Source organism: Grampus griseus, assembly GCF_964374135.1.
Source record: "Grampus griseus genome assembly, chromosome: 11".
NCBI lineage: Eukaryota > Metazoa > Chordata > Mammalia > Artiodactyla > Delphinidae > Grampus > Grampus griseus.
In genome coordinates, this window is record NC_139005.1 from 5543638 (window position 1) to 5831995 (window position 288358).

The following is a 288358-nucleotide window of genomic DNA, read 5'->3' on the forward strand; positions in this document are numbered from 1 at the left end:
AAATTGAGCTGCTGGAAAGATGAGCAGAGAGGGATTTCTGGCCAATCATCTCTTCTGTGCTTTGTGGTATGGAATTCTGGAGTCTTGGGTGGGTAAGAAAGTTGAGAGGATTTGTCACCAGTATTATACAGTTTAATGATTTGTCATTAAACTGTATAATACATACAGTATAATACAACATTATACTCAATTATATTCCAATATAAAATAAAATTTGGAGTAAATCAATTATACTCCAATATAAAATAAAATTTAAAAAAATGCTAAAGCATGTTCTTCACAATGAAGGGAAATGACAACAGATAGAAACTTGGATAAGAATTACTCCTGGGACTTCCTGGTGGTCCAGTGGGTAAGACTCCAAGCTCCCAATGCAGGGGGCCCGGGTTCGACCCCTGGCCGGCGAACTAGACCCTGCGTTCCACAACTAAGAAGTCCACGTGCCACAACTAAGATCCAGTGCAGCCAAAATAAATATAAAGAAATCAATTAAAAGTATTGCACCTGATGGAAGAGTACATCACTTTCTTACACAGGCGAGGAAAAGAGATTGTGAGCCATTGGTCAGAATGGACCATTAGCCTCTAAGTTTTCTATCTGCTGAAGCCACAACTTTTCAAATTAGAAGCTTAACCCAATAGTTGGTTATATAATGGTTTGAAAACAGCATTTTTTTTCAATATAATGGAATAGAAGGGACGAGAAAAGAGTAAAACAGAAACGCCTCTTTTAAAAAAAAATCAGAAACAATACAATAAATGCCCACATGAAAAATAATACTCTTTCTGAAAAGCTATTAATGAAACTACAGCCCATTATGCTAGGCAATGTCTTATATGTCACACAAATACCACTGTGCCATTCTTCTTAAACTTTAATGTTGATGAACGAATCTCCTTTTCTTAGGCAATGAGACCCACGGGACTTACTATCTCTTTTCTGTTCTGCCTGTCAGGAGGCTCATAGGTAAGTTTTCACTCAACTACAGGACCTATTCTTCTCTAGGTTTTGGTGCTATAATAATATGTTCCTAATCTTTCATTATTTGGCATTTGCTCATTTATCTTTGATTTAAGTTTTATTGCATCTAGGTTTTCCTTTTTTGTAATTTGTTTGAAGATTAATAAATAAATAGAAATAATTACTGATATAGGCAAGAATAAAAATGGATTAAAAAGGAGTTAGGGTGAAGAATAATTACCAAAATATTAAAAACAGGTATTTTATTTATTTGCATTTAATTTTTTTTCACAATGGGCTTGTATCATTACTTTTTAGTTTTTAAGCTATTTTAATTAGTTAATGATGAACAATAGGCTAGAAAGTGGGAATTATCCCTTGGTCAGTGGGCCAGTCAGAAGATGCAAGGGTGCTTTATACCTGTGTTTGCTACACAGAGACAGGATCTGACCCTGGATCCTTGTGAGAATTGCCATCCTTTCGTAGTTTCAGCACAAGTTAACCTAGATGGAGAGCTGTCAGCCAGACAGACTTATAAATTATTTCCTTAAGAGTTTCCGGAGGAAGGGCAGGGTTGTCAGAAGGAGCCTAAGAGAGACCTCTAGTACATCTTGAAATGCCTGAAGTATGGACGGGGCTAATTTCTTCGGTTTGGACTAAACAAGCCCAGGTTTGATCCTGGTTCCTCATTCTCATGTCCAACAACAGTGGACGTGGTTGCTACACTACTAGGATCAACTTAGGGCCCCCAGAATCCTGACAGGCCACTGTGTGCCCTTGTTGATCCTTGTAGCTCCAGCACTGAGTGTAGTACCTGGCTCGGCAGGTGTGCTCTGAACTGCTGTGAGCTGCAAGCACAGGTGCATGGTGTGCGGATCCATTGAAATGATCGTGAGCCAGGTCTGCTAGAGCACATCAGACACTGGGCAAGTCCTCTGCCCCCAGTGGGTCAGTCTCTCCCACGTGCCTGTGAGCCACAGATGTGGAACTCAGATAACCCGTGCTCATTAAGTCATGTCCCCGGTGGAGACCACAGTGGCACATTGCCTTAGGAGTTTGGTGATGACAACCTGCCTTCCTGGGCTTGACCCCACTAAGTAAGTTAACCATGATGATCCCAGATTGGAAGTCGTGTCAAGGCAAGCCTTGCCTGGATTATGACCACAGCATCATCTACCAGCCTTGCAAAATTAGTGTCTCCCTAAAAGCCCCAGTTCCACCCACATTTCTCAACCACCCCTCTTTGTTGGTATCTACACTCCCTTCTAATGGCTTCTTGAGAATAGAACAAAAGCAACAAGGTGAGGTGGTGGGAAATGAAACTGAATTCCAACTTTATCCTTCTCTGATGACTCGGTAGTTAACACAATGTAACAGACATATTTCTTAACCTCTCTGAACCTCAGGTTCCTCGTCAATGAAATGGACTTAACACTGACCCCCATATTTTGGGGGAAGCAAAGCACGATGTCTGGTATACAGATGATGCTTGATAAATGTTACTCTTCCCTTTCTCTTTGAAAAGTCAAAAACATATGGCCTGAGTCCCAAGACTCCGCGTGATCTGGTTCACTCTCACCCTCTCCCTCTCCCTCCAGGCACTGGGCTTCCCCCCTATTTTTTGGACAGCCCAAGCACATTGCTGCCATGGGGTCTTTCGCCACTACTGCCTTTGCTAGGTCATTCTCCAGGTGTCCACATGGCTGGTTCTTTCCTTGAATGCAATCTCTGTTTAAACTCCTTCTCCCCAACCATCTGCATACAAATAGAGACCGATTACACTTTGTAGCTAGAGGCAAGATTCTCATCTCTAGTGGTCAAGTTTCTGTTCTCCGTGTGCTCTAGGAATCAGGTCCTCATTAAAGAAAATGAAAGGCAAGCTCCACTTTAGAACCCGGTGCCTCTGGCCCCCTAGCTGTGCCCTGTAGTGGAAGAGGGCAGGGAAGGGGCGGAAAGAAACTGGACAGAACCTGAGGCTGGTGTTTGGAACCCATCCCCACTCCTCACACAGCTTTCTCCATCAGCCAGCAAAGAGGCCCAGGACCCACGTAGAGGCAACCCAGAGAGCGATGCAGGTGCCCCGAAAGGACCGTCTCAGGTCCTTGGCTCCCAAAATGATGGTGCATGACAGGACACAGTGAGGGGGAGATTGGGCCCTGGACACCCAGCAGCTGAGGCGGGGCTCTAATGTCCGGTCCCAAGCACAAAGCCCAGGCACGTGCAGGGACCCGGAGTCTCGTCATCCTCCACAAGCGCCCTACCTTGTCTAAGATCTTCCCTCACCTGTCACCTGCCTTGGGGCAGAGACCTAACCTTGCTCAGTGGGAACTTCTATCCCGGACCTGCATCCACACGGTCCCCGGACCAGCATCCACACGGTCCCCGGACCAGCATCCACATGGTCCGGGGTGTCCTCTCCACACCTGCTCACAAAGTCTCGGGACTGTGCCTGATGCCTACCTTCCAGTCCCTTCTGCCCACCGTTCATGCCAATGAGGTGGGCACCCTGCCCCCGCCACTCCACGCCTCTCCCACGAGCCACCAGAAACAAGACACCCAACAAAATCCCTTTCCAAGCAAGGTCAACCCTGCCAAACATGTCTTTCTACTCAGTATCATTTGGAGGTGCAGCAGTATCACATCCTGCCCCCCTAAACGCTGCCTCAATTTGCTTTTCCTCTAAAAAAAAAAAAGTCCCCAGGAAAGTCACGCCTGTGTTTCCCTGCACCCCGAGGTGTAAATGTCCTTCCTGGGGGTGGGTTTGGATAAGGGCTGGAGGAGACTTCCTGAAACTGTGAAGCTGCTCCAGGAATGCCAAAGTCAAATTGCAGGGGGTGAATCTGAACCTCTCTCCTCAGCAGATTAAACTCTGGGTGTTTGCTTACCATTCAGATGCACTGAACTGAACACCCCCGACTTAACAAGAAGATAAAGAGATAGGAATTGGTAATTCATCACCAAAAAGCCACTGCACCAATCTCCTGCCTCTTGTCCTACCTCTTCTCCCCTTGATCGGAAATGAGTGTCCAGGAAAGTGCTCGGGCATCCCTCGCCTTCCCCATCCTGGGAGAAAAGGATCAGCTCTGGAACCACCATTCCAGGTTCACTTGGGGTCACGAATCCCAAGGGGTAAGAGGCCATGTCCTTCACTCCCAGCCCCTCTGCCTTCTACAACTTGTCAGGACCAGGGTCCCCGGCAGGGGGGACTCACCGCTCAGCCCGGGGGTGGCCATGGTGCGGGCGCGCAGGGCAGGAAACCGGGACTGCCCCGCTGCTGGGGCTGCTCTGGCGTCTGCTCTGGCTTATTCAGTCGCGGGACTAATTCCATCGCAGCTCAGCTCCGTCTGGACGTGCCCGCCCCAGCCTGCTGCCGCTGCCTCCTCCCCCATCCCTCGCCAGCGGCTACCAGGCCTCCCCGGAGCTGCACCCTAGGCGCACCGGCGCTGGTCGCGCCACGTGGAGAAAGGAGGGCGTTCCCGTGGACCGGCTGAGTCCGGGACACGCTCCGGTTAATGAAGCTGAGGGGCGAGACAGTAAGACCGCTGCTCTCCCCACCCGGGGAGCTGCCTGCTAACCTGGTTCGGGTGTGAGCATTCAGCCGGATTATCTCGTGAACAGCCTGGCTGATTAGCTTCCAATTCCGCCCGGGAAGCCTGCTTCCCGCCGCCCTGGCCCTTATCGCCTGGGTAGGGGTGGGAGGCTCCCCCGCAGGCCTGCCTGCACTATACCCGCCACCAGATGTCCCCAACTTTCTCTAGATTAAAAGGCGCAGGAGTGGAGGAATCGTGCCCCAGGGACAGGAAGAGGGACTGCAAGAGGCAAGGGGAGGGGCTTGGGGAGGCAAGGGGTTTTAGCAAAGCTTCCCAGGGAGACGCTGGGACCAGCTGAGGAGGTAGATGGTGGAAGCTCCATTCCAGGAAAAAGAGGAGTTCCATCTCTCCGGAATGGCTTTGACATCTAGCCATGGGCAGGGGGATGGAAGAGAAGACCTCCAAAGGGCCATTCTGGATGATGGAATCTACAATTCCAAGACGCCCCCAAGCGAAACAAGTGCATTAATACCAGGGACCCTGAAAATGAAAAGGTATTATAACATTATATGTCAAGTAGGCTCTGAATGACTTTCCTATCTCCTATGCTGATAAGGTGGGCTGGTGGGGACTGCTCCCCACTTTATAGATAAGGAAACTGAGGCAGTAAAGGGGAGTCAGGGGCTGAGCAGAAGGAAAACCAAAAGCAGTGTGTGCCAACCTGGGCTGTATCCTGGGCACCAGGAGTAACCATGGCTGACGTGGATGTGGACTTCCTCGCCCTCAGCATCCTTCTCAGAGCCTCCCCCAGAGGAATTATCTAATTCTAGTAACAAATCTATGAGGGAATTACTGCCTGTGTGCCCATTTCACAGATCAGGAGACTGCAGTGTAAACGGTCAGGCACCGTGCCTCTGAGGACTTGCCTGCTCCAGAGCCTGTGCTCTAACACTTGGTTCCTGGCTGCTTGAGACAACACCCTTCTCCATTCACTTCTGGGAACCTTCTCTACGTGTTTTCAATGCCAGGAGGATTGGAAACCTTTCCACCATGGTGGTTCCTTATCCATTCCCTCTCTTCTCTCCCTCCCGCACTGTTTTAGTCCCTTGGTCCCTGCATACTCCTCCCTTGAGACTCCCCCTAAGACTCTCACTTTGGGGACTGTCCCATCTGGTCTAAGGGTGACAAAAAGAGAGTGCCTGAGACCAGAGGCAGACCCACCCTGGAACACATGCAGAATGGGGACAGCTCCTGGCTCATACCCCCACTACCAGTTTCTCCTTTTTACCCTACTTCCTGCATTTTTTTTTAAATCAAAATATGCAATTTTTCTGACTCAGCTTTTTTCTTGGCAGTGAACTGTACTATCAGTAAATATGAGGGGAACTCAGTCTATGGAGGCAGTTGGAAAACTGACACCTTCTGCTGGAGAGGCAGACTCCCTGCTGAGTTCCTCTGTGGCGATGCCTCCAATGGCGTCTCGTCCCCAGGTGGAGCATTAGGCCATCAGTCAGAAGGGAGACAGGTAATTCTCTGGCCCTGGATCTGGTTTCCTACAGAGACCATAGAGGCACTCAAAGTTGGAGGTGGGGTGATGGATGGAGGATGACAGCCTTGGAATTATTGAGCAGTTACATAAAACTTCTATCCATTCTTCCTTCCCTCTACCCGGCTAAACTCCCCACCAAAACGACTCAACACAACCCATGCCATTTGCCTTTAATGTATCTTCCCTGGAGGTTCTTCCCCAGCAGTGACAGAAGCAGAAAGACCTAGAAATGCAGCCGTCACTGGTTCCTGTGAGAACAGGGCCGAATCTGTCAGCACCAGGGATGTGCGGCTCTGATGCACCGGCTCCGGAGTTCCTGCCCAGGTGTCCAGGTACTTGGGTTCTGAACCTGACCCTGCCACCCAGCAGCTGTGTGACCTTTGGCAAGTTACTCAAGTTCTCTGAGCTGCTTTCATCCGCTGCAAAGGGGCAGGAGAGGGCAGTGGATGAGATGTCTAAATCCTTTCCAGCTCCATGGTCAAGTATGTTCAATGAGTTGAGTCTCTCCTGGGCTAGGAGGATCCGGCATGAAAGTCAATCTTCCATCAAATTCCTGTCTCATAGCCAGGACAGTTGCTTTATTCTCATGGGTGTGCTCTCCCCACCTAGAGTTTCTGCCATCTTGCCAGCATATACATGTAAGCTTTTTTCATAAAAGTCTAAGAAAGGTGATCTCTCCTTGAGAGTGACAGCAGTGGTTAGTGATTTGGGGACCCGGTGAGGTCTGGAGTTACCTACACCTCTTCTATCCACTAAAGGATCCTGGAGTGGGCAAGGCCTTGGCCTCCAGCATCCAGCCCAAAAGGAACTCAGCTCCCTCACCCCTCAGAACAAAGGAAATCCTCAATGCTCTGCCACTGACGGTAGGGACACTTAGGGTTTCCCTTTGAAGTTTGATTTCCCCGTTTTTCTTCTGGTCACTTTTTCCGTTATTAGAGAGCAATTCATAGTTACTCCTGGACTTTCTGGCTTATTTGACCCTCCCAGCCGAGTGAGTGAGACTGACGTTCCTGGTTCCAGTTGAGGAAACTAAGTCTGAAAACTGCTAAGGGGCTTGCTGAGGCCACACAGTCCGGCGAAGGCCATGGGTGGAACCTGGGCCGCCCCCGAGTCTGGGGGTCCCCGGCCACGGCCACGCCTGTGCCGCGAGGGACCACGTTCCCGCACATGCCCAGCACCGCGTTTCCAGCCCCCCAGCCCCCAGCCTCTCACCCTCCCACGGGGGCGACTGAGGAACACAGGCACTGGCTCAGCTGAGGGCTCAGAGAACCGCTTGCACACCCACTGGGGCCCCTTCCCCATCAAGTCAGCCACACTGGCCAGAGCCTGGCAGGAGCCTGGCTCTAGGGACTCCTCTGCTCTGCCCAGAAGCCCCTGGATTCAGAGACTGGAGACCCCAGTGTTCCAGAGCAAATCCCTTCTCCTTCAGCCACTGGGCTGTTTCCAAGGAGGCCTGGCGCTCACTTTCCCCTTTCCTCCCCGTGGACGCTGAGCTGCCACTTTCTCCCCGACGTGGGCGGTGCCTCCCGCAGACCCCGGGGCTCAAGTGTTTCCAGATGGAGCCTGTGCTCCCCTACCCCCCACCCCCTTCGGCACCAGCCTCAGAGCTCCAGCCCAGCCTACAACAGCCATCTCAGCCTAGATGAACCATGAGCCTTTGGCAAGATGACAGGTTGGCCTTTATTGTGGGCCCGGGGAAGCCCGGGAGCGGAGCACGCATGCGCCAAGCAGGGGTTGCCAAGCGGGTGGTGACGGGTGTCCGCGGCAGGACCGCGCCTCACTGGCGGCACTTCCTGGGGGAGCACTTGCACTGCATGGCGTTGAGGACCACGTGGTGGATGACGGAGCCGTTGGCGCAGCGCAGGGGCACCTGCATGGGCTCTGTGCGTGTGGGCGCGCAGCAGGCGCACTGGTCCTGCACGTCCTCTGTGTCGATGGAGTACAGGGCTTTGCTGGTGCATCTTCCCTACGGCAGGGCAGAGAGAGGCGGCCGTTGCGGGCGGTGGAGAGTCCCAGGGTGGGGAGGGCTCTGGGGCAGCCCACTTCCTCCACCTGCCCTCCTCCAATCAAGAAGGTCTGGCCTTGCCCGGAGAAACACGGGACAGCCAAACAACGTGTAAAAGAGCTCTCGGGCGGTCTGAAAGGCCTGTCCTAATGGAACTGTCACACCCAACTCCCATCTTCCATTAAGCAACTCTCCATTCTCTTCAGAGGACGTGTTGAATCATTGCTCGGTTTTTTTCTTCTAGGGTCAAAAGTTCCCATTTACTTCAATAAAACATAGGCTTTTTAAAAAAATTTTAAAAGCTCTCAGTTCCTTTCACTTCTCCCCCCTGTGAATTTCCCAGATCCTTCGACTCTGTAACTAAAGAGACGTGACCAAACAAAGAACTTGCCCCTCCTAACCGAGGACCCCTTACCTCGCAGTAGTGAATGTCCACTTGCTCTTCAGACAGACAGTCTCCCACTTTGACGTACTGCAGCTTGGCAGTGATGTCCTTGCACTCGGGCTCCTCACCTACAGGACAGGTGAGAGATGGGACCTGTTCTTCCACACAACACTCTCCAGCCCAGTTCCCTCATTTACTGGAAATAGGTCAATTTCACAGTAACCGGATCACCAAAGCCAGCCATGGGGAAGGCAAGTCAGTGGTCCTGGTTCCCCTCAGCTTCTCCTGGCCCTTCATATTCAGAGATATAGTTATCGCTGGGTTTAACTCACTTAATGGCACAATTTTAATTGCAGGAGGAGCGTAGATTCACTGTGCTTTGGTGATGTCAATGGATAGGACTTACTTTTATGTAATTGTAGACTCTAAAAACCATGATGAATAAATAAGGAAACACAAGCTTTAAATGACACATTAAACAAGCTGGACATAATTGATATTTATAGGACATTCCATCCGAAAACAACAGAATACACTTTCTTCTCAAGCGCTCATGGAACATTCTCCAGGATAGATCATATCTTGAGTCACAAATCAAGCGTTGGTAAATTTAAGAAAATTGAAATCGGATCAAGTATCTTTTCCAACCACAACGCTATGAGACTAGATACCAATTACAGGAAAAAAAAACTGTAGAAAATACAAACACATGGAGGCTAAATAATACGTTATACTAAATAACCAAGAACTCACTGAAGAAACCAAAGAGGAAATCAAAAAATACCTAGAAACAAATGACGTTGAAAACACGATGAACCAAAACCTATGGGATGCAGCAAAAGCAGTTCTAAGAGGGAAGTTTATAGCAATACAATCCTACCTCAAGAAACAAGAAACAACTCAAATAAACAAGCTAACCTTACACCTAAAGCAATTAGAGAAAGAGGAACAAAACCACCCCCCCCCCAAAGTTAGCTGAAGGAAAGATCGCAAAAATCTGATCAGAGGGCTTCCCTGGTGGCACAGTGGTTAAGAATCCGCCTGCCAATGCAGGGGACATGGGTTCAAGCCCTGGTCTGGGAAGATCCCACATGCCGTGGAGCAACTAAACCCATGCCACAACTACTGAAGCCCGTGCACCTAGAGCCTGTGCTCCATAAAAAGAGAAGCCACTGCAATGAGAAGCCTGCGCACCACAATGAAGAGTAGCCCCCGCTCGCCACAACTAGAGAAAGCCCGTGTACAGCAACAAAGACCGCACACAGCCAAAAATTAAAAAAAAAAAAAATCAGATCAGAAATAAATGAAAAGGAAATGAAGGAAACATTAGCAAAGATCAATAAAACTAAAAGCTGGTTCTTTGAGAAGATAAACAAAATTGATAAATTATTAGCCAGACTCATCAAGAAAAAAAGGGAGAAGATTCAAATCAACAGAATTAGAAATGAAAAAGGAGAAGTAACAACTGACAGTGCAGAAATACAAAGGATCATAAGAGATTACTGCAAGCAACTATACGCCAATAAAATGGACAACCTGGAAGAAATGGACAAATTCTTAGAAAAGCACAACCTTCCAAGACTGAACCAGGAAGAAACAGAAAATATGAACAGCCCAGTCACAAGCACTAAAATTGAAACTGTGATTAAAAATCTTCCAACAAACAAAAGCCCAGGACCAGATGGCTTCACAGGCGAATACTATCATACATTTAGAGAAGAGCTAACACCTGTCCTTCTTAAAATCTTCTGAAATATAGCAGAGGGAGGAACACTCCCAAACTCATTCTACGAGGCCACCATCACCCTGATACCAAAACCAGACAAAGATATCACAAAAAAAGGAAACTACAGGCCAATATCACTGATGAACATAGATGCAAAAATCCTCAACAAAATACTAGCAAACAGAATCCAACAGCATATTAAAAGGATCATACACCATGACCAAGTGGGGTTTATCCCAGGAATGCAAGGATTCTTTAATATACTCAAAGCAATCAATGTGATGCACCATATTAACAAATCGAAGGATAAAAACCATATGATCATCTCAATAGATGCAGAAAAAGCTTTCGACAAAATTCAACACCCAATTATGATAAAAACTCTCCAGAAAGTAGGCATAGAGGGAACCTACCTCAACATAATAAAGGCCATGTATGACAAACCCTACACACTAGGGTTTGCATTCCTATACACTAACGATGAAAAATCTGAAACAGAAATTAAGGCAACACTCCCATTTACCATTGCAACAAAAAGAATAAAATACCTAGGAATAAACCTACCTAAGGAGACAAAAGACCTATATGCAGAAATCTATGAGACACTGATGAAAGAAATTAAAGACAATACAAACAGATGGAGAGATATATCATGTTCTTCGACTGGAAGAATCAACATTGTGAAAATGACTATACTACCCAAAGCAATCTACAGATTCAATGCAATCCCTATCAAACTACCAATAGCCTTTTGCACAGAACTAGAACAAAAAATTTCACAATTTGTATGGAAACACAAAAGACCCCGAGTAGCCAAAGCAACCTTGAGAACGAAAAACGGAGCTGGAGGAATCAGGCTCCTGGACTTCAGACTATACTACAAAGCTACAGTAATCAAGACAGTATGGTACTGGCATAAGAACAGAAATATAGATCGATGGAACAAAATGGAAATCCCAGAGATAAACCCATACACACATGGTCACCTTATCTTTGATAAAGGAGGAAAGAATATGCAATGGAGAAAAGACAGCCTCTCTTCAGTAAGTGGTGCTGGGAGAACTGGACAGCTACATGTAAAAGAATGAAATTAGAACACTTCCTAACACCATACACAAAAATAAACTCAAAATGGATTAAACACCTAAATGTAAGGCCAGACACTATAAAACTCTTAGAGGAAAGCATAGGCAGAACACTCTATGATATAAATCACAGCAAGATCCTTTTTGACCCACCTCCTAGAGAAATGGAAATAAAAGCAAAAATAAACAACTGGAACCTAATGAAACGTAAAAGCTTTTGCACAACAAAGGAAACCATAAACAAGACAAAAAGACAACTCTCAGAATGGGAGAAAATATTTGCAAAGGAAGCAACTGACAAAGGATTAATCTCCAAAATTTACAAGCAGCTCATGCAGCTCAATATCAAAAAAACAAACAACCCAATCCAAAAATGGGCAGAAGACCTAAATAGACATTTCTCCAAAGAAGATATACAGATGGCCAAGAAGCACATGAAAAGCTGCTCAACATCACTAATTATTAGAGAAATGAAAATCAAAACTACAATGAGGTATCACCTCACACTTGTTAGAATGGGCATCATCAGAAAATCTACAACAACAAATGCTGGAGAGGGTGTGGAGAAAAGGGAACCCTCTTGCACTGTTGGTGGGAATGTAAATTGATACAGCCACTATGGAGAACAGTATGGAGGTTCCTTAAAAAAGTAAAAATAGAACTACCATATGACCCAGCAATCCCACTACTGGGCATATACCCTGAGAAAACCATAATTCAAAAAGAGTCATGTACCACAATGTTCACTGCAGCACTATTTACAATAGCCAGGACATGGAAGCAACCTAAGTGTCCATCGACAGATGAATGGATAGAGAAGATGTGGCACATATATATACAATGGAATATTACTCAGCCATAAAAAGAAACGAAATTGAGTTATTTGTAATGAGGTGGATGGACCTAGAGTCTGTCATACAGAGTGAAGTAAGTCAGAAATAGAAAAACAAATACTGTATGCTAACACATATATAGAGAGAGAGAATCTAAAAAAAAGAAAAAAGGTTCTGATGAACATAGGGGCAGGACAGGAATAAAGATGCAGACGTAGAGAATGGACTTGAGGACACGGGGAGGGGGAAGGCTAATCTGGGACGAAGTGAGAGAGTAGTGTTGACATATATACACTACCAAATGTAAAATAGATAGCTAGTGGGAAGCAGCCGCATAGCACAGGGAGATCAGCTCGGTGCTCTGTGACCACCTAGAGGGGTGGGAAAGGGAGGGTGGGAGGGAGACGCAAGAGGGAGGGGATATGGGGATATATGTATGCATATAGCTGATTCACTTTGTTATACAGCAGAAACTAACACAACATTGTAAAGCAACTGTATTCCAATAAAGACGTCAAAAATAATAAGATAAAAACCATAATGATCAGAGCAATCCTCCTGCGCTTATAACAATATCCAGAAGCTGACGGGCAATGAGGTAGCTAAGAAATACAATTAATCTCTATCCATCCCTGCAAATGGCATCGTCTCTGTGGGAGCTGATCGTAGGAGCCCTTATGGAATCTTCCCTTTGGGTATAGCTACCTCTGGGTCGCTAGCATGGGTCTCCTTATGTACAGGGGTTAAAAGCATTCAGATCTGAACCTCTCCTTGGCCCACTGATAATCTAAGATTTAATGCCACCTCATTATTGCCCGTCCAAACACTGGGAGTTTTCCATTCCTGGATGGCTCCAAATCTAAATCAACTTTAACTACCTAATAGTTGGGTTCCCAGCTCCCAAATAATGTCATTTTAAAGTGAAAGCCTGCCAACCACATTAAGAGGGTGAAAAAGGAAAACACATTGAGCCCAACACACTATATTCTTTTGCTGTAGATTTAAATCCCTGAGCCTGGCTTCTTTTCCTTATGGAAGGTCCCCACCTCTTGAAAGCACAGACCAACACAGGCCCCTTTTGGCCTCGCTGCTAGTTTTGAAGATAACAGCCTCGGCGCAATTCCATGTGCAGCACGCCTAGAGAGAATGCATCTCCTCTGATGGTTTCCTGACCACATTCTTCAACCATGCAGACAAGAACCATAGAAAAAGATGCTTTCAGAGTGTGTTTTCCGCAGTCTGCAACTTGGTTACAGCAACTACAGGGACTGTCAGAGTGAACCGTCAAGAAAAGAATGAATGACTGAACGCTGAAGATATTCGTGTTTTTACTCTTCCTTTCTCTACCCAAAAATAAACATGGGAACATGGGCCCGTGAACCCCAAAACTAACTAAACTAAAAGACACAGAATATTAGTCCAGGCAAGTAATTCTACATTCAGAGAATACAGCACTAACACTGGGATTCTGAAAGGTACTTGTGTTCATGGAAACAAGAACGCAAGAACATGTGGTGAGATGCTGTCTGGTGGGCAGGCTTGAGCTCCGTCTCCAAAGCTGCAGCCGTAACTATTGGGACCAACCAGTACAACACAACTGCAAGGTCAAGAGGAGCTGAGAGTGAAGCAGACGAGGTTAATAAAACTGAGACCAGCCTCATAAATCCTCGAGAAGGCTGTGTTCACTGCAGCCCCACAGCCAGCTGCTGGTTTCCCTTTCTCTCTGGGAGAGCTGCACGACACCCAAAGATTAGAGGCATACTGAATGTCCGCTCTGTCGAGATCATGAATCAAGGTGCCTGTCTTCAGGAGTTCTGGTGGCAGAGGGAAGACATTCTCTCATGATAGGACTACTATGACCAACCCAAGGCTCTGCAAGGGGAAAGGCAGGTAAGAGGCTAGTGACTGCCAGGAGTTTGGAAGGAAGGAGGAAGAGTGTGCCTCACAGGCATCTTGAAAGGGGGCTTGAGCAGGGGGCAGTCCAAGGACACGCAGGGTGGGGTGGAAGTGCCCTGCAGAATTGAACACAGTGACTGCAATATCTTTCTAGAAGAAAGTTCATCGCAAAGAACAGTCCCTGGACTTCTCCTGATGGATTTCAAGGGACAAGCTATTGGTAAGGTACTTACATGTGTCACAGCATGTGCCTGGAATTTTCATGATTTTCCCCTAAGAAAACAGCAAAGTCCCAGATTAGGCACAAATAGTACATAGTGGACACTTTCAGTCACTCCAGGCCAAGTCCTCCTCTGGACTCACAGTCCTGAGCTTCAGTCCCCAGAAATGAACGGGTTTTCCCATCACAGATGTGAATAGACTGACCACCCCACCTGGCCAGGCCGAAATGATTCTGATTATTCTGAATTCCCTTCCAGCTGAGTCACCAGGATCATCATTCCCAGGGGAGGCTGGAAATCAGTTTGCTCTCTCACCATCCCAATCAAGGATCACAGATCCAGTCTCCCTCAAAGGAAGGTGTTTTCTTAAAGCATATGGTACAGTTGAGAGAGTTTTGTCCCTGCATCAGGCTTTGATTTTGTAATTTCGTTGATTTTTAAACTAGGTCAGGGTTCTCCTTGGACACTGGGAATCACGTGTCCAACAGCAGAGCTGGACCACTGTCCAGAAGAACCCTCTTCTGAGAGTCGAAGATGGAGACAGTCCAGAGGAAAGCAGGGCCTGAGCCCCAGCTACTCACCCCCTCGGCCAGACACTTGTGTCCATCGAAGGGCGGGCAGCTCGTGACCCTCTTCTCCCAGATGAGCTCGCCTCTCTTGTTGACCCTGCAGAAGTGACTGTCACAGCCATCCTGGAGAGTCTCGTCGCGCTGGAAGGAAAGAGGGGAGGTGGGCAGAGCAAATCTGAAGACGGTGTTTGGGGTCCAAAGCCACTTCAAGCCATGACCTTGACTCCTTGGAGTTGTTGAGACAAGGTAGGGGACCTTAGAACAAGACCGAGGCAGTGTGTGCAAAGTCTCCACACCCAGAACCCAGAACGGAGGTGGAGTCCAGTTTTACGGCTTGTTAACTGGGAATGGGGCTGCATAAATGTAGGGCATCCCTAACTCTACTGACCACTTAACAGCTTAAAGAATTAAGACACAGCAAAGGGAAACTGGCCCTGGCCCATCAGTAGCTGAACTAGAGGTGAGCCAGGCGCCCCCTGCCAGCCCCACCAGCCCACTCTGGCTTTCATAGAGCCCAGTCTGTGTCACCCTGATTGCCTGGCCAGTCTCATAGACCATCAAGGCTGGAGAAAATCTTAAAGATCAACTCACTCCCAGTCACGGGGCCCTACACCAACTTCTGTCACAGAGAGTGACAAATTAGCCAAATCTAAGAGAGAATTCTGTACTTCCTAAAGGTTACCCATCTTTCCCTCATGAAATCAGAACTAGGTACAAAAGGAAGTCAATATTGACCCAAACTCAGTCCCTCTTCCTTGAAGAAAATATCCCCAAATAGGAAACCAGACGGTGGTCGTAGGGAGACCCCTGAGTTTAAGTTGCCCACACACACCTTCAGCATCATGATCTGTCCCCCTCGTAGCTGAATGGTGCAAGCCATAGGCAGGCATCTCCCGCAGCACTGGCCCTGCATCTTCTCTTCCTCGTAACCCTGTGTAACCAGGAGAAAAAGCAGCCTTAGTTTAAACCTCCCCCTAAGATCCCGATCGAAAGTAGGCCAAATGGTAAATGGTTTCATTAAGCAGCTGTTCAAACTAGAAATCTGGGGGTCATCCTTGTGTTCTCTCTTTTTCTTATCCCCCCTGCCCCCTCATCACCAGATCTTGCCAAAAACTGCATCTTGAGCTCATCCACAGCTTGTCGTGCCAGGGTCCTCTGTCATCACCTGATCCAAGAAATCATCACCCACCGCTGGACTCTGTCACGGTAGTAACTGTCTTCCTACCTCTGTTCCTGCCAATCCAGCAGCTTCCCAGAAGACGGATTTCACTGTTTCACAAAAACGCCCCCCCAATCTGGGAGACAACATAGGGTGGCCAACTTTATATTCTGCGAAGTATTTTAAACCATATTAACAAAGCCAAAAAGTGATCATCAGCTGTCTCGTCACTGCGTTAAAATTAAAGCTCTTTTAACTCTCCCCACCATGCCACAAAAAAAAAAAAAAAAAAAGAACTAAATCTAGAAAAGTTTTTTTTTTGGTTTTGTTTGTTTGGTTGGTTGGTTTTTTCAGGCAATGCTTTATTAGGGTCCCTGCTGCAGCAAGGGGCAGTGAGAACAAGTAACAGGTGCCCATGCTGGCTCGGTCCCAGAACACGGACAAGCTGGCTCCTCATATGGGGTGAAGGTAGGGGTGTTTAAAAGAATAAATTTAGTTCTGTGAAGACCAGCTATGGTGTCATTCTTTTTTTCATTTTGCTACATTTAGTAATGACTTAGAGATTCATTCCTTGGGGTCCTGAGGTTTTTCTACTATGAATCTCTAGCAGGTAGGTTTGGAGCCCCGGACAGAACACCTGGTCCTCTCACACTGCTCCCTTGCTCACTGCACTCCGACTGACAGCTCATAACCAGCTGGGGAGGTTAGGAGTCTATGCGCATCCACTGAACTCATCAGGGAAGCCGCAGAGAGAGAGAGCCCAGGCCACACACACACTCAAAGGACACTGCTGACATTTGAGGCCATCAGGTCACGTTTCACCGGTGAGCTTCAACTGTGTTTTCAAAAACGCACAATTCCTGGCAGGTGTGGACCGAGGTGGATGGGAGAGGAAGAAAGAGACGGGAAAAACATCATGAATGTATGTGAGTGGTTGCAGTCAGAAAGAGGAAATAAAATGAGGCATAAATCAGGCACGATTTCACGGGAGCGTGGATTGGGGCATTTTTTAGTGAGTGTTAGAAGAAGACACTAGGAAATGCCCTCCACTCAGCAGGCCCAAGGAGAAGAACGTGCCCAAAATCTTTACAAGAGAAGTGAGGGGTGGGGGACAAATGGAGGAGGGGTCTGCAAAGTGAAGGGATGGGGCGGTGGACGCACACTCCACACCCCAGAGAGGCAGAGGGCACGGTGAAGCCAAGAACAGGGAAAGGTGGTAGGCTCTGTGGGAGAAGAAGGGACAGGAGAAAGTGGAGGAGGGCGGAAGGTGAGAGGAAGGGCGATGATTTCAGAGGTGCTGTGGGACCGGGGGAAGAGGGACGGGAGGGCAGGGAACACGGCAGAAACCACTGGAAGGACGCAACAGAGAGAACGGACCCCGCAAGGCAAGAACACAGCTGCACTGGTGACAGGCCTGTCTGAGCCCTGCTGGCGGGGTACGCACCGCACAGCTGCCAGACGGACACGGAGGGCCGTGCTGACCAGACTTCTGCCGGAGCACCCAATCAGGAGCCGCCAGGTGCCCAGCCAGCCACAGGCTCATTCACTCAGGTCTGAGCAGCCAACTAGCCCTGCTCCCCCTGTCCAGCGATGCCCCCCAAACTCTCCTCACAGGTGTCTCCCGGCCCTTTTCATAAACTACATCGGCTGCTCAAGGACCCCAGTCTTATCTCCCCGCTGCCCTTTTCTAACTCTTGCTTAAATGCCAGTCTGTCCCTGTGCCCCCTCCTGGGGGGTCATCGTTCAAGGTCAGCCCATGGTCATGCTCCTCTGGGAGGCCTTCTCAAGGTTCCTGGTCAGTGCCACCTCTCTTCCTCAAGCCTTCCTTTGTCTCTACCACCCAGCAGCACAGACCGGCTTCTGGGCTCCTTTTAGGTATAAGCGTCGTCTCCCCTGAAGGAGACACAGGCCCCACGTCTCTGATGATGCTAAGCGTTCCATCTGACGTCGGCAGTTCAAACAGACACAGACCAGCCTACGCTTGACCCACCACAGCTCCCCACCTGCAGGAGGCCACACGGAGGCCCTTCATGGCAGAGGAACGTGACAAGACCAGGTAAGCTGAGCTAGAATGGGGGCATCTGAGGCAGAGCTCAGCAAAGGCTGAGAGATACACAGCAGGGCTAATCTCAGGGATCTCAAGAGGGAGGAGATCCCTGGGGAGACAGCGGAATTTTGGAGGTGAGGAGGAGGAGTACACAGACCAAAAGGGGCCGTGAATTTAAAAATATTTAGAAACCTAAGTCTGGACTGGATTCTAAAGCTGGATTTCTATGGACGCAGAGGAAGTGGCCGTGCCACCCTCTGACCACCAGAGGGCGCAGGTAGAGAGTTAGTGGGCTGGTCCCCCCGCCTCCCCAGAACACTCTCCTTCAGGACAGCTTAGCGTGGACCGCTTCCTGCATCCACTGTAGTTCCATGGACATCCAGTTAAAGGGATGCCAAAGACTCCAGACAGCATCATTCCATCCCATATTCAAGCCCAGATGTATGCAGGGGAGTTATCTCACACACACTCTCTCTCTCTCTCTCTCTCTCTCTCTCTCTCTCTCTCTCTCACACACACACACACACACACACACACACACACGCCTGCATCCGAAACCCTGAAACAACTGGGATTTTAAATTTAAAAAAAGCAAAAAGGCATACTTCACTGGCTTCTTTCTAATTGAGGCGGGAATGTTCTCCTTGAGCCATTCTATCAGAAGTTGCTGTGTCTCCAACGGACCCCTTCACTCCCCTTGTAAATATGCTATTAAGCCCCTACTTGGAGCTTCACACGGTGCCAGTGCCAGGAAGGGCACAGGTGCAGAACACTCCCCGACCTCAAGAGCGCTGACCACCAGCAGCTTGTCCTAACCTTGTCCCTAACCCACGCGTCACCCCTCCCCTCTGGCCGCTGTGCCGCGCCACTCCTCCCCGACCCCGCCCAGAACCCGCCGCCCGCTGCCCCACCATCTGAAAGAGCAATGACTGTATTCTGTGCATCTAGCTCACAAGAAACTCATCTGACCAACCTATTTTCTAAGACAGCAGGAGCCCCAAATGCAGAAGGCAGTTTGCGGAGGAAAGCAAGGCATCCTCCAGAGCGTTGGGTCCAGCTCTGCGAGGTGGGGCTAAGAGTCACGATGAGAATAGTGAAGTGCACGCTTTCCTCTACCCAACTAGAAATGATGATTCCACTTCCCAGAACCCACCCTCAGAGGTGTTCTGAGCAAACACAGTCATCGTGAGCTGGCAGGGTGAACTATTAAAACGCGATGTCCAATAATAAAAGTATATGCTGAGGCAGAGCCCCTTCAAAGAATGTTGCATAGAACCCTGCACATAGCAAGTGTCTGATAAATAACTGTGGACTGACTAGTCACTGATAAATATTTGTTGACTAATTTTTAATGTTTTCAAAGAACAGTAGTATGTTGCTTAAAAAGAATACAGAATTGTAAATATGGTATCACAAGCCTTGCAAATACAGGAAGAAAATGTTTGAATTTCCAAAACTAAATTATAATTATATCTGAGAAATGCAATTTGGGTAGGTGACTTTTATTCTCTTCCTTACTGTTGTCAAATATGTCCATAATCAGAAAATCACGAAAGTTTTTATTTAACGAGCCCGGTGAGGTCCCATTGCTTGGGTCCCACAAGTACCCAGTCCACCCCCAGGCCCCCATGAGCCTCTCTCACCAGCGGGCAGTCCTCACAGGTGGTCTGCCTGCACTCCAGCTTGAATCCGGAGATGACCCCCGCCTGGACGGTGCAGAGGCAGGTGGTACACAGGTCAACCATCAGACTCCTCCCGGGCTGGAACCAAAGGGACCAGGGTCAGGCCTCCTGGCACCCGGAACCCCCGACCCTTCACTGCCCTCAGTCCCGTGAGCCGTCTGCCTTGGGCATGGGGGCCCGGCTGCCCAAAGCTGCCAGGATCCATCACCCTGATTCTCCTCCTGTCCCGAGAGGTCTGCTCCCTCCCTTCCCCACCCCACCTCAAGGATGGCATGGTAAGAGTGAGGGCTTTCCCAGCAGAGAGGGAGCTGGGGCAGAGGGAGCGGGGCAGATTGAAGCATGCACAGAAGAAACGCTCGAGTGCCTGGGGCCGGGATGTGAGCGCTAGAAGGCGGGGCCCGGGCCCCGGAGAGGTAGGGGTTCCACTCCAGGATGCCTGGGAAGCCCTGGAGGAAAGGGAAGTGTGGGTGGGGCAGGCCCCCCGGCTCCTTTCACTTGCACTTTAGAATGACACCCTTCCCACAGCACCCCATCCCTGCCCCCCAGGCGCCCTGGAGAAGGCGGCAGCTCACCCCGATGATGGTGCCGTTGAGCACACAGGCCTGCACGGGCTCTGGGGAGAGACAGGCACAGGGCATGAGTGTGCGGAGCACAGCTGGTGAAGGCCCACGACCCAGCTGCTCCTCCCAGGCTGGGCCTCCCTGCTCCACCTGCCGGTCCTTCTCCCCACCCAGCGCCAGGCGCTGTGGGTCCTCCTGCCGGAGCCCACGTGGCCACAGTGGCCCCAGGCCCGCTGAGGAAGGGCAGCTACCTGCTGCCCACCACCCAGCCCGCAGGGAGAAGGTCCCTGGAGTCCTCGAGGGGAGGGCACTTGTTTAAGTGATTCACACCCAAGGGGTGAGTGGGAGGATGTTTGGGCTTGTCAAAGAAAGACATTCTACTCCGGAAACTTTAAGCGCCAAGATAAAATCACACACAGAGCTCAGGACGGGGTGGCGAGAGCTGTTCGCTGCTGCTGCTGCTGCGTTGCTGCTGCTGCTGCTGCCGTCGGTTGTTTGGCTGGTTGGTTAGTTGGCTGGTGGGTGGGTTAGTTGGTTGCTTGGTTGGTTTATTTGGTTGGTTGGTTGGTTGATTGTGTGGTTTGTTGGTTAGTTGGTTGACTGGTTGGTTGATTGGTTTGTTTGTTTATGTGGTTGGCTGGTTGGTTGGTGGGGTTAGGGGATGGGCAGTTGGAATACCTTTTCCAGCCGAATGACTGAGAAGAAGTCTCTAGAATTAGAGAAGCCTGGGTCCAAGCCCAGTTCTACCACTCACTAACTCACAAGAGCAAAGGGAGGTATAATGGTACCCACCTCATGGGACTGTCATAAGGATGACATGAGACAGGGTACAAAACCAGCGCTGACACAGTGACGACCCTCAGGAAATTGTCCCATTTCCCTCATCTTACTTGCTCTCTCCCCGAAGTGTTAGCAACGAATGGAGAGATTTGATCCTCCCCGTTTCCCTGAGCTGCTCAAAAGGCAAGGATTCGGGGGCCTTAGAGGAGAGAGAGGCTTGAAGGCGGGCTTGGTAGCACATCTTACCGCAGTGACAGGTGGGGCAACAGTCCGAGGTCTGACAGCTCAGCTGGAAGCCCGAGGGGCAGGTGGGGACGTCCATTTGGGGGCAGGAGACATTCCTCTGTTGCACGAAGACCTCCTCCTTGACTCGGACACACTCGTAGATGAGGCAGGGGTCCTCGGGAGAGGCCCAGTGAGAGCCAACCTGTGGTCGGAGCACCCAAGTTGGTCAGGGGGCCAAGGTCCCGCTGGGAGTGGGCGGCCCCCTCAGGAGCTGGTGTGGGTCCTGGAGGTGAGCCCGGCTCAACGGCTAAGCCCTGCCCACAGGGTGAGGTGCACAGAGGGAGGGACAGCTCATCCGGGTCCTTCAGTGAGTCTGGGTCAGAGTCACCCTGACCAAGATCCTAGCTCAGAGCCCCGTGTGCTCCCAAGACAGAGTCTTGAGCCACCGGAGGAAGCACCTGGGGACACCTAAGGATGCTCCCTCCACCCTGGGCTCGGCTGGGAGCTGAGTGTCCAGGAACGGCTGCATGGGGAGACAGTGGAGGGGAGATGTGGAGGGAAACTCAGCCCAGCACCCAACCTCGTGCTGCTTCCCTCTGGTACAGGGAGCCGGTGAGAGCCGGGGATGCCGGTGTCTGACCCTTGGCTCTGAAATCTGCCCTGAGCTCCCAGGCTGCACACAGGCGGCCTGTCCCCAAGGGCACCACAGTCAAGGACCACTGAGTGTCCAGAACATGGTTCAGAAAGTCCCTGCGGAGGTTCTGCCCGGACAACACGTGACCATGAGCACGGTCTGTGTGGTCCAGCTCCCAGACACGCAAGTGGGGGCACCCGGCCTGCCCACTCCAGGCCCAGCCACGTCTCTTGGCCCCTGCTGCCTCTCTTCTCTTTCCAGAAGAGAAGCAGAAAGTACCACACACTGCGGCCTCTCTCCTGACCCCCCTCTGACTCCCCCCGACCAAAGCTCCCCGCTGCGGGCCACGCCCCACTCCGACCACGTACCCGCCAAGCTTTGGGCGCATCAAGAGGACCTGTCCCTACCACACCTGCTGGGCCCCCCAGAGCCACTGCCGACACGCAAGTCTTGTAGGTAAGATGGAGACTTGAATTGGGAAGGGAAACTCTTTTGTGAACACTGATGCGGGTCAGGGCTGAGGGAGCCCTGGAGGCAGATGAGAGACCAGAGGCGGGTGGGGGGCGGGGGGGAGCGGTGAAGAGGATGCTGAGCCTCAAAGGGACCAGCAGGGCTTCCCTGGTGGCGCAGTGGTTGAGAGTCCGCCTGCCGATGCAGGGGACACGGGTTCGTGCCCCGGTCCGGGAAGATCCCACATGCCGCGGAGTGGCTGGGCCCGTGAGCCATGGCCGCTGAGCCTGCGCGTCTGGAGCCTGTGCTCCGCAACGGGAGAGGCCACAACAGTGAGAGGCCCGCGTACCGCAAAAAAAAAAAAAAAAAGGGACCAACTGTCAACCCCAACCAGGATGGAGTAGCCTCTGGCCCTGGGGAGGAGGTGCAAAGCCAGCCTGATCCTAGGATGGATTGGGGAAAAAAGAGGTTAAAAGCATGGAGAGGAGGGACACAGCAGGGAAATCCACAGGTAACCAGAATTAGAAGAGGGAGGTGGGAACCCTTGTGGGAAACTCAGTCTGTCACCACCAAGGAGGAGGAGACTGGTGGGCCAGGGTAGGAGGTGAGCAGGTGAGCACGTTCAGGGCAGGACAGGTAACCCTTTGCCCTCCTTCTAAACAGTGTGTTTCGGTCTCGCTGGAGGACTCAGAAGGGGAAGGTCCCTAGGTGCACCTCACCCCCTCCCAGCATCCACGTCCTGAGGATTCCAGGGCTTAGCACCCGTCCACTTCATCCTTATCCATCAGACTTAAAGGACTGGTAGCATCCTAGCATGTGGGCTACAACTGGCTCCGGGGAGGGATCCTCTGTGCTTCAGAAAACGGCTTTATGAGCCCAGAGTCAAAGTGAGCGCCTCTGGGCCACGAAGGAGAAGCGACCCTGCTCTGTGTCAGGGGAGGGGATCTGGGGGTGGGGGCTGGGCAGGAGAAGACAAGGGTGGGGAGACGGGGGCTGCCAACACGCCCAGGGGCTAAGCCAGAGCTGCAGAAGGGGGCTCGGGGGCCCTGGGAACAGAAATGTAGTTTGCTTCTCTGGGTTACATATTTCTCCAACAGAAACCAGTGAAAAGGTCAGAGGACGCCGCCTGGGCCGGTGTGGCAGGGTGCCAGGCCCACGACACGGCCCTGCACCACCCATCGGCGGAAGCAGGTCCTCAGCTTCACAGGTTAAACAGGAGAACATGACCCCCACCCGCAGGCGTTCACAGAACTCAGAGGGAGGGAACTGGGCTTCTCCCAAAATCCACACAACGGGAAGTCTGGGGCAACTTTAACTAGTTCCCCGGGAGCAAGGTGATCCCAGCTGACATCTGGATAAACCAACAGCCGCATTAAACTCTCTGTGGGGAAAGCAAAAGGCAGGGAATGAGCTTCTACTTTACGGACGGAACCAAGGGCAGCACTGGACCCCAGATGGACGACCAGGCTGGTGAGGCCCCCGCTCTCCTTCCTACCCGCCCTGGCCCAGACCTACACTCTTCCAGGAGGACTGCGAGTCTCCCCGAGGGGAGCCGGTCACCACCTCGCAGGCAGATGGCAGGCACGTTCCACAGCACTCGCCTTCGTGGAGAACGTAAGTGAAGCCCTGAAAACACACAAGGGGTGGAGCGTCAGGACAGGCCGGCAGCAAAGACAGGTGTTCTGGTCCACTCGGCAGGTGTACGGAGCCCTGGGGCTTGCAGAGGCACCGCTGGACCGGATGTTTTCATCTCTGCCCTCCACCAGCCCCTCGATCATGCTAAGTGGTCAGGAAGCGTCACCCACTGAGTCACTATGGGTCTTACACCAGTCGAAGAGACACAAGCCTGCCCTCTGCAAACTTCCACTTAAGAAGAGCCAGTCCATGGGAGTATTAAAGATGCTCAGAGCTCACTCAGAAGCAGCCGCTGCCCTGATGTTCATCACAGCCCAAATCTAGGGTCCCTCACTGACTGGGGGAGAACATTCCAGAAGCCTGGAGTCCCGGCTCTGCCCTAACAGGGCCAATTACCTATACAACATGAGTGCCTTGACTCCAGGACCTCTCAGCAATGTGCAGAGCTGGGCTTCCCCAGGTCGTCACTTGACATTTACCTAGTAGTTTATGGGGCACAGTGAGACGAGACCCACTTTCCCCAGAAAGCCTGCCAGGGAGGCCAGCATCCTGCAAGTCTGAAGTCTGCCAGCCTATCCCCCCTCTTGGAGGTCCTCCAATCTGGTCAAAGCATCGGGAACTTGGATTGAAATCCTCCAATGAAAACTCTGAAGCGACGTACAAAGAACAGACAAAACGATGACATGTGAGGCTGTCCCAGGGGCCGAGGGACAAGAACCAGGGCTGTGCAGCATCTCGGAGAGAAGGGCGAACTGCAGCCGCAGCCGTTCGGGATGGGGGGGGTACCACACTCGCTCTGCTCCCCAAGAGCGCTCACAAGCAGGGCCCAGTCAGAGGACGCACTCAACACTCGGTATCATCCCAGGTGGTGCCTCTCCCGGGGGAACACGAGGACCCCAGAGACCTGGCTCAACTTTGTAGCATCTCCACGGGACCTACTTACACCCCGACCTGCGTCACAGCGGTGCCCAGTGAGCTGCCCTCAGTCCTTGATCAGCGGAGAGCTAGTTAGTTATCGTGCACCTATGATGTACTAGGTGCTTTGGAGGCGCCAACAAATTAGGATACACTCGACACGCCCTCCGCCGCGCCCTCCGCCACGCCCTCCGCTACAAGGCAGGATACTCAAAATGGCACAAAAGAAACAGACACGAGGGAGCCTGGAACAGAGACATCGATGCTTTAGGGATCTAGAGTCACCCTTGGGCACCCCCCTCGGGGTGCTGAGTGGTCTGGATTTGTGCATACTCTATGTTTTCTGCTGCCTCCACCACGGGCAAATACACTGCGGGTTATGGGTGACCCAGGCTGGACGCCTGGTTCCCACAGCCCTACCTGCTTCTCGTGCTCAGGTGCTCCCGGCCACGCCCCCAGGTTCTGGGGCTGGATTCCCCTCCACAGTTTCCTCCTGCACAACCAGGGCTCATCCTGTATTTTCATCTCTGTTTCTTTTCCCGTACTCCTCCAAACCCTCTAGCTTGTATCTGTCCAAAACAGACATCTCAGACCTTTCTCCCTACCCTCTTCTCTATCCTGTTTTCACTGGTTTCCCAATTAAGAGTGGAACTGAGTAGGTCTGATATCCACCCAAGCTGGAAACAGATGCCACTGGAAAATAACTTCCTCACTGATTTAACAGCACAATTGCCACAGCTGAGACGGAGGTGGAGGCCTGGAGCGCTGGCCCCTGTCTCTTGGCCGGGTCGTCCTGGCCCTTACAACACCCGTGTGGCCAGCTGTACCAGCCTAGCAGCAGGGGCCCCGGCCTGGGAGTCAGGACACGCACGTGTCTGCTGGCTTCAGACGAGCCTCAGTGTAGTGGCCAATGGGAAGAACAGCCCTGCCTCTTCTTCCTTCTGGAAGGGTATCACGAGGATGAATAAAACATAATGGATTGCATTCAGTCGCTCAGAACACAGTTCCTGAAGCTACAATTTAGTCTGACTCTGGGGTCTAAGGGTCATAAGCCTTCAAAGAAAAACTCCTCTGAGGTTTATACAAAAGAGCAGGAATTCCTCTTGCTGTCAACGCAGAAGCAAGGCCATAGTACACCTATGAAACTCTCTGGGACACCAGCAACGCCCTTTGCTTATCTTACATCACGTTTCTGATGTGAGCGTAGAGGATTAATTATGGTGATGGTAGGGGAAAGCGTATTTCTGCAGACAGTGGCTTATAAAGGAAGAATCAGAGGGTGATGGTGGTAGTGTTCTTTTTTCTTTTTTCTTTTTTTTTTTTTTTGTCACAGCCTAGACAGCAAATGAATCCAGGTAAGTGAGCCTAAATGCCTCTAGAGTCTGACCAGAGCTGATCCTCTCCTCTACGAAGAATGAAGCCTGAGGCCGTTCACTAAAGCTCCCACTTCAACACACAATACAGACCAAAGCCCAGCCTCCCCTCAGCTGTAACTAAATCTCAGTGCTTCCTTCTCCTCCCAGAAGGTGTGAACATTCTGTCTCTAAGACAGGCCACTCCGCCACCCTAGAGCCATCATCCGGTCGAGAGTTCTGGACATGGTACCCCCTGCACTCATTTCTGACCTCGGGACCCACCATCTTCCTGAAGCCGCCTCCAGCGCCTTGGCCTCTAGACAACCAGGTTCACACCCTGTGCCCTGCATTGATGGACCAGAGTGGGGACTGCACAGAGGACCCAGAGTCCACGGGCTGAGCTGAGCCCATCCATTTTCTTCTTGAGAAGTTCATCTCTGGAGCAACACAGATTGAACAGGTCTGACTGGACGGGGCGAACCCTGGACCTGAAAAGCCACACTGAGTTGAAGCCAGGTTCCATAAAGCCACGTGCAAATGAAGCTTCTGAGAAAGCGAAACATCCTCCCAGGCCCACAGTGAGGAACCGGACGGATGGGCAGAGAGAAACGGAGACAGGGGCTCACAGGACAAACGGAGAGAAAAGTGGTACAACCACGGGGCCCACCTGCACGCCCTGCACTTCGTTTCTGAGTGATCCCGGTCTTTCCTATAAATCCCCTTTTTATTTATTTTTAAATTTGTTTATTTATTTTTGGCTGCGTTGGGTCTTCGTTGCTGTGCACGGGCTTTCTCTAGTTGCGGCGAGCGGGGGCTACTCTTCGTTGCGGTGCGCAGGCTTCTCATTGCGGTGGCTTCTCTTGTTGTGGAGCACGGGCTCTAGGCGCGCGGGCTTCAGTAGTTGTGGCGCGCAGGCTTCAGTAGTTGTGGCGCGCAGGCTTAGTTGCTCCGTGGCATGTGGGATCTTCCCGGACCAGGGCTCAAACCCGTGTCCCTTGCGTTGGCAGGTGGATTCTCAACCACTGCGCCACCAGGGAAGTCCCTCCCCCTCTTTTTATTTTAGCTAGCTTGAGTGGATTCCATTCTTTGCAATCAAAACTCCCTACCAAAACACAAAACATACTGGGGGCCCATTTTATAAAAACAACCTCTAAACACCACTCTCTTTACTTGATAGCAAGTTATTTCCACTGCCTCCCACGGCCTGTGGGAGGAGATGGAGACCGATGGGTTTCCAAAGCCTAGTGTTCCCCAAAGGCACACCTGGAACCACGGCATCATCCTCTCCCAAGGGGGCCGGCAGCCCTGCTCCTCCGCAGCATGAGCCAGGCAGGTAGCGCGCAGATGACCTGAACAGACCCCCCCATCTGTGGATTCACTCCCAGGCCCTCCCCTCCATCACCAAACCACACACGCTTCCGAAAAGAAGCATCGAGAGGCTGCTCTGCACCGCGGTTACAAAAGCAACCGCTACACGCGTGCACTTGCCTGTGCTGCCTCCTCTGCTTTTATCATTATTTTCTACTGATAATGATGCAGTGATAATAGTAGTGTAACTGGGCAGAACACTATGGAGCCTTCCTGGGACAGCCCCCCCCCCCCCCCCCCCCCCGCCAGACCCTCTGCTTCAGCTCCTCTCTGAAGGACCTACGTAACAGTATTTAATGCACATTTCCTGAGTTGTTTTGCAGATGTGAAAACCCCCCACCAAACGGAAGATGTTAACTACTGGGTGACCTGAGAACGTAGCCCCAGGCCTCCTGTAGCCTAAGGACTGATCACGGTAACCCCTGTGACACCGCCCCGTTACCTCACCATCAGCCAATCAGAGAACTGTGCACGGGCCGCCCGTCCCCTGCATGGCCCTGCAATAAGCCTTTCTCTGCTCCAAACTCCGACATCTGCATTTGGCCTCACGGCGCATCGGGCACGTGAACTTGCGCTAACAATAATAGCGTTAAACCAGCAAACAGAATTGAACCCACAGTACCCCCGCGGACTGTGGTTCCCTTTTTCTAGAGTCTGCTCAGTCTTCAATGTGCAAGAATAAAGCTCCCCAGACACACAGGAGCCGTAGGGACAGGCCTCCACACGAAGAATTAGAAACTGGACTGGGGGTTTCAAACCCCCAAATCATACCTCAAATTATAAACATGGCTCAACTTCTGTACCTCAAATGATAAACCTGGCCTGAAAACTCACCAACCGGTGTAGAAACACTACAGTACACGGACACGGGGACCATCTCAGAAAATTCAGGACCTACGTCTGTACTAGGTGTAGGCTAAGGAGATGTCTGAAAAGGGAAGAGATAGATAGGGGGAAATATCAAGCCCTGTTTTCTAGGCAATTAAGCCACATCTCTGCTTAGACCAACTCCCCAGCCCTGTGGACTCAAGACCGCACAGCAGACATGACTGCCAGCCAAGAACTGGTCACAGAAGGATGACAGCAATCCTCTCCTCATGCTCCTTTCCTTCACTCAGCCCCACTCCCCTCCTTGCCCCTCCCCTCTGGCCTTGAACCAGAGGTTCCTAAAGGGGCTTTCTTGCCTATTCCTGGGATCCCCTCCCCTACTTCCCTACCCTATTCCTCCCCCTTACCGGCCGGCAGCTGTCTCCACAGGCCTTCTGAGAGCACTGGGCCACACGCAGGCCCATCACGGCATCCTCCAGGTCCGTGCAGGTGCACACGTCACAGCCCTCCTCCCAGAACTGGCCCACAGGGTAGATGGTGCCTTGGTGGACACACACCTGTAGACACAAGGTTTCCGAGAGTGAAGTGACTCAGTTCATCTAAACAAGAGGTGAGTAAGCATCTACGGCGTGCTGGAAGCTACTCTAGGTGCTGAGACTACAGCAATAAATGAAAGCAACATAGTCTCTGCCCACGCGAAGGGATGCTTGCATAGTAGAGTTTGCCCTCTTCCCTCCCCTGCCCACCTGCCTCAGGAAGGTTCACCCTGGGAGTGGCTCCTTTTGAGTCCCTCGAGGCCCTCAAGTGGGGATGTAACACACTGGCCGCCTTGACCCACTATCACTGCTGCCTTAACTGCATTTAACTCCTTCCTGTGTCACACGGAAAGCTGCACCCTAATTCTCAGACCTAGTAAATGTCCTTGAACTTGGAACCCACCCACGTATAGCCCTCTGTCCCATCAGGAGTGGCTGAAGGTGAGGGAAGGGTGGGCAGGGGTTATGAAGGAGTGTTCCCTTCATGCCCACCAATGATAAGGAATGTATCAAGAGAAGACAGAGCGTGAGATGTGTTTGAGAGACAAGGGATCCTGTCTGGAAGAACTGTAGGCTATGGAAGGAATGTGGGACATGAGATCCCAACGGTTGGTTACGATTAGAATCGTAAAGCCTGGGATGCACGTGATACACACGCTCAGCCTTTATCTTCTAGGAATGAGGTACTGAAGAAACGCTTGGATCATGAGGCTTAGAGGCAGGTTTTAAATTACCCCAAGTGTGTCCTCTGAAGCTACAAACAGGTCTCCACGTTTATTCACATGGTAACGGGGCACATTTTTCAAACCATTTTCCTACACCTGCTCAGTCTTCCCGCTTTTGTACAATGAACTCAGTGAATGAGACCCCCGGTTCTTGGATTAAGAAGCCCCCCTAAAAAGTGTTACCGCCCAGAATCCCACTTCTAGGAATCTATCCCAAAAGACACTCTGGCAAAAATACAAAATGACAGATGCAGAAGGCTGTTGCAGCGTCACTAGTAACAGCAAAAGGCTGAAGCCACTCAACTGTGAGTCCACACGACTGAACCAAGATGTATCCTTGCCGTAGATTACTAAGCTGTGAAAAGGAGTAAGGCAGATCTCCATATACGGACAGAGGATAATTCTACTATAAATTGTTAGATGAAAAAATACACATTCAAAACGGAATTTATAATATGCTACCCTTCTGGGGAGAAATAGGAAGCGATATAAATTTACAAAACTTGCTTATATTTTCAAAAAGAAAAATAGATGGGTACACCAATGAAAATGATAAATTATGAAGGGAGAGAAGGAGCGAGGTAGGGAAGGTGAGGGTAGAGGTGAGATTTCTGGGAGCGCATCGTTTTGTAATTTAGGTTTTAGAATCATTCACGCGTTTCGAATCATCTATAGCACCCAGCCATGCTCAGAACATGGTAGCGTCTCTGTAAGTACCTCCTGAGCTAATTAGATTTAGGCTGAGATGGAATGCTGATGCCCCTTCACTGGGCCACACAGCACTCGTGTGGGCAGGAAGGCAAGTCTTCCACAGGAGGATGTGTACGGCCATCGTCCCAGCTGGAGCCGAGCAGCCCCTACCTTATCAGGGAGGCAGGTGGTGGTGGTGCAGCCGCAGTCGTTGGTGACGGTGGAGGCCAGGTACCCCAGTGGGCAGGTCACCGCCGAGCTGGTACAGTTGCAAACACACTTATACTCATCACAGCACTGGGTCTTCTGAAGGACCGGCGTCCGGTGCGGGGGACAGGAGGGCGGGGACGCCCTTGGGCATTCCTCCTTCCTGCAGGCTGAGGGGCAGCACGAGGTGATGCCCCGGTCCTGCCACACTGAGCCCTGCACTCAGCCTGGGTTCCTAAGCATTCAGCTACTATATAAGGTCCCAGGGAACTCTAGCCCCGGAATGTTAAGTCAGAAACACATGGGAGCCCAGCTCAGGAGCTGAGGGATAGTCAATCATACCAAACAGTGGTTAGTCTGCAGAAAAATAAGAGAACTAACCCAAAGGAGAAATATAAAGCTACTTTAATGGAGAAGCTAAGGCTGCTAGGCTCCGCCACCTTCCCGGGCACATCTGGAAGGGGTGGGGTCCCTCCAGCTGCAGATACTCAGAGATGACTGGTGTAGAATCTCTAAGACCCAGCGAGCCCTGGGCACATAGGTACTGGTTAGCATTTTTATAAGCTGGTAGCTTATGAGATCCTATCCCCAACCTCAGTACCTGGAATAATAAATGACCTACAGTTTTAGGTCCTCCAACAATGATGAATGAAAAATGACAGCAATCTCGTCAAATCCACAATGCCCTTTTATCACTGCCAAATCCCATCCCATGCCTTTGCCTGTTCCCAGCTTTCTGCAGATACAACGTGTTCTCCCGCACTCGAGGGCTTTCATCTCAGAACTTGAGTGAGATTCTCAATCAACAGGATGAGAAATGGGTAGTGACTTAAAGTGGGTATTCTTAGTAACTAAATACAGAATTCAGCTTCTTGACATGTCCAGAAACTGTCTTTAGTCCAACCCTATGCTTAAATTGTAGTATTTAGAAATTAAATACATAAACATACAGAGGAAGAAAAATGTATAAATTTATTTGGGAATAAGATCCAGTGATTTGAACCAACCAAGGGTACATTCCTTCCCCTCCACGGCTTATGGGAGGTGGGAGAAAATAAAGATTAGATCTGGAGGCTTCTTCATCTCAGGTCCAAATGCCACCTAATAAGCCCAAAAGGGGGATGCCTGCACCCCGTTCCCCATCGTAGCCTGCGGCTGGGAGGAGTCTTAGGGCGCTCAGTCCACGTGTGACCCTGACCCCTTTGTTCTAGACACACCCCAAGCCCAGACTCAGCTCACTAGAATACAGGATGCCTTCCCAGACCAGGGGACAGTGACTGCACCGCCCGTCCTCACCCACGGAGGGAGCACTTACAGCAGGTGAAGTTGGGTCTGCACTCGCCGGGGTTGGTCAGTGTAGGCTGGAGGCCACCTTCGCAGTGAGGCACCGGGGGCAGGTCACAGCTCACCAGGTCACACACTGAGGGCCCAGAGAGAGAGAGACGTGCACTCAGAATTCAGCGAGGCTACTCTTGTGCTAGTGAGTGGCTCCCTACGCTACATTCCTACTCACGCAGACCTTCACTGTCACATATGTGATGATGATAAATTGAAGGCAGAGCTAGAGATGGAGATAGAGGGAAAGATACAGGAAGATGAAAAGAGGGGAAGAGATGGAGATAGAGATGGAGATACATGGACAGGGAGGGGGCGAGGGAGGTGATGATAGATAGACAGACAGATGATAGATAAATAGATAGATGATAGATACATAGATAGGTAGAGAGATAGGAAGATAGATAATAGATAGATGATAGATACACAGATAGATACATAGATAGGTAGACAGATAGGAAGATAGATAGATAGGTAGATAATAGACAGATAGATGATAGATACATAGATAGATAGATGATTGATAGATAAATAGACAGTAGATAGATAATAGAAAGATGATAGGTAGGTAGGTAGATAGATAGTAGATAGATAATAGAGCGATCGATAGATAGGAAGGTAGATAGACAGATAGATAGATACAAGCCATGTTGATTACTCTTGTCATCTGCAGGGACTCCAGATCTCGGCCAATCACTTGAACCCTCTAGACCTCAGGATCATCTTCTGTAAGGTGGGCAGTCTACCTCACAGGGTCGGTCTATTGATGTCTTGAAATAATGAAGGCAAAGTGCCTGGCACGTTGGAGAAGCTTCAAAATGTCCATAAAATGAGGGCTTTGAACTAAATGACCCCCAGTTCCCTCCACTGTTAACATCTTAAGACCTATTTTTACTAAATTGTTCTCCAGTCAGATTCGCCCCTCACTCCCGCCCCGCCACATAAGGCTTCTCTTTATCCCTGCTAAATTTCATCAGCCTAAAGCAATGTCTCAGATGATTTCTTTTTTAGATCCTCAGACTGTCTTGATCTATCTGCTCTCCCTCAAAGGTTTCATCGCCTCAAACTTCACAAGCCTGTGCTTTATGTCTTCATCTGTACAATTAACAAATGCCTGTGACAGGACGGGGACAAAGCGCTAGAGACTTGCTGCCGTGTGTCTCAGAATTCCATCAGCTCTGGATTCATTTAATTATACCGTTGTTCAGCCCATTATTCACGATGCAGGTTGCAGGCCTGTAATGAAACCCTCTGACAAATAACGTGTTGAAGTCAAGGTGCCCACGTGCGGCCTTTTCTACAGTTACTCTGGCATAACTGGCTCTGCAGTAAATCCCTTGCACCTCCCCCACCAGTGATTACCCCATTCTCTTATTTTTGGGGTATCGTTGATAACAATATTACGTGTTTCAGGTGTACAGCACAGCGATTCGCAATTTTTAAAGGTTATACTCCGTTTATAGTTGTTATAAAATACTGGCTGTGTTCCCTGTGCTGTACAATATACCCTGGTAGCTTATTTATTTTATACACAGTAGTTTGTACCTCTTACTCCCCTGCCCCTATCTTGCCCCTCCCCCCTTCCCTCTCCCCACTGGTAACCACTAGTTTGTTCTCTACATCTGTGAGTCTGTTTCTTTTTTGTTATATTCACCAGTTTGTTGTATTTTTAGATTCCACATATAAGCGCTATCATACAGCATTTGTCTTTCTCTGACTTCTTTCACTAAGCATAATACCCTCCAAGTCCATCCATGTCGCTGCAAGTGGCAAAATCTTATTCCTTTTCATGCCTGAGTAGTACTCCATTGCATGTATGTACCACATCTTCATTATCCATTCATCTGTTTTGCGGGGGGGGGGGTTCCTATTTTTTGGCCACGCCACGCGGCACTCGGGATCTTAGTTCCCCAACAAGGGATCGAACCTGTGCCCCCCGCGATGGAAGCATGGAGTCTTAACCACTGGACCACCAGGGAATTCCCTATCCATTCATCTGTTGATGGTCGCTTAGGTTGCTTCCATATCTTGGCTGTTGCAAATAATGTTGCTGTGAACATTGCACCCCATTCTTTTTTAATGCTTTCAAAACTTAATTTAATAAGTCACAGCAGAATCTTTCTAGGAAACAAATCCTTTTTTCCAGAGGCTACTCTTTCTGGGTTTTGGAAAATCCACACCCTGCTCCTGACCACGAGCCCCTTCAGCACCACCACCTTGGCCCCCTCTCCCCAGAGCGGGGCTGGGGTTGGACCCCGAGAAATGCCACGGGTGACACATACCACACTCGTACTCGGGGCAGCACTGCTGCGTGCTCTGCCGGAGACGGGCCACCTCGCACGGGCCGCACGCAGGCGCTGGGGGAGAAAAGGCCGCGGAGGTCAGAGAAAGAGATGGCAGTACCCACTGCAGACTCTCGGCGACGGGAACCAGCCAGGCCCGCTGACGAATGAGTCTCCCGGTGTGTCCTGCTGTCCCCTCAGACACACCCTCGGGAGAACAAGGCTGAGGGCCAAGGAGGGGACAGCAGGGCAGGCACACACACACACACACACACACACACACACACACACACACACACACGCACACACACACACACGCCCCCGAGAGCTCTACCCCCGTGCAGAAAGGGGAGCCCAGCCCGGCGAGGCAAGGAGGGTGGGGCTGGCGTGGGGAATCCACGTGTGGATCTGGTCCCCCGGGGCCTGGCGGGAGCCCTAGGGAGGGGCCTCACCTCGGGCTGTGGGGCAGGGCTGTGTCGTGCAGTTGACCTTCCGTCCGCTGAGGCACATGCAGATCTGGCAGGGCTGGTGGTCTGGGACCCACGTTTCCAGAAGCTGAGGGAGAACGAGGTTCAGAGAGGGCCCAGGAGTTCATAGAAGTTGGGTCCCCCCACCCCTGGCTCTGTCTCCCTGGGGGACACCTAGTGCCCGAGCCCCGCCTGGGTCAGAGCTGCGCAGATGAACCAAGACAAGCTGACAGATGCTGAGGACCCTGCGGAGGAGGCAGCTGGAGAGGCCTGGGGTGCCCGGGGCACCCACAATGCTTCGTACACTCGGGGGAAGGGCAAGCCCCAGGTCTCAGAAAACATGGAGATTTCATCACAGCCCTTCTGATGGTGACACTAAAACAAAGCAAGGCGAGAAAATGAGGACTCCCGTGTCACCCCGCCAGCCACTTCCCAGGCCAAAGGAGAAGCTGGGCTGCAGCTTGAGAAAGAGCCACTCATTTCTGCAATGGACTTAAGACTATGCGGCAGGAAGAGCTGAAGGGGGGACAGCAGGACTCTCAGAACCCTCACATTGTTGGGACTGGTGGTGACGTTCCAGACCTGGGTGCAGTTTCCAGGTGAGGGTCACCAGGGCAGCAGGCATCCCCACTGCACAAGGGCTTCAGAGTCAGGAAGCCCCCCAACTCCTACGTCGGTTGGCTTCACCCTCCGTGCCACTGCCCGGTTTCCTCCCAGGCGAGGGGAGGGCCCCCCAGCCTGCCTCCCAGGACTGTGCAAGAAGCAGGAGGCTGTGCAGAGCACAGATGGGACTGCAGAGCCGGGACTGGGTCCCTTTGGGCTCGGCCCTCAAGGGAAATCCCAGTGAAGTCACCCCTGAATAAATGCCTCCTCATCCAGCAGCTCAAAGGCCGCTAGAAAGTCCCCAGGCCAAGAAGGTCTTACTTATTCCGTCTGCTTCCATGGTCCGCAATGAGCATCTGCCGCGGAGAGGGAGAGAGATGGGACATCTCCGGGTAAACCCCTCCCCGGCCTGCCCGTCCTCCTGTGGGATTAAACCTTGGAGGCTTCCCTTGACACCTTCTGCTGCATCCACGTAACCGCCCACATCTGAGCGGCAGGTGTCACGTGGCACGGTTTAAGGGCTTTACGCAAACTACTCATTTAATCCTCATCGCAGCCCCGTGACCGGGACATTCTTAGTTATCCCCACTCGTCCAAGGAGAAAGCGGAGGCGCTAGCTCGGGGTCACACCGTCGCAGTGCAGAGATGGGATCTGGACCCAGAATCCACTTATTATCCCTGTGTTCTGCTGCCTCCCGGTAATAAGTAGCATTAAACATGTTCAAGATATTTCCCCAAAGGCTTTACACTGACTCATCGTATGATCCTTCTAGTAACCCTAGCGGGTGAGTATGACCATTACTTACACTGACCAGTGAGAACACTGAGGCACAGACCAGGAGGTCGACCGGGGGCACAGCCGGGGTCTGGACCCGGCATCCTGGCCCTGCACACCACATGCTCTCTCTCCAAACCACAGCCGCCAGGCTCAGCCAGCCCGCTGAGGGCTGTGGGAGTGCCAGGCCCTGGGTACACTGTCCCAGCCCTCGAATGGCTGACGGTCAAGCCGAGGAAATAGGACTTGCCCGTGAAAAGGTGAATGAGATCACGGAATACTACTCAGCCACGGAAACAAACGATGGAACGTACAGTGTGGATGGATCTCGAGAGTATTACGTTGAGCAAAAGAAGCCAAGCAAAGAAGGAGTAATCCTGCATGAGTCCATTTACATAAAATTCCAGAAAATGTAAATGGATCTATAGTGACAGAAAGCAGACCAGCTGTTGCCTAGGGATGGAGGTGGGGACTGGGGGTGTATTAAACAGGGGCATCAGGGAACTTTCGCAGGTGATGGAAATTTCATTATCTTCATCGTGATGACGGTTTTTACAGATGAATGAACTTGTCAAAATTCATCAGATCGTGGGCTTCCCTGGTGGTGCAGTGGTTGAGAGTCCGCCTGCCGATGCAGGGGACGCAGGTTCGTGCCCCGGTCCGGGAAGATCCCATGTGCCGCGGAGCGGCAGGGCCCGTGAGCCATGGCCACTGAGCCTGCACGTCCGGAGCCTGTGCTCCGCAGCGGAAGAGGCCACAACAGTGAGAGGCCCGTGTACCACAAAAAAAAAAAAAAAACACGAAAAAATTCATCAGATCGTACATTTATGTTTGGCGCTGTTTACTGTCTGTGAACTCTCCATAAAGGTGATTTTTAAAATAAAAAAAGAGTGCCAGGAGTGCAAAAGAAGAGTTCACTAGGGCTGTGGGCTCCAGAGAGGCCTCACATCCTTGGGGACGTGGCCACTGCAGGAAGCTGTGCTTAACCTGGCGGGCAGGGTGCAGCCCTGAGGCCCTGTAAGCAGGACCCGCCTCAGAGGGAAGAAAGTTCAACAAGGACAAGCCTTGAGCGGGTGGAGACGGGGGACGAGGACCAGGAAACAGAACAGAGGCTGCAGCGGCTACGATTCCAGCTTCTCCAAGGGGCTGGGAAGACCCAGGGAGGGGCACAGGGACAGGCGAGGCTGGGCAGAGCAGAGGAAGGCGGGGGGACTCACACATCTCCCCAGGCCTCTCTCTGCTCTGCCTCTTTCCTGCTCTTTTACACGGACGGTGATGCCAAGAAAACCATAAATCAAGGGATTTATATTTAGACGTTTAAACGGCAAAAGTGATGAGATAAGAACGGAGATATATATTTATATATTAGGGGTTTCTTTTCTCTCTCTTTTTTTTTTTTTTTTTTGGTTGCACTGGGTCTTAGTTGCAGCATGCAGACTCCTTAGTTGTGGCATGCGAACTCCTAGTTGCAGCATGCACGTGGGATCTAGTTCCCTGATCAGGAATCGAACCCGGACCCCCTGCATTGGGAGCGCAGAGTCTTTTACACTGAGCCACAAGGGAAGTCCCTTTTTTTCTCTTTTTAAAAATGAACTCCAGACATCTAAAATTCAAGAACGAATTATACAGCTTTCCAACTCGCCTTGGCAACATCACAACAGATGACCAAAAGCAGGTGTTAAACGTCCTCTTCCAGGGATTTCCATTTTCCCAGGAAGCTTTAATGAGGCAGGTCACAGAATCTATGGCCCTGAAAAAGAGCCCTGGCTGGCAAAGGCTAAGCTTCTAAAAGCGCCCGCGGCCAGCCTTACCGCAGTACCCCTGGCGCATTATGCAGCCAATCGGCCAGCAGAGGGCACTCCTGCATCAGGACAGGCCAACTCCAGGCAGCCCTGTCTCAGCCCCCAGGTTCCAGGGCCTGGTGCAGGACTGTTACCTGGACAGAACAGGTAAGCGAGCTGGCTGGAGTTAAAGATTAAACAAAGATGACAGGAGAACGACCTGCAGAGAATGCAGCAAGGGAAAACTGAAGTCTTCAGAGCCCAAGGTCAAAGCAGGTACTCAGGTACAGGTACAAAGCAAGTCACCAGGCACTGCCCACCCCCGCCAGGATCTGAGGGAAGATGCAAATTAAACGTCAGCGCTGAGCCGCTACAGAACAGAGAGGAGACGAGGCTCAGCAGACCGTCTGGGTGATGCAGGCAATCCCCAGTGGAGCTGAAGCAGCGCTTGCCCGGCACAGTGGGGGGTGTATGGGCAAGGCGGGACAGCCCATGCATGGCCCCAGATCCCTTTAGAGCCGGCTACGAAGGCAGAGTACATTTTGTGAAATACACAAGAGCTATGGAAACTGGTAAATAGTCTGCCCTTCCAAAATTACCACAAGAGATTTCTACCCTGGATTATTTCCCCGAAGAAAAGTTTTCTGGGCTTTATTTTTCAGTTTCAAGAAAATACACTTAATGAAAATGGTCTTCATATTAGATTTTTATTCCCTCTCTACTTTGAAAGTCAAAGCTGGACTGGCTGGATATTTGTCTTCATCCGTTTAAACTATATTTTCTGAAATAACTAAAAACGGCTGTGTTCCCTTCCTAGTTTTTTATTAACTAACTTTATGTCGCTTGATTTTAGAATGTATTTATCAGACTGTATCGATGTCAAAATACTGCACTATTTGGATGCCCTCTTCACTTCATACACCTCTGATGCATATTCCCATGTGTGGGACGGAAGGGGCAGGGAGCAGGGCAAAGGGTCAGAGAGGAGGAGGGGGGAAGGGGGCAGAGACCCTAGGATAACATTCGCAAGCCTCCCGCCCTCGGGTCCCTGCAGACACCTGACTCACAGAGAGCCAGAAATGCAAACCTGAGCTTCCTTCTCATCTCGAGGATGCCAAGGAAGGGGGCAGAGACCATTTCTGACTGCCTCTGAGAGCACCTTGCCACCAACGGCAAAACCAGCCTGAAATGACCACTGGGTGTCTGCACCCCAGGGCAATGGTACACGTCATCTGCGCCCAGCGGGAGCCCAGGAGCTGTGCACGTCAGGGAGAGCCGTGTAAGGTTTTGTCAACTCTTTGGGGGAGCATTATGGTACCGGCAGTTACTTAATTTGGCCAGCTGAAATATGGCAGTAGAGCGCGACTGGGCTTCTTTCCTGGTTCACCTATTACACTGTGAGAACGAACGGGATCCACTGGGCTAAAGCCCAGCGACAGAACAGAGCCGGTGGGACCATCCAGGTAATCGCCTTATTGGTGCCATGCTCGCACGGACACCCAGTCAGCTCAGAGTTTAGCTCCCAGTTCCCGTGAGACCAGTGGCAGGGCTTGGACACTATAGGGTGACCTGGTGTAGTGCATAGGGTCTTTTTAAATCACCTCTTGTCATCTGAGCCTCAGTTTCCCATTCAGAGGGACATGTAATAATTACCCTATGGAGCTCTGGGGAGAATCAAATGAAATGGTCCATTTCCTAGCTTCTGATGGCAGGGACAGAATAGTGTAATCCTGGAATGACTGTTTTCATCATTCTCCAGTTGGTTAGCTAGCTTCACCATGTGTTCTCCCAGTTCTGATTAAATACAGTGTTAAGTCACCTGACCTGGTCCACTTAGTGATGAAGGTCTTCCTTGGTGATGATGGAGATGTTAGGTCTTGAGTGCAGCCCATGGTCATAGAACACATCCTCCTTTGCTAGAAGCCAAATGTGCTGCCCCTCTACCAGGCTCTGTGGTATCACTGCCAGTTTGAAAGGCAGGACCACTGCCCACACTCACAGGTCCACAGACACACACCGCCCCAGGTACTACAATACACACATTGGCAACTTTGAAGAGATATGACTGCCATCTGAGTCCAAGATGAGGGAGTTTGGTAAATAAATAGCCTTTGAAAATAATGATTCCTAAAAGGCTAAGAGAACTGATGACTTGATGACTCAATGACTTCCAAGAAGATCAGCCCAAAGGGGACCTAGCAAAAGGGAAATTTCATGTATCGAAAAGAGCAAGCTCTTTGGAATCAGACAGAGCTTCAAATACTAACTCCAACTCCCAACCCCATCTCCTACGAACTGCATCCATGGGCAAGGTACCAAGCTCTCTAAGCCCTCATTTTCTCATAGGTGTTTTGTGAGTATTTATGAGAGGGGATGCTACACACACACATACACACACACACACACACACACACAATTCTATAGTCTAATAAGTCTGAGAAGCAAAAGCTTGCAAGGTACATTAGCATATCAAAAGCTCTAAAGAATCCTGCAATAAAGAAACCTGTCTAACTTGCTTAGCCGGTGTTTTTTAAAACCTCTTGACCACAGGTAACTGTCAATACCTTGCCTGCTAAACATACCTTTGAAAAACGTTGAAATAATGAATATATAGTGCTTAATACAATGTAAGGTACCTAATATATCTTAATAATGGTAGACATCACCATATAAAATATTCTTTTCCCATCCCCTCCTGGGTTCCTAGCATTCTACTACGATGGATATGATAAATATAGTAATGGTAGCGATGTGTCGTTACACTCTGGTGTTTGATCACACAGCTAACCCTAACAGATCCGGGTTCTGAACCAAGATGTGTCTGACCCCAAAGCCGTTATGCCGTACTGTCTTCCCATCCCTCGGGCCCCCCCCCCCCCCCCGGAGAGCAGAGCCCTTCAGCCGAGGTTAGAAGGGGCCAATCACGGTGAACACTTCCCCCTACCGGCCCCACGGGGGGCGAGAGGCCAGGGTTCCTACCTGGTGCCGGATCCCATCGTCACCGACGCACTGGGTGCAGGCCTCCTCGGGGACACAGCTGCCTTCCAGCAGCACGTGGTGCAGGGGGCAGAAGCAGCCTTCTGAGGGATGGTCCCCACAGGAGCTCGAGTTGCCCTCACATTGGCGGGGGCAGCCGCGCTCACAGTGGTTGTAGACCAGGGATGGCGGGCACGGCACAGCTGCAGACAGAGAAGGGGGTCACCCTCAAGGGTCTGCACCAACCAGAGGGAAGTGGTTCAGCTTCAAGGCAGTTGATCATCTAACAAACTTGCCGGGGCAGAAACTGCTAGTTTCCACCAATTTTCATTCTCTCCATCTTTCATAGAAATAGACCTTCAAGCCGGGCACGTGACCACTCAGAATAAAGACTACATTTCCCAACTCCCTTGCAACTAAGTGCAGTCATGTGATTACATTCTGACCAATGACCTGTAAGAGCAAGTGTAGACTCTTAACAGCAGTTTCTAAGGATCATTTTTTGAAAGACAGCTGTGTCTCTGGCCCTTTTCCTTCCTTCCCCTCATCCCGCCCCTTGGAACTGGATATGATGCCCAGAGCTCCATCTTAAACCGTGAGGAAAAGGCACACCCAACTGAGGACGGAGCCAAGAACCAGAATCCACTTCGAGACCCAGAAAGAGCTGGGACTGCCTCCCTCTGACCAGCTGTGTGACACAGAATTTTATTTCTCTCTTACTTGTAGCCAAATTTAATCCCAACTGACGATGTGAACCTGTGTATCCTTAGGAAGTTCTATGGTTCTTTTCTTTGAATACACATATATTTAATACTTCGAAAATTCTCTTAACCTTAAGTAAGGAATCCACAGCTATGGAAGGCTGCCCTGGGAGAAAAGCTACAAAGTGATCCACTTCTCCCACTCTGGTCCTGCTCAACCCCTTCCTCACATTTTCACGGTGCCAAGGCAGGTGGTAGAGAAGGTTTCCAAGGATTTAGAGCACCAAAGACTTTCCTATAAATGCACGACAAATTGCCCGGAAGTAGACAAATTAATAAGCAGAGAAGGTGTGACCGGTAACTCAGAAACTGACATTTTCCCCTTAATCTGCAGGTAGGTTGAAAGGAGACTGTGTCATCCACGGGGACTCGGAAAACCAGAGCCCCAAAGACACCTGGGGGTTATCTAGTCCAACTATCTCATTCCAAGATGCAGAAACTGAGGTCCAGAAAGACTAAGGAAATAGCTGATGACCAGCTGAGCTGGGGCTAGGATGCCCAAGTCCTCCAGCCCCAGTTAAAGCTGTGACAGCATTATAATAATAAACTCGGAGACTCTGAGATGCCTGTACACATTGATCTCCCTCAAAAAAAAAAAAGAAAAAAGGTCAGGGATCACATTAGAAACTGAGGTGGCTGAAGTTCAGTGCTCTTATCACTCGAACACCCCTGAGAGCAGGAGCCACGTCTGACTCATCCTGGTGTCCCTGACATGTTAAATATTAAATGCATGCCAAGTCCAAGTAAGGAAGCTGACCTTGGGAGGTGTCTACGCTAGCAATCCTGTGGTGTTTGTAATGAAGAAGCTTCTTGGTATTCAAATGGCAAAATTCCACTCACACTTCAAAATCCTGCTAAGGCATGGGCTGCTCTGTGAGCCTTTGCTGAAGCCTGGTGCCGTTCCAGATTCGAGGTGACTGACTGCTCAGTCTGTACTTTGCTGTTGCCGGGATGTGTCTCATACATTAACATCACATTCGTATGACCTGCAGAACTACTGCTAGAAAGGACCATGCTCTCATTTACATAGAAATTCATTACATAGAAATTCTATGTTCAAATTACTTATACATCTACCATCTTATTTGATCCTGAATGGAATCCTAGGAAACAGGAAATCCAGAGGTTTTGATCTTCATTGCCCAGATAAAGAACGTGAGGCCCAGAGAGGCTGAGCAGGTCCCCCATTCGTTGGTCTTCACAGCGTTTGGGGGTGCCTAAGGAGACTCACCACAGAAATCGGGGGTCCTCCAGTCGACACACACCCCCTTGGTCCGACAGAGGTGGGCATAAGAGGCAATGGCCTCACACACTTGCTCCTGGTGGCAACTGTCCTGCTGGCAGATGGCGTGAAATGTGGCCGGGGCAAGGACCGCGTGGCACTCGGCAAACAGCTCCGAGAGGAGGACCTGGCAGTGGGAGCCCCTGGAGATGGGACATGGCTCCTCGGGACCCAGCAGGCATGTCTGCCCTGGCTTCTGCACCGTCCACTCCTGGACCAGCGTCTTCCAGTCTGAGGTGACTGTGCCATTCCTCAGCATGAAGTCATTGGCCCCATTCTCATCACAGATGCCTAGAGAAGCAAGGAAAGACATGGTTAGGAGCCCAGGGTGCCAACCCCTTGATGCCGGAGACCTGGCCATTCTCCATCACCCCCAGCGTCTGCACCTTACTACTGGACCCAGAAATAGCAGTGTCCAAGGGCCCTGAGGATAGGGCAAGGAGGGTTTATGTCAGGGAGGAGGGTCAGAAGATATTCTTACCACAGAGACCGTACATCTTTGAGGCAAAGGTCTTGGGGCTCAGCTGCAGCTGGAACTCGTTGTTTTGTGGGGTGAAGGTGAGGATGTGGCCCAGATGCTTGAGTCTGACCTCATACATAATGGCACCGTAGACACTGACCTCCATGTCCCCACCCACATAAGGGGCAGAGACCAGCCTCCCGTTCACCACCACCTGCCCAAAGAAGAAAACCACCCATCAGTAGTCAGGGCAACGAGGAATCCTAGGGTTTCACTCTTAGCCGCTTTCCAAAGTTCCTGACAGTTCCTACATATTCACCCCACTCAAGTCCACTGTTATCCACAAACCCGGACATTTGCCAGCAGCTCTTCGAAGACAAAGGAGCTTTGCAGAGCTTGGCAAAAGAGTGGACTCTTATAACACTGGACAGACAGCCATGCATCTGGCACCCGAAAGCCCAGGGATTAAGAGGAACCTTGAGTCACTCTACAGGGAAGATGACTCCTCAAGAAAAGCTGGGGAAGTTGCTTACTTGCCAACTGGTCAGCGCCCTATCTCCAGGAGCACCTAATAGGACTACTTTAAGCATTTGATCTGATTTGATGGACTAGCTCTTTGGAGGCCCCACAATATATCTTATCAAACCTATTAAAATATACTCACATCCCACAATGAATATAATTTTTGCTGTAAAAATTTTAGAAGGCTTTTTATCCTTTTTTTTTTTTTTTTTTTTTGCGGTACACGGGCCTCTCACTGTTGTGGCCTCTCCTCACTGGTGTGGCCTCTTGCGGAGCACAGGCTCCGGACGCGCAGGCTCAGCGGCCATGGCTCACGGGCCCAGCCGCTCTGCGGCACGTGGGATCTTCCCGGACCGGGGCACGAACCCGTGTCCCCTGCATTGGCAGGTGGACTCTCAACCACTGCGCCACCAGGGAAGCCCGCTTTTTATCCTTTTGATTTTTCTACTTTTGTCTGTGAGCTACTCATTTAACATATGACGAGCTGTGATTTTTCAGCAATCACTGTGCACGTTCAAGAATTCTTGCAAGAGGAGAACATCTAACCCATAAGCCGCTTTCACGAAATGAAATATTTACGATTTCCAAATGAACGTGTAAAGAAGTTGGCATAAAGCAACCTCTTGTAAACATTTAATCAAACATTTATTTTTTATCAGTTTTGCAGTTTTCTTTTTGAATCTTGGGTCCACACATTTTGTTTGGGCCCAGAATATTTTCATAGGCCCTAAATACTTTCCTTTGCAAGGTTCGCAGCCCTGGGTACAGGGCACGTAATGCCTGCTGGGCAAACAGCCTGGTGCCACCTCCATTCTTCTACCAGTGCCAGAAACTGGCACGACATTCATCACAATGTAATGCTATCGAAAATGGACCCTTTCTTCCAAATCTGGACCCAAAACAACGTGAAATTACACCACCAGGGAGATAGCAATGAGCCCCTCCTACAAAGGTGGCGCTCTGCTCACGGGGCAGGAGGCCGAGTCCACAACAGGGGCACCAGCTAAAACCGGCTGCCACCGGGTCCATGTGGCTTCCCCAAGGGTCTGCCGCTGCCACGCTACAGGACTCACAGAAAGCACCTCCTACCTCCATGTTGCTGCGGAGCTCAACCGAGACACCGCTGTGTTTCACCTCGATGGATTTCATGCAGGTCTGCCTTGCCCTGGCGCTGCAGGCGTCATTATGGAGCAGTACCTCCAGGTCTTGCTCCTTGTTGTGAAATAAGACGTACGAGCAGTTGCCAGTCAGCTTGAAATTCTGTCCATCAAAGGTCACGATGTGCCGAGTAGAGCTGCCAGTGCAGACACCTGGACGGAGAGAGCAAAGGATGGATATGACCTGCCCAGACTTCCTCTCCTATCTCCTCTGCTCTCTTTGGACTGACAGGGAGACTTGCGAGTACATCTTTCCATAGACTTCTGACATTGAAAACCATGTTAATGCTTCCCATACGAAAACAAAGAGAATCAGCTAGGGTGGCAGTAAGGAAAATTCAAAATGGAAAGAAACAGATACGATTAAAAGAATAATGTAGGTAATGAATAACGGAAGCACACGGAAGGGAGCGGGGAAACCAGCCTAAATAACTTTGGGGAAAAACTTACTATATACCCAGAGGCTAACGACAAAAAGAATTGTGCACAAATGTGTACTCTAGTTAGTAGATCTGTTTTTCATAAAGGTATTGGTTAGCAGTCCTGAAACTGCTTTACGTGTATTCTGTGTAGGGTCTACAGAGGAATGATGGCCCAGGGTTGTTCTAAAAGTGATCCTGGGCTTCCCTCGTGGCGCGGTGGTTGAGAGTCCGCCGCCGACGCAGGGGACACGGGTTCGTGCCCCGGTCCGGGAAGATCCCACATGCCGCGGAGCGGCTGGGCCCGTGAGCCATGGCCTCTGAGCCTGCGCGTCCAGAGCCTGTGCTCCGCAACAGGAGAGGCCACAACAGTAAGAGGCCCGCGTACCGAAAAAAAAAAAAAATAGTGATCCTAAGTGAACTTCTGCTACACAGTAAGGAGGACGTCAAAAGAGAGAAAGAAAGAGAGCCTATGAGGGGTTGGATGCAAAAACAAACAAATAAACAAACAAACAAAAAATAACAAAACAAAACAAAAAACCCAGAAGGATGGCAGGGTGAAGCAGCAGACAGCGAAAGAATATAGAATATGCAACTGATATCAAAGGACCACTCCTGAGAGCTGGTAAGAAAATGCAGCTGCCTTAAACACCTGCCAGGCCGGTGAGTGCAGGGCCTCTCACAGAAGCACCAGTCGTATACGAACCTTGAGAGGCCACTTCCAGCTCCTCCCTCTCTGGGCTCCAAGCTGGAGGGAGGCTGACTACACCCCTTTCCCAGAGGCCAGGAGCCCACACAGGGATTAGGGAGGTGTTTCAACTCCAACTCAAGTTCAAAGTCTTGATTATTACCTGAGAGTGGGCATCTAATTACCAAATTGAGACCGTGTTTTACGACTTAAAGCAACCATAGAACTCCTTATAAATAAACAGAAATCATATGAGGTCTGATAGAGTTCTCATCCAGGCAAAAAGGAACTTCATCCCACTCAATAAATTCTAAAGGGAGAGTGAGATACAAGATACAGTTCTGATTTCAGCCCGCAAGTTGTGTCTGTTCATCATAATCAACTCGATCCATCCACTGCTGAGCAGGGATTGCCATAAGCAAACATTTCTCCCAACCATGAGACAGAGGGCTAGGCCACCCCACAGACGAACGCTCCCCACAGGTCTGCATGTGATGGAGCTGACTAGGTCCCCCTATTAAACCAGGCCACCGTGATGGTACACCCTGCATCCAACGCTCAAACCCCTACAGGTATGATGGGGGCTTCTCCCTCACTGCTGTCCCTGCACTGCCTGGACCCCCTAAGGGTGACTCGTCAACAGCCAAGCTGAGCACTGACCTCAGAAAATCAATTCTTCCTTCTGGTTATGATTATCTGGGGCAGTGCCCTCCAGAAGGCACAGGAAGGGAACAGGGAGCCCTGGGACTGCATGGAAACACGTCCCGAGGTCACGAGAGGGAGGGAACACGGGTGGAGGGGGAAACGGGCTTCTGGTCTACCTCTCTGCACAGCCAAGCGAAAAGCACTGCCCCTCGAACACCGTCCAAGCTGGAGAAGCAGAGGACTCACAGGGGCAGGTCCAGCGGCAGCCACAGGCCTCTTCCACCCTGATCGGGGACTGGCTGTTGGGGCAGGAAGGCCGCAGCTGCTGGTCACAGTTGACCCGGTGACTATTCAGCAAGGTCTGGCCATCTGGCAGGCAGGTCACTGTGTGGCACCGATCCGGCAAGGTCCAGATGTCCCCGGGCTGCAGAGAAAGAACCAGGTTCAGGCAGGGAATGGAATGAGGCACTTCAACACCCACCAGGCAACTGACCCCCTTGGAAAACATAGAGACTAGGCCTTGGGCCTAAATGGCAGGGAGACAGGATACAGACATAGCATTTATAGGCGGATCCACCCCAACCACAACCAAAATTTAAAAAAAGAGGCTACAATGGTAAGAGGGAGAATTGGACCCAGACCAAAGGAGGAAAAGTTCACCAGGGGAATGAGGGCCCCAAATATACATTCCTGATCTTTCCTTCAAAGTCAACGGAAATGAACGTACCCTCCTCTCATTCCCGTCCTCATCCACGCAAACACTGATGAACCCTGAAACAGACACAAGCAAGATCTCTGCTCCCACCCACCATCCAGAAATTCCGAGCCCTTCACTCGGCTACCTGGCTGGTCCTCGAAGCTGGATTAACTCTGAAAAGAACGTGAGTGGGTTTAGCAGTGAGGATGCAGGTACAGGAGATTAGGAGGACGTCATCCCGTGGTTCTTTGTGGTTAGTAGTCATTACAGTGACACAACAGTGATAATATGGCAACAACCACAGTCAGTATCTCCTTGTCCTCTTTTGTATATAGATCAGTGCCTAGTGAGAGGAGGAAAATGCAGCAAGAGGCTGAAAACTTAAAAGAGATCAAGGTTCCTACCCGGAGAGCTATCGTCTATCAAGAAAGGGCAATAACTCTGTAGTAGGTTTAGGCTCACAGCTAATTACATTAGGAAAATATAGAAAACCAGGTTTTCAAAAAAGCATGTACGGTAAAAATAAAAAGTTCCTAACCTTAAATCAACTTAAACTATGGTAGTTTGATGTTATATTCTATGTTATTGTATTTCTTTTTTTTTAATCTTTTCAGTTTCGTATTTTATTGAAGTATAGTCGATTTACAATATTGTGTTAGTTTCAGGTGTACAGTAAAGGGACTGTTATTTTTTTTCAGATTATCTTCCATTATAGATTATTACAAGATATTGGATGTAATTCCTTGTGCTATACGGTAAATCCCTGTTGCTTTTCTGAAGCCCTTTATACCCATGCTGACGGTGAGTGCGGGGCATGGAAGAGGTCCCTGATCTAAGGGTGTTGGAGTTCCCTGCCTCTGTCTTCCACTTCTTTGACCAAGAGCTCTGTGCTCAAGTTAGCATGGACGGTAAGGATGGAAGGAGGTCTATACACAGAGAACTTTCTGGTAACCCCTTGGAGGTTTGCCTTACGACCTTCCACGAGTAGACACTTACAGGTCCCGGTCTATAACACAAACTTACTTCAAGGCCAAATCTTGTAGAGGAGAACCTTTGAGTCTCTAGATGGGTTCGGTTGCTTTTGTTTCTGTTTTGAGGGGGATAAGAAAAACATGCCAAGACTCACCAGAGCACAGCTTGTGGAGGAAGGAATTGCCCAGGGTGACCACGGTGGGGAGGTCTTCGATCCGCTGGAGCTGCACCACGTTGGAGCTGGCCCCTGGGCCTGCCAAGATCCTCAGCTGGGCCAAGTCATACCCGTCTCCAATCCCAATGGGGAACACCGCCACTCCTAGGGTTACAGAGGAGCAAGAAAGGGTCTGTGCCAGCCTTTGGCCAGGTGGGCTCAAAATGCGCTGGCCTGAAGCTACGCCCAGCGTGTGCACAGAGCCTCATGTTTTCCAAACTGGCCACTCACACCGACCCTGTGAGGAGGGCATTCAGTCAATCAACAAACGTTAGTGAGGTCCTGCTCTGTGTCAGGTACTATTCTAAGCAGTGAGGATACTGTAAACCAAGCAGATCAAGTCCTGGCCTCATGGAGCTTACACTGGGGAGAGACAGACAACACACACACAAGTAAGTAAATATCTAGTATTTCAGACCTGCATAAGTGCTTAGGAAAAAACAAGATGGGGTAAGGAAGATAAGAGTTACTAGGGTAGTGGTGAGGGTTATTGTTTCATACAGGATGGTTGAAGATGTGTGCGGTGAAAAGATGAAGGGCAGAAGGAGCCAAGAGGACATCCTGAGCACAGAGACAGTGCGTGCAAAGGCCCTGGGGCAGAAAATTGGCTGCACAGTCCAGGGAGGCCAGAGCAGAGAAAGCGGGAGAGGGACACAGATCATGCAGAGCTTCAGAGGCCGCGGGAAGGACTAAACATGTTCTCTGAATGAAATGGGAGCCAGCCGAGACTTGAGAGCAGAGGGGTGACGTGGGTGAGCTGACTTCAATGTTTAAAGGGTCACTGCAGCTGCTCTGCTGATTGTGAACTTCGGGGGCAAGGATAGAAGCTCGCAGAAAGCTGTTCCAGGTAGAAAGCTATTACAGTAATCCAGGTGAGAGGTGATGGGGGCTTGAACTAGGAGACAGTGGTGCAGGTGGTATGCAGGTGATATGGCGTGGTGGCATTCTCAGTGTATTTTGAAGATGGAACTATAGTTTGTTGATGGACTGGATGGACGTATGGGAGAAATAGAGGAATTAAGGACGCTGAGGCTTTTGGCCTGAGCAACTGGAAGGATGGAACCGCCATTTTCCTAAGATGGGAAAGACTGTAAGAAGAGGGGATTTGGATGTGAGGGTCAGTAATTCAGTTTATGCTGAGTTGCCTGTTGGAACATCTAGGTGGAGATGTTCTAATTCCTAATCCAGACTGGAGATAGGAATTCTTAAGTCAATCGTGCATAAATATATCTAGACGAATGACACAGAATGAGACCACCCAGGAGGTGAGTGTAAGAAGAGAAGAGAAAATGTCAGTCACAGGGCTTAGCCCAGGGTACGTGCGCCTACAGGTGAGAAACAGGCTTTGAATGGTTCAGTCATGTGCCCTGGATCATGTCTGTTTCCTCCAGACCATAGCTGCTTCCTTTCTCGATGAAAGACTTTCTTTGGATTCTTGATACTAAAGGAGAAAAGTCTCCATCATAAAATTACCCCAATTAGTTCTCCAGAAAGTTCTAGGTATTTGCAGTTTGCTTACGATTAGAGCTAATTTTCTGCTAGCAGCTTTTCACCTTTTCTAAGCTGGTTGTATCACCCCAACGTACATCCTTTCAGGGTCCTTTTCCCCAAAATAATAGGTTTCATCAATAGGTCACATTCATTCATTTAACAAACGTTAAATGGTCACCTATTCTGTGCATCGTGCACAGACGATACAAAAATAAGCAAGATTTTGCCCGTGCCTTCAAAGAATCCCTAGCTTGTGCAAGAAACAGATATCTAACATAAAAACAACGTGGTTTGCACATTTTGAGTCGTTCCAATGGTACAGAAAAGGGAGTGAACAACTCTCGGGAAGACATCAGAGGAGAGACAGAGCGGGGTTTTGAAAGATGAGCCACTCTCCCGGGGGCACAGGAAGGCGTCGCGTCATGTCATCCCACTCACCCAGCCCCCCGCCAGCGCGACACTGCCTGCCCCGGCTCACGTGCTGTTGCTGTTCACAGCACAAGCTCTCATAGGCACCGAGGCTCGGGCACACCTGCATCCGTCCCCTTCCTAAAGCAGCAGCCTTGGTCTCCTGTCCATCCTGCACCCCCAAGCCCCTTAGGCTGCTACTGGACAGGGGCTCAGAATACAGGAAGGTCTCCGACGGCTCTCAAAGCCCCAAAATGTATCACTCTAGCCTCAGAGTGGAGAGAGGCTAAGGACACCACAGGCGCGGGGGTATGACCCAGCCCTCAACGCAGAGGGAATATGTGAAGAAGTTAAAAGGTACGGTCAAGGTCTTCCCTGGTGGCGCAGTGGTTAAGAATCCGCCAGCCAGTGCAGGGGACACGGGTTCGAGCCCTGGTCCGGGAAGATCTCACATGCCGCGGAGCAACTAAGCCCATGCGCCACAACTACTGAAGTCCACGCGCCTAGAGCCCTCGAGCCACAACTACTGCGCCTGCGTGTCACAACTACTGAAGTCCGCGCGCCTAGAGCCCGTGCTCTGCAACAAGAAAAGCCACCGCAGTGAGAAGGCCGAGCACTGCAACGAAGAGTAGCCCCCGCTCGCCGCAACTAGAGAAAGCCCGCGCGCAGCAACGAAGACCCAACGCGGCCATAAATAAATAAGTAAATAAATAAAATACATTTATAAAAATAAAGTTACAGTTGAAAGCATGCAGACACATGAAGGATAAACACACATTTATTACTGCTTGGTTTCCAAATAACACAGGGATTGGGCAATTCCCCGCTGCTTGAAACCAGGCCCCATGTGGGTATTGAGTATTCAAAATCAGCCAGGACGTCGCAAAGTAACCGCCGCCCACTCTGAACCCGCTAGCAGTTTGCGGGCGCAGGACTGCACCCCCGACACTTACGGTTGGATCTGGCGGCAGCGGCGGCCTCACCCACTGAGTCCGTGGAAGTGCCCATGACCAGGATGACCACCGCCTTCGAGGCTTCAGGCCTGGCACCGTGGACTTGGGATGTGACATAGCGCACTGCAAAGCCCAACGCGTTCCCTGGAAGAGAGAACGGGCCACACAGTCAGTCCTGATGCGGGGAAGGTGGATGTGAGGCCGGCTGAGCATCCTGCCTCCAGGGGGAGCCTTAGGTCATCGAAACGGAGTAACTCAGAGACGAAGAGCACCTTGGCCCTTGGTTTACAGGGAAGAAAACGAAGGCCAAGGAGCCAAGGGGCCGGCCGGGGTTAACCGGTCACTTACACCAAGAACTGGGGCCAGACGCGGCCCCTGCACCCCAGCCCGCCAGCGCGTTACCGATTTGGCTGGGGCCTCCCTCCTGCTGCATGTGGTCCACGAGGCTCAGTAAGTGGGTCTTCTCCAGGGGCACGGTCCACGGCACGTCGATGGTGGTGATACTTCCGTACTGGAGCACCGACACCTGGGTGAGCTGAGGGCCTGACAGGAGAGGAAGCACAGGAGTCACACTTTGAATCAGGAAGAGCCCCTGAAAGCGCCCCTTCGGGCGCCTCACTCACCTATATTGGCTCTTGAGATGAAAGCCTTGGCAAAACTCTTCATTTCGTCAAAGTAAGAAGCTGGAAAGCTGGAGGAGCCGTCCAGGAGGAGGACCACATCCAGGGGCTGGCTGCAGTCTGCAAGGAGAGCAGAGGGGAGCAACCAGGGCTGTGGGGGACTGGCACCAGGCCCCTGCAGCAGACACACACTCAATGGGTATTCAGGGCGCTGCCGACCACGCAGCGCCACAAAGGGGAGGCGTGTCCCCCGGTTCTGCACCTCGGCAGCTGGCGCCAGGCAGCAGGGAAGGGGGCCGTGAGTCCCCGGGTTTGGAGGCACTGGGGAGACTCCAACTCCACCCAAAGGCAGTTTAAATGCTACAGATGGAAGCAAGAGGCATCCTCCCCTCCATTTCGGGGGCTGCAACTCTTCTAGAACTGAGTGAAATACTGGAGCAGAAAACAGGCAGATGACAAGAGGAAACAGAGCAGCACACCCCTGGAAGGTGGGCTTGTGTGTCCTCAGGTCTCACGGGGCACGCAAGGAGCTAGAAGGTGAACCGATTAAAAATGCCTAAAGCTCATGTTAATGTTTGGGAACAGGGTCACGATCGCAGTGAGGAAACAAACTCTGGCCCAAACACTGTTCTGAGGTTTGATGATGCTATTACTGAAATAGCACGAGAATTTAGACAAATCTGTGGCTCTGATGAAAACAAAAACAAAGAAACAAAGGCACGGATAACGAGTATGGGGATCAAGAGACCGTAAAAGAAGGCTAGTGATTCTGGGGCGTCCCAACCACACCAAGTCAAGGTGTTAAAGAGCTCGGAAGTGACGCACCGTTAGTATCAGTTAAGAGGCAATAATCACAGCCGTGGAGTTACGTCATTTCTGAGCACTTGCTAAGTACTGGGTACCGCTCTAAGCGTATTTCAAGTGCTAGTGTTACCAGCATTCTACAGATGAGGAGACTGATGGACACAGGGGTACTTGCCCAAAATTACCCCAAAATTATTACCAAAATAATTGCAAAAATTACCCAGCTCGTAGGTGCCAGAGGTGAGATTCAAACTAAGGCAGCCCGGCTCCAGAATCTACTGGACTTCCTGGCCTCGCCCCGAAGAATGTCAGGCGCTGAGAAAAATTTTATCCACCCAGTGTGGTAAAAAAAGCTGATAGTCGCCATATTGAACAGGTTGCCTCCAAGGCAGGGAGTGGAATTGGGTGGGGATGAGGCTATATGGTAAAGCAGGACTTGTATTTTTTTTACTCCATATCCTGGTTTTGCTTACATCTTAATAAGCTTGCATTACCTTTGCATTTTCAAACTCAGACAATAAGAAAAGATCCTTCTCCCCAAACAAAGATCACAGGTGGGGTGGGAGGTGAGGAAACGCAGACACTCTGAAGGCAGGGGTCTGGCCGAAGGCACAGAGCAGGGAAGCCAGATCTGAACCTGAGAATCGCGTCTCCACCAAGGCCACCCCCAGTGCCCCCAAGTCCTCGCCCCCATGCAAGGCGCCCGCATACCTGAGACGGGGGTAGAGCTGGGGAGATGCGGCCCCTCTCTGGAGCAGCACCTCTGCAGCACCAGGTCAGGAGCCTCTCGGGGGAGCGTCTCGAAGTCCTTGATGAAGATGGGGGCCTGGGGCCAGCCGATCTTCTCCAGCTCCGGCACGTCCACGCGAGGCCCCACTCCGATGGGCACCACCTGGATGTCTCCGGGCATCCGCCTGATCTCATCTGAGGCTGGGCTTCCCGTGACCATGTAGACCAGGTTGGGCGCCTGCCCCCGGTCCCCCTGGCTGGCCGAGAAGCTGTGCTCCGACAGGTACTGCAGGGCCAGCCCGGTGTTGGTCCGGTTGCCACCCCGGTAGCGGATCTCCCGCAGCCGCCGCAGGACGTCCTCCTTGGACTGCGCCTCTCTGAAGGAGTGCTCCACGGTCACCACGTACGAGTACTGCAGCACCGTGACGTGGACACCGTCCTGGCCCACGTCCATCTGCCGGATCACCTCCTCCAAGAACTCTGTGCTCCTGTTGAAGCTGGCCTCGCCCACGCTGTCCGACCCTTCCAGGAGGAACGCCACATCCAGGACCAGGGAGCTCCTCCTGGGCGCCAGCGTCACGGGGACCTGGGCCGTGAGCGGCCGCTGCGTGGGGGCAGGCGCTTCGGGGGCGAGGTCGCAGAGGTAGCTGATGATCTCATCCCTCCGCTGCTCCAGCTCGTCCACGCCGCTGAGCACGAAGGCCTTGTTCTCGGGGGCCTGCTTCTCGAGGAGGCGGATCTGCCTGAGGCTGGCGTGGGGCCCGATGCCCACAGGGACCAGGACGACCTTCTTCTTCTTCAGGCCCTGGACGTAGCGGACCAAGTTCCGGGCCAGCCTGGGGGGCTCCTGGCTGGCCGTGAGCAGCAGGGCCACGCGGGAGGCCTCAGGCCGGTCCACCTTGCTGAAAATCTGGAAGAGCGTGTACTTCAAGACCTCGCTGGTGGAGGCCACCTCGCTGCCCGCGTACTTCACCTGCCCGGCGATGCGCCGCAGCTCCGACGGCCGCTTCCGGTCCTGCAGTGCGATGTAGGCGTGGGAGCCGTCATGGTATTCCACCACGGCCACGCGGATGCGCTTCTGGGAGATGTGCAGACGCTCCATCACGCCCACCACGAACGCCTTCAGCGTCTCGAAGTCGGCCTCAGACAGCTTGGAGGAGCCGTCCAGCAGGAAGACCAGGTCCAGGAGTTTGCTGCAGAAGAAGTCGTGCAGGGGCGGCTCCGGCGTGTCCTCCACGTACGGGGTGGTGAGGTCAACCGGGCCTTCTGTGGGGGGCACCACCAGGCCTCCCGGTTCCCTGCAGGCTTCACAGGTGAGGCTGACACCATCACAGTGACTGCAAGAGGGGAGAGACCAAAATGGTTCAGGAAAAACCTCTGGGCACTTCCCAGCCCACCGAACCCGAGACCCCAAGGAACACTCCCCACTCGAGAGAGACACCATGTTTAACATAGTCCCCAAGCAGCCCCCCTACACACACACACACACACACACACACACACACACACACACACACTTCCCTTGAGTTTTGATCCCCTTGAAAGCCAAAGATTTCACCCACCCTAGGACCTGAAAAAGAATCTTTCTTCTTTCTTAGCAATCCACACAGCCATTCAAAGTTGGTTTATTTTCAACCTATGTCTCTAGCAACATAAATATTTAATTATAATCCAAGCCTTCTCCCAAATATCTCCAAAGACAAACACTGCTCTAAAATGTTGAGGCTGACTAGGCCTTATAAATGTTCTATCGAAGACAAATGCTTTTCAGTATTTATTACAACAGAATTTAAGCTGCATGAATTCTGTACTATGTTAACATGTTGGGCCCTAAGGAAGAGAGGAAAACTGGAGTAAAATCATTTCAGAGAGATGAATAAAGATGCAAAATCCCAGCTTGATCCGGCAGAATAAAGTACTGGGAGTGGTACAGGGGGGTCTCCAAGACGTTAGACAGAGAACGACAGTGACTCACTCATTCTTTCTTGCAATGGACCCACCGTTTACCCCCATCCTGTGCCAGGGTCTAGCTGTGCTCCACACCCAGCCCCAAGCCCCCCACACAAATTCTCACCCCACCAGGCCAAAGTTCCAACCCCCTGGGCACGTCTCTCTTTCACCAGTGTCCTGGAAAGTGGCAGGCTCCGTCAGACCACAGGAGAAATCAAGCTGCCTGCGGCGGTGACCCACACAGGCTAGAACCTTCTCCTTCAACCCCGGTGGGAGCCCGGGGGCAGCGACCCGTAACTCCCAGTTACAAGAGCCGCATCCTGGGACCTTGGCCATGGCCCGAGGTGTCTGTGCCCCACTGCAGAGTCAGGGGCTCCACCTCTCTTCCTGCCCTGCATCCCCACCTCCAGTAAAAAAGAAATCTGACTTCCATAGATGCCTGTCCCCGGACTAGATGCCACCTCCAAGGATAAGAAGAGACCACGTCCTTCCTTCAGCAAGAAGAGCTAGAAAACCTAAATCTCTTGAGAGATATTTCCTGGAAAAGAAATATAGCCTGTCCTCAAAGACAGAGAAGCAAAGTAAGTAAGAACAGGACATTCTTCCCCAAACCGACACTTCTGGGCAGGCCCCCAGGTTAGACAGTAAGACCCATCACTCCGGACAACCAGGGGGACTGTGTTACCAAATCTGGCAGCGCTCAGGGTCCCCGGCGTTCAAGGTGATTTTCTTCCCAGGCGCTAAGCGCTGCCCGGCCGCCTCACACACAGGGCAGTCTTCAGGGTTGACGCAGGTCTGCAAAAGCTCATCCAAGATTTTCCCTGCATGAGAAGCCTCTCGTTAGGAGCCAAAGTTCCTACCTTTCCCACAAGGAAGACTCTCCTTGCACTAGAAGGCCTGTCCCAGCTCTGCCTGCCTCCCCCAAGGGTCCCCTCACTGCTTAGGGAGCATCCTTCTTTCTGAAAAATTAGGAGGGGGTGTTCCTTCCCCCACCTCGCCTCCTCCAAACCCCAGGACAAAGCAAATCTTATCTCCAAGGGTCTTTTTGCTCCTCCACCGAAGGAGATATCTGATAACTCTAGATCTGTGCTATCCAATACTGTAGCCAGTAACCACGTGCGGCTGGTTACGTTTAAATCTCAACTAAGTAACGTTCAATAAAATTGAACATTCAGTTCCTCAGACACAGGAGCCACATTTGAATAGAGCTTTCCCAGCACTGCGGCAAGTTCTACCAGAAAGCGCTGCTCGAGACGATACGCCCATAAATGGATCCCGGAAGCATTGCGTGGGAGCTCAGCTTGACAAAAGCACAGCTGGCCTGGCTTTGGTGGAAGGACACGGAAACACGGCCTAGGCTGGTGGGGCTGGGGACAGGGCGCCACCCGGCGAGGCCGAGAAGAAGCAGTGCAGGGAGCCAGCTTTCCTGAGGACCATCCCAGCCCCGCACCCCTTCCCCGCGGGGGCCAGGGCCTCACCCGGAGGGCAGTGGGCGTGACAGCCCTCCACACACTGCACGGGGCAGGCCAGCGGCTCAGGGTGCTGGCACGTGACGGGACAGGCAGGAGCACAGCTGTTGTAGCGCCACTCACACTGGTACCCACTGTCCCGCAGGTTCCGTTCCTCGCAGCTCTGGGCTGTGCAGACCCCAAAACAGGCAGGACCGTTATTAAAGCACCGGGCAACCCTGGGCAACCCCAGACAGATGGCCCCAAGGAGGGGATGAGGGTACTGGGGAACTACGGAGTCACCACGTGAGAGGCGTCTAGGCTTTGAGAGCCCCTGAGCCAGGAGCCTCGCGGTTCTGAATCCATTTTCCTCATAAAAACGATCACCCACTTACATGCAGGAAGGAAGGCGCAACATAAAGTCTGAGCTGCTTGACCACGACGGCAAATGTGATTGTGTCTAATCACAGACACTCTGACCACCTTCTTCTCTTCGTCACTGCTCCCTCTTCTCCATTTCCTTGAATCTCTCTCCCCACTGCTCTCTCCCCATCGCTGTCTCCAGCCCCACGCCTCCTCATGCCCATGCGTGCCTTAACCCCCTTCAGCCTCGGCCATCACCCCCGCATGGGTCTCTGTCTTCTCCCCGACCAAGGCGCCCTTCCTCACCACCCAAGGTCTAAATGCGCGAGGGGGGAGGGGTGTGTCTGGGACCACGAGGGACAGCAGGACTCACGGCACAACGTGGGCGTCCTCCAGGCCACCACCTCGCCGTGCCGGGCACACACGTGGGCGTAGGCAGCGATGGCGTCGCAGAAGCAGGCACAGTCCCCGACGGACTCGCAGGAACAGGTGTCGTAGATGCAAACATCCAGGTATGGCTCGGGGTCCACCTGCAAGGGAGACGCAGGTGGCCTGGGCTGCACTTGGGGACTCTGGCTCTTGGTCTGGGCGTGAATGTTCCAGTGGTCAGAGGAGGGACAGGGGCTCCAGACAGAAGGAAAGATGTGAGGCAATGGTCCCAAGGAGGAAATGGGTAAAAAGGCAGAAATCCTACGTTCTTATGTGGAGTCCAGCAAGAAAAGGGGAAAAAAGCAACCCTGTCAGCCTCTCCTAGAAGAGATGTGCCTGAGAATTTTTCAAAAGAACATTCCTTTCTGTCCATCTGTCCACGTACCTGCTCAGCCATCCATCCGTCCCCATAAGCCACTCCCACCCTCTTGGGTGTCTGCGTGTTTTACATAAACACCACACACACACACATACACACACACACACACACACACACACACAAACACACTCTTTCCTGGCCTCCACTCAGCAAAGAGACTGAGGAAACACATGAGGACCACTCACACTGTCTCGCTGAGATGCTACAGGCTAGCATGCTGGACCGCGGCTGGCCCGGTGCTCCTGGACTCCGATCCTAGATCTCCCCGGAGGGGAAGCCCACCGTCGGTCCGTGCTCAGCCTCAGGAGCCACCTCTCACCTTCGGCTGCCCCAGACGTGCCCCCCACACCCACCTTGTTCAGGGCAGTTGTGGTGAGGATGAATTCGGACGTTAAGCCGGTCACTGTGCCCAACAGCCCCGGTTTCCCTGACCCTCTCACTGTCCCCGCCCTTCCAGCTCAGGTGCCTCGGGTCTCCACCAAACCAGGGGATCCTAAGTATCCTTCGGGTCCTGAGGGATTAAAAACCACTGGATGGACAGAAAGAGCTGAGACACAGGTGTTCAACCGTCACTCCCACGAGGGAGCTGCCACGGAGCAGCACGCGTGTGCACCTGGCTGTGTGTGTGTGTGTGTACATATACATCGACACACGTGTACCCACACATACACAGGTGTGCGTATATACATTCAGACAGAGATAGAGAGAAAACTGCATCGAAACTTGTTTGGGGAATTCCTTGTCACCTTGCGAGATAAAGACACAAAAAGAACCTGCTGTGTAGCACAGGGAACTGTACTCAGTAGTCTGTAATGGCCTATATGGGAATAGAATCTAAAAAAAAGCAGTGGATATATGTCTATGTATAACTGATTCACTTTGCTGTACAGCAGAAACTAACACAACATTGTAAATCAACTATATTCCAATAAAAAATTTTTTTAAATAAAATAAAATAGAAAACCCACAAGGACCTACTGTGTAGCACAGGGAACTCTGCTCAATACTCTGTAATAACCTAAATGGGAAAAGAATTTGAAAAGGAATAGACACATGTATATGTATGAGTGAATCACTTTGCTGTACATCTAAAACACAGCATCGTTAATCAACTACGTTCCAATATAAAATAAAAATTAAACAACAACAAAAGACACAGAAAGAAGCCATAGAGTGCAGGCTGAAAATCTGGCTTCAAGACCAGAAAGGAGTTTCCGTGAGACAAGACCTGGGAACGGGGGCAGTGGCGCGGTGCCCGGGGCCAGAGACACGGTGGGCATGGGAGAAGGAAGCTCCCGCTCTGATGTCGGAGACAAGATCATCTGTGGGCGACAAGCCCTAAGACTGAGGCTGGAAGAGCAGCAGCATTGGATGCCCAGAGAACCATGCAGAAAAACGATCTGCCAGGCACTGCTCTCCTCATACACCCTCGATTATTCTTTCTGCTCCCCAGCCTGAAGCCAAGAGAGGTGAGCAGCTGCAGACGATCTCTGAGGCTCCTGGAAGCAACCACAGCTAGAAGCGCCTGCCCCCGGGGGCCCCGGGGGCCCCGCCGCCCTCACCAGCCTGTTGCACTCCTGGAAGATGTCGCTGGTGAGGATGCTGCAGGAGGAGTCCACCATCGTCTGCTTCAGGACGTTGTTGTGGCAGGTGGCAGGGGAGGGGTCCAGTGGCACCTGGGGAACCGGGCAGGAGTACACAGGTGGACCCGGAAGAGTCAACCCGGAAGGGCTCCAAGAGGCCCTCTCCCCAGGCTCTGCCCCCGCCACAGGCCCTAGCACCCACTGCCCACGGTCCGCACCGCGACCCCGACCTACTTTCTGGGTGTCGGCGCACCGCGGGCTCACTTTCCAGGAATTCCCGAAGTCCACGGGGTCTTCCTCCACTTGGAGGCTACTGCTGGTGAGGTCGTTGTTCTGGATGCCGTCAAAGTTCCCACACAGGCCACACACCTGCTCCTGGGGGACCAGTGGGGAGCATAAGCTTTGCAAACCTCAGAGCAAACTCTGAGTCAGGAAAGCGAGGGTTCCAGGCAGCATGGGAGGCAGCTCACCTGAGGAAGAGGAGGGTGGGAGGGGACAGGGAGGGAGACGCAGAAGGAGACCAGGGTGACCAGCAAAGTCTTGACCTTGCCAAGGCCTTTGCCCGGCTTCCACAATGACCTCATGTTAAGGTTAAGGAAACCAAGGCCATTCACAAAGAGAGGCAGCCCACCCATGTCCCTTGGATGGCCAACTAGGCCTCCAGGGCCCTGGTGTCTGCAGTATAAACCATCAGCTGCCCCAGTAAGGGTCTGAGCAGAAGAGGAGCTGGTCCAGCATTACACCAATGAGAATGTGAGAAGTCTGACGGGGGAACGTTCTAGTCCTACTTGACCGTGGACAGGTGAGTCCCTTACCTAAACAACTGCAGCCTGTTCGGAGCAGGCTGGCCAGCACTAAATGCCCCCAGGGCTGACGTAATATCTTCCTCAACTCCATGTTCACCTATCATGGGCTGCAGGACACAAGTCCTGACAGACTAATGAATGAATGGGTGGAAACCATCACATAAGAACCCTGGACAAAACCGGAGCTGTTTGGCCTGGAAAAGAAAAGATGCCATGCTCTTAGAACAAATTTGGAGCCCTGCCTCGGGACAAAGAGATGTGACTTATTCTATTTTGCTGGGAAACATGGACAAAAGGACAGAGATCTTTACATGGCCCGACAGTCCCCATGGCATGGCCCCTGCCCCGTCCCTGCCCTTGGTAACTACCAGTCACCCCAAGCCCCTCCTCTCCAGCCGCCCTGGCCTCCGTGTCCAAACGCAAACACCGTCCACCTTAGGGCCTTGGCACCTGCCACTCCATCTGCCTGAATTCTCAAGTCAGGACATTTACGCGGCTCCTTCCCTCCCTTCCACAAAGACTCCACTCACACCCTTTGAGACGGGTCTCATCAGACCAACCAGTCTAAAACACACAATATCCCCACTAGAATATGATCTCCACCACGGTTGTTGTGGACAAAACCATGGTGCCCGCAAAGATATCCACGTTCTCATCCCCAGAAGCAGGAATATGTTACCACACGTGGCAAAAGGAACTTTGCAGGTGTGATTGCGTTAAGGGTCCTGAGATGGGAAGACTGTCCTGGATCATCTAGGTGGGCTCAGTGCAATCACAGGGTCTCATAAGGAGCACAGAAGTCCGAGTGAGAAATGTGACGTGACAGAGAGAAGCAGAGAGAGTGGAAGACGCTATGCTGTTGGCTGTGACGATGGAGGATGGGACCACAGCCAAGAGATGTGGGCAGCCCCAGAAGCTAGGAAAGGCAAGAAGACAGATTTTCCCCTAAAGCCACCAGAAGGAATGCAGCCCTGCCGACCAATTGTATACTTTTGACCTCCAGAACCAGAAGATAATCTGTTTGTGTTGCTTTTCTAAGCCACTAAGTCTGTGGTAATTTATTATAGCAGCAATAGGAAACTAATACGGAGTTAAGATACATATAAATATAACTATATATATATAACTATATATATGACTATAACCATGTATACATATGTATGTATAGTTATATATAGTTCTTTCCCTGCTGTATCCACAGTGCCTAGAACAGTTGCCGGGAAGGTCTGTCCTGCCACCAGGGCAGACAGAGCACTTGTCACATTCATGCCCGTCAGAGAAAATGAAGTCCCAGCAAACCATCGGAACCTGGACGGATACTGCAAGCAGCTTTCCCCAAAGCAGGTGCTGAGCGGTTTCACTGCAAGCGTCGGCCGATGCTGGCCTGTGGCCCCGTGGGAGGGTGCACCCGGAACGCTCTGCAGAGTTATGATAACATCACGCATGATCGTTTGCCTCTTGAGGTTAAGAAACCTTGAGAATAGCTCTTGCCCGATCTTTTCTTTCCTTCCTTTGTGGATATAAACTGCTTGCCTAGCAAGGCCACTCAAGGGACTGTTTGCAGGGTCCGGGAACCCTCCCTCCTTCTCAGAGACAGCCTGTCTCGGGAACAGCCAAGGTGAACGCTAACCCTTGAGTCTTATTTGCAGCGGGAGGGAGGCTGGACTAGGTGACCACCCACCCTCCCCCAAGACGGCAGGCGGGGGCCGCGGACTGCTGCTCAGGAAGCTGAAGATGCAACCGGACAGGATGAGGGGGAAGCGGAGAAGGGCCACCCACCTGGTAAGTCTGCTTCAGGAACACAGAGATACCCAGGTGGCGGTCCCAGACCACGGAGAGGGCCTTGCCCAGCAGCACGGTGATGTACAGGCCGGACTCCACCACCTCAAAGTAAGTCTCATCCTTCATGGACCTCTTCACGCTCACCTGAGGGAGGACGCAGTGTGAGACCAGGACACTGATGGTCAGGTGTAAGGCCCGGCTCCCCCCGCCCCGCGGCCCTCCAGAGCCACTGGTCATTTGCCCCGTTCGGCCAGAGCTGCGTCCATCTTGCCTACCTCTCTCCAAGAATCCTAGGATAAAGAGGTGGCGGCAAAAACATAATTACAAGGTTAAAAATACAATGAAACCTGTTGGCAGAAGATCACCTATCACGTCATGAAAAGAATTTTCTGGACACTTGATCATTAAATACACATGGTCCCCTAAAGATGTTTTTAACGTGGTGATGGTTTTAAGCACCTCTAGGCAACTGATTTAAAATGGACCTAGAGACTGTCATACAGAGTGAAGTCAGTCAGAAAGAGGAAAACAAATACCATATGCTAACGCATGTATATGGAATCTAGAAAAGTGGTACTGATGACCCTAGGGGCAGGGCAGGAATAAAGATGCAGACGTAGAGAATGGACTTGAGGACACGGGGAGGGGGAAGGGTAAGCTGGGACAAAGTGAGAGAGTGGCATGGACATATATACACTACCAAATGTAAAATAGATAGCTAGTGGGAAGCAGCTGCATAGCACAGGGAGATCAGCTCAGTGCTTAGTGACCACCTAGAGGGGTGGGATAGGGAGGGTGGGAGGGAGACGCAAGAGGGAAGGGATATGAGGACGTATGTATACATATAGCTGATTCACTTTGTTATACAGCAGCAATCATTGTAAAGCAATTATACTCCAATAAAGATGTTAAAAAAATAAATTAATTAAATAAAATAAAATCCCTTATTGGCTTATTAAAAAATAAATGCACCCCTTTATTAAAACGAGCACTAGATTCTCCCCTTTCCTCCCATCTCCCACTCGAGTTGCCGTCAGCAGGAGTCACAGCTGAACAGGGAGACAGGGAAGCTCGGCGCTGGAAGCAGGAATCCCAGACTTCAGCCCCCGAAGGACCTGAACCCTTGACTCCGCTGACTCGCTGCCGGTGCCGAGCCCTCCCTGCCCGTTTCACGGCACTTGGCTGACCATCTAACCCATAAGACTGAGGCTGACGCTAAGAACTTGTCACCCCTTCACCAAGGCCCTCTCCCTGGGGACACACCACAGGCAGAGCCTCCCACTCTATGTCACCACTGTCATCTGTCCTAAGTAGAACTGTCCCTGAAATGGACACGGCTGACCCAAGTCAACAGGTCCTGCTTGCTCCACAGCTATCTTCTCTAAGGGAGGAGAATTCACCTCCCACCCCCTGGTATCAGCGGGGGATCTTCCTGGACCAGGGCACGAACCCGTGTCCCCTGCATCAGCAGGCGGACTCTCAACCACCGTGCCACCAGGGAAGCCCAGCGGTGGGTATTTGCCAGAAGGTAGGATGCGGGCTGAGGCCACGGAACAAAATGAAGGTACGGGGAAGGGGTGAGCCCAGACCCAGGTCTCCCAGGTACCGATGTGGCCAGACCAGCACAGCTGTGCTCCAGGGACCCCTGCCACTTCAGACGCAGGTTCCTGGGCCTCACCCAGACCTGAGCCAGGACCTCAGGGTGGACCTGAAGGTTGGTGTCTTAAACAAGGTCTCCTGGGTGGTTCTCAGGTAGACCTCTGAGAGCCACTCCGTGAGCTCTTAGCACACAGGGCCTGAGTCTGTGCACTTTGAGCTCTTTAGCAAAGATTTTATCTAAAAAGAACCGAAAAACATAAAAGAAGGTAAAAATCCCCCCAAACACCATCATCTCCCAAAATATATATTTATATATGCGTGTGTATATATAACATATTGGATGTATAATAAGTGTGTATATACTTGTATATATATTATATATGTGTATATATGTACGTATATGTGTGTATATATTTTTGTGAATATATGTATACAAGTGTGTATATGTGTGTATACATTAGTATATAATATATAATGTGGGTATATAATACATACTAACCTCACATACTATATGTGTGTATATGCGTGTATATGTTTGTATATATAATAAATGTAAATGTGGGATATATCTGTATATTACGTATACATGTGTATATTTGTATGCATAGTATATGTGCATATATGTGTATATACATTTGTATATATAATACATATAAATGTGGGTATATAATATATATGTGTGTATATTTGTATGTATAATATATGTGTACATGTGTGTACATTCATATATATAATACATTAAACTGTGGGTATATAATACATATGCATTTGTGTGTATACTTGTGTGCATAATATATGTGTATATGTGTATACATTTGTATATATAATACATATAAATGTGGGATTTAACATATACGTATATGTGTGTAATGTGTATAACATATTTGCATTTATAATGTATGTGTACATATGTGTTCATACATTTGTATGCATTATATTTATATATGTGTGGATATATAACATATATGTATATATGTGCATATACATTTGTATATATAATATATATATGTGGGCTATATGTGTATATATGTGTATGATATATTTGTATGTATAATATACGTGTGTGTGTACATTTGTATATATAATATATATAACAGTGGGTATATAATATATGTGTATATGTGTTTATGCATAGTATACTCGTGTGTGTGTGTACATTTGTATATATAATATATATAACAGTGGGTATATAATATATGTGTATATGTGTTTATGCATAGTATACTCGTGTGCGTGTGTATATTTGTATATATAGTGTGTATATTATACATATGTATATATGTGTGTGTATATACGTATTCCTATATGAAAGTCCTCCCACCCTCCCATCTCCCGTCGCCTCCAGAGGTCAGCCCTGGCTCTCCCAACGCTGGTGCAGATATGGTTACACACCCTTCTCCACATGTGTGTCTGCACTTCCTTCCACTAAAATGGATCGTGTAATCTGTCACCACCTGCCACCCGCCACCCTCACAGGACGAGGCGAGGTCAGAGGATACAGCGCTACCTCATCTCTCCACTGGCTGCACGACGTTCCATCCACACACGTTCTGGACGAACACTCGGCATGTGCTCTTCATCAGCCAACGGAGGGGCATGAGGGTGGAGGGACAAGCCCACACTCACCTCCCCATCAAACAGCTCAATCTCGCCTCCTTCCACCAGGATGGTGACGCGCCTCCTGCATTTCAGGGAGGGGTAGCCGCACCCCTCGTTCCCCACCAGGATCCGGAAGGTCCCAGGGTTACTGCCACAGTAATCCTGGGGAAAAACAGGTGTCAGGATAGAAACACTCTCCCTGCTACTCCTCCCCAGATCAGCTGACTGGCGTCCCATCACCTCAGGCCTTTGAAGGATGTGTTACAGGAGTTTGCCATGTCCACGTGTGTGTGAGAGAGACAGACAGACAGAGATGGAGGACACTCACAGGTGTGTCACCCTCAGCCATCACCTATGAACCAGGTGCCTACAGCCAGGTGGGAGGGGGGGTGGTGAGGGGTGGGAGGGAGAGAAGGAGGGACACAGGGAGAGGGAACGTGGACCCATCAGCCTACAGCTCCCCCTGAGCCTGTTAGTCCAGGCTCAGCCAGGGAACTAGCACAGTCCAGCCACGTGGCACCTGGCAGCTCTAAGTTCTGGTGGAGTCCCTCTGGACTGCTGGCCCAGAACTGTAACCGAAGACTGCCGGACCCAGCAACACCAGCTGAGCTACCGTCCCTAGCAGGGAACAGAGGGTATGGGAGCACTGGTCCTCGCTGGGGAATTGCATACAAAGGAAGCAAAAGCGGACACGTTTCTGGCAAATATCTCCCATGGTGGCTATTGCTGTGATGTGATGGGAAAAAAAACACCCAGCACAGAAAAGCTAGGGGTGGGCCTTGTTTCTGCCACTTACTGGATAATACTGAGTAAGTCACTTACCTCTCTGACCCTCATAAACACACACACACACACAGAGGCACACGTACAGAGACACATGTTCACATACACACAAAGACACACACACATACATACCACACACAAACACACATAACACACATGTATGCACACACATACAAAGACACATACACTCACACACACATATACATACATTCCACACACAAGACGTGCCACTCTGTAAGATGGGATCCGCCAACTTGATGGGATTGGTAGGTTAAACGGGTTTGTCTTGGGTTAATGGGATTGTGAAAGTTAAAAGAGGGAACGAAGGTACAAGTGCTTTGTCACCAGCTGAGATTTTTCTGAAGGAGAAAGAGTTAAGTCCTGATAACACCTCCCAAAGAAGGAAGGGAGGAAAGGGAGGGGGGCCCTGGACAAAGTATCAGAGGGGACAACGGCACTGGCGGTGGGGCAGGAAAAGCAGCCCCACGAGGGGCACGACTCGGAGGGGCTCCGACTGGCTCCTAGGCTGAGGCGGTAGGTCTGACCGGCCCCTCTCGCTGCACTGAAATGTCGTGTTTTCTGGGTGCCCAGATCTGAACCTGGCTGGGGAGTGGAGCCCCAGAGCTGGTATCACCCCATCTTCTGCTACCAAGGCTGGGAGGCAGACAGATAACAGAAAGACGGACTTCCATAGACGATGTGTGGGAAAGCCCTAGAGGGTTCCTGGGTGTGGGTAAAAGCATGTCGTGGGGTGCACGCCCGTCTCCCCAGCGCGCCGCCCACCTCTCTGGGGCCAGCCTGGGGCGCGGGCCAGAGGCAGGGGGCTCACTCCCCGTGCGCTGGGCAGGCGTCATGCTTGGTGCCCCTGCCCCCGTTGCCTGACTCCCGTGCCCTGCAGCTCTGTCTCTGGGGCTGAAGCTCCCTCGGGTCTGCGGTCCTCCCTCCAGCCCACACCGAGCCCCTCCCCTGACGCCCCCGAGAGCGGAGACGGAGAGACCACAGTTGTTTAAGCTGCGCAGAGCCCAGCCGCCTGGAGGACAAAGCGCTCGACCCTCCTTGCTCACCAGCGTCGGTGTCAACCAGCAAGAGAAACTTGCAGGAACCCGTGGGCGGGAAAGGGGGCAGAGCAGCCCTCATGCAGCAGCTAGGATTCCCGCAGGCCGCGCCTCGGCCTGCCGGGCAGCGGGACCTTCTGTACCCACAGCCCCTCACCCCCCCCCATTCTGAGCTGCACGAGGTTAGAAATGAAAATGGTGGAGAATGCGATGGAATGGAATGGGGACTTCCCTGGCGGTCCAGCGGTTAGGACCCTGCGCTCTCACTGCCGAGGGCCCGGTTCAATCCCTGGCTGGGGAACTAAGATCCCAGAAGCCTCGAGGTGCGGCAAAAAAAAAAAAAGAGAATAGAACAGAATAAAATAGAATAGAATCACAGGGCGGGAACCGAACTCCAGGGGCATTTCAACCTTCTCTGAGTGGGCTGCTCACTGCCCAAGGATGGGGGCAGGAAGGGTGCTGGGGCTGAAATCCAGCCCGGGCTCCACTCCCCACTGGTACCCTGACTGAGGCCGTGTCTGCAGAAGGAAAGGGAGCCTTCCTCTCATTGCATTGTGCTGGGACTGGGGCGGATGGGAGCCTGCCCCACACCAAGGCCAGTCAACGAATGAGCTTCTGCCCCGTCCCGGGAGGCGTGCAGGTGAGCTGGAGGAACACAGCTATCACTCGAGTCTCGAGGTCCTGCCTCTCCAGGGGCTGGAAAATCACTCCCGTAGAAACCAGCCCCCAGAGCTGTTTCCACCGACAGAACGGTGGCATCCAGCCTGGGAGCACACCCACCCCCGAACCCTGCTCTCACCTGTGCCAGGACGTACTGGCACTCCCCGGGAAACAGGTACTTGAGCCCGTCAAAGGTGAGGTAGTGAGCCAGGCCCAGGGCGGAGCAGGTGGCGTCGCACACGTGGTCCGTGCAGTTCCACTTCCGGTCCCGACAGACACTGGGAACAGGATGGGGGGGTGAGGGCGGGGCCTTGGGGGTCGGGACAGCAAGGACGCCACCCACCCTCCAGGAGGCCTCAGGAAGCGTCGGGAGGGTGGTCTGCAGCCTGTGGATCGGACCTCACAGGGCCCCGCGGTCATGAACCCACACATTTTTAGACCACGGGGCCCAGGAGGAGAGGGAAGCCATGCTGCCCCCCCACCCGTCACGAGGCAAAGAAGGGCCCTGGTTGGCTGAGGTGACCCAGGGACACTCTGTCACCACCTGCTCCGGACGTGCCAAAGCCCAGCCTCCCAGGACATCACCTGGGAGGGGCCACAGGGTCTCTACAGAAAAGACACTGAGGCCGATAGCCCCTCTGAGGCTAAGGGGACACACGTCCAGAATGGCAGGAAAATTCTGAGCTGGGGAAACAGTGACCAGCTGTGAGCTTCTGCCAGGAGAGGGTGGGCAGCAATGTGTGTAAACCCGCAGCGACTTGCCGGCTGCCCTATGGCCCCATCCCTCCGCCCGGTAACAGAGCCGACATCAGGAAGCCCGACAGGGGCGGCAGCGGTGGAAAGCTCAGACCTCAGGCCCCAGACACTAAGCCCCTTACTGCCTGTCCCCGTGGCCCTTCCCTAAAGCTGTGCACTGCCCCAAAGAAAGGCACAGTGAGTGAGCAGAGCCTGGGGTTGTGTGAAGGATGGTCTCTCTCCAGGCAAGCACACTCGCAATATGGCTGGGGGACAGGACAAGGCCAGAGAAGGACCCCCGATCCCGTGCCCTGGGATAGCTTGGTCACGCGTGCAGTGATGGATATGGCCCTCATCTTCCCCAGGAAACACTGCTGTCTAGAAAGTGTCCCCGTGGGGTGAGTACACAGGATGATAAAGTCTCCCATTTGACAGATGGAGAAACAGAGGCACAGAGAAAAGGAAAGGAGCAGCCAGGTTACCACGGGTGGGAGGGGAGCAAGTACCAGAGCAACACCCCACCCCCGTCCCCCGCATCCCTGGAACCCTTCCCGGCCTCACCAAGTATTGCAGTCTACCTTCACCGTCTCTCCGGGGGCGTACTCTCTGCCCTGGTGGAAGCAGGGACACCTTTCCAGGGCCACACACCTGTTGTCCTGCCGGACCTGAGGGAAAGCGATCCAGAAGTCTTGGTGCCGGAACGAGTGATCCAACAGCCGCGGCCAGAGGTGGCCCAGGGAGCCCACGCCCAGTCATGGGCTGGAATCCCGGCTCTTGTCTACACTGGACCCCCTGGCTCAGCTGAAGACACTCTGACCCCCTCCGCCCTCATACACTGCAGGGGCAGGAGCCCTGGGACCTGGTGGAGACTCTGATAACACATGTCAGAAGCCCTTGAGACGTGCATCTCCTTAGACCCAGTAATTCCTCCAGAGGACTTCTCCAAAGGTAATAGAGTTATAGGCAAAAACTAATGTACAATTATTTATCATTCCAAAATAAAAATGGAAGCAACTAAGTGATTAAACCCATTAAGGCATCTCCAGGTGATGGTGTCCTGTGGAGCGCATTAAAGTCTGAAAAGTTTTGAGAACTACGTATGCTGTTAATTTCTAAAACAAGGGAGAAAAAAAACTGTATACACATATGGTCCCAATGATTAATATATATATGCATATATTAAAAAAAAAAAAAAGTCTTGAAGGAAATATGTAAGTTGCCTCCAAAGGGCTTGGGAAGTGTAAAAGTTGCCTCTGGTGGGCTAGGATAAGGGAATCTTATTTTCTTTTTTCGTTTTTAAATTTTTTTTCTGAATGTTCTTCATTGAGCATCTACTATGTTCTATAGCTGAAAAAAATGGATAATGTATTTAATAAAGTGAATTAATTAGTGAACAATGCACTTAATGCCGTAGAGGTGAAAGTTGAATAGTGGCCACAGGCAGGGATGGACCAGAACCAGAGGCTGGGGGTTTTCAAGCCCGACGTGCACCCTTGTCACCCCGTCCCCTGATGGTCCAACACACCCTCACAGGGCCTGCCCTTCTTCCCACCCCCCCACCAGTGAAGGAGTAACTATGTGACAAGTTATACTCCTCAGGGGTTCCGGGGCCAGGAGGAAAAGAGTGAAGACCCGCTGGCCCCAGTGACCTGAGGGAGAGCTGGCCAAACCCACGCTGATCCCACACGGAGATCTGCTTCTGTCCCAACCCTAGGAGGCAGCCCCGGACGCCGGCTCTGCGTGACCCTGGGTGAAGGGACCACAGCACTCTGGTTCCAGAGCCACCCGAGGGGCGAGAAGCTGCTGGTCTGGGTCCCTTAGCATCTGTGCGATCCCGTCACTCTGCAGACAAGCCTGGGTTCCCTGGGCCTAGAGCCAGACAAAGCCCTGGGACAGAGCGGTCTTGGGCTGAACAAAGACTAAACTCACGTGTGTGCATATGTATGTGTGCATGCAAGTGTGTGTATGCATGCGTCTGTATTTGCATGCGTTTGTGTGTGTTTGCGTGTGTGTGCATGCATGTGTATGTGTGTGTATGTGTGGGTGCGTGCGCACGTGTGTGTGTCTGTGTGTTGGAAGGGGTGGAAAGAAGAACCTCCACGACTCAGCCACCAGCTTCATGCAGCCTCTGGCGTGTTCCCGAGTCCCTGAGGCCTAAGGGAAGGGGCAGGATGGGAGCTAGAGTGAGGTAGATGCAGGGGGACCACGCTCTAGGTGGCTTGTACCTCCGGGGGCCACAATGTCCTTGGCAGACATCCAGCTTAGGCACCCGGGAGGGAGGACGGCAGCCCAGTGGGAACAGGGAGGATGGGAAACGTCCCTCCACCCCAGTCTTCAAAAGCCTTGCAATCAGGCTTCACCCCCATACCCCCCAAGCTCGTCATCTTTGATGTAAGTCCCAGACCCGCCACCTCGTGGCTACTCTGGGAATGACCGTGGCCTCCCTGTGGACCCCCGACCTGCTCGCCAGCCCGGGCTCCTGCAGTTAATGGAGACCAACCAGACAACGAGCCTCGTTATGGGAAACATTATGTGAGGCGAGACGATGCAGGATGGATTCCAGAAAGCGGCCCTGCTCACCTCCCCTGAGCGGAAGGAAGCAGGCTGCGGGGAGGCTCCCAGGCCTCTTGGTCTGCGTGCTGGACGTTTTTACCTCTCTCCAGGGTGGTCAACCCACTGACAAAAAGTCCTGCACTCCCAGGGCCCAGGTAACCCCTCGCCTGAGCCAGGGGTGAGTCCCAGGGAGCCCGGCCCTCTTCCAAGGGACAGAAAACTCAAATCCCAGTTTGGCCATGAAACAATACTGTCACCCCCTTCCGAGCTCTCACTGACAAACCACATGGCTCCTCTCTGCCCTGCTTATTTTAGTGAAAGGAGATGACTAATGGATGGATTATGATATTAAAATAGGACCTTGGTATCAAATGAGGACAGGGGCATGGGTTTCGACCTAGGTCAGAGGTGGAGGAAGCAAAGTGGAGCCTTAAAGGGAGAGGAGAGGTTTCTCAGCAGGAGGCTCCCGACTTGGAACAGAAGATCAAATATCACCCGCCCAGCCAGAAGCACCCAGAGTCCTAAAGCGCTAAGAATCCACAGAGATAGGAAGATAAAGACACGAGCAGGAGACGACGGGATGGAGATGAGAACAGGTCCACGTGTAGGGCGGGCCAGTACAGCAGCCCCGAAGTGAACTTCATGCAAGTCACTTACTTAAACTTCATGTTTGAAAAGAAGAGACCCATTCCTGCCTAGTCTTTTTCCCTTTAGGACACCAGAAGGATAATAAGATAAAGTTGACGAAAGTTGACGAACGTCCTTCAAGGACTTCAGAAGAAAACAGGCAGAAATAGCTGTCGCCATTGTTCACCAGCTCGTGACACCTTGAGTAAGAAAGGCGCGTGCTGAGAACACAGTCCTGGGTCTTGATCAGCAAGAAAAATTCTGAAGTAGAAAAAAATTGGCATTGTTGCTCTTCTCTGAAAAGGCCCCATCTTCACCCCGCCGTACTGACCCATTCTCCAGAATCTTTTATTGCCTTCCAGCTGTCCTCTGTTCTCCCCACCAATACTTCCAGCTCAATGCAGCTGCCTTCAACTAGATGTTTGCTAGAGGAAAGAATCTGATGAAATAACTCATGCGAAAGTGTGAATGACTTCCTATGAGGATTTATAAGGTAAGCTTTTTTAAGTTGTTTTTTATTAACCAAACTAAATTCATACCTAGTATATTTCAGTAAACCTGATTAGGTGACAATTCATAGGAAGTGTAGGAGATATCTTTGAGACAGGAGGGCTTTCTTGGGCCTTTTAGAATTACATCTCATGGGATTTACAGTGCGCACATGAGCGGCCCTCTCTGGATGGGCCCCTGAGCCCAAGCCCTACCTTTCAAAAAGCAGCACCAACCAAAGGGGAAAAGGGGGGAGGGATAAATTGGGAGATTGAGATTGACATGTACACACTACTACACATAAAATAGATGACTAATAAGAACCTGCTGTATAGCGCAGGGAACTCTATTCGATGTAATGACCTATATGGGAATAGAATCTAAAAAAGAGGGGATATATGTATATGTATAACTGATTCGCTTTGCTGTGCACCTGAAACTAACACAACATCGTAAATCAACTAGACTCCAATAAAAATTAATTTAAAAAAAAACAAAAAACACAAAAAAAACCAAGTAGCAGTGCCAAAGGCTTTTCAGTCTTCATAGTGGGCCAGTGAGAAAACTGGGCCTCAGAGGACCAGGGAAATGAACACACATCTCAGCTGCTGAGAGCTTTTCCAGTACCAGCAGAACTGGGTACCAGTTTGGAAAATGTGACCACTGGACTTCAGGGCATAAGTGAGCATCTCCCAGACAGGGGTACTACACTGGGAGTCAGGAGGCCGGAATTTCCACTACACAGTTATGTAGCCTTGAATGGTTCTGTGTCCTTTCTCTCCTCGGTCTCCTTCTGTGTCCTTGGGGCAGGGCGGGACGGCGGCGGGGGGTGTTGAAAGCGTGAGTCTTAAGGGCTCCTGGCTCTGCCTGGAGACAATTACAGCCCCGACTGGGACGGAGTGAGCCGGGCGGTGGGTTGTGCTTTGCTGCCACCTCGTGGTAGAAGCAGGTAATAGTCTAATTTAAAGGCAGGAAGTGCATTCAAGGATTTTTTAACCGTAGAAAAATACTTGGGAAATTTTCTAGTGCAACCCCTTCATTTTATTGATCTAGTGGGTCTCACATGTGGATCCTGAGGTCCAAAACATTGCTCCCCAGTGTGTACTAACTTCCTATAGCATCTCTGTCCATAATATGGTTCATGCTTTTCCTCCATGAACTTCTTGTAACCGCGGTCATTAAACCACCACTTACGAAGCGACTTCCATGTACCCACCACTGTCACCTCCAACGCTCTCAAGAACCCTTCTGACCCAATTTTACAGGTGAGAAAAATAAAGACACAAAGATGTTAAGTGGCTTGCCACTCTGTTGAAGTAAACGTCAGGCGCCCAGATTCAAGCCTGGAAGCTCCGGGCAGCTTCTGCACCAACCACCCATCAGTGTGGTCAGAAAGCATCCTCACCCCTCGTCCTATGCAAGGAGACCGGTGTCAGGAGCAGATGGAGTGAAGCAGAAAGCCTCTGATCTGAGCGGGTACCAGGCCCGGAACAAACTGCAAAGAGGGGGGTGGTCCCCAGGACCAGTGCAGGTCTGTGAGGACGTGAGTGCAGCCAGGAGGGTAGCAGGTGTTTAGAAAATCACGTGCGACATATCCTGTCTGTTACTCATGTTTGCATGTCATTGCCTTTTGCTTCATTTTTCTGATAATTCACTTCTATTATATTTACAAAAGCTTTGGTCCACAACAGATTGGAAATTTATGAAAATGGGCCCTTCCTGGGTCTCTCCCGTGGACCAGAGGAGGGGGCCGGCCCAGCCTCTGAGACAGCCTCGGTTATGGACGAAAACAACAACTGAAGCTATTCGCATGATCCCACATGCCGCGGAGCAGCTAGGCCCGTGAGCCACAATTACTGAAGGCTACGCGTCTGGAGCCTGTGCTCTGCAACAAGAGAGGCTGCAATAGTGAGAGGCCCGCGCACCGCGATGAAGAGTGGTCCCCACTTGCCACAACTAGAGAAAGCCCTCGCGCAGAAACGAAGACCCAACACGGCAAAAATTAATTAATTAATTAACTCGTACCCCCAACATCTTCTTTAAAAATTAAAAAAAAGTGCTTTCACATACGACTCCTTCAGGCCCATGTGTGAAGGCAGAGCAGGAATTCTGTGCCCATGTTACAAATGAGGCAACTGAGGCTCAGCGAAAGTGAATGTGCAAAATCAAGGAGCCAGGAAGCGGTGAGGCCGGGCTGGGCCCTCAGGCCCCTGTTCCTACTCTCCCTGCTCCCTGTGGGTCTGCCCCCAGGAAGGAGCTGCTCGCCCCTCCTCTCGAGTCCTCAGAACCCCTGACCTCTTCCCCCAAACCCTCAGTGACATGCCACAGCCTCCCACCTTCCACAGGGGATGGCCGACGAGACACACCCCCTCGGAGGATGTCTGCACCCACGGGCCCAAACAGTGTTTTCCGCTCCTTTTCCTTTGCGTGGAGGCCAAGAACACACCGCGCACTTCGTGAATCACCCAGACTTTCCTGCTCGCAGATTCGGCCTCCACGATTTGCATGTTAGCTGGCATCATAATGAAGCAGTTGTGAAAACAGCCCAGTCTCGTATCCCACAAGCCTCAAGTTCACAACCCCTGCGGCTGGGGTGAGAGACACCTTGTTAACATGACAGATGTTCAGAGACTGTCCTCGGGAGGCCAGAGGCTGCAGGAGTGCCCACGAGTCCCTAACGATGCGTCCTCATCCTGCATTCAAAGCCTCGCTCTCCATTTAGGACAATAATGCAATTATTGTGGTTACTAATATTTAAGCCTCTCTGTACTATTTCCTTCGTGGGGAAAAAACAAGTTCATTTGAAAGAGCCCCTGATGCTTCCAGTCTCCTGAGCAGCATCCCTCTTTTTGCCAGAGCTTTCTCTGATGTCGGGAGAATTTCTTCTCCAAGTATGGAGAAGGAAGAGTCAAAATTAGAGGCCCTTGGGGTAAAAAAGAACAATATGGAAGTTTCCTCTCCACGCTCCTATTTCTTGTCTGAGTTCCCCCCCTCCTTTATACCTCCTTCTGCTCAGGCACCAAACAAGATCTTCCTGTTTGGGGATGTTCCCTGGCCAATCTCTAGCTCCCCCGTTAGAAAAGATAGTTCTAGAATCCTCAGAGGCTAAGACAGAAGGGAGCACCCAGAGAGAATGGATAACAGCTAGTCTATCCGTCTCGGAGGAGAGAGGGCTGGAGAGAAAGAGAGAGACCGTGTGCCCTGCACACACCCCAGTCCGCAGCCTTCCTGAGGGCCGCTGGTGATGCATCTGAGTTTCCAGCTCCCACAGCCCAGGATACTGCCCCCAGGCCGAGGCCTGGGCATCATGAATGACCTTTACAGCCATTAAGAGGGCCATCTTGCCTCCCCCCACCAATTTTGGCCTCTAGGACTCTCACCCCAGCCCTCACTGCTCACGTTGGGTATGGGGAATTAGAGAAAGCAAGAAGACGGGATGCATTTGAAAGAGAAGAATCCAGAAGTTGCATCCTTCAGGGTGACAAGAATAGTCTATGTATATTTAATCCACAGATGTTCTAAGACTAGACTTGGGACGGAGCTAAGGGGGCCTGGGTGTGCTCAGGCCATTGCCACCACCAGGATGCGCTAGGAGCCAGGCGGCCGCAGACCAGCAGCGGGGGGACCACGAGGAAGGGCTGGCCGAGGGTGACGGTTTGCAGCCTCAGCCCCAGAGACACAGAATGTTAGGAGCTGACCACGACCTCATGGCTCACCCTACAGATGAGGAAAGCAAGGCTCGGTGTGGGGAAGGGATTGGTGGGCCCGCGGCTTGCTGACGGCAGTGTCTTCTCCTGAGATACAGAGTTATACACATAAACGCAAGTCATATGCAAACATGTGTGCATGTGTGTGTGTGTGTGCGTGCGTGCTTGTGTCTCCTCGTCTTCACACAACGGCACGCAGCCCTTGGGAAGTTCTAGTGGCAATGCCCAGTGGCACTTTTAAGAATTTTCCAGAAATCCTCGCCTCGCTCCCTAGGGCGCCGCTGTGCCAAGTTCTTGTATTTCTGTCAGCTCTCACCAAGAGGAAGATCAATCCCAACTCTCCCATCGGCTCTCTCCCTGCCTCTGGCGGCTGACTCAGCCACAGAGGACTCACCCCTGCCGCCGCCTGCAGCCCGTCTGCAGCCCCAGTGCCGTCCTTGCGGAGCTCTTGTTTCTTTCTCTCTCTGCCTCCGCAGCCCACCTCGCTGCCCCCTGCCCGCGGGAACCCGGCAGGCCTCCATCCCTCTGCGGCTCGGGTGGCTTACCATGCCCGGGGGGCAGAGGCAGCCGGACACGCAGCCCATGCTCACGCACTCCAGGTCGTAGTTCTGGCAGGTTTTGGCGCACTCCAGCCCTTCGGCCCTCGGGCTGTCAGCAGGACACACCAGCTTGACCATGGGGGGCTGGCAGGACAGGCTTCTTTTGCCTTGGAGTCAGGAAAACCAAAGAGACCATCATTGAAGGGGTGAATGGATCTGCCGTCTACGCTGTCCTTTGCCCCCTGCGTGCAGTCACTCAACCCCAGAGGCTCAGGCTGCCCACGCCCCGGGACAAGGCACTGCTGGACCTCCAGCTGGGTCCGGAACGGCAGCCTCATCTACTCGTCTGAGCTCTGACCTCTTCCTACACTGAAGACGCCTCTGTCGAGCTCAGCATCCCTCTAACGGCCCCCGGTTCTCATCCCCTTTGACCCTGCGCTGTTGCCTGCTGCACTGAATCAGGACGCGCTGCAGAAACGTCCAGAGCCAGGCTTGAAGGGACCTGGGTGTGGGTGCTTAAAAGGAACCTTTGCTCCAACACATTTAATTTTAAATTCCTAAAATTAATTCAATCACAACTTTAAAGGGGGCTCTGCTCACGTGGCATCCTCTGTCCAGCCCCTGGCCATCCCAGCCGCTCTATTTCAACCTGTAACACTCCAACCCTGGACACTCCTACACTCCCTGCTTTGTCATTCTCCTCGCTCTGACATCACCATCTGAATGCCATTTATTTTCCTTCTTTGTTGATTGCTCACCCGCATCCCACCCACACACTAGAACACAGGCTCCGTGCAGGCAGGGGGTTTTGTCGCTTTGTTCACTGTTCTATCTCCTGGCAATTAGTAGGTATCACTGTGTTGACTGAGTAAATGATGACAGCAGGTAACTAACTGACACAGCACCTGTGTTTCAAAAACCCTGATGCACTGAATAGCATTTGTATCTTACATGCATATATAGCATGTAGTAGCTCTTATGGACAAGAAAGTCAGAATTCCCAGCCTTGTTTTTATATGGAAACTTTTGTTGGGAAACTGAAACCCTAAGAGGTTAAATGGCTTTTCCAAATAGCACAGAATTCTAGGAGTTTCCTGACTTTGAGAAAAAAAAAAAAAAAAAAAAAAACCTTCCTGTCACTAGGCTAGAAGACTCTGGGCAAGAGAAGCATCAGACCTGAGAGGCAGAACGCAACAGAGAGGGGTGGAGTGTCGGAAAAAAACGTTACAATGAGAGACAGCAGGAAGAAGAAAGAGGCAGAGGGATGAGTGACCTTGAGGTCTGCTATGGACTGAATGTTTGTATCCCCCCCAAAATTCACATGGGGAAATCCTAACCCCCAAAGGTGATGCTATTAAGAGGTGAGGTTTGGGGCAGGTGATTGGGTCATGAAGGTGGAGCCCTCAGGAATGGGATTAGTCTCCTTAGAGGACACCCCACGGAGTTCCCTTGCCCCTTCCACCAGGTGAGCACACAGCAAGGACCCAGAGGTGGGCCCTCAGCCAGCCATGCGGACATCCTGTTCTTGGACACTTCACCAGGACCAGCCGGAAAACAAACGCTGGCACAGAGCTGTGTCACTGGGAGAGAGGGGGCCTTAGGAAAGTGAGAGGTAGGGAGAAGACGTCAAGCTGGAGGCTGAAAATAGCCCATTTATCTGCCTAAGGGCATCTCGCTCCCCCCTACCAGGAGGGTCCTTTCTAAGCAAGGATGTTGGGTCCTTCTGACCCACAAACGTGGACTATGGTCCCACCAGGTCTCCCTCCTGTGCCTTGTCCTTGAACAGCGCTGCACCTATTAGGACCTTCAAACTGAGGGCACCGAGTCCAAACTCCTCTGTCTCAAATCCACCAGAGAAGCTTTCTAAAGAGGTGTTCCGGTCACCGTGTCCCTCGGTAAAATGAAGCCGTGAAGGACCACTGTACCCACAGCTGCTCCCTGGGTTACGGTCGCCATGGGCAGAAGAGGGATCTCCCTGTCCATCCTGCAGGCAGTTCAGTCTTTCCCCATCACAAAATTCAACTCCTCCTGCCTCAACCACTGGGATGTGTACATGCAAAGGCACCTCCAGGCCTGGAAGCCACACACACAAACGCATGCCTGAATGCAGCCAGTCCCTCACCCACACCATCTGAGCAGAGGGAGAGGAGAGCCCGTTGGGGGTGGTACTCACTGCGGTGGGACAGGGGGCTGCTGAGGACCGAGTCGGGCAGCAGGCTCCCCGGGGCTCCACTCGTGGAGCAGTGCATGAAGCCATCCTCACAGTAGCTGCAGAGAGGAGGTCACAGCCTGACTTAGAGGGATTCCCCACCTCCCACAGGGCGCTCTGCCCCCTCCGGCCGGGCTCCCATCCCATAACCTGGCTGAAACGCAGCTGCTGAGGCCACCAGTGACCTCCATGCCACTGGACCCAATGCAACTGTTTTCACTTCTTTTCTTACTTTACCTCCTTCCACATTAGTCATCCCTGTTGCCTGCTCCATCCTCTTCTACAAAAAGAAAACAAAACATCCCTCCTGGTTTTCCTCCCACTTTGCTGGTTGCTCGTCTCAGGCTCACTGTAGCTCCGCCCCCCTGAGGACTCATCCAGCCCCTCTCTCCTCCTCCTACTGTGTGTGCCATTTGCAAGTCCAGCCTCAACTACAGAGAGGACTCACAGATTCACATCAGCAGCTCCGATCTCTCCGTTGAACTTAAGATCCACGTATTGAAATGCTTATGTGATAACCACCTGTGTGGCTCAGTGTGCCCAAAACTGAGCTCACTGTCCCCCCTCCAAAGCCAATTCTCCCCCGGGGCTTGGATTCTTCGAATGAAACCACCATCCATCTAGTTTCACAAACCGGAAACCCAGGGCTCAGCCCTGACACTGCCTTCTCCCCACCCCCGACACCCTATGCATCCCCAGGCCCTGGGCTTGGTGGCTTGAATATCGCTGGAAGCCACAGCCACCTCCATCTCCACTGCTGAGCCCCACCCCCATCACCTGGATGGTGCAGAAGCCTTCCGACTGATGTCCTGCATCTCTCCTCACCTCCCTCCAAAACACATACCTCGTGGCAGCCCAAGTATCTTTGCAAAACCCAAATCTGATTATGTCACATTCCTGCTTGGAATCCTTCAATAGCTTCCCTTCAACAGGCCTTAGGATGAAGGTCAAACCCCTCCCATGGCCTCCCAGGTTCCACAGGGTCTGAGCCCTGCTACCCGTCCCCCATCCATCCCCCTGGCCTTCTTTTCATCCTGAAGGTGCACTGCCCCACTCAAATGCAAACGCTCCTGCACACACTGTTTCCTCTGACCTGACATTACTTACACACACACACACACACACACACACACACACACACACAACCGCCTTTGTCCCCCCCCCATTTCAAGCTTTCATAGACCACATACTTTGCTTCCTACCACACTTGTAACTTTACATGCATTTGAGTTATTATTTGGTTAACAACTCTCTCTGCCACTGGACTATAAGATCCAAGAGGGTAGGGACTTCCCTGGCAGTCCAGTGGTTAAGACACCGAGCTTCCACTGCAGGGGGAGCAGGTTCGATCTCTGGTCAGGGAACTAAGATCCCATATGCCTAGTGGCGTGGCCAAAAAATAGAAAATAAAAAGATCCAAGAGGGTAGAAGCCATGGAAGATTGTCCCTCACTCCTCACCACCGTAAACAAGGCTGTGATTGACATCTTCATACATGTACCCTACATGAAGACCTCTACATATGCCCAGGTGCGACTACCAGGTGTGGATGTCCAATTCGCATAGACTGTGCCCCTGGCTCTCTCAGGTACAACTGGACTTGGGTTTGAAGGGAGCAAAGCACCTTCAGCATTCAAAGGAAGCCAGTGCATTGGAGAGGGGACAGGTAGCAGAGGTCAGATCCCATGGGGCCTGGGAGGCCGTGGGAGGGATTTGACCTTCATCCTAAGGCCTGTTGAGGGGAAGGTTTGGAAGGATTCCAAGCAGGAATGTGACATAATCAGATTGAGATTTTGAAACAATCCTGGGAGTATGTGAACAAGTCTGTGTCCACCAGGAGCAGGTCAGGGGCCCCATGTCCCATGGTCCTGCCAACACTTGGCATTATTCAGATTTCAAATTTTCCCAGTAAAACAGATACGCAGTAATGTTTATTGCTTCATTTTGCGTTTCGCTGATTATAATGATTTTGAACATTTTTAACGTGACTGCTGTTCAATCAGCAGCTGTTGAATGCACAAGGGAATCAGCCCTTCCCTCCCTGGGCCCATGCAGATTCTGCACTTCTGGTTTTTAACTAACACCTGGCTTAAAAAGATTCTTCCCCCAAATGCCATGTTCTATCTATCATTTGGACATGACCAAAAAGCTTAATTTTACTTTAAAAAAAAAGAAAACCTTGCAGGTAGGTTACAAGTCAACTCCTGGCTCACAGCTGGCCTCCCTGGAGTGAGCACTCCACTGCGATGGCTGTGTGGGTACCACACGAAAGGTCTGGAGAAACCTCCAGGTCACGTGTGCTTGCACCTTCCTACCACCTTTCCATGGGCATCACGAACACCTGCCCCAGCTGTGCTGATTCTTCAGTGTGTTGTCAGAAGAATAAAAATAAAAATAGAACCCTGGTGATCCAGTGGTTAAGAATCCGGCTTCCAATGCAGGGGACACAGGTTCAATCCCTGGTCAGGGAACTGGGATCCCACATGCTGCGGGGCAACTAAGCCCGCTCGCCGCAACTCTGAGCCCACGCGCCCTGGAGACCACGTGCCACAGCTAGAGAGAAGCCCGTGTGCCGCCACCGAGACTTAACACAGCCAAATAAATTAATTAATTAAAAAGAATAAAAATAAACAGCCACAGACAAGTCCCGAGTTCCCGCTGGCTCACATTCTCCCTGAAATCCAATTTTCTAAATGAAGTGGAGAAACAGATGATCTATAGCTTTCAGCCCTGGTGCCTGAAGGGGAGGCTGGGAAGAGGAGGTGGTCATGGAGAGGCCACTGATGCCCAAACCCTGAGAAGAGCCTGAAGCCAGGGCTACCCCCTGGCCCTCTGCCCACCCAGGAGCTGCTGTCCCCCACAACCTTCCTTCTGCTTCCGATATGCTAAAATTGGTTATTTTTACCAATACCAGCTGCATTGCTGTCCTCAGTCACCCCAGCCCCCTACCCTCTGTCTTCTTTCCTCACCACACTATGAAACAAGGGGGCCACTGTGACCTTCTGATCGCCATATTCAACAGCCTCTTCTTCGTGTAACGTGAAGAGTTCAAGGGTCCCTGGGTTCCAGCCACTTGCTGGATGATTTGGGAAAGTGATAATCTCTCTAAGCCTCCAATTCCTTACTAAAAAAGCAAGTCCTGCTTGCCTAACAGTGTTGTTTCAAGGCCCCAGAGAGAAACACCTTGAATATTATAGCTCGACAACTATGGTAAAACAACCACTGGGCTAAGGCCAAATGCCCAAGCCAACAGAAGATGGTACAACTCCCCTGTTCCCTTCATGTCCATGATATGGGCCCCTCCTGGTTCTGCCCTTTCCGCTGGCCTATTTTCTTTGGCCTCTCTCATGGGATCCCCTTTCTCCTCCCCTGGTCCTCTGAACATTCTCACATCTTTGGTCCTCACCTCTTAGAAGCCTAGCTACTCTCACGGCTATAACTGGTACCTCCAGCCCCAATCTCTTACTCAAGCTCCAAACCCATAATTCCAGCCATCGGTTCCACTCATTCACCAAGATGCCCTCTCGGTCACTCAAAGTCATCGAGGCCAAAACCGAACTCATTATCTTCCCTCCACCTACAAAGAGCCCGCTTGCAGTTCTTGGTCTCGCTGTTCTCCCAAGCATTCAAGTTCAGAACCCTGGGACCACCTTCAATACACCTCCCCCTCCTCCCAAACATCCCACTGGTCTGTTTACCTTCCCGGCATCTCTAGCTCCTGACCCCCTGCGTCTTTGCTGCTATTACTTGGCCCAGGGCCTTACCTTCCGACTAGACTATGTCAACATCTTCCCACAACTGACCTCATAACTCATGCAGCTTCCAGAACCTACTCCCTAAAACTACACTTTGACCCTATTTCCTCTCTGCTCAAACCCTCCGAGGTCCCACGGCCTACTGCTCAAGCATCAGTCCTCACCTTACCTTCCACAGACCGACCCCTGATGCTGGTCCCAGCTTCCCCCCAGTCTTATCTTTCCCTCACGCACACATACGTTCCCCCAGAGGACTTACCTTGGTGACTGATGAGTATGCCTTGTGCATTTTAGTCCCCGGATCGCTGCTCCACCCCTAAAACCCTCCACCTCACTTCTTTTTTTTTTTTTTGCGGTACGCGGGCCTCTCACCGTTGTGGCCTCTCCCGTTGCGGAGCACAGGCTCCAGACGCGCAGGCTCAGCGACCATGGCTCACGGGCCCAGCCGCTCCGCGGCATGTGGGATCTTCCCGGACTGGGGCACGAACCCGCGTCCCCCGCATCGGTAGGCGGACTCTCAACCACTGCGCCACCAGGGAAGCCCCTCGACCTCACTTCTGCCAGTAGAATCCTCCTCAAACTCAAAAGTTACCTCCTGCACTGAGTCTTCCCCAATTCCTCCCAAACGGAAGAGATCCTTCCCTTTTCTGAACGAGCAGGGGTTTTTATGGTTCTGATACGGCGAGTCTACCACATATAGTTATTTCACCTCAGTAAACATGAATGGTACCTACTTTGTATCAGAACGGTTAGCTGCTAGGGATCAGGGCCTAAGATACAGTCTCTACTCCTCAGGAGGTCACAGTCTAGAGGGGAGATTTAACACATTTTTGCATAAATCCAGGCCCAATGACCATAACTGTTTTAATACAAGTGTCAACAACCCACTTTGGATATAGGAGATTGGGAAGGATGGCAAATTAATCTCAATGGAGTGATGAGAAAAAGCTTCATGCCAAATGCAACGTGCAGACCCTGATTGGATCTTGACTTGGACAAACCAATTGTAAAAAGACATTTGGGGACAATCAGGAAAAAGTGAACATGGATTGAATATTAGATGTTACGAAGGAATGACCGTTAATGTTTAGGTTAATAATGGTATTGTGGTTAGATTTATTTTTTTTAAGTGTTTCTCTGTTGGAAATACATACTGAAGTATTTTCAGATGAAATGAAATAATATCTGAGGTGTTCTTTAAATTATTCCAGCCAAAAAGGGGAGAAAGGGATCGATCAAATCAGAGTGGCGAAGTGGCGATAATTATGGAGGCTGGGGCTGGATGCATTAGGGCCCCTTACACTATTCTCTCCAGTTTGATGTCTGAAATTTTCCATAATCAGGACATTTCAACTGGTTTCCCTCATAGATTGTCAGCTTCTCTGGGGCCCATCCTGTGTCTGGTTCATCTTTAGGTTACAATCTCTAGCCCAGCGCTGAGACAGAACTGGTGCCAATGAGGCGTTTATAAATGTTGTTACAAATTTCTTCTGCGACCGTGACAGCCCTGCTGACTGACCATGACCAAGGGCCTGGGTGAAGGACAGCAGGAAGCACGCGTGACCTGGAGCTGTTTTTCGGGAAAAGCATAAAGCAAGTCAGGACGGTGGTGCACCCTTGAGGCAATGCTGCTACGGTATGTCTCCTCCTGGCTCGAGTGCTTCCGCCTGAGAACACCGACAGGAGGCTGAGGGGAGCGGGGCAAGGAGAGCTCCCCTCTTTTGTTCTAGAAAAGGGAAGCTGAGACCTAGTGCAGAGAAATGGGGCTCCACACGTGACAGCTGGCTTACTGTTCATCACTTACTTCTGCCACCAGCCTGGAGCTCCAGTGCCCTGCACAGCAAGGCAGTCGGAAGACCTGGGTGAAATCTCAGCTTTGCTCCCGACTTGCTGTGCAATGCTGGACAGGCACTGCCTGTCCTGGGCGCCAGTTTACCCATCCATGAAATGAAGGACATGGAGGAACGTTTCCCTGCCCTGCCGTTCCTGAGGTCCCCAGTCCCACTGCTCGACTTACCACATGGTGTGATGGTCCGAGAAGACGTCTTCGGGCTGGAAGATCTCGCCGTCGTAGTAACAGGGGCACTGGGCCTTGGGCACACAGGCCCCGGTCTCATCCAGGTAGAGCCCCAGGGGGCAGAAGCAGCCCTCCAGGCAGACCTCAGTGCATTCCTCATCCGGGTAAGAGAGGGAGCGGCAGGTGAGGTTGCAGGGGGTCCCACACTGCAGGTACACCTGGCCTCGTGGGCAGCTCAGCGCTGAGGAGAGAGGGCGGGGGAAGGACAGCCTCAGTGGAAGCATTAAGATGACCAGGACTGTGGTTCTAGGACCGGGGGTGCCACCCCTTGCCGCTGGGATCCCCAGTCATATCCGTACAGTCACTGCCTTCTCTTCCCACTGTGAGCAAATGTGTGTTTTTATTTTCACGAACGTCTGTTCTAATCACGGACGTACACGTTTTCTCCTCTGCTTAACCAGGGGGACCATGCTTTGGTCATCTCTGAATTCTCAAAGCCTGGGACATAGTAGAAATCCTGGTGGATTTTAGGGCTGTAGATATTAAAAAGGACTGGCAGGGATGGGCAAGGGCATTTCTTCCCTGATGATAATAACAATAACAGCTCCCTTAACTGAGCACCCACTGAACACCCTGCTCTTCACCGTGGGTTTTATGCCTTGGCTGCCTCTCAGTGCATTAGATCTCACAACCCCGCCCCCCCCCCCCCCCGCCCCGAGGTAAGAAACCTGAAACTTAACTTAGTGACTCATCAGGGTCACGCCTCCCAGGTAGAGGCCGAGGCAGGATTTGAACCCAGCTCTCTGTGACCCCAAAGCTCACGCTCTTAACCATTATGCTCTAGAAAGGAAATGGTCCCCTAGGAACCAGGCTTTGGGGACGTGACGGTCACAGAGAGCAGGGACACCCTTACACCTGCCCCAGCAACGCAGGCAGCGTCCACCTACCCACAGCCCTCACCCCACCCCCCGGCCTCCCACACAGAAACGGCACAACAGACACAGGCTGACAGGAAGCACGGCAACGCGGCAAAGCAGCTAAGGGAGTGAGTGGGCGCCGGATCCCCAATTCCTGGGTTCAAGTCCCAGTGCCACCTCTAGTTAGCACTGTCCTCTCTGGAATATAAAAATAACGTCCACCCGGGTCGCTGTGAAGGTTAAGTGAGTGCAGAGCCCCGCCTGGCAGGGGGTGGATGTTTGCTGCTTTATTGCCCTCGTGATAACGGGAAATGCAGTCCCAGCTCCACAGGCTCCAGACAAAGGTCCCCTCCTAAGAGGACCCAGCACTCAGCCCGCTCTGCACTCACGGCCCTCTTGCGAGCACCCTGATGATGGAATCCTTTACTGGGGGGTGGGGGGTGTTGGGGGAGGCCCTAGGCTCTTTCACAACACTTTCTCGTTGCTGATCAGCTGTCGTCCAAGAAATGAGAATCTCCCTGGGGACACTCCTCCCGGGACCATTAGAACCTTCCCCTCCCTGTCAGGAGCCATTTCTACAGCAGAAACCCGCTGGCTGTGTTCCACAGGGGCTGGAAACGGAAAGCCTGGCCATGAACCTCAGAAACGGCCAAGCCCTGCAACCTCCCTGCCTACAACTGCTCCGGGGGTGGTGTTTGAGGGGAGGGGTTTTAACCATATTAGACACAGGCTTTTCTCTGAACCAGCGGAGAGGCTGGGTCATTGGATGAATATTTAGAGCAAAGGCAGATTAAGATGGGACTGCGTTGGGCCATAAAGATGGGAATTCCATTCAATCCATTGAGCCTACACCTAAAAGGGCAATCTCCCCCATCCAGGAGGAGCAGGAAGGCTTTTCTCTCTGGGGAGCTGGCCCGGAGCTGTGTTAAATTGCTCCTTCTTCCCCAGAGGTAATGTGCGTCAGTTTAACAGATGTTGACTATGTGTCCACGGCGTGGCAGGGGCTCTGCTAGGCTGGGGGATGCAGAGACAGTAAGACTTGGTCCCTGCCTGCCAGAGGCCCGTGGTCTTGTCTTTCCAAAGGAAGCATAACCAGTTTACAAGGAAAAACATGTGTTGTGGGCTTCCCTGGTGGCGCAGTGGTTGAGAGTCTGCCTGCCGATGCAGGGGACGCGGGTTCGTGCCCCGGTCCGGGAAGATCCCACATGCCGTGGAGCGGCTGGGCCCGTGAGCCATGGCCGCTGAGCCTGCGCGTCCGGAGCCTGTGCTCCGCAACGGGAGAGGCCACAACAGTGAGAGGCCCGCGTACCACAAAAAAAACAAAAAAAACAAAAAACAAAACATGTGTTGTGCTTCTCCGGACTCTCCTCTCAGCACCCTGCGAAGCAGCTACGCAATCAGGCCTTGCTCCAGGAGTGTCCCCCAGTGGGTGTGGCCTCTTCTTGGGGATGCAGTTAGTGGTTTAGGGAGTCTGTTCATTTCTCAGGAAGGGAACATGAGGTGCAGGTTGAAGGTAGGAGCCCAGGCATCCCGCCTACCTTCCTCAGGCCTCAGAGGGACAACCCGTGACCACCTGGCTGGTTTTCACTGGTTCAACTCATAGAGACAGACTCCTCTTGTCCTTAAAAGTCTCCAGGGACAGGTCCTTCCCACCACCCACACTTCCTGCCTCAGGAGCCAGGAAACTCTAAACAAAGCTCAGCGCCCGCTGCTGCGGGGTCAGCTCACCCCCTCTTGTTCTGTTCTGGGTGGAGGTTAAGAACAGCTGCTCCTGAAGTTTAAAGAATATTTCGGTAAGCCCTCAGCATGCTGGGAGACTGTCCTAAATTAGGAACCCCCTCGGATGCTGTAGCACAGGGACGATGCCTAATTTCTAACACTGGGGGACCACCAAAGCACAGTCACAGACAGAAGCCACTTACTCCAAATTACGCCCCCAATTTCTGAACAGCAAATGCTGATAAGGGTTTTTGGAGGGTGAAGTAAAGCTCTCGAAGCAAGTTACCCAGAAAGGTCCCAGCCTCAGTTCTCCCAGCTGCTGGCCCGTGACCCCGTGACACCCCAGGGCTAGAGGGACAGGGGCACAACCTCACACATCTAAACACTTGTTGCATTTCGTCCTTACTTTGTCTCTGCTTCTTGTTTTTATAAGGTGGCTTAGACTCGAATCATAACTTGGCTCATTTGACCCCAAATAGTGACACTTCTAGAGCCCCTAAACCTAAACTTCTCTTCAAATACATGATATTAAGACCTTTTGCCGTTTCTTGTAGTCCCTATTTTCCTGCTCTGTCAGAACCACTGACATTTTAGTCTCCAAACGCATCTACTTCACCCTATAAATCGGAGTATCCACTAGACCTTATCCTCCTTGAACGCCTTCACTTCTACGCATCCCAACTATTATTCCACCACCAACAGAAACAACATTTTTGTCAAGAAAGTGCCTTTTAAAAGCCCGGTCAAGTGCACCGCCTCCAGAAAGCCTTCCTTGGTTACCCCGACCTTACTCTACTAATTCTCTTGCTCACTGTGACAGGCACCTAGTAGGGAGGCAGCTTCCATCTGTGCCTCAAAAAGGAAGGTCGAGGCCCTGAAGCACTGCGACAGCCTCACCACGCAGGGCACTCGGCAAATGTTCCCAGAGCGACAGTACCAACCAACCAGGGACCAGAGTGTGGGGCAGACACCAACTCCGGTGCCGGCATCTACCAGTGCAGCGTGGGGCTCTCACGTCGTCTGGGGACGAGGATGTCATTCTACTTTACATGACTTCACGCGGTGCTGGAGATGTGGGCGGGGACTGCCCCGATGGTTTGCCCGAAGTTATAAGCAGAGGATTGGTACCTGCATCTCCCATCACTTCATCAGATCCTCCAGGGATGCAGGGACCCACTGACTCCTCAACCCGGCCCTACATGCATCCCACGCTAGGTGGCAGCGACCACAGGAAATCTCTACCAGGCAGGGACGCCAAGGTTCTAGGCCCCCAGGTAGGGGGTCAACTTGCCCTCCAGGTACAGGTCCGTCCCCATCGCCCCGTCCTTCGGGGAGATGAGAATCGAGAGGAGACGGGAGGGGATGCCCTGGGCCCGTTCAGACAGCGCTCTGAACAGGACCAGCGCGGAGGCCGCAGGGCATCCGAGTGGATCCCGCTAGGTGGCGTGGCGTTGGAAGGGCAGCGGGCGGGGAGGACACCCACCGCAGAAGCTGGGCTCCCGCCAGCCGATGTGCACGCCGCTCCGGGCACAGGCCGCCGCGTAGTTGGCCACCGCGTCGCACAGGCAGTCTCTGCCGTTGGTGCAGGAGCACACGTCGTAGCGGCAGTTCTGCAGGTAGGGCAGCGGGCCCACGGCGCCGTGGCAGGCCTTGAACTTGGGCGACGTCAGGATGGCGCAGGACTCGTCCGCGAATTTGGCTGTGGGGAGAGGAGCGGCGTGGTCTGAGGCGCCCGCAGGCGATGCGCGCGCGGACCCCAGGGTCACCGGCTCCGGCTCGAAATCCCCGTCCCCGCCCCTCCCTCGCTGCAGCAGCGGTAAAAACAAATTCTCTCAGGTCTGGGAATCATGGCGATTTTTCTTCCGCAGCCAATATACTTTCCTGATGGCTTAAATACATAATCAACCACATTTCCTAGGGAGAAACTGATGAGTTCCCTGATGAGTAAGAGGGTAAGAGGGGGCAGTCGATGTAGGCCTGAGGACGCTACCGCAGACGCATCTGCCCATGGCCAGCCCCGTGCATCTATCTTACGATAATTTAATTGCTGCTCCAAGAGACCGAGAACGTCCAGGGGAAGAACTACGGGCTACTCTTTTCTTTCCCAGGGTGTGGCCCACGGAGGGTGCTCAATAGACTTTGAAGAATAAATGGTCCAGATGAAGATCATCAAATGCTGATGGTGAAAACAAAGACCCACCTCCCCCAACGGTGGGCGCACCATCCACGGAATGCACTGGAACCCGGGGGAATCTCAGGGTTCTGGGGGCGCGCCTGCGCCTCCCCCCCACGGTGGGCGCACCGTCCACGGAATGCACTGGAACCCGGGGGAATCTCAGGGTTCTGGGGGCGCGCCTGCCCCTCCCCCCCATGGTGGGCGCACCGTCCACGGAATGCACTGGAACCCGGGGGAACCTCAGGGTTCTGGGGGCATGCCTGGCTCCCCCCCAAGGGTGGGCGCACCGTCCACGGAATGCACTGGAACCCGGGGGAATCTCAGGGTTCTGGGGGCGCGCCTGCCCCTCCCCCCACGGTGGGCGCACCGTCCATGGAATGCACTGGAACCCGAGGGAGCTCGGGGCTCCGGGGGCCCCCAGTCCAGGTCTCACATACTCAGGCGCGGGTTGAGGCTGCAGGGGTCGCTGGGCTGCTTCTGCAGGTCCTCGCAGTCCGCACGCAGCTTCCAGGAGTTTCCGAAGTGCTCCACCAGGGGCTCCACCAGGCCCGCGGGCGTCAGGAAGTCGTCCCCCTGGTTGCCGTTGTAATTCCCGCACAGGCCGCATGTCCTCCCCGAGTAGACCGGGGACAGCTGCGGGGGACAGACCACCTTGGAGCAGCCGCCAAAGCAGCCACAGCCTCCTTGGTCTCATGAGATGGTTTTCATCATCAAAAGCGATCCCCAGGTGAAAAATAAATATGAATTTAATAAACCACAGCTAAGCCCTAGGCTGCAAAAGAAAATAAAACGGGAACTGCAGTATCTTCACCAGCAGCTCCGTGCCCCCTCTTAAATCCTTTGAGTCAGAGACCTGTCCTGCAGGAAAGGGTTTAGAGATTATCCTGTCACTTAAAGACAGGGACACAGAGAGGGACAGCAACTTGCCTGAGGTCACAGAGCTGCGACCAGTGGATGGGCGGAGCTCCATCACCCTGCCTGTCAGAGGAGATGCCCAGGGGCATGGAGTGCAAAGCCAGCGCCCCTTTCTTGCACACTTATCTCTGCCACACACATGGGCGAAGCAGGCTGAGCTGTTATGGTGCAACTCTTCTTAGAACGTACATTGGGTGACAAAGAAAAACACCTTCCTAACTTCTTTTTGTTTTTTTAAAATAAATTTATTTATTTTATTTATTTATTTTTTTGGCTGCATGGGGTCTTCGTTGTGGTGCACAGGCTTTCCCTAGTTGCGGCGAGCAGGGCCTACTCTTCATTACAGTGCACGGGCTTCTCATTCTTCCTGGACCAGGGCTCGAACCTGTGTCCCCTGCACTGGCAGGCGGATTCTTAAACACTCAGCCACCGTCCCCCTTCCTAACTTCTTGATTTTGACTTGGCCACTGAGCATCACTGAGGAAAAAAGGCCCCGAGCCAAGAGGACCCCGGGGGTTGTGATCATGATCAGAGGAGGTGGGGTCAGCGAGGACCCGGGGGCAGCCTGCGAGGGTGAGCAGCGGGGGATGCAGGCCACCGGCACGTGGCTGGTTCTCCTGCTTCTGAGTCCGGGATGCACATTCAGGAACGTTTTGGGGAGTCGAGCCTGTCTCTCACACGGTATGGCCGGGGGCATCTGCTGGTGTCTACTGAGGGGGGTCCTGGTTCAAACTGGAGCAGAAGCTGGGACCCCAGGGCCCTGACTTGCTCTGCAATTTACCAGGGTTAAACTGTGGCTGCGGAACCTCCCTGTGTTCTGATACCTGCTGGGCCGGGCTTTGTGAGGTCATCTCCTGGAGCCCCTTCCAGCTCTGACTTGACAAGATGCAGGATGAACAAGCTAGTGCGGGTTCCAAACCCGTATAAATTGTACCCAAGTAAATATCATTAATAAGAAGGAGGATGGAGTAGCGTTTCCTCGTTTGCTTGACAAACAGCAAGCGTTGGCGCCTCAGGCACCAGCCCTCCCCTGACCTCGCAGTGAGAACGTCAGTCCTCCCCGCCCAGCACTCCCTGCCCCTCCTTTGCTTTCCCTCTCTCTCCCTCGCCAGGATTTATCGCCTTCTAACACGTGACACAATTTCCTTGTTGGTCTGCTTACTGTGCGTCTCCCCCCATCAGAATTTAAACTAAACGAAGCCAGGATTCTGGTCCGCTTTGTTTCACTGTTGGACCTCGGCCACCAATTCGGTGCGTGGATGGTTGAACAGTGTCTGGACGGATTCGTGAGTGAGCGAGGCTCCCCTCCGGACGCCGACACCCAAGGCCAGCCCCGGCGAAGCAGTGAAGCCGGGGAGACGTCTGTCCCCTCACCTCCGTCTCAGTGTCCGCTCTCTTCCCTCCTAGTTCTCAGGCCCTGAGCACCTCAGGCTCCCCAGGTCACCTCGGGCACACCCGCCAGGTCTGCCGTCTCCACCCTCCCCCACTCTCTAAGCCTGTCTCCTTCCGTCCCAGGGGCTTGTCTCAGAGGTTGGCTCAGCAAGGGTTAGGAGGGTGCGCATGCTGGTGGGAGCCAGGCCAGGCTGCCCTCCTCCCGGCCCGCAGTGCCTCGACTGTCCGAGATCAGGGACTTGGAGAACGCACTTGCTATCTGCTATCTGAAATAGCAGTGTCACTTCTGACAGGATGAAAAGTGTCCGAGTCCCTTCTACTCCGCTTGGCCTAATGCCGAGCTGCGCCTGCATCACAGCCAGCAGGGCCTGGACCTCGGGACCCGTGCCTCAGCCGGGGAGCCACTGGCAGCCCCTCATCCCACCTCATCTGGCTGCTGCCCCCCGGGGGGTGGGGGCCCCGCCCTGCCGCTCCCTGCCGTCCTAACCTCCAGCAGGGGTCTTCAGCTCGGTGGTCCCCACAAACCCTGGGGTCAGCATGGGGACACGTTCCCTCCACCCCATCCACAAACGCCCCCTTTCCTCCTCCAGCCAAAACACATAGCGCATTCCCCAGGCCCCGGGGTCGTCTGCCCTGTCCTGAGTCTTGACCAGGGAAGGCTTCTTCTCTTTAGCCAAACTGACCAAACGTAGCCCCAGAGATAACCCTGCATCTCATTCCCACAGAAACAAGTGCCCCTTCTCTCCTCAGAGGAGACAGATAAACCTGAGGCAGGGAGGTCAGCCACCCGAGACAAGACCAAGGTATATGTGCCTGCTGAAGGCGGGGAGGGGCACCTGACAGATCAACAGCACCCTCTCGGTGTGGTGGGAGATGCCTGAGAAAGTGGGACGGCTGACAGGGGCACCACCCTTGAAGACCAGGGTGCAGGAGACCCAAGTTCTGCTCTCACTCTGTAACCAACTGACTGGGAGTCACTTTCCTGCTCCGGAAAAGATAGGATCTTTATTTCCAACTGTACTTGAGGGGTTGATAAGATCTCCAAAAACCTTCATGTTCTATAGTGTGTGGTCATAGTTTTATTTTTTATAAAAGAAAAAAAAAGGCGTTAATTTGGAACTTTCTCAGGGTCTTCAAAGACAAGAGAAAGAAAGAACATGACATCACGAGGAAGGAGACCACCAGGATGTCATCGAGGACACCCCAGGCGCCCATCACGGGATCATACCGAGGGCTTATGGAACACGGAACCTCTGGAAGCAGGAGGGGACACTCCAGGGATCCTAATGTATTCAGGGCGGGGGTTCTCAAAGTGTGGACATGGGACCCATGGCAGGGGGTGATCCCTGAGACCCTTTCAAAGGGTCCACGAGGCCAAAACTATTTTCATAATCACACGAAAACGTTACTTGGCTTTTCCCCTCTCATCTGTACAAGTGCACAGTGGACTTTTCCAGAGTCTGCTTGACATGTAATATTGCAGAAGATTGAACCCAGAAGCAGATGAGACTCCAGCTGTCTTCCATTAAGCCAGCCATTAAAGAAATTTGCAGAAACATAAAACAGTGGTATTCTCACTACCTAATTTTGTTTCGGAAAACAGATTTTTTAACGTTTATATCAATGTGTAGTCGCTTTACTATTGTTATTTTTTAATGAATTAATAAATGTCTCTGATTTAATTTCTAATCTGGTAAGTATCAATGGCTATAACCTCCGTAAAGGATCTCGGGGTTCTCCATAATTCTGAAGAGTTCAAAGGCATCTGAAGACCTAAGAGTGAGAAGCGCTGGTCTACTGGGGGCGACGCTGCCCGGGGAGCTGATCGGGTGCGCAGTCCTGGGCGCGTCTCCCAGCCCCCATGAGCCTTGCTTGCTTCGTTTATGAAATGGCAGTGACAATACCTTCTAGGGAAATTTCCAGAGGGAAACAAGCCCTGTGAAATACATGGCTTCCCCTCCCAGCATGACTCTAGGGCCACAGAAAGCAGAGGAAGTGGCCCCTAGGCTGCAGAGGCCCCGGGACCACGGGAGGGGGTTGGTAGTTCCCAGGACAACCTTTCACAGGCAGTGGGTACACGACACAGGGTCTTGGCTGTGAGTCCCACTGTGGGCGCCCCGCCCCGGGGAACACCCCCTGATTCCAGACCTGGTTGCAGCCAGGAGCCTGGGCAGCAAATCAACTGCTTCTCCAGCCCCGCATGAGCCCATCCAGTCTGGACACCCCTTGGGGTACCAGAGCCCAGCACCCGGGAACTCCCGGGGTGAACAAGGGGCATCCAGACAGCAAACACCAGCCTCTTATACACAGAGAGGCCTGTTCCTCGCTCTGGGGGCGCAGGGCCGGGGGAGAAAGGAATTCCCCGCCCACCCTTGACCTCTCCCCCCAGAGCACAACGGGGACTTTGTAAGGTCTGGCTGCAGCGTGGCCGTGCTCAGGAGGGCACCTACCTTCACCAGCAGCCTCCCGCGGCCGTCCCAGTCTATCTGCAGGTCCTCCCCGTAGCTGAGGTGCACGGAGGCCATCACAGTGTGCTGGATGCGGAGGTCACCTGGAACCCAGCAAGGACGGGATTTAGGCTAAGATGGGGAGAGGGCAGGAGAGCGGCAGGCAGATGGATAGTAGGGAAAGATGGGGTATCTCACAAAGGACTGTAGCAATCAAAGCAGTGAGTTAGGGGGCAGCTGGGGATGTCCATGAGGCTTAAGGTGGGGGGTGTCTCAGAGGCAAGGTGATCAGGGTGGGTGTAGTGCAAATTGGGCTCCCCCAGGAAGGCACCTCCATATCTATCCCTGCTGTAGCCTGCCATTCCCTGTACTGCCACAAGGGGGCAGCAGAGGCTCCTGCATCCTTAGCTGAGGCAGGTGCCCTGAGCCTGGGTCCGTTTCCCATTGAACCCCTAACCCCTGAGCATTTCCTCGGCCCCTCTGCTGTTGCACATGCTTCCAGGCTAAGTTACTCAGTCCTCACGGCTGACTGGTGCTCTGCGCACAGCTGAAACGGCAGTTTTCTCTGGGGAAGAGGTAGGAGGCATACCTCTTCCCCGGAGAGACATACATAGCATTAACACACATAGGCACCCTCAAGTTCACCATGTGCAAAGCCGGGATAATGGGCCATGGGCTGGCCAGCGGTCTTGAAGAAGAAGAAGAAGAGGGGAGGCGTCAGGGAGCCCCTCTGAGGGTGAAGGTTGGAAACAGGCTGTGCAAAATGGTGCATAACAACCTGGCAAAGTCACTGAACAGGTAGATTTTCCTACAGGTCACGGGGTCATCTGGCTTTGCCCCATGACATCTTGGGGTCTGACCCATCACCAGCCACCCCGCCCCCAGCCAGCTTCCTCTGCTCCTCCTCCTCCAGGAAGCCTTCCTTTCTTGCAGGAGGCAGACCAGGACGCCCAGCCTGCCCTCCAGAGTTAGCTCTCCTGCACATTTGCGCAGAAGAGGTGGCAGCGAGCACTGCCGAGGGGCGGGGGCGCTGAGGGTGAGCTGGGGGGGGCCTTGGGGGAGGAGGGCACCCACCTTGCAGGAGGGGGATCTGGATGTCCTGACCGTCCACGGCAACGCCTCCCCCGTGCTTCAGCCTGACGACGTTGCTGTGCTGGCCGGGCAGGCGGACGGTGACCGAGCGCGTGCAGACCGCGTCGGGGTCGTCAGCACACTGCCGAGGGGGGCACACCGAGGGACGTCACCAAATCCCCGCCAGCCCCGCGGCCCAGCCCCCGACCCATCCCCTCGGGGAAAGCCCTCCACCCACGCAGCCCTTCTCACACGGAACCACTCCCCGGTCCCAGAACCATCTCTGGGAAGGGCCCGGGGTTATGCCACAGAGAGGCCCAAAGCCCAGGCCTCCCACCGCCCAGCACCATCCCGCTCTGGTCCTTCGTCAGGATTCTAGGCCTTGCTTGCCCTTGGTCCTTGGGCCTGTTGCTCCACAGGCGCTCAGGTCCTCAGGGGAGCCCTGTGCGCCCTGTCTGTCTTCCCCTTTGCTCAGCTGTCCAGAGGAAGGCCGTGCACACGGAGCCATCTTGCCCCCCTCACCCCTGTGGCTGCCCTGGGGCTGCCTGGCGAGGCTCACCTGGACCGTCTCTATGATGATGGAGAAGGAGTTGTCCTGGCAGTCCCGGGCCAGCAGGTACTGGCAGATCCCACTGAAGGTGAAGTGCCTGTTGTCAAAGCTCTTGAAGTGGGATTGTCCTGTGATGAGACACGCCCCTGGGGGACGGAGAGCGGGTGTCCCAGAGGGTCCCCTGGGGCACAGGGGAGGGGAGAGCGCGTGTCCCAGCGGGTCCCCTGGAGTACACAGGGGAGGGGAGAGCGGCTCTCCCAGCAGGTCCCCTGGGGACACAGGGGAGGGGAGAGCGGGTGTCCCAGCGGGTCCCCTGGGGGACACAGGGGAGGGGAGAGCGGGTGTCCCAGCAGGGCACCTCCTGGGGGTGCCCCTCACCGCAGCCTATAAAGGGGCTCCACGGGAGGACTCTATTCAGGCCCCACTCCTCTGGCCCTGAGAGGTCAGGGCCGGGTGGGTCCGTTCCACGCCTCAGGGGAGTGACAGCCACAGCAAGGAGTGGCAGAGCCAGACCAGAACCCGTGGCTCCGGCTCTGCGCTCTGGGTTCACCGTGGCCCCCAGCCCTTCCCCACGGCCGCTCCAGGTTCTGGCTCTGCTGGGGCCAAGGGCCTCGGGCCTGCAGAGGCCTTTCTCTGCGCTGCCATTGTGGGCACTCCCCCCTCCACGAGAGTCCCTGAGGGCAAGAGGGCAGAAAGGCCGCCCAGAGCAGTGATGGGGGAAGGGGGAGCCCAGCAGTGCAGGGGCCAGGACCCAATCCTCACCCCTTCGCCAGCCGAGGGGCGGCCCTCAGGCCTCCTCCTGGGCAAATCCATGCTGTGATTTCAGCTGGGGCCAATGGGGGCCCAGGACCCCATCTGCCCATGTTCCCACCACTGCCTGAGCCAGCTGACGCGTCTGGGGATGGGTACGAGGATGCCCTGGCGTCACCCTGCCGCTCGAGCCCTCGACGCGCACCACACAACAGCTACTCCGTCCTCCCAGGCCCCAGTGCCGGCCCAGTGCACCTCGGACCGCAGGTCGTCCGTGCTGGGGGAGGGGGGCTTTGCTAATGCCGCCAGTGACTCCCCACTGGCCCAATCCCAGCTCAGCCCACAGTGGACCCACTGAAGCCGAGGCCCGCATCTGGAACCCTCCCCAGGCTCCCTTTACCTGTTTCCTCTCCTCCTTGCCTTCTACTCTATAGAGAAAGCAAAGCAGCCATTCCATAAAGTAGGGGCCCTCCTTCCTCTCCCAGTGCCCCCGGCCTCCAAACAGCAGAGAATCGTCCTCCACAGCACCTCTCTGCTCTGCACCCCAAGTTCCCCCCAGGAGGGTCCTACAGCCAGTCCCCCTTGGACCCATCTCCAGGGGCTGATGCCAGGGGTCCCCAGAGGCCTGAGAGGGGTTCCAGCTGTCCACCTGTCAAACACAAGCCCCATCGGCCCCCTGCCTGCCACCTCATGCCCAGATTTGCACTGAAAGACACAGCAGGCATGGGGGGGGTGGGGGGGTGGGGGAGGCGGGGGGGAGGGGCAGGACCGGCTTTGGGTCCAGGTGTGGCCCTGCCCTTGGTATGTGCTGGAAGGCAGGGGGAGGGCGAGTGGCCCCAGGTTACAGTGAGTGTCCCTCTGCCTGGTGCCCAGAGCAACTAACCCCATCTAAGATGGCGTGGGCCAGGAGGGCACACTCAGCCCAGAGAAATTCGGAGAAAATAGGGAGGCCCCAGATCGTCCTCACCAGCATCATCTTCTGTGATAAGAAGAAATATACACGTCTTCGTCCCTGATTCCTGACACAGAGCTTCTAGTGCCCTAGGAATGCCCTGGGTGAGAGGAGCACCTTTTGTTCTAATGAAGCCCCTCTTGGCGGGTCCCTCGAGAGCTTCAGGATGGGAACTGGTTACAGAAAGACCTAAGTATGATTAGAGGGTTGGGACTTTCAGTCCCATCCCCCAAACTCCAGGGAAGGGAGAGGGGCTGGAGACTGAGTTAATAATCAACCAGGCTTAGGGACTTCCCTGGCGGTCCAATGGTTGGGACTTCGGTTCAACCTTGGTCGGGAAGCTAAGATCCCACATGCCTGGCAGCCATAAAAACAAAACATAAAACAGAAGCAACATTGTAACAAATTCAATAAAGACTTTAAAAATGGTCCTCATCAAAAATATCTTAAAAAAAATAATCATCATCAGTCGTGCTTATATAGTAAAACCTCCGTAAAAACGCTTATTAAACAACAGAGTTGGGAGGGCTTCCGGTTTGGTGAACATATTTACATGTAGGACACCCCAGCTCCACAGGGACACAGGCTCCTGTGCTCAGCACCCTTCCAGAGCTCACCCTGTGTACATCTCCATCTGGCTGGTCATTTGTCTCCTCTATAATATTTTTTGTAATAAACCAGTAATAGTAAGTAAAGTGTTTGCCTGAGTTCTGTGAGCCATTCTAACGATTATCATAGCTGCCATCAGAAGCAGGAGCACGTGGACGGAGCACTTCACCTGCGGGGTCTGTGCTAATTCTGGGTAGTCAGGGTCAGAACTGAACTGAATTGTAGGACACCCGGGTGGTGTCCAGAAAGTCAGAGGATTGGTTGTTGTCGGGGGGAAACACACACACATGTGGTGTCAGAAGTGTGAGTAGAAGCAGATCGTGCCTCCCCACTGCATTGCCCCACAAGAAGGGCACGAGTGACGGGTCACTGTTTGTGGAAGTCCGAGCAGAACAGGCAATGAGTTAGGGGCCAGGGTCATTCCGACTGATTGTAGCCCCGGTGGAATTCCAAATCCACGGGTGTCACAAGAAAGTCTTTTTAAAATGGCTATTTTTCGGAAGCCACCATCATTCTACAAACAGGATGACACGGCCCTTTGTATCACATGTCTTGACCCCATTGCAGTGCGATGGGTGGGAATTCCTCCCCCAACCTCTCTTTGTTTTCTCAACAGCACTCTTATCTGAGTAAGAAATTGAACTTGCATTATCTCTGACAATGCTCAGGAAAAGAGGGGTCAACGAGAAAATATGCAAACATTCGAAAGCAAAACTTCTGGGTCAGAATCTAATCCTCTGATCTGATTTCCTGCTCTGACCTCCCCTGATTGGCGTTCTGGAGTTTCTCGGGAATCAGAAATCTAAATACTGTATTATATTTAGCTTATCTCCTTGGTACAATTGAGGGATGGGGCTGACCACACGGGAAACCCAGGAAGACAGCTGAGTGAGGTGCTAGGGAGCCGTGGGCCTGGAGGCTGGAACAGGAGCCAGAAGAATGGGCCACACGTTGACACTCGCCCAAGCTCTGCCCAGAGGTCCCCAAGATGCCCAAGTTCTGCCAAGAGGATGCCCAAGACATTCCCAGCCAGCTGGTCAGCAAAAGGCAGCCTGACAAGCCGCTGGCCACCACTGGACGCAGCAGGTGGGCAATAAAAGTTCGGTGAAGGCAGGTGATTCTTAAAATAGCAAAGAGCATAAAACCAAGAACAGCCAGGAGTTAAAGCGAGTCCACTACATGAATAAGAATCCTCCCTCACGGAAAAAAGAAGAGAAAAAAAGTCTCTCATTTATGGAAACATGTTACCTCTTCTAAATAAGCCCCTGTGTTCGCAGGAAAGGAGCCTCCATGGGGCTGTTCTGCTCAGCTCATTGGCTTCTACCCTTTTCCATGCGGCTACAGAAAGGTCAGCCCACAGGCCTTCTGCAAAGCAACTCAGGCTTCCTCCCAGCATAAATGTTCACCAAAGCCTGCCTCTAAATCACACTAACATAATCTCAACCAAACATGCAAGATGCATTTCTAAGTGCTCTATGGGCACTACCTCATTTACTGCTCTGGTGAGGCCGGCATTATTATTCCCAGTTTACAGAAGAGAAAACTGAGGCACAGAGAAAATCTCGCCCAAGGCCCCAGAGTGGCCCAAGAGGAATTTGAACGTGGGCGTTCCATCAGACTCCAGAGTTCATAGTACTTGACACCGGCCAGTACTGCCGTATGGGGTGGCTGCCGTTTCCAATAAGCTTCATTTCATGGGGATACTGGGCACACGTGGCAAGTGCCGAGGAGCACAGGTACATCCAGGTCTGGACGTGGAGAAAGCAGAGGAAATGGCAACGCATGGCCTGGCCTGAAGGAGGTCTGGTGAGACTCCAGGAACCCCAACGTGGGCCTCCATGCCACCAAGCCCAGGGAAGGCTCAGGCTCTGTCTTGCTTCGTGCCCCACCTGTCCCAGCCGCACCCTGCTTTGCACCACCCCTCCCCATCCCGGGCTCCTTCGTGTCTCCATCCTTCTCTGACCCTGCTTAATGAAACAGCTGTGGCTGTGACGATGAAAACACCTAATGTTTACTGAGTACTTGCTGTGTGTCAAGTAACCACAGCTCTCATGGGATGAAGCTGCTGTTACCATCCTATTTGACAGATGAGGAAACTGAGGCTGCAAGTGGTTAAGCAGCTTGCCAAAAGTCACCCAGCTGGTAAGCGGTGGAACTGGAACTCCTACCAGGCTGAGTCCACAGCTCACGCTCCCAGGCCCAGGACCACGCTACCTTTCCACGTTCATAGGACTTGGGCCTCAAATAAACTTCCCAGCCCCAGCAGAGTATCTTCCACACTCTTCCGCCAGGACTTTGAGATTCCGTCATCACAGCTTTATTTGTTTGAGGAATAGTCCCTATTAACAGGCATGCTCCTTCCTCATTGATCCCAACCAAACATTTATGATTCAGTGGAAACTAAATTAGCAGAGCCCCAGGCACCTGGGGCTGCCCTAATCCTAACCAGAACAGAGGTGTGCCAGGAGCAGTGAAGGCCTAAGGAGCCTGTAACAGACGCTCCAGCCCCTCTCCATGCAGACCGACGCTCTCCTCAGTGATTGTTTTCTCCCTCTCGCTCCCACACATGAGGTTCTCTGTGCTAGGAAGACTTTAAGGTCCCCCCGCTCCATGGTCCCCACCTCCTGTATTCACATCTTGTGTGATGCCCTCACCTTGAACGCAGGCTGGACATGTGGTCTTGTTTCTAGCAAATATAATACAGCAGAAGTGAAAGATGTCACTTTGGAGAGCAGGTTTTTAAAAGACTGTGGCTTCTGTCTTGGCTGTTCTGCCTCATTCTCTCTGAGGTCACTCACCCTAGAGGAAGCCAGCTGTCATGTCATGAGGAGCCCCAAGGGGAGATCCACAAGGTGAGGGACCAAGGCCTGGCCACCACCACATGAGTGAGCTTCCGAGTGATTCCCTTCACTACAGAGGAACCTTCAGATGAGACCACAGCCCCAGTCAACAACTTGACTGCAATTTCATGAGAAATCTTGAACCAGAGGTACCCAGCTAAGCCACACGCAGATTCCAGACGTACAGAAACTCTGAGATAATAAATGTTTGTTGTTTGCTAAGTTTGGGGGCCCTTTGTTATATAGTAATAGACAACTAGTACACTCTCATCTTACTCCAGGGAATCAAAACCCAGATCTCTATTTCTAAGAATCACAATGTCAGCTCCTCCAGGGACTGCAGAGAAGCCCCAGCCTGCTCTTTGCTTTACTAGCAGAGCCAGACATATCCCCTTCCAGAACCTTCCCATCAGAAGCTCTGCCAGCAATCTTCACCCCGGGAGATAAGACAGCCCCCCGCCAGCTGACTCTCGGCAGGTGTAGAAATATGCTGTGTGCTACAGGTAGAAATGGACAGGGAGGCAAGGACCAACTAAGCTCCAGATCTAGAAGAAGAGGGTCAGGGCTTTGAACGTGCAGAGCAAGAGGTTATTGGTTGTGTTGGCACAATATCAAACCACTCAGTAGACCTCAGAGTTGGAACTAGCTCTCTTCCCATCAAGGCATCAAGAAAATTTCGTGCATCCTCAGCAAAGTTACCACCCAAATTTTGAATTGAAGACTAGGGGATTACATTGTCTACTCCAGACTAAGCATTCCATCATGTACACAGTGGGTTTTTAAATAATTGTTGGATGGATACATGATGGATGGATGGATGGATGGATGGATGGATGGATGGATGGATGGGTGGATGGATGGATGGATGGATGGGTGGATGGATGGATGGATGGATGGGTGGATGGATAGATGGTTAGATGGGTGGATGGATGGATGGATGGAGAGATGATTGGATGGATGGATGGATGGACGGATGGGTGGATGGATGGATGGGTAGGTGGATGGATGGACAGATGGTTGGATTGATTGTTAGGTGGTTGGGTGGATGATTAAATGGTAGATGGATGGATGGATGGATGGTTAGATGGTTGGATAGGTGATTGGATAGATGGATGGATGAATGGTTGGATGGATGGATGGAAGGAAGACCCTCCCTATAGGAAGTTGTTATTAAGAATTCTTAATCTAGTAGTCAATCTGACAAAACACAGTAAGCTAAATTCCTAATTCCACCCACTGTACCTCATAGATCTTATACAATAAATGCTTATTACCTAGATATTAAAAGTTTTTTCACAGGTCCATTACATTGACCTCATGGCTTTCAAATGACTCTTTAGGTCTTTCACAGGGTATGATTATGTTAAATTGGAGCACTGATACCACTTACAAGAGCATCTTTTGTTCTTTGTGCTTCCTTCAAGAACTGCACAGAAGATACACGGCTGGTTGGCCATCCCTGGGCCAGACTAATTGACTAAGTCCTGGGGCCCATTTTCCATCTAGTTTCCATCTAGTTCCAGAATTTTCCCAGTATAGTGGGCACTGGATAAGTCCTAAGTGACTCTAAAGCCACAGACCCCAAATGTGTAAGCTCAACCTCCTGCCAGCCCACCAAAGCCAATGTGGTCTCTTGGGGCCAACAGGAGGGGAGCCTATCATTTGGCTATTTGCCTTGCAGTCTTTTATTGCAATCTACAAACATGGGGATCCCAAAGTAGTATCCAGCCTTTGAATGAGGCTGAGATGGTCTTTAACTAAGCATGGGGCCTCTCCAGGGTTCATGAACGATGGCAATGATCCTCCTGCAAAGGGATGGATCGAGCACTAGGAGGGAGAGTAAAGGGAAAGGCAAAATAGAAGTCAGGTGGTTGTGAGTTTGAATCTTGTCTGTCTCATAGCAGCTGTGTGACTTTGGGTGAGTTACTTAACCTCTCTGGATCTGTTTCCTCCTTTGTAAAATGAGAATAAATTGCACCTTCTTCATAGGTTGTGGTGATGATGTAATACATGTAAACTACTGAACACCATGCCTAACACATAGCAAACATCACACGACTGACCAAAAGGGGAGAAGCATCAGGAGAAAAGCCAGGGTCATCGGGAAGGTGAGGCAGAGGGAGCTTTGAATGGGTAAAATTTGCAGTAGATAGAATAGAGTTGGGGCTAAACAGAGGAGAAAGTAAAGCGCAGAAATTATAAGGAAACTTTTCCTAAATAGATTTTCCAGGGCAGGGACAGGGTAGGAGGGATCATTGAGTGACCTGGTTTTCCTAGCTCTTGGATCCTCCCAAGATCTTTGGATAAGGCATTCCAGAAAATTCCAGAAATTTCTCACTTCTAGCTTAAAGAATTACCAGGCCCTTCTTCCTCTTAATTTTCCAAGGAATTTGCTTCATCTTTGTTTAGTCACCTGTGACCTTGCAGTTTCACAGCACGTTCAACCGTAATCCTTTGGGCAAACAGGTGAAGGGAAAAGGACAATGAAAGGGTTCCCAGGTGCAGTCTCCCCTTTCGGTTGCTGGGGGACCTCCCTCTCCTGCTTCCGGGAGGAGAGGGTTAGCACAGCTGGTTCTGCACTGGAGCTGTGGTCGGGGGTTGCATCCAACCTGTGCAGACACCACCTTTCCCTGCCTGGCCAGGTGGTCCTCCCAAGTCTAGGAAGGGAGCCTGTACCTCTCCACTGGGAGGAGGGCAGAGGGGAGGGGAAGGTCACCTACCTGGACACTCCTCATTGCTGCAGACCCACTGGCTGTTTCGGCAAATGCTGTTGGGGAGAGAAGCAGGGGTTACAGGTGGGTCTGCAAACGCAGGCATCCCTGAATGGATTTAGAGAGTGCACTGCCCATCCCACAGCCCCAGGGGAGAGGTCTGAGATGAGAAAGGCGCTCGTGCCTGAGGGGGCTTCATGAGGCTGAAGGTATACAGGAAGGGGCTTTGGCCACAGAGGAATCATGGAGACAATGCCAAGGGGAAGAAACCCCAACAGACAGATAGAAGAAGAGGAAAACCTAGGGGGTCTACCCAGGCACTAAGTCAAATTCCACACACACACATGCGCGCGCGCGCACATGCACATATGCGTACACACACACAGCTGGTAGAAGACCGGAGGAAGGGCGGGCTGCTGACAGGGGTAACACCCTGGCCCATGCTGGGCAGCCCTTGAGACTCCTGCAAGACTGCCCAGTAGGGAAAGGTAGCCAGCGAAGAGGTCTGGAAGCGTTCTCCTCTCCCCGTTTGCAGGGGACAGACAGACCCAGCCCAGGGAACACCAGAGGGGCTTCTGGAGGAAACGGCTCAAGCAAAGCAGAGGCAACAGGGAGAGAGTCACTTATTAAAGCATGGCTGGGGGGAAAGCTAGAGATGTTGTCTGCACGCGAAGGGGCCTTCACCACCACCCCCAGCTCCCCTCATCCAGGCCGATCTGTATATAATCCTTGCTCCCCATCATCAGCCTCCACACCCTTCCCCAAACCACCCCCAGCCCAGACCAGGTCCTGTTCTACCTGCCGGTGCCCTCACTGCCCCTGCCGGCCCAGCTGCCCCTCCCACAGACCCGGGCAGCTCTCGCAGACCACACTGCTCGGCCCCAATTACCAGGTGTTGCAGTCTCTCGAGAGCGAGGCGCCCGGAGGGTACCGCTTCCCAGAATGTACGCAGGAACACTCGGCACTTTTCACACAGCGGCCTTCGTCAAGGAGCTGTCCCTCTGGGTCAAGGGGAACAAGGCAAAAAGACTCGACCTGGGCATCATCATTACTCATCTCACAACCACAGAAGCCCCCGGGGTGATGATCAACTCTGGGCTTCCTGCAGGAAGCTCAAAGGACTCGTTCTGCGATGCTTATCTTTCACTCACGGTTTGCAATGAGAGCGAGGAGGGCTATTTATCTCCACTCTAGTGACGAAGAAATGGGGGAAACAGGTTTGTTCAAAGGCCTTCCAGTAGGGAAGCCCTGAGTCTAGCCTGAAGGCTTCTTCCAGGAAGCTCAAAGAACTTGTGCTATGTTTATCTTTCACAGCAATGCAGTGGGAGAGAGGGGGAAGATTATTTATCTCCATCCTATCAGATGAAGAAACGGAGGCAAGGGTTTTGTTCAAGTTCCTCCAGTAGAGAAGTCGTGAGTCAAAACACACAAGACTCACTCTCAGTACTTAACCAGAACTTTTCACCAAAGCTCACAAGGTCTCTCCTGAGAAAGACTTCCTGATGCAAAGTTCTTTTTCAGCTGAGCTCACACGACAAACCTAGGAAACAGTTGAGACTATCTTTCTCCCAGACAATTCCCTGACGCTTAACTGAGAAAACACTGCAGCTCAGATAGGGCCACGTGCTCCCCAAACAAAGTCACTCTTGGAGCCCAGACCATCCTTCTATTCCCCAGACACACGTGCTTTCATGGATACAGTGCAACAGGAAAACATAAATTAGAAATAAATACCAGCTCGATCCTCATCACTCCATATAAGGACCTTTAAAAAATAAATCAAAGGCCTCTGATGTCGGCAATGGGGAACAAGCACAGGTGGCCTTCATCCGGCTTCCCCAAGCCAAGGGCACCGGCGAGGTCTCAGATCTGTAAGTGAAGTGGGAAGTCATTACCAGGGCAGCTGCAGCCATCCACGCACTGCTGCTGACACACTTCACTGACGTGCAGGCTCCGGCAGTCTCTGGGGCAGGGGGACACGCATGCCTTGTACTCCATGCCCGCAGGGCAGTCCGGTCCTGAAATGGAAAACTCAGGAGTCTGCCGGGAGCTGTTCCCTTCCAGGGCAGCATCTCACAAGCCACGTGGTGCTCAGAGTCCCTGGCCCCCTTTGTCTGCCCCCCTCTGTCTTCAGGGACCATCTCCACCTCAGTGGCACCCCAGGGGCCAACGTCCCCGGCTGAAAATGCAAGGCCCCCAAGGCCAAGCAAGGGGTAAATGGTGTCCTCCATCCCATCCCTCCTCTGAGGGTTCCTCTTCCTCAAGAAATAGGGCCCAGTCAGATGCCCCACCCAGCACTGGGCACGCAGCCTCACGGCCACGCCCCGCACAAGGCATGTTCATTTCTATCTATGTCCACTGAGGCAGGACAGCCCTGGCAGCCGCGTCACCTGAGCCTCCGTCCTCCCGCTGGACCCAGCCCCTCATGGACAAGGACAGCCCTCCTTTCTCTCTTCTCTTCACCTGCTGCTGACTGACGCTCAGGCTGAAGGACCAGAAGGGCCAGAGCATCCCAGCATCCCAAACCACTTGTCCTCCAAGATACCTCAGGCATCTCCCCATCCTTTCTTCAAAGACCTAAAAAAACAGCCACTCCCCCTTCCAGAGGAGAACGCTGCTGCCAATAACCACCCTTCTCACACCCCACAGCAAAGATGGACAGCTCTGATTTATAAGCTGAAAAACACACATGTGTGCAGTGTAAGTATTTGGGCTGCTCCCCTCCACAGTCTGTGCCGCCTGTGATCTGTGGGAAGTCGCGGCGGGGACAGGAGGCTGCCTGCAAGGTGACTGGAGAAGCTCGTACTTAATCAGGATAATTTGGGGGTGGCGGCAATGACAATGACTAGGGACCCACGAGATTAGAGGGAGAGGGGGAGGGATGGTGACACCCGCAGGAAGAGAGAAGGGATTAAATGAAAGGGAGGAACTTGACAAAAGCCTGCCAGGATCCCAAGATCACCCCGGGGACACTTCGGCCACCGCCCTGCTCCCAGTCAGTTCCGACTTTAACTGCTGCGATTCCCCTTGGAGCCAGGACCGGTTTTTGAGTCCAGGGGATGGATTTGCTCACGGGCAAGCGAGGAAGACGGGGAGTGAGAACAGAGGCAGGAGAAGTGACGCGGGGGCTTTTAGGGGGACCTTTCAAGCCTCCTCAAAGCCGTTAGGGAGGGGACTTGCTCTGTGACCAGGGGACAGAGCAGGATCCAGGCGGGAACTGGTTCCCGGGATGTGGGTCTTGGCAGGCACTGGCTGGTTGGGGTGTGACAGCCGGATGGACAACGCTCACCCCCGCCGGTGGGGGTCCCATGCTGACTCACGGCAGGAGCTGTGGTCCGTCCAGCCGTACAGCAGCATCCCCTGCTGGGCGCAGGCCCGGGCGTACTCCAGGAGCACAGGGCAGGCGCACAGCAGCCCCTGGTCACACGTGCACAGCATCCTCTCACACAGGGCCACGAAAGGCTCGGGGTCCACCAGGGGGTGGCAGCGGGCGAACACCGAGGCGCTCTTCAGAAGCTGGCACTGCTCCCACAGGCCCTGCAGGAGGGAGAGGCCACCTCAGCGAGGGTGCCACCCACGCAGCCTGGCATCCCCTGACCTTGGTGCTTGGAGACCCACCCTGCCCGGAAACCCAAGCATGCTCGCTCACACCTAGTAGGTGCTTGTCAACATCTGTCAAACGAAACAGTCCAGTCAGTGGAACACTGTCGGACCCCTGCTTGATGGCGCAGCCCGAGACCAGGGCGACCTCCTAGACTGAACCCTGGAAATGCAGAGGCCAGGGCCCTGACCTCCACTGGAAGGCAGTGTCCTCTGAAGGGAAAGAGCAGAGGGACGCTCATGAAAGGAGCTGAACTTGAAGTTCTCATGGAGGCCACACGGCTCAGAGGCCAGGAAGGCCAGTCAGCATCTGCTCCGCACGCGCCGGCCCCCTCCCCTCCCTGGCCTTGGGTGCTCCACCAGAGATGGGGGGGTGCCACAAGGAGTTTATAAAGTAGAGCTTCCCGGGCCTCATCCAGAATTTAAACTCGGTGTGTCAGGGATGGAGTTGAGCAAACCTTCCCCAGAGGATTCCTGGGACAAGACTGGACCAGCTCCCATCAGCAACAACACGCCAGGACTCTATGACGTGTGCCAGGGCGCTGCCAGGCAAGGACTCTTCCTGGGTTTTATCACTTGGTTGCCAACCTCGACCCCACGACACAGGCAGGTTTGGAATGGTTCTCACTGACGACTCCTGGACACACGTTAGCACAAAACCCTCCCCATACACCGTATTTGTGAGCATCTCTGCATTCTGTGTTTTGGTCACTCACTTATTTATTTATTTATTTTGGGCTGCGTTGGGTCTTCATAACTGTGCACAGGCTTTTGCTAGTTGCGGCGAGTGGGGGCTACTCTTCGTTGCAGTGCGTGGGTTTCTCATTGCGGTGGCTTCTCTTGTTGCAGAGCATGGGCTCTAGGTGCGTGGGCTTCAGTAGTTGCGGCACGCGGGCTCAGTAGTTGTGGCACGTGGGCTCAGTAGTTGTAGCACGTGGGCTTCAGTAGTTGTGGCATGCGGGCTCAGTAGTTGTGGCTCGTGGGCTCAGTAGTTGTGGCTCACGGGCTCAGTAGTTGTGGCTCACGGGCTCAGTAGTTGTGGCTCGTGGGCTCAGTAGTTGTGGCACACGGGCTTAGTTGCTCCACGGCATGCGGGATCTTCCCGGACCAGGGCTCAAACCCATGTCCCCTGCATTGGCAGGCGGATTCTCAACCACTGCACCACCGGGGAAGCCCTGTGCTTTTAGTAATTTAAATGCACATCTTTTTCATGACGTAATATCTCTGAAATTGGGTGCATCTTACAAGCGACATCACACTTTGTCTTAGATTTAACACAACACAGTATTGTTGCTCTTAGTGATCCCCGCTGGGTGCATAATTCCTTTCATGCATAGACATGCTCTCCAAATGAATGGAAGCCAGCTGTTTGTGAAAGGACTTCAGCTAAAATGAAAGGAGTACGAGAGCATCTGAAGGAAGGGCTGAGCCCTGGAGGGTAAATCCGAGCAAATCGGCTTTCGTAAAGGGGAAGTAAAAGAAGGAAAGAAGTGACCGGTTTTGAGAAGAGGGAAATCCAATCTGCTCAAACTGTACAAGGGATGGTCAGAGCAAAGCTGTATAAATCAAGAGCCAGGAGGAGCCAGGCCCGTGGCCTCTGGAGGAATAGAAATCTGACCCAGTGCTCAACACTCTACACCCAGAAGACTCACCTGGGGAAGCACCAGGGCCATGCTGCGGTCCTAGGGAAACCTGTGTCTTATCCCTGCCCAGACTATACAGTCTGCCATCAGAACCAGGCCCCTGATCGCTGCAGGCCCTGGGGTGGACCCGGGGAGCTCCAGGGCCAGTTGGCCCAAGCAGCTGGGCATAGCTGCTTCCCTATGCACCTCAGAAAAGCAGCAGCTGCGTGGGCTGCTGAATCGCAAAGCCGTTGCAGCGGGCAGGTTTGTGGGCAGGCCAACTGGCAGCTCTGCACGTCGGGAGCCGTGGCTGAGAGCAGCTCTCCCTCCCTCCACGGCCCCACCCTTCTGAGCTACCTCCCTGCGTGGCCGAGAAAAAGCAGAGGCTAAAGCCCAGCTCTGCCACTGCCTAATGGTGGGGAGGGAGGCAAGCCTCGTCCCTCATTGGAGAAAGGCGTCCTGGAGTGAGACGGGAATACCAACTGCAGACACTGTCTCACAGGTGGGCACGTGGAGACTGGCGCCGAGCAAGCAGCCGATGAACAAAGTCGGCTGCCGTGGGTCCCGTGTCACAGAGGCCTCGGGTGACGACAAGCATCCTTCCATGGGCCGCCTGAGCGCTTCACACGGGGGAACTGAGGTTTCTGAATACAATGCCAGGGAGGGTCCTGCCCAGGACCTGCTGGGACTTCACAGCCCCAGGCCCAGCTTCTGCCTCTTCCATGTGCTGGCTGTGTGACCCTGGCTGTTTACTCAAGCCCGCCTCCTCTGTGGATGGGATAATGATAACAGTGCCTATCTGAAAAGACTGAAATGAAGACCGAATGGAATAATGCACGTAAAAGGTTCGCCTAAGAAACGGTGAACCCGTATCGTCATCGGCATCGACATCCTGGCCACCAAAGAGAGTCCTTCCACTGTCCTTCCTGCCATTAGGTTTAGCGTCAGAATGGTGAGCAGGTCACCAGCAGGACAGAAGGACATCTTTGTCCCTTTCCCCATCTCCATCTGCCTGGGTTGTACGGGGATGAATGGTTGCCACGGCAACACTATCAATTCACTAGTATTTGGGGGCTCCCTGGTGAACAGAGGGCTGCTCTTGTTGATCTTTTATCTGGGAGGGTCACACTCCTCCAGAACGACGTGGGGGCTCAGGGAGGAACCCACTCTTATTTCTAATGGGCAGGTCTAGGAATCTCCATCCTCACTGGCAAGTGAGACTCAGGGAAGGAGGCTGAGGCCTGTGTCTGGTTCTTTCCATTGTGTCACACTGCCCGGCCCATCAGAAATGCCCCTCAGAAAGTGAGGTCACTGGACCCTCACAGGGCAGCAGAGGGTACCCCAGAAGGGCCAGGGCCGTGGCTCTTGCCCACCTCTTGCCCCCCATACAATTTGGAACCAGAAAAAGAGCCCCCAAAGGCAACGCCATGGGGTTTTTCTAGTGATTGCTGCCACCGCCTGGGCTGTAGGACAGTGGCTTAGAGCCGTCCCTGCACCACAGGACCAGCTCTCACAGGCACAGGCACCAGGCACCTCGGTGGACACAGAACCAGGAGTCCAGGCACCCCCTCACCCTTTGAGAGCCGGGGGGTGCAGAGTCCAGCATGGCCCGTCTCCAGCTGGCCCACCTTTGTCTTTTCCCTGCTCAAAGGAAAAGTAGGAACAGTACTCCAGCACGTTTCCCGGGAGGTCCCTGGAGGTATTAAATGGTTTACAGAAAGCCTTAGCAAGAAGACTGTTTTCTAGGAAAAGTCTGTCTTTCCATCCTTCCTCTGGTCAGCCCCGGCCTGAGCTTGGTCACTAGGGTGACCACACAGTGTGAAGGTCAGGGAGGACTTCCAGACGTCTACCAGCCCCTGCAGCCCATCCGGCCTCACCCCGCAGTGGCAGAGGGTGACGCACCTAGCCTGCCATCTCTGCCTCCCAGAGATCTCTTCCCTGATCCACCACAGGCAGCCCTGCCAGGCCAGGTCCCGAGACAGGACATCTCCGTGGACCCAAGTCCAAGATGGAGCTATGATGTCCTTTCAGAGCCAGTGAAGAGACACGGACAAGTAGGCGGTGAACAAACCTCTGCTCAGCAAGCACCGGCCATGTGGTCAATAGAAAAGGTAAGTGTGACTAAGTCCCACCCCATCTCGGAGGGCAAAGTTCCAGCACATGAGGGAGGCAGGGAGGCCTGGCCTTCCATGGTCTGAGCCCAGCCTCCCACCCTGGCTCACCCCCCCCCATGTCCCACATTACTGATGGGCTCCTGAACGCACCCCAATGTCTCATGCAATTTCTTGCACACCTACTATGTCCAGGCACTGTGCCAGGCAAGGCCCACAATAGAAAGTAAGCAGACTTGGTCCCGGAGTTAGATGCTCCCACGGGCCTCTGGGTGCATCTACTCTTGCCTGATTTCTGGGGCCGTCTTACCCACTTCCCTGCAGGCTTTTCAAAGACAGGAGCTGTATCCCCAAGACGCACATAGCAGGCAATAACAAAGTGCTGGATCAACAGTCATGAGCACAACGAGAAAGCCACACCCTCCTGTCCTCAGGGAGCCGATCTACCGCACCAGGTGTTTCCAATGAGAAAGCCACACCCTCCTGTCCTCAGGGAGCCGATCTACGGCACCAGGTGTTTCCAATGAGAAAGCCACACCCTCCTGTCCTCAGGGAGCCGATCTACCGCACCAGGTGTTTCCATAGGGAAGGTTACATAACCGTCAGAAGACGCGGTCTCAATGTAAGGCTGTCTTCCCAGTGGTGCGGCCAATCGCAGCAGGAAGGAACCTGCAGCTGGGGTGCCAGGGAAGGATGCACAGTCTGAACCACGCTCTGCACGCTACACAGGATTTGGTTTCAGGGCAGAAGGGAGGCCACACCAGGCAAGATTGATAGCCAGGTTCAGGCAGGAGGAGAAACAGAGTAATTACGGTTGAGCCAAACCCGGTGTTGCCAACAGACCCCCAGGGAAAGAAAGGCACGGCTGCCCCTGGGACACTGCTCTCATAGGTCAGTGGCCTCAGCTTCTCTCAGCAGCTAGTTCTGGCCCCTGTCACATCCCCAACCTTACGGACTCTCCTTGAATCGGTTTCTATTTTCTCCTAAGCTCGTGCCTCCAGACCCTCTGTTTGTTATTCCCCGAGTACAGCACTCAGAGGTGCCTTTCTCTGATTCACCCCAGGCCACTCCATCCACTGCGGGGTTTGGTGAGCAGGCCTGGGTTCCATCCACGACGTAGGCTTGTCTCCTGCGCCCCGTCGTCTGTGGGAGTCGGGCACAGTCATGCACGGCAGTGCTGGGTGGGCCAGAGGGACACAGGCTGCTGGGTAGCTGGGCGGCTTCCTCTCGCTTCTCACCACCCACCCAGGGCCACTGACCTATAGAACCCCTGGCCGGATGGTCCTCCACAGAGTCTCCACCCATCTCCCGGCTTTAAGGACAGGCAGACCAAACCCCTCCTCCCCTCCATGGTGGTCTGCGCTCTCCATAAGCCACGAAAGAAACCTGTTTCAGAGACCACCACGTCATCCACTCCCACTCACGGGCCCTTCAGAGGCCCGAAGACCCCTGCAAAGAACACAAGCCTCAGAGAAAGGCTGCATACAGCCTTCCAGATTTGGGACAGGAAGCAAGGAAAGAGTAAAGAATTCAGTAGGCCCTCAGTTCTCTAAGTGTGGTCCAGGGGCCCCTACAGACTCCCAAGATGCTTTCAGAAATCCACAAGGTCAAAACTATTTTCCTAACAACACTAAGATGTTATCTGACCTTTATGCTCTCATTCTTTCTCAAATGCACAGTGGAATTTTCCAGAGGCTACATGATGTGTGGTATCACAACAGGCTGACTGCAGACAGGATGAGAGAATCCAGCTGATTTCTCTCAAGCCAGACAGTAATGAGATTTGCAAAACCGTGAAACAATGCCATTCTTGTCCCCAAACTATTTTTCTCGTTTGGAATTTATAGCTATTTTTATTCAAATGATGGTATTCACGTTAAGTGTAATGTTTCTCATGTTTTAATGAATTAATATGTTTAAAATTTTCCACTTTAATATCTAATATGGCAAATATCAACAGATATAAGCCAGATAAACAGACTCTTTGAGGTCCTCAATCATTTTCAAGAGTGTAAACGTCTCTCAGCCGGTTTAGTTTGCCAATGGCTGTACAGATGGGCCCCAGGCTGAGGCTCTGGAGTTTCTACCCTGTGGGCAGATCTGCAAGATAGCAGGAGGGAGGAGAAGCTAAGCCCTGCGCAGATAAGAGACCACATATTTCTCATTCTCGAGGTCAAGGAGACCTTCCAGACTATGCATGTGCAGAAAGGCTCCTGGGGGCGGGGGGGGGGTCAAAAATGGAGGAGGTACCACCCTGTAGTAAGTGATGTCAACCTACCCATAAGCCTCTTCGCTAGAATCCATCCTGGCTAAGAGATGTGTGCGCACACAGGGGAGGACCCTAAGATAAACCAAATACGTACTCAGAAAACCAGGCAAAGCAAGATGATTGGCCAAAGGAAACCCTGAAGAAATGTCCCATAAAAGTGGTTCAGGGCTTCCCTGGTGGCGCAGTGGTTAAGAATCCGCCTGCCAATGCAGGAGACACAGGTTCGATCCCTGATCCGGGAAGATCCCACATGCCGTGGAGCAACTAAGCCCGTGGGCCACAACTACTAGAGCCCATGCTCCGCAACAAGAGAAGCCACCGCAGTGAGAAGCCCGCGCACCACAACAAAGAGTAGCCCCTGCTCACCTCAACTAGAGAAAGACTGCAAGCAGCAACGAAGACCCAACGCAGCCATAAATAAATAAATTATTTTTTAAAAAAAAAGGTGATTCAAACTGCCACAAAGGCAAGATTCTCTCTCTGAGCCCGCCCGTGTGTCTATCCACACGTACCCTTTTTCCTCCTAATAAACACGTCACTTGTTTCACTACTTTCCATCTCTATGTGGAAATTCATTTCTACACAGCTGACAGGCCAGGGCCTTGTCACTGGCCACTGGTCCCTGGTGGTCTAGTGTCTAGGTTTCGGCGCTCTCACTGCCACGGCCTGACTTCAGTCTCAGGCCGGGAACTGAAACCCTGCTTCAAGCTACTGCAGGCCAAGGCCACCTGAGATCACTGCCACCCAACCGCAGTTTACCTGGTTTTCCATGTTCCCGATGCCCCCACCCTCCCCACCTTGTTTCCTACCAATCAGATGAGAAGACAGTGTAGCACAGTGGATAGAGTGCAGGCTTCAGAAGCACCAACTGCATCACTAACAAAACGTGCGACTTCAGGAAAATCATCTCCCCTCTCTGAACCTTGATTCCCTCCCCCTTAAAAGAGTGAGATTATGGAAGAGACTGAAAGTTGCCCAGGACCTATTCCTCCTTTCTCTCTTAGTCAGAAAACCCTCGGTTGTCAATCTTCCCCTGGGCACATAGCCCCTGGGAATAAAGATCCCATTTCTCAGCCTCCCTTGCATCTGGGAGTGGCTGTAAGAAGAAGCTTTGTCCCCCACCCCACCACCCTCCCGGGACATAAGCAGGAGTGTCCTGGGCAACTCCCTGGAAGCAGCCTCCAAAGGAGGGTGTGCTGCTTTCAATGCTTCTCTTCCGACACTGGAAGGTCGTCATGATGCCTGACACAAGCTGAACTCCTTGACAATGAGAGAGAAACACACTTCTATATTGTGTAAGCTGTTTCTACTTTAGGTGTCCTGGCACAGGAGAATCTAGTCCTAACTAACACAGAGAGCAATTCCTGCCTTAGACTTGGCTGCAAAATAAAACTAAATGACATTACAGAGGGAGGGCAATCGAGTGCCTGTGACTATTATCATTGGCCTATTGTCAATGCTAGCTGAACAGCTCGAAAATGGCTTCTCCTCAGCCCCCTGGTACACCATTCTGGCAGGGAGAACACAGAGGGTCAGCTAATTCACTTCCAGCATCTCCCTGGCTCCAATGCCCAGCATCAGCTACTTCTCTCTTCCTGCTCCTCTCGTCTGGGGTGCCAGGGGCTGGCGAGAGAGCGCCAGCCCAGCTCCATGAAGCCATGACCTCACCCTGTCTGGGGGGCTGTGCAGACCCAACTGGAGCCCAACTTAATCACATTTTCAGTTCATTAGAGAAGACCAGGCCTCCTCCCTGGAGATGCCAAGCCCATTCGAGGGAGAGGGAGAGAAAAGAAGCTCATCTCCCCAAGGGCAGATGGGAGGGGAATGGGGGCTCGAGGAGAGGAAACAGCAGCGAGAGATCTGGAGCTTAGCTATTGTGTTGGTTCCCAAACAGCTGAGGAAGGAGAAGGGAGGGGGGCATTCCTAGGTCTGAAGTGAACAAAGAAAGGGGAGGCTAATATATAAAGTGCAAGATTGTTCAGCCAGGCCCTGGGGTGGGTGTCCCACGGCTGTCCCTGGAGGAGGTCCAGAGGCGCCTGGGCCTAAACCGGTCCAAAGCTGTGGGCTCAGGAATTCACCCCTGTGGCAGGGCACAGTTTCTCATTGGTCAGCCTGTAAGGATGGATGGGGGAGGGCTGCTGATTCTAATTATACTTCTGCCTGGCCTGCGATTCCCACCCACATTCCAAGATCTGGCTCGAAAAGACCCCATGATTTCCACTAACTGGAGGGTTTTGTGGAGCTGAACGTTCCCCTCTCTGAGATACTTGGTGTTCAGCCCTCTCGAGAAGTAGGGTAACTGGATATGTCACCGAAGTCCCCAGTGCCAAGGGAGATGGCCACAGTCCTCCAAAGGACCCTTCTCTCCCTGCACCCTGTTCTCCTGGGCAGCATCTGAGTACGGATCAGGGCAGGACCAGCCGGCCGGGAGGACAAGGGCCGAGTTCCCGCCCCCGGTTCCCACTTTGGGGTTTGTCCAAGCTCTGGGGCTGGAGCAGCTCCACCCATCCTGCTCCGGGTCAGGAAGGATAATCAGCTGTGTGATAGGAGCTGCTGCACCACTTCACCCTTTACTAACCCAAAATGGCATTTGTGTTGTTCTCTGTCATGTGTTGTTTGCGTCAATATCTCCTATGTGTCTTGTCTCTGAGTGAGACTGCAAATCTGACTTGCACAGAGTTAAGATACAGAACATCTCAGTAAATATGTGCTGATGGGCACCTTCAGGTTCCTGGCATCGCCGGGGAGGAGGAGAAGGGAAAGAAAGCCACTTAGGAAATGTTTCATGGAAGGGTTTTGAGGCTGATGGGTTAGGGATGCATTTGCATCTGCTTAATCTGAGGGAAATGCTGAAACCCTGTGGCAGCCCCTGATCTCTGCCATGAGGCTAGACCCCCAAAGGCAGAGTGGCCAAGGTCACTGTCCCACCACAAGCCCAGGGGCTCACTGCCCCTTCTGTCGCCCTGCACTCAGGTGGGTGAGGGAATTTGCTGGAAAGGAAAAGGGTGCTTTTTCCATCAGTGTTGGGCAGAGCTCTACTTGTCTTCAGAGGGGACACTGAACTGCAGAGCAGGGACGCAGCTACGTGAGGACACAGCAAAGCAAGCCAAACCAGGGCCCGCGCCCCGGACTCTCGGGTTTCGGCAAAGTTCCCAAAATAAACCCTCGTTCTTCAGCCTACGGAGGACTTGAGAGAACAGCTCTCACTCTGAAAAAAGGGGAATGTGTGTGTGTGTGCATCTGTGTGTGTGTGCGTATGTGTGCACATGTGTATATGTGTATGTGTGTATGTGTATATATGTGTATATGTGTGTATGCGTATGTGTATATGTGTGTATGTGTGTGCATATATGTGTGTGTTGTGTGTATGTGTGTGCATGTGTGTGTGTGCACTGTGTATATGTGTATGTGTATGCCTGTGTATGTGTATATGTGTATGCGTGTGTGTGTACATGTGTGTGTGTACTTGTGTTCAGACCCCAACTCGGATGTAAGCATCACTAGGACACAGTGGGTGGGCACCATCTGCAGCACCAGCTCAGGTTACCTGGCAACTAACTCCTCTGGGGGTCCTGGGTTACAAGGATCTCTTCTTGAGATTTACTGACCTCCCCTGGACCAGACTCACACAATTGGTCTCTCTATGAATCACAACTATCCTACCAAGCAAATGAACGTAACAAAATTCTTCCCAGTCTCCAAGAAAAGTCTATTCCAGGCCAATTAAGTGAAAGCAGGAGGCCAGGAGAGGAAGCAGGAATGCCAGGAGTGGATGTGGTCAGTAAGCCCCCAGCTCTGCCAGGGCACTTAGCCCCTCTCCCACCAAATCACCTCCCTCCAGGCCTGTGAGCCTCCTTCCAGGGCAACTGTGGGCAGAAACAGGAGAAAGGGCTGGGTACGAATTTTGCAAAAAAAAAGGCGTGGGCAATACTTCACGAGGATGTGAAGAGTGAATTGCGTTGTCCCCAACAGAATGGGTATTTCGTGTGCCTCTCTGTGCCGTGGAGGGGACATGTTACCGTCATTCAAAGTAAACATGAGTATTTACAAATGTTAGCTCCAGCGGGGACAGGTGACTTCCTGGGGGGGAAGAGGAATTACAGGTGAAGAGCAGGCTTTCAGAGGAGGAGGAGAGGGGGAGAAAATATGCAGACATGAACAGCAACAGAACAAAAGGAAGAAGGATTTTGTTCCCCAAATAAACGTCTAATTCAGAGCCAGTGGAAAACAGCCAACCTGGGACTGTTAGGTGACTGATGGGAGTACCACTGGACGCGAAGTCCTGAATAGGACCTAGAAAAACCAGACTGCAAGCATCTGGCTTCTCCAGTATTCAAGGGCACCGAGGGAGGTCTTCATCTTCAACTGGGGGTAAAAGAAAGGGGTGACTTCTCCTCAGGGAGCCAAGAAGGGCTGCATAGGGTTGAGCTCTGCACAACAGCTGGAAAGAGCCCAGCAAGGATGTCTCAGAGACTTGAGTCTTAAAGTCCAGGTTACAGTACCACCTGCCTATCTGAATATACACGGGCAGGGGACTGGACTAGATAGCTTCTGGAATCTCATAGCACTCTGAGTTATTATGAGCCTGAGATTCCTAACATTGATGAAAAGAAAGACTGGTCGTCTTGAGAACCAATTCTGAGGAGGGATATGGAGAGGACTCAGTGGGCCAGGGGCAGGAGAGTATAAGCAGCTTTTTGCAGGACGAGGTCTCTGCAGGAGGCCCCTTTTGTACTGTCCCATTAGCAAAGCTATATTTTCACTAACCTCCAACCCAAGCACACCTTTCAAATCTTTTGATCACACAATTCTTTGCTTAATCTGTTTGTTCTTTCCTTAGATCAAAGAAATAGACACGGAGAATAAGTGATTAACAGCGGACCAGATCTTTTCCCCAGCTTCCCCTTCAGTAATCTCACAAACTGTGTGAACAATATAACATCTCAAAGAAAGATGACAAAGAGTCGACAAGCCTGCACGCAGTGGATGGCGATGTATCTGACCCTCTATCTCAATGATTCACTGAAACTACTTCCCCTTTTTCCCTTTAAAAACTTTCCTGGCCAAGCAAAACCTTTGGTGTCGATTCTGGGACACGAGTCCGCCTTCTCCCCAGATTGCCGGCTTTCGGATTAGAGCAACATTTCTGTTTCTACCAGCACTTGCCTCCTGAGTATTGACTTTCCAGCAGCGAGCAGCCAGCAGCCAGACCTGAGTTCGGTAACAGAGGTGGCCTCATGTTCAGATGTGAGCAGCAGAAGCAGGAGACGGCCCTCCACTCTGGAGGAGCTTATCCTAAGGAGGAGCAGGGTTGCAGCGACACACCTCCCAGTGGAAGCGAGGCCAAGTTCATGGCCATCAAGTATAGCTCTGCAAGTCACACAGTGCAGTGGCAACACACCCAAGGCTACAGTTCCCATGGTAGACAGCATACGTGTGTACTACATTCTAGGTACATTTATAATGTTTACTATGGCAAGTTCCCAGCAGGTGACGGTACAGTGTCTTGAGAAAGGGGTGCCTTTTTTCTAATTAGAAGGAGCATTGCATGGACCAGCTGCAGCCTACATCCAGCCTCCTGGAGCCGCGGGCTTCACGTTGCAGACAGGACTACAGGACATAAACAGGATCCCTGTGTAAGGTTCAGCCCTTGCTGACATTCCCCAGACTGACAGAATTAAAAATTTTTTTAAAAGCGACATAAGGATCTTTCTCAAACATTCATTGTGTAGTAGAGTTACCTGCAAATTAACGCCGATTATTTGAGCATCTATAGCTGGGCGCTTTTTGTTACTAGGTCTGCACCCTGAGCCCCAGACTCCAGCAGTCCTGCCCTCTGAAAAGCTGGAAAAAAAAGAACCCCGCACATCTGTGTGCCATTAAACACGCCATTATCCATCCCAGCAGAGAGGCTCCGGGTTTTGTTGGCATAACAAGGAAACATTCATCCCCCGGGTATGAGTAATATGACCTGGCTCTCAGAATGAGCTGACTCCTTGCTGCCACCTTAGAAAGACAGAAAGTTCCAGAAGCGGGCGAATAGATTCTGGCGGCTCAAGGAAAGCTTTCCAGCCAGTGCCGGCTCCCCTACGGAACACTCTGCCACTGAATACGGCTCGTGGAGCCACAACGGCAAACCCTTGTCAATGCTGCCCATTTACCAGCCCCGACTTCTGAACCCACGAACCCAGCGGAACTAAGCAGACTGGGGACAGAGACCGCATCAATCACCTCCCAGGAGATGTCTTTGTGCGTCCCAGCCGAGGGGGGCACCCCGCTCGTGGGCAAACACAGCCTGATTGGCTGAGACAAAGCCCAGCCCCTCTTCTCAGGTAAACAACCTGAAACAGGAGTTTGGACCTAGAAGGAGCTTGTGCCTTGGGAGGTCTGAGTGTCTGGGGGGCCTCGGCCCAGCACTGAAAACTTGGTAACCAATTTCTTAAGCTGCTCCCAGGATACTGGTTAGTAAGAACTTCAAGGCACCCAGGAGACAAAGTGAGTAGCGAGTGTGCAGCTGGAGCCTCCAAAGGCACCTGGGAGACAAATGAGGCGTCTCTGGATTCTCTCCCAGCACCTCCCCACTGCCCCACCCCCCAGGCCCTCCCTCTCGGTCTCCAGGAGACAAAGTGCCCAGCTCCCTCCTCTACTCCGCCTCTGTATCAGGTTCCCCGTTTGAAAATCCTGTCTTCACCTCCCACTTCTTCGGGGTAAATGAGAGCATTCCTTTGTACCCCGAGGGTGGGAACACTTGTCTTGCACTTACTCTGCGCTGCCTGTGTTTGCAAAATAAAGTGAGACAAGCCCACGCCCTCGGTATCAGAGGTACCTACCTGCCCCCCACCCAGCTCACCAACTAACTTCCCGTCCCCTCCCCTCCACCAACCCGGCAATCCTACCCCTGCCTAGAGAACACTGAAAAGGGTGGGAGACAGCGAACCACAGCCACCTATGGAAGTGTACGTTTGGAAATAAAAGAAAGAGAGGACAAAATCCCTCCGCCTCCCCTCCCTGCTGCCCTGGGCTCCTGGAGTGCCCTCAATCCCAAATGGCCCTGGGCTACAAGAAGCCCCAGAAGAAAAGTGGACTCCTGCACTTCCCCACCCCTCCGTGTCCATGTGCACAGGCAACTTGCTCTCTCTCTAACCCCAAGCTGTGCTCAGATCGATCCCCGCCTCCAAAAGAATGGGGTTATAGCTGGGTGGAGGGGAGGAGAGAAAGAATGAGTTTTGAGCTTACACTTAAAGTACTGTGTGTGTTTGGCCTGCTTCTCCCACTCCTACTCTCAAAGTGCGGCCACTCCAGGGGCAAACACAGACACAAAAGGAATAATAATAACAATAACAGCTCGTACAATTGAGCCCCGCTGGGCTAAGCACTCCACACATGTTCCCTTATCCTTACGATGGCCTCGAGGAGCAGGCACTGGTCCTGGGCCTATGTTACATGTGGAAACTGAGGCTTGGAGAAGGCAAGTGTCTTGCCCAGAGTTACAAAGCCGGGCAGAGTTACAAAGCAGAGTTACAAAGTGGCCCAGGGATGGGAAACACTTAATGAGCTACAAGGACAAGCGGCTGCTGCTTCAAAGTTTTCCTGGAAAGAAGAGGAAACTACCCCCCTTCCCCAGGATAACACCCTCCCCCCGGGGTTAGAACTTGGTCTGCCTCTGTCAGTTGCCAGTACTGGGCTACGCTCCAGGTGACAGAGATGTTTCCGGACCAGCTGGAAAACCTAGCACCACTGAAACACTGGAAACCCAAGAAAAAGAGGCGTTAGGAATGTACTTGTTGATAAACTGGAAATTGTGTTTACGGTCCAGGCAGCTGGCTCGAGCACAACCCAGAGCGTTTTCCTGGTGCTGACGTACTCCTTGGTTCAGAAGATCAAATTGTTCCATGAAAATAGAAAGTCTGGGCAGCTAACACTGAAGTTCTCTCACGCTAAGGTAGGTGTGTGCGTGTGCAGGTGGCTGTGTGTTTTATTCAGCTACTGGAGTAGGAGAGGGCTGGAGTTTCTCTACTTACATGCAGATTTGGTCTTACAAATGAAGGATTCGGGGTTGTGATCATGGGGGTGTCCCAATCCCTAGATAAATTACCTAATTTGCATCCATCCATCCATTGAATATTTAGTGAGACTTATTATCAACTGTCCCTTTAGTCCAATCCAGAGAGACACACAAAGAATTTTCGAGCTGAAAGGAACCTCAAGATTCAGGGAGCCCAGCTCCTGAAGGAAAACACAAGGGTGGGATTCACCTGGGCAGCCTGAGATGGCGCAGGCAGAACAGCAGAGGCGGTACGGGGGCGGACGGGCAGCGCGTGAATCCTGACTCCGCAATGCTAGCTGGTGACTCGGGGCAGCTCCTTAACCCCCAGCGCCAGCGCAAGCTCTGGTTTCCTCCTCGCCCTGCGGGACCACACAGGCCCAGGCGAGGGGCTTATGTGGCCTGTCAAGTCCCGTCATGGTGACAGTCCCGGGGATCAGCAGGGGCCGCCCTCCCCCTGCACGGCTGTGGGTTGGAGCAGCGTGCTGGCTCAGGGGGTGGAAGGTAGGGAGGCGATGCCGTCGAGTAGCTGGCTCTGCGGGGGATGTTGGGTGCGCTATACGTCCCCCACGTAGACCAGGGGTTGGGTGTCATAGCAGAAGGACTCACCCACTGGGAGCTGAGGGTGTTGGCTGGTGGGGACTCACAGCCGAGTCACTCTGCAGGCATTGCCCTCAGCCCAAGGGAGCCACCCAGTCTCCTTGCCCAGAGGCAGCCAACACCCAATGACCGACTGGTCGGGGTGGGCCCCCCTGCCCCATGGGGCCAGCGCAGCTTTCAGAGCTCCTTGAAGGACCAGCTGAGGCCTCGGTTGTAACTACGTGGTATTCAGCTTCTCCCCCTGCCCAGCCCCGCCCCTCTCACTTCCTGAGAGCCTCCCTGGTCACTCGCTGCCCACAAACCTCTGCTTCCAGGGAACCTGACTCACATCACCTCCAAGTAACCCCGTTCCCCAGACAGTGAGTCTCTGAGGGCAGCCTGGACAGGGCATCCATGTGCTGACGAGAGCCCAGCCGCGTCTGGGGCCATGCCGCTCTCTCCTCCCTCAGCCCAGGCAGCCTGACCCCCAAAGGGGGAGAGGGAGGTCGTCCACAGAGGGAGGTCTTTCTCCACCTAAAGCATCATCCTCCCAACACCCCGCACAGAAGCACAAAGGCCATCTCCACCGGCAAAAGGAGGAGACAGCGTGCAGTCCTGCCAACTCCCTCCCGCCCAGACCCCCTCCTCTCCAAGTGCGATCATAAAGGGTAACCCTGAAGGGGAAAGAGCTGCTAAGTACAGGGAGAAATAGGGCCATGTGGGGAGGGGCAGGAGAAGCCCCCATCTGCTCTGTCTCCGGACAGAAGCACACAGACAGGAGGCACGAGACCACAGAGGCAGGGAGTGGCGGAGGCAGCCACAAGCCAAGGAACCCCACGGCCCCCAGGAGCTGGAAGAGGCAGGGGGGACTCTCCCCTAGAGCCTCTGGAGGGAGCCCACCCTGCAGACACCTTGAAACCAAATTCCGACTTCTGGTCTCCAGACCCGTGAGAATACATTCCTGTGGCTGTAAGCCACTGGGTTTGAGATAATTTGCTACAGCAGCCTTAGGAAACTATTACAACATCCAAGCTGGGGGCATCAGGACTTGCCCCTGCCTCTCCCCACCTTCCTCCCTCCCCCCAGCTTTCTTCCCTCCCCCACCAGGAGGTAACCCCCTTCCTGCTGATGTGCTGGTGAGACCTTGGGGCCTTGCCCCATACTTGTGCTTTATAACAACCACTTATTGGGCCCTTACAAAGGAATGGTTTTCTACCCCAGAATTTCAGACAGGTGGCAGGTGATGATGGTGATATTTGGGGCTGAGAGGGCGTTGGAACATAAAACAGAAAAGTATAGTCACTCGCGGTACCAGCTTATTCAACCAGGCCCATCTTCAGAGCTCCAGGCCCAGGACAGTATTAGGATTAGCGTCAACGCGACTCTAGCCCCAGCTGGTTTTCAGGAGGAAAGCGGCCCGTGGGACACGGAGCAGCCAGAGGGACTCGCTCCTCCCCTGGATGGAGGACCTGGGACTGCATATTGTTCTGCCTCTTGACTCCAGAAACCCCGCACCCCGCAGCCCACATCAAGCCTGGGTGGACCCACCTTCTGCAGCTCGGAGGAGACATTGCACACGCTGCTGGGAGGGGACGCCCGCTGGCACCGCTGTTCCCCACTGCTCAGGGCCCAGGAGTTGGCAAAGTCGTAGGGGTCCGAGGTCAAGGTCCCTGTGGAGAAAGTTTCAGGAGGATGAAGCCACGGTCGTGAGACCCGGGACTTCTGAGTGAGAACGCTAGGTCTGTTGTCACCTGAATCAACTTTCTTTAGATTAAAACATAGGCATCTGTGGCAGGAGTACCCCAGCATTAACGCCACAGGGCACGGGCGCCCGGGTTCAGCCAGCGTCTGGTGGGGGGTAGCTGGGCGAATGGGCACAGCGAGGAAGATGCCAGGAAAGGCGATGAGGAACAGTCCAGCCACTCTTGCTTCTCGGGACTTTGCTCCCTTTCCTCCTTCTGTGAGGAATGTTCTCCATCCCCTTACTACCCTGACTCTCTCAATTTATTCTCTGAGATGCAGCCCCGGAACCACTTCCTCCAGGAAGCCCTTCTGAATTAGCTCGACTCCCTGTCTCCCTCCCCAGTCTGGCTGGGTGCCCCTTCTCTGTGCTCCCTCAGCACCCTGGCCATCCCCCTATCAAAGCTCTCACCATCCTTTGTGTTAGTATCCTTTTTGCTTATATTCACCCCCCATTCAACTGTGAGCTCCTTAATTCAGGGCACAGGCTGTGCCTCTTATCTCTAAACTCTTATCTGCTGGATGGCGGATACTCAACATATTTTTGCAGAATGAAGGTAAGAATGCGGCATGAACCTAAGCATCCGCATCACTGCATCCCTGGTGCTCGCAGAGCATCTGTGCCCTGGTGCCCACAGCAAACACGCTCCTATCAGCCACCCACAAGAGACTGTGAGGGCCTTCCGGGCCTGCATGGCCCGGTACCAAGTCAGTGCCGGATAGAACTGCTGCACCTTCATTGCAAAGGGGCTTAGCGGAGCAGCAAGGCAAGCAGTCCCTCTGCACAGCCAGATCTGGAAGTGAAGCACGCTTCAGGGTCAGATCATGCACCTGGAAATAGAAAATAAACTATCCCCGGAAAAAGAAAAGCAGGACTTGGAAGTATAGTGAGTTGGCCTCTGGGTGTGGGGAGCAGAAAAAAATGGCCCCCAAAGATATGTCCACTTCCTAGTTCGCAGGACCTGCGAATATTTTACGGCAAAAGATGTGATTGAATAAAGGATTGTGAGAGGAAGAGCTTATCCTGGGTTCACTGAGTGAGCCTTAAACGCAATCACATATGTCCTTAGAAGAGAGGGGTAAGGACTTCCCTGGTGGTCCAGAGGTTAAGACTTTGCCTTCCAATGCAGGGGGTGCGGGTTCGATCCCTGGTCATGGAGCTAAGATCCCACATGCCTCGTGCCCCCCAAAAGCGAGCAAACTAAAACAGAAGCAACATTGTAACAAATTCAATAAAGACTTTAAAAATGGTCCACATCAAAAAAAAAATCTTAAAAAACAAAAGAGAGGGGCAGAGGGAGATCAGACAGAGACACACACAGAGCAGGCAATGTGCAGACCGAGGCAGAGACTGAAATGATGCAGGCACAGGTCAAGGGTGGCTGGCAGTGGCTGGAAGAGGCAAGGCACAGACTCTCCCCAGAGCCCCTGGAGGAAGTGTAGTCCTGTCATCAACTTGGTTTTGGACTTCCGGCCTTCTAGAATTCTGAGAGAATAAATTTCTGTTGTCTTAAGCCATCAAGCTTGCAGTAGTTTGTTGGCAGCTGCAGGAAACTAATACATGGAGAAGCCAAAGGGAAGGGCACTTAAATCTGTGAAGTTTCTACTATGTGCCAGGCATTATGATAGGCATTCTCTGGGTTCTTAGTCACCACGCCACACAGGCTTGCCCACCTTTTAATACACCATCTCAAGGAAGAGGCGGAGAAGAGGCTTTGTGCTATGTGGGGAAAGCCCGAGAGAGAATCAAGACTCCTGGTCTGGTCTCAGTTCTCCTTCGATCGCCCTGTGTGATCTTGGGCTGATCCCATAATCTCCTGAGCCTGATTCCTCGTATGTAAAATGATGGGTTAGACTAGAGGACCTCTAGATCCTTTCCTGACCTTTTAGGAAGTGAAACCCTATGGACTAAATCTGAAATGAGACATAAGGATGTCTGATAGATGGAATTACAAATCATCTCGCTTATAGAAAAATCTCTGAGAGCCAGAGTTAAAACCAGCTGGGCAGGCTCCCATGATGTCAGGAAGCAGGGTTAACTGTCGAGTCTTTGCCAACCAAAAAAAAAAATTAACCCGCAGTCCTCTGAGAGTGATTTCCAAAATATCACCAGAGCCCTGACTTTTTGCCAACATGCACCACCTTCTCCCTAGGAACATAGGTCCCATTTTTAGTTAGTATTTTTTAATTGAAGTATAGTTGGTTTACAATGTTTCAGGTGTACAGCAAAGTGATTCAGTTATACATATGCATATATATTCTTTTTCAGATTCTTTTCCATTATAGGCTATTACAAGATATTGAATATAACCTGTGCTATACTGTAGGTCCTTGTTGTTTATTTTCTATACAGTAGTGTGTATCTGTTAATCCCAAACCATTTTTATTTTTTTAGATCTTAAAGCCTGGAGAAGAAGACATCTTAGGGCTGGGACTTCCATTTCTGGCAATATAGCACATTAGAAAAATCTGAAAACTCTGCCACTGCAAAGGACAAATATCCTGTTGAATCTGTGTTTAATCCCATTTTGAAAAGTAGAGGGAATGACAAGGGACAAAAAAGAAGGAGAAGAAGGAAAGGAGGAAGGGAAGGGAAGAAAGTTTAAAAGCAAGGAAAGAAAGTTTAAGAATAGAACTGGCAAATACGACTTGATGTTCTGACTACAGGGTATTACAGTGGGGGTGGCAATCTTGCCAACTAATGTGCTTGGGTTTTAACAGCTCCTTGGAGATTGATGGAAATGAGTCTTGGGTCTGCATGATGTAGGGAGATGGGCTTAGACCCCTTTGTGGTCCTGGCAGTCTTGAAGGACTACCCCCTCCATGAGAAAGCTAACAAGAAAAAAATTCACTCTGAGAAGTAAGAAAATAATAAGGAAGTTTATTTCCTTGGTCTGGACTCTGAATAGGAGGGGGAAAGTCTCCTCTGAGAATTTATAGTGATAGGAAAGCCCTCACTTAGCATTGAGATTCCAATTTATACTTCTTGTGAGATTCAGTAACTCCATATTAAAAAATTAGCATAAAACCCTTCTAAAGATGAGCTTACAATCCAAAATTATGCAACATATGCAACAATCTACTTCAAGCAAGACCCAGCAGACATAAAGATAACAAGATTCAAGCTCTAAAAACTTGAGATAATAAAGTTTTTGTACAGAGGTTATAAAAGAAATATATTTTAAATTGCTGTTATAAAGAAGAAATCAAAACTTGATAAAAGAACAAGACAATAAGAAAAATAATAGAGTTGAAAAGTGCCAGATTTACCTTCTAAAATTACAAATACAGTCAATGAAATAGAAAAGAAAAGTCAATTGATGGATTAGACATCATCTGTCAATTAGAGGCGAGAGAGAATTAGTGAACTGGAAGATAGATCTAAATGGTGATGTGCTGATAAGCCAGCTCTCTGGGGGGAAATCAAAGACCTGATGTGCTTGTTTCCATGGTGTAAATACTCCCACCATGGCCAGTTTCAAGCTACCAACATGACATTACTGAAAATGGAGCTGGAAAAGATGCACACGATTGGTTCTCACCAGCCAGCATGACCATACCACTCAAGCAACAAAGAGGGATAAAGAGATAGAAAAGTGGAAGTATGGAAAATAGGGTGGAATAAAAATATCCAACATATGTCTAACAGAAGAGGGAAAATGACTGAAATTTTCCTGTATCTGATGAAAGGTAGGAATCATCAGATTCATGAGTCACAAAAAGTCTCAAGCAAGATAATAAAAATAAAACCCACACATAGAAATAGCACAGTGAAATTTCAGAATACCAAAAGCAATGAGATGACTCTTACACAAAGCTAAAAGACACATTATCTGTGAAGAAATGACAATTAGACTGACAACATACTTCTCGACAGCAACAATGGAATAGCATCCTCAAAGCACTGTTAGAAATAACCAATGTCCTGGAATTCTATACCTAGCTAACATATCATATAAGAATGAAGGAGTGTTTGTTTCAGTTATCACTACCAGACTCTGAGTGAGGAACTACAAAGGGATGTTTTTTAAAAAACAGAAATTGAACCTACAAAAAATAGTAACATAAAAGGAGAAATTATGAGCAAAGAACCTGTTAAACATGAAGGCATAGCCAAAGAAGCACCAATTATGTAAAACTATGATAATAATGCCAAATTTAGTAGTTATTCAAACAAGGTGGGGGGACAGTGAGGGCATTATTCATATAGTAATGGGTAGATGAAGCAGACAAAAGGTAGTAAAAAAAAAATAGTAGACTTGAATAACACAATTAACAAAGGTAGTTCAACAAAAAGATACAGAATCTGGCACCAATCAGGAAACATTCTTACAAGCCTCTTAGATAGCCTCATCCACCAGAAGGCAGACAGCAGAAGCAAGAAGAACTACAATCCTGCAGCCTGTGGAATGAAAACCACATTCATAGAAAGATAGACAAAATGAAAAAGCAGAGGGCTATGTACCAGATGAAGGAACAAGATAAAACCCCAGAAAAACAACTGAATGAAGTGGAGATAGGAAACCTTCCAGAAAAAGAATTCAGAATAGTGATAGTGAAGATGATCCAGGACCTCAGAAAAAGAATGGAGGCAAAGATCGAGAAGATGCAAGAAATGCTTAACAAAGACCTAGAGGAATTAAAGAACAAACAAACAGAGATGAGCAATACAGTAACTGAAATGAAAACTACACTAGAAGGAATCAATAGCAGAATAACTGAGGCAGAAGAACGGATAAGTGACCTGGAAGACAGAATGGTGGCATTCACTGCTGTGGGACAGAATAAAAAAAAAGAATGAAAAGACATGAAGACAGCCTAAGAGACCTCTGGGACAACATTAAACACACCAACATTCACATTATAGGGGTCCCAGAAGAAGAAGAGAGAGAGAAAGGACCCAAGAAATATTTGGAGAGATTATAGTCAAAAACTTCCCTAACATGGAAAAGGAAATATCCACCCAAGTCCAGGAAGCACAGAGTCCCAGGCAGGACAAACCCAAGGAGAAATACGCTGAGACACATAGTAATCAAACTGACAAAAATTAAAGACAAAGAAAAATTATTAAAAGCAGCAAGGGAAAAACAACAAATAACATACAAGGGAACTCCCATAAGGTTAACAGCTCATTTCTCAGCAGAAACTCTGCAAGCCAGAAGGAAGTGGCAAGATATATTTAAAGTGATGAAAGGGAAGAACCTACAACCAAGATTACTCTACCGGGCAAGGATCTCATTCAGATTCAACAGAGAAATCAAAAGCTTTACAGACAAGCAAAAGCTAAGAGAATTCAGCACCACCAAACCGGCTCTACAACAAATGCTAAAGGAACTTCTCTAAGTGGGAAACACAAGAGAAGAAAAGGACCTACAAAAACAAACCCAAAACAATTAAGATAATGGTAATAAGAACACACATATTGATAATTACCTTAAATGTGAATGGATTAAATGCTCCAACCAAAATACACAGGCTCACTGAATGGATACAAAAACAAGGCCCGTATATATGCTGTCTACAAGAGACCCACTTCAGACCTAGGGACACATACAGACTAAAAGTGAGGGCATGGAAAAAGATATTCTATGCAAATGGAAATCAAAAAAAAGCTGGAGTAGCAGTACTCATATCAGATAAAATAGACTTTAAAATAAAGAAGCAATTTGCATTCTGAGATAATTTTTTTCTTGTCTTATATTTCAATTTATTTTCTTCTTTTTCTTCAGATGTAAAATATATCCAACACTTAATTCCAAAAGCAAATGTATTTATGACATTGTTGTCCAGCCCAGGTTTTTACACTCATATAACCAATGTGATAGGACCATAATTCATTATCTTTTTACCACTGAAAATTGTTTTATATATGTAATGACAGAGAAATGGCTTTATAATGCTGATAATGGTGGCAAAGAACTAATAGTTGGCTACTTCAATTACCAGTAATCTTAGCTGGATGAGGTCCTGCTTCACACATTTTGCCAAAAATCTTGCAACCCATCTGAGATAGAAACAGATGCACTACCCAGATCCCTTTCACACAGGACTTGATTTGCTCTTCAGAGTCTGTCTCAGCTACAGAGAACTACCTCCTGATGTCATACCCTCCTAGAGGCAGTACATATGCAGTGAGCGAATGGGGCCCAGACATCTTAGCCTGGTATGGAACATTCTGAGGGGCAGTCCTTGCTCTAGAGCTCTCCCTCTGCTCAGCTCTCCTTCCTCCCCTTCCTTTCGATATTGATCTCTAATAAACATCTTGTACCATAGATTCTACTGAGATTAAATAAATAAGAAAACATTCTGTTGGAGCATACATAGAGCAATTACAAAAGATCATGTACAGGCTTCCCTGGTGGCACAGTGGTTGAGAGTCCGCCTGCCGATGCAGGGGACACGGGTTCGTGCCCCAGTCCAGGAAGATCCCACATGCCGCAGAGCGGCTGGGCCCGTGAGCCATGGCCGCTGAGCCTGCGCGTCCGGAGCCTGTGCTCCGCAACCGGAGAGGCCACAACAGTGAGAGGCCCACGTACCACAAAAAAAAAAAAAAAAAAAAATCATGTACTAGGCCACAAATAAATCTCCCCAAATTTCTAATTTAAATCAGAAATCAATTTAGTGGCAAAAGATAGCTTTTAAAATTCTAAACATTTAAAAATTTTAAGTACAATTAATAGATTGAGAAAAAACTCAAAATGGAAATAGAAAATTCATAGAACTCAATGAAAATGAAAATATTTACCTATCAAAGTTGGTGTGATACAGCTAAGGCAGTATTTAAGGAAAGTTGATAGCCTCAAATGTACATATTGAACAATAAAAAGTTTAAGAAATCAGGGCTGGCGAAGACAGCAACAAATGATCTTACTATTCTCCAGTCCAATGAAAGGAATAATCAGCTGTTTCTCTACACACTTACCCCTTAACCGTAAAAAAGAAGGAGAACTTATACACAAATGTTCGGCTTTTGCAAAAGAACATCCCTCCTTAAATGTTTATGTAATTGAAATTATCAGAAGAAGAATAAAGATTAGCAGTGGTTTTCACATTGTCCATATTACTTCCTGTTGCTTGTGAGCACACACACGCACGCACATCCACATAAACTAGCCTTTTTGGACAGTGTAGAGGACACCCTTTTTTTTTGGCCACACTGTGTGGCTTGCAAGATCTTAGTTCCCCATCCAGGGATCGAACCCAGGCCCCCTGCCGTGGAAGCACGGAGTCCTAACCACTGGACCACCCTTTATAGATTTCATCCTCAAAGTTCCAATACAGTGGCTCAGGAGGATCTGTTCAAACCATCCAGCATTTATCAACCATCTGCCATGTGGGGAATTCAAGGCTGAACAACGTTGGGTCTGAGGACCCCCCCAAGATCTGGTTTGATGGGGGGTCTAGGCAGCGAAGTAGAACACTAAGAGATAAGGCTGGTGGGATAAATTGAGCTGAGGACTTGGGGAGGCTGGAACGCCAGGGGAAGAGTCATAGTGAAGACTGGTGAGCAGGACAGCACAGCCATGCGCTTGGGAAACGGTGTGCCAGAAAAGCCTACCTTCTTGAGTCCGGAAGTCATCCTCGGCAAAGATGTTAAAGTTGCCGCACAGCCCACAGGTCTTGTTGAAGTGTCTGTCTGACAGCAGGACTTGAAAGTTGCCGCTGCCATCAATCCTGGCCACAAAGCCGTAGGCCTCGCTGGACAGCTTGTAGTACCCAGCCTCAGTTTCTAGGTACAGCCCTTTGGAGGTATAGGGCATGGAGACCCTGGAAGGACAGGAGGAACTCAGGAAGTGGCCTTCTCATCCATTTCCTGGATGTCCCTCCACCCTTCAACCCAACCACGCTGCAGGATTCAGACCAAGGAACAGAGGCTGTGTGCCTAGTCCAAGCGTTGGGACACCCCCCTCTTGCACACCCTGCTCACTTCCTCTGGGCACATCTACTTCCTCTCTCTGGGCCCTGCTGCTTCATCCGAAAGACGATGGGGGAGTACAGGGGAATTATCAGGGCCCCTTCTAATTTGACATTTCTGGGCTCCGACTTACCTCTGGTCCCCCTGCAGCACAGTACCATTGACAAACACATGGATATCGAAAAATTCCCCAAGATACACAGAAAGGCTCACTCTCTTGCCATCTTGGAAGTCCCCTGAAAGAGAAAAGAATGATTTAAACTGGGTAGCAATTATTACCCAAAAAAGTGAATACATTTATTTATAATCATCATCTCTATAATCTTATCTCAGTGGAAAACTCCCCCCAAAGATCTAACAAATGGGCAACAAAAATGTCCCTAACAATCTCATTGGCTCACTCATCTTTCCATTCATCTAAAAATAGTTATCGTGTGCCTCTGAATACATAGCCCTCTAGTAGTCTCTCATATTTCTCAAAAGAGAAATGTAACATTCTGACCCCTTCCTTCTGGGAGTTTACAATCGAAGTATAAAGATAAACTAAGCATGAGTCAGATGCATTCTAAGGCAGTGAATCAAAGCCACCATGTGGTTACTGGTGACAGGAACACTGCGATGTGTTATTTAAAATGTTCTCTTAGAAAGGGAACCCTCCACACTGTTGTGGGAATGCAAAGTAGTTCAGCCACTGTGGAAAACAGTACGAGGTTCCTCAAAAAAGGAAAAATCGAGTTGCCATATGATCCAGTGAGCTCACTCCTGAGCATGTAACCAGACGAAACTATAATTCGAAAAGATACGTGCACCCCTATGTTCATTACGGCACTATTCACAATGGCCAGGATGTGGAAGCAACCTACATGTCCATCAACAGATGAATGGATAAAGAAGATGTGTTGTGTGTATATATATATATATATATATATATATATATACACAATGAAATACAACTCAGCCATAAAAAAGAGCAAAATCATGCCATTTGCAGAAACATGGATGGACCTAGAGATTATCCTACTAAGCGAAGTAAGAAAGAGAAAGACAAATACCATAAGATATCACTTACACGTGGAATTTAAAATATGACACAAATGAACCTATCTATGAAACAGAAACAGACTCACAGACATAGAGAACAGACTTGTGGTTGCCAGGAGGAGGGAGGGAAGGAAGGATTAGAAGTTTGGGATTAGCAGATGCAAACTGGTATATATAGAATGGATAAACAGCAGGGTCCTACTATAGAGCACAGGGAACTATATTCAGTATCCTATGATAAACCATAATGGAAAAGAATATGAAAAGGAATACATATACATGTATAACTGAGTCAATTGGCTATACAGCAGAAGTGAACACAACATTGTAAATCAACTGTACTTTGGTAAAAATTCAAAAAGAATAAATAAAATGGAGATTCGTGCGTCTCCTCGCTGTACTGAATTCGCTTCTCTGGGAGAGGTTTAGAGATAGCACAGGTAAAATGCCCCACTCCACGCGGGGAACTTAATAAGGACACAGATGTTGCCATTAGAGATGTCTGAATAGCCGAATACGTGATCAGATGGCCTCTGACGTCCCCGTCGTGAGGGGCAGATGCAGAGGCAAGGGTGATGGCGGTTGACATGAAAGCCGGAAAACAGGAAGAGACATTTTTGCAGCTTAATGAAGACCTAACAACCCCACCGCTTGAGGGCAGCCGGTGAAGACAGACGGAAGATGCTGGAGAAACAGGGGTCAACGTTGGGGGTGCCATGCCTTCATGCTCCTGAAGAAATGGGACGGGGACCCAGGTGGAAAGGTTAAGCTTGGAAATGAGGACATGTGCCTGCTCCTGGAAGCGTCAGGGGACTGTAACTCCAGCTCCTCAGCAAAAGACAAGGCAAGGGGTGGTGCAGTGGTTGAGAATCCGTCTGCCAAGGCAGGGGACACGGGTTCGAACCCTGGTCCGGGAGGATCCCACATGCCGCGGAGCAACTAAGCCCGTGCTCCACAACTACTGAGACTGCACTCTAGAGCCCGCGAGCCACAACTACTGAGTCCGTGTGCCACAACTACTGAGGCCCGCGCACCTAGAGCCCGTGCTCCACAACAAGAGAAGCCACCACAATGAGAAGCCCGCGCACCTCAACGAAGAGTAGGCCCCGCTCGCCGCAACTAGAGAAAGCCCGCACGCAGCAACAAAGACCGAACACAGCCAAAAATAAATAAATTAAATTAATTTAAAAAAAATAAAGAGAGAGAAGGCAAGAATGTCTATGGAACCAAGTGCAGGAGGCTTGGAAGGTCTGTCGACGTGACGTGCAGCTGCCACGGCTGGGGCCACTGATAAAGGAGCTAAGCAGGGTGGTCTCAGGACAGCCCAGCAGAGGTCTGGAAGGAGGTGTCCTCCAACCAGGGCTTGAGCTGGACCCAGGCTGCTGGAGGACAGCAACACCTGGTGCACACACACACACACACACACACACACACACACACACAGAACCAACCAGAATGAGCCAGAAAATAGACTTGTTTCTGGTAAGACTTTAGTGAGGGCCGTGGCATGTAACTAACAAGCCCATTCTAAGAATAGAGTCTTGAATGATATACTGTTAGTAGCTCAGGGGCCATCAGGAAAGGCCCAGAGACCACCCACAGCCCACAAGCCACAATCTGCCGGGTCCCAGACCAACGCTGGCAGGAGTTAAAAGAGATGCCAACCGCAGGGAAGGGTTTTGTCCTATCCCACTGAGGAGTCTTGTCCAAACTGCATTTTCACTTCCAACAGTTTTTGTAGCAAGCAAATCTTTCAAAAGTGGAACAGACTTTCTGACAGCAAGAAATTAGCCGAAGAAAAACAAAAATAAGTGACAAATAGGACAAATACACTCAAATGTTAATGGTAGAGTCTGAGTGGTGGGTATAGTGGTGTCCATTGTCCTATTCTTTTCACTTGCCCGTATGTTTGAAATTTTCCATAATAAAATGCTGGAAAACGCGAACAAATGGGAGAGCCCGGCAAGAGCCTTCAGTTTGCGGTCCCTCCCAGGAGCCTTCCCGGCCCCTCGACATGCACAGTGGGCCAAAGACTGAATCCCTTCCCGGCCTCTGCTGGGGCTGACCCTGACCACCACACCCCAGCCTGGAGGGAGCCCCATTCACCACCTGCCTGCTGGCAGAGGTACAATGAGCCCAAGAGGTTGGGGTCTCCTCCCGGCCACAGAACCCACCTCCTCCTCACCAGTACAATTCCTGTCCATCCCCAGGCTCAAGAGGGCTGGAGGGTTCTGCCCCTGCCTCACTAGGTAACATCACCTTGAGCTGGAGGCATCTCCCTCCTGGAAACAGGAGAGGGACCCTGGGCACCTCTCCTCAAAGGTGCTCCCTTCCCATCATGGGGATTCAGCAAGGGTGCCTGAGAGAGCTAGGCAGCCAGCCAGGCGTGGGGCAGGAGGTGGGGTGGTGGTGTTTGCCGGAGAGTGGGTGGGGAACGCTACCTGCAATCAGGCAGCTTGGGGTGAGCCACCATCCTGAAGTTGCTTTCAAGGCTTTCAAGGATGTAAGATCACCTCAACAGTCACTTGTTCCACGGGAAGCAGGGCTGAACAGGTGCCGTGGGGAAGCCGAGAGGTCACTACCACTATGAAGGAAGGACCTGAAGGCTGGGCCAGCCAAGACTCCAGCAGGAAGTCATTCAAAAGGGAGCCAGGAGAACGTGACAGAGCCCCGAGCCTCCCACTGTCGGGGTGCATGGGAGCTCCCATCTTTTCCAGGTAAAAGGTAATACAGCCTGACTCCACAGCCCGTGGGACCTGGGTCCACCGGGTAGCTGACACTCGGTGTCACTTGCATCGTCACACAGCTGCTGAGTGATGACGGGACTGGTAACTCAGACCAGGGCCTGGTTTAAGCATGTGAAGGGTGGGCTCTGCATGGTCCCAGGAGCGATGGCATCGGGAAGCTGAGGAGCCTGCCAGGAGCACCCAGAGCCCAGCACTGCGTAAGGCAGCAGCCCGTTGCTGGAGGTGGGGGTAGAGGTGCTGGGATCGGGACCCTCGGTGAGGACAGAACTGCAGGACCCTGTGGAATTCCACCCCCAAGGCAGGGGCAGCAAGGGGAGGTTTGGAAGGAGGAGACTTCAGAAAAGCAAACCGTGGCAGCATGAAGGCTTGGAGGCCATCTAAACAAGTGGCTTTGAAACGTTTTTGCTCACATATATCCAGACAAAACTATAATTCAAAAAGATACATGCACCCCTATATTCATAGCAGCACTATTCACAATAGCCAAGACATGGAAGCAACCTAAATGTCCACCGACAGATGAATGGATAAAGAAGGTGTGGCACATATATATAGTGGAATATTACTCAGCCATCAAAAAAGAACAAAATAATGCCATTTACAGCAACATGGATGGACCTAGAGATTATCCTACTAAGCGAAGTAAGTCAGAAAGAGAAAGACAAATATCATAGGATATTGCTTATACGTGGAATCTAAAATACGACACGAACCTACCTAAGAAACAGAAACAGACTCCCAGAAATAGAGAACAGACTTGTGGTGGCCGAGGTCGGGGGAGGGAAAGATTGGGAGTTTGGGGTTAGTAGATGCAAACTATTAAATAGAGAGTGGCTAAACAACAAGGTCCTATACTGTAGAGCACAGGGAACTATATGCAATATAGTTCTGTGATAAACTATAATGGAAAAGAATATGAAAAAGAATACATATGTGTAACAGTCACTTTGCTGAACAGCAGTAATTAACACAACACTGTAATTTAACTATACTTCAATAAAAAATAAAATTTAAAAAAAGAACATTTTTGCCCAGCAAGTGGAGTAAAAATGCCAGTAACTTCATGGCCCAGCGCATGCACCATACACAGTTCACATAACATTCCTACCCTAACCCTGTGCCAGGCGCTCTGGTACTTTCTGATGTCTTCTATTCTGTTCCACGTAATTTTTTTTCATGCTGGTTACAACCATTACATTCATTTTATGACCCATATGTTGTGACTCAGTTTGCAAAACACTGATCTATACTGACTCCATTCTACAGTTGGAGAAACTGAGGCCCAAGTTTACAACAGGCTTTCTCCACCTCGGCGCTATTAACACTGCGGGCCAGATACTTCTTTGTTGTGGTGGCCACTCTGTGCACGTAGGATAATTAACAGCATCCCTGGCTTCTACCTATCAGATGACACTAGCCTCCACCCCACCCCCCAAGCTGTGACAATCTAAAATGTCTCTAGACACAACCAAATGTCCTCTGGGGGAAAAAAAATCACCCTGGTTGAGAACTATTGGTTTACACAGCTAACACGGGCAGAGCCCACATCAGGGTTTTCTAACTCCAAGTACAAACCTCCCTTTGTAACACAAAGCCACCTAACGGGGCGTCTGAGCGCTCAGGATTCAGTTAACCACTAGCGCAGGACGGAACTCTCCATCAGCCTTATGTTTCATTTGCTTCCTTCCCTCCCTGCAGAACTCAGGAGGGCATCTGACGATGTGTAGCCATTAGGAAGATGAGCCAGTAGAAAATGCCAGGGACGGACTTCCCCGGCGGTCCAGCGGTTAGAACTCCGCGCTCTCACTGCCGAGGGCCTGGGTTCAATCCCTGCTCAGGGAACTAAAAATCCCACAAGCCACGAGGTGCGGCCAAAAAAAAAGAAAAGAAACTGCCGGTGAGCCCCGGGGCGGGAGGACGCTCCCACGGTCTGCAGACCTGCAGGCCCGCACTTCCTGTAACTGCCGCAAGACGGGCGAGGCATCCATCCCAGAGGAGAGCTATAGGGAAGCTCTTCCCGCGGCCCCATCTCCAGTCTGGCCTCTTGGATTCAGGAACTGAGGCTCTGAGTAAGGGAACAAGGCCTCCCCCAGGTGAGCGAGGAGCATTCAGGGAAGCAGGGGGCAGCTGGGAGCAGAGTCAGACCCGAGTGCTTTCTCTGAGCCTAGAGCGTGGGAGTCACTACTCTGTGTTTCTAACAAACACTCCATCCTCCCCTCCTGTGATTCTGATGCAGGCGATCACTGTCCGAAAGCTGCACGACAGCGATCTGGAGTGACCTGGCCACATACTGATAGGGAGGCAGAGGCTCACGCTGGGGAGTTCACCAGAACCTTGCTGGCTGTCCGTGGCTCTTTCGGGGCTGCCTTGGGAGCCACATCCCGCAGGGTGGCTCAGGGGCCACCAGAACTCCCGAGGTCTCTCCCGGGTCCCCGTGCTGGCCGGCTAGGAGCCTTGACCTGGGACCCTGGATGGAGCCTGCCGGACCGGGAGCCGACATCAGAACAAGGGGCCTCGCCTTGGCACCAGGTGGCCCTTGATGCTCAGACACAAACACTTTACCCAGGATGCGAACAAGGTTCACGGGAGAGGAACGGGAATTTGCGATTAGAAGCGAGGAAACAGGATGTCATTGGAGAACAATAGAGCAGAGACGTGTGGGAGGGCACAGCCGCGCCTGCAGGATGGAAAGGCAGCGTCCAGGGGTGCTGGGCCCCTTGGCACCTCCAGCCCCCGGAGCAGCGGTGCCAGCCCACCCTGCCGGGCTCAGCTCCTCAGATTATCCCTCTCCTGCCAATACCCCCTCCCACCCCTAAAAAACAGAAAAAGTAGTCACCCATGCTCTCTGATGTTAGCAGCACGATTTTGGGTGGGAATGAAACTATTCTACATTGAAATGGGATTGATCTACGGCCTGACTTAAGCCAACTACCTGCCAGAAAATTGACACTTGACAAGAGCAAATTGTAAGAAAAGGAGGACGCAGAGGGGGTATCCCACAGAGATGCTCTGAACTAGAGAGCCCTTCCATTCCTCCTTGGCCCCTGAAACCCAGAGAAGGATGGCCAGAGAGGCCAGACTTCTGACACCAACCCGCGTGGATGTGAGGCAGAGGGGTCAGTGTTACCCTGACTTTGACAGACATGCCCCCAAGTGCCCACGGTACATTTGTGACACCGTGGATGGACCTTGGAGGCATTGTGCTAAGTGAAATAAGACAAAGAGAGACAAATACTGTACGATCTCACATGTGGACTCTTAAAAAGCAAGCAAAGCAAATGCACTGTGACTTTTAAGGTGGAGAAATCCACGGAAATAAACATTGGGACCACCTGAGGAGGAAGGACCTGGGGCCTTCAGCTTCCCAGGGAAGGTGAGGGGGTGCTTTTTCCCTCCATTGCTGCCTCTGAAGCAAGACGGGTCCCCAGAGTTCAGAGTTCAGGATGACTTCCTCAATTCATCATGCCCTAGGGGTGTCTCTGGTCCTTTTCATCACCCGCCTGGTTACCACGGCCAAGGCCACCCTGCATCCCGCTTCTCTCCCTTTCAGAAGCATCTTGGCAAAGAACCAGTTTCTGCTGAGGCTCTACACTAGCCCCTCGTTGCCTGTGAAATCAAGAAACAAACTCCCCCATCAGACAGCAAGACGCAGCCCCATCAGCCTGCCCCCGTGACCCAGTCTTGCACTCCACTATTCCCCAGGCCTGTGCTTCTCAAACTTGGGGCCCCAAACCAGCAGCAGCAGCTGGGAACTTGTTAAGAATGAACATTTCAGGCCCCGCTCCAGATCCACTGACTTAGAAACCTTGGGCGGGGTGGGAGGGATGGAGGACCCCAGCAATCTGTTTTAACCAGCCTCCAGGTGAGCCTGATGCACGCTGGAAATAGGGAACCACGGCTCCCAGCACAAGGACCTCCCCACTGGGCTGCACGGCCCCGACATACACCCTTTCCAGAGCCTTCCCTGGGCTCCTGCTGTCCCCCCTGCATGGGGCATCCTCCCGGTCCTCTCTGCCCAAGCAAAACCCCCTCCTCCAAGGTCCGGCACAACGTGCTGTTCATGAAGCCAGCTCTTCGGTACAGCAGAGCACCGCGCTTCCTGGATCCCCTGTTCGGTGATGACAGAGACCCCCGGGAGCTAAGGAAACAGAGATGAATGTGACGTGGTCCTTGCCCTGAGGGATTCACGGAGGAGTAGGGGAAATGGCATTGCAGTGAAGTTCGGACTACTCAAGTCACGCTGGGATAGGTTTTCCAGCAGAGGCAGGGCAGGTGGGGAAAAGGCAGGGCAGGAAGGGGGTAGCCAGAGAAGCAGGAGAACCCATGGGACTTCCCTGGCAGTCCAGTGGTAAGGACTCCGCGCTTCCACTGCAGGGGCCTCGGGTTCGACCCCTGGTTGGGGAACCAGGATCCCACATGCCGTGTGGCATGGCCAAAAATTAATTAATTAATTAATTAATTTAAAAAGCAGGAGAACCCAGAGCTAAGGCCAGCTGTCAGCTCACCCAGCAACCAAGCAGAGCCTCGCCCAGCGGTAGACCCAGAGGGTTCTGCTCCCATCCTTCCTGACTGATGGAGTTAACACCCCAAGATCCCTACAGCCTACATCTCGTGTGAGGGTCTGGGTGTTGACCAAGATGCTCTCCTTGACCAGTTGTCCATAACCAAACCTGAGTCAGGCTCCTCTGAGCCCTCTCCTCGGTTAGGTGCCCCCACAGACTCTGTCCTTGGCCTGGTTAGTCCAGTTTTAGCAAGAATCCTGCTGGGTCAGTTTAGCGAAAATCCCCTACCCTCCGTATCTGATCATACTCCTTGTAACCCAGCCTGGACATCGTATCACCCCGGCCTCCCTTCAGCAAGAATCCTGTCGAGTTGGTTTAGCCAGAATTCCCCCTGATCCCTGATGTTTCCTCTTAGTCGTTTTCCACCAGCAGCCCACACCCAGCTCCCTGACTATAAGTCCCCACTCGTCTTTGTTATATTCGGAGTGGAGCCCATCTCTCCCCTCTACTGCAAAACCTCCATTGCACTGGTCCGTCCTGAGTAAAGTTTTCCTCGCTCTCCTTATAACTATTGTCACGAAAAATTTTGCTGTAACAGTGTAGGTCTGTCCGTTGCCATCTCCCCTCCACACGCCCCGCCGCGCCAAGGCTAAGGACTCCGCCGCCTTTGCTGGTTTTTGCTGCGTCCCTCACTCATGCACCACACACATCTCGTTAATTGTTGTGAAGGTCACCAAACCACAGTGTTCCATCACTGCCTCCAGCCCCACTCCCAGCCTTGGAAAGTGCCCTCTCTCCTTAACACAGAAGAAAGGTCCTCCTTCCTGACAAGCCCAGGATCGAAAGCCAGCTCTTCATTTATTATCCGTCAGCACGTGGGAGGGTCGTGCAACCTCCTTGGGCTTCAGTTCTTCATGTGTGAAGGGGGGTGACGGTACCTGCCCCTACATCTCAGAGCTGCTGCACAGGGGCAGAGATAACACGGGCATGATACCAGCACTTTGCCAGGAACACAGGAGGTGCTCGACATCAGCTGATACTCTGAATTCCAGCGAGAACATGCAACCTTCCTTCCCTTTTCTACAGGCTTTTGCTATTAAAAACCACCTTCTGGGTCATCGATTCTCTCGATGCTTCGGGGCTTCCGGAGCATTGCCTGGACCCAGAGCGACAGACTCAACCACTGGAGAAGCACGAAGACTCTCTCCATCCACCAGACTCCCACGGGTAGGGGCCCAGCGAGAAGCCGAGGGAATCCCCACGTCATGGAGAGGCCGTTCCCCACCATGCTCTCCGCTCAGGCACTGTCCTAAGAGTAGGAAATCCCAACCCGCAATCCCCAAGGCCCTCACCTGCCAGGGCTGAGCTCTGCTGTCCCCACTCCCCACCCGCCTCTGGGTTCCTCCCCTCAGGGCCCGGACTCACCTATGAGAGAGAAGGAGTGTGTCTGGCAGTCCCCCGCCAGGAGATAACTACAGCTTCCCTCAAAGCTGTACATGCTCTCATCAAAGGTGTTGATGGAATCACCTCCGAAGAGGCTGCATCGGGCCATCGACGACCTGCCAAGAGCGCCTTCTCCACAAAGGGCCCCTGGAGGGAAAGGCCACACGTGAGCACAGCTGGTACCACCAGCCCAAACCACTGCAGCCTGGTAGAAACGAGGCTGCGTCTGTTAGAAATTAGGCTCCGGGGAAGACCTTTCCAACCTCAACGACAATAAAGCTGTCGCTTTCAGTCCCAGAATATGACCCAGGACTCGGCAATAATGGAGGAGCTGCCTTCCAGGAGACCCGTTCATTTCAATGACATATATCCACTGATTTTAAATGTACTGCGTACTCATTAGAGAGAATCGGGAGACTATGGAAGAATAACCAAAAGAAATTAAAATCATCTGTAACCAAATTCAGCAGTAACCAGAGTTAACGTTTTAGCATTTATCTTTTATTTCTATGTTACTGTATACACACTTACAGATTTTTGGCACATTTGTCGGCATGCGGAGCAAACTGTTTATAACCCGTTGATTTCTCAGTGTAGTGTAAAGAATGTGTCGTGCCATACTTCCAAAACATTTTTGGTGGCTGCACTATACTTTGCCTCTAAACGTATTTGGTACAGGTTCTAGCGTTTCCCAGTTTTCTGATATGTACATAGATTGTACTGAGCATCCTTCTACATTCATGTACTGGTGTATCTTGAATATACTGAATTCTGAACAGATCAACCTGTGTGCCTGATACATAGAATCTGTGAAGTATTGACTCCTGCAGGGTCATATGCTATCTCCTGCCGCTCTCACACTGTGTGTGTGTGTGTGTGTGTGTGTGTGTGTGTGTGTGTGTGTGTGTGTTGGCAGGTGGAAACCACAGCTGTCAATCTCTAAGTTTTCTAGATCCCTGGCACAGAACACACCTAGCAGGAAGATGCAGAGGGTGTGACGAATGTACACTTTGCCCCAGACTAACCTGTGAGCAGTAGGCTGGGTGCTGCTGGCCTAGTCATCTAAATGGAGACTAGGATCAGAAAAGGGTCCCCCTTGCCTTTCACAGACTCAGCATCTCAGTGCGGGAAGGAGGGCAGTGTTGTACAGTGAAGGAGAGCTGGCCTCTGATTTGGGTTCTGTGTGACTTTGGAGCAGTCATTTTTCCTCTCCGACCCTCAGTCTCTGCATCGGTACTATCAGATGTACACCTGTACAACTAGATGAGCTCCACAATCCATTCTAAAGCTAATAATCTTCCCAAGTCTTGGATTCCTTCTTCTCCATCCTCCATCCCCAGCATACAGGACAGTTCTGTGTGGCCCTGGTGCTTCTTAGTTCCCCAATTGGAGAAGACATTTACAGGCACCTGGTCCTTGAGAAACACAAGTCCAGGGCAGTGGGCTCTGCAGAACCTTCATAAGAGGAATTAACCGGGAAGCCAGTGACTCCGGCAGCCCCAGCATGAGCCGAACGTGGGGCTGGGCACACAGGTGGGCTCCAGACACACCTGCAGATCCCTGGCAGGGGGTGGTTCCCAATGGCCCTGAGGCAGGAGTGAAGAGTGGCGGCAGCACCTTTGTACCTACCTGGCAAGGTGAGGGCCAGAGCGAGCAGCAACCTCGTGAGCCTGGCAGGGATCATCTGAGGAAAAGCAGGAGAGTTGAGCTCGCGATCGCTGGCCACACAGGTGGCTGCTATGTGCTCCCGGCCATGCATGAAGTAGGGGGAATTTTTTTCAAGCAAGAGAAGAGAATCACTCTCATTTGCCCCTTAAACATGAACTGCTGGTCCCCAAAATAGCCTGTGGCCAGGCCCAAGAGTAACAATCACTGTGATCCAGGACCCCGGGCATCCTTCCCCGAACAGTGGTCCCTGCTGCACACAGAGAGGAAAGCCCTGCCTTGGCCTCCACCCGCCCCCAGGTGTCATCCCCTGAGCTCCCACGGCCGCTCAGAGCCGGGGGCACCTCATTCCCTCCTCCTCTTCATCCTTTCACGCTCGGCAGCAAACTGGGGAGTAGGAACTGTCTTGCTTCTGCTCCTACCATGGGCACCAGGCTTTGAGAACACTCAGGAACCAGGCTTTCTGGGCAATCACCCACAATGTACACCAACTCCTCTCTCATCCCCATCCCAGCTCCCAGCACAGTGCCCAGCACCCAGGAGGTGTTCAGGCAACATTTGCTGAGTTGATTTGATAAATAGACAGGAGTCCAGCAACCCTGGGTGGTGGGCAAGGTTCCCTGTGGTGTGGCCGCCCCAGAAAAGGACAACGGACCCTGGCTGGCCCAGCATACTCCGAGTCCCTTAGGGCCCCGGCCACAGCTCCCTCCTCTGCAAAAGCTGCAAGATTAAGTGCAGTCTGTCACCTGAGATTCCCTGGGGGTGGGGAGCTCCTTTACCACCCACTGCCCCATCCAGCCAAACAAGGGAGAGGAAAACCCCATCCATGATGTATCTGTGGAAGGAACACTCTAATGTCTGATATGGCCAAGGCTTGGTCTTGGAGCAGGTGCCCAACACACAGGTACATCAGGCTGCTTCCAGAAGGTACCCAGAGGTGAGGGCAGAGCTCATTCCTGTCCCATCTGGTCAAGTATTACAAGCAGTAAAGCCCAGGCAGTAGCGTAGGCAGCCACAGGACCTCCAGAGGCAAGTGGAAGAGGTAGCGTTAGAGGGTCCCTGGCTGTGAATCACCCTGCAAGCTAGTCCAGGGATGGAGAACCCCAACTCCCCAGCGGTGAGGATCAGTCCTGCATCTTCCTCCCACTACGAGCCAGCCCTCTTCCCCAAAGACCATACCTTCCCCTGCAAATGGGGACTGCGGGTGACCCCAAGGTCCTTCGGGAAACTCAGCCTCCGCAGTGGTGCCGCCAGCCCTAGGCCATGCTCTCCAGGACCTTCCGTGGCTTGGGACTGTCTTGCTGGTGAGTGACCCCCGTGCTGTGGACAGCCTGGGCCGAGGGGAGATAAAGCCCAAGCTGTGACGTCCGTCAGCCCCGCTTTCCCACCAAAATAGCTGTGAGCTGCCACCACAGGGGACAGGCCTCCTCCTAATGACCGAGAGGAAACAATGAACGGAAATGGTATTAGAAACACCTCCAAGGCGATAAGGCTTTGAACGCTTTGGTGGGAGGCTTCCTAGCAGCTGCCCTAAGGAGCTGCCTGGCCCTCCTGGCGCCCCTACACAGGCGCGGGTCCCCCCTCAGACAGTGCCCCACAGACGGCAGGACCAGGAAGGCTGGCTGTCCGGGGCAGGCCAGTGCAGACCAGGGAAGAATCCAGACTGGAGCAACTGAACTTTCAGATCCGGTTTCCAGGGCCAGACTCCAGGGAAGTTTGGAAAAACACCTCAGCCTGAGCCAATTTAGCAGCCGTGTTTAGAGAAAGGAGAGAGCTGATGCATCCTGTCCCGCTAGGTACGAGTGATCCGGTTCCAGCCCTGATGGGAACTGTCAGTGTGGGTCCTGGCCAGAGAATGGCCAAGTTAAAGATGAGGGGCCTGGTCACTATTCCAGGCCTTTCTGAAATGATGGCTGGACCGTCAGATGCTAGAACTCTTCCCGAAGACTCTTCCAACCACCTCTGCTGCCCTCACTCCTCCCTGACCTTACACACACACACACACACACACACACACACACACCATATACACAACACACACACATACACCACCACAAACACCACACACACACCATACACACACACCACATACACGCCACACACCATACACACAACACACATATACACAATACACACACACCACATGCACCACACACACACACCATACACACAAACACACATCATATACACAATACACACACACACCACACACCATATACACACACACAACACACACTATATACACAACACGCACACATACACCACCACAAACACACTATATACACAACACACACTATATACACAACATACACACAACACATACAACACACACTATGTATACAACATACACATACATACAACACACACTATATACACAACACACACACATACACCACCACACACACCACACACTATATACACAACACACATACACACAACACACACACAACACACACTATATACACAACACACACATACACCACCACACACACCACACACACACCACATACACACCACACACCATACACCATATACACAACACACACACATACACTGCCACAAACACCACACACACCATACACACACCACACATCACGTACACACACACCACATACACACCACACACCATACACACACACATACACCACCACAAACACCACACACACACCATACACACACCACACATCACATGCACATACCACATACACACCACACACAACACACACAATACACACACATACACACCACCACATGAACCACACACACACCATACACACACCACACATCACATACAACATACGCACACACCACATACACACCGCACACCATATACACAACACACACACCATACACATACCACACATCACATACACATACACCACAAACATACACACCACACACACCAATCTTTCTTCGCAACCTCTAATTCCCTGGAGCCTAATTCTCAATCAACTGCTAAACTAATTCTTGCTAAAAGAGGTAGCCAATAAAACGGAGGAGGATGGGGACTCTCATGCTGGGACCCCAGGCTCTGTGACAGGCAGCCTAAGACACATCTCAGTGAGGAAGCCCACACTGCTGCTTCTCATGTCATGGCACCTGCCCTAAGAGTCTGGGAAACGTTTTGTCCCCAACCTCCCCCACCCCATGCACACCCCTCACACCCCACCACTCCCTTTACTGCCCCAGGAGAGGAAGATGTTCCCAAGAAAGAAGTGGCAGAAGAGGCAGAATTAGCATGATATAGCAGAAAAGCCACTTAAGGATTTCCATTTCAAACTTTTCTTTTTACTAGATAACCTGAAAATCCACCTACTACAAAACATCTCGAAATGCTGTGTTAAATATAACAAATGTTCTTTTCCTTTTTTAATATTTATTTATTTGGCTGCACTGGGTCTTAGTTGCGGCACCCAGGATCTTTAGTTGCAGCACATGGGCTCTTTTAGTTGCAGCATGTGCCTCTTAGTTGCAGCATGCGGGATCTAGTTCCCTGACCAGGGATCAAACCCGGGCCCCCTGCACTGGGAGCATGGAGTCTTAGACACTGGACCACCAGGAAGTCCCAACAAATGTTCCTTAGAAGCACAGCTAGGGCTTCCCTGATGGCGCAGTGGTTAAGAATCTGCCTGCCAATGCAGGAGACATGGGTTCAAGCCCTGGTCTGGGAAGATCCCACATGTCGTGGAGCAACTAAGCCTGTGCACCACAACTACGCTCTAGAGCCCGTGAACCACAACTACTGAAGCCCGCATGCCTAGAGGCTGTGCTCCGCAACATGAGAAGCCACCGCAGTGAGAAGCCTGCGCACTGCGATGAAGAGTAGCCCCTGCTTGCTGCAACTAGAGAAAGCCCACGCACAGCAACAAAGAACCAATGCAGCCAAAAATAAATAAATAAAATAAATAAATTTAAAAGAAAAAGACAAATGACCCGAATAGAATGGGCAAAAGACTTGAGTTGACATTTCTCCAAAGAAGATATACATACACAAGGGCCAAAAAATTCATGAAAAGATGCTCAGCATCATTAGTTATCAGGGACACGTGAATCAAAACCACGAGGTACCACTTCACACTTCATTAGGATGGATATAGTAAGAAGCGAAAAGTGTTGGAGAGACTGTGGAAAACTTGAATCCCTCACCTCGTGCATTGTTGGTGAGAATGTGAAATGGTGCAATTCTTGCGGAAAATAGTCTGGTGGTTCTTCAATAAGTTAAACATAAAATACCATATTACCCAGCAATTCCATTCCTAGGTATATACTCAGGAAAATTAAAAACAGGTGTTTAGGGACTTCCCTAGTGGCACAGTGGTTAAGAAACCGCCTGCCAGTGCAGGGGACACGGGTTCAAGCCCTAGTCCAGGAAGATCCCACATGCCAAGGAGGAATTCAGCCTATGCGCCACAACTACCGAGCCTGCGCTCTAGAGTCCGTGCTGCACAACAAAAGAAGCCAAGGCAAGGAGAAGCCCGCACACCACAACAAAGGGTAGCCCCCACTCGTTGCAACTAGAGAATGCCCGTGCACAGCAACGAAGACCCAACACAGAAAGAATAGAAAGAAAGAAAGAAAGAAAAGAAAGAAAGAAATCATAGACTAAAGAGCAGGAATTGAAAACAAAAGAATGAGACATCGCTAGAAAAGAAGAGGAAGACTTGAAAAAGAACTTTTAGACAACTATAATCCAATAAAAATTTTTTTAAAAAAGAACTTATAGAAGTGAAAATATACAGTAAATTAATTTCTAAAATTCCAGTACAAACACCAGACATCTCAGAAGAAAAATTTGCTGGAAGATAGAGTTTAGGAAATTATAAGGAGATGAAAAACGATAGAAGGAGAAGATCCAAAAAGAAGTACTGAGAATATGTCCTTCAATGTAGATTCCCATCCACGCTACCTTAGCTTGAATGCCACTCCCTCCCCCAACCCCAAAGCAGGCCCTGAGAATTTTAGTGCAGATAATTTATTTGGGAAAGCAGGAAACACTGGCAGGCAAGTGGAGATATGATATGGGGAAGGGAGAACAGCCAATAAAAGGTGTTTATTAAGCCAGTCACCACATGGTCAGCTGAGCTTCATCCACGAGGAAAGTCTAGGAGAAAGGTTAAGACACATGCCACAGAATTATCCCACTCCTGGGTCAAGAAAGCAGAGGTATTTCTAAAATACCCTACACTGGTCCTTAACTGTCGAGGGCTGCTCCTGGGCTCATTAACTCCTCAATACTCTGGGCCTTGAGCACAGAGGTTCAGACCCTGGCAGTCTAGAAGAAGCACATGAAGGTTAATGTCAGGCGTGTGTGTGAGGGGGTTAACTAGGTAGTTAAATTATCATTCAGAGATTGGGGAAAGTAGAAACATTTTTTCAGAAAACAGGCAGTGTGTTTATTATTAACAGTCCTTTCTGAAAGAACTACTCAAGAAGATACTTCAGGAAGAAGAAAATTAAACCCACAAAGAAAATGCCAGAGGAAAAGATAAAGAAAGAAATTGGTAAATATGGGGGTATAGAGGAGCAGGCAGTGATTCGCACAAAACAATAACAATAATAAGGATAAACTGGAGAGTTAAAAAATAAGATGGAACCAAAGTACCAGACAGCAATAGCACCTAGGATGGTGGGGGGAGGGGGTGATGAGAGTGGAAGTGTAGTAAGGTCCTTGTATTGCTCAGAAGAAAGAAAGAGGTGGTAACTGTAGACTTTGCGGTGGCTAGAATGCACAGTCAAATTTTAAGATAGGATGCTAAAAGAATAGAATTGAATGTATGTTTTCCAAACCATTGAGGGGTGGAGGGTGGGGAGCTGGCAGCAAAGAAATCTAGACTCACCCAGGAGAAAACAAAGAAACAGCACGACAAATAGTATAAAATAAGATAGCAAAAATGCAAACAATGATAGTCAACAGTAAAAAGAAACAGATTATCAGGTTGGACGACACACATCTAGCAACGTTTAAGAGCTAGGCCTATAACATAAAGACACAATACTTCAAGGAAAAAAAAAACAGAAAAGCCAAATGATAACCAAGAGACAGCTGATTATACTACTATCAGACAAAACAGACCTTAAGAAAAAAAGTCATTATTACAGACAAAGGGGATACAAAGAAGATAAAAAGAGAAATGTACCAGGAAGCTATAATTATGTGCACTTCATAATATCAGCTCGAAATGTATAAAGAAAAAAATTATTGAATTATAAGGCAAGGTGGAAAAAGCTTTGGGTAAAAATTAACAACATCCACTTATGGAAAACAAGCACACAAAAACATCTCTGTAACCCACAAAAAGAAGGGAGTGTCCTTGACCTGAGTAATAGAGCAAACCTCACAATTATGGTAAAAATATAAGCCACTTTCCCTTTAAAAGTCAGAACAAAAATGCTCAGTATCATCGCTGCTAGTCAACATCGGATCAGATGTCCAGGTCAGTACAGAAAAAAAAAAAAAAAAAAGAAAAGAAAAGGAAATATAAGGTATATGGCTTCAAAAAGAAACAGCAAGAGGGATTTCCCTGATGGTCCAGTGGTTAAGACTCTGTGTTTCCAACGCAAAGGGCACAGGTTTGATCCCTGGTCAAGGAACTAAGATCCTGCATTCCGTGTGGTACAGCAAAAGAAAAAAAAAAAGTGCAAGATAGTTATTATTTAAAGATATGACTGTCTACATAGAAAAAATTCCAGAGAATTCTACATAAGAGAATTTTATTAGAGTTCAGCAGTTTGCTAAAATAAGATTAACCTTTAAAATCTATTATGTTCCTATATAATTACAAAATGTAATATTTAAAGTGACACTATTAGTAAAACAACAAAGTGACCCTATTAGTAAAACAACAAAAAATAAATACAATAAGAATATAATAAAAATAAATTATTCTTAAGAATAAATAAATAATTCTTAAGAATACATACAATAAAATCTGCACACAACCATTATGCAGAAAATCATAAATTTTATTGCAAGACATAACAGAAGACCCAACAGGGAGATACACTGTGTTCATACTTACTGAAATCACAGGACTGTAAAGATACCAATTATCTCCAAATTAGTGTATAAATTAAATGAAATTCCAATCAAAATGTAACAGGGTTTTTCATGAAATTAGACAAGCTGATACAAAATCCTTGTGGAAAGCAAAAGATTAAGAATAGTTCAGACAATTTCAAATTTTAAATCGTCAATAAAAATGGACAATGGCTATTATCAAAAAGATAAGTTTTTATTATCAAAAAGGTAAAAAATAATAAATGTTGGTGAGGATGTGGAGAAATGAGAACACTTGTGCACTGTTGGTGGGAATATAAACTGGGAGAGCCACTGTGGAAAACAATATGGAGATTCCTCAAAAAAATTTAAATAGAACTACCATATGATCTAGTAATTCCATTTCCCTGTATATATCTGAAAGAAATTAAATCACTATTTCAAAGAAATGTCTGCACCCTCATGTACATTACAGCATCATTCACAGTAGCCAAGATAGGGAAACAACTGATATATCCATTGATAGAGGAATGGATATAGAAAATGTGGTATATATACAATGGAATATTATTATTCAGCCGTAAAGAGGTGGAAATCTTGCCATTTGCAACAATGTGGATGAAACTTGAGGGCATTATGCTAAGTGAAATCAGCCAGAGAAATACAAACACGTGATCTCACTTATACTTGAAATCTAAAACAAAAACTCACTTATACGTGAATGATGTCACTTGTATGTGAATGATGTCACTTATACGTGAATGATCTCACTTATACGTGAAATCTGAAACAAAAACTCACTTATACATGAATGATGTCACTTATATGTGAATGATGTCACTTATATGTAAATGATCTCACTTATACGTGAATGATGTCATTTGTACGTGAATGATCTCACTTATACGTGAACGATCTCACTTATACGTGAAATCTAAAACAAAAACAAAAAAAAACAACAACAGCAACAACAACAAAACAAGAAACCAAGGTCATAGAAACAGAGAACAGATTGGTGGTTGTCAGAGGCAGGGGCTAAGGGGTGGGCAAAATGGGTGAAGGGGGTCAAAAATACAAACTTCCAGTTATTAAATAGGTAAGTCATGGGATGTATTATACAGCATGGCGATTACAGTTAATAATACGGTATTCAGTATTGGAAAGTTGCTGAGAGAGTGGATCTTAAAAGTTCTCATCACAAGAAAAAAAGTTGTTATTGTAACTGTGTGTGGTGATAGATGTTAACATGGTACTTAGACTAATTGAGGTGACCATTTCACAATATTTACAAATATCAAATCATTATATTGTATACCTGAAACCAATACAATGTTACATGTCTGTTATACCTTTTTTTTGGCGGGGGGGCTGTGCCATGCAGTTTGTGGGATCTTAGTTTGTCCACCAGGGATTGAACCCAGGCCACGGCAGTAAGAGTGCTGAGTCCTAACCACTGGACTGACAGGGAATTTCCTTTCTTTTTATTTTTTTAAATTATATCTTAATTTTTTTTAAAAAATTAAGGTATGGACAAACTACCAAGTAACAATAGATAAGTGATACAGAAAGGCAATTCACAGAAAAGAAAAAAAACCATTTGGCTTGTAAACATATGAAAAATCATTCAACCCCACTGGTCACTAGGGAAATCCAAAATAAAACCACATAGCTATCTTCCCATCACATTGGCCAGGATGTGGGGCTATTGGAACTATTTGCTGTTGTTAGGACAAGTGGTATATCACTTTGGAGGAAAATCTGGAAATAGCTAAGAGATTTAAAGTTGCTCTTCCCATGGCCCAGTACATGCACTCCTGGGCATATCACTTGGCGAAACTTTCACCTACGTGCACAAAGCAACTTGCACAGAATGTTCACTGCAGCAGTGAATGTAGTTCACAAGCATGTAAACAACTAAATACACTTCAACAGTATGAATAAATAAATGGTGATACATTCATCCTATGAAATACCAAACAGCAGTCAAAAATAATCAAGGCTGGGCTTCCCTGGTGGCGCAGTGGTTGAGAGTCCGCTTGCCGATGCAGGGGACAGGGTTCGTGCCCCGGTCCGGGAAGATCCCACATGCCGCGGAGCGGCTGCGCCCGTGAGCCATGGCCACTGAGCCTGCGCGCCCGGAGCCTGTTGCTCCGCAACGGGAGAGGCCACCACAGTGGGAGGCCCGCGTACCGCAAAAAAAATAAAATAAAAATAATAATAATAATCAAGGCTACATCTACCAACATGGATAAAACCCCAAAATAATGTTGAGCAGAAAATAAAACAAGTGTCAGAGACTCTCTACAGCACAATAGTATTTATGTAAAGCTAAATAAAGACCATGTAAAATAAAGCAGTATATTACTGTTTATAAATCTGTTTAATTGCAGGAAAAGTCAACATGTGTGGTGGATAACCACTAAAGTCAGGGTAGTGGCCACCTTTAGGAAGGAAGAGAGAAGACGGGATCCAGAGAGTGGTGCATGTAAATGTTTTATTTACTTAATAATTCCAAAAATATGAGACAAATATGGAAACACATTAAGAAGACTGGAACATGCCAAAACATGGAAACAACCTAAATGTCCATCCACAGATGAATGAATAAAGATGTGGTACATATATACAATGGAATACTACTCAGCCATAAAAAAAGAATGAAATAATGCCATTTGCAGCAACATGGGTGGACCTAGAGATTATCATACTAAGTGAAGTAAATCAGAAAGAGACAAAGGCTGTATGATATCACTTATATGTGGAACCTAAAATATGGCACAAATGAACCTATCTATGAAACTGAAACAGAATCAGGGACATAGAGAAAAGACTGGTGGTTGCCAAGGGGGAGGGGGGTGGGAGAGGGTTGCATAGGGAGTTTGGGATTAGCAGACGCAAACTGGTATATAGTATGGATAAACAACGAGGTCCTACTGTATAGCACAGGGAACTATATTCAATATCCTGTGATAAACCATAATGGAAAAGAATATGAAAAAGAATATATATATGTATAACTGAGTCACTTTGCTATACGGCAGTAATTAACACAACATTGTAATTCAACTACACTTCAATAAAAAAATAAATTTTTATAAAAAGATGGCTGGAACATGGATATCTTTATATTATCCTCTAGTTTTCTGGACAGTTGAAATTTTCACTTACAAGATAAAGCCCTGATGCCAGTGACCTCAGCGTGTTGGCTTTGCTCTCACAAATAGCAGAGGGACCAGCATCCTTGCACACCCATCTTCACATACAAGGCCTATTGCTAAACTCCTAGATGTGAAAAAAACCACTGGGTTAAAAGTCACAAAAATTGTTAAGACATATACATCCTGCCAAGAACTATATCAATTTACCCTTCCATGGCATTTTATTAGTTATGGACTGAATGTTTATGTCCCCCAAAATTCATATTTTGAAGTCCTAACCCCCAACGTGATGGCATAGGGAGATGAGGCCTTTTGGAGGTATTTAGGGTTAGATGAGGTTGTAAGTGTGGGGCCCCCCATGGAGGGATTAGTGCCCTTATAAGAACAGAAGCAACACCAGCGTTTTCTCTCTCTACTGTATGAGGACACAGGGAGAAGACAGCCATATGCAAGCCAGGAAGCGGGCCCTCACCAAGAACCAAATCTGCAAGCACCTTGTTCTTGGACTTTCAGCCTCCAGAACTGTGAGAAATAAGTGTCTGTTGTTTAAGCCATCCACTCTATGGTATTTTGTTACAGCAGCCTGAGCTGACTAAGACAGTTATTTTTTTATTATTCAGTAATTTTTTTTTTTTTTTTTTTTTGCAGTACACGGGCGTCTCACTGCTGTGGCCTCTCCCATTGCAGAGTACAGGCTCCGGACGCGCAGGCTCAGCGGCCATGGCTCACGGGCCCAGCCGCTCCGCAGCATGTGGGATCTTCCCGGACCTGGGCACGAACCGGTGTCCCCTGCATTGGCAGGTGGACTCTCAACCACTGCACCACCAGGGAAGCCCTATTATTTAGTAATTTAACTGGCAAAAACTGGTATGAGATTATTTTTTAATATTCAACCCTTTAAATATTGGGGGGATGTTTTCTAATATTGTCCATTTGTATTTCTTCTTTTGTGAATTTCTGGCTAGTTTATTTATTTATTTATTTATTTATGTATTTGGCTGCATTGGCTCTCCGGTGCTGCGTGGGGTCTCTCTCTAGTTACCACGAGCGGGGGCTACTCTTTGTTGCAGAGCACGGGTTTCTCATTGCGGTGGCTTCTCTTGTTGTGGAGCACAGGCTCTAGGCATGCAGGCTTCAGTAGTTGTGGTACACAGGCTCAGTAGTTGTGGCTTGAGGGCTCTAGAGCACAGGCTTAGCTGCTCCGTGGCATGTGGGATCTTCCCGGACCAGGGCTCGAACCGGTGTCCCCTGCATTGTCAGGTGGATTCTTAACCAATGCACCACCAAGGAAATCCCCTGGCTAGTGTCTTTAGCTCATTTTCAATGGAGATGTTTATCTTTTCCTATTGATTTCTAAAAGCTCCTTAGAGATTAGGAATAATAGTTTTGTTTCCTCACGTTAATATGTGAATCTTTTTCTCAGTTCTTCATTTACCTTTAATTTTTACTTATGGTGGGGTTTTTATGGGGTTTGGGGGATTTATGATGCTCTGGGGGCGAGGGGTGTTAGGTATCATGGGTACAAAGTAAAAGTACAAACACAAAATGTTTGAAAGGAAACACTGAAAAATCAAATCTCCCCTCCTCCCTAGTGGGTGACCAACTGTCCCAGTTTGCCCTGAACTGAGGGACTTTTGGGGACATAGGATTTTCATTACTAAAACTGGGACAGTTCTCAGCAAACTGGGACAGTTGGTCACCCTACCAGCCTCCTAGTTCCCTTCTCAGAGGCAATACTGTCTCCAGTTTCTTGGGTAGCCTTCCAAAAATACTACAAAAGTTTTAAACATTCATCTTCAAATCTGTTGCAGAGAATGTGAATCTTAGCCCAGAAACTTGCATTTGCAAAAGACATGTCAAATCCTTTTAATTTCTTTAAATCAAATTAAATCTAACCTTCTTTACAGTCAGGGTGACACAAGAATCCAGGGGGGTTACGGAGGGCTCAGAAAACACTGATTTCAAATCTTTAGTGCACCCCTCTCTCTGCTTCCCCCTTCCCAAGCCCACACGACTTCTTTTATTTATTTATTTTTTAGGATTTTTTTGACGTGGACCATCTTTAAAGTCTTTATTGAATTAGTTTGAGCTATTTGAAATATTGCTTCCGTTTTTATATTTTGGTTTTTTGGCCACAAGGCACGTGGGATCTTAGCTCCCCGACCAAGGATCAAACCCACACCCCCTGCATTGGAAGGCGAAGTCTTAACCACTGGACCGCCAGGGAAGTCTTCCCACAGGACTTCTTTAAAGTTCAGCAGCCCAGCAACTTCCAGGGCCTGTTGGCATGACCTCTGGGTCTGGCAGCCAATGGCCTCCGGAGACCCCACCACCTCTCTTTCTGTGGACCTTCCTCCTTCTCCGGCCTCATGACCAGTCTTAACTTCCTTCTGGGCCCCCATGGGCACCGGCACCAGACCCCACCATGCACGCCACTCATCGCCCACTGGCCTCGCTCCCCAGACACCTCCTGTGCTCACTCACACAGTTTCACCGTCCAAAAGGCACTCCCGCTCCACCCATTCCTTCTCTCTGCTAATTGTCCTTCCCTTGGCCTTTGGTGCCAGGCACTCTGCTACATGCTTCACATGCATTCTTACACTCAATCCCCCTGTAGAGTTTCCTGGGGCTGCAGTAACAAACTATCACCAAGTGGGTGGCTTAATACATCAGAAATGTATTCCCTCAAAGCTCTGTAGCAGTCCGAAATCAAGATGGCAACAGGGCCAAGCGACTCCAATGGCTCTAAGAGAGAGAGCTTCCTGCCTCTTCCAGCTTCTGTGGGCTCCAGACTTCCCTGGCCGTGGCTGCATCGCTCCAATCCCTGCCTCCGTATTCACACTGTCTCCCCTTCTCCCTCTGTGTCTCCCCTCTGTATTTCTTAAAAAGACACTTGTCATGAGAGCCCATCTATGTACTCTAAGGTGCTCTCATCTTGATATCCTTAAGTATATCTGCAAAGACCCTTTTTCCAAATAAGATCACATTCACAGGTCCCAGGGGTGAGAATGTGGACATACCTTTTGGGGAGGGGCACCATTCAACCCACTACACCTCCTAACAGCCATTCACCCCAGAGATAAGGATGCTGAGGCTCAGACAGGCTAAGTAACTTGCAGAAGATCACCGTGTTACGGAAAGACAGCCGGCTCTGAACCCACGGCTGTCTGATGCAAAGTTCATGTTTTTTCTACTACACGTATACTATTCCAGGAGGCTTTTCTCCTTCCTGCTCCCCTCATCCCCACTTCCCTGTCTAGAAACCACTCTCCTACCTTTGAACCACCCTGGATGCCTCTAGGGAAACTCATCTTGCCTTGTATTTTCCTCTTTAGATCTTATCTCCTCTACTCTTTGCTCTCCCAGAAGACGGACCACGCCTTATCCATCCCTGTAATTTCCCAAGCTGGTCTGAGCAGGGCGCATAGTAAGTGCTCCAGAAATGCTTGATGAACTCCCTGTGTTGCTTCATTAGCATAAAATATTAAAAAGTAGATCCAGGGCTGATATCGCAAGGAAAGAATTGCTCAGAATCTGAGGAAGTTGTTAGCTGCTCTCCAATTTGTCAACACAGAGGTTTAAGAAAAGCACTCACCAGAGGCTCAGGGGGAAATTGCAAAGGGAAAGTCATGGGTTTGCTCTGCTAGGGGACAGTGACATCAGACAGTGACGTCAGACCAGGGTCGTGCACCCATTTGTCATTCTGCAGCCGTAACTGGTATGACTCTCCAGGTATGACTCCATATATTTCTAAATGACACTGGAATTTCTATTTCGTCAGAGTGTAACACTCTTGACTGGAATATTAAGCCTATTTTCCTTCAATACAGGGGAACATAGATAAATACAGTTGGGATTCCTGATTGGCTAAGAAGGGAGCCTGTGTAAACCACCAGCTGCAGCGGAGGGTGCGCTGGTGCTGTGAGCAGAGGGCACAGGGCTGCAGGGTGATCAACTCTCCAATGCCGGACTCCACTTAGCACACCTAGACTCCTGCTGTCACCACAAGAGCCACTGTCTTCAGGAAATTCCCAAGTCAGAGGCCAAGACATCGAGTTCTACATTTGACAGGTTAAGCCCAGTGGTTTCAATAGATATTTTATATATTAAATGCAATTGATCAGTAAACACATTTGAAAACTGCCCAGGGTACCTTTTCTGAGTTACTCTTTCGACTGAGGTTGTTGGTTTTCCTGGAATTCTGTAAACTTCTTTGTATATAAAAGCATGCTATTTGAGGGACTTCCCTGGCAGTCCAGGGGTTAAGACTCCGCACTTCCACTGCAGGGGGCGTGGGTTCTATCCCCGGTTAGGGAACAAAGATCCTGCATGCCACACGCAATCTATTAAAAAAAAAAAAAGTTTTTAAATAAAAGCGTGCTATTTGAAATGAAAGCTATAGACTGTGGCCTACAGCAGCCTTGAGCTACCCGAGTGTTTGGGTTACATTTACGTAAGTCTGGGGCAAAACTGCACTGACCTGATGGATGCGTCACCAGCCCAGAGCACGCCTCCTCTGCCCTGACCTGTGGCTACCTCTCCCTCCTCTGCCCTCTTACTACTCACTTGGCAAGGACCAACATGATATCTGTCGGCAATGTTCGTATTTTCCTATAACATGTGATGTGCTGTTGCCTTATCTCCCTAATCAGACCACCAGTTCCATGAGAACAGGAATGGAATTTTGAAAACAGCCTGCCTTCCCAGACGACACCCCGTCTCCAGACACAGGACCCTTGGCAAAAGTGACCCTTCAAATCCCTGAGCCCCAGCCCCAGCTCAGGATTTCTGAGCGCACCCCTCTCTAGCGGGGGCACCGCCCCAGGGCAGAGCAGCCCTGCAGCCTCACACCATGGAGGTGAAGCCCCACATCCAGACATTGCTCTGTAGCAACTTCTTAAATACAAATAAAGGGGGCGTGCTAAGAGCTTCAAACAGTGCGAGGGGGTCAAGGGACAGAGCCCTCACGTTCATCTAGGATGATGGCTGCGGAAGGCTTCAGGGAGGGACAGGGTTGACTTGGCCTGGGTAGGGTGGGTAGAATGATCGTTTTAATAGTTTTAATTGCTTTTTTATTATTCTAAAAGTAACATGTGGTCATGGTAGGGGAGAAAAAGTATGGACAAATAAAAATAAGAAAATAAAAATCACCCATAATCCCACTACCCAGAAACAGCCACCATCAACAGTTTAGGATGCTGCTGTCCCGTTTTGTTCAATGTATATGTAATAGAATTTTTAAATAAAATCTTCCTATGCAGGGGTTTTGTAATCTGCTTTTGAATATATCGTAAGTGTTTTTCAACGCATTAATACTTCCGGGTGTTTGGATTTTTGTTCACTGCGTATTTCACTTCTTGTTATTCCACAATTTAACCAGCTCCATATCGTTGGATGTTTATTTAGGTTGGTTCTACTTTTTTCTTTTTGTTAACAGTGCTGCATTCAATATCTTGTAATAATCAATAATGGAAAAGAATCTGAAAAAGAATATATACATACATATATATATATATGAATCACTTTGCTGTACACCTGAAACTAACACCACATTGTAAATCAACTATACTTCAATAAAAAAAACATTTTTTTTAAAATGTTTGCAATGTTTTAAAAAAACATTGCAAAATAAATAAAGTAAAATAAAAAACAATGCTGCAATGAATATCTTTGAAACGGTATCTATGCACAACCCTCAGGATTACTTCCATAGTATGAAATTCCTATGCGTGGAAATGGAATTTCTGGGTCAACGGTCATCCACATTTTAAGACCTTTGATGATGAGGCCAAATAGGACTGTGACAGGTGAAAATGAGGGCAAAGGGCATTTCAGATGCAAAGAAAGAAGTAAAAGCATAGAAGCAGGAAAGCTCTGGGCATGTTAGAATAAATAAATGCCGTAATAGGCTGGTAGTTAATGCATGTAAAGGAAACTAGTGAGAGATAAGACAAGAAAAAGTGGTAAGACAGGTCGTCAAGGACTCTGAGTCAGGGTTAAGGGTCTGTGTTTCTCCAGTAGACTCTGGGCCAAACACTCTGGCTGCAGTGGAAAGGGATTGTAGGGGGGTTGGATGGACACGGGAGACCAGTCAGGGGGCTAATGGACTCTTCCAGAAGAGGCACAGTGAGGGCCTGAAGAGGGCCATGGGCTTGAGAAGAGAAGAATGGGTACAGTCAACCAGGTGATTGCCCTAAGACATCCTCCCCCTAGTCCCCCAAACCTGTGAATGTCAACTTACAGGGCAAAAGGGACTTTGCAGATGTGGTTCAGTTAAAGATATTGAGATGGGGGATTATCCTAGATTGTCCCAGGAAGCCCAGTCTAATCACGAGGGTCCTTACATGAGAGGCAGGAGGGTCAGGGTCAGGGAAGGTGGGTGCAGAAGCAGAGGTTGGAGTTGTGAGGGGCCACGAGCCAAGGAGTGAGGGCAGCCTGGAGAAGCCAGAAAAGGCGAGGGACACAATCTCCCCTGGAACCTGCACAAGGAACACAGCTCTGCCCATACCTTGACTTTGACCCGTTTCAGACTTCTGACCAAGACTGTAAGATAGCAAACTTCTGTTGTCTTAATCCATTAAGTTGGCGGCAACTTATTAGAGCAGCGATGGGAAACGGACACCGGCTGAGTGCCCTGCTCTCCTGGGGGGTGGTTCCAGGCAGCTCTGCTAAATTGGTGTTGAGAGAACAGTAAGTACCATGAGCTCAAGGAAGAGGGATCCCTGAGGGCCAGGGTGTAAGAGCCTGAAGAACTGGGCTGGGAAGATGAACAGATGCAACCAGAGAAGAAGCTCACATGTGAAGGTATGACTGTCAGAGGCACTTGGGGCAGGGCTACCCAGAGGCAGGGGGATGGATGAGTTGACCTCTGCCTGCCTGGGGAGTAAGTTCTCCAGGGTGGAGCTGGCACAAATGCAAAAGAACTTCAAGGGAGGAGAGATTTCCTAGCAGGGCTCATCTTTGCCTTCTCATATTTTTGTAGCATCTCTTCTCCTATGCCAACTCCACAGGAAAGAGAACTTTCTTGTCAGTTTATGCCAAATAAACAAACACACCAGATTTCTCAAGCCAGGCTCCCAGGTCCCAGCATATACAGCCAGCACCTCAGCTAAAGGGAAGCCGTCCTCCTCCACTTCCTCTCCTCCAGGGACATCTGTGGGTGAAATAGTATGCTCACTTCCTGCCTTCAGGACGACCATCAAAGTAATGAAATGCCTACTATCAAAAGGATGCACAACTGCAGACTAATCTTCTCATGTTCTCCGTAACTATGACAGACACCACACTATTATTGCCACAGAGTTAAAGAGGGCTCAGACCGCTACATCTCGTGGAGTTTCTGGTCCTAGTAGCCCAGTAGGATTCCTGAACCACTATCCCAGGAGCTGGGGTTCTAATTTTACAGATAGAAAGTTACAGATTCTGAATTTGTCTGCATCTTATAAAATAGCTTCAAAATACATAAATACAAAATACATAAATCGATAAATCAACTTTAAAGTCTTTCTCAATTGTCCATAAGTCAAGCAGATAAACTTGGTAAAATGACGATTTTTTTAAACAACTGTTAAACCCAGTAATTGTACCCTTGGGTATTTATGCCAGAGAAGTAGAAACTTAGGTTCACACAAACTCTTATACATGAATGTTCATAGCGGCTTTATTCATAATACTGTAGTTAAAAACTGGAAACAACCCAGATGTCCTTCATTGGGTTAACAGCTAAACAAACTGGTCAATCCATACATGAAATACTACTCAGCAATAAGAAAGAATAAACTGGGACTTCCCTAGTGGTCCAGTGGTTAAGAATCTGCCTTCCAATGCCGGGGATGTGGGTTTGATCCCCGGTCGGGGAACTAAGATCCCACGTGCCGCGGGGCAACTAAGCCCGCGCATGCTCTAGAGCCCGCATGCCACAACTACAGACAAGCCCACATGCAGCATCGAAGAGTCTGCGTGCCGCAACTAAGTCCCAATGCAGCCAAATAAATAAAGTAAAAAAAAGAAAGAATAAACTATTGATATATACACAACAACATGTGCAGTTCTCCAGAGAATTACCTGAGTGAAAGAAGCCAACTTCAGAAGGTTAAGTACTGTACGATTCCATTTATATAACACTCTTGAAATGACAAACTTTTAGAAATGGAGAACAGATTAGAGGTTGCCAAGGGTTAGGGGTAGGAGAGAAGGGTGAGGCGGGAGGAGGAACAAGAGAGATACTTGTGGTGATAAAAGGGCAAAAGGAGGGACCTTTGTTGTGATGGCCATATCTTGACATGGTGGTGAATACACAAACCTACACATGTGATAAAATTGTAGAGAACTAAATACACACACACACACACACACACACACACACACACACACACACACACAATGAGTACAAGAAAAGCTGGTGAAGCCTGAATAAAAATGGGTGGATTGTATCAACATTGATTTCTGGTGGTGATATTATATTATAGTTTTGCAAGATGTTACCATTAAGGGAAACCGTAAAGGATACAATGAATTTCTCTGTGCTATTCCTTACCATTGCATGGGAGTCTACAGTTTTCAAAATAAAAATTTTAACTAAAAATTGTTTTAAAAAAAATAAATAAACTTGACCTAATGTATCTGCTTAGAGCTCTGCACCCAATAATGAGAGAATCCATATTATTCTCAGGTGTACATAAGGAACCAAACCAGCTCAGTTTGCTCAGGACTTTCCTGATTTTAGCACTGAAAGTCTTTTATCCCAGGAAACCCCTCAGCACCCCCAAAGAATTTAGATGTTTAGTCACCCTAACATTTACAAAAACTAATTATGCACAATTCTCAGCACATTTCAAAGAACAGGTCAAATACACACCATATTCTCTGACTATAACACAACTAAATTAAAACTTAGCTTAAAAGATTTTTTAAATCCTTATACATTTGGACATTTTAAAACATACTTCCAGAAAACAGTATGGCGCTTTCTCAAAAAACTAAAAATAGACTTACTAAATGACCCAGCATTTCCACTCCTGGGTATATATCCCCAAAATACAAACACACTAGTAGGAAAAGATACATGCACCCCAAAGTTCCTAGCAGCATTATTTACAATTGCCAAGACATAGAAGCAACCTAAGTACTCCTCAACAGATGAACGGATAAAGAGGATGTGGTATATATACAATGGAATATTACTCAGCCATAAAACAGGACAAAATTTTGCCATTTGCAGCAACATGGCTGGACTTGGAGGGCATTATGCTAAGTGAACTAAGAGACAGAGAAAGACAAACACAGTGTGATATCACTTATATGTGGAATCTAAAAAATATAACAAACCAGTGAATATAACAAAAAAGAAGCAGACTCACAGATATAGAGAACAAACTAGTGTTTACCAGTGGGGAGGGGAGAGGGGCAATATAGGCGTGGGAGAGTGGGAGACACAAAGTACTGGGTGTAAGATAGGCTACAAGGATACTTTGTACAACACGGGGAATATAATCAATATTTTGTAATAACCGTAAATGGTGTGTAACCTTTAAAAATTGTATTAAAATTTTTTAAATAAATAAAACATATTCCAGATAACTCACAGGTCAAAAAATAAATCGGAAGAGAAATTCTAAAATACTTAAAACCACACAATATGAAGATACACCATATTAACCAATATTCAAAATGTGTGATGATGTAGTGAAATGTGTTCTTTCCTGCTCTCAGTTCTTAAAGCTGGTGGGAGTATTTAAATAGCACCTTTTTAAAGGGCTTACATTCTCCATCCAGTAAATTCCATCTCTAGGAACTAGCTTAAGGAAATTGCCTACAATGAGAACAGCGATCTGCCTCCAAGATAATCACTGCAGCATTGTTTCTGATCGTCAAAATGAAAGTGCAAGCATCCTAAACGGCCCAGTTTAGGAGATTAGTCAAACAATTTTGGCACACACATGGGATGGATTATCACGTAGCCAGGAGTAACGATGTTGAGGCACAGTTACAAATGACATGGGGAAACACTTGCGGTATAATCTTAAGTGAAAAGAGATGATCTCAACTATGCAAAATAGATGTGGGAGAATGGCGCTAACATATTTACACTGTTATCTCCAGATGGCACGAGGTTGTCGCTTTCTTATCTAAACTTCTCAGGAGTTTCCACGTTTTTTGGCAATGTGCTTACAATGTCTTTAAGGGGGTGTTTACTTTTTTAACGTTAGGAAAAGGAGGAGAGGGGAGAATAAACACAGAAGGTTACTGAGAATTCAGCTTACAGGTGAAGTTGCAGACCTGAGGAGGAAGAACACACCGTGAATTCTTAGGAAAAGGATAGGCTCTTTCTTGACCCAATCAGATTCTTGCTTCCCTGGGGGGTAAAAATGGAAAGAAAAATGCTAAAAGAGCACAGTTAAAAAAAAAAAAAAAGTTGGATTTACTTTTTAATACCTCTTTACAATGAACCAAAGTACTCTTGGGGCTATCTGTAATGGCCCCAAGCTGGAAACTACCCAAATGTCCATCCACAGTCGAATGGATAAATACACTGTGGTCCGTTCACACGATGGGCTGTCACATAGCAATGAGAATGATCTACAGTCACACACAACAGAACGGATGAACCTCACAAATACAGTGTTGAGTGAAAGAAGCTCGATTCAGGAAAGTACTTACTGGATACTCCATTTGCGTAGAATACCAGAAAATGGCAGATCCATGCTGTTAGAAGTCAGAAGAGTGTTCCCTTGGTGGTGGGGGGGGCGGGGGGCTGCCTAGAAGGGAGCGTGAGAGGAACTTCCGGGTTTTTGGTGATGTTCTAATTCTTAACCTGGCTGCTGGTGAGGGGGGGGGTGTTTCGTCTGTGAATAAGTTTTGAACCGGGTGCCTATAATCTGTATACTTTCTCTATGAATATTATACTTTCTTTATGAATATTATATCAATATAAAGTATTCAAAATGAAAAAAAAACAATAATAGTGCTTGGAAGCATGCTTGGAATTTATCTTCCCTTAACTGCATAAAATTTCCTAAAAAGCTACTGGGCTTCCTAGAATTTTTATTAATAATTCAAATCTCCCAAGCAGTGTTCCATACAGAGTAGAATCTACTAATTTTGTGCCCCTTGTTCTGAAGCCCACTTCCTGTTCCAACTAGCTGTTCTCCGGACCAGAGCTGTCTGCCTCTCCTGATGCACACAGAGCACCTCCACCTACCACTAATAATTAGTTGCCATAATTTGATGTATGCAACATATAAGGACATCAACGTGACACCACACGATGGGGCACAGCGTGGCTTAAAGGGAGGGGAAGAAAAGGTGCGAACACAGAGCTTGTTCAGAGAAGACACTCTGTGATCCTCATCCTGAGGATCCTAACCCAGGCGACTAAATCCAGAATCCCCGCTGCCTACACTCCTGAAACCACTCTGCAATCCTAACATTCATCTGGTATCTGGGCTGGGTCTGGGGATACAAAGATGAGCAAAACTGCATCATCCTCTGCCCTCAGGGAGCTTACAGTCTAGTGACAAGAATGACATAAATCTAAACAAATCTTAACTACAAATGGTGATGAGACCTATGTCTATAAGATAGTGATGCTGTGGATGTACACCTGTAACAGAGGATTCCAACCGAAACTGATGGGGCTGGGGCGGGGGGGGGGGGCAATGAGCTGAGTTCTAGGATGAATAGGACTAAAATCAAACCAAAGATGGGAGGAGCACTTCAGGTCATGGAACCAGCATGTGCAAAGGCCCAGGGGCAGGAGGAAGCTACCTATGAAGAACCCAAAAGACGGTTTGCCTGGCTGGTACACAGAACACAGGGGAAGCGTGGTAGGTGATAAGGCTGGAGAGGTAAGAAGGCGCCAGATGTGACGTGAATCCTTTCTGTTTTCAGGGCACTTTCACAGACATGCCCTCCTCAGGGCACCGCCATGTGTTAGCAAGAGCCGGCGGGACCGTTCCCGATCTGCAGATGAAGTGGACGCTCAGGAAGGTGACTTGCCAGAGGCCACAGAGAGGAAGTGGGAAAGCCCAAATTCACCCCTTGCTCTCAACTCCTGCTCTCTGCCCTGCACCACCATTGCACCCCCTGTATTGCAGTCCAAGCTGAGCCTGCTTCGGGCCCCACCCTCAAATCCCAAAGCGGAGACTCCGGGTCTCACAGCTGGAAGGGCACCTTCTAGCCTTTCAGGAAAGGGCTGAAGGGTCCCAGAATCTCTGACTGAGCTCTCCCCGGTTTACTGTGAAACACGGGCTGGAATCCTTTGAGCTCAGACTTCATTGGTGGGAAAAGGCTTTGGGATGATACGGTTTGGTTGGATCAAGCAACCCTGCTTTGAATTCAGTGAGTCCACATTTCCAGACGTCTGCTTTGAAACACAGAAAACGCCTCTCGTGAGCCAGCCACATCCTCTCATAGGAAGCTTTTACCCACTCATTCGGGAACCGCAGGAACTTTCCCCTTATCTTTATGCCTTCCTGAAACACAACCATTCTCTGTGTGAAATGGCCTCTCCATACTAGAAAACGTTTGTTGATTTAGGAAAAAACACGTATCTCTTTCTTCTTCCACAAATGTTCAAGGACAAATCCTTATGTCCTCCTAAACATCCAACCTCTCTCTTTCTGTGAGACTGAATTTACCTGCTATAATTTGCATGAAAAATTTAATGTATCCTAAACCATGGGCCTTGAGCAAGCTGCCACCACCCCTCCCTCAAGCCATTTTCTGAGAAGGGAGCCTCTTGCAGGAAGAGAAAGCCTCGGACACTTAGGATCCCGTCCTTGCAACAAGCAAACAGTAGAATATAATCATGCCCTTGATTGGAATTAATAGCTGCATATACTTAATCACAGAATCTCGGAAATGGAAGAAGTCCCAGAGTCCTGGAGGTCAGAGTCTCCACTTACTTCATCCTCCACCTCGAGAAAGTTACAGAATTCCTCTGGCCCTCGCTTTCCCCCCAAAGAGTCAGATGTGTGTGGAGGGAGGTTTAACTACTGTCTCCGTTTTTAAGTTTTGAGCCAATAGTGAAAGCTCAGGGTCTTTTACATTAAAATGTGGGTTTCTGGTTCACTTAGAAGACCCGGCAGGAAGACTGGCTCACACTCTCGGGAGGGAACAATCGGCAGGAGATGAGGGGCTCCCCTCGTTGGATGGGTATGTTCTCTAAAATTTGCAAGTCCCTTCCACCTGCTCTTCTGTCTCCAACAATGAGGTCCATCATCAGTTGTCATTTATCATTCCACTTGCCTTATCTTTTTTTTTTTTTTTTTTTTTTTTGCGGTACGCGGGCCTCTCACTGCTGTGGCCTCTCCCGTTGCGGAGCACAGGCTCCGGACGTGCAGGCTCAGCGGCCATGGCTCACGGGCCCAGCCGCTCCGCGGCATGTGGGATCTTCCCGGACCGGGGCACGAACCCGTGTCCCCTGCATCGGCAGGCGGACTCTCAACCACTGGGCCACCAGGGAAGCCCCGCCTTAATCATTTTTTTTAGAGCACAGAAACATTTCTTTGTAGCCACTTCTCTATCAAACGTGGAAAAAAATCAGACACTCCAAGAGAGCTGAGTTTCAAGAAAAACAAGAGTCCATATTTCTTTGTAGAAACTGAAAAATATTCCTCTGCATTTGGTTAGCTTCTCTCTGTGGTTCTGGCTACAATGCATGTAAAATTTGGAATATTTTCAGTTTAATATGAAAGTTGCGTTTGTTCACATGTTTAGGAGAAAGCTTTCTTACAACTGAAGACAAATTCTTTAAAGATCTTTTTAAAAGCTGAAAATGGTTTATAACTGACATTCTTTCATGCAAATAGTGGCCAGTTTAATGACTTCAATAATTGATATTCTTTCCACTTAAGTTATCTAGAGAAGCTGCAAGTCTAGATCAAGAAGCAATGAAAATATTTCCCTAATCCTACCCAAATGTATAAATATATATGAAGTCTACATACTAGATCATATTTTTAGTTTTAATGAAACTAGTCACGATTAGAAATAAATGCCTCAGGGACCTATTTCTCAAAGTAGGAATCATAAATCTCAGGATTTGGGTCTATAAAGAGTTCACTTACTATGGTGCTGATGAGGGGATACTGACCAAAATTTAATCACATGAAGGACTATGAGAGAGGCTGGGAAAAATAATCTTTAGCTACGTGTCCAGCTAAAAATTGGAGTTCTGTTGCTAAAGAAAGAGGGTCAGAATAACTATTAGAGAATCAGCAACAGATTCTGCCACAAAGAAAATTATCCCTGATTGAGACTATAAATCTAATGTAACCTTGATGCCCAAACCAGACATGAACAATATGAGAAAAAAAAAAATCCCTGGCCAGACTTACTCATGAAGATAGAGTAACAAGTAAAAGTAAAAAGTCCTAAACAAAATGTTAGCAACTGAATACAACAGTATATTACAAAGAAGATATATTCTGACCAAGTTTTATTTATTCCAGAAATTTGAGTGGTCTATCAATAAGTTTCAAATAAATTTGAAAATCTATCATTATCACATACCACCCTAACGGATTAAAGGATGAAAATTTGAGCATCTCAACTGATGCAGAAAAACCATTTGACAAATTTTCTCATTCATAAAAACTCTGGGAATAGAAGAAACTACTTTAACCTACTAAGATTTTTTTTTAATCTATTTATTTATTTTGGCTGAGTTGGGTCCTCCTTGCTGCGTGTGGTCTTTCTCTAGTTGCAGATAGCGGGGGCTACTCTTCATTGCAGTGCGCGGGCTTCTCATCGCGGTAGCTTCTCTTGTTGTGAAGCAAGGGCTCTAGGCGTGCGGCCTTCAGTAGTTGTGGCTTGCGGGCTCAGTAGCTGTGGCTCTCAGGCTCTAGAGCGCAGGTTCAGTAGTTGTAGTGCACAGGCTTAGTTACTCCACGGCATGTGGGATCTTCCCAGACCAGGGCTCGAACCCATGTCCCCTGCATTGGCAGGCATATTCTTAACCAGTGTGCCACCAGGGAAGCCCTAACCTACTAAGATTAACTGACAAAAACGTATGGGATACCATTTGCAACAACATGGATGTACCTGGAGTGCATTATGCTTAGTGAAGTCAGAGAAAGACAAATACTGTACGTTTTCACTTGGAATTTAAAAAATAAAACAAATGAATGAATACAACAAAACAGAAAGAGACTCACAGATACAAAGAACAAACTAGTGATTACCAGTGGGGAGAAGGGTGGGGGAAAGGGCAAGATAGAGGGAGATTAAGAGGTACAAACTACTAGGTATAAAATAAACAACATAGAATGATTTAATATACAGCACAGGAAATATAATCAATATTCTATGATAACTTTAAGTGGATTACAATCTATAAAAATACCAAATCACTATATTGTACACCTGAAACTAATATAACATTGTAAATCAACTGTATTTCAATTTTTCTAAAAACCTATCCTAATGAGGAAACGTAAGAATGTAACATCAGTCCCCTTCAAATAAGAAACAAGATAAGGATGCCCAACCTTACCACTTCTGTTTAAATCACATTGGCAAATACAACAAGGCAAGAAAAATAAATTAGTCATAAAGATCAGAAATTTAAAAAAAAACTACCATTAATAACATACAATATAATTGTTCCAAAAGTATCTACAGACAAAATATTAAAAATTAATAGAAATATTGGCAAGGTAACGAAATATAAGATCAATATTTGAAAATCTAGGGACTTCCCTGGCCCACCAGTGTTAAGACGCCACACTGCTGAAACCCATAGAATGTACAACACCAAATGAACCCTAATGTAAATTGTGGACTCTGGGTGATACTGATGTGTCAATGTAGATTCATTAATTGTAACAAAAGTACCCTCTGCTGAGGATGCTGTTATTGGGGGAGGCCGTGCATGTGTGGGGTCAGGGGGTATACGGGAAACCTCTGTACCTTCTGCTCGATTTTGCTGTGGACCTAAAACTGCTCTTAAAAATAAGATCTATTTTAAATTGTGCAAAGAAAAAGCCAGAAAAAAAATCATTTCAAAATATATGCATCTGTGTTGTGAAAAAGGTCTAAAAGACATAAACAAAATCAGAAACAGCGGTTACCTCTAGGGCCACATTTCTCAAACTCTAACAGGTATACAAATTACCTGAGGACATTGTTAAAAGTGTTAATAACCGTAGTCTGATTTAGTAGGTCTGGGGTGGGGCCCAAGATTTTGCATCTCTCACAAGCTCCCACAGAGTGATAACTGGAACCAGCTCATTCTGGCTTGCAAGAGCTGATTGTTGTATTTTTAAGAATTTTGTAAATCAGTTATTAAGTAGTCATTATTAAAAATTTAAGGGACTTGCCTGGCAGTCCAGTGGTTAAGACTTCGCCTTCCAATGCAGTGGGTGCAGGTTCGATTTCTGGCTGGGGAGCTAAGATCCCACATGCCTTGCAGCCAAAAAAACAAAATATAAAACAGAAGTAATATTGTAACAAATTCAATAAAGACTTTAAAAATAGTCCACATCAAAAAAAATCTTAAAATAAAATAAAATAAATTTTAAAAAATAAAAATTTAATTATATAAACTTATAATTAAATAAATAATATTTAAAACAGAGATAACAAATACTGGAAACTCATCATTTCCTAATTATTATACATTTTACCATTATCTATACTCTTGAGGTTATACGTCCATATATATCAGTACAGTGGGAATTCTATCCAATGGTGTGGTACTACACAAGTCTTTCCAATTTTGCATTCAGTGACATTGAAACCACACCCCATAGGTTAATAGAAGCTGGTGACTAACAGAAATTCCTGAGCTTGTTTTACAGAACAGCAGGTAAGGGAACAGCATGTTAAAACCCCTCTGCTTGAAACCTGACTTTACTGATTAAGCTCTCTTTAGTTATGTTTTTTACTTTCTTTAACTGCCTACCCTCCAAGCTTCATATACCTTAGAAATATATTGCAAGACTCCTTAACCACCCCTGCAGACCGTAGTACCTCTGACGTATGGGTTGCCATAGTAATGGAGGCTTAAGCTGTTTTCCAGAAACTTGGAGTCAGCTCATGTCCAGTTTGAGATGGCTAAGACTGGTTGAGACCACTGATCCTAAAACTGGGCCTGCACAAATGTCCAATGAACGACCTTTTGACGTCAGAGGGCCCAAAACTCCACCCTCAGATCATGCTGAGTGCCTCCGTTTTTTGAATACGCGTCCCATGAAGAAGCATGACGCAGATACGCCTGCGCAGAACACCAATTACCTCACCTTTTCTCTACCTCCCATCACCTTTTTCCACGTGTAAGAATACCCTGCTTCTTTATGCCATAAATATCCCAAGCTCCTTGCCTTCAAGGAGGCAGATCTGAGACTTTCTCCAGTCTCCTCACTTGGCTGCCTCGAGAATAAACTCTTTCTCTGCTGCAAACCTCGGTGTCTCGGCGTTTGGCTTGCTGAGAGTCAGGTAAACAAACCTGGTTCAGTTACATCACATCAGTAGCATGAAAATGTAGCCATAGTGGAGGCTGCAGAAAGCCGGCTATTAATCATTTATCAAGCACACCACTGCTCTGGGATATAGAGTGCTCGTCTAGGGCATGGGATCAGAATGGGGGAAAGTTTTAAGAGTGAGAGAAGGAAGAACTGCCAAACACGAACGCTACAAACATTGAATACAAATTTTGCCCCATTAAGGTTTCCTGAATTTCTAACTTGTTAGTGGCAGGTAGCGCTTAATAAATGTTCACCAGCTCTACAGACGAATGAATGCTGTAAAGGAGAACCAAGAAGCTTCCACTTGAAAACACAGGATGACCCGCTTCACTTCCCACAGGAGCTGGGGTAAAAGAATCGGGTGTGTGCTCCTGGGGGCCCTGGCAGGGGAGGCCCAGGGCTGGTCCTCTCCCTCACTCCCACCTCAACATTTCCTGTAGGATTTTGGTTCCCGTATCTGGGAGCCAGTATTTATTTAACTCCTCCCCTGGAGTTCAGCAAGAACTATTCAGCAAGAAAAGCCCAAGGCTGCCCAAACTACTGGCCAAGTAAACAAACGGCCAGGACTGGAAGGGGACAGCCAGCACCCAGCAGACTCCGGGACCCAGCACCAACCACAGTCTGGGAAAGGCTCCACCCACACCCACACCCCCTCCAGCTCTGTTCTGCACTCTCTTAGAGCCATCCATCAGCTCTAACTCCCTACTCCCCATCCAGGGAGCATCAGCTGAGCCTTACCTGGGTGCTGGCATCATTGTACGTGATGGAGACCCAGAGTGTGGGACAATCTACTCCAAGAGCTTATACTTGGTGAGGGAGGAAGTTGATGAACAAGTGTTCGTATCACCCTAACATTCATATGGTGAAACCCTAATTACCCCCAAGTGATGGTGTTTGGAGGTGGGGCCTTTGAGACATAATTAGGGCTAGAATAGGTCAAGGGTGGGGCCCTCACGATGGGATTGGTGCCCTTATAAGAAGAGGAGGAGACCCAAGATCTCCCTGCCTGCCTGCACCCAGGAAGGCCATGTGAGGGTCCAAGGAGAAGGCAGACCAGGAAGAGAGCCCTCCCCAAGAGCTGAATCTGCACCTTGATCTTGGACTTCCAGTTTCCAGAACCGTGAGAAATAAATGTCTGTTGTTTAAGCCATGCAGTCCATGGTCATTTGTTATGGCAGCCCAAGCTGACTAAGATACGAGGAAACCGGGCTTCCCTGGTGGCGCAGTGGTTGGGAGTCCGCCTGCCGATGCAGGGGACATGGGTTCATGCCCCGGTCGGGGAAGATCCCACATGCCACGGAGCAGCTGGGCCCGTGAGCCATGGCCGCTGAGCCTGCGCGTCCGAAGCCTGTGCTCCGCAACGGGAGAGGCCACAGCAGTGAGAGGCCCGCGTACCACAAAAAAAAAAAAAAAAAAAAAAAGATACGAGGAAACCAATGTAAGTCAGATGGTGACAGTGCTAGGGAGAGGATGTAGGGTAATGGGAGTAAGTGATGGGGGCGAGTGGTATTTATGGAGGGTAGTCAGGAGGGCCTCTCTGAGGAGGTGACATAGGAGCAGAGGCCTGTATGAGGGCTGAGTCTTAGAATACCTAGGGAAGAATATTCAAGGCAAAGAGAGCTGCACAGAAATACCTGAGTGGGTGCACACCTGCTGGGCTCAAGGCAGCTCCAAATGAAGGGAACAGAGAAGCATGATTGGAGCTGAGGCCAGTATGGCCAGGGGACCCATCATGAAGGGTTTTATGGGCTGGTGAAAGGAAGTTAGCATTTACTCTGGGAGAGATGAGGCGCCACTGGAAAGTTTTGAGCAGGGAAGGGACATGATCTGATTCATGTTCTAAGAGGATCATTCTGCAGGCTCTGTTGAGAACAGACAGTGGGCGAGGTGGTGAGGGAAGAAGCATGGAAACCAGGTAGGAAGCTGACGCAAAAGTTCAGGCAAGGGCTTCCCTGGTGGTGCAGTGGTTAAGGATCCGCCTGCCAATGCAAGGCACACGGGTTTGAGCCCTGGTCCGGGAAGATCTCACATGCCACAGAGCAACTAAGCCCATGCACCACAACTACTGAGCCTGCACTCTAGAGCCCGCAAGCCACAACTACTGAAGCCTGCGTGCCACAACTACTGAAGCCCGTGCACCTAGAGCCGTGCTCCACAACAAGAGAAGCCACCACAATGAGAAGCCCGCACACTGCAACAAAGAGTAGCCCCCACTCGCCGCAACTAGAGAAAGCCCGTGCAGCAATGAAGACCCAATGCAGCCAAAAATAAATTAATTAATTAACAACAACAACAAAAAAAGGTCAGGCAAGTGATGGTGGTGGCTCAGACCAGGATAGTGGCAGTGGAATCAGGGTCCTGGTTCTATTTATTTATTATTTTATTTATTTATTTTTGGCTACACTGCATGGCTTGCAGGATCTTAGTTCCCCAACCAGGGATCGATTGAACCTGTGCCCCCTGCAGTGGAGGCACAGAGTCCTAACCACTGGACAGCCAGGAAATTCCCCCGGTTCTATTTTGAAGGCAGATCTGACCAGACGTGCTGATGAAGTCTTTATGGGGCATGAGAGAAAGAAAGGGTCAAGGATGACCTGAGGTTTGTGATCTCAGTGGCTTGAGTCTGTATGACATCATGCCATGAAGACAGGACACTGTCTTATTCTTCCTGACTGTATTCCTCAGGAGAGATAGAGGGCACAGTGCCCGGCCAATGATCAGAGAGAGGGGAAGGAATCCAGGAAGAGAGGGGAGGCCTGGGGGGATGGGCAGGTGAAGGAAAGGGTACTCACACCATTGATATCCACAAAGTCCTGCCTCCCCAGAAAGTCTTCCTAGAATGACCCAAAGAGCACTGGCGCCTGGACCGGCCCTTCCCAGGGGTTATTCTCACACCCATCTGCGTCCCAACCCCAGCTCTCATCCTTGCACCAAAGCAGTGTGCTAGCCTGTTTGAGAACTGGTTTTACCGCTTTTACTTCACCACTGGGTTGATCCTCACAGGGTTAGGCTATAGCTTTGACCACTGTAACAGACAACGAAAAGGATAGAAAGCCTTTCTCCCTCGGCTCCTACTCAGTAGGTAAGTCATCCAGGCTACAGAGACCCGGCACCATCTATTTCTGCTCTGCCATCCCCCCGCCCAGGGACCTGGCCATATCTCATGGTCTCAGACAGCTTCTCACCACATCCGTGCCCTGGAAAGCCGGGGGAGGGGGAGGAAGGAGTGGGCAGGGTTGTGGCAAAGACAGCCCTGCCCTTTAAGGATATGCTTTTATCCCACTGGCCAGAACTGGACTGTATGACCCAAGGAGGCTGGGAAACAGAGACTGGATTCTGGGACCTCATGTCCCCATCTGGATCCACCGGCTGTGGAAGGAGGGAAGGAGAATGTGGGCGGGTGGCAGCTCTGCCTGTGGGTCCCCAAAGCAGTTGAAGGTCAATGCCTTGAAGCTCAATTCCTACTCCTTGTGTGAGCCGCTAGGGATAGGGTCCAACTCAACCCCTTTCATTTTTCGTACAGAACTTTTCACCATTCGAGGCATGTTCACCCATGAAATTGTACTTGATCTTCACCACACCTTGTTAGGGAGGTAGTTTTATCAGACTTTACCCACAAGAGAACCAGGGCTTAGAGAGGTGGGAGGGTTTGCACAGGGTCGCAGGCTGGTGGACCTCTGAGGTTTGAACTCTGACCTTCTCTCCAGATTCCTTGCCCTCACTCCTCACTAACAGGTCATTTAATGGATTCTTATTTTGATGTGGGGCACAGGTGACCCCCACCACCAACACCACCACTACAATCTTTCAGGAAAGACAGCTGCTAAGAGACAGATGCAACTTGCTAGAACCCAGGCAATGCCATCAAGCTTGTGGAAGAAGAGGCTCTGCTCCCCTTGCACATCAGCGTGTGTGACGTGGACGCAGAGGACGCAGAATCAAGCCGTCAGTACACATCAGCTGACAACCCCAGGGCAGAAGGCCTCCTCGCCTACAGCATCCTCTGGGATTATGGGTTGGTGTCTGTGCCGCCGGTTGTGAAAATAGGTTTATTATCACCTGTCATGAGTCCCAGAGTGGCAGTCCAGTGGTTAGGACTGCACTGGCAGTCCAGTGGTTAGGACTCCATGCTTCCACTGCAGGGGGCGTGGGCTCGATTCCTGGTCAGAGAACTATGATCCCACGTGCTGTGTAGAGCAGCAAGAAAGGAAGGAAGGGAGGAAGGAAAGAAGGAAGGAGAGGAGGGAAGGAGGGAGGGAGGGAGGAAGGAAGGAAGGAAGGAAGGAAGAAAGGAGAGGAGGGAGGGGGAAGGAAGGAAGGAAGGATGGGAGGGAGGAGGAAAGAAGGGAGGAAGGAAGGAAGGAAAGAAAGAAGGAAGAAGAGGAGGGAGGGAGGGAGAGAGGAAGGAAGGAAGGAAGAACATTCACAGAAAGATAGACAAAATGAAAAGGCAGAGAGGGGCTTCCCTGGTGGCACAGTGGTTGAGAGTCCGCCTGCCGATGCAGGGGACACGGGTTCGTGCCCCGGTCCGGGAAGATCCCACATGCCGCGGAGTGGCTGGGCCCGTGAGCCATGGCCGCTGAGCCTGCGCATCCAGAGCCTGTGCTCTGCAATGGGAGAGGTCACAACAGTGAGAGGCCCGCGTATGGGAAAAAAAAAAAAAGGCAGAGGACTTTGTACCAGATGAAGGAACAAGATAAAACCCCAGAAAAACAACTAAATGAAGTGGAGATGGGCAACCTTCCAGAAAAAGAATTCAGAATAATGATAGTGAACATGATCCAGGACCTCGGAAAAAGAATGGAGGCAAAGATTGAGAAGATGCAAGAAATGTTTAACAAAGACCTAGAAGAATTAAAGAACAAATACCAAGAAGAAATAAAGAACAAACAAACAGAGATGAACAATACCATAACTGAAATGAAAAATACACTAGAAGGAATCAATAGCAGAATACTGAGGCAGAAGAACAGATAAGTGACCTGGAAGACAGAATGGTGGAACTCACTCCCATGGAACAGAATAAAGAAAAAAGAATGAAAAGAAATGAAGACAGCCTAAGAGACCTCTGGGACAACATTAAATACATCAACATTCACCTTATAGGGGTCCCAGAAGGAAAAGACAGAGAGAAAGGACCCGAGAAAATACCTGCAGAGATTAGTCGAAAACTTCCCTAACATGAAAAATGAAATAGCCACCCAAGTCCAGGAAGCGCAGAGAGTCCCAGGCAGGATAAACCCAAGGAAAAACACACTGAGACACATAGTAATCAAACTGACAAAAATTAAAGACAAAGAAAAATTACTGAAAGCAACAAGGGAAAAACAACAAATAACATACAAGGGAACTCCCATAAGGTTAACAGCTCATTTCTCAGCAGAAACTCTACAAGCCAGAAGGGAGTGACATGATATATTTAAACTGATGAAAGGGAAGAAACTACAACCAAGATTACTCTACTCGGCAAGGATCTTATTGAGGTTCAACGGAGAAATCAAAAGCTTTACAGACAAGCAAAAGCTAAGAGAATTCAGCACCACCAAACCAGCTCTACAGCAAATGCCAAAGGAACTTCTCTAAGTGGGAAACACAAGAGAAGTAAAGGACCTACAAAAACAAACCCATAACAATTAAGAAAATGGTAATAGGAACATACATATCGATAATTACCTTAAACGTGAATGGATTAAATGCTCCAACCAAAAGACAACTTTTGTATCACTGAATGGATACAAAAACAAGACCCATATATATGCTGCCTACAAGAGACCCACTTCAGACCTAGAGACACATACAGACTGAAAGTGAGGGAATGGAAAAAAATATTCCATGCAAATAGAAATCAAAAGAAAGCTGGAATAGCAATACTCATATCAGATAACATAGACTTTAAAATAAAGAATGTTACAAGAAACAAGGAAGGACACTACATAATGATCAAGGGATCAATCCAAGAAGAAGATATAACAATTATAAAGATATATACACTCAACATAGGAGCACCTCACTATGTAAGGCAAATGCTGACAGCTATAAAAGAAGAAATCGACAGTAACACAATAATAGTGGGGGAATTTAACAACTCACTTACACCATTGGACAGATCATCAAGACAGAAAATTAATAAGAAAACACAAGCTTTAAATGACACAATAGACCAGATAGATTTCATTGATATTTATAGGACATTCCATCCAAAAACAACAGATCACACTTTCTTCTCAAGTGCACATAGAACATTCTCCAGAACTGATCACATCTTGGGTCCCAAATCAAGCCTCGGTAAATTTAAGAAAATTGAAATCATATCAGGTTTCTTTCCCAATCACAACGCTATGAGATTAGAAATCAATTACAGGGAAAAAAACGTAAAAAACACAAACACATGGAGGCTAAACAATACATTACTAAATAACCAAGAGATCAAAGAGGAAATTAAAAAATACCTAGAGACAAATGACAATGAAAACACGAAGATCCAAAACCTATGGGAGGCAGCAAAAGCAGTTCTAAGAGGGAAGTTTATAGCAATACAAGCCTACCTCAAGAAACAAGAAAATCTCAAATAAACAACCTAACCTTACACCTAAAGCAATTAGAGAAAGAAGAACAAACAAAACCTAAAATTAGTAGAAGGAAATAAATCATAAAGATCAGAGCAGAAACAACTGAAATAGAAACAAAGAAAATAGTAGCAAAGCTCAATAAAACTAAAAGCTGGTTCTTTGAGAAGATAAACAAAATTGATAAACCTTTAGCCGGACTCATCAAGAAAAAGAGGGAGAGGACTCATATCAATAAAATTAGAGATGAAAAAGGAGAAGTTACAATGGACACAGCAGAAATACAAAGCACCCTAAGAGACTACTAGAAGCAACTCTATGCCAATAAAATCGACAACCTGGAAGAAATGGACAAATTCTTGGAAAAGTATAACCTTCCAAGACTGAACCAGAAAGAAATAGAAAATATGAACAGACCAATCACAAGTAATGAAATTGAAACTGTGATTAAAAATCTTCCAATAAACAAAAGTCCAGGACCAGATGGCTTCACAGGTGAATTCTATCAAACATTTAGAGAAGAGCTAACACCCATCCTTCTCAAACTCTTCCAAAAAATTGCAGAGGAAAAAACACTCCCAAACTCATTCTATGAGGCCACCATCACCCTGATACCAAAACCAGACAAAGACACTACAAAAAAAGAAAATTACAGACCAATATCACTGATGAATATAGATGCAAAAATACTAGCAAACAGAATCCAACAACACATTAAAAGGATCATACACAATGATCAAGTGGGATTTATCCCAGGAATGCAAGGATTCTTCAATATACGCAAATCAATCAATGTGATATACCATATTAAAAAACTGAAGAATAAAAACCATATGATCATCTCAATAGATGCAGAAAAAGTTTTTGACAAAGTTCAACACCAATTTATGATAAACACTCTCCAGAAAGTGGGCATAGAGGGAACCTACCTCAACATAATAAAGGCCATATACGACAAACCCACAGCAAACATCATTCTCAATGGTGAAAAACTGAAAGATTTTCCTCTAAGATCAGGAACAAGATAAGGATGTCCACTCTCACCACTATTATTCAACATAGTTTTGGAAGTCCTAGCTACGGCAATCAGAGAAGAAAAAGAAATAAAAGGAATACAAATTGGAGAAGAAGTAAAACAGTCACTGTTTGCAGATGACATGATACTATACATAGAGGGTCCTAAAAATGCCACCAGAAAACTACTAGAGCTAATCAATGAATCTGGTAAAGTTGCAGGATACAAAATTAATGCACAGAAATATCTTGCATTCCTATACACTAATGATGAAAAATCAGAAAGAGAAATTAAGGAAACAATCCCATTTACCATTGCAACAAAAAGAATAAAATACCTAGGAATAAACCTACATAGGGAAACAAAAGACCTGTATGCCAAAAACTATAAGACACTGATGAAACAAATTAAAGATGATACAAACAGATGGGGAGATATACCATGTTCTTGGACTGGAAGAATCAATATTGTGAAAATGACTGTACTACCCAAAACAATCTACAGATTCAGTGCAATCCCTATCAAATTACCAGTGGCATTTTTTACAGAACTAGAACAAAAAAATCTTAAAATTTGTATGGCAACATAAAAGACCCCGAATAGCTAAAGCAGTCTTGAGGGAAAAAAACGGAGCTGGAGAAATCAGACTCCCTGACTTCAGACTATACTACAAAGCTACAGTAATCAAGACAATATGGTACTGGCACAAAACCAGAAATATAGGTCAATGGAACAGGATAGAAAACCCAGAGATAAACTCACGCACCTAGGGTCAACTAATCTTTGACAAAGGAGGCAAGGATATACAATGGAGAAAAGACAGTCTCTTCAATAAGTGGTGCTGGGAAAACTGGACAGCTACACGTAAAAAATGAAATTAGAATACTCCCTAACACCGTACACAAAAATAAACTCAAAATGGATTAGAGACCTAGATGTAAGACCAGACACTATAAAAGTCTTAGAGGTAAACATAGGAAGAACACTCTTTGACATAAATGACAGCAAGATCTTTTTTGATCCACCTCCTAGAGTAATGGAAATAAAAATAAACAAATGGGACCCAATGACTTAAAAGCTTTTGCAAAGCAAAGGAAACTACAAACAAGACGAAAAGACAACCCTCAGAATGGGAGAAAATATTTGCAAACGAATCAACAGACAAAGGATTAATCTCCAAAATATATAAACAGCTCATGCAGCTCAAATTAAAAAATCAAACAACCCAATCCAAAAATGGGCAGAAGACCTAAATAGACATTTCTCCAAAGAAGACATACAGATGGCCAAGAGGCACATGAAAAGCTGCTCAACATCACTAATTATTAGAGAAATGAAAATCAAAACTACAATGAGGTATCACCTCACACCAGTTAGAATGGGCATCATCAGAAAATCTACAACCAACAAATGCTGGAGAGGGTGTGGAGGAAAAGGAACCCTCTTGCACTGTTGGTGGGAATGTAAGTTGATACAGCCACTATGGAGAACAGTATGGAGGTTCCTTAAAAAACTAAAAATAGAATTACCATATGACCCAGCAGTCCCACTACTGGGCATATACCCTGAGAAAACCATAATTCAAAAAAAGTCATGTACCACAATGTTCATTGCAGCTCTATTTACAATAGCCAGGACATGGAAGCAACGTAAGAGTCCATCGACAGATGAATGGATGAAGAAGATGTGGCACATTTATACAATGGAATATTACTCAGCCATAAAAAGAAACGAAATTGAGTTATTTGTAGTGAGGTGGAGGGACCTAGAGTCTGTCATACAGAGTGAAGTAAGGCAGAAAGACAAAAACAAATACCGTATGCTAACACAGATATATGGTATCTAAAAAAAAAAGTTTCTGAAGAACCTAGGGGCAGCACAGGAATAAAGATGCAGACGTAGAGAATGGACTTGAGAACACGGGGAGGGGGAAGGGTAAGCTGTGACGAAGTGAGAGAGTGGCATGGACATATATGCACTACCAAACGTAAAATCGATAGCTAGTGGGAAGCAGCCGCATAGCACAGGGAGATCATCTCGGTGCTTTGTGACCACCTAGAGGGATGGGATAGGGAGGGTGGGAGGGAGACGCAAGAGGGAGGAGATATGGGGATATATGTATACGTATAGCTGATTCACTTTGTTATAAAGCAGAAACTAACACACCATTGTAAAGCAATTATACTCCAATAAAGATGTTAAAAAACAACAACAACAAAAAGAGTCATGTACCACAATGTTCACTGCAGCTCTCTTTACAGTAGCCAGGACATGGAAGCAACCTAAGTGTCCATCGACAGAAGAATGGATAAAGAAGATGTGGCACATATATACAATGGAATATTACTCAGCCATAAAAAGGAATGAAATTGGGTCACTTGTAGAGACATGGATGGATCTAGAGACTGTCATACGGAGTGAATTAAGTCAGAAAGAGAAAAACAAATATCGTATATTAATGCATATATGTGGAACCTAGAAAAATGGTACAGAGGAACCGGTTTGCAGGGCAGAAATAGAGACAGACATGTAGAGAACAAATGTATGGACACCAAGGGGGGAAAGCGGCAGGGGGGTGGGGGTGGTGGGATGAACTGGGAGATTGGGATTGACATGTATACAGTAATATGTATAAAACAGATAACTAATAAGAACCTGCTGTTTAAATAAATAAATAAAATAAAATTCAAAAAAATAAAAGAAGGAAGGAGAAGAGGGAGGGAGGGAGGGAGGAAGGAAGGAAGGGAGGGAGGGAGGGAGGGAGGGAGGAAAGAAGGAAGGAAGGATGGGAGGGAGGAAGGAAAGGAGGAGAGGAGGGAGGGAGGGAGGGAGGGAGGAAGGAAGGAAGGAAGGGAGGGAGGGAGCGAGGGAGGGAGGAAGGAAGGAAGGAAGGGAGGGAGGGAGCGAGGGAGGGAGGAAGGAAAGAAGGAAGGATAGGAGGGAGGAAGGAAAGGAGGAGAGGAGGGAGAGAGGGAGAGAGGAAGGCACCATGAGAGGGGACAGCAGGCTTCCCCCCGGGCTCCTCAGGGACACCACCTGAGCCCTTGACATTTGCCCCCCAGCATCCTTCCTCCCATACCCACAGCCTGTCTGTCGCAATTTCCACTCCTGAAGCTATAACCCCCCACCCTGCAGACCTAGCCCACTCCTACAGTGCTGGGCAGGCTTGCAAGGACTGGCAGAAATCACAAAGCCTAGAAAATCAGAGCAGAATGGGCATTAGAGACCTCCAACACCACGGCCAGAGTGGTACCACATGGCAGAGGCCTGATGAGCACACATTATGTGCGGGCACTGCCTGAGGTTCTCTGCATCTTGCTTTACCTAATTCAGAAGGGACTACCTGGCTTTGATCCCAACTCTGCCACCTAGACCTGTGTGACCTCAGACAAATTAGGCAACCTCTCTGTGCCGCCATGCCCTCATCAGCAAAATATAGAGGATAATGAGACTCTGCCCCAAAGAGTTGTTGTGATGATGGAACGAGTGAGTACAGTTGATTCTTGTCGTTCTAGGTAGTGATGTCCTATGAGGTCACTATGGACACTGAATTAGAGAACATTGAACCAGTGCTCCCGGGGGTGGGTGGGGGGGAATCAGGGAGGGCAAGGTTCCCACGAGCGGTCACATTTTCATCATCCAGTCAATATGTTAGCTTATTTTATGTGTGTTTCTGCTTAAAGACACTTTTTTTTTTTTGGCCTCGCCACACGTCTTGTGAGATCCTAGTTCCCCGACCAGGGATCGAACCCGTGCCCCCTGCAGTGGAAGCTTGGAGTCCCAACCACTGGACCACCAGGTGATTCCCTAAAGACACTTTATTTAATATACACTGTTGCTTCGTTAACACTGACCTCACGGCCAACAGCACTACAGCTCAGGCCTGAACAAAGTTGGTGTGACACAGGTACTTTCTCCACAAGGCACGTCCCAGCCTTCTTGTGCGTGGGAACCTTAGCACTTCAGCGCTGTGCTTGGGGGGCATTTTAAACAGCGAAATCACCAACAGAAAACACAAACGTGAGAAAAACGTGGCACCAAATAGACTGTGAACAGGAGAGACTGAGCTGAAGCAAGATGGCTGAGCTACTCCCTGTTCAGCTGGGAACATGAGTGTCCAGCAACTGACAGTTGTCACTGCTCTGCACACACTCTCGAAAGTCTGCGAAGTACTCTGAGTAATGATTGGGGGGATTGCAAATAAATTTAGGGTACCTACCGAGCTGGGTATTGCTATTCCCACTTAACAGACGAGGAGAGGTTGAGGATCCGGACCAGGTCACAAAGCGGGTCAATGGTGGTGTCAGGACTTGAGCCCACATGTGGGCCTGGCTTAACCCTTTTCTACGCTGCCCAGAACAGGGACCCCAGCGCTTCCCAAGCTGCCTCTGCACAGGCTCACACAGGCTGGTCCCCTGCCCTGCACACAAACATCGTCGCCTGTGTTTACACCAGAGCTTCCTTTCCCAAACCTCCTTGACTCTGAGACGGCTTAGGAACAAAGAGGTTTCCCAGTTTCCTGCCCGGGCTGGGGCATTCCTCCCTCTGGCTGCAGCACCCCACCCCCAGGCCTTCTCTCCCCGCTCTGCCTCAGCGCCTCTCACTCCACACCAGCCACCAAGGCAGTCTGGCAAAAGGCTTGGGGACAAGTAGCTGTGGATCTATGGATCTGTGGATCCTCTCGGCTGGCCTTACCCAAGCGAGGGCAGAAGCCCCAGGAGAAAAGAAAGCGAGATGGGTGCTGAGGAGGAAGAGGGGCCCAGCCCCAGTGAGCAGGGAGCAGAGGGGAGGCTGGGCAGATGGATGGACAGGTGTGAGGGGCAGAGAGACCCTGGTGCCCACATCCCACTAGATCTTCAGAGAAGCCGGCATCCACCTGGACCAGACAGGTAACCCTGCCACCCTCTCAGGCCCGGGGTCTCTGAGTGGATTTGACATCCCCTCGGAAAGCTGGAAAGAGGCGCCACTCTGCAGCAACTTGCGTCTCTGTTTACCTGTTAACAGGGGTCAGTAAACTATGGCCTGAAGGCCAAATCCAGCCAGCAGCCTGTTTGTGTACAGCTCACTAGCTGAAAATGGTTTGTATGTTTTGTTTTGTTTTTTGCGGTACGCGGGCCTCTCACTGCTGTGGCCTCTCCCGTTGCGGAGCACAGGCTCCGGACGCGCAGGCTCAGCGGCCATGGCTCACGGGCCCAGCCGCTCCGCGGCATGTGGGATCTTCCCGGACCGGGGCACGAACCCGTGTCCCCTGCATCGGCAGGCGGACTCTCAACCACTGTGCCACCAGGGAAGCCCTGGCTTGTATGTTTTTAAACGGATGAAGAAAGAGAGAGAGGTAGGAGGAGGACAGAAGACTCGATGTCACCCACAAAGCCTAAAATAGTTACTTTTTGTAGAAAAAGTGTGCGCACCCCTGACCAGGATTGACCCAGCTGCGGAGGCCCTTCACCCACGCATCCCTGGCGCGTGACACTGGGTGTGTTATTCAATTTCTGGAAGGCTCAGTTTCCCCATCTGTAAAGCCAAGGCGGGAACAGCACCCGTGTCCCAGGGTTGTGAGAGTGAAGTCAGGTGTAATGGATCCCAAGCCCTCAGCCCAGAGCCCCGTGCGCTCCTGCGCGCGGCGCATTCCGCTAGCCGATGGCGGCCGCGGTGGTGGCGCCAAGTGTGTGACGGGAAGATGAGGAAAAGAGTCCCCTCCCGACCGGCTGACCTTCCCCATGTCACACAGAAGTGGGGAAACTGAATCCCGGGGGTGACTCATCTGAGGTCACTCGGCTATAAACAGGATGTCACCAGGGCCGCTTCCCACAGGCCTGTGAAGGCCCTTGGCGCCTCCCTTCCACCACCACCCCCCACCGTGTCTCCCCTACCCCTGCTCTCGAACCCCTGCCCTCCGCACTTCTCCACACTTTTGTCCTGGGTCCCACTCTCACAGGACCTTGCTCTTCTCAAGAAGCTGATGGCCCTCCACTGCTGTGTTAGTTGCCAACAACTAAAGTCATTTCCTATCCTAGGGGTATTTGCATTGAACACGCACCTCCTAGACCCCCAGACCTCCACAGGTATTTCTCTCTGACTGTGTAACGCCAGGCACAGTGACAGATGCTAGGAGCTGCACTGAAAACCACAGATGCCACTTCAAACCAAAGCATCTCGGGAATTCCCTGGCGGCCCAATTGTTAGGGCTCCGCGCTGTCGCTACCGTGGCGCAGGTTCAATCCCTGGTCGCGGAAATAAGATCCTACAAGCCACATGGCGGAGCCAAAAAAAAAAAATTGTGACCAAAGTCTCTCAGATCCACTATCCAGATTCTGTGTCACCCGCTTAGCTCACACTCTGAGCAGACAGACACACGTAAACACAGGATTTGACCACGGAGTCCAGCTCTGCCGTGGTCCAGCTGGCCCCCCAGTCCCCTTCCCTCACCAGTCTCCTGAAGTTGAAGGATGCAGGGTCTCTCTGAGGTCACATAAGAAGGCCCAGGCCACTTCCATCTTTTGAGATTACCGGTACATATATTTTATAAAATGAAGAAATGCCCCAAGCAGGGTTATGGAACTTGTGGTCTATTTTAAACATTTACTTGCAAAGTTTACACTTTCGACCCCAAAGGATAGTGCAATCTAACGGCGCTGATCCGCAGAATAATTTCAGGATTTATAAGAAACATGCACGTATCCTGAACTCTCAGGCAGAGCGGTCTAGTGGGGAGATAGGGGGGAGTTTACAGACGAACAGCAGCGACTTCTTTCAGTTCCGTGGGCGTGTCTCTGTGATGATTGCAGCTCACTTTGTTGGGAGATGAAGTCCACGAAAATGAGACAGGAGTCCAGGGCTGAAGCTCCTCTCGCCCGGCTCTCCAGGGAATTCCTAGACGCCCTCCTACAGCTGAGCCTGGCTGAGCGGCTGCTCTCGCCCGCATCCTGGACCTAGTCTCTCTTCTCTTGCAACAAGCCTGCCTGGAAGGCCATCCGCTTCTCCTCCGGGCTAGGTGCAAATTCCCTTTCTGTTCCACGAGACCTGCCATCACCCTGCTATGCCCTCTCTCCCTCTCCCTAGTCCCAGGAGAGTCACCAGCTGCTTCTCCTCCTAGTGCCCAAAGCATAACTCAAGTACTGTAAGTACCGGAAAGGAAGAGGAACTTCACAGCTACAAACACCGCCTCGGCCAGGTGATCAAGGTCAACACCGACATCATAGGTCATAGTGATAGAACATACCCTTGACATGTAATGAACATGGGACTTGACCTCTGTGATCTTCCTCCCCAAAACCCATAACCCCAGCCCAATCATGAGAAAAACATCAGACAAATCCCAATTGAGGAACATTCTGCAAAATTCCTCCCAATTGTCAAGGCCATCAAAAACAAGGCAAGTCTGAAACACTGTCACAGCCAAGAGAAGCCCAGGGAGACAGGATGACTAAAGGTAACGTGGGATCCAGGATGGGATCCTGTAATGGAAAAGGAACATTAGGGGAAAAATAAAGAATTCTGAATAAACTGTGGACCTCACTTAATAATAACATATTGATATTGGTTCATTAATAGTGATGTGTGTACCACATTAATGTTAGATATCAATAATAGGGGAAACTGGGCGTTGGGTGTACGGGAATTCTCTGTACTACGTCTGTGCAGTAATTCTGTGAATCTAAAATTGTTCTAAAATTAAAAGTTTATTATTTAAAAAAATGAATTATGAATGAGTGGCTCTGTTTCATCCTTACCCACCTCTAAAACACAAAGTACTAGGCTTAACTAGAGGGCAGAATGGCGGGCGGATACGAACACAGGCTCCAGCCTCAGACACGTGAGGTCTGAGACCTGGCTCTGTCACTCACTGCTGCTGTGTCCTGGGGGGGTTACTGGACCCCTCTAAGCCTCAGGTTCCTTCATTTTAATGGGAAGGAGTGGTAACTACAGCGACAATTTCGTGGAACTGTTCACAAGATTAGTGTGTAAAGCCCTTAAGTCAGAAAATTTTCACTGTGCTGTTGATCTGTTGTGTGGCCGGGACCCAAGGACATCTGGGCGCACGGCTGCCCGTCATGGGGAGAGCTGAGTGGCCAGAGGCCTCCACCACGAAGAGGGTCACGTCCTCTGGGGGAGGATGGAGTCCAGGGGAAGGGGAGGAAGGCAGGTCTGGGAGGCCTCCCGTAAGTGACCACACTCAAGGGCCTCCTTGCCATGCCGGGAAGTACAGGGTGTTGCGTCCACTACAAAGGCTACAGAGGCATCCTGGTCTCTGTTCATGACCCAGAGCACAATGGCCGGAAGAGCCACTCAGGGCCCAGGCCCAGCAAAACAGACAGCATCTGCGCCTCCCCTCGGAGTCCCCACCTCTCGCAGGACCGCTGGCTGCACCACCACCCCGAGGAAACCGCAGGGAACCTGGGCCTCCAGCGCCCTCACCAGCCAGGCCGCAGCAAGGCCACCTCAGAGCGGCCAGGCCGGCAGGGCCCTGAGCCCACCCCTCGGAACTTATGGAGCACAGCTGTCCGTGGGCAGCCCTGGGGGGCACCTGCTGTCCAGACAGGTGGGCAGAGGCCTGTGCTAGGCCAGCTGGGGCGTGAGTCCTGACGCTGCCACATGGCCTTGAGCAATCTCTAACCCCTCAGTGTCTCAGCTTCCTGCCCCATCCTGGGGAGAACAGGCCTGTCTGCAAAACCTCACACCCTGGGACTTCCCTGGCGGTCCAGTGGTTAAGACTTTGCCTTCCAGTGCAGAGGGTGTGGGCTTGATCCCTGGTCGGGGAGCTAATATCCCATGCCTCACGGCCAAAAAAACCAAAACATAAAACAGAAGCAATATTGTAACAAATTCAATAACGACTTTAAAAACGGTCCACATAAAAAAAAAAAAAAAAAAAACCCTCACACCCCAGGAATCAAAGAACCCAGGTGGATGGAGGGGCAGAGGGCCCTCCCGCCCCCCAGCTTTCTCACTCCCCAGGCCGCCCTGTGGCTCCGCGGCTCCACACGGCAAGCAGCAAGGGCGCTGGGGGGCCACGTGTGCTCTTCAACACAGAACCCGCTGATCCCTGCAGGTGAGGCTTGGCCCCATTTGAATGACGTGGAAACTGAGGCCCGGGGGCTGAAGTGACCTCAAGTCACCCATCAGGTCAGTGACAGAACTGGTCCTGGGGCCAGACTCCTCCTCTGGTGCCTCTTGCTCACCTCAGAGCAGAGGCTTCACTGCTGTCCTCAGCTGAGTCGGCACACCGGGTTCCCGAGTCTTCGCCTGCCTGGGCTTCACGCTTCATCTCTGTGATCTCCGGGCCTTCATCTACCGTATGGGGAGTATATGCTCGCAGAACATCCAGTTTCTTTGAGGGACTGTGGCAGTCTCTGTGGGACGGACAAAACAAACAAAAACACCACCTCAGTTTCTGCCCTCAAGGACCGTAAACTCTAACAACAATAACTAAAGCTTGAAAACCACCCTACATGCCTTTCCTTTTCTCACTTTTCCTTCAGAGCAGGCAGGCGTAGTTAGTGCTGTTTTACAAACGCGGGCTCGAGATGGAAGGGGAAGCCTAAGTGGAGAGCTGTGATGTTCTGACTGAATCCCATGGTACCTTCTACCTGCGGCACCATCTCCAAGAGAACTAGAATGGAAGGCAAAACTTGACGATGACCACTGCTTCATGTAGGACTCTCTCAGCTGCAAGTGACCAAAAAAAGGGGGGGGGCGACAAAAACAAAATAGGAAACAGGAGCTCACTTAACTGAAAGGTCCAGGGGTCAGGCTGGGCAGCCTGCCTGGGACCTCAAAGACTGAATTCTCTCCATTTCTCAGCAGCTGTCTTCCTCAGGCCACATGTGATGACAAATGGAGAGCGTGGTTCCAGGGTTTGTGCATCCAGGTTCAAGCTCATCAGGGAGGAACCCCTACCTCTCCCGCAGAAACCGCAGCTTAAGTCTCACTGGCCCTGGGTGGAGCCCAAATCCCTCCCCAAACTCATCACTGTGGCTTTGGTGATCCATCGTGGCTTTGGCCAATGAGGCTGAATTACAGAGCTGGATCAACCGCACCCAAAGCAAAAGGGCAGAGAGAGGGTGGGGAGGGAGAGAGTCTTAAAGGAAATTTGAGATCCCGGACGATAAATACCCCAACGTCGGTCTCCTCCTGCCCTCCAAACAGATGGTCCAGGAGGCCGGGTGAAGCAGTGTACAAGGTCAGAGCAGGTTAGAGAGGGTTGGCAGAGGGAGGCAAACAGAAAATAACCAGCACACCAGGGTGAGGCCTAGATTCACCCCCGCCCGCCACTCTCGGGAGCAAGCCCAAGTTCTCAGCCTGGAGTAGCAGGTGCTCTGGCCACACTTTCTCCCTCCGACCCCGGTCCCCTCTCTCACCACCCTGACGCCCAAGCCCCTTACCCCAGACCGACAGAGCCCGTCCCCAACTTCCCGCCTTGCCAGCTGCTACTCCCTCGGCTTGTAGTGTACTCTCTCTCTTCCCCACCCCCTCCCTTTCTTTACCTGTCGAACTCCTATTCATCCTTCAAGGCCTTTTTCTGATGGCACCTCCTCCATGCAGACTGCACCAAGTCCCACACTCAGAGTATCTCCTCTGCCCCCACAGCATCCCTACATAGAGCCCGCCAGAGCAGCTGTGGCCTTGTCCTGGGGCCGTTTGCCTGTCTGTCCCCCTGCCCAGCTGTGAGCTCCCTGGGGCTGGGGACTGAGTCTACTCAGCTCTCCGTCCTTGGCTCAACTGCACTGTCAGGCACATAGTCGGCCCATAAATATTCACTGAATAGATGAATAAAAGATGAGGAGAAGACTTCTGTGTCCTTCTCATCCCCCCTGCCTTTTTCTGGTCCCACAACAGAGAAGCACGCAGGCAGGAGTAAAGAGAAAGAGGGGCATGTACCCCAGTAGCCCCCGCACTTTCCTCTCCCAATCCAGTTTCAGGCTCTGCCTTACATAATATGGGAAGCCTTTCTCCTTGGCCTTTCTATTGCTGGAAAGTGCTATAGGTGTGAGTTGTGTGGACCTGAGGAAAAAGTGTTATCCACCAGGCCCTCTACCCTGTCCCCAGAGCCCCAGGGCTACCTGGGCTGCCTCAGCAGGACTTTCTCCAGAACACAGCCCCACACGGGAGAGGTCTGGACCAGCTGGCGTGATCACGAGGGGTACCCTGCTGCCCCTGCTTATTAAGCACCTACATTTGTCAAAGCCTCTCTGACCAGCCCAAGGGGACAAAATTCCTTCCTTCCTCCTTCATTCACATAGTCGTTCATTTACAAACAGGGTGTCACACACTGAGGACACAGCAGCAAATGAACACAAAGGACCTGCAGTCTAGAGGGGCGACAGATACTGAACCGGAAACAATCTGTGTGATGAGACCCACAAGAAGGGGAGAAGGGGAGGGGGAAACAAGACAACAGCTGAAGAAAGCCAGAAGCAGAAGGGTCCGCACAGGCAGCTCGCCCTCCCCTTCTAGCCTGAACTCCAGAAATCAAGGGACCAGGAGACGAGCATCAGCGGGCAGGAGGGGCTTTGCATCGTTTCCTCGGGGGCATCACAGAGGACCACAGGCTGGGGGCCGAAACGCCGGAGATGCGTCCTCTCACTTTCTGGGGCGCAGCAGCCTGCGATGGAGATGCGGGCGGGGTGCTTCCTTCTGATGGGCAGAGGGGGAGGGCAGTTGAGCAGGTTCCTGTTTTGCTGACCCTTAGCCCTGCTGCACTCCTGGGAGCGCCACTTCCCTAGCACGCTTCCAGGCCTGGCTGACTCACTGGACAGGAAGGGAAGGGCTGCAAGGGCTGGCTGCCGACCAGGGACCCTCGTCTCTGGCCACGCCTGACACAGCCTTCTGGGGAGCCCACACACACCAGCCCTCCCCTCTCTGTGTGTCCTGCCTTTGCTAGCAGGTGGTCACTCAGCCCTCTTGGGTAGGGGGATGCTACACGGGCTCAGCTCTCCCTCCCTGGACGGTCCCTTATCCAGGGGCCCAGCTGTCCTGAGAGGCTTCCACTATAAGTCACTCATCCATCCACACATACTGAGCCCTTGCTTCCCTTTCAACAAATAAGTATCAGCACCCACCGTGGACGCCATCTAGGCCCTGGAGATACAGCGGCAAACGTAAGGACTCGCCACGGCCCCCGTGAAGTTCACATTCAAGTGGATGGAGACAAAGACCAGAAACATCAACATATACCATGTCAGCTGGTGATAAAGTCAACAGAGGGAGCAAAGCAGGGGAGACGACAGGGATGCATGGAGTGGGCAGGGCTGTGCCACGCCTCCAGCCAAGGAGCCATCTCCGGTACGGGTTCTTTGGAGCGAGCCCCAGAGAGGGAAGGAGTGGGGGAGACGGATCAGCTGAAGGAGCAGCGGGAGGCCAGGTCGGAGGGGCAGCGTGCCCACCAGCTTCAAGCAACACCCTAGGGACTTCCCTGGTGGCACGGTGGTTAAGGATCACCTGTCACTCTTTTCAAGTGTGCGTGGATACGTACTACAGGGGGGAAAGCTGGGGAAATGTACAGTCACACACGGGGGAAGAAGCAGAGGACATGCATGTCCCCTTGCTGGCTACACTGCAGGAATACGTGCCTCTCAGTCTTTGTTGGTTCTGAAGCTTCCTGAAGTGTGCTGACATTTGGGCTGCACAGAGACCCTCACCTTCTCTTTCACCTCCTCTTCTAGAATTGCTTTGCTCTATTTTTGTATCTATAAATATGTCATGATGATCATTAATAATGTTAATGATATCGCTGCAAATGATGCCATACACAAGGTTTGGCTTCTTGGAACATTTATAAACCCAAACCAGTACCTGTCACCTCTCATGTTGCTTTCAAGTCCTTCCATTTAAGTAACTTCTTTTTACCTTACAAGTCTGCCTGATTGACCTTTGAACTTATCCACCCCTAAAAGCTGTGCCCGGTTCTCTGGGTCAAGCTGGATGGTGACGAGTGGCAGCAACACACACTTCTCTTCGCTTCCTCCTGAAATTTGCTTAAAGCTGAGATCAGTAAGGATTCTGACACTAGTGCATTGCTCCTGGAGCTAAAGTCATTCTACGGAAGTTTGCTTATTAGTTTCAGGACCCAAAACAACACAAGTCCCTCCTCCTTGATAGCTCCTTCACATCTCAATCCTGCAGTCCTTACTCAGGCAAACCGTGCACTGCCAGAGGGGCCCTGGGCTCTGCCACACACCCAAAGGAGGTCTTCTCAGTGTATTTCTAAATGGCCTTACACGTGGTAGAAGAAACTGAACGGTTGCTCCAATGCAGTTGCAGTCTGCAATCTGCTAAGTCAGGGCTCTCATTTGTGTCTGAGTTGGCCTGATATGGACTGCATCCGGTTTACGTATAGATGGGTCCTGTTGGGGTATGTGCACAGACATGAGAGCGTGCGTATGTATGCCCTCTGTGAGATAGATATACATATATGTATTTATTCATTTACATATATATATGTAAATATATATTCACACATCTCTATATATTTTAATGTATTGCACATGTATATTTAAAATATATATAAAAGAACTCTAAAAAAAAAAGAACCCATCTGCCAATGCAGGCCACATGGGTTCGAGCCCTGGTCCAGGAAGATCCCACATGCCACGGAGCAACTGAGCCCATGGGCCACAACTACTGAGCCTGCGCTCTAGAGCCCGCAAGCCACAATTAATAAAGCCCGCGTGCTGCAACTACTGAAGCCGCGCACCGCAACTACTGAAGCCTGCGCGCCTACAGCCTGTGCTCCGCAATAAGAGAAGCCACCGCAATGAGAAGCCCATGCACTGCAACGAAGAGTAGCCCCCGCTCACCGCAACCAGAGAAGGCCCGCACGCAGCAATGAAGACCCAATGCAGCCAAAAATAAATAAATATATATATATTTTAAAAAAGAAACAACCTAGTGTCCAGGGTGTGTGTGTTGGGGGAGGGTGAGTGGGGACCAGATGCACCGTTAAGGTATGGGCATCATATCACAGGCCCTGAGGAATTGGGGTTTAACCCTGAGGAACTGGAGATTTTAAAAGTTGAGAACAAAATGTCCCATGTCCGCAAGGAGCTTCCCGTCTAGAATCAGAAGTGGAACAATCCCCAGCAGGGGCTACGCTGACAGTGGGCTTCCTGCTAAAGGCTCTTGGAACGCAGGAGTGTTCTCTGCCGGCCCTGGGGAGACGCCGCCTGCCTCAGCTTAGAAGCCTGCCGCTCTGCGTCAGGGCCGGCTTTTGACTCTTTGTCCCCAGAGCGGGTGCTTGTTTGTTTGTTCGTCATAAATTTAAATTGAGGGGGAAAGTGTCGTAATACCTCGGTTAACCACTTTGCCTCGGAGAACTGAGCTGATCCAGCCACGGCCAGCCCCGTGCCATGGAAAGCAGGACACAGCGCGTGCACGCGTGCGTGGGGCGGGTGTGCATCGACACGCCGCTGCCTTCCTTTGTCCCTTCCAGCTTCGGGGTTTTCCTGGGACTGTTCCTCTCTTCTGGAGGGAGGGGCGGGGGCGGGTAGCGGAGATGGGGAAGGAGTTGGGAGGCACGCTGGAGAGTGTCTGTGGCAGAAACAGACTGCGAACAAGCAACCGGGGCCACCAGAGAGAGAAATAGGAGCGGAGCCCATGTAAATGCACTGACCGAGAGCATTCCTGTGGTTCTAAACAGATCTGGACAAGTTCACGCAGGGAGGGGTACCGTGTGATGGACCAGGGCCAGAACTAAAAATAAGCCGTGTTTCTATGCCGAGCGGAGCGCTAGCATCTGTGGGACTGTGGCAGAGGAGAGGGGAGTTTCCGCGCCCCCAGGCACAGTGAGGCCAGAGAAGAGGCGAGGGAGGGGTTGGCCGGGCCTCCGTCTCAGCAGTGAGATAGGATGATGCTCCCCCCAAACAGGAGACCTCTCTCCTCTTCCCAGCTGGGAAGCCGAAGCCCAGAGAAGGCAGAAGTCGGGCAGGGAAGGACTGAGGCAGAGGCTGTCCCGCAGCAGAAGAAAGACTCCAGGCGTTACTGCAGGCCAACCCTGGAGGCTGGCCCATCCCTGCCAGAGTAGCAGAGAGGGGTGGGGCCGCCTCCAAACCTCCTCCCCAGGGAGCAGTTAAGGAGCCCAGGAGTGGCCTGGAGTGGAGGGAAGGGACACAGCACTTACTGGGTGTTCACTAGACGGGGGTGTTTTCCACAGGGTCCCACAACGATCCTGAAAGGTGGGTATTTCGCTCCGTTTTGACAGATTATGAAAACAGGATTCTGGACTTCTCTGGTGGTCCAGGGGTTAAGACTCCGTGCTGCCACTGCAGGGAGGGAGGGAAGGAAGGAAGGGAGGAAGGAAGGAAGGAAGGAAGGCAGGAAGGAAGGAAGGAAGGAAGGAAGGATGGGAGGGAGGGAGGGAGGGAGAGGAAGAAAGGAAGGAAGGAAGGAAGAAAAAAGGAAAGGAAGGAAGGATGGGAGGGAGGGAGGGAGAGAGAGGAAGAAAGGAAGGAAGGAAGGAAGGAAGGGAGGAAGGAAGAAAGGAAGGAAGGAAGGATGGAGGGAGGGAGGGAGGGAGGGAGGAAGGAAGAAAAAAGGAAAGGAAGGAAGGATGGAAGGGAGGGAGGGAGAGAGAGAGGAAGAAAGGAAGGAAGGAAGGAAGGAAGGAAGGAAGGGAGGAAGGAAGGGAGGAAGGAAGGGAGGAAGGAAAAAAACAGGGTTCACAAAAGACTCACATAATCCCGAGGCCACCCAGCATGTCAGTGGCAGAGCTGAGACTGGACCCCAAGGCTCTGCCCCCCAAGCCTGCACTCCTTCTGCCACCCGTCACTCATCTAAAAGGCAGAAAGGGAAGCAGACCCTTTCCAGGTGGCCCCAGAGGGCAGAATAGGGACAGGGGTCACAGGCGGGGAGGAAACCTTTGTAATAACCAGAACTACCCACAGTAAGTGGCCGGCCTCAGGAAGCGGCAAGCTCGTGCAAAAGCTGGCTGCTGGGGACCGTGAGAGGGATCCAGGAGGTTCCCATCACTCTCAGGGTCTGTGCCATGTGGAAGCAGCACGGGAGCCTAGCCTGCCTGGGTCTGACATTGCCCTTGACCTGTCCTTGGTGTGGGAAGGAGGGAACCTTGAGTCTGGGAAGAAGGGAACCATCTCTGGAAGCTGCCTGCTAATGGATCAAGCATTCAAGCCGTTTGCAACCCTGATATCCAGCACCAAGCGGTCGGAACAGAGCCCGGTCCTCAGGCTGCTGAGTAACTTCTAGGGAAATAGGGCTCCCACACAGAGGGAAGCAAGCACGCCAGACCCAGGCAAGAGAGGGTGTTTGCTGCAGAAACAAGGGCTAACTTACGGGCCGCCTCCCAGGTTTATAAGGAGTCAAAAGACAGGACAATGGGGCCTGGAGAACCCAGGGAAAGTGCCTTGCGCTAATAATTATAGTGTTAATAGTGTTATTCACAGCTTTTTTTTTTTTTTTTTGAGCATTTACTATGTGCCAGACACTGTGCTGAATGTTTCGGATGCATTGTAGGATTTAACCCTCAGAGCACCCCGTGAGACAGGTGCTTTTATCGCCTTTTTACAGACAAGGAGACAGGCCCAGAGAAGGGATGTAACGCGCCCAAAATTGCACAGCGAACGTGGCAGAGCTGGGACTCAAGCCCGGATCTGTCAGACTCCAGGCTGGTGCTTCTGCCATCTCTGCCCTGACACAGAAATAGCTCCAAGACAGAACGTAATTGTTTCCTATTGCTGCTTAACAAATTAGCACAAACCTAAACACACGTTTATATAACATTTGTGTAGGTCAGAAGTGCGAGCTAAAATCAAGGTGTCAGCAGGACTGCCTTCCCTTCTGGAGGCTCCAGCGGAGAATTCAGTTCTTTGCCTTTTCCAGCTTCAGGAGGCCATACTCAACCCTCAGTACGTGGCCCCTTCCTTCGGCTTCAAAGCTGGCTTTGCCGTGTCTCTCTGACCTTTACTCATACTTCCCCTGACCACAGCCAGCGAAGACTCTGATTTTAAAGATCCCCATGACTAGACTGGGTCCCCCTGGGTAATTCAGGGTCACCTCCCCATCTCAACACATTCAAAGGTTCCAGGGATTAGGGTGTGGGCGTTTCAGGGGCCATTATTCTGCCTAGCACTTATAATAAAGTGGGGAAAAAGCAAATGCACCAGTAGCAAGGTACTTAAAAGGGGAGGGAGGGAGGAGTGAGTAATTATATGTATTAGTATTTGCATAAAGGATACATAAAACCAGCATTGGTTATTGGAGGAGAACCAGGCTGATGGGGGACAAGGCTGGATGGGGATATTTTGTGTTATCACAGAAGTGTTCAAACACACACAAAACTAGAGAGAATAGTCTAGTGAATCCTTCTACCTGTCACCCAGCATCAACAGTTACCACCGTTTTGCCTTCTAGTTTCATTTATCTCCCCACCTTTTGGGAAAGGACTGAAAATGTATAGCAAATCCCACACATCGTATCACTCTAGCTTTAAAAACTTCAGTATGTAGCTCTAAGAGACAGGGGGTTTTCAGAAGTATACCACAACTCCATCATCACACCTAATAAACTTAAAAATAGTTTCTTACTATCATCTAATAATTAGTTTATATTTAAATTTCCCTAACTGCCTACAAACTTTTTTTTTTTTTTAATAATTGGTTCATTTGGATCAGGACCCAGACAAGGCCCTCATGCTGTACTGGGTTGAGGTGAGTCCTAAATTTCTCTCAACCTATAACAATTTCCAGGAGATACACTCTTCCCTCTCTACACTTTTATATCTTTATTTCTCAATCATGTAAATGAATGATCTACACAGAAGTTAAATTCGGGAGACAATGCAAATCTAATGCTGTGTGGAGAGTTAAAGGATGGGGGTGAAGAAGACCATCCCAAGCAGGGGACTCAGGAGCAGAGAGGAGGGGGGTGGGGGAGGGGGGGCCCCGCCGAAGCCCCCGGAGGTGGGTGGAGTCAGGGAGCCCAGGGGTCCAACATTCTGGGGGGTTTCCTGGTCTGCTTGGCAGAGGTAGGTGGAAGGGTTGCAGGGACACCAGCGCCAGCCTAGGCTGCAGCATCCTGAGGAAAGTCCCCAAAGGGGACTTTATAAATAAATCAATAAAAGGACGATGCAACCTTATCTAAACGTGCAGCCGGCCGAGAAACCACAGGAAACCCACCACCCACCAAACCGAGCCTAGTGTTACACCAAAGCACCCCCAGACCGGACAGCGGAAGAACACACAGGCGGGTAATCACGAAGGACAGAGGAGCCGCTGAGACTCCCAGACGTGAGAGACCTGAGCTCTGTGCCCTCTCTGCCTTCAGCCGTCTGCAGGATCCTGTGAAGGTCACCTGCAGACGCAGCACCTTGAGTAACCATGGCTGGGGGAGCGGGGAGTAAGCAACAGCATGCACCAGCATGTGCTTGGACTTGCATAAAGAAGGTTACATAAAAACCAGATGAGAGTGGGACTTCCCTGGTGGCGCAGTGGTTAAGAATCCGCCTGCCAAGGCAGGGGACACAGGTTCGAGCCCTGGTCCGGGAAGATCCCACATGCCGCAGAGCAACTAAGCCCGCGCGCCACAACTACTGAGCCTGTGCTCTAGGGCCCACGAGCCACAACTACTGAGCCCATGCGCCACAATTATGGAAGCCCACGTGCCTAGAGCCTGCGCTCTGCAATGAGAAGCCCATGCACTGCAACGAAGACTAGCCCCACTCGCGGCAACTAGAGAAAGCCTGCGCGCAGCAATGAAGGCCCAACACAGCCAAAAATAAATAAATAAATTTATCAAAAAAAAAAAAAAATGAGAGTCAAAGAGATCCTGAGTACGGAAGGAGCAGTGGAAATTCTCCCCACTTAATATTGCTAACAGCCAGATCCCAAAGCCCCACTCCCCATATTATCCCTGACTGAAAGAGGGGTTGCTGCAGGATGAATAGGAGTTTGCTGGGAATAGGAAATTTACCGTAGACAAAGAGAATGACAGAGTCAAAGGAAGAGAGGCGGGAATGAGCCCAGGGCGTTCAGAGAATTAAAACGAATTCAAAGTGCTAAATCAATGTGGGATCTTGGATTGGACTCTGGGACAGGAAGAGGACATTAGTGGAAAAACAGGTGAAATCTGAATAACATCTGCAGCTTAGTTAATAGTACTGTACTTAGTTTTGACAAATCACTTTTTTTTCAGATGTTGACATTGGGGGGAAGCTGTACTATCTTTGCAACTTTTCTGTAAACCTGAAATTATTCCAAAATAAAAGAGTTAGTAAGAAAGAGAGAGAAGGAAAAAAGACAAAAAGAGCAGTACAAAATGGCTAAAGCATGTAAGTTGCCAGAAGGGGGGAAACGGTGATGGGCATCAGCAGAAGCCGGCTTACCGGGGCCTCCTGTGCCCCACCACGGGGTCCAAACTCCATCTCTCTGCAATACTCCACGGCGATGTCCCCTCTTTCTGAACCCTTCCCACAGGCCCCAGGGGGACGCCAGCCACAGTTTCTTACATTCATGTTCATCTTAACTATATTTCACCTGCCCATATGTGCCTGAACACACACACACAAAGATCCCAGGTCTGCTACACACACACACACACACACACACACACACACACACGCACACACACGCACGCACACACACAGCTCATCTAGAAGGAGCCCTGTGTCCAGCCTCTAATCGCCCCCCCACCCCCGGGAATCTAGAACCATCACCCAGAACAGAGGTCAGCAGCCATCCCCATTCCCCGTGGTGGAGGAAAAGCAGTCACCCTCCCGGCTCCGCAGCTGTGAAAAGGGAGCCTCAGAAGGACAGGCTCCAGCAAAGGCAGGACCAAGACGCAAACTCTCCACCTGTCTTCGGCCCCAAAGACTCAGACGCTCAGCTTGCGGGGGGGGTACCTTCAAGATGGCACAACCCCTCGGGTGTCACCTGCAGTCCCTTCACCCACCTCCACAACCAAAGGACAAGAAAGACAGAGCACCCATGTTAACACAGCCATTTACGCCGTGCAGAGGTAGTTCAGCACCCGGGTCCTGGAGCCAGATCCCCTGGGCTCAAATCCCGGCTCCGCTGCTTCCCAGCAAGTGAATTCATGCGGCCTCCATTTCCCCATGTGTGAAATGGACATAGTAAGACTCTCAACCTCAGAGGGCCGTTTGAGGATTAAACGGGTTTCCACATAGCAATTGTGCCCATCCCAGTGTTCGTTCTTTGGGCTCCTACTGTGGGTACTACAGGAGCTGATCATCTACTGGGGGACATTTTTTTAAAAAGATGCATGAAACATGAAATTACTGGGAATTCCCTAGCAGTTGAGTGGTTAGGACTCCGTGCTTCCACTGCAGGGGGCAAGGGTTCGATCCCTGGTCGGGGAACTAAGATCCGCATGCCTTGCGGCTCAGCCAAAAACAAAAACACACACATGAAATTACCACCCGGGACACACATATGAAATTACCATCCGGGACACACACATGAAATTACCATCCGGGACACACACATGAAATTACCATCCGGGACACACACATGAAATTACCACCCGGGACACACACATGAAATTACCACCCGGGACACACACATGAAATTACCACCCGGGACACACACATGAAATTACCACCCGGGACACACACATGAAATTACCACCCGGGACACACACATGAAATTACCACCCGGGACACACACATGAAATTACCATCCGGGACACACACATGAAATTACCATCCGGGACAACGTCTGATCAGAGTCTAGCAGGTGACTCAGAAAGCAACTGCTACAGGAGCGCTGAGAGGGAGGGCCAGCGCAGACTGGGATGATCGAGGATTCGGGAAACGCAGGGGCCGAGCTGGCCTCAAAGATGGGGGCTGCTTATGGGGGAGAAGAGAAAAGGATGGGCCAGGGACTGGGGCAGAGGGAAGAGGCGGTGGGAACCCAGCCATAGGTGTGGGTGTGCATGCGGTGTCCCAAGAGAGGGAACAGAATTGTAAATACTATAGGTTGTGACAAGAGAGCAGAGGGCCTTTATGATGAGCTTAGAATTAGGACATGAGCCTTTCATACATTCAGAAAATATTTACTGTGCACCTGCTGTGTGTCGGGTACTGTGCAAGGCCCTTGGGATACTTCTGAGGACAAGACAGTCACAGTCCCTGCTCTGGAGGAGCTTACGTTCCTGCGGAAGGAGGCAGATTATAAACAAAACACATACTAAGAAAATTCTTTCCTCTGTTAGAAGGTGATAAGTGTGATGGCAAACAATTTAGCAGTAAGTGGAGCCCAAGAGGTTTTCGAGCAGGAAAAATGCGCGAAGCAAAGCTTTAGGAGTTACGACAAAAAGACGATATTAAATATTAGTCACTGGGGCTTCCCTGGTGGCGCAGTGGTTGAGAATCTGCCTGCCAATGCAGGGGACACGGGTTCGAGCCCTGGTCTGGGAGGATCCCACATGACGCGGAGCAACTGGGCCCGTGAGTCACAACTACTGAGCCTGCGCGTCTGGAGCCTGTGCTCCGCAACAAGAGAAGCCGCGATAGTGAGAGGTCCGCACACCGCGATGAAGAGCGGCCCCCGCTCGCCGCAACTAGAGAAAGCCCTCGCACAGAAACGAAGACCCAACGCAGCCAAAAATAAATTAATTAATAAAAAAAATATTAGTTACTTACAACTCTTCGTCACCCCCCACCCAATCTCCTGAAGTGGACAGATCCTGAGAAATATGATTTGTTTTGCTGAGCTGGGGTAGTGGGAAGTGGAGGATGCAGACTGGAAATGCCGAGTGAGAGCTACGTTGCTCCCCATGAAGCGGAGGGCGAGGGCCAGAGGCTGGCAGGGGCTGGGCAGGGGTGCAGGAGACCAGGCAGGCGTGGCTGCACAGAATGGAAGCTTGAAGAAAGATCCAAAAAGCATTTTGAGAATGGTGTTCTCTGGCATGCAAGCTGTCACCCCTCATCCAGTTCTCCGTGAAATCTTCATAAACTCCATACTCTGCATGGGTGGCCCCACAAGGACTACGCGTGTGTTCAACACACTGAAAAGAAGTTATGGTGGGGGTAGGGCGGCCCAAGGCAGCCCAAGCCCAGTGACACGGCAAGGCAGTCGGTCCAGTGATGCATGCAGACTGGATGAGTGAATGACAGGAACGCGGGTAGGAGGATGGGACAGTTGTTGGGACTGAGGAAGGGCTTCGAGGACATGGCCCCATCTTGGGTGGAGCAGGTGGAGAGAAAGCTGAGCTATCAACACGGAGCTGGACTCAGAAGCCCTGAGGTCTGCTCTTTTCTCTAAATCCCTATCTCTTGGGTGGGGAGGGATAAACTAGGAGGTTGGGATTAACATATACATACTACTATATATAACACAGATAACCAACAAAGATCTACTGTAGAGCACAGGGAACTCTACTCAATATTTTGTGATAACCTACCTGGGAAACTAACACAACACTGTAAATCAACTATATTTCAGTTAATAAATAAATAAATAAATAAACTTCCTTGAAAAAGATAAAAAATTTTTGAATGACACCAACAATCCAGTAATACCCTGTCATTTGAACAGAGAAAAAAATAAGAAACAAAATAAATCAGTCTCTCCTGCCTTGGGCTTTGCTTCTTCATTTTTAAGTTGGACAGCCTCAGTGGCACCTTCTACCGGTGACGGGAACAGTACAAGGAAGCAGGAAGCACATTCAGTGACCAGGTGTGGGACCAGCAGGAGCAGAGGGATCCCAGGTGAGAGGAGGGTTCGGGGCTGACCGGAGGGTGTGGGCAAGGAGAAGGGCAGGCGGCTTCTTGTGTAGGGAGCCCCTCGGAGATTATGAAGTCTGATCTTGATGTTTATTTTGAGATGCCTATTCGTATACTATTGACTCTGTGACAAATTACCACAAATTTAGTGGCTTAAAATCAGCACACATGACTTTACAATTCTGCAGGTCAGAAGCCCAAAATGAGTTGGCAGGATGACATTTGCTCCCTCTGGCAGCTCGAGGGGAGAATCTGCTTCCTTGCCGCCTCTGGAGCTGCCTGCATTCCTTGGCTTGCGGCCCTGCGTCCTTCCCATCTTGGCCTGCGCCTCCACGTCTCCCTCTCTGGCTCTGACGCTCCTGTCTCTTCTTCTAAGGACTCGTGGGATTACACTGGGCCCATGAGTACATGCCACGATAGCCTCCCCATCTCAAGATCGTAACGTAATCACACGTGCAAAATCCCTTTTGCCATGGAAGGTAGTATCTTCACGGATTTGGGGGGTTAGGATGTGGGCATATTTGCGGGGACATTAGGGTTAGGGAAATGCTCTACAGGCCCTCAGATATCATGATGAATTTAAGCGCAAAAGAAAAATGGTGGGAGGAACAAGTGGGGATGCACGTCCAGGGAAAGAGGGGAGCAGAGGACAGAGGAGCCATGCCTGAGGAAGACCCACTCCCTGGCAGTTTTTTCACAAGTTTGCAGACGGCTCCTATGGGCCAGCAAGGGACTGGATGCTTGGAGAACACAGAAACTAACCAAATGCACGTGTATTTAGAGGAGCTCGCCTCCAAAATGTGTACACAGGAGAGATTACGATGAAGCCCAGTGAGTCACACAGGAGATCCAAACAAGGTAATCCGTGGAGGAAAAGACCGAGTGTTCAAGGCTTCACGGAGTAGTGACATTTGAGCTTAGTAAGAGGCGCAGCAAAGACGTTTCTAGAAGGGAAGGGAGTGAACCAAGGTGGGTGGTACAACCCCAGGGACAACAAGGGAGAGGTGTCCAGAAAGAAGGGCTGTTCAGCAGGGTCATGGCAAGGAGAAATGGCCACCAGTGTGGCAGCTGGGAGGCCTTAGTGGCCCATGAGAGTGGGTTCTCCAGCCGCCTCCCATAGCTGGAAGCAAGACCGGGCCCAGGAAGACGGGTGTGGCCAGTCCTCAGGTCCCTAGCCCTGTGTTCAAATCTTACCACCAGGTGGGGCACAAGAGCCAGAGTGAACCCTCAGCCAGGGCAGGAGTTTTTCCAGAAACAGGATGCCCTGAGGGAAGGGAGGAAAAGTTCTCCCACTCCATCACCACACAGCCTGGAAGGCCTCACTGCCTTCATGTGATCTCTGACTCAGGGGCTTACCCAGATTTTCCCCTTCCAGTTAAAGCAAAACCATATTTTTTCCGTTGCTCCCTTTCTTGGTTGCCTGTAGGACTAAAGGCCTCTAACAAACACACTTTGGGGCGGAGGCTCAGGGCACCACACAACAGAGGGGACCTGATATCTCCTAATTCAACATGTCACTGTACAGGCCCAGACAGAGGAGGTGGCTTGTCCAGAATAAACCAAAGGGTGGGATCAAGAACAGAACTCAGATCTCCTCACTCACATTCTCAGGACTCCTCGATTGTACGTAATTTGATGTTTCACCATAGCCCTCTCCCACCAATGGTTTCTTGAGGGTAAATAGTAACAGTAATAGTAACAGTAGCCAACATTCCCTGGGCACTCCAGTGGCAGGTGGATGACCTCAGTCAGTGCTCACAATTACCCTTAGAAGGAGTTTCTTTTATAAGCTTAAATGTTTGCTCAACTCCTCCCATCTGGACTTGTGAATGAGGAGGTGGGGCGGGGAGAGGAGAGTAGAATATAAAAAAGATAAAATCCTTTCTCTCCTTAGACCTGTTCTCCCAAGGCAGGTTCTCCCAACAGCACCATGAGACCTTGTCTGGTTTCCGGCCTCAGCATCCCACACCCTGCTGGACCCCAGCCATCCCTGGCCACGGTGGGTCAGGGGCAGTGACCTAGGAAAGAGTATCAAGACTCCTCTGCCCGTGGCCACTATTGGCCACATTTAGGGAACTTTGTTTCCGTGACTGCTCCTTCCCAGTCCTCCTTCCTTCCCTGTCTCACCCACTATGGTGGTTTCCCCAGCAGCTGCCTGTGGTTTTGTGCCTGTGCCTTTCCACATGGTTCCCTCTGCCTGGAGTTCCCTCCCCAGCCTTGTCTGCTGGCCCACCTTCCAAAGTCAGCTGCGGTGTCCCCCTCGCTGGAAGCCTCTCCCAGCTCAGGCAGACCTGGGTACACGCCCCAGCCCCTGCTGTTTCCTAGGCAACATCTCCCCCTGTTAGCACGAGTTCGTGTGCCTGACACACAGTGAGGCCAAACACCAAAACGTCGGAGTTTGGAGCAGAGAAAGGTTTATCAGGGCAGGGCCATACAAGGAGATGGGTGGCTCACGCCCTAAAAAAAACCCCCAAGCTCCAGGAAGGATTTCGAAGGGTTTCAGCAAAGCTTTTTTAAAGCCAGGCAAGGGACAAGGGTCGCAGGGTCTGTGATCAGCTCGTGCACAGTTCTCTGATTGGCTGATGGTGAGGTAACAGGGCAGTGTCACAGGGGTCTTAGCATCGGGTATGTATAGGACACAGAGCAGGCTCTCCAGAAACACTGGAAGAAGAAATGAATGAAATCCTCCTCGGCTCCAGCTGGCCTGACTCTGATCTTGCCCTCGCTACCCCCTCTCCTGGTTTGCCCCCCTCTCTCCAGCCTCCACCCCGTTGCCCCACCCCTTGGTCTCTCACCTGAACTACTCCACAGCCTCCTAACGTACCTCCACGGGTCCCCAGCTCACCTTCGTTTCCTGCTGCCCCGCTCCCCAATTGCAGGTGCCCTGATACACCTCACCTTTCAGTCTAACCCCCCAAAGCTCTGAGCCAAGGCCTGGAGATAGAGGCAATGGTCCTTGTCCTCAAGGAGCCTCCTGCCTGCTCCTCCCCTCAACCCCCAACCGCCCCCTGCCACCAGCCACCCAACTACCCAAAGCACAGGTTCCCTGCTTATAAACACTTCGGTGACCCCTCACTCCCGCTTGCAGAGTCCAGGACCATGAGGCACCTCTAGTTACATCCCCACCTTCACCTCCCTACACGCCTCCCCCAGCTGTGAGCTCCAGCCTAGACCCCAGACGGCCCCAGCCCCAGCTTTGCCTGATTCTCCCATGATTGCAACCACTTTTCCTGGGGTTCTGCAGCATGCTTTCCAATTTGGGTCAAAGGCCCCTCCTTTAAGCCCCCCTGGCCTTTAAGCCTTTCTCCTTGACCTCCTGTAACACGCTCATCCCCCTCCTGCCCTAAGGACATAACAGGATACTGAAAGGTGTTTTTGAATGAATGCATCAATGAGACAGATCTAACAACGATAGTAAACAGAGCAAAATATGTACTTTAAAGTGGTAACGCAGGCTGTTTCTGGTGAGTATTATTTTGAGTTACGGGGTTTTTTTTTTTTTTGCTTATTGGTATTTTCTGATGTTTCCATAATTGAGCAGGTTTTGTTTTTGTAATTTAAAAAAAAAAACCACCAAAGGAAACTTCATTTTGAAAAAAATACGAAAGGGTTTTGGGATTTCAAAAGTAGGGGGAATCTCCTCATCCTCTGGTGAGAAACAGGAAAGGAATGTTTAAGGGGCCATAGAATTTCTACAAGTGAAGATAGGAAGGCAGGCCAGCCAGAGGGCACACACCACATGCCAGGTGCAGACCTGGGGTGCTGGGGAGGGCAGAGTGTCCCCTACAGATGCAAGATGAGGAATTTTAACTTATCTCATTGAATGTGGAGAGCTGCAGAAAGAATCCTTCTCTTCCAGTTTTACTGAGATAGAATTGACCTGCAGCACTCTATAAATTTAAGGTGTTCGACATAGTGATTTGACTCACATACATCATGAAATGATTACCACGGTGGGTTTAGTGACTATCCACATCTCATACACATACATTAAAGAAACAGAAAAATATTTATATTTTCTCCTTGTGATGAGAGCTCAGGATTTATTCTCTTAACAATTTTCCTTTATAACTTGCAGCAGTGTTAATTATGTATTATATTGTACATTACATCCCTAGTACTTATTTACCTTAAAACGGGAAGTTTGTCCCTTTTGACTACCTTCCTCAATTCCCCTTCCCCTCCCCTCCCCACCGCTGGTAACCACAAATCTGATCTCTTTTTCTGAGTTTGTTTGCTTGTTTTGGAAGTATAAATTGACCTACAACACTGTGTTAGTTCATGATACATAACACAGTGATTCGATATTTCTATACATTTCAAAATGATCACCATGACAAGCTAGTTACCATCTGTCACCATACGAAGATATTACATAATTATGGACTATATTCCCCACACTGTACATTTAATTCCCATGACTCATTTATTCTGTAAGTGAAAGTTTGTACCTCTTAAATCTCCCTCGCGTAATTCTCTCCTACCCCTACCCCCCTTCCCTGTGGCAACCACCTGTTTGTTCTCTGTGTCTATGACTCTGTTTCTGTTTAGTTATATTCGTTTGTTTTTTAGATTCCACATGTAAGTGAAATCATACAGTATCTGGCTTTCTCTCTCTGATTTATTTCACTCCACATAATACCCTCTAGGTCCATCCATGTTGCTGCAAGTGGCAAGATTTCATTCTTTTTTATGGCTGAGTAATATTCCATTGTGTATATACACATCTTCTTTATCCCTTCATCTATTGATGGACACTTATGCTGTTTCCCTATCTTGGCTACTGTAAATAATGTTGCAATGAACACAGGGGTGCAAATATATTTTCAAGTAGTGCTTTCATTTTCTTTGGATAAATACCCAGGAGTGGAATTGCTGGGTAGTTCTCTTTTTAATTTTTTTAAGGAACCTCCATACTGCTTTCCATAGTGGCTGCACCAACTTACATTCCCCCCAACAGTGGAGGAGGGTTCCCTTTCCTCCACATCCTCGCCAACATTTATCATTTGCGGGACATTTCTGAGCGGGGGAGAAACACCCTAAGCACTCTGGTACTGGAGCTTCAAAGAGGTAGCAGTGGGCAGAGTCAAAGGGCAAGAGCGCGGGTGACGGGGAGTAGAGGCAAGAACAGAAGCCAGGCCACAGGCTTTGTCTTCTCCTCTGGGCCATCTGAACCTCAAGTCCAGGAAGCACTCCCGGACTGCCCGGCCCTCAGACATATTACTATTCAGTGATGGTATCTGAGAATTACTCCCATAAGCTTCCGACCGATCTTCCCACCTGGACGGCGAGCTTCTAATTCCTCCTGCTCCGCATGCTGTGCCGAGTAATAGTGTGCTTCACGAGGGAAGGTTTGCAAGGAGCCGCCCCAGGGAGACATAAGGCCAGGCAGCTTCTGTTTAAATCGAGGCCAAAGCAAGAAGAGCCCTCATTCTGCGGCAGCCGGCCTGGGGTTAAGGGACCTCGGCCCCGACCACCGGGGAAGGGGTCTCCCAAAGCAGAGGGCTCGAGAAGGACGGAAACCAGGGGACAACCGGAAGGGCGAGGCCTCCACTTACTCCGGGACGAAAGCAGCCGAAGATGACTGACTGGAAAGACCCCAGGACTGCTGGGAGGAAACGGGGAGGATGGCGGGAAGTCAAGGCCGGCCGACTCGGTGGTAAGGGCCGAGCCAGAGGCGGGAGGGGCTGCGGCCACCGGACCTGGGCGGGGCGGGGCGGGGCAGGTGGGGCGGGGACGGGGGCGAGGGCGGGGGCAGAGGCGGGGCCCGGCACATGCGCACCGCGGCGGCGCGCGCCCGAGGAGTGGCACTTTTTAAAAGTGCAGTCCTGAGGCCAACCCGCAGCCGCCAGCACCTCGGTCCGAAGACTGGTCCCGCCCGTCCCGGCCTCAAGCGCCCACGTCCCACACCAGTCCGGCCCAGGCCAGTCTAGCGTGCACCATGCCGGTCAAAGGAGGCACCAAGTGCATCAAATATCTGCTGTTCGGATTTAACTTCATCTTCTGGGTGAGTGAGCGCGACTGCCGCGCGATCCTCTCCGGGGCCACCTGTCCACCCCGGGCACCCGGTCCGCGGTCGGGGTTGCCGGTCACCGGCATCGCCTGCGCAGGGGAAGACTCCTGGCGGGAGGAGAGGGCACTGCGGCCGCCAGCTGGCTTCTCGGCGGGGGCTGAGACGGGCTGGGAGGGCGCGTTGGTCCGGGGCTGGTCCGAAGCGGGGCGGGCAGGGGGCGCGGGGCCCTAGTGAACCGGGGGTGTGTGGGGGGGTGTTTGCTCCCACCCCGATCCCCTCCGAGTGCAGGAGGGAGAAACGGAGCACCCCCTCTGCTGGGGACTCAAGGCCCTGGCCGAAGGGGACTGTGGCGGGCAGTGCAGCTCGTGACCCGGGTGTGGTCCCCCCGAGTGGCCGAGGCCGCGGGGAGAGGAGGATGCGGACCCTCCAAGGGACTAAGGTGGCGCCGGAGGAGCTCAGTGAAGGTCTGTTGGCACCTTTACGCCGGAGAGGAAGGGGCGTGCAGGTCGCGGGTGTCAGCGTCCCGGGCCCCGTCCCTGAATGAGCGTCGGGATCCCTCCTCCACCCCCGAGGGGGAACCTTCAGGCCCCATGCTCTCAGACTGATTCTGAGCCGGCGTGAGAAAGTCCGAGCTCCCTCGAAACTACCTGAAAGACTAGCTTGTCTTGATTTTTTTTTTTTTCCCCCGAAGAGCGATAAGTATCTGAGCTGGAGAGAACTCCGGGAGAGTTGGGGAGGGGTGGGGCAGATGCCTATCGGCGCCCTCAGTAGGATGAGTCCTCTGTTTCTCCATTTCCGGGAGAGATAAGGTGCCGGCCTCACCCCCTTCCCCGCCAGCCCACCCAGCAGCCGGACGGGGCCACAGGGAGTGGACTGTCACCTGGGGAGGACGCAGGCCAGGGAGATCCAGGACTCCCGCTGCCGGCCACTCTCAGCCTGTCTGCAAATGGGAAGGCTAAGGCCGGCAGGGAAGGGGAGTGGTCCCTCCGCACCTCTCCTTGAGGGATTAAGGGGCCACCCCAAGAAAGAGGCAAGGAATAGGGGACTTTGGTGTCCTGGTTCACGGGCCACATCCCCTGCTCACAGGTGGACAGTATTTGCCCCTTTGCAGTCAGGAAAGCATGTGGAAAGGCAGGCCCTGTGCCACTCTCGATAGAGACGGCTGTAGAAGCAGGGGCGAGCCACCAGAGGCTTGTAACAAAAATGTGCTTATTTCCTTGGAGCTGCTTCCCCGTGAACCCCAGGGAAAACCTCCTGAGATTTAATCCTCTCTCTGGAGCTGACGGGGTATGAGGTTGACCTGCCCTTGCAAGACTCATCACACCCAACACCTGCTCCAGTGAGGACAGTGCACAGGTGTGCCCTGCCCAGCCCAAGGCCTGCTCTAGGGAGACCCTCCTGTGGTGGGCACCCCCTCCTCCCGGGTGTCCCTGCCAGCCAGCTAGCTGCCAGCCTTGGCTCCGCCCGTCTCCAACTCCAGCTCTAGGAAAGAACGTCAAAGGCTGACTAGCCCCGCCCCACCCCGCCCTTGTCCTTTAAGGAGTTTTTCTCTCCCTCCTCCCTAGCACCGTCTCTCCCCTGCCAGTCTCTTGGTTACTCCTCAGCTATCTGCCTAGGCTGTGTGAGGGTTTGGGGCGTGGGGACCCACGGACTCCCAGGCTGCCTCCATACCACCCGCCCCATGGCACCTGCAGGAGCCTGGCGGGAGGCTCCCAGGCCACTGAGGTATCTGCTCAGCCTCTCACTGACTCCTGCCTGCCACCCCACTGTATCCAGACCTGCCCCTGCCTGAGCTAGGTGCTGCTGATGGGCTGTGTCATCTGAAACAGAAATGACTCATTCTAGGAACGGCTGGGTATAGAATTAGAAATGACTTTTGAGGTGATTCAGTCCAGCCTCTTCTTCACAGCGAGGAAGCGGGAACCAGAGAGGGGCTGACCTGCCCAGCGTCACGGGAACCCAGCCAATACCCCAACCCCTAGGTCCCTTAAGTCCTGTCCTCTTCCATCTCCATCACAAAACCAACAAGGGGACCTGGTAACGGGTGGTGTATGGGGGTCAGCAGTAGCTTCATGTCTCTGAATCGTTTATTGTTCAGTCGTCCTGTATTCAGGTCCCTGTAGAGATGAAGCCCTCATCTCCCTTCTAGGAGGTGTTGGAATAAAGGAACACCATGATCCCCTTGTGCAGCGTGTTACTGCAAAGTCCTTTTGCAAATCTCATTGTATAGCCAGAGCAGGTAACATTCTCCCCATTTTACTGATGACCAGGAAACTAGTCCCCAGAGAGGTTCCACGACTCAGCCAGGGTCATGTGGCAGGATAGCATCAGAGGTAAGTCTGAAGGCAGGTCTGGTTGGCTCCAAGTTCAGCACGCTTTCCATCACCACCTGCTGCTGTACCTAGCTGAGCGGGAATGAAAGGAGGGGGGCAACAAGCTCTCAAAAAATAACTTTTAAGAGAAGCTATGACCTGAGGGAACTGGTTGCTTGGACTGTTATGATGTCATCACTTCCCTTTCTCTCTTGAGACCAGGAATTTATAAACTTGGTGTTTGGGACCTGATGTGGGCCTTGAAGAGCAGGAGTTGGGAGGCTAGGGGCCACCAGTACCTCATGGACAGAGGATGCTGAGGGGTGGTCCAGCAGGGATCCAGAGAGGAGAAGCCCACCTCAGCGGCAGTGGGGTGATTGGGGTGGGGGAGGGGAGCGGTGTACCTCTTCCCTGGCCCCCAGTCTCATCCCTGTGGGACCTTCAGTGACAGCAGAGCCTGCGCTGCCTGCCTTCCCCAAGTAGGGCCTCTGGTGCCCGCAGCTAAGCCAGCAGTCAGGCTGTTCTTCCAGTGCCCCCAGGACCCTAACTTCCCAGCTCTGTTTCAGTTGTTTCTGGGTTTCCTTCAGACCTCTTTGCCTACCCACCCTCCAAAAAATTTCAATGGGGAAACATTTTACAATGCCAAAGGGGCAGCCTCAGCTGTACAGTGGGGGCCGGGGCTGGTCCAGGCCAGGAGCAAGGCCTTCACATTCTACCCACCCCCTCACCCCTTTGTTCCCTGCCTCTCACCCCGTCTCCTCCCTCACTGATGGGAATAGCAGGGAGTTTCTAGTTCCCAAGAAATGGTGTCTCGCAGGCCTAAGGCAGGCCTCACGGAAACATGGACAGAGGCCTGGACCAGAGCTCAGGGACCTGTGTGTTAGTCCAGCTCTGCCCTAAGCTCACTTTGAGCAGGTCACTTTTGAATTCCAGACCTCAGTTTCCTCATCTGTACAACCAGTGGGTTGGAGCAAATGGTCCAGAAAGGTCCCTTCAGTAGCTCCGTCTATGAAACCAGCCCCGCCCCCAGGGCCTAGAGCAAAGGACATTCCCACACAACCCAAAACAGGAGTCAGGAAATGGAAGTGTGCAGTGGGCACCCAGGCTTGACCCAGCGTGGCTTCATTTCATTCAGGGGCCTCGACGTCTGGGGCCTGAGTCGTGCCTCTCTTTCCTGGTAACCCCAAGTTCCCTCTACTCCCCCTGGGTGGGGTCTCTCTGTCTGGGGGGGTTCTCTGTTTTGGTCGCCCTCAGCCTTTTGTGGCAGTGCTGCCTAGTGGTCAGAGTGGCTCTGGGTTGGATTTGCCCGTCGCCGTGTGGAGCTGGTGCCTACCCCCTGGGGTTGCTGTGGGTTATAGGAGCGCATGCGCGTGACGCACTTAGCCTCCTGGTTGAGAAGTAAACTTCCAGCCGTAGCTTTTGTCATCCCTGTATGGAAAGGAGGTTGAGGAGGTAGGGAGGGTGGGAGCACTGGCCTGAGGAAGTGTGGAAGTTGAAACCAGAGAGAGGTAGCCAGGTGCACACCCCACATCCACACACGTCCCCCCTTCTTCTCATCCTGCATCACTGCCAGCCTCGTTCCTCCACACACCTCTGCGATTCCCACCTCAGGACCCTGACTCCATTTCATGTGTGGCCGCAAGTCTGACTGTGGGGCAGCCCCACTTCTGAAAATAAAACTGCGTGCGGAGAAATCCGGAATGCGGGGTCCGGGCGGGGGATGGGCGAGCGGGATGGCACTGGCAGAAGCCCCTCCCACCCAACCTGCTGCTTCACCCAGAAGCTGTTTGCCTTCAGTGCTGGCCTGAGCAAGCAGCTGGGGCTCTTGCGTGAAATGGCTTCCACCTTTGGCACCCAGACAGCCCGAGCCCTGCGAGAGCCGGCTGTGTTTGCACAGAGGCTGGCAGGTTTGGGGAGGCCAGGTGTCTGCATCTGCTCAGGAAAATAAGACTTCTCCCTGCCCGGACTCCTGAGGCTTTCCCCCCACTTTGCCCCGCGATGGTTGTCAACAACAGATGGGACTCCTGATCTGGGGAGTGGGGAGGATTCCTCGCACATACGCGCGCACGCACACTCACCTGGCACCATTCCAGACCTCACTCTCTGGTGCTCAAAGGAAGCAGCTGCCGGTTCAGACCTGAGTTTGGAACTGCTTTGATAAGAAGCCCTTTGGAGCACTTACTCCGCTAAACGAGTCTTCTGCGGCTTCAGACCTCACACATCACCGTTCTCACATCTTCCTTTTGTGTCAGATGCAAATCTTCACTATTAACACACAGAGCTGTGTGTCCGTGTTCGATTTGTCTGTTTTCCTGTTCGATTCCATTTTACAAGGAGGCACGGTTTGGGGGATTGGTGGCACAGTTTGGGACTTAATAATACGCCTGGGACTTAACAAAAGCACCTTTTCTGCCAAAGAGCACAAGCCTTGACCGTCTTTCTTGGGTGTGCCTGGCTGTGAGGGTGAGGGACCCGACGTCACGGGTTACGGTGGCTTCTGTGGTCCTGTTGCCTCCTTGGTGGCTGCATGTTCTGGAGAGTTTGGGGAGAGGAGCGTGAAGAAAAAGTTTCAGGAAGCTTCATGTTTTTGTGCCGCATTCCTGCCTCCCTCCGGGGGCGGGGTCAGGGGAACTTTATTTGGAACCGCCTCAGGTCTTTTCAACCAAAGACTTGCAGAAACCGTCTTTCCCTCTTACTTACAGAAGAGCAATGACTTCATGGTTTTGGGGTTTGACAATCTGGGGAAGAGCCTGTCGAACCCAGGTTCACCCAGAGATAATTTGCAACTGAGGGAATTAAGGAGACCAAAAGCGCTAATCTAAACAATATTTTTTTTTAATTTATGTTTTTAAAGTCTGACTGCAGATCACTTGCCTGTTTCATTCCGTGGAAAAAGTAATGCTGGTCCAGGGACATTTGCATTTTCCGTCAAGTGATGGCAGGCAGCTGTGGAAAGCAGCGTCCTGTCTCCAGATGAGATAATTTTATTTTAATTACATCCATCCAGTAATTCCTCCCCTCCACCAAAGAAATACTTAGTTCTGGATAGTTTTCTGTTTGGTTTTTTGTTTAATAAATTTATTTATTTTTTATTTACTTATTTTGGGCTGCGTTGGGTCTTCGTTGCTGCGTGGGCTTTGTCTAGTTGCAGCGAGCTGGGGCTAGTCGTCATTGCGGTGCGCGGGCTTCTCATTGCGGTGGCTTCTCCTCTTGCGGAGCACAGGCTCTAGGCACACGGGCTTAAGTAGTTGTGGCACATGGGCTCCGTAGTTGTGGCGCGCAGGCTCTAGAGCGCAGGCTCAGTAGTTGTGGCACACAGGCTTAGTTGCCCCACGGCATGTGGGATCCTCCCAGGCCAGAGTTCGAACCCATGTCCCCTGCATTGGCAGGAGGATTCCCAGCCACTGCGCCACCAGGGAAGTCCCTGGATAGCTTTTAAGTACTGCTTGCCGTCATCCTCAACTGGCAGGTCTGAACATTTTGGGGGAATCCCATGAAATCAATGGGACCTGCCTCCAGAAACACACAGTCCCCGGTTTTTTTGCTTTTTTCTCCAGAGACCCATGAACCTCCCCATATCAAACACCGCATATTGGTTTCCAGGCAACCCCTGCTCTGTCCGGAATCCCACGTTTCTGCCATGAGGTGTGGGTTGCCTCACTGCTCTCCAGGACTGCACAGGGGAGATGTGGGGACTTTGAGGAAGGCATTAGAGAGCCCCTAAGTTCCCCGAGGATCAAGGGCAGCCCTGACTGGAACTCTGGCCTCCCCACCCATCCTTGCTCTGACTGTCAGCTTAATCCTGGCCCAAGGAGTGGCTTGGACTCGAGATTAATTCAACAAGTGTTCTGTATTCCTAGTCCTGGAGCTTGGGCGATTTGTCTTTGCTGGGAAAGAGCAGGGTGCTGTCTTTCCCACAAATGGAAACTAGAAGGCTCGGCTGGCCTTCTCTGGCCTTGCCCCTGAGGACTTTGGAAAGGGAGATGCGCCCCCCGGGGGTCTCTGGAGACGCAGACCTCTGAGTTGTGATGTACAGCCTGGCTATGTAGCAGGGAGGACGAAGCCCACTGACTTGCAGGAGAGGGGCCAGATCTGTTTGATCCCAGGGAAGATCCCTGAGCAGAGAGGTGTGTGGACTGTTGACGTGGAGAAAGTCAGTCAGTCCTTTTGCTCAATCCTCTTGCCAGGCGTTGTGCGAGGGAGCAGAAACGGTGTCCCTGGCTGTGTTAGGGAAGTCACCCTCCACAGCCTACCCGCTACACTCTCAAGGTCCCAGTATCCACCTCTCTCAGACCCAGGCAGATGGGGGCCATGACTCCTACCGAGCCCCTGCCTCCAAACTGCTTAGAGGAGGCCCCTTTTCCTCCCAGTCTGAGCCGCATGTCAGTGTCTAAGGGCAGAAACAACACCACACGTGGATCGTAGGAGAAAATCCTTGACTGGGGGTTAAAAATATCATAAAGTAAATTAGACCGTTTTAGTGAATTCAAAACACATTTCTATAGCATTTTAGTTTTAATTTATCTTTAAACTTACACTGATTGAATCAGTAGCAAATGATAAGGTTGATTTATTGAATCTTTAAATGAAAGATCAGCAAAATCATACATAGTTGCGAATTCTTTGCTCTTCAAGTTTGGGGTGTTGTGTGTGTTTTCATTTTATTGAGGTATAGTTGATTTGCAATGTTGTGTTTAATTTCTTCTCTACAGCATGTGTGTGTTTTAATTGAAGTATGATCGACATACAACATTCCTTTAGTTTCCAGTGTACAACGTAATGATTTGACATTCATACACGTTGCAAAATGATAGCCAGAGTAAGTCTACTTACCCTCTGTCACCATACAAGGTTACAGAATTTTTTTTTCTTGAGATGAGAGCAGCTTTCAAATCTGCAAAACAATATCACTGACTATAGTTACCTTGCTGTACATCACATCCCCTTGACTTATTTATTTTATAACTGAAAATTTGTACCTCTGAATCCCCTTCGCCCATTTTACCCACCTCCCCAGCCTTCCTTCCCTCAGGCAACCACCAATCTGTTCTCTGTGTCTGTGGGTTTGGTTGGGTTTGGTTTGTTCATTTGTTTTGTGTTCCAGATTTCATTTAGCATAATACCCTCCAGGTCCATCCATGTTGTCACAAATTGTGTGGTTTCTATCTTTTTTATGGCTGAATAATATTCTAGTGTATATATGTACCATGTCTTCTTTATACATTTATCTATGGATGGACATTTAGCTTGTTTCCATGTCTTGGCTATTGTAAATAGTGCTGCAGTGAACATAGGGGTGCATGTATCTTTTCGAATTAGTTTTCATGTTCTTTGGATATGTAACCAGAAGTGAAATTGCTGCGTCATGTGGTAGTTCTATTTTTAATCTTTTGAGAAACTGCCATACTCTTTTCCATACTGGGTGCACAAATTTACATTTCCACCAAGACTGCACAAGGTTCCCTTTCTCCACATCATCATCAACACTTGTTATTTGTTGTCCTTTGGATAATAGCCATTGTGACAGGTATAACATGATATCTGATTGTGGTTTTGATTTGCATTCCCCTGATGTTTAGTGATGTTGAGCATCTTTTCATGTGCCCGTTGGCCATCTGTATGTCTTCTTTGGGAAGTTTAGTTTAAAAGATAGTTTGCTATAGACTGTTTGCGCCTCTCCAAATTCATATGTTAAATCCTAAAGTCCAATGCAGTTTTATTTGGAGTCGAGGCTGTTGGGGGTGATTAGGTCATGAGGATGGGGCCCTCATGAATGGAATTAGTGCCCTTATAAGAAGAGGCGGGACCTCTCTGGTGACGCAGTGGTTAAGAATCCGCCTCCCGGGCTCCCCTGGTGGTGCAGTGGTTGAGAGTCCGCCTGCCAATGCAGAGGACACGGGTTCGTGCCCCGCTCTGGGAAGATCCCACATGCCACGGAGCGGCTAGGCCCGTGAGCCATGGCCACTGAGCCTGCGCGCCCAGAGCCTGTGCTCCGCAGCGGGAGAGGCCACAACAGTGAGAGGCCCGTGTATCACTAAAAAAAAAAAAAAAAAAAAAGAATCCGCCTCCCAATGCAGGGGACATGGATTTGAGCCCTGGTCCAGGAAGATCCCACATGCCACGGAGCAACTAAGCCCATGCGCCACGACTACTGAGCCTGAACTCTAGAGCCCATGAGCCACAACTACTGAGCCCACGTGCTGCAAGTACTGAAGCCCGCGTGTCGCAACTACTGAAGCCCGTGTGCCTAGAGTCTCTGTTCTGCAACAAAGGGAAGCCACTGCAATGAGACGCCCGTGCACCACAACGAAGAGTAGCCCCTGCTCGCCGCAACCAGAGGAAGCCTGCACACAGCAACGAAGACCCAAGAGGAGTCCCAGGCTCTCTCTCTAGACAGCCAAAAATAAATAAATAAAATAAATAAATTTATTTTTAAAAAAAGAAGAAGAGGCCCCAGAGTTCCCGTCTCCCTTCAACCATGTGAGATTCTAATGAGAAGATAACCCTCTATGAACCGGGAACTGAGTCCAAACCAGATGCCAAGTCTGCTGGTGCCTTGATCTTGGACTTCTACCCTGTCCACAGTGCTTTGTTACAGCAGCCTTAATGGACTAAGACAAAGTTATTTACAAATCCGAACCAAAAACGCCTCTTCCCATCTAGATGAACAATTGCAGTGTCGCAGTTTGCATGCACCCCTCACATCCATGCCCCCCTCTGTTGTGTGGGAAGCCACCCTCAGCAGAATGTGTCCTGCAGGGACAGGAAACTCGTCCCCCGTAAAGACTCTTCCTCCTGCTCACCCTGATGCGCTATAAGCGCCTTCTCGTGATGTGGGGCCATGGATTTCAACCTGTTACTGTTATGCTCAGACTTTTTTTTGTTTTCTTAGCCACACTGGGCAGCTTGCGGGATCTTAGTTCCCCAAGCAGGGACCAAACCCGGGCCCCCTGCAGTGGAAACATGAAGTCCTAACCACTGGACCACCAGGGAAATCCCTATGCTCAAAAAAAAATTTTTTTCAATAAATTTATTTATTTATTTTTGGCTGTGTTGGGTCTTCGTTGCGGTGTGCAGGCTTCTCATCGCAGTGGTTTCTCTTGTTGTGTGGGCTTCAGTAGTTGTGGCACTCAGACTCAGTAGTTGTGGCTCACGGGCTCTAGAACTCAGACTCCATAGTTGCGGCGCACGGGCTTAGTTGCTCCGTGGCACATGGGATCTTCCTGAACGAGGGCTCAAACCTGTGTCCCCTGCACTGGCAGGCGGATTCTTAACCACTGTGCCACTGGGGAAGTCCTCCCTGTGCTCAAACTTTTTAAAGCCTCCTTTCTACAAGCCTGGGGAAGTCATCCCACACTCTACTTTTCCCCTCTTCAATCAAATTATAGCCCTGGCTCCCCAAGACAGATAACCCTTAAGAGATCCGAAAACTCATTTCAACTAGAAATTACATTCTCTTCCAGAGCTGGGGAGGGACCCTTAGAATGGGGAGCTGGTGTGACCCTCCTGCCTCTTAGGGCCCCATGCCCAGGGCTGTAAGACAGGCCTGCAGTGATGCCCTCCCATTCCCTCTGTCCTCTGCTGGCAGGATGGTGCTGTAAGGGGCGGGCAAAGGCTCTGGGTCCCACCTTCAGGCCATGCCTATAGGGATACAAGGACAATGGCCAATGGGCAGCTGCAGCGGTGTCTGCACTTGCCAGGCTTGCGGCGGTGGCGCAGCTGGGACGAGAAGGGCATGTACCAGCTTACTCCCAGAGCAGGGCTGTGGCCACACTCACTTCTGGCTGGCCAGCAAGAACGTGCCCAGAGCTCTCCAGCCAGAGGCCAGCAAGAGGAGTCCCAGGCCCTCTCTCTAGACTCTGTCCGTCAGGCTCCCCCAGAGCGACGCCAGACTCCGAAGGCACATGCAGGCCAGGTGGCGGGTACCTTCCTGTCCTGAGAAGATAGGCCCTCTGCTCTTACCTGTGGGCTCTCTTGGGGCCTTTACGGATCGAAGACGCCACTTTTGAAATAGAATCAGCTGTGACCAGGAAGGAGAAAGGATAAAAGTGATGAAAAATTCTGGCCCTGAAATTAACAAAATGGATCTAAAAGACCTTTGAGCTTAGCAACATGATTGAGAATTTGGGCTTTGCAGTCAGACTGTTGTGGGTCCAGGTTGTAACTCAGGCACCTCTTTGCCGTGTGATCTCAAGACAAGCTCCTGAACTTCTGTGCCTGAAACTTCTCATCTCGAAAACAAGTTAATATTACCTACCTGGTGGGTCTGTTGAGAAAATTAAATGATTCAAGTGAAGTGCTTCAGGTGAGGCAGGGGACACAGCACACAGTGGAGGGCTTGCTGTTTAATCATTGAGACTAAAATGAAGAGGGGATCGTGGCAGAGGAATAGGGCAGGGGGTATCTCCCACCACTCAGGGTCACGCGAGCAAGTGGTAACAGGTTCCACAGATGGAATGAGAGCTAGCTCGTCTGTGTGGCTAAAGTGTATCAGCAAGAGTGTGTGTGTGTGTGTGTGTGTGTGTGTGTGTGTGCGCGCGCGCGCGATCACCATGCATCTTAGTTAGGCATACACAATGGAAAACACAATGGTATTCTGGAATTTAAAGCAAAACAGCCCCAAAACAATCCCCCACATCAGACGATTTTGGTTAAGATCAGAATGGCTACTTTCAGCAGAAAATGCATTTATGGGCTGGCTGACGTCTGCTGCACGTCTGGCCAGCAGGCAGTGGAAACTTGAAACTTCTTGTTTGGAAGGAGGTTACCTTGGGCAGAGGCCTCCCTCCCAATCCCTCAGCCCCAAGTGACTTAACACTGGCACCTTGTATTAGCTAAAACTTTTCTGCTCTCAGGCAGAATAAGGGCTCTGGTTTTCTTTTTTTCTTTTTTTTCTTTTTTGGCCACGCCTCGAGACATGCAGGATCTTAGTTCCCCGACCAGGGATGGAACCCGAGCCCCCTGCATTGGAAGCGCAAAGTCCTAACCACTGGACCGCCAGGGAAGTCCCACTCAGGGCTCTGGTTTTTAAATGATGCTGGCTCAGTCCTCAGGAGGGAGGATTTCTCAAGTCTTGAACTTGAACTTGTTCAGACCAGGTCACTGCCTAATTTTCATAAAGGTGTGCTGAGAAGAAGTTTACAAGGTCTTTCATCCTCTGCCACACCCCAGAGAGGGGACCCAGCTACCTCCCTTCCACCAGGGATGAGACAGGCAGTCAAGTAACTAACCTCTGCCTGGCACATGCTGTGCATGTGACAGAGGGAGAGAACTGTCAGCTGAGTCACTGCATACCTGCTGTGTGACCATGGGCAAGTTACTTTACCTCTCTGAGCCTGTTTCGTCATCTCAAGCTGGGATGATCGGAACTACCTCGAAGAGTATAAGGCAGTCCCACCAGCATCCTCAGATTCAGAAGGGGCAGCAGGGCCTGACAGGAGGACTCTAGTCTCCCAATATTCCTCTTCTCCCTGGGACATCTCTCACTATGTGCTTCCAGGGAATGTTCCCCTGTTAGCAAGCTGAACACAGTTGCCCAAAAGAGGCCAGCAGAGCAAGATGGTGGTACCCACAGGCTGTAGCTGTCAGCCACCACCCCGCGTCCTCCCAGGAGGTCCACAGACAGGCTGAGCCTGTGCTCAGGAACCTGGGGAAAGTTAATTCTTTAGACTTATCCTACAATTTGTATTATTATTATTTTTTAATGTTGAATTATCTAGGCGGTGGGGTAGGTACCACAATCTTCTCAGTGTTTAGGGCACTAAATAGCGGAAGTCCGCCTGCCTGAGGTCCTGGCTTGGGAGAAGGGGGGGTGATGGTTGGATTTTGTTTTTGTTGCTGTTGAGACCCCCCCCCCCCCCCCCCCCCCCCCCCCCCCGCTCAAGGTGCTGCATTGTGTAAAAGAGTAACACAGAGCAGCAGGGGGCGTTATGACCCAGGGGGATTATTGGGGGAAGGAGGGGTTGAACTGTTGGAAATGTAGATTCCTGGGGGGAGGCGGCCAGTTGGTGACTCTCCTTAGGGTCAAGTTATTATCATGGTACCTGCTCATAGCAAGAGCTCAGCTGTCAGCTTCTGCAACTGTTGTTTAGTTAGGATTACGTAAGGAGCTGCCCCTCCTTAGAATTTTTCAGAGGCTGAAGTTGTCCTAAGCGCTCACATTCGTCCCCGTCTTATTGCTTCAGCTCTGCGAAGCCGCATCACTGAGGGCATTGCTCAAAGCTGACATTTTACCACTAGGCTTCCTCTCTTTCAGAAGGCGAAACAGACGACTTATCTTTTCATCTGTCTACAAAACGCCCATTTCAGAGATTCCCCTGGTTTGGGAAAGGTGAGGGAGGGAGGGTCCAGTTTGGGGCTTTGCTTGGAGTGGCCCATAAGCGTACCCAGTTGACAGGGACCTCTCTTGTGGAATCTGCCCAAGAGGGGCGGCCTCGGCACCTCTCCTTCAACACTCACCTTCTGCTTCCCAAAAGGGCTGGATTCCTCTTATGGAGAACTTTTTGACACCTTGAAGCCAGGTCCCAGAGGGGACAGAGCCAAAGGCACCATTGCTTCTGTGTGGACACCTTGGGAAGCAAAGAAAGGAAGATAGAAGTGGCCCTGAAGGGTTCATTTCCCCTGGGACCCTCTGAGGGTGGGCTTGAGGCCACCACCTGTCCCATGCTCACCAGAGGGAGGGGGGGGAGAGAGAACGGACCCAAAGGATGAGTCCGTGGTCGTTCCCTCCTTTGGCCCTGGCCTTGGCTGGCATTGATGCCCTAAATTGGGCTCGTCTAGCCACCAGGCAGGATAAGGTTTAGGTCAGAGCATCCTGCTAAATTCACGATGTCCAGACCAGACTCTTGTCCCCCACAGAAAATTTCTTGGGGGTTCCTATTCTTCCAGTTCACCAGCTGGCAGGGAGGGAGCACAGTGTTGGGAAGAGTGCGGCTCTGAGCTGCTGGCTGCATGGATCTGGTTCAGAGTCAGCTCTGCCTCTTGCTGGCTGTGTCTTTTTGAGCGAGTTGCTTAACCTCTCTGTTTCACCTATAAAATAAATGTGACGAACGGATTAAATGAGATAATATACTTAAATCACCTCCTGCGATGGAGGACACGAGTGAGTGCTCATGAAGAGTGACTGCTACTGTGATTATATTATTTATTTTCCTTTCCCTAGCCTCTGGAAGAGTTACTAATGGACAAAAGCCTGCCACAGTCCAATCAACAGTAACTCTAGATAAACCTACAAGGTCATTGACCATCAGCCTCTGCATGTGTTCTTTTTTTTTTTTTAATGTTGTTTTCCTAGAATTTGGGGTGATTTGAGGAACAGTCCACTTCCATACACAACGGCAGCCTGTCCTGGGGAGAACGTAGGCTGCAGAAATTGGGGAAGTTTTTGCCAAGAGCGCCCTGCTGCAGGGGCTGCCCGAGTCATTTTGGCGTCTGGGGGAGGAGGGTTCACCAGGTGAGTCTGTGGCTGGAGGCATGTGGAGAAGCCAAATGCAGGTTCCGACTTGAGCATTTACTGTGACTTCCCCACTCAGTGGGTTCAAGAGGGCGTTGTCTAGCCAGTATCTGTCTTTCTTACCTCTTGCTTCCTTCCTGCTTAACGTGTCCTGTATCCTCCCCCTTATCTGTCACCATTCAGCAGCCAAGGTGGTCCTCAGCCCCAGTCCCCCTCCCTGGCTTTCCAGTGCCAGCAGGAGCCCTGCGCCCAGGGGAGGCTCACATCCCCGCTCCGTAGCTTCGTGCCCTTTGGCACTGGCGTTTCAAAAGCTGGTCTCTGGGTTCAGAACCCCCAGAAAGAGCTTTTCCATTCCTCCAATTGTTCAGTGTTTAAATGAAAGCCTTAGAGCAGTGGTTCTGAAACCTGAGTGGGCAGCAGAATCATCTGGGGGTGCTTGTTAAAACATAGATTGCTGGGACTTCCCTGGCAGTCCAGTGGTTAGGACTCCAAGCTTCCACTGCAGTGGGCTCGGGTTTGATCCCTGGTCGGAGAACTAGGATCCCACATGCCACGCAGCGCGGCCAAAAAAAAAAAACAACAACAACAACACAGATCACTGGGCCTCACCTCACTTGGGTTTCTAATCGAATAAGTCCAGGACGGGGACAACAAGTTTGCACGTCTGACAAGTTCCCAGCTGATGCTGCTGCCACTACAGCTGGTCTGGGGACCACGTGTTGAGGACCACTGGCCTGGAAAAAAATCTCCCAGTGGCCTTTGAGGATACAGGCTTCTGTAGATGTGCAGCTCAGAAGAAGCCCCAAGGGGATGAGATGACCCCCGAAATGATCATACTCACGGGGAAGGTAGGGGACAGTTGTTCTTCAGGACTGTGATCTCTGGGGCTTTTCTGTTCATCTCTAATAAATCTAACGTTAGTAATATGCCCTGGTTGGCATCTTTCAGTTCTGCCATGAACGAACAGTTTACTTTTTTTTTTAATATTTATTTAATTTTATTTATTTATTTATTTGGTTGCAGCAGGTGGGCTCCTTAATTGTGGCTCGCAAGGTCCTTAGCTGCGGTTTGCCGGCTCCTTAGTTGCGGCACATGGGCTCCTTAGTTGTGGCAGGCAGCTCCTTAGTTGCTGCAGGCGGGCTCCTTAGTTGTGGCATGCATGGGGGATCTAGTTCCCTGATCATGGATCGAACCCCCCCTCGGCCCCCTGCATTGGGAGCGCGGAGTCTTAACCACTGCGCCACCAGGGAAGTCCTACCAGTTTACTTGTGATCCTTAAGGAAAGCAAGCCATGGCAGTTTTTTTTCTGATCAGCGTGGAGTTTGGTTTTAGCTGTTGTTATCCTGTGCGACGGGCCTGGAGAGGGCAGGACTCCAAGACCTCTGCTCCTGCCCAAGTGCTTCATCCTTCCAGAGACAGCAGCTCGGGGAGGAGGGTGCCGGGAGAGGGTGAGAGAGGCATTGGGGAGCCAGCTCCTGTCTGCTCTTGCCAGCAGTGCCCGGCCCAGGCTCCTGACGGTGAATCAGCCCATCAGGCTTGGCACTCTGTGCTGAGCCAGGGTTGCCATGGAGATGGGTGAGGCTGGAGCCCACAGGTCTAGGTGGCCCGACTTGTTTCTAAAGGCCATGTGAACACAGAGGCCCTTATCTGCACTCTCGAGGCTGCATCAGGCGTGAGTGGTGAGGCCGCTTACATCCTCAGGGTTCAGCCGCTGTGACTGCCTGGGTGGCCAGGGGCAGCTAAGCTGAGGTCTCCCAAGCCCAGTATGTTAACAAAAAAATCCAGGGCTGATACGGATCTTACCGAAGGAAGGAAGTAAAGAGGTCAAATCCCCTCCCTCTCTGTGATCTGCTCCTTCAATAACTGCTTCCTGCAGCGTGAATTCACTCACGGAAGCAGCCTGGGATCCCGGGAAGGACAGAGGCCTCCACTCTCGGCCAGCCGTGTCCCTTACCCTCCCCGTCCCACTTCTCTCCCCCCATCCCGGCTGGTCCTAGCGGAGCTCTGGAGGCATCTCCCCCAGCACACCGCGCTCACACAGACCCACAGAAGACAGACCCCCCACTGTCCTCAGTCGCCCTGTGCCCACCCAGCCGCCTCCTCAGATCAGAGGAGGACACACAGCTGAGGCCGCCAAGAGCCGTGAATATCCCCACTTTTGTCTTCGTGTCATTCGCAAGGTTTGTTATTATCGTTGTCATCATTATATTCCCCACAGAATCTGGCTGTCTCTAGCACTCATGGTCGTCAGAGTGTTTTACACGTTTAATCTTCCCCTTCAACCTCCTGGGTCAAAGGCAGGAAAGTATCAAACTCTTTTTTTACAAGTGGGAACTCTGAGGTTCAGAGAAGCTACAGAGAGTGCTTAGTGTCACACAGCTCCTAGGTGGCAGCGCTGGAATTAGCCCCAGAGGCCACGCCACTGTCCACACATGCAGCTACTCTCAGCAGAGATGTGCGTTCTCCTGGGAGCGCTCGCGTACCCCGGGATGGAGTGGCGGCGGATACGTGTTTAGAACTCTGCCAGGTGATTCTCACATCACCCTGTGGCTGGCTCCGGTGTGCAAGTGACAGGGGGCAGAGCTAGGGCCCCCTGCTTCTTGCCCACTGTTCTGTCATGCCACCTGTCCCTTACTAAAATGTCTGCTGCATCCCTTTGACCAAAGTCACCAAATAGCCAAGGCTTCACAGAAGGACGATGGGACATAGGAAAGAAAGCACTGCCTTCTCCCCCGACCCCCTCCTGTCACCACCGCCCACCTCTAGCCGCTTCCAAAGTGGGAAGTGGGACCTGCAGTGGGACCACTGCAGTCAGCCTCAAAGGAAACTGCATGTGGAGATGATCTGCCCTGCACTTCCTGGGCCAAGACAACTGGATGGAGAAAGTGTCCATGAGTATTTCGTCCTTTTAAAAAATGTGTGACCCGTCAGGTCCTATTACAGAAGACAGAGGGGACGGAGAGGAAAGAGGCCCAAGCCAAGACCACCCAATGTGTTTGCCTTGGGAGGATTTTTCTTTGCAGTGGGGTTTCCCCCACGGGGAGACATGGTTCCTTCCACCTGAGGGATGGGATGCAAGGTGACACATACGCACACACAGACAGAGAGACAGACAGACAGACAGACACACACACACACACACACACACACACACACACACACACACACACACACACTGAAACCTCTGCAGTCAGCCGGTTGCCCTTTTCCTCTGTGTCACATCGTTACCTCCCACCTTTCTGCACGCTTGCTTCAGGCGTTTCGGCTGGTACGGCCGCCACTCCTCGGGCTCCAGCTGGAATTGGCTTTGCCAACTCGGCAGGGGGTCCAGAGAATTCAGGTGCCCCTAAGCAACACTGCACTTAGGATTTGTTTTCAATTCACCCCTTGGAATTGGAGGCCTTTCCTTTAACCCCGGGTGTGTGTTGTAGTGTAAGATTTCTAGGCCTGTCCCTATGGGTCTGGTGTGACTCACTGAAATCCTCATCTCTGCGTGGGAGGGAGCCTTGGGCGTGTTGTGCTTTCAGCCAGGGGAGAGGAGAGGACAGGACAGGAAGCTGGGCCCGCCCGGGGTGGGGCTGGGCTTTCACGCCTCCTGAAGCTGGCATCCCGCCCCAGGTGACTGGATTACCTGTGTGATCCTCAAGGCTTGGAGGGTCTATCCAAGTACTCACAATGTGGAATCCATACCCTCCGGGTTTTCTGAATGGTTTCAGAGTGTCTGTGAACTCTAGAGGTTGTATGGAAAATTATAGCGATGCTTTTCAGACTTTTTCTGAGACTTTCACCCAATTCTGAAACATCTGTCATCCAGAAAAACTTCAAAATCATAAATTCACAGATATTCTAGAGTGATGAATTCAACACCTATCACCAGACATCTAAAACGTCACATATATTTTTTTTTCTTTAATATTTATTTATTTGGCTTCGTGGGGTCTTAGTTGTGGCATGCGGGATCTTCGCTGCGGCATGGAGATCTTTACTTGCGGCATGTGGGACCTAGTGCCCTACCAGGGATCGAACCCAGGCCCCCGGGCATTGGAAGCACAGAGTCTTAGCCACTGGACCACCAGGGGAGTCTGGTCACATATATTTTAGAGTGAAAGAATTAAACACCCGTTACCACTTGAATATTGCTGTTAAAAGTATAATGATATGCAAAGCTATGTATGTTAAAGGTTTACTTTATTTAATTATATCTAGTCATCTTTAATAAAGTATTAAATAAAAAATGAATGCATTAAAAAAAAGGATTGGAGCATCTAACTGGACTTCGGTGGGCGGTGAGCACAGCAGGGCATGGACTTTTTATAAACCCTCATTTTCCAAAAGACTTGATGTGGACGTGCCCCTAAATCTCACTGTGACATTCATCACATACCCTCATGGCTCTTTCTCAGTATTTATTCTGGGCAAGTAGTTGTTCTTTGTAGTTTCTGACCCTTGTTGGGAGATGTTGGAAGATGGTTCTGGATGACAAGCCAGTGGGAAAGAAGGCTTGTCCAAGGTGAGAGGACCCAGGAGAGGAAATTCTGATGGGCTTCAGGGCTTCTCTTTCATTGAAGTCATCCTTCACTTATTGAATAATGATTTACTAATGACTGTTTGGTCCCAAGTATGGATGGGGTGCAGAGGAGCTACTGAAATGACCGAGAACTCATCCTGCCCTCCAGGAGAGTGTAAACAGGAAGGGAAGGAGCGAGGATGCTGGGGAGGACCAGTGCGGAGCGGGGAGGAAGCTGAGGACGTCTTGGTGGGGAAGCAGCTGGCCTAGGTGGTCGGGACAGCCTTCCAGGAGGAGGGGCTCCCTCCAGCTGAGGCGGGATTTACGAGACTTATTTGGGAAACTTTGAGGGATTCCATCTAAGGAGCAGGGGAGAAGGAAGCAGGGTTCAATGTTGTTACTGCTTAGAGGTCCAGAAGTACAAGGATGGAGTAGAAGCCTTAACACTCGGTGACAGCCCAAGCCGTCTGAGCCTTTCAGAGGAATGGCCACTGTGCTACATGAAGGGCAGGGGGCCCCACAGGGACTCCTTACTGAGTGAGGACTTGGAGGTGGTTTAGCTACAGGTTCGGGGTTTAAAGCGCAGAGCAGCCAGGAGGAGCAGTGCAGCTGGAGGAGGAGACGGTTTGTTTTCTGGGTTTTTTTTAGGATAGACAGACCTGCCCATGTGTGTTGGCAGAAGTCAGTCAGAAAGAGAAAAACAAATATCGTATATTAACGCATATATGTGGAGCCGAGAAAAATGGTACAGATGAACCGGTTTACAGGGCAGCAATAGAGACACAGATGTGGAGAACAACGTATGGACACCAAGGGGGGAAAGTGGTGGGGTGGTGGGATGAATTGGGAGATTGGGATTGACATATATACACTAATATGTATAAAATAGATAACTAATAAGAACCTGCTGTATAAAAAATAAATTAAATTAAATTTTTTAAAAAAAGTGAAACAGTAGCCGAGACAGACAACAGAGGCAGGAAAGAGGTGGATTAATGGAGCAGGTTCTTTTTTTTTTTTTTTTTTTTTTTTGCGGTACGCAAGCCTCTCACTGTTGTGGCCTCTCCCGTTGCAGAGCACAGGCTCCGGACGCGCAGGCTCAGCGGCCATGGCTCACGGGCCCAGCCGCTCCGTGGCATGTGGGATCTTCCCAGACCGGGGCACGAACCCGTGTCCCCTGCATCGGCAGGCAGACTCTCAACCACTGCACCACCAGAGAAGCCCAATGGAGCAGGTTCTTGAAGGAGACAGGAAGCTTTGAAGGAGAGGCCCCACCACACACACACACTACACACATACACGCACACACACAGAGTTTTAGAACAGCTTTAGAGGTACAGAAAAGTTGCAGAGATATTACAGAGAGTCCCCTTGTACTCCTCCCCGTCTCCCTTCTTGTTCACAGCTTATATTCCCAGGGCACATTTGTCAACAGCTCAGAAACCAGCATTGGAACGTTACTCTTAACTAAGCTAGACTTACTCGGATTTCACTTGGTTTTCCAGCCCAGTCCCCTTTCTGTTCCAGGATCCCACCCACAATACCACATGACGAGTGTCCTGTCTCCTCCGTCACCTCTGGCCTGTGACAGTTTCTGTCCTCATTTTTCATGATCCTGACAGTTTTGAGACATTCTGGTCAAGTATTTTGTAGAATGTCCGCAGGTTAGGTTTTGTCTCGTGTTTTTCTCCTGGCCCATCTTCTAAGAAGAAACTGAGCGTGTGTGTGTGTGAGGAAATAAATCTCCAATAAAACGATGGGGAAAACTGTCCTTTTTCCCTGAGAGATCAAATGGGTGAGACCTTTCCTGGCCTGAAGGCGGAATGCGTCCCTTTGGCTTTTGTTGGAAGGCGGTAACCAGGCCGACTGGGCAGAGCCTGGGGCTGGGAGTGGAGGGGCTGTACCTTCTGCTTCTGTCCCCACCAGACCGGTTGGTGGTGGTGGGCAGGTCGCTGCCCTCTTTCAGGGACGCCCTGAGCAGGGAATTGTCTGAGCATCCTCGGCCTGCGCACTCTAGACCTGCCATGATGGGTAAGAGGCGGGCTGCAGCCGTGGCCCCTGTGTGGCTGACATTCCTGCCACGTACTGTTCATTAACCCTGGAGGGAACGGTCAGCTTCTTGGTCCCGCAGACCCCTATTTCCTTATTCTATGGAGCCCCTCAGTAACTTGCTGACACCCTTTTTAATGGAAGTCTAGTTGATTTACGGTGTTGTGTTAGTTTCTGGTGTACAGCGAAGTGGTTCAGTTATACATATATAGATATTCTTTTTCATATTCTTTTCCATCATGGTTTATTACAGGATATTGAATATAGTTCCCTTTTCTATACAGTAGGACCTTGTCATTTATCTATTTTATATATAGTAGTTTGTATCTACTAGTTCCAAACTGCTAATTTATCCCTCCCCCGTCCCCTTTCCCCTTTGGTTTTCTATGTCTGTGTGTCTGTTTGTGTTTCGTAAATAAGTTCATTTGTGTCCTATTTTAGATTCCACATATAAGTGATATCATATGGTATTTGTCTTTCTCTTTCTTACTTCACTTAGTATGAGCATCTCTAGGTTCATCCATGTTGGTGCAAATGGCATTATTTTGTTCTTTTTTCTGGCTGAGTAATATTCCTCTGTGTACATGTACCACATCTTCTTTATCCATTCCTCTGTCGATGGACACGTGGGTTGCTTCCATGTCTTGGCTATTGTGAATAGTGCTGCTGTGAACATTGCAGTGGCACCCTTTTTAAAGGTTGAAGCTCTTTTTGGTGGTTCTGGTCATTCCTGTTTGGTTTCTCCTAGGACTCAAGTAGCTGGGGACGAGAGCCAGGTGGGGGGCTGGGGGACCCCTTTGTGCACACCAAAAAGTGTGCCCTCCTGGGAAGTGCTCTGAGCTCCCCGGATAGCACGGCCTGCACACCCGGGAAGGCCACTGTTAAGCGGTGTCTTGGCCCTGTGACCTCCAGCCAACTGAAGCGGTTTCTCCAATAGCGTTACAGAAAACGGGGCAGCTGCTGGCAGCGTCCCTTCAGACCAGTTAACTCAGTAATTCAAACAAAACGGGCAGCTGTGCTCATTTCTCTGTGATTTTGGTGAACCGAGCCTCCCAGTCCCGCCCCTGTCCTCCCTTCCTCCTGGGTTTTCTTGAACCTTCCTCCTCACTCATGGTGAGTTTTTAGGCATAAGAAACTGAGATCTATTACTGCTTTTTCCACTTCTTTTTTTTTTTTTTGGCCGCACCACGTGGCATGTCGGTTCCCCAACCAGGGATCGAACCTGCGCCCCCTGTAGTGGTAGCGCAGAGTCTTAACCACTGGACCGCCAGGGAAGTCCCATGCTTTTTCCACTTCTGCAGAGCCAGCCACTTTTCCTTCCTCCTGATGTTAGGTCTGGGATGGTGTCCAGATGTGGCAGGACCCTGGACTCCTCTCCTGTATCTGGCCTTGTCCTTGGCCGGGGTGACCTTCTGGGACACTGTCCTCCACACAGTGTTCTTCTTGCCACCTGTGCGTGTGGGCCAGGTCAAAGGTAAACGACTGGCTCAGGATCCTCGAGACTAAAACTGGAAGTTTCGTTTGGGTGCTGTTACCTGTGCGTGGGATCACTCCCAAAGAGACCCAGCTCCTGACCTGACAAGCTTCTGGGCAGAGTGGAGCTGTCATCATCTTTTGTAGTTTCGTTCTTTCGGATGGGATTGTTTTTGTTCCTTTTGTGGTGACTCGTTTAAGAATTTTCCCAGCAAAGTAAGGGGTGGATGAGTAACTTTATCCACAGGGAGAATGACTGGAGGATAAGCCTTGGATACGTGCAGGCAGCCTAGAGCAGAAAGGACGTGCGTGAAAGGACACGGCTTTCTCAGGCCCAGGTGCTCTCAGCGACAGCCCCGCCAAGATAAGGGCGAGAGGGGAGACTGAGGCCAGGGCTTGTGGCTCAGTGCTAACCGCAGTCTAGGATTACCTGCAAGTGCATGTTAAGCTCCAGCCTCCAGGCTTTTCAGGCTAATGCTTTCACATTCCCAAAGAGGCCAATGGCCTCCGTCTTCCATTCTCCAGGAATCTGATTGGGCCTGCTTGTGTTGGGGGTGGAGAAGGGGGAACTGCTACCTCCTTTCTTATAACTCTCCAAGACCCCAGAGGAGCTAGACCAGGGTCTTGGGTCTTAGTCCCCAGTGCACCGAGAGTTCCCAGCTGGGCCCTTGTTCTAAGAGGTCCTGAGAGTCAGGAGAACCCAGACTGAACCAGAGCATCCAAGCTCACCACGCCTGTTCGCCAGATGGGAGAACTGAAGCGATAGAACTCTAAGGAATTCCAGACCCTCCACCCTGTGGACACCTCTACGGGAGTAGACGAGGGTTTTGGGGGTTTTTTGGCCCCGCCAGGCAGCATGCGGGATCTTAGTTCCCCGACCAGGATTGAACCTGGGCCCTCCCTGCAGTGGAAGCACAGAGTCCTAATCACTGGACCGCCAGGGAATTCCCTGTAGACAAGGTTTTAACTCTACTGCAGTGTGAAGTCTTGGGTCGCCCCTCCCACTGCTGCTGTCTCCACTCTCCACCCAGCACGTCCAAACCCGCTGCAAAGTCATGGGAAAAGGAGAGAAGCAGAGACAGAGAAGAGGCCTGTCTATGCTGCAGGCTGTCCTGACCCTTGGGGCAAAGAACCCAGCTCCCTGAGGAGGAGGGTTCTGACACAGGGTGCCTCTGTTGAGGAGGGTGGGCCAGCGAAACCTGGGGCTGGGCACTGGCCCTGAGCCCACACACCCTCCTCCAGCCAGCCACCACCCACAGCCTGTGAGTCACCCCAGCAAGCCCTGGTACAGGCCAGCAGCAGTGGGGAGGGGAGCTCAGCTGGCCTGGCGGGGCCTGGCAGGGGGCCTCCTCCCTGGCATCAAGTTCAGCAGTGCCTGACGGGCCAGGATTGATGCCTCAGTCTTTCCTTACTGGGAGAGTCTGCCCTTTAGGGTCCAGTATCTCAACTTGCCCACCTATGAAATGGGTTTTTCACTAAATTGTAGGATCGGACAATCCTCTGGAGATTTCTTGTCTAATGTTTACAAGGATCACCCGTAAGTAAATGTCCACCTGAGCCTGGAGTCGGGTGGGTCAGCTTGTTAGGCTTCCCTGTGTGAAGAGAGAGGCGCCAGCTGTGGGTAGGTTTCACTGAGCAGCACGGTTTAGTCCGGAATCACAGCTGCCCTCACAGCCCAGGGAGGTACCTACGCGTTGGGCGATGTTTTTTCTTTTCTTTTATTGTCTGGTATATATACAGAGGAGTGCAGAAAACACAAACAGTGTGAAGGATAATTATGAAGTGAATATCCGGGCCACTACCACCCAAGTCAAAGCTAGAATATCGCCAGTGCCCTAGACCCGCCTCCCCCCAGCCCCACGCTGTTCCCTCCTCAGAAACCCCGCCCTCCCTACAGGCCACCACTCACTCGACTTTATGATCATCACTTCCTTCTTTTTCTGTTATGATATACATGCCCTCCTAAACAAGAGTTTTTAACTGTATGGAATTGTATTGTACGTGTCCGGTGCTTTTTGCTTCTTCTGATTAACATCGTGAGATGCACTCGTAGTATTGCACAAACTGTGGCGGGTTCATTTTCACGGCTGTATAATATTCTGTTGTCCACGAGGTATCCATCCCCGTACTGCTGGTAGATAATTGTTTATTCCCAACTGGCTGGTATTTTTAGCAAATGGCTCGACCCCCTGCTCCCACCCCCACCTGGCTGCTGCTACTTCCAGATGCCCGGCGAGGGGCAGAGGCCAAGGGCAGCTCACCTGAGCTAGGGCACCGCGCTCTTCCTGACAGCCGGGCTCACGCCGATGTCCCGTGTGTCTTGCAGCTTGCCGGGATCGCGGTCCTTGCCATCGGACTATGGCTCCGATTCGACTCGCAGACCAAGAGCATCTTCGAGCAAGAGAATAATAATAACTCCAGCTTCTACACAGGTGAGTGGGGGACCTTGCTGTTCCCTCCAGCTGTGGAGAGTGCACGTTGATCCAAGGACTTGGGCTGGGGAGGACTTTTGCTCCAGCTGCATTGCCAGTCGGGTCCTTTTCCAGCTGGGCTTTTGTGTAGTTGTGCCCACGCATTTGCATTTAACTGATGTGGTGTCTTTTTCCAAGCTGACCGAGCCTGGCATTGGGACCATTCTCTGATGTGAAGTTAGCTCCGCCAAAGCCGCTGCCACCCTGGAGGGTTTCAGAACCTCTGTTCTTGTCTCTGAACTTCTCTCTGAATTTTATGTCTAAGAAGCCTGGTTCATTTCTTTAATTTAAAAAACTTTGTCCTGGGGACCCACAGAGCCAGGGGAAGGAGAGGGAGCATCTCCCCCACGGTTCAGATAGGGGCTCAGAGACCCAGAGGACCTGCCTCCTGGATAACATTCAGATTAATACGAGAGACTAGAAGAGACACCAGCCCCTCAGACCCCTGCGCTGGGACACAGGCCATGCATGTTAAGTCTTATCTGTTTTCTAAAGTGATTTTGTTTTAGGGCAAAGGCTTCCAGTTTGAAGATAAATAGATTTAGCAGGTTTCTTTCTGCACACGGCATCTTCTTCTAGCATCGTTCTGTCCCTTTCACCAGCATATTGCCGTGTAAGCATCTCTAACAGGAGTGGGAGGGCCGGGGCCTGTCTGAGGCAGTTCCCTGGTTTCTGAGTCAGCTCACAGATCCTCTCGGCTCTCCCCTCGCCTGGTTGGGGGATAGGAACCACTTCATTTGCAAAAAACAAAAGCGGCCCCCTATTTTTAGGAGGATGCTGTCATGTCATCAGGCTCAAAGTGTAAGTTTGGTCATTTCCTTTCCACCCACCAAAGAAGTTATTTTTAAAAAAAGACGGAGCAAACAGTCTGAAGAGCGTTATCACCCAGACCTTCAGGAAGAACGCGGTGGCCAGTGGTGCATGACCCCCTCCCGCCTCCCAGGGCCAGCCTCCAGCTGGTGGCCCCGCAGGCGCCTGGGTCTGGGGATGGTTTCCCTGCCTTCGTCTCTTTTTGGTGGTGCTGTTAGTTGGGGTTTTTTAGGGAGTGTCTCCCAATTGTCAGAAAGAAAGTAAGGGAAAGAAAAGCACAGCATACGTTTTTTTAAAACTACACACACATGCTCTTCCCTGGTGGCGCAGTGGTTAAGAATCCACATGCCAATGCAGGGGACACGGGTTCGAGCCCTGGTCTGGGAAGATCCCACATGCTACGGAGCAACTAAGCCCGTGAGCCACAACTACTGAGCCACATGCCACAACTAGCCCGCGCGCCTAGACCCTGTGCTCCGCAACAAGAGAAGCCACCGCAATGAGAAGCCCGCGCACCGCAACGAAGAGTAGCCCTCGCCGCAACTAGAGAAAGTAGCCCTCACCACAACTAGAGAAAGCCTGTGCGCAGCAATGAAGACCCAATGCAGCCAAAAATAAATAAATAAAGTTAAAAAAAAAAAAAGTACATTGAAAACTACACACACAGAGTTTTTAGGGAGCAGGTTTCCATAGGGCCCTGACTTGTTTTAGCTACAGCATTCTTTTGTGAGGTTTTTGGCAGCCTCGGCAGGCCTGGAATGCCACTCTGTGAGCTGGGGCAGTGAGACTGCAGGGTAGGGTCAGGGGCTGAGGACAGGCCTTGAGCTCTCCACGTCACGTCACAACAGGGAGCTGGGGACCCTCTGCAGGGAGAGCAGACCTGGGAGCAGGTGTGTGCAAGCAGGTGGCATTGTCCTAGAGCGAGTCCCCGGCCTCCCCATGCTCTGCGGTGCCTGACTCCATACCACTGGTCGCTTCCAACGACCAGTTTCTGTTTTGTTATCTAGGACTCTGGCTCATTCTGTGTATTTTTTTTTTTATTGGAGTATAGTTGATTTACAATGTTGTGTTAGTTTCAGGTGTACAGCAAAGTGAGTCCGTTATACATATATCCACTCTTTTTTATTTTTTATTTTTTTGGCCTTGTGGCTTATGGGCTCTTAGTTCCCCGACCAGGGATTGAACCTGGGCCCTCGGCAGTGAAAGCATAGAGTACCAACCACTGGCTGGACCGCCAGGGAAGTCCCTCCCTAGGCCTTTTGACTTTGCCTCAATTGTGGTTGGGGGAGACAGGACCCCGGCACCAGCAGCCCAGCAGGTGACAGGTAGGAAAGTCAGGCAGGTGGCAGGAGAGTGACAAGCATACAGCCAGAGGGGCCAGGCCTGCCTCCAGGAATCTCCCAGGACTCAGGTCCCCTGGTCATTGCGGCGTCCTTCTGATGGCCTGTGGTCCTACCTGAGGTGGCCAGGAGCTGGTCCAAAGGCACATCCCAAAGAGACACAGCAAAACCCCTACTGAGGGACAAGTGGCCACTGCCCCCTGAGCTCTCATAGACAGATACAAACCCTCTGCACTGGACCCCCTTCCTGGGAAAGGGCTCGGCTTTGAAGACTTCATTCTGCTGGCAGAAGCCCAGGGCTTGGAGGGTGATGCAAGTGACATCACATAGAACACAGTCAGCGACTGACCACTTGGGCCTGGCTGGGCCCCACGCTTCGCTGAGTGCTTTGGGCAACTGAATAATTGTCACAGCCGGGCAAAGGGCCAAGGAGGCTTCGTTCTCTGTGTCCCCTTCCCCCTCGGGCTGTGACATCAGCCTTTGCATTGACCCACAGCCCCTCTTCCAGCAGAGGGTGCCAGCTCCGTCCCGGCTGCTCTTCCTGACATCATGGGTGACCGTCCCTTGCACTTGGGTACAGACCATCTGCAGGGCAACCCGCAGGCCAGCCTGGCCGTGCAGCTGACCCTTCAGGAAACCTGAAGGACCCAGGGGTGTCTTTTCTCCAGCGGGGCCACAGCTTTCAAGGTACAGAACGAATGCATAATCAGGCAGAGAAGCGAGGGAAGAAACTTGGCAACGTTCAGAACAGTCTCTAGTGGATCCAGAACGGCTGACAGCCTTATATGGGCCTTCTCTACAGTTCGGGCCCTGGAGATTCAGGCCGTCAACGGTATCCATAATCCCAGGCTGCAGACGAATTGGGGAACTTCTTCTCGGTCCCAGCCCAGCAGCCCTTCTTCAGTCCTTGGTCCAGCCATCAGTGGGCTGGACGGGGACGGGGAGAGAGCCATCGGGGAGCAGACCTAGGGTTCCTCGGAACCCCTGCTTGACTTATTTGGAGACAGTAAACTGTTCTCAGCAAGTGGAGGCCAGAGGCTCGGCCGGAGTTTGTTCTGCACACGAACGTGTGGGGAGCACTGTTTGCAAGATGGGATGGGGGTGGTGACGGGAGGCTGACGTGTCCCCTGCCTTCCCCAGGCCGAGAGTCCCAATCAACAGGTGGAAAAAGGCTTTTGTGTAAAGGACACAGCAGATGCTACTGCTTCACTAGAAGCTTTTATTTTTTTATTTTTTTTTTTGGAGTAGGCCTGTAATGTCAGCCTGAAGAAAGCAGAACAAACAGCCCTTAAGCAAGTGAATACAGTAAAATCCCAGAGAAGGCTCCGTGACACGTAACTTTTTCCATGAGTCAGACTGAAAGCTAACATCCACTTGTTTTATAAAGGGGAATGCTTTGTCATTTATCACCGCCAGCCCCTGCTCACAAGCTCGGGGTGCAGACCGGGCGGAGCCTGTCCAAGGGGAAGCCCGGGACGGCCCTTTGAAGCGGCAGCCCTCAGCCTGCAGGGGATGGAAGGCTTCTGGGGTTGCACCTCATAGCTGAGCCGCCCTATGGCTTGACGGCTGCCGTCCAAAATCCCCATGAACAGCCACCAGGGAATTGCTCATCGTCATCCCCCACTGGATGGAGAGGGTGACGCCAAGACACCCCAGATCTAGCAGCTGTCCGAGCAAGATTGAAAACCAAGACGCTTGGACCTAAAATCTTCATCTGCTGAGCCCAACCAAGATTGAATATTTACTATTAACCGACAGGCCCATGAGGAGAAGGTTCTCTCTGCGTGGGAAATGCGTTTTCCTTTAATGGCTCTCTGTTGCCGCCACCCTGACTCCTCTGCCTTCTGCCAGGGCCGCCCGGCCAGGCTGGGATCCGGACGGAGAGAGAGCGCGTCTGTGTGGTCATCCCCACTCAGCCCTGCGACGGAGCTCAAAGGAGGGACCTCATCCTTTGTTGTCTTGCCCCAGTGGGGAGAGATGAGGAGACAGGGAGAAACGGGGGCCGTGTTACCGCTCACTGGGGTCCCCGAGTCAGAGCCCAGACCCGAAAGCGCTGCCCCTTCTCCTGCAGTGGCCCTGTGTGGGCGGGGCGGACCTGCCTCCCCAAGTCCAGCCTGTGGCCCCATGGAGTGGACGACCTAGGAGGATGGGACTTGACTCCAAGACAAGCTGCATTTGTCCCCTTGCCCAGTCTGGGCCGGGCGTGCACGGGAACAATACCCATATTCATCGGGGTTTGCCAGCAAGGCCACGTGACTTGACATCACGACAGATGTGGGGAGGGGACGGGCAGAGGACAAACGCTCCCTTGTGTGCGCCCCTCGCTGTGCTGCCCGGGCGTCTCAGCCACGGGCCGCTGCGAGGTTTGCTGCCTACACAGCTCCGGCCTGGGAGGAGGGTACGGATGTGGGACGGTGAAATCACTGTGACACCTGCCGGGGTTCTCGTCGCAGCGTCCTGTTGTACATTGTGGCGAAGCACGCCTGCCTTAGGGAGGTCCCCCTGCCCCCAGCGAGGGGACAGCAGGGAGGGAGCAGCACGTCTGTGAAATTCGGCATCACAGCCGTGATTATTCCCAACCGTCGTCCATCCTTCGTACTGTGAAGATTGACAGTAGCTGACTGTACGTCAACTATACCTTAATAAAAGATTAAAATTTTTTAAATTCAAGTTAGAAGGATTAGCAGCAGCTACCACTTGTTGTGGACGTTTGGAGCGTATGGCCTAATCCTCACAGCAATCCTCGCGGTGGGCATTTTTCCTGTCCCCAGTTTGCAGATGGAAGACAGTTACACAGAGAGACAAGTGGCCTTCCCAGGGTCACAGAGCCGGCTTTCAAACCCAGGCATTTGGGGCTCTCGACGTGTGACAGGAGGCTCCTCCCAGCAGTGGACAGATGCCAGGGAGGCCTAGAACTTCTTTGCCAGTTTTCCCGGGGCCTCTGGGGGCTGGCGGAGGGAACCGGGGAAGGGGGTGGTCACTGCAGGTCAGCTGTGCTTCTCAGGAATATAACTGAACGATGGGCCCCTCTGGGCATTCCCTGGGGGAGTGTGGAATGACTAGGGCCGGGGCTGTGTCCCACTGTGTCCCCCTGTCCCAGGCCAGAGTTGTGGAACTCACAGCCCTTCACCACCCTTTCTGCACTGGACACCCCAACTGAGTGTTTACAAACCTTGTCACTCACCTTCCCTCTAGCAAGGAGGATCCTTTCCACTCAACCTGGTGTAACTGAATTGCAGCTGTAAGATCTCACTGGTGTGCTGTAAGGGATCTTTTGAAATTTTCTAGCAACGAACTCCTCATTTTACTGTTAAGGAAATAAGGAAATTGTAATCTTACCCAAGGTCACACAGCAGTTAGTAGCAGAGTTGGGACCAGAAAAAGGGTCTTCTGACACCCAGGCTGTTCTTTGCACTAGAGCAGGGTTCTCGTGCCCTCGGACGTTGCTAAGTGTGCAGGCCTGGCTGCCACCAGGCAGCAGGGCGGGAAGGCATCCCCTCTGGGGATATGGCAGAGCTGGCCCGCCCAGAGCGTGGGTGTCTGCGTGTGCACAGCCCCTTCCTGCTGAAGCCTTGCTCTCCTCGCCTCTTGTGTCAGGTAGAGGCCAGCAGGAGGTTTGTCAGAGCCTCAGGACGTTAGCCCAAGTTTGGAGAGTCTGATTTAACTAGCGGGAGTGGGTCCATCCAGCTGGAGACGGGTGCAGACTGGACCGGTCCGTCCTGAGTAGAATCTGGGTCTCCCGTGGATGTTCTGTGTCCTAGGGCGGGGGCAGTGGGCATCTTCCAGGAGGGCTGAGGGTAAGGTGGGAATGGGGGCTTGATGGGTGGGTCCCAGAGGAGAGACAGGTGGGAGGAGGCTGTTTGGGCCTCTTGTGCCCTTGACGGGGGCAGTAAGGATGCGGAGAGGGAACGAGATCAGGAAGCACCTACACGTCCCCGCTAACAGCTCCTTGTCCTGTCCTCTGCCCTGTGCCCTCAGGAGTTTACATTCTGATTGGAGCCGGCGCCCTCATGATGCTGGTGGGTTTCCTGGGCTGCTGTGGGGCTGTGCAGGAGTCCCAGTGCATGCTGGGATTGGTGAGTGTCCCCTCTGTGCCCACAGCCCCTGGTGTCCCAGGGTGCCCACCCGAGATCCCACAGACCAGGGGGCGGGACGGGGCAGAGTGGGTGCCCATCTCATTGCCCCCATCCCCGGCCCCGGGATGACACGCTGCCCCTCTTCCTTTCTGGAGCCTCTGTCTCATCACTTCCCTTAGGCAACTAAATGCCAGGACTTTGTTTTTCCCTTTGTCGAGGACCACGTTTGCTTTTTTTCCCTGAATCCACAGGTACCTTCGCCTCCCCTTCTTGTTTCAAAATTTGTTACAATTTTCCTCAAACTCTGGGTTGTATTCACCTCCTTCTTTCCTCAAATCTCTGGTTTTTGTGAGCAGGTGAGGGTGTTTCATCGCTGACTCTTCGCTGACACCTTAGAAATATCAGTTCTGGGGTCTGTGCCACTCTCTCCTCCTGCGGCTTTCCCCTCCTGGCCTTGGCAGGGCGCTGGTAGTTCTGTGGACCCCCTCCCGTCCCTTCCAGGCATCCCTTCCCGCCCCCAGAGCCCGGGTCCCCAGATACTCGTTCCAGCCGGCCGGCTGGGACTGTGCCTCACTCCAGCCCTTTCCCTTCCAGTTCTTTGGCTTCCTCTTGGTGATATTTGCCATTGAAATCGCTGCGGCCATCTGGGGATACTCCCACAAGGATGAGGTAGGTTTTTCCCGTAAGGTCTCTTGGGAGTTAGGGGATGGGGTGATGGCGGTGGAAGGGTGTCCCAGCTGGTCCCTTGCTTCGGCCTTTGGCCTTCAGCCATCAGACGTGCCTCTGAGGGGAGCTCCCCAGGGAAGGGAATGCGAGTGTTCACACTACCCTGGGCGGGTGAGTGCCGGCCACTGCTTCCCGTGCCCTGGACATCGCTGGCACGGAGTGGGTGTTCGGGTAGTATTGTTGGGTCAGTGTGTCTGCCCCTCACACCTCAGCAGCCCTCCCCTCAACTTCTCTGGAACACGACTTAGGGAAATGTGGCTTCGTCTGGCCCGGACCCACCACACCCACCCCCGGTCCCTCCCCTCATCTCTAAGTCCGTGCCACCACCAGCCAAGGGCTGCACCCCACTCGCCGGGGGCCAGAGATGCGTGGGTGGTGGTCCCCACCCCAAGGAGCTGTGACCCCTAGTGTGGGAGAAAGACATGCATTTGACTAGTGTCTCAGAAGCCATTTATAATCAGAAGCCCCATGGAATTTGAAAGCCGGCGTGGGGAAGGGGACTCTCTTCTGGCTTCACGGAGAGAGAGGGGTGTTAACCTAAACCCGGAAGGAGAGAGAGGATTTCAGGAGGAAAGCTGGTGGAGGCTGGACCTTCCCGGCAAAGAAAGGGTCTGAGCACAGCTGAGGGTGGGCTCAGTGGGGGACCAGGGTGGGCTGCATCAGAACAGTGTTTCAGGAAGGGCTGTCTTGTCATGTTTTAGCAGGAGGGGCCAAAGAAGAGAGACCCTGGATACTGGCTTTTTTTTTTTTTTTTTTTGTGGTACGTGGGCCTCTCACTGTTGTGGCCTCTCCCGTTGCGGAGCACAGGCTCCGGACGCGCAGGCTCAGCGGCCATGGCTCACGGGCCCAGCCGCTCCGCGGCATGTGGGATCTTCCCGGACCAGGGCACGAACCCGTGTCCCCTGCATCGGCAGGCAGACTCCCAACCACTGAGCCACCAGGGAAGCCCTACAGGCATTCTTAAACCCGGATGCACCCGGTGCAGAAGCATAACGCTACTTCCTTCGTATTATAAAATGATAGCTACAGGCTTAATGCAATATCACCTTTAAATCCTCGCCATAACCTCTGAGGTGGGGACTATTATGATCTCCATTCTACGTACGCAGAAACTCATGTACAGAGAGGTTTGGTAATTTGCCAAAAGTCACCCAGTCTCTGAGTGAAGGAAAAAAGATGGAAGCCTGAAAAACTAGCCGAATCAGGAGTAGGCTTTTTGTTTTTAGTTCCTTAGATTGAGGCAATTTAATTTTGTTTCTAGGTAGAAGGGAAGGAGCCAAGTGGGGCTGAAGGGACCAACCAAAGGTGCAAAAAGAAGGGGAAATGGCTGGAGCGGTTCCTAGAGGATGTGGGAGGAGATGAGGGGGGACCCCGGAGGCCCCGAGGCAGGGAGGTCCTAGTCCAGTGGCTTGTCCGCTCCGGGAACTTGTGGCTGCACGTGAACAAGACGGAACAGGTGACGTTCGTTCGTTCATAAAGAAGCCATCTCTGCTCCTCTCTTGTCTGTGCATCCCAGGTGATCAAGGAAGTCCAGGAATTTTACAGGGACACCTACAACAAGCTGAAAAACAAGGACGAGCCCCAGCGGGAGACGCTGAAAGCCATCCACTACGCGGTACACCGGCTTCGCTAAGACGCTGCCCTTCTCCTTGCCTTTCTTCAGAACATGTGTGCATCTCTATTTCAGTCTTCTTTATTTATCTCTCCCACCCCCATCCCTGTCCTTCCCTCTGCAGTTGGACTGCTGTGGTTTGGCTGGGGGAGTAGAACAATTTATCTCAGACATCTGCCCCAAAAAGGACATACTCGACAACCTCACAACGAAGGTAAGCTTACGGGCAAGACCCTTGTGCCCGGCCCAGATGCTCTGGGCAAATCCTGCCAAAGTGGACTTGCATTCGGCTCCCTGGATCTGGGAGGACAGCATCCCAGTGCTTCCTAAACACCTCTTCCCCCTGGGAAGGACCCAAGGTGGCCATCTCCTTTCTCCCCTGCCCTGGGCCTCTGTTTCCTCAAGGGCAGCAAAACAAAGGCCAGGGAAATAACAAAGTGTTCTAGCTCCCTGCAACGATGGGGCCCTCCAGCCGTCGTGCATGGGCGATGCTCCCAGGCCTGGACTCCTGCTTTATAGACTTGTGAGCAGCCCATGGTTGTGAGCTAGAGCCAATGTCCAAACTTCAGAATAATAGGAGGTAACCCTATGGCCACATAAGACATGGACCCCAAAGCAAGGGCTCATCCCTCTTCCCTCCCTGATTTCTTGCCCAAATTTTGGGGACCCACCTCCCATCTCTCTCCTGGTTCTCCTTTCCATCCACCAGCCAGTCCCCAGCCCTTGCTCTGGGACCACCAGCGCTCCGGGTATGAGATGGGTGCCGTGGGGGGTAGGGGGGAGCCTGGAGCAGGACCGTGTATGACCTGCGTCTTGGTTTGCCCCCCCAAGTCCTGCCCTGAGGCCATCGAAGAGGTCTTCCAAAACAAATTCCACATCATCGGCGCCGTGGGCATCGGGATTGCCGTGGTGATGGTGAGTGCCGGGGGGCATGGGGAGGGAACCTTAGTAATTAAGATTGATTAAGCCCTTGCTCTGGCCAGGCACTGCTTTAGCTAATCAACTAATTTATCAACTGATGTACGCCTCGCCGTATCCACGAAGTGGGAACTATTCATATCCCCATTTCACAGACTCGGGAACTATTCATATCCCCATTTCACAGACTCGGGCGCGGAGAGACAGAGAGGTTGAGTCCATTGATCAGAGTCTCTGAGGTCAGGAGTGAAGCGTCTGGGATTTGAACTCACTATGTCTCCAGAACCCATTCCCGTAACCATCAAGGTGCAGGGATAAATATGAGGTGATTCCGCCGTGTCTGGTCCACAGACCACACTTGGGACAGCAAGGACCTAGACCACCCAGACCTGTTAGTGATCCCGGGATCATCTTAAGAACATGTTCTCACCGTGCACCTGCTTTTCTCTGCCCCACGAAAGTAGTTCAGTAAAAGCAACATGGATGTGAACTGTCTCCCCTCCCACTGTGGTCAGAAGGACACCCCAAGGTGGAAAACCAGGAGGAGACTGAAAGCTTCCAACAGTCTACTCTCATGTCAGGAGCCCCCAGAAGCCACCAGGGGCCAGCCAGCTTCCCTGGGGTCACCCGTCTTCCCCCACAAGGGAGTGATGGGACTCTGTAGGGGACACAGCCTTCCTCTGCCCCTTGCAAAGACCCCCCCCAGAGAGAGAATCGCTTCCTGTCTTAGGGGTAATTGACACCCCTCCTCTGCATCTAGGAAAGGTTTGAAGTAGCTTTCAGTAAAAGGCATGACAATACCTTTAAAACTAGAATAGAAAACACAGACGTACGCAAAGAGGGAAGTGAAAGTATTGGCCTGTAGACACTACGGGAATAGCTGGCGTTGGAGCATTCAATTGAAGAACGCTCACCTTGAGAGTTCCCAGGGAGCTGGCTTGTGCGGCCTGCAGCGGCCGACGGCTGCAGACTCAGAATCCCCCGGTCAGCAGTCCCTCCACTGTCTTACGTACATTTCTCCTGCTTCACACCCTTTACCTCGTTTGGCCTCGTGGGCGCCTTCCCCTTGTCATTTGTAGCGGCCGGCGTGTCTCCCGTCTTCCCCTCTCCCTCCGCCTTCCCGCCGCGCAGCCACATACTTGCTCACACCCTCCGCCTTCCCGCCGCACAGCCACATACTTGCTCACACCCTCCGCCTTCCCGCAGCGCAGCCACATACTTGCTCACGCCCTCCGCCTTCCCGCAGCGCAGCCACATACTTGCTCACGCCCTCCGCCTTCCCGCAGCGCAGCCACATACTTGCTCACGCCCTCCGCCTTCCCGCCGCGCAGCCACATACTTGCTCACGCCCCTTCCTGTCTTCCAGATATTCGGCATGATCTTCAGCATGATCCTGTGCTGCGCCATCCGCAGGAACCGAGAGATGGTCTAGAGGCAGCGCTGCAGCCGCGAGCAGGAAAGGTCACCCCTGAAGACTGTTGGTTATTTTCTCGGGGTTCCGTGTTGTTTTGTGTGTGTGGTTTTTATTTTTGGTTTTCTTTGCCACTAACTTTAGTATTCGTTCTGCATTTCTAAACAAAAAAGTTATTCTACGTTTGTGTTTTTAATGCTTTATTCAATATTGATATTTGTAGTTAAGGGATTTGGGTTTGCTCTGGTTTATATTTTTTTGGTCATTTGTTTTTGCTTATTATGTTAAGCAGAAATCCTGCATTGAAAGGTACTATATTTGCTAGGCTCTAGGCAAAAGATATTGTATATAAAGAGATTTTTGTGTGTGTCTTTAAATAGATAAAAAATGTCTATCAAGTTTAATCAGGTTGTAACTTATGTTAAAGACAATTTGATACATAATAAAAGATGATGACAACATCCCAAACTGGTTCTGGGGTTTTGCTTCCCTACATTTTTTTTAGAGCTGCTTATTTTTTCAAATGTTTTTCACCTGCTCTTTGCTCTGTGCGTACATGAGAAGTAGGTGGGAAGGTTGGTCTCCCTACTTCACTAGTGAGGGCATGGAGGGATGAAGGGATTTTGATCCAAGATCTCACCGTTGTTCACACATCAACACTGGAGCCTAGCCCGGGACTCTTTCTTGCAGCAATGTGATGTGTCTTGAGGATACAGTAGTAAACATGAGGTCCCCGGTGGCCCAGACTTTGTTTTATTCCCTGCCACACCCTCAGCACCTAGCACCTATTGCCTAGTGCATGAGTAAATGAGGGTATACTCATCGGGGTTTAAACAGAAGCAGAATATTAAATAACTTTTCTTACAGGGATTTGACCTTACACAATCGCTGGAGCTGGTTAAGCAGTCTCTATAAGACTATGATCTTTGCTTCCGACGTTGGAACTTGACGCCCACAGGCAGAGAGTCAGGGAGGACAGTTTGATGTAACGTGGGCGAGATCGAGAATGTGGAGCCCACGAGGACAGACAAATCCGCGTCTGTTCTTGTTCTTGATGATGGTGGCGTGGGTCCTGCAGAGGCGAGGACCCGACGCGGTGGACCCGAGCACACACCGGCTGGGATGTGGAGAACCTGAGTAAGCCAGCAAAGCGGCAGCCATCTGTGTGAGCTGCGGAATGCCTGCTGCTCCATTTCCACCTCCGGTTGTGCTCCACTCTAACCAGAAAGGAGGAGGAAGAGGCATGCTGGGGGATGTCAGTCACCCTCACCAAGCCACCGTGCGGGAGACGGTCTTCACTCAGAGAGCCTAAAATCTAGTGAGCGGTTCAGAGCATCAAGCCAGCAATTACGACGGAGTGAGATGAGCACCACAAGAGGGGAAGTACAGAAGCGTAGCAAACCTGTTTTTATCTTCCACTCCTTGATTCAGTCTGGGCTCTTTCTCCACATTCAAAAAAGAGAGAGAGAACCAAAATGGCCCTGAACGCCATTACATTAAAAAATCAGAACACCGATGTTCACAGCAGCGTTATTCACGAGAGGCAAAAGGTGAAAACAACCCAAAAATGTCCATCAGCAGGTGAAGGGATAAACAAAATGTGGTAGATCCATACAACAGAATACAGTAAGTCCCCTACATACGAACCTTCCAGTTGCAAACTTTCAAAGACGCCAGCGTGCCTTCGCACGTCCAGTCACCTAAGTTAGTTCTCGTGTCTGGCGTACATGGTCACGTGCGTGCATCCTCTACAAGTGGTTGTGCTTTTGTGCACTTTGTACAGTACTGTGTAGAGTATAGTAGTACAGTATTTTTATTTCAAGCCCAGGATGTCCGGAAGCAAGAGTAAAAGCAGCGGTGTGTAGCCGATTGTGTTAGTTGGGTACCTCGGCTAACTTGGTTGGACATACGAACAAATTGGACTTACAGACGTCGTCTCGGAATGGAACTCGTTTGTATGTAGGGGACTTACTGTATGATTTCACCTCAAAAAGAAATGAGATTCCAACACATCTACAACACGGATGAGCCTTGGAGACATTATGCCAAGCAAAATAAGCCAGACAAAAAAGAACAAATACTGGACGATCCCAATTATATGAGGTACCTAGAATAGGCAGCTTCATAGAGACAGTAAGTGGATTGGAGGTAAGCAGGGGCTGGGGAGAGGAGAATGGGGAGTTATTGTATCATGACTGCAGTTTCCGTTTGGGATAAAGAAAAAGGCGTGGAGGTAGATAGTGATGACGGCTGCACAGCACTGTGAAATGTACGCAGTGCCAGCGAGCTGTACACCTAAAGGTGGTTAAAATGGTAAGTTGTCAGCTAGGTTTATTCTACCACAATTAACAAAACAAATCCAAGCTGGTTTGCATCCTTGGGTCTCTCTGCTGTTCTGTGGCCTCAGTCCCTTACTAATGTGAGCACTTGAAGGCTAACTACTATTTCAGTTGTGGGAATAACGGGCCAATCATTTGTTTTATCTCACAGCGAGTGAGACTGTCTTAATTCACGGCATCACAATCCCTGAATGATGGTAGTATTCACCCTGGGGACTTCCCTGGCGCTCCAGTGGTTTGGACTCTGTGCTTCCACCGCAGGGGCCGTGGGCTCAATACCTGATCAGGGAACCAAGATCCCGCATGCCAAAAAAAAGGTAATATCCGCCCTGCTCGTGACTGCCAGCTCCCTCTAGGAAAAGCAGGTCCCGTATACACACTTCCCAGTCCTGGCTTCTTTGCTGGAGAGAGTGGAGTCAGCAAAACAGATTGCTGCTACGTAAACTGAGGAATACCTCAGTTATACCCTGTCTTTCCGTTTGTCATAAATAATAGACCACCTGGGTAGCTTCAGCGAAAGCGAACAGTTTATTAAGAACACAGGTAGTATCTCATGGAACCCAAACATGGAAACACAGTTAAGCTGTGGAAGATCCTGGAACCATGGACTGGGCACTCCTGCAGCTCTCCGCTTCTGGGTGCTGTGTTTTGCTCTCCAAAGACACCAATTGTCTCTGCTACTCAGTCTACATGGGGTGGAAAGAGAGCAGGTGTTCAGCTCCCAGGCTTACACAGAGACAACCTCCACCAGCCCCACTGGAAGTTTTTTGTTTGTTTGTTTTTAAAGGGCTTCAAATGCTTGGCTTTTTAATTATTTATTTGTTTGTTTTTGCTGTGTTGGGTCTCCATTTCTGTGCAAGGGCTTTCTCTAGTTGTGGCAAGCGGGGGCCACTCTTCATCGCGGTGCGCGGGCCTCTCACTGTCGTGGCCTCTTGCTGCGGAGCACAGGCTCCAGACGTGCAGGCTCAGCGGCCATGGCTCACGGGCCCAGCCGCTCCGCGGCATGTGGGATCCTCCCAGACCAGGGCTCGAACCCGTGTCCCCTGCATCGGCAGGCAGATTCTCAACCACTGCGCCACCAGGGAAGCCCCCCACTTGAAGTTTTTAGGAGAGAAAGTCTGACCCAGTTGCAGTGGAATATCTACCCCTGACCAGTCAGCTGTCAGGTGGGGGATCAGCACATCATAAGGACTCGGCCACCCTCTGACCTGCAGGCCGGGCCCAGGACCGGGAGAGGAAGGATCGTGAGAGCTGGCAGACACCCGGGAAGGAGCCAGCTGGTCCGCCCTCGCTGCCCTCAGTCCAGCCGGAACAAGCCTGCTCTGCTGGCCACCAGGACCAGGGGAAGCTCCGCAGCAGAGGGAAAACCAAGATGGCCCAGAGCTCTCAGGAAGTTTTACAAACAGGCCATTGACAGCCAGTAGCAACAATAGCTGTGGGTCCAGAAAGAATCCCCTTGAGCAAAAGAGGATATAGCGGGTATGTTGGCCTCTGGGTTCAACTGTGAAATGCAGCCCAAGGGCAACAAATGTGAATAGAGACAGCTGGATAGTAAAAGGTTATTACTGCACCTGGTGCCCTTCAGGACAGAAAGTGCTTGAAAATCCCCACGCTCCTGGCACTCTCCTCACGAGGGCCCACCTCTCCACATCCCTCATCCTCCAGAGTCGAGTCAAGTGATGCAAGGTTGGAGCCAAGACCCCCTCTGTGTCCCAGCGCTCGTTCCAGACCCCTATTGTTTCCCTCCCCCAGGAAGGAGGTTTCAACTAGTGGATTAGGACACTGCAGGGGTACGGTGAATTTTTATTTCACTGACAGGCTAGGGCATCTCATGAGCTTCTTGGGCACAAGATGGAAAAGTATGAGTGGACCTAACAGCACACGTAGGCGGATCCACAGCTGGGTGAGTCCAGCCCCCATCCAAGGGCAGAGGGCTCCCCCGGGGAGCCACAGGGCCCTGCTTTGCCCTACCTCGGTCAACGTTTTTAATGATAACTTGGAATATTATTAAACACTAGGTTTCACAAAGCTCTGAGAAATAGCCAGTAACTTGGGTAACAAATTATAGTTCAAAGAGATCTCAGGGTCTAGAATAATGGATTATAACACCCAAAGGATATATCTTAACAGGAATAAATAATCAGTGAATGAGGTCAAGCAATCAGTATAATATGTTTAGCAGAGTTCCTGATCCTTACGCTTCAAGGAGCTGAGTAAGTTAATAACATGTTTGTCTGGTTGGATAATAGTATTTATCCCCCATGTAAGTCCAGAGGCAACCCCAGGTGTTGACTTAGTAGCAAGGCACTGTCAAAAATGGCATCGCTGTGATTCTCTTGGCTTGTACCCCATGGTCACAAGGTAGCTGCCACAACTCCGAACATCTCTACATTCACAGCAGGAAGTGGGGAGAAGGGCAAACGCTGCATACAACTACCCTTTCTATCTAAGATGCAAAAGCTTCTCCCGACAGCCTGGAAGCCAACTTCCATCTGTGAACCATTAGCCAAAATCTGACACACGGGTACTCAGAGCCATAAAGGAAGCTGAGAACACGAGTATCTAGTTCTTCCAATCTACAGTGAAAGTGGAAAAGGGGCAAATGAGATGTGAGTGTCTCGCTGGTGTTGTTTTGGTTTGGTTTTTTTTGACCACGCCACGCGGCTTATGGGATCTTAGTTCCCCAACCAGGGATTGAACCTGGGCCCTGGTAGTGAAAGTGCTGAGTCCTAACCACTGGACCGCCAGGGAATTCCCAGATGTGTTTGATTCCATCTTACAGCTGGAGAACTTGAGGTTCAGAGAAGTTACATATTTGTCCCGAGATCATCCAGTTAATATACTAGATACAGATTGGAATCCAGGTCTGTACTTTTTTGGTCTTATTGCACAATTTACACAGTGGTGCCTCCCAGGATTAATATCGCAGGAGGAGATTTAACAAAAACATACTGGAACACCTTTTCATGGGAAGACCTCAATTCCATAAATACAAGATAGAAAACAATACCGTTTGGAAAAAGACATGAAAATGTAGCTTATCACAAACCTAACTGAAGCCAAATCTGTGAGGTAAGGCTGTCCTGGGCTCCATCCAGAGAGGCAGATGTCCAGGTGGAGGGAGAAAATAAAGCCACGGATGCAGCAGTCAGGCCCCAGAGCAGTATGTTGCTCCAGTCTGGGGCCTCCTCAAAAAGGAAGGTGACCAACTCCAGAGACCCGGAGGGGGCAGCCCTAGAACCCTGTCTTCCAAGGAAAGAGTGAGGGACCAGGGGATTCGAACCTGGGCAAGGATGGTGAACCAACAACACAACAAACTTTGTTTGCAAGTATCTAGAGAACTATAAGGTGGACCAGGGGTATATGTTGTCCCAGGGGCCACAGCGAGAGTTCATGGGTAGAACTCACAGGGAACAGATTTTGCCATAATGCCAAGAAAACTCCTTGAAACCAGGGCTGCCTGATAGAGCGGTGGGCCCTGGGCTATGGGGAGCGGCGGGGGAACAGGAGAGCCTGGAGATGGGGACTTGAGGAACTCCTACATCCCTTGCATCTTAGAGATCTCATAAAGACGTAGGTCTCCCAGCGAATACTCACGAAACCAGGGCTCTCTCTATTTTTTTTTCACTTGGGGTGCAGGGGTGGGAGCAAGGGTGAGGGGAGGACCTCTAGTAAAGATTAAAGTAATAGGAATGGTGAATATTTCCATGGACAACCCCAAAATATTTCAAAATAATGCTTTACCTCTGAAATTGTTGCATGTTTTTTCCATATACAGTGCCATGGTTGGGCTGTTCAAGATGTGAGCAGATAGGGTAGGGGGTCCCCAGAGAAAGAGAACCAGGCATAGTTTTCTTGACATCAGAGAAGCCGTCCTTGGCCTAAGCCAGTTTGTGATCTAAGCCTGGACACAGTGCTTGCCCTCGAACAGGTCTCAGTAATCAATGATCTTAAGGGAACAAAGGAATGCAGGAACACAGGAAAAGCAGTCAAGAGACAATAGTTGAGCCATAAAACAGGGTCCTAGTTCCTCCCCAAGGAGCATAACAGTCTGATACATACCTTTGAACTAAGGCCCCAACACAGGTGGAGATCGGAATGATGATCTTGACTTTTTTTTTTTTTTGGCCGCAGAGATCTCAGTTCCCCAGCCAGGTATTGAACCCGGGCCACAGCCGTGAAAGCCCAGAATCCTAACTACTAGGCCACCAGGGGACTCCCAGATGTTGACCTTTTCTGACCCTAGGATTTCAATCAACTAAAGCTGAGACTCCGTCAACCGTTGCCCCGATTCTAGGCTGAATTCCCCTCAACTCAAGCCCCTTCCTGAATATGCACGGACCCTTACCTTAAATCTTCCCCAATTTTGCTGTTTCGGAAAGGACCCTGCTTTGGGAAAGACCCCCGGCGTCCTCCCTACTTGTTGCAGGTGATAAATCCTTCCTCTTCCCGCTCTTTGGCGTGGCTGAGTCTTTTGGCTTGACGTCCACCAGGAAGCGACCCCATTTTTGGGGTAACAAAGGTGCAAAGAAAAGAGCACCCCAACCCTTAACTAATGGGATTCTGGGGGAGGATATTCAGCATCTCGGCAGCCACACCATGACTTCTGCATTTCTGCGCTTCTCGTCTGCATCGTACAACAGACCTGACAGAAGCCCAGGACAGGGGCTCATCCCGGCTCTGCATATGGCATCTCTGCTTCTCTCTGATCTCACAATGAAGCTCCCTTAGCAGAAAGGATCTAGGGAATTCCCTGGTGGTCCAGTGGTAAAGAATCCGCCTTCGGGCTTCCCTGGTGGCGCAGTGGTTGAGAGTCTGCCTGCCGATGCAGGGGACATGGGTTCGTGCCCCGGTCCGGGAAGATCCCACGTGCCGCGGAGCGGCTGGGCTCGTGAGCCATGGCCGCTGAGCCTGCGCGTCCGGAGCCTGTGCTCCGCAACGGGAGAGGCCACGACAGTGAGAGGCCCGCGTATCGCAAAAAAAAAAAAGAATCCGCCTTCCAATGCAGGGGACGCAGGTTCGATCCCTGGTCGGGGAACTAAGATCCCGCCTGCCGTGGGGCAACTAAGCCCGTGCGCCATAACTACAGAGCCCACGCGCCCTGGAGCCACAACTAGAGAGAGGCTCACGCGCCACAACAAAGATCATTGCCCACACCGCAACGAAAGATCCCGCTCGCCTCAGTGAAGACCCCACGTGCCGCAACTAAGACCCGACGCAGCCCCAAAACACGGATCTAAACGGTAATTGGCACCATCCAATGAGAAGCATCCCTACTGGCACCTCTTGTCAGGACACTGATCCCTGGTCCCAGGGGTTATGGTGAAGGGAGCAGTGTCCACGTTCAGGATGCCCCATGGTCTCCCAAGCACAGGAAATTAGGCAAAAAGAACTTCCTTGGACACATTTCCCCGTTAGAGCTGACTGGCTCAAGGACCACCTGGGACAGCCTCCCTAGATGATTCCGCCCCACAGCACTCACACCCCAAGGGGATCTTCAATGGAATACTCGGAGTAAACAGGCCTGTTGAAGTATGTTCTCCTTACATAAGTGTGACCACACTCCGGGAGGGCTGGGATTATGCGTGTGGGTCTTGGGGAAAGGGAAGTTACAGGGAGGGTCTAAGAACCGTGGAAAGTCAATGGCAGAGTCAGCTGCAGGTTCCTGGGTCCCAAGCCAGGGATCATTGGAGTCTTAGGACTTTATTCCACCAAGCTAAGTTCTCTGCTCTCCGGCTCAGCCCACCCCACCTACAGTTTTAATGCTGGCTTGGAGAGGCCTGAGCAGCTAATGTAATAGTTTTCACTCAGGCATTGGCTGGCAGACCCCTGGAGAGCTAATTCGATTTCTTTCCTTTTAAATTGGATTTCCCCAAACCATCTGCTTCCCCTGTGGCGATGCAGACAGGACCAGATCTGATTCCAGGATAGAATCCCCTCTACTTTGCAATGTCCCACGGAGGCAGAGCTGACCTTTTGGCCAAGTCAGGCAGTGAGGGACCCAGTGCGGGCTGTTCTAACACCCCCTGCAAGAACCCATAGATCTCAGCAGAGTTTGGGCTGTCCACCTGACCCTCAGTACTGCCCTAGGAGTCAGGGATGCCAGCTAAAACTTGTCGCTCACCATCTTGTTCTACAAGAATGAAGTCGTGAGCCATTGCAGCCGCTGACCTTCAACACATCCTGAAAGGAGTCCAGGGTGGAGATCAGGAGTGAGGGTCTCTGTGTTCTGGGAAAAACTGGCAGAACAGTCCTCCAGATAGTTCGATATTTTCAGGAGAAGATCTTATGATCCCAATTTCTTGCATCTTCTCATATCTAGAAAAGCGCTAAAATCACTAACAGAGATATCTGTCCCTTGTGACGAGCAGCAACCTTCTGCCAAAATGTGGGCTTCACTGCGTGGATCCCCCTTCACTAAAATCATACATGTACTGACCTGCCCCCTCTTTGGAGCAGTTCTTCAGAGCTCCCTGAGAGTCTGTCTCCCAGGCTATAGTCCTCATTTTTCCCTGTGGATGAAAAATGTTGCCTGCTATATCAGTAAACAAAGAATGTTGTGGCCGCCAAGCCACCAGCCACTGCAGCGGCCCCGACTGTGTACCAGAGGGGATTCAGGATGGAGAAAAGCAGGCGCTAGATATATACTGGCCCTAGATAGTTAAGGTGCACATCAAAGGGATGGATTTCACTGAACCCAGACTCTTGCATCTTCCCATACACAGAAAAGCACTAAAGTCATTAACTTGAGATATCTGGTGGGTTTTCTTTAATTAACAGTAAGCTTTTTATTTTTTTATTTATTTATTTATTTTAGCTGCACCGCATGGCATGAGGGATCTTAATTCCCTGATCAGGGATGGAACCTGTGCCCCCTGCAGTGGAAGCACAGAGTTCTAACCACTGGACCGCCAGGGAATCCAACAGTAATTTTTGATGTTCCGACTACTTGGGATTTTTTGCAGAAACTCCTGTGTATCCTGGCCCTCCCCTTACCTCTTCAGAGCAGTCCCTCAGAGCTACCCGAGAGGCTCTCTTCTGAGCTTAAGTCCTCAGAAAGTCCACCACATAAAACATAATTCTCAACTTTTAGGTTGTGCATTTTTTCTTTCAATCGACAGGGAGACACGTGGATTATTCTACATTCTCAACACATGGGGAAATAAGAGGCAAAGAGGCATGGGACTTCTCTTCGGCGCCGTGGTTAAGAATCTGCCTGGGGGCTTCCCTGGTGGCGCAGTGGTTGAGAGTCCGCCTGCTGATGCAGGGGACACAGGTTCGTGCCCCGGTCCGGGAAGATCCCACGTGCCACAGAGTGGCTAGGCCCGTGAGCCATGGCCGCTGAGCCTGCGCTGCGCAACGGGAGAGGCCACAACAGTGAGAGGCCCGCGTACCGCAAAAAAAAAAAAAAAGAATCTGCCTGCCAATGCAGGGGACACTGTTCGAGCCCTGGTCCAGCAATATGCCACATGCCGCGGAGCAACTAAGCCCGTGTGCCACAACTACTGAGCCTGCGCTCTAGAGCCTGTGAGCTACAACTGCTGAGCCCGCGTGCCACAACTGCTGAAGCCCGCATGCCTAGAGCCCGTGCTCCGCAACAAGAGAGGCCACCGCAGTGAGAAGCCCGCGCACCACAACGATGAGTAGCCCACGCTCACCTCAACTAAAGAAAGCCGGCACGCGGCAACAAAGACCCAAAGCAGCCAAAACTAAATAAATAAATAAGTAAAATTTTAACAAAAACAAGGTGTGGACTCGCCCAGGACCACAAAGCCCAAGCCGGCTAGAGAAGACCCACAGCCATGGGGGAGGGGCTATCGGGGGGAAGACATTTTCCTCTACCCTCCAGGCTCCTCTGGCTGATTTAAGAATTAAATTGACGTGAGACAGATTCACAGGAGAAAATCAAACAAAAGTTTCTAACCCGCCTACATGGGAGATGGAAACCTGAGTAAGCCTCACTTTAAATACCACCCTCAGCAGAAGACAAAAGAGGTTGCAGAGGGCGGAAAGAGCCAGTTAGGGGAGGTGACCAGGAACAGCCCAGCAAACAAGGGTAAGGTTGTGATGCGGTTTATTTATTTATTTATTTGTTTGTTTGTTTATTTATTTATTTATTTTTCTTTTTGGCTGCGTTGGGTCTTCAATGCTGCGCGCGGGCTTTCTCTAGTTGCAGCGAGCAGGGGCTACTCATCGTTGCGGTGCGCGGGCTTCTCATTGCGGTGGCTTCTCTTGTTGTGGAGCACAGGCTCTAGAGCACGGGGTCTTCAGTAGTTGTGGCTCGCGGGCTCAGTAGTTGTGGTGCACGGGCTTAGTTGCTCCACAGCATGTGGGATCTTCCCGGACCAGGGTTCGAACCCGTGTACCCTGCATTGGCAGGCAGATTCTTAACAATTCCGCCATCAGGGAAGCCCCGGTGATTCAGTTTAAAGTCATTGCTTCTCCAAGGATGTTTCTAGAGATCTGGTCGTTCTCTTCCTGGTACAACAAGAAAGACATCTTAGAAATGGAGATTTCCCTTATAAATGTCTGTGTTTCTTACACAAGGGTGACTCCTCCTTGGTTTGCAGAGTTTCTTTCAGGTCTCCTGTTTCTTATAAAATAACCCGCTTAAAAAAATTAACATGCCAAAGAGACACATTTGGAGGTGACAAATTCTGGTCCCCCACAGGGCAGAGACACTGAAACAGATGTACATTCAAAAGACCTGTCCCTGGCATTCAGCAAACATGGTCCTTGGCCTTGGTTTCTTCATGTGTAAGTTGGAGCTGATAAAACATATCTCTGGGGTAGTTTTGGAAATAAAAAGTATTAAAAAGAAATGAGCTATCAAGCTGCAGAAGGACCTGGAGGAACCTTAAATGCATATTACCAAGTGAAAGAAGCCAATCCGAAAAGGCTACCAACTGTGTGATTCCAACTACATGACATTCTGGAAAAGGAAACCATATCCCACAGGGTTAACAGAAACTGGTGACTAACAGAAATTCTTGAGCTTGTCTTACAGAGCAGCAGGTAAGGGAAAAAATTGTTTTAAAAAAAAAAAAAAAAACCCTCTGCTTGTAACCTGCCTTCAATTATCTTCAATTGACTCCTTAACTATCCCTACAGATAACACCTCTGACCTGTGGGTCGCTATAGTAACAGGGTGGGGGGCGTGGCTTAAGCCATTTTGAAACTTGGCATCAGCTCTTGTCCAGTTCATAGTCTGGTCCATGAATGACATTCTGGGCAACTTTTGGTGTAAAGCAAAGGCAGAGAAGAAAGGTCATAGCACTTCAGTTAAGTACAAATCTCTCTCCCCTAGAGAGTAGTATTTTATCAAACCCTGGCTGACATAAGCAAATATTTCATCATTTCCTTCATAAATAACTGGTTGTTATATTCAGTATAATTTACATCTGCTTTCAATTGTGGTGGATTGGAAATTGTTAAATAACCAGTGTATAATCACGGTCTGGTCAAGAAGACAGAGTCCAAAATAGGTAATTCATCAGAGAGAATTTAATATAGGGAATTGGTAAACAAGTTTTGGAGGACTGAAAAATCAAAAAGAGAATACAGGGAATGAAGAAATAGTGTCTTTATGAATTATGGTTTTCTCAGGGTATATGCCCAGTAGTGGAATTGCTGGGTCATATGGTAATTCTGTTTTTAGTTTTTTAAGGAACCTCCATACTGTTCTCCATAGTGGCTGTATCAATTTACATTCCCACCAACAGTGCGAGGGTTCCCTTTTCTCCACACCCTCTCCAGCATTTATTGTTTGTAGATTTTTTTTTTTTGCGGTACGTGGGCCTCTCACTGTTGTGGCCTCTCCCATTGCAGAGCACAGGCTCCGGACGCGCAGGCCCAGTGGCCATGGCTCACGGGCCTAGCCGCTCCGCAGCATGTGGTATCTTCCCGGACCGGGACAAGAACCTGTGTCCCCTCCATCGGCAGGTGGTCTCTCAACCACTGCGCCACCAGGGAAGCCCTGTTTGTAGATTTTTTGATGATGGCTATTCTGACCAGTGTGAGGCGATATCTCATTGTAGTTTTGTTCATTGCAGTACTATTTACAATAGGCAGGACATGGAAACAACCCAAATGTCCATCGACAGATGAATGGATAAAGAAGATGTGGTACATATATACAATGGAATATTAGCCATAAAAAGGAACGAAATTGGGTCACTTGCAGAGACATGAATGGACCTAGAGACTGTAAGAGTGAAGTAAGTCAGAAAGAGAAAAACAAATACCATGTATTAACGCATATATGTGGAATCTAGAAATGGTACAGATGAACCTGTTTGCAAGGTAGAAATAGAGACACAGACGTAGACAACAAATGTATGGAAACTAAGGGGGAAAGGGGAGGGGTGGGATGAACTGGGAAATTGGGATTGACATATATTCACTATTAGTACTGTGTATAAAATAGGTAACTCGGGCTTCCCCGGTGGCGCAGTGGTTGAGAGTCCGCCTGCCGATGCAGGGGACGCGGGTTCGCGCCCCAGTCCGGGAAGATCCCACGTGCCACGGAGCGGCTGGGCCCGTGAGCCATGGTCGCTGAGCCTGCGTGTCCGGAGCCTGTGCTCCACAACGGGAGAGGCCGCAACAGTGAGAGGCCCGCGTACCGCAAAAAAAATTTTTTAAATTAAAAAAAAATAAAATAGGTAACTGATGGGAACATACTGTATAGCACAGGGAACTCTACTCAATGCTCTGTGGTGACCTAAATGGGAAGGAAATCCAAAAAAGGGGATGTATGTATAAGTACAGCTGATTCACTAACCCAACATTGTAAAGCAACTATACCCCAATAAAACAATAATAATAACCAGGGGAAACAGCTACCAACCCTAGGGCTAGGGGAACAGAGAGCAGATGTGGGGTTCCCGGGCCCTAGAAGCTCAGAAGAGGGGCCCTGAGAGCTGGGACAGACTCTGAGGAGGGACCACGTCCCCGCTGTTGCCGGCACCTCTGCCGGCTGCCAGGAAGCTGATTTAGGGAGCACCACATCCTGCACTTCTGATCGTTGGCATGGGATTTCTGAACTTCACTGACTGGGAACTCAGAAGAAACACTTAGGAGAGCAGGGGTGAGCCATGCCCCTCCCCCAGGAGCAGGTCCCTCGAGGCCCAAAGAAAATGGTCATAACTTTGACTATAATTGGAAGCTGTGGCTATTATCTGAGACTGAACCTTGTCATTCTGGAATGAAGGCTGTTTTGCAACTCGAAGCCGCTGTAGACCTTATCCTAAAAGTCATCAGGGAAGTGTTGGGACTGCACATCACTGCTGGGCCAGGGAGAACTGCCCCACGGAGCACAAGTTAGGAACAAGGCAGAGTCGCTGTGACACTGCAACCCACGGGCCCTGCTAACCTACTAGGTGCAAATATAAGATGCCCACCACACAGTAGGCACGCACTGATCGAATTGTTATTTTGAATCCCAGGGCTCTGACTCCTCCCACGAAGCTACACCAAAGGTAAGGTAAAGAGAATGTTGGATTTTCACCTCCTCGAAGATTACAAAATCCTCAGGCCCAGCTCTGCCAGGAGCAGGGCTGTCTGAAAGCGGCTCTGGGATTCCCTGTTCTGAGCGGGAAGGGCTGCCCCACGCTCAGCTTCCCACAACTTACAGGGAACAGCCACGTCCTAGGCCGAGGTCTCCAGGTGCTGGGCTGTTCCCAGTGCCCGTCAAGCACCAAAACCCAGGCTGGCTGACCCCAAGCAGCTTGTGGGTCTGTAACCGATCAGGACCCTATGGGGTCCTCCCCCATACCCTTTGCTTTAGCTCCTCCCTGAAGGACCTACGTAACAGTATTTAATGCACATTTCCTGAGTTGTTTTGCAGATGTGAAAACCCCCCACCAAACGGAAGATGTTAACTACTGGATGACCTGAGAACGTAGCCCCAGGCCACCTGGAGCCCAAGGACTGCTCATGGTAACCCCTGTGACACCGCCCTGTCACCTCACCATCAGCCAATCAGAGAACTGTGCACGAGCTGATCCCAGACCCTGCGACCCCGCCCCCCCCTCACCTGGCTTTTAAAAAGGCTTTGCCGAAACCCTTCGGAGAGCTCGGGGCTTCCTAGGGCATGAGCCCCCCGTCCCCTTTCGTTGCGGTACGTTTGGCCTCACGGTGCGTCGGGCACACGAACGTGCACTAACATGTCCTTCACTACCAAGGCTGCTTTAGAATTCGCCCTACAGAAAGGGCCAGGGGCTGTTCCCTGAAACATGCCAACTGGGTCTTGCTGACCCTGGGCTTGTCAATATTTCCTGTCCCCACCCCCCAATAAATAAATAAAGCTCATTCCTTTATCCATGCCATGGGATACTGTGGGATTCATCCCAGAACCCAGTGATTAGCAGTGAGGTCCCACATGTTACTGAGTCCAAGCTCACTCTGCTCGCCACATGACAGGCCAGTGAATCGGCAGACTAAAGTCTCAAAATAACCATCTTATCGGGGTTTGGATGCCAGTTTCTTTTATAGCACAGAGAGGGGGAGGAGATGAGGAAGTAAAGCCAAAAGGTCATAAGTTTTGCAAGTATCCCCTGGAATGGCCCCCCTCTTGGAGGGAATGTGTTAATTTCTTCTTTCTTGCAGCCATCCACAGGTAGACAGGTCCAGATGTTTCCCTAAACAAAGGCACTTTGGTTTAACATTCAGGCAGAAGAGCAGGGTTCCCCGAGGCAGGCCGTTATGTAGAGACAGTATCCTTTTAGTGAACAGAAGCAGCGGAGAGCAAAGGTTCAAGTAAAAGGAACAGATCCAACGTGTAGCCTGATTTGTCTCTTCCCTGTTACAGGTAGAGTCCATCTGCATAAGAGTTCCAAACACAACACAAAGCAGACTGACACATTCAAGGCACTATAATCTGGTCTCTTTCTTTCTCCCCAAATGGACATACCTCTCCACCCCAAATGCAGGCCCTACCCCAATCAGCTCTTTACTGGGCCCAGCGCTACCCACTGAGAGACCCTCCCTCTCTTCCTCCCTAGGTCCCTCCTTCCTTCTAGGCCGGCTCAGATCCTCTTCAGCCGCCACAGTAGCTGTGGCAGAGGACACCCGCTGAAGGTCAGAGGTCCTGCTCCCTTCCCGGAGGGAGCAGTTGCTGCTGGAATGGCTGCCCAACTGGTCTCCTGGCAGCCGTGTGTTTAAGAAGCAGGTGTGTTTTCCTCACCAGCTAAGTGAGTAGAACCCCAAGGACCCAGAGGAAGGAAGGAAGGATCTTGGGTGTCTGAAGGAGCACGGGAAAGGCCACCTTGTCAGGACTGACTGTGCAGTGACAGTGACACAGTGAGAAATAGTTTGTACAAAAACTGAGACTTTCCGGCTTGTCTGTTACAGCAACTAGCATCACAGATCCAGCTGCCACCGGTTGCTGCTCTGCCTGACCTTGTACAGTCCTTACCAGCAGGGCCATCCGATGCCATGCTTCTCCTTAACTGGTTATGTAAGCAGAGAAAGTAGGGGGTCCCCCGAGAAAGAGAACCAGGCATGGCTTTCATGACAGAAGAGAAGCCATTTTGGGCCTAAGTCATTTGGGGAGCTAAGCCTGGCCACCATGAGTGTCCTTGGACAGGTCTCAGTAATTAACAATCGAAGGTAACAAAAGAATGCAGGGCTAAAGCGCTGTTATCAGGCAAGAGAAGTAACAATAGCAAAGCTAATACATCAGTTGCAAAGACTCCCCTTCCTGTTTCAATGGTAAAGATTAGCCTGAAGCGCTCCACCACCAGATCAACTGGAACCTAAGTGAGGATGACGTTGACCTTTTCTGACCCTTGTGACTTCAATCAAGTGAAGCTTGGCCTCTGTCAGCCACCCAAGCCCCTCCATGAATACGCACGTACCCTCAGCTTAAAACTTTGCCAGTTTTACTGTTGGGAAGACACTGCTTTGGGGAAAATCTTACTTGCTGCAAATAATAAGTCCTTCCTTCTCACGCTCTTTGCCTTGGTTGTGTCTTGGCATGACTTCCACCGAGAAGTGAACCCAGTGTTTCGGGTCACACTACCATCACAGATCCAGCTGCCACTGACTCCCGCTCCGCTTGACCTTCCACAGTCCTTAGAGGCAGGGCCACTCGATGCTGGTTAGGATGCTGTGGGCTACAGATGTGAGGAGCACTAAGGAACTTACCTCACAGATAGGAAGTTCAGAGGTAGGGCTGTTCCGTAGCGTTTGCACTTGGGTTTGTCCCTCCGAGGTCACATGGTGCCAGAAGTAACTCAGGGCTTCATCTCCTACAAAGTCTCTGTCTAAAATAGGGAGAAATAATGTTTCCTCATTGTGTCTCTTTTTCAAGAATGAAAACTATTCCTAGAATTTTCTTAGAAGAGATTCCCTCACATCTCATTGGCCAGAATTGATCATATACGCAGTTAAAATCAAAGCACATGGAGCTGAATTACCATAATGGGTCAGACAAGACTCATTCCCCAGGCCCAGGGCTGGGGAGGATCCCAGCCTCACCTGGGGCACATGGCCTCTGGACACCTGCACCTGGGGTAGGACATGGTATTGGACAGGCCCTAATGATGCTGAAAACTCAGTCTCTGTGCACCAGTGCCGAATCAAATCTCAGAGGCAGAGTTTTGGGTGAGGTAGAAAAGAATAGCTTTATTGCTTTGCCAGGCAAAGGGGGACACAATGGGCTCGTGCCTCAAAAACTGTGTCCCAACCCAGGGGGATTTGGTGAGGAGTTTTATAACAATGGTTCAAGGGTGAAGTTACTGGTAAGGATCAGGGTGTGTGCAGGGCCTGCATTCCTTTTTTTTTTTTTTTTTGCGGTACGTGGGCCTCTCACTGCTGTGGCCTCTCCTGTTGCAGAGCACAGGCTTCGGACGCGCAGGCTCAGCGGCCATGGCTCACGGGCCCAGCCACTCCGCGGCACGTGGGATCCTCCCAGACCGGGGCACGAACCCATGTCCCCTGCATCGGCAGGCGGACTCTCAACCACTGCGCCACCAGGGAAGCCCTGCATTCCTTTAATCTGGTGTCAGGTGGTCTCTTGGTGAACTTCTCTGGTTCCTTTGATCTGGCCTCAGGGGGTCTCCTGATGAGCTTCTTGAGGTTATCAAACTGTGATCTTCTCTGCAATGAAGAATGCTTGGAATTCCCTGCTATTCCAGTGGTTAGGACTTGTCTCTTTCACTGCTGTGGACCTGGGTTCGATCCCCAGTCCCTGGCTGGGGAACTAAAATCCCACAAGCCAAGCAGCAGGGCCAAAAAAAAAAAAAAAAAAGAATGCTAACATCTTCAAACATATTGTCATGTGTATCCCTTGAAGCGGAACCAGGACCTGCCCCGAGGCTGCACTATTGTTTCTGGGCTGCTCCTCCCTTGTCTCTGCATCCCCTCCCTTCCCTGACTAGCAACAGTTCCACTCTGTCTTTTGGAGCTCAGGGAAGGTCATGGAGGCTGGAGTCTGTTCCCTACAAACAAGAAACAGGGGACACAGAAAGGCTTCCATGCCCAGGAGCCCCACAGGGTCCTGCTTGGTTTCACTAACACCATAATCAGATTCATATGTGTCCCATTTTTTCCTTTTATCATCTCAACCTGTGAAAGGTATAAGATACTGGGCAGGAGACCTGGATTCTGAAGAGCCACCAAGATGTCACAGGGACAGAGTTGGAGGGAAAGGTATGTTACAGGGCACTAAAACCTCAAGAAATGACAAGGAGGGACCAGGAGTCTGTAAACAATTACAACGACCATTACTCCTTGCTCCAAGGCTTCTCTTTCCTGCCTTGTGACACAGGCCTCAGTTGTGTCACTTGTTAAGTGTGGAAGCTCCCTAAGGCCTCCAGTCCCCTGATGGTAACTTTCTGCAGCGCCAGGACCGGGTCTTCCCTCTTCCTCTGCATCCCCATCCTCGCAGCTCTGGGTGCAGGGCTGGCATTCTGTGGGGACAGTAGCCAGTCAAGAATTGTAATGTTTACACTTCAGCTCTGTGGGAGAGCCTGTGATATTGTGATTTATAACAAGAAGTGTATTTGGTCTTCATCCTGTTTCTGGCACAGAGCTCCTAAAACCCTTGGAATTTCCTTAGTGAGAACAATAAGGGGTACTGTTTTAGCCAGCTCCTGTCCACCACACCCGAGGTTATGTTCATGAGGTGACTTTTGGAATGCACCTAAAGATGGGGCTGGTTGTTGGGGGAACCAACTAGGCGATTGGAGGGCTGGGCATTTCAGTCTCACCCTTGACCTCCGCTAAGGGGAGACGAGCTAGAGGTTGAAGCTACCAATGGCCAATGATTGAATCAACCATGTTTACATAATGAAGCCTCCATAAAAACCCAAAAGGATGGGGTGTGAAGAGCTTCCAAGCTGGTGAACCAGAACACATCCACGTGTGCCGTGCTGGGCCTCAGGCTCCCCGGGGACAGAAGCTTCTGCCTTGGACACCTCACCCCATATATCTCTTCATCCGGCTGTTGATTCCTATGCTTTAATATCCTTTGTAATAAACTCATAGTCTAGTGAGTAAACTGGTTCCCTGAGTTCTCGTAGCCGTTCTAGCAAATTAATGGAACCCAGGACAGGGTAGTGGGAACCTCTGATGTGCAGCCAGTCAGTCAGGGCACGGTTAACGACTTGGATGTGCACTGACATCTGAAGTTGGGGGGGGGCGGGTGAGCAGTCTTGTGGGACTGAGCCCCCAACCTGTGGAATTCGATGCTGTCTCTGGGCAGATGGTGTCAGAACCACGTTGACCTGTAGGATACCCAGCTGCTGTTGGAGAACTGGTGTCAGAGCTATAGAACCCAACATCTACGAAATAGGTGCTTTGTAGTTGCATTGAAGCATGAAATCTGAATCCTATGCTGTGAGGATGGTCTGTAAGAGGAGATCAGTCAGCTGGTGGGGGAGGTTGGGAGGTGCTTTGCAAAGGCTACACTGAGGAGTGAGATGGACCTGAGTTCAAATCCTGCCTCTGATGCTGAGTGACCTTGCGCAAGGCACTCAACCTCTGAACTCCTGACTCTCCCCTATAGAATGAGAAGTAATTTGTGCCCTGCAGCGTTGCTTGTAGGCACATAGAGGGGCTCCAAAGTTGGTGACTGACCTTGACATTGTGTTGCTGTCCTGATGAACACACCTGGAAAGAGTGAGAGGTCTGAGTGAGGAAACCCACCCCGGGGCTGTGACCCAGCATCGGAGGCAGGTTGCTAGGATACTGAGGCAGGTTGGAATCGCTGGTGGGCAAGGAGCCAGCAGCTGCTCAGGGTTGGGGGATCACTGGAAAGAGTTAGACCCAGAAATCTTGGGGCAAGGAGGAAGGACCACCTTCAGACTCCTGGGCATTTCTTGAAGAGTTTTGACCCTGGTACAGTATGCTCTCCAGCGCTACCCCTATGAAGCATTGGTGATTTCAAGACTCACAGTAAAATTCCTCCAACCACCTGGCCTCTGAGCTCTTCCACCTCCTCACCCGCTCTCAGTGCCAATGGCTTTCAAATTTGTTTGTCTATGACCCAATCATATGTGTGACTCGGGACACACAGGCACCATGGGTACAGACCTCAATAAAATAAGGCTTTATCATACGAAACTTACCCTTCCTACACACATTGATCTCTGCTACTTCCTGTTCTGTTCTATTTCAATTTTAGAGATGCACTAACTTAATTTTATAATCCACTGATGGGCTGTGTCTCTCACTTTGAAAGACACTGGCCTCGATTTTTTTCATGGCTTTGCCCCAGCCTTAGAGACCAAAATGTTGAGGAGGAACCAGCAAAGGTGGGCTGAGACGAAGTAGCCAGTGAGGCAGGAGAACAAAACGCCCCTTCACCACTCAGTCCAGGTATGCACCATCTCATCTCCTCCTGTCTCTCAAACTCCTTCCTCTAGAACTTTGAACCCAACCATTTTCCCACCCTATCCAGAGCCTTCCATCCCTTGACCTTGCCAGCTGCCCCTGCCTCTCCTCCCTCCTGATGTCACTTCCTCTTTGTCTGGTTTAGATTATACAGCTCATAATAAATCATGCACTCAATGATTCATTCAATCAACAGCAACCCAGGACCCACACTGTACCAAGCGCTGTTCTAGGTGCCGGAGATACAACAGTGAAAAAACAAAGGCTCTGCCTGTGCAGCGCTTTTTATTGAGGGAAACAGACAATAAACAAATAAAGCAGAACATTGAAGCTGTTTCAGTATAACAGCCAGTGCAAGAGCCTAAGGCAGCAGGGTGCCGGCGGGTCCCAGGGACAGTGCAGAGACCGGCGAGATCAAGAGAGTCACGGGGAGGGGGTCAGACAGGAAACAAGAGACAGATGGCCTCACAGGCTATTCCAAGGACTTTGGGTTTTAGTCTAAACGAGGTGGGCTGCCATTGCAGGGTTGGGGGAGAGGAAGGGTCCTGATCTGACTCAGGTCTTCAAAAGCTCCCTCTGTTTGGAGAATAGATTCTAGCGAAACCAAGGAAGAGGATGCAGGTTAAGATACCATTGGATTAATCCAGGTGAGAGATGACGGTGGTTTAGACCAGGGAAGTAGGGGAGGAGGATCTAATTAGGAAGGTCAGTCTAACAGCATTTGCTGATAGGAGTTAGGAGGACGCCAAGGTGTTTGACCTGAGCAGCGGAAAGTACGGAGCTGCCTTTTACTGATAAGCGCAGACTTTAGGAAGAGATTTGCTGGTGAGGGAATCAGGCATCGAATTTTACCTACATCAGTCGGCAGTCCAAACAGAGGAATACATGGTCAGAAGTTCAATATATGAAGTTCAGGAGGGGAGTCCAGGAAGGAGCTCTAAACTGGGAAATAAATACAGCAACCAGCTCTCTTGGGTGTGGCCAGGAGAAGTGTAAATAGCTACAACCACTTTGGAAAACCACTTGGCATTTTTTTTATGACATCATAAGATGATATCATCCATCAGAAATTCCTCTCCTAGGTACCTACCCAACAGAAGTGCTTACATGGGCGCACTAGGAGATGTGTAAACCCTTGTTCTTAACAGGGCTGTTTATTATTGCAAAGAGCAGCCAGGGAGCTCCCGGCGGGAGAGTGGACAAGTAAATTGTTTTTGTCACATGATGAAATAGTGTATAGCAGTGAACACAAAGGGGTCTGAGTCGTGCTTTTAAAACTATACGTCAGATCATGTACTCCTCTGCTCAAACCCCGCAACGGTTTTGCGTCTTTCTTGGAGTGAAAGCCAATCTTTACAAGGGCCTGCAAGCTCTCTGCTGGATCTGGTCCCCACTACCTCTCTGTCCTCATCGTTTTCTCTCTGGTTCAGGCCAAGCAGGCTGCCGCCTTCCTGTTCTTCTGCCTGAAAAACTCTCCCCCAGATACACACCGGCATACTTCTCACTGCTCTTCAAGTGCCACCCTATCAGTGGGGCCTCCCCAGCTGGCCTCCTCATTGTAATCTAGCCCCCTTAACCTGCTTTCTTTCTTTTCACAGCCCAGTCCCCCCAGTTTGTGTCCCCCAAGGAGAACATAGGCTCCTGGAGGGCAGGACATTGTCTGGATGGCCCTGCCACTAGGGCCACCTCCAGGACGGCTGAGCCCCCACCCAGATATTCTTTCTCTGGGCTCCTATCTAGATAGACAATTGGAGTCACACAGAATCAGCATGTCAGCACCATTCCGGCAGCTCAGTCTCCCATGATCCCACACCGGCCGGCGGCACAAGCTGACCCCCGGAACTGAGGCCTGGCCGCGGGGCCCAGAGCTCCTGGGCTCAAGTCCATGCAGGGGATAGAGGGTGGGGAGTGGGGATATGGGGACCCCACCCCAGTCTAGAGGCAGCACTGCCTCACTCACAGAAGGTGTCACTAAAAATTATTGCAAGAATACCCTGAGCTTGATTTTTCTCTTTCTAACCTCCTCTCCTGTCCAAACTCTGGCTAAGAGACCACAAACATTCGCCTAAACAAGGGCTGCCCACCCTGGAGTGCAGTTTGCCGGCTCGCACAGAGAGGACGCCTCCGAACACAGAAGAGGGCATCCCTGCCACGCCCAAGGCTGTTATCTGGGGGCCACGCCCAAGGCTGTTATCTGGGGGGATTATTCAGGGAAGTGGGGCATCTTGACTTGCATGAATGAGCTTCCTGGACCCCCAGGGCTCAGGCTGGCCACATAGAACTGCTTCCGAGGGGATGCAGCCCCCGCCGCCTTCATTAATGAGCTGGAACCACAGATCAGATCTCCCAATGGCCTCTCGTGGGGCTTTTCTCTGAGGCTCTAGAGGGCAGAGGCCAGGCTCTCTGCTCCCTGGACCTGGGACTGAACAGGTAGGTCTTGGGCCAAGATACTGCCGTATCTCACCAGTCTGGATTCTCTCAGCAGCACTCACGACAGAGATGCTCTAACGCCCGTTTTTACGAATGAAGAAACTACAGCTCAGAGAGTTTAAGTAATTTGCCCAAAACCACACAGTAAGTGAGGGGGTCAGGATTTAAGCCACATCTGTTTGCCTCCAAAGTCCACAGGACCGGCCTCCTCTGCCAGGCACACGCCTCTCAGGAACGCAAAGGCCTCCGGAGCCTGGGAATCGGAACTCCCTGGCGCTTGAGGCCCAGCCTTCAGTGCCCATAACAGGAAACAGGGTACGTAGGTGCCTAAGAGGCAGAGGAGGGGCCCTGAATACAAGAGCCTGAAGTATTCCCAGTGGAGGGGGATACTGTGGACGCTGTGCTGGGTGCCCACCTGAGCAGAGTTGGCCGGACCCCAGAATGTCCAGTGTACTTTCCAGACCAGACCCTCCTGCCCTCAAGCCAGGTGCCCACTCACTGTGGACAAGTCACAGAGGAGGACGAGTCCCAAAGTCGTGTGGGGTCACAGCCGGGGGCCTCCAGCTGAGGTAGATGGGGAGCTGTCCTCACAATGGACATTCACCTGCCCAGGCTAGACAGGCGGCCTTCTCACCTGGCCGGTGCTGGGAAGAGCAGCGCCAGCTCCTGTGGGGGAAGGAGCCGGACCCAGGGGGAAGGAGGTCAGCCTCTCTCAGAAAGAATTCTCAGAAAGTCTCTGCCCACTCCTGGGACGGCAGGGGCGAGCCCTGGAGCCAAGATGAGCGCTCTGGGCGAGAGAAGGTGGAATTTCCCCACAAAAGAAAATGGCAGGAATTTAATTTTTGTTTCTGAGAGGAAGAGGATAGCGATGAGAGGGCAAAGGAAGGAAGAGGAGTGAAGGTGGGGAAGGAGGGAGGGATGCTCAATAACAGGGAGCCAGAGCCGGGCTGCAGAAATGTCGGAAATGCCGCAAGAAGCTGGTTTCATAAGAACATGTGGGCTAATATCCAGTCTGCAGCCTTCACTGCTGCTCTGTACGTTCCCTCCATCTCCCTGGGCACCTGGAAAGCCTGCCACACCACGGATGCCTCGCGGTGGGGCGGGAGAAGGTGGATTTTGAAACAAAGGGAAAAGGTTGCTAGGTTGACAAACAATATCGCTGTCCGGGAAGAAGCAGGAAGTCAGGGTCACTTGACCAAGAGAAGGCACCCCGACCTCCACCCCAGGCCACCTTAGAAACGGTGCGGAAGACGTTGGACTTTCCACAATGGAGGCTGAAGAAATCGGCCGGTATTATCTAGATGTCGACAGATGTGCTAACCCAGCTGCCCAGAGCCTCCCTTCTGTTTTTTTTTTTTTCTTTAGTTACTAACATAATTGTCACTTCTTTAGTACCCACAGTCCAATGAAGACTGGGAAAACTTGTTACATAAATAAAAAGGATTCATCCTTATTTCCACTAGGAATCTTTCCAGCACCGTAAGTGGTCTGGATGTACTTAGCTTATTGATACGCAGATTCCTTCTAATGAACTACAAGGCAAAGAGCAGAGAGGTATCTTCCCCTCTTCACTACGGGTGCTCAGCTCCAACACACTCTGAAGCTATAACACTGTAAAGCCCCAAATCAAAGTAAGATGATGATATTATTATTATTATAAACAGGTTGCTTAGTTGATACATGATCCCCAAGCCCAGACCCTTGTCGGTCTTAGAAGGAACAGAGCCTTGAATAAAAATTGACAGGGCTATCCCTTTCCATCAGGGTCTAATCATGACCCCATGGGTCGCTGCTTTGGGCACCTTGGGTGCCGGTTTTCGAGTAACACCCAGAGAACTTTCTCAGCGCAGTCGCGGGAGATGCCCCTTGGTGACGGCATGCACCGCAGCCCTGAGTTAACCTCATCACTGCTCTGAGCCTCTGCTTCCTTACCTTCAATGGAGACCCCAATACCTACCTTCCGGGTTGTAGGGATTAAACAGGAAAGCCCCCTCGATGGTTAATTTGATGTGTCACCGTGGCTAGACCACAGTGCTCAGACATGCAGACAAACATTATTCTGGGTTGTTTCTGTGGGGCTGTTTTTGGATGGGATTTACACTTATATCTGTGGAATTGAGTAAAGCAGACTGCCCTCCATAATGTGGCTGGGTCTCATCCAATGAGTCGAAGGCCTGAGTAGAAAGAAAGACCAACCTCCTCTGACATCCTGCAGCAGGCAGCCTTCAATCTTGAACCAAAACACCAGCTCTTCCTGGGGCTCCAGGCGGACAGCCCACCCTGCAGTAAAGGTCACTGCCCCCAGGGCTGTTGTGAAGCTGAAAGAGATAAGCTTTGCACAAAAACTGTGGGGTTCTATCAGCTGTGGGTCTTATCAGATCTTCCAGCCTAGGTACCCAGAGTCAGTGTGATTCCCAAGCAGCTCCGTCGGGTGGATGACACACTCATCTGCATAAACAGCTTCTGTCATTGCTCCATTGCTCTGTCGGGTGGATGGCACACTCATCTGCATAAACAGCTTCTGTCATTGCTCCTTGGGGTGGGCAGGGGCGTGCTGTCTTGTGGGTGTACGATGGCCCGGTGAAACATCACCACCTTCCTCCTCCGGGAGAGATGTTCCCTGCTGGGTTGAACTTTCAAGGCAAAAATCTAAGTGTACGTGGAGGTAAAGGGGCTTAAACACGGAAGTGCCCTTGGAAAGGGTCTGGCCACGCTCTCATCTTGCCGTTGGGGAACAGAGAGGGGACCCATTTGCACAAGGACAGTTGGGGACAGAGCAGGAGCAGAGCCCTGGCCCATTGTCCTGTGGTTTCAGGTGACCTATGTCAATGAGAAACAAACCGGTTAAGGAACTTTCTCTAGATCACACTGCAGCAGGTGGTGGAGCGGGATACGAACCCAGATCCTCCCCATTTGAACCCAGGCTCTTCTCACGGCCCCTGAAGGGGAAGTTGAGAGACGCTGGGCACAGATCTGTATTATATACAATGTTGTGTGTATATATATATTGTGTGTATATATATGTGTATACACAACATTGTACACAATTCTTTTCCCTTATAGGTTATTACAAAATATTGAGTACAGTTCCCTGTGCTATACATAGGTCCTTGTTGTTTATCTATTTTATATATAGTAGAGATAAAATAAACAGATTCTTTTCCCTTACAGGTTATTACAAAATACTGATTGTAGCTCCCTGTGCTACACAGTAGGTCCTTGTTTATCTATTTTATGTACAGTGGTGTCTGTATGTTCATCCCAAGCTCCTACTTTATCCCTCCCCCCCTTTGATTTCTCTTGACCTAAACCACCGCCTTGCAACTCCTTTCCCTCCCACAGCTCCACAGAGATCTGCGTCAACAAAGTGCCACTCAGCACACGTCTATGGAGTGCCCTCTGCGTGCAAGGCATGGTGACATCAGATCTAAAGGGAACCAGACTCACCAAACGTGGGGTCCACAAACCAGGAAATGGACAATTACAGTCCAGAGGAGGAAGCAGTCTGACAGTGCCAGACGAGGACTTGGAGAGCACACGGAGATGGGCTTAGGAAAAACCTCCTGAGAAAGTGACCTGTAAGCTGAGACCCCGGGTGCTACAGAGGAGTTCACTGACACGGTGAACAGTGCAGGCTGGAGTCTTTCTAAAGCCCTAATCTGATCAAACGCCACCAGCCCCCGGCCCCTCCCCACCTCTGACTAGCAGCCCTCCTTGGCTTCCCGCACCTGAATGAGAAAATACAAACTTCTGAGCATGGCCTGCATCCCGTTGGGGGCTGTTTAGAATAGCTCTGCCACCTCCAAAGGAGGACGGCAAGTAGAGTGGCAATGGCAGCAAGAGACTTGGGTCAGAGGCAGATCTGGGGGCTGGGGTGGGGGCATAAGAAGGAGGTCAGTGAGCCCACAGTGAGCCCTGGAATGGGTGCGCTCACCCAAGGGAAGGGAGCAGAATGGGAAGAGAAAGAGGAACACCAAGATTGAAGAAACCAAAGCGTCCCAAGCCAAGGCGGGCCGGGAGAGGCAAAACCCACCGGCAGGTGCCATTGTGTGGACCACGAGCTGGCTGCTGACCCGTTTCCTGGGGCCACATGCACGCACGGGAGGTAGACGGCCTGGTTTTGAAGCCACTCCCTCCCTGGGTGTGGGCTCTGCTCAGTGTGACCTCACTTAGCCTCTCCCCTTCGGTCTCCTCGTCTGTCAAATGGCTTAGTAATAGTACCTGCCTCTTTGGGTGGCTGTCTGAAGATTCAGTAGGTCACCACACGCAAGCACCCAGAACAGCACCTGATACACAGAGCTCGATAAGCGTTCGATTAGAAAACATTACGGGCCGAGGAGTGAAGGCGCTGGAGGGGGTGATGCTCTGAGCCTAAGCTCATCTTTCGAGGAGTTTGACTCCAAAGTGGGGGAGAAAAACAGCAGCTGACGGTGATGTGGGAGTCAGGGGAGGGTTTACTTTTTAAAACAGGAAAAATCTGAGCATGTTGGAATGCTGGCTGGCTGGAGCCCCGAAGGAGGGGAAGGTGGAAGACCTGGGGAGTAGGGGGCAGAGGCGGAAGGTTTCAGGTGCCCAAGGGAGGGCGGGAGGGAGGGGAGGTGGGGCAGATGCCAGTCAGTGGGTAGGTGGGTGGGAGTGGGAAGCTGGGGCACCACCTTCCCTTTACTCCCCCGGAGGAGATGATGTCACCGTCCGGGGAATGAGGAGGTGGGCAGGAGGCCAGCCGAGAAGGGCAGACCCGCCCTCGAGAGGAAAGGGAGAACCTCTTCCTATCTGTCCAGCCGAGAATAACCCCTCCCCTCAGGGACATGACGAGTCACAAGACGGTTTCCCAGCACATCCTCATGCCACCCTCGCGACAGCCCCAAGGGATATTTTTGTCACCCTCACTTGTGGGAAGGAAACCAAGTCCGAGGAGGGTTAAGACAACAAACCTAGAACCACAGTACAGCGTGGGGCTGCCGCACTAGGGCTCCCCCAAGGTCCTCCTGGAGGCACGCGCGCACACTCACACTCACACACACACACACACACACACTCACATATACACACACATACACTCACACACTCACATACATACACACACTCACATATACACACACTCACATACACACACGTTCACATACACACACATATTCACATGCAGACACACACATTCGCAGACACACACATTCACATTCACACTCACATACACACACACACTCTCATACACACACGTATACACACTCATTTTCTCTCTCTCTCACACACACACACACACACACACACACACTCGCGCAAACACCCTCCCTAAGGGCCTGGCCAGAAAGGGCTGCCACCCACCGTGCCAGGCAGAAAGTTGCTTGGGAAAACGCCCCTGCTACAGGGATGACCTCGAATGTACCCTCACCCAGGGGGAAAGTTAGTCAGTTATTCACAATGAAGAAAAGCAGGCGCAGGACAAGGGGAATCGTGTGCTAACATTTGTGTCATAAGGGGGATGTGCGTGTGCTTGCTTCTAAGTCATGGAACATGTCTGGAAGGATGCCAACAACTGTGCAATGGTCGCCTGGGGGAGGGGAGCTGGCGGCCGGAAGGAGGGAGACTTTCAGCGGATTCCCTTCTGTGCCTTCTGAATTTTGAAATGGTTAAATGAAGACATGGACGCTTTAAAAGACAAACTAGTGCTTTGACTGTGGTGAGTAACACTCTACTGAAAACACACCCCACGGCCAAGCTCCGTGGTGATGTCATGACTGGAAGCCCACCATTCCACCCCTGGTCCCTCTGGCCCTTCCTTTCCCTCTCCCTGGGCTTCTAGAGTCCACATCTTACCTTCTTCAGCCTCTGGCCCTGAGGCATCCCTGTGAATCCGAACCGCAGGAGCCAGGGACCCAAGTGCGGGCAGCCACAGCCCCCCAGCTGCGGCCCTCGAGGATGTGGCGGGCAGACCACATCAGGTTCTGTGATCTGGGACTGTCCTCGTTCACCCTGTCTGGTCGCCACAGTCACTCACTCAATTAGGTCTAAAAATGTACTTGTAAGGAAGTCACAGTAAGAAGGGTCTAAAGGATTCCAGGGACCCCCAGTAACAGCCATACTGGGGGCCCCGTAACTCAGGAAGGGGACATTGCCCAGGACCCAGGGCACTCTGGAGCCCGACCACCTCTCGGGCGGGCTGCCTCTTTTCCTGCTGTTTCTGGGCAACTTCCTGCTTCTCCCCGCTCTACCACAAGGCCCAGCCCATCCCCAGCACGCCAAGGTGAGCACAGCCCTGACGGCAAAGCCCCACCAAGGACCCCTGGCCAGCCTGTGGTGGGGCTGCTCTCACGTGGGTGCTGCTGCTGGACCACCCATCCATGGCCAGAGGAGACAGGGCCACATGATCCAGGACAGTATCTCTCAGAAGGGGCTGTGGGCCGGGGATCCTATGGTATATCCCAAATCCCTAGGACACCTGCAATCCAAGAGCCTTAGTTCACCCCCAAGGCTGGCCTGGCCTCACCTGACCCCTGCGGAGCTGCCTCTCCTGGAAGTATTCCTATGAACAGAGGGGAAGGTACCCTTCCCAAGTCTGAGAGCCAGAAGAAATACCTCTGATATTTGTTACAAGGGAGAAGGTCCAGGTTTATAAACACCTGACTACAAAGGACCCACAGAGGCACAACCCAGCTTCCTGCCGCCTCTGCCGCCACAGCCCCTGGCAGCCACCCCACTTGCTGTTATTGCCAGGACTCCAGCAGTGGTGAAAGTATTTGGAGATTTTGGGCAAATCCATGCACACAAAAATAGAGAAAAGTAAACCACAGAAACAGCGTGGGATTTTAAATCAGAAAGTTCTAGATTTTATCTCTACGTCTGCTACTTACTAGCTATACGATCTTAGGCAAGTCCCTTAACCTCACTGAGCCTCAGTGTCTTCATCTGTGAAGTGAGAGTGACAATACCTAATTCACAAGGTTGATGTGAGAATTAAAGAATGCGGATGACAGAGCCTGGTAGAAGCCAGAAAACTTGCTTTCCCAGCCTCCTTTGTAGCCAGGTAGCAGGCGTGTGACCGAAGCTTCACCCACCAGAGGAAACCACCTGAGGTTTAAAATTGGGGAAGTGAAGAAAGAGTGTGAGGAAGCAGGTACCAGGGGGGCTGCATCTCCTGGTGATGAAGGAGATAGAGGCGTGGGGGTCTGGGACTTGCTGGAGAGGAGGTTCCAGTGTCTGGGGGACCAATGTTGGCCATATGAGATGCACTGCCCATGACCAGAGATGGACTCAAGCCTTCGCTGATCTAGTTAGAGATAGGGTCTGTGTAGCCTGCAAGCTGGGTTCTCTGGTCCTACTGGAAGTTCCCTGGGAATCAAATATCCTAAAATAAATTCCTTTTCTGACCAAAACATGAATGAGTTTTATATTTTGCAACTAAGAACACTGACACACACACACACACACACACACACACACACACAAACTACCTGATTTATTTTATTTCAGTCTTAATGAGGTATAATCGACATATAAAATTGCAAGATATTTAAGGAGTACATCATGGTTATTTGATATACATATACATTATGAAAGGATTCCCCCTATCTAGTTAATTAACACATCCATCACCTCACATATTTATCTTTCGGTTTTTTTGGTTTTTTGTTTTTCGGTAAGAACACTTAAGTTCTACTGTCTTAACAATTTCAATTATACAATACATTGTTATCACCTAAAGTCACCTTGTTTTACATTAGATCCTCAGACCCTTTTCATCTTATAGCTGAAAGTTTGTACCCTTTCACCAACCTCTCCCTATTTCCCCACCCCCCACCCAGGCCCTGGCAACCTCTTTTCTACATTCTGTTTCTATGAGTTTGACTTTCTTTTTCTTTTTAAAATTCCACCTATAAGTAATAACATGGAGTATTTGTCTTTCTCTGTCTGGCTTACTTCACTTAGCATAAAGCTCTCAAGTTCCATCCCTGTTTTCACAAACAGTAGGATTTCCATCTTTCTCGTGGCTGAATAACATTCCATTGTATATACATCTTCTTTATCCATTCATCCATCAGTGGACACTTAGGTTGTTTCCATATCTTGGCTATTGTGAATAATGCTGCAATGAACACGGGAGTGCAGATATCTCTTTGATATCCTGTTTTCCTTTCCTTTGGATAGATACCTAGAAATGGGATTGCTGGATTATATGGTAGTTCTATTTTTAATTTTTTGAAGAACCTTCATACCATTTTCCATAGTGGCATAGTGGTTTTAATATCAGCATAATGCTGGCCTTATAAAATGAGTTTGAAAGTGTTTCTCCTCTTCTATTTTTTAGAAGAATATGAGAAGTATTTTTATTAATGCTTCTTTAAGTGTTTTGTAGAATTCACCAGTGAAGCCACTTGGTCCTGGACTTTTCCATCTTGGGAGGATCTGATTACTGATCTAATCTCCCTACTAGTACTAATTAGTTTGTTCAGATTGTCTGTTTCTTCATCAGTCAGTCTTGATAGGTTGTATGTCTTTAGTAATGTATCCATTTCTTTTAGGTTGTCCGATTTGTTGGCCTATAATTGTTCATAGCAGTCTCTTATGATCCTTTGTATTTGTGTGGTCATTTGTTTCAGTTGTAATGTCTCCTCTTTCGTTTGTAATTTTGAGTCCTCTCTCTTTTTTTCTTGATGAGTCTAACTAAAGTTTTATCTATTTTGTTTATCTTTCCCAAAAAACATCTCTTAGTCTCATTGCTCTTTTTAATTGTCTATTTAGTCTTTATTTCATTTATTTCTGCTCTGATCATTGTAATCTCCTTTCTTCTACTGACTTTGGGCTTAGCTTGTTCTTAGTTCCTTGGGGTATAAAGTTAGGCTGTTTATAGGCGATCTTTCTTTTTTCTTAATGTAGGCATTTATCACTATACACTTCCCACTTAGAACTGCTTTTGCTGCATCCCATGAGTTTGGGTATGTTGTATTTCCATTTTCATTTTTCTCAAGATTTTTTTTCTCTTTCAATTTCTTCTTCAACCCATTGGTTGTTCTGCAGCATGTTTGATATCTACATATTGGTGAATTTTCCAGTTTTCTTCTTATAATAGATTTCTAGTTTCATACTGTTGTGGTTGGAAACAATGCTATGATATGATTTCAATCTTCTTAAATTTATTGACTTGTTTTGTGGCCTAACGTATGATCTATCCTGGAGACTCTTCCATGTGCATTTGAGAAGAATGTGCATTCTGATACTGTTAAGTGGAATGTTTTGTAAATGTCTGTTAGGTCCATCTGGTCTAATGTGTAGCTCAAGTATAATGTTTCCTTATGGATTTTCCTGCTGGATGATTTGTCCACTGTTGAAAGTGAGGTAGTGAAGTTCTCTGCTATTATTATATTGCTGCCTATTTCTCCCTTCAGGTCTATTGATATTTGCTTTATTTATTTAGGTGCTCCCATGTTGGGTACATAAATAGTTACAAAAGTTATATCTTCTTGTTGAATTGACCCCTTTGTCTCTTGTAACAGTCTTTGGCTTAAAGTCTATATTGTCTGATATAGGTATAACTATCCCTGCTTTCTTTTGGTTTCCATTTGCCTGGAATATCTTTTTCCATACCTTCACTTTCAGTCTATATTAGTCCTTAAGGCTGAAGTCAGTCTCTTGTAGGCAGCATATAGTTGGTCTTGTTTTTTATGGCATTCAGCCACTCTATATCTTTTGATTGGAGAATTTAGTCCATTTACATTTAAAGTAATCATTGATAGGTATGGACTTATTATTGTCATTTTGTTAATTATTTCCTGGCTATTTTGTAATTCCTTTGTTCCTTTCTTCTTCTCTCATTCTTTTCTTTGGTGATTTGACAATATCCTATAGTAGTATCTGCGGAGTCCTTTCTTTTTATCTTTTGTGTATTTACTATAGGTTTTTGCTTTGTGATTACCATGAAGCTTACGTAAAACAGCTTATATTTATAACACCCTATTTTAAGCTGATAACAACTTAACTTTGGACACATACTAAAGCTCTAGATTCTTACTTTCCCCACACATACATTTTATGTTTTTGATGTCACCATTTATATTTTTTTACCTTGCGTACTCATTAACAAATTAATGTAGTTATAGTTACTTATAATACTTTTGTCTTTTAACCTTTATACTACATTTATAAGTGATTTACCCACCACCATTACATTAGAGTATTTTGAATTTAACTATATATTTACCTACACCAGTGACATTTATACTTTCATATGTTTTTCTGTTACTAATTAGTGTCCTTTCATTTCAGGTTGAAGAACACCCTTTAACATTTCTTTTAAGGACAGTCTAATGGTGATGAACAGCCTCAGTTTTTGCCTGTCTGGAAAACTCTTTCTCTCCTTCAGTCCTGAAACACAAGTTTGCTGGGTAGTAGTCTTGGTTGGCAGGTTTTTTTTTTTTTTCTTTCAGCATTTTGCATATGTCCATATCATGCCATTCCCTTCTGGCCTACAAAGTTTCTGCTGAAAAATCTGCAGGTAGTCTTATGGGGATTCCCTTGTATGTAGCAAATATTTTTTTTTCTTCTTGCTGATTTTACACTTGATCTTAGCCAAAAGCATGAGAAGCGATCCTCTTGCTGATTTTAAAATTCTCTCCTTGTCTTTAATTTTGACAGTTATACTCTGTCTCAGTGTGGATCTCTTTGGATTCATCTTGATGGAACTTTCTAGGCTCACTAGATCTGAATATCTGTTTCTTTCCCCAGGTGAGGGAAGTTTTCAGCTATTATTTCTTTGAATAAACTTTCTGCCCCTTCCTCTCTCTCTTCTCCTCATGGAACTCCTATAATGCAAATATTAGTCCACTTGATGGTGTCCTATAAGTCCCTTAAGCTATCTTTACTTTTTTTTATCCTTTTTTCTTTTTGCTCCTCTAATTGGATGGAATCCACTGTCATGTCTTCAAGTTCTCTGATCCTTTCTTCCACTTGATCTAGTCTGCTGTTGATTCTCTCTATTGAATTTCTCAATTCAATAATTGAATTCTTCAGCTCTGTGATTTCTGCTTGGTACTTTCTTATATTTTCCTATCTCTTTGTTGAAATTCTCACTTTGGCCATGCGTTGTTCTCCTGACCTCAGTGAGCATCTTTATGACCATTATTTTGAGCACTTTATCAAGTAAATTGCTTATGTCCACTTCTTTATCTTGTTCTCTTGCTTGAAACCTATTCTTCTGTTTCTTCATTTTCCTTGACTTTCCATGTTGTTTTCTGTGCAACAGACAGAACAGCCATCTCTCCCAATCTTGACAGGCTGGTCTCAAGTAACAGATGAACTTTATCATTCAGCTCAGCCTGAGTTCTTGGTTGTCTTTCAAGACTTTGTGATTGTCCAAGCTGATTTCTTTGTTCTCCATGGCTCCCAGTAGTTGAGGGTGTGCTAAGAACTGTCAGCGTCCCAAAGTGGAAGATCTCAGTCTGCAGATCTGGATGCAGACTGATTGGAAGTCAGATGCTGAGGCAACAGTTTTTAAGATATGCAAATAGGAGTCTTCAGGGAAAGACTGGGAGATGGGCATTTCTGTCTTCTCCCTCTGCACTAAGCCTTGGGGGTGGGGGGGGGTGTAGCTCATTAAGAACTATTGCTTTGTTTGCTATAGCCTTGTGGGCCCCATGGATGCAAGTCCCGTTGACTTTCAGAGCTAGGTGTTTTGGGGGGTCCATCCCCCAAAGGTGGAAGTCTTAAAAGTTGGGGTGCAAGATATTACATCCAAAGCCTTGGCTCCTCAGGGGGACACTGGGATTTGAGTTCCCTCCTGACGGCATGGCGTTGTGTAGGTTGGGGTTTATGGCCAGTGTGTCTCAGCCCTTCCTATGCATTTTGATTTGAATATTTTCTCATTCATCCAATGTGTAGAAGCCACTCAGCTGATTTCTGGATTTTTTGGTGGAATTTCTCCACATGTCACTATAGATTTGCTCTATTTGTGGGAGAAGGTGAGTTCAGGAGTCTCCTATATCTCCATCTTGGATTGGCTTTTTTTGGGTTTGTTTTGTTTGGGTTTGGTTTTTTGTTTGTGTGGCCACTTGGCATGCAGGATCTTAGTTCCCCGACCAGGGGTCGAACCTGCACCCGCTACAGTGGAAGTGCAAATTCTTAACCACTGGACCACCAGGGAAGTCCCAGTACCTGAGTGTTTTAAATACAGTCAGTTACACTGCATTAAATTTCACCAATGTGGGGTTTATTATAAAATATCCACTTTAAAAACTCCTAGGATCCACAATTGTCTCATTTGTTAGGAGCCTCTGTTTTCCTTGTCAACTGTCTCTGAGATCAGCTATACCAAGGAAACACAAAGAGACTGGTCTGCTTAGAGCAGTGGGACAGAGGAAGTCTGGGTGGGGTTGTGGGGTTCAGTGGGGTTCTTCAGAGAGGGTGGCAGGCTTTGGCCACATGCACACATACATATATGTATATGTATGTATATAAAATGTACTGTCTGTCTCTCTGTTTGAGGGGGATCTTTACTGGTTTTGTTCATTAATGTATCCCAAGAACCTAGAACACCTGGAACACAGTAGGTGCTCAAGAAACATGTATTGAAAGGGCAATGAATTTATTCAGCAGATATTATTTTAAGCCACCCATGTCTACGCAAGGAAGACAGCCACAGTCCTTGCATTTTGAAGCTTACGGTCAAGCTTCTTACCTGCTAAAACTAAGACATGTCAAGAAATGAATGAAGGGAATGTACTCACCTTCCCAGGGAATGTGGGATCTTTACAGAGAAACTTTTTAACCCAGAGAGTGACCCTTGAACTTTAGGATTTCAGCCTGGCTATTTCTGGGCAGGGCCGCCTTCTGGGTACATCTCAGATTACACCTACGAGACTACCCCACCTACATAGCCACCCTGCCAGAGCCTCACGGCAGAGAAAGGAGTCCTTAAGTGACTGCCCTCCTTCCTTCCTCCTTGTTAAGATGACTTCTCCAGTAGTCAGGCCCCCAGCAGCAAACAGAGAGAAAGGGGTGATCAGGGAGAGTTTGGTGGAGGGGCTAATCACAGAGGGGCAGGTGGGGTTGAGAGAAACCAGCCAGGATGATGAAGCCCCCTGGGGTGCTGACCCGAAGCCAGAAGACAAGGGAGCCCAGGAGAAGGGGTCCACCAAGGTCAGCCTGCTAAGGTGCAGAGCAGGTGGGGAAGGTTGGAAGGTCTGCAGGGACTAATGGAATACCCAGCACATTCTCTTTATCTTCCTTTGCTCTGGCTGGGAAACTGAGGCACGAGAGTTAAACCTGGGGGTCTGTACCCCATCCCAGATGTGGGCCTAAGGCTGTCAGAGCAGGCAGGAAAAGGCACAACAAGTACTCTTCAGTTCGTAGGACAGGGAAACAGCAGTGTGCTTGTCTGACTGTCACCACGGCAACCACACTGAGCTGCCTTCCAGGCCCGAGTCCAGGGAACGGCTGGCAGTCACTTTTTCCATCACCCGCCCATTCCATTCCCGTCCCTCTTTCCTTCCTCCTTGGGCCCAGACAGAGTGATTTCCCATGATACATCCATTCCCAAGGAGAACAATGGATGGCAGCTCCGGGCGGAGGGTGCAGCACTTGGGCAGGGACAGAGATTGGGGTGGGAGGAGCAGAGAGACGCCAGAAAACTCAGAGTGAAGGGGAGAGGATTGGGGGGGCGGGGGCTGTGATATGATCTGGGGCACACAGTCCAGAACTCAGGTTCCCAGACTCCAAGCCTATCACCCAACATGTGCACCAAGTATCCAGAAGAACACACAGTAGCCACAGACACAGGAAAGGCTATCAGGCTGGGAGACAGCAGACGTAACTACTTCAGGGCAGGAGGCAACACTGAAAAAGAGCTTTAACAGCATGTCCCAGAGGAGCGGGGGAAGCAGTCCCTCCACCCAGCTCACCGGTCATGATAACAGTCTACTAACACCTGGGGAAAGAGGATGGAAGTGAGGGTTCCCTAAGGTCCTTGGGCTGCCAACACGGCTGGTTGGTGTTCAAGAGTTCAAGGGTCCCGAGCTCCAGGTGACCACCAGCTCAGAGGAGCTGACCACACTGCCCAGAACCTTTGAGAAATGAACATGACTGGGTGGGCAAGAATGCTGATGCCTGGCAAGGAGAGAAATCCTGTCAACTGAGACAGGGGCCAGGAGAGGCTGAGCAGGGACCCCTGCTCCCTTTCTTGTATGGGAGAATTGATGCAAAGTTTCCGGGACAAGCTGTGAAGCAGCTCCCACACGTGACGCAGATGGTCCCATTAGAAGAATCTGGGACACTCTTCAAAGCCAATTAGAAGAAAGTGAGTTCCACATCAGAGGTTTGCAAATAAGGCAGCACCTGAAAATCACACAAGCAGGTTCTTAAAAATAGAGATTCCTAGGGCCCCCTCAACCTTACGGACTCAACCATCGGAGCAGCGGTGCTCAATCTCAGCTGCACACGAGGATCATCCCAACACCCGGGGGGACCCCCAGATGGACTCAGTCAGAATCTCCGCGGCGGGGGGTGGGGGGAGACCTAGGCATCAAGTCCACTGAGTATCAATGCATGATCAAGGCTGAGGATCACAGCTCTGCAGTGGGCTGGGATCTGTGTGTTTAACGTGCTCCCCAGCTTGGGATTCTAAAGAACCCCAAGTAGGCCTCACTCTGTTGGCAGGTATTTGGGAAGCTCTGCTAAAGGCAACGTTCCCCAAAGCAGTGAGTGTGGTCCACCAGACTGAGCAGGGGGAATGGTGGGGGCTGGAGACCAGGTCCTGGAGCCATAGCGAAACGGAGCAGGACCCTATGTTCCCTGGCCCCCATGTCCTCTGCCTGCCTTTTGTCTGTGGAAAAACTTTAGCCAAAGAATAAATTTAATCAGAGAAATGAGAAAATGCAGAAACAAAGGAAAACAGTCGAAGGAGACCAAATAATAATAATTTAGTCATTAAGCAAAGTCAAGGACCTTTAGTTCCTCCTCAAGGGCTATAGATAATATTCTGAGCCATATCCTGTGAGCTGTCTTATAGACACTGAAACCTCCACCAGGTGGAAGAAATGAACTACATGATGACCAGGCTGTAGCCATGACACAAGCTGCCACAATTCTAGGAAATGGCCTCAAGGAAATGGGAACAAACCAACCCTGGAACTGAAGACTAACTGTACTTAAAACAATCAAGATGATACTGATCAGACCACCTCATGACTAATTTCAAGACGAGTGTCCGCAGGTTCGTGCCCTGGTCCGGGAGGATCCCACATGCCGCGGAGCGGCTGGGCCCGTGAGCCGTGGCCGCTGAGCCTGCGCGTCCGGAGCCTGTGCTCCACATGGGAGAGGCCACAACAGTGAGAGGCCCGCGTACCGCAAAAAAAAAAAAAAAAAAAAGATGAGTGTCCGAGCTGATTGTGCTGTTTCTGCAGGTAGCCCCCTCCCTCGGTCTACAAAAGCTCTTGCCTCCTGATTGATGGGGCGGGGTGGGAGGGGGAGTTCAGTCTTTGGACAGGTGTCCACCCTCCCCCCCACCCCCCGGGGTTGCCGGCATCCAAAGTAAAGCAAACTCTCCTTTCCACCAGCCTGGCCTCTTTATTGGCTTTTGAGCGGCGAGCAGCCAGACCCCACTTTCGGTTACAGTAGGGATGTAGCCAATGACTGGACAAGAGGGATGCCCAGTGCTTCTCTTCTGCACTGTGGCACATGGGAAACTGTGGAACTGGGGCCCCAGCAGGAGGGGCAGGGCTCACTGGACCCCCTCCCCCAGCACGGAGCTAGCTCTCGGTTTAACACTATGCTCTTCAGACACCCTGAGAAGCAAGCCATCTGCAGCATACTCCTGTGATGAAATAAAATTCAAATTTTATGGTAAGACAAGAAACATAAACATAAAATTTTTCTTTGCCCATCTGGGCTTCCTCCCTCCTCGTGTGTGTGTGTGTGTGTGTGTGTGTGTGTGTGTGTTGCATCTGCATTAACCCGATCTCCTTTGGAGATCACATTCTTTCTTAATCTCATAAAGGGTCACAGCTCCTTAAGAGATAACCTTCCTTCTTAATCTTGTAAGAGGCCACAATGACCCATGACCACGCTTTGTACGAGGGGATCTGGATTGTGTAAACTGTCAATAATACGTCATTTAATATACAGCCCTCGCTCAAAACTTACGTAACTGTGCTTTGACCTCTAACAGGCCAAACAGTTCTCAGAGCTTTCGGAGAGGCTGTTCCCAGGTTATAACCCTCAGTTTGGCGTGAATAAAAATTCCCATTTCTTTCTTAGATCGACTGGTTAATTTCTGTGTCAGCACCTGGACCTCAACAATATTTGAAGTCAGCCTCATGCATACGGCCTCTGAGGTCAGGGGGTCTGGGTTTAACTCCCACACTATACTTCCTAGCTGTGTGATGTTGGGCAGGTTACCTAACTTCTCTGAGCATGTTTCCTCAGCTGCCATATGGTGATACGAATAGTATCTATATCTTAGTGCGGTGGTGAGAATCAAACAATTCATCCATGAAGAACACTTGCAACAATACCGGGCATGCAGTAAGCGCCCCATGAAGATGAGCTATGAGACACATATATACATATATTATTTATTATACATTACGACTGACTATGCGCCAGGAACTATTTTAAGCACTTTCCGTGGCCTGGTGAGCAGGAGGTCCAGACCCAGGAGCTCGGCCTCCTCTCTGAGGCCTTTGGACAAATCACCTTCCTGCTTGGGCCGGATCTCCCACGCGAAGCCAGGGCCCAGGCTCCGCAAGGTCTCGGGCATCTTTGACCCCGGAGGTGCTGAGCCAGACCCTCTCTAGACACCGGGCACCTGTCAACCTGCAGCCAGGACTAGGGTTCCTCTTCCTTCTAACTTAGTCTGGGAAGAGGCGAAAACAGACGGCACGCCAAGGTACAGAGCCGGCTTTCTGCGTGTGGCTTTGGCGTGAGGGCGAGTTTCTCCGCGCCGCCCGCAGCCCACCCGGCACCCGGAGCATCCCAGAGGGCCCGGCCGCCTTTTTGGGAGCAGTTCTCCAGGCAACCACGCCCCTCCCCATCCCCCCGCCCGCAGGAAGTGCCACCGCCCAGCGCGGGCCCCCGGGCAGCGCCTCCGCCGTCTCCCGAGCTGGCACCCGCCGCCCTTGGATCAGCCTGGGCGCGCCCGGGCCCAGACGCGCACGAAGTCTCCTCCCGAAGCCCCGGCCCCGAAGGAGAAAACGCCGAGCGCAGGGCCCAGCGCGCCGCCGCTTTGGGGAAGCCCGGGCCCGGCCGGCGGCAGGGTGGCGCCCTCTGGGGCCCTCCCGAGGGTCAGCTGCGGGCGGCGGCCGGGGCGCGGGGGGCGCGGGAAGCCAGAGGACGGCTGACTCATCTTCCTTCCCGCCGCCGTGAGTCACCCGCCTCCCCCGGGACCCGCTCCCTCTACCCCCACCGCCCCCGCCGCCCTGTGGCTCCCCCTGGCGGCCGCCCTGACTCCCCGCTGCCCCTCCCAGCGTTCTGCGCCCCGCCCCCTCCCCGCACCCCGCCTCGTGGCCCCGCCCTCCTCACCCCTACGCGTCTCCACCTTCTGAGCTGAGGAGCTCCGGAAGCCTTCTATGCTTAGTTTATGCATTTAATTCATACTCACAGCCACCCTGGGGGAGGCAGTTGCCATTATGCACCCATTCTCAGATAAAGAAATGAAGGCTTAAGTCATGATGTAATGACAATTTTTTAAAAAATATTTATTTTTGGCTGCGTTGGGTCTTCGTTGCTGCGCGCGGGCTTTCTCTAGTTTCCGAGAGCGGGGGCTACTCTTCGTTGCGGTGCGCAGGCTCTAGGCGCTTGGGCTTCAGTAGTTGTGGCACATGGGCTCAGTAGTTGTGGTTCACGGGCTCTAGAGCGCAGGCTCCATAGTTGTGTGACTCGTTCAAGGTTGCTGGGACCCAGGCCTCGGTCCCCAAGCCCTGGGGCTCTTTCCATTTTCTCAATGTCATCTCCCCTCTCTCTTCCTGCAGGCAACCCATGTGACTCACGGTGGAACTCAGCCCACATCCAGATTCCAGCACCGGTGAGTAAGTTACCCTGCTGGATGCTTTTGCAGGAGAACCCACCCTGCTGGGAAGCCAGCTCTGTGGGGCCGGGATTTCTTTTCCTCTGTTTTATTCACCGCTGTCTCTCCAGTGCCTAGAAGAGTGAGTGTCTACATTTCACGGAGCTCCATAGATAAATGAAACCTCTCCGCCAAAGAGGCCAGGCAGTCCCAACAGGCCTCAAGGAGATGGAGAGAGGGACTTCCCTGGTGGTCCAGTGATTAAGACTCCGCCCCCCAAAAATGGGGAGACAGGAAATGAAGGGTGGTGGAGGGGTCAGTTCTTCTCCCAAACCTCTCCCAGAAGGAAAGACGCCTCCTAGGGCTCCTTTCGCTGCCCGTCTTCATGCTTCATACCCTGTCCGGGTCAGAAAAGTGTTCCCCAAACCTAGCCTTGATTTTATTCTCACATTCCCTACATACCTGAGGGGCAGTAAGTGAGGTTTGCATCCTCCTGGTTCCTCATGGCTGCTTCTAGAAGTGTCGTCCCATCACCACCCCTGCCACCCCTGTATAAACCTCCTTGAAGAATCTGGGCGATCAGCTTTAGCTCCCGTTCCCCTTCCTCCTGGTGCCCCTTCTTGCTGTTGTCCTCTGGCCTCTTGGCCACTTCCCCTCCTTCCCTGAAGACTCGGCTCCTGGCTCAATGCCTGCTGTCCCCGTGACTCTGCTCTCGCTCTGCCAGGCAGCAGCCCCGTGGGAGGAACCATCCATCACCACGGCCTCTGATCCTGGGCCTTTTGATTCATGCTACAACACAGAGGAACCTTGAGGACCTTATGTTAAGTGAAGTAAGTCAGTCACACACATATAGTATACGATTCCACTTCCATGAGGTCCCTACTGTGGTCAAATCCACAGAGACAGAAAGAAGTGGAACGGTGGTTGCCAGGGAATGCGGGGCCGGGGGATGGACATGGGAAGTTGTTGTTTGATGGGTACAGAATTTTAGTTTTACACAATGAAAAGGGTTCTGGAAATTGATTGCACAACAATGTGAATGTACTTAACACTACTGAACTGTAAACCTAAAAAAATGGTTAAGATGGTAAATTTGGCATTGTGTTGGGGTTCTTTTACAATTAAAAATAAGAAAAACATAAATTAGCTGGCATTTCTCTCCTGCTTTAAACCCTAGAATGGCTTCCTATTATGAGAATAGGATCTGAATTCCTTACTTGGTGTAGAAAGCCCCGATGACTTCTACTCCTCTGTCACCCTCACCTCTGCTCTGGGTCCCCCTGTTCAGCCGCACCAGCTGCCTCTGCGTACCCACACCAGGCTCGTCCCCCCCGGAAGGCTCTGTCTCCACCTTTTCCCATGGCAATCCCCACCCTTTACTCTGAGCTAACACGCTCAGGTTTTCCCTGGCCAAACTATCTGTAGATTTCCCCATTTTTCTATGTCGCTGTCCCCTTTACTTCTTCAAAGCACTTTTCTCAGTTTGCAATTACAGACTTATTTGTTTACTGCCTGTTTCCTGCTGACATGGCCACCATTGCTGCCATCACCTCCAGGCACTCAGCCCCAAGAAGGCAGGAAGCAGAGCTGTCCGGATCCCCCTCTACCCCAGCACCCAGTACAGGGTGCTGGACACACACTCAGTCCCTCCTGCATCTTTGCTGATGAACGAGTGAGTCTCTGGCTTTTTTTCTCGGTGTAGCAACAGCACAGGGAGAAGCAGGCGTTCTTGGAGTTAAATCCCAGCCTCAACACTTATTAGCTGTGTGTCATTAGCTGTGTGAACTTCAGGGGTTTTGGGGTTTTGTTTTCTGTAAACTGGGGATATCTTGCAAGGTAATTTTGAGGATTATTGTGTTAAATTATATATAACAAGTGCTCGCCACCGATAGATGTCAGCGTATTAGTGCCTAACGTCATTGCATTCTACTCTCTCAAGGGGATACTGTTACCTTGAGTCTGATCAAAACTATAAAACCTCCCTCTAGATAGGAAAATGAAGCTAAACACATATTTTACACATAAATTCTAGGTGTTCACTGACCATCAGAAGCCTGACCAGAGTCACCAGGTTAAGAACCTGAATATAAGGGAGAAAAACAAAGCGAAGTGTTAGCGGTCAAGAATGCCTGGGGAATAACTAAAGCAGCCCCGCAGGTCCAGGGCTGCCATCCCTGGTTCTACAGCGCCGCCTGGCGGTGCGATAGAATTGTTGCCTAGGATTCCCAGGCCGGGGGAGAAATGCAGGATTCCGAGTCCCTGCTCCGAGCCTACCCTCAGCACCTCGGCTGGCCTCTGTCCACACTTCTTCTCCCGCATCCCATCTCTTAGGAATTTAAAGTCTCTTGGAGCACTGAGGGACTTCCCTGGCAGTCCAGTGGTTAAGACTCCGTGCTTCCACTGCAGGGAGCGCGTGCTCGATCCCTGATCCAGGAACCAAGATCCCGCATCTGGTGTGGCGCAGCCAAAAAAAAACCAAACAAAAACAAAAACAAAAACTCTTGGAGGACTTCCCTGGTGGCGCAGTGGTTAAGAAACGCCTACCAGTGCAGGGGACACGGGTTCGAGCCCTGGTCCGGGAAGATCCCACATGTGGCGGAGCAACCAAGCCTGTGCGCCACGACTACTGAGCCTGCGCTCTAGAGCCCACGAGGCACAACTACTGAGCCTGCGCGCCACAACTACTGAAGCCCACGTGCCTAGAGCCTGTGCTCCGCAACAAAAGAAGCCACCGCAGTGAGAAGCCCGAGCACCGCCACGAAGAGTAGCCCCCGCTCGCTGCAACTAGAGAAAGCCCACGCGCAGCAACAAAGACCCAACGCAGCCAAAAATAAATAAATAAATTTATTTTTGTAAAAAAACAACAACTCTTGGAGGCTTGAAATGTTTCCAAGAAAAGTTGTATCACCGGGCCCTCAGGTAGACTGGTAGTTTCAGGGAAAAAAGTAATAAGCACCTTAGTTCTCCACTTTTCACAAATTCGAAATGTGGCATTGATTACAGCTGTCACAGTGTCTCATTATATTAATAATTATTACAATCCTAAAGATTTCAGATTCTTAAAGATTTAATTAATGGGGACAGGGGACTCTGGTGAATCATTTTCCTGTCGTATGCATGTTTTTGTTTACCTTTTAAAATGTGCTTTATATGTTCATACTGTTGTGCTATGTTATACCCCCAAATTAGAAAAACTCATGAATGGCTCAAAAGTGCTTCCTTGATGTGTAAATGTAGCAGTTGAGGTGGTAATAGGGACCTGACAACTCAGAACAATGCCATTCATAAACCGTGAACTGGGTTTCAGTGGGGATATAATATGTCTAAAGGTGCTGGGATGAAGGAAAATGTGAGTGATGATTTTGCACAGTAAGAAAAAAGAAACTGCAAATAGGAACTACCACAAACATTATCTGGAAGCTGGATTTTATTGACTATTCATTCACCCCTGTCCCCAGGGCATTACCAGCTCTAAAATGTCAAATCGAGGTTCGAAGTCATTAAAGCTTGTGTATCGCTCATAGTTAGAACCTACTGATTTTTTCCAGAATAACTTCAATATAGCATTTCCCAGAATAAAAATTTAAGTTTGCGATAGAAAGGCCCCAGGAGTGTAGCACATCACTCCAAGTTGCCCTCACTCTTCAGAGCAAACATGAGTACAAGACACACAACAGAGAAGACAGACAAACCAGTTGTGAAGTTAGTGACATAGATACTTAGAAAGCAGTTTTATCGCCACTGCTGGATGTCGGAGAACAGTGGCAAACTAGGTTCAAGATCAATCATCATCGGGTACGGATGTCAGCGTTCAGTTCTCTCTGTGGCTGGTGAAAATCCTCATATCCAGACGGTGCAATAGCTTTCAGAAGGGGGAACACATATGATGGCAAAGTAGTCAATGAGTTTCTGTTCCGCTTATCTCTAAAATTCTCTACTGCAAGAGGAAAATACTTTGTCTTATTAGAGATTATTTGGTAAATGAAAAAGACACACTGGGATCAGGACAGATGAAGCACTGGCTTTGGCAGCAAGAAGGCAGGAGGTCTAAATTCTAATAAAGGAGGTTGTCTAACTCTGAGCCTCAGTTTTTCCCTCTGAAAATTGGGAATGATGTTGATAACAGTAATAGCAATGCCTGTTTCATACAGTTGTGGTAAAGATTAGTGAAGAACTACCTATAAAGCATTTAGGGCAATGTCTGGCATACACTGAATAGAAAGCACTCAGTGAAGGTGAGTTATTATTATTACCATCATATGAATTCCAGTTCCAACACTGTTTAATTCACAGAGAACCACTGACAGCCCTCAATACGTGTCCTGAACCCAATTCAGTGTTGAAGGAAATAGAAAACATTTTCACCATGAGTCAAACAGCAGTCACTAAGGACACATTCTTTTCAACGTAGTCACAGAAATAGGCAGCAAGTACAAGAACGCTTCCTACCTGCAACCCCTAGGAAGTACACGGATGCTGGAGGGCAAAGTAATTCACATGAGTCTTGTTTTGTTTTAGCATTTTATTGAGATATAATTCACATAACATAAAATTCACCATTTTAGGGCTTCCCTGGTGGCCCAGTGGTTAAGAATCCACCTGCCAATGCAGGGGACACGGGTTTGAGCCCTGGCCCAGGAAGATCCCACGTGCCGCGGAGCAACTAAGCCCATGTGCCACAATTACTGAGCCTGCGCTCTAGAGCCCGCGAGGCACAACTACTGAGCCCGCGTGCCGCAACTACTGAAGCCTGCAAGACTAGAGCCCGTGCTCCACAACAAGAGAAGCCACTGCAATGAGAAGCCCGTGCACCTCAACGAAGAGTAGCCCCCGCTCACCGCAACTAGAGAAAGCCTGCGTGCAGCATCGATGACCCAATGCAGCCCAAAATAAATAAATAAATTTATTAAAAAAAATAATTCACCATTTAAAAGTGTACACTTCAGTGACTTTTAGTATATTCACTATGTCATGCAACCAGCACCACTATCTACTTCCAGAACATTCTTATCACCCCACAAAGAAACCCCATACCTATTAGCCGTTAATCCAGATTCCCAGCCTCCCCCAACCCCTGGCAACTGCTAATCTACTTTCTGTCTCTATGGCTTTACCTGTTCTAGACATTTCATATAAATGGCATCATACACTCTGTGGCCTTTTGTGACTGGCTTGTTTCACTTGGCACCATGCTTTCGAGGTTCATCCGTGTCATAGCACGTAATAGTACTTCATTCCTCTTCACGGCTGAGTAATATTCCACTGTATGGATAGACCCCACTTTGTTTATCTATTCATCAGTTGATGGACATTGAGTTGTCTCTGTTTTTTGGCTATTTTGAATAATGCTCCCATGAACATTCATGTACGAGCTTGCGTGTGAACGTATGTTTTCAGTTCTCCCAGGAATGAAATTGCTGAGTCCTGTGGTAATTTTATGTTTTACCTTTTGCGAAACTGCGAAACGGCTTTCCGCAGCAGCCGAAACGTTTTACATTCCCAGCCGCGATGTATGAAGATTCCACTTTTTCTACGTGCCCGCCCACACTTGTCGTTGTTGTTGTTATAACTGTCCCAGGGGATGTGAAGTAACATCTCCTTGTGGTTCTGATTTACATTCCCCTAGTAACTAAAGATGTTAAAAACATCTTTTCATGTGATTTTTGGCCATTTGTATATCTTCTTTGGAGAAATATCTATTCAAAGCATTTG

The 288358-nt window shown here is 50.4% G+C and overlaps 2 protein-coding genes and 2 long non-coding RNA genes across 6 annotated transcripts in view; 2 read left to right on the plus strand and 2 right to left on the minus strand.

Moving 5' to 3' along the window:
• Positions 1 to 6213: 6213 nt before the first annotated feature.
• On the minus strand, positions 6214 to 144382 carry VWF (von Willebrand factor). The gene is made up of 52 exons (XM_082665314.1): positions 144169 to 144382; positions 142954 to 143008; positions 141307 to 141471; positions 131725 to 131827; positions 131235 to 131443; positions 123485 to 123606; positions 107032 to 107248; positions 105607 to 105729; positions 104601 to 104712; positions 103721 to 103767; positions 95859 to 95995; positions 95303 to 95441; positions 94232 to 94332; positions 89912 to 90107; positions 88782 to 88997; positions 84663 to 84903; positions 78856 to 78950; positions 76689 to 76849; positions 69329 to 69432; positions 68172 to 68310; positions 65562 to 65696; positions 62334 to 62480; positions 59983 to 60123; positions 59728 to 59841; positions 57731 to 57887; positions 57025 to 57183; positions 56232 to 56367; positions 53579 to 54933; positions 52067 to 52183; positions 51846 to 51986; positions 51444 to 51587; positions 48532 to 48696; positions 47436 to 47479; positions 46955 to 47132; positions 44889 to 45109; positions 43299 to 43491; positions 42767 to 43108; positions 40778 to 40977; positions 34625 to 34727; positions 34173 to 34247; positions 31871 to 31975; positions 30520 to 30725; positions 28805 to 28954; positions 23812 to 23922; positions 21234 to 21414; positions 20220 to 20260; positions 19609 to 19725; positions 15592 to 15690; positions 14772 to 14900; positions 14203 to 14242; positions 8460 to 8557; positions 6214 to 8005 (listed from the first exon to the last, which is right to left on the minus strand). The coding sequence occupies exons 2-52, from the start codon at positions 143006 to 143008 to the stop codon at positions 7817 to 7819; spliced, it is 8415 nt and encodes a 2804-aa protein (XP_082521440.1). The 5' UTR covers positions 144169 to 144382; the 3' UTR covers positions 6214 to 7816.
• Positions 144383 to 169438: 25056 nt separating this feature from the next.
• On the minus strand, positions 169439 to 206534 carry LOC309830286. Of its 3 annotated transcripts, XR_014297466.1 has the most exons (4): positions 206445 to 206534; positions 193312 to 193453; positions 187376 to 187546; positions 169439 to 169551 (listed from the first exon to the last, which is right to left on the minus strand). It is a non-coding gene; the product is annotated as an uncharacterized lncRNA (long non-coding RNA). The 3 variants fall into 3 exon arrangements; XR_014297467.1 differs by lacking the exon at positions 169439 to 169551 and having other exon boundaries at positions 187056 to 187546; XR_014297468.1 differs by lacking the exon at positions 169439 to 169551 and having other exon boundaries at positions 187056 to 187546; positions 206167 to 206479.
• A 164-nt stretch (positions 206535 to 206698) lies between these two features.
• On the plus strand, positions 206699 to 242524 carry CD9 (CD9 molecule). The gene is made up of 8 exons (XM_082665528.1): positions 206699 to 206893; positions 231019 to 231124; positions 237292 to 237389; positions 237984 to 238058; positions 239632 to 239730; positions 239852 to 239941; positions 240559 to 240642; positions 242012 to 242524. The coding sequence occupies exons 1-8, from the start codon at positions 206828 to 206830 to the stop codon at positions 242075 to 242077; spliced, it is 684 nt and encodes a 227-aa protein (XP_082521654.1). The 5' UTR covers positions 206699 to 206827; the 3' UTR covers positions 242078 to 242524.
• Positions 242525 to 282240: 39716 nt separating this feature from the next.
• LOC309830287 overlaps positions 282241 to 288358 on the plus strand; it is a 13070-nt gene continuing 6952 nt past the window's right edge. The window contains exons 1-3 of the long non-coding RNA XR_014297469.1: positions 282241 to 282313; positions 282612 to 282664; positions 283371 to 283476. This is a non-coding gene — a long non-coding RNA (uncharacterized lncRNA). The remainder of the gene's footprint in view (positions 282314 to 282611; positions 282665 to 283370; positions 283477 to 288358) is intronic.

Excerpts from the sequence above, each read along its gene's own strand:
- VWF (XM_082665314.1), bottom strand. The coding sequence starts at position 143,008 with ATGATCCCTGCCAGGCTCACGAGGTTGCTGCTCGCTCTGGCCCTCACC. Across the intron at positions 45,110-46,954 it reads CTGCCGCTGGACCTGCCCCT|GTGTCTGCACTGGCAGCTCT; the intron begins GTGAGTCCTCTG and ends CTCTCCGTCCAG. Across the intron at positions 31,976-34,172 it reads CTGCCCCGAGTACGAGTGTG|TGTGTGACCTGGTGAGCTGT; the intron begins GTATGTGTCACC and ends CTGGGCCCTCAG.
- CD9 (XM_082665528.1), top strand. The coding sequence starts at position 206,828 with ATGCCGGTCAAAGGAGGCACCAAGTGCATCAAATATCTGCTGTTCGGA. Across the intron at positions 206,894-231,018 it reads GATTTAACTTCATCTTCTGG|CTTGCCGGGATCGCGGTCCT; the intron begins GTGAGTGAGCGC and ends TGTGTCTTGCAG. Across the intron at positions 231,125-237,291 it reads TAACTCCAGCTTCTACACAG|GAGTTTACATTCTGATTGGA; the intron begins GTGAGTGGGGGA and ends CTGTGCCCTCAG.